At 40.1% G+C, this 235,853-nt stretch overlaps 11 protein-coding genes across 24 annotated transcripts; 4 read left to right on the forward strand and 7 right to left on the reverse strand.

Annotated features, from left to right (window-relative positions):
- Positions 1-1,817: 1,817 nt before the first annotated feature.
- pcsk7 (proprotein convertase subtilisin/kexin type 7) lies at positions 1,818-20,433 on the reverse strand. The gene is made up of 17 exons (XM_058634445.1): positions 20,308-20,433; positions 18,911-19,200; positions 17,630-17,839; positions 15,322-15,456; positions 11,034-11,199; positions 10,822-10,912; positions 9,684-9,738; positions 9,361-9,499; positions 9,177-9,277; positions 8,411-8,578; positions 7,612-7,716; positions 7,424-7,526; positions 4,394-4,550; positions 4,149-4,243; positions 3,476-3,581; positions 2,614-2,731; positions 1,818-2,451 (listed from the first exon to the last, which is right to left on the reverse strand). Exons 2-17 carry the CDS (start codon positions 19,157-19,159, stop codon positions 2,167-2,169), a joined length of 2,283 nt encoding a protein of 760 aa, XP_058490428.1. The 5' UTR covers positions 19,160-19,200; positions 20,308-20,433; the 3' UTR covers positions 1,818-2,166.
- Positions 20,434-32,792: 12,359 nt separating this feature from the next.
- Positions 32,793-85,100, reverse strand: LOC131462335 (eukaryotic translation initiation factor 4 gamma 1-like). Of its 9 annotated transcripts, none has more exons than XM_058633439.1 (33): positions 85,007-85,100; positions 73,892-73,942; positions 73,016-73,137; positions 71,145-71,231; positions 67,811-67,843; positions 66,052-66,072; positions 65,306-65,500; positions 64,515-64,599; positions 57,966-58,105; positions 50,443-50,535; positions 50,165-50,255; positions 47,268-48,254; positions 47,019-47,107; positions 45,936-46,140; positions 45,301-45,434; positions 45,038-45,163; positions 44,537-44,944; positions 43,749-43,889; positions 43,355-43,591; positions 43,129-43,233; positions 40,472-40,762; positions 39,918-40,029; positions 39,698-39,812; positions 39,359-39,609; positions 39,106-39,236; positions 38,266-38,438; positions 37,623-37,748; positions 36,959-37,040; positions 36,768-36,866; positions 35,616-35,747; positions 35,443-35,524; positions 34,860-35,000; positions 32,793-34,337 (listed from the first exon to the last, which is right to left on the reverse strand). In XM_058633439.1, the coding sequence occupies exons 3-33, from the start codon at positions 73,088-73,090 to the stop codon at positions 34,153-34,155; spliced, it is 5,172 nt and encodes a 1,723-aa protein (XP_058489422.1). In that variant the 5' UTR covers positions 73,091-73,137; positions 73,892-73,942; positions 85,007-85,100; the 3' UTR covers positions 32,793-34,152. The 9 variants fall into 9 exon arrangements, with proteins under 9 accessions (XP_058489422.1, XP_058489421.1, XP_058489420.1 ...); XM_058633438.1 differs by having other exon boundaries at positions 39,106-39,233; positions 64,506-64,599; XM_058633437.1 differs by having other exon boundaries at positions 64,506-64,599.
- A 2,187-nt stretch (positions 85,101-87,287) lies between these two features.
- Positions 87,288-98,917, reverse strand: psmd2 (proteasome 26S subunit ubiquitin receptor, non-ATPase 2). Its single transcript, XM_058634589.1, has 21 exons — positions 98,756-98,917; positions 97,478-97,534; positions 97,213-97,377; positions 96,722-96,843; positions 96,316-96,540; positions 96,070-96,228; positions 95,804-95,948; positions 95,516-95,576; positions 95,232-95,378; positions 94,904-95,010; positions 94,565-94,692; positions 94,259-94,346; positions 93,994-94,156; positions 92,009-92,110; positions 91,697-91,848; positions 91,504-91,587; positions 90,138-90,306; positions 89,071-89,165; positions 88,861-88,987; positions 88,626-88,744; positions 87,288-87,948 (listed from the first exon to the last, which is right to left on the reverse strand). The coding sequence occupies exons 1-21, from the start codon at positions 98,855-98,857 to the stop codon at positions 87,754-87,756; spliced, it is 2,712 nt and encodes a 903-aa protein (XP_058490572.1). The 5' UTR covers positions 98,858-98,917; the 3' UTR covers positions 87,288-87,753.
- Positions 98,918-100,191: 1,274 nt separating this feature from the next.
- On the forward strand, positions 100,192-110,596 carry prss16 (serine protease 16). Its single transcript, XM_058634506.1, has 9 exons — positions 100,192-100,435; positions 101,314-101,495; positions 102,482-102,714; positions 104,061-104,196; positions 105,242-105,356; positions 108,078-108,279; positions 108,906-108,996; positions 109,075-109,277; positions 110,268-110,596. Exons 1-9 carry the CDS (start codon positions 100,223-100,225, stop codon positions 110,375-110,377), a joined length of 1,485 nt encoding a protein of 494 aa, XP_058490489.1. The 5' UTR covers positions 100,192-100,222; the 3' UTR covers positions 110,378-110,596.
- Positions 110,597-113,021: 2,425 nt separating this feature from the next.
- Positions 113,022-120,989, forward strand: serpine2 (serpin peptidase inhibitor, clade E (nexin, plasminogen activator inhibitor type 1), member 2). 2 transcript variants are annotated; one of them, XM_058634508.1, is made up of 9 exons: positions 113,022-113,207; positions 114,583-114,861; positions 116,307-116,534; positions 117,285-117,482; positions 118,480-118,678; positions 118,790-118,887; positions 119,968-120,054; positions 120,141-120,224; positions 120,445-120,989. In XM_058634508.1, the coding sequence occupies exons 2-9, from the start codon at positions 114,600-114,602 to the stop codon at positions 120,486-120,488; spliced, it is 1,200 nt and encodes a 399-aa protein (XP_058490491.1). In that variant the 5' UTR covers positions 113,022-113,207; positions 114,583-114,599; the 3' UTR covers positions 120,489-120,989. The 2 variants fall into 2 exon arrangements, with proteins under 2 accessions (XP_058490491.1, XP_058490490.1); XM_058634507.1 differs by having other exon boundaries at positions 113,023-113,268.
- A 461-nt stretch (positions 120,990-121,450) lies between these two features.
- wdfy1 (WD repeat and FYVE domain containing 1) lies at positions 121,451-138,249 on the forward strand. Its single transcript, XM_058633895.1, has 12 exons — positions 121,451-121,646; positions 125,650-125,717; positions 125,844-125,917; positions 126,104-126,158; positions 131,806-131,956; positions 132,362-132,474; positions 133,715-133,841; positions 134,937-135,042; positions 136,097-136,198; positions 136,281-136,411; positions 136,558-136,666; positions 137,433-138,249. Exons 1-12 carry the CDS (start codon positions 121,510-121,512, stop codon positions 137,490-137,492), a joined length of 1,233 nt encoding a protein of 410 aa, XP_058489878.1. The 5' UTR covers positions 121,451-121,509; the 3' UTR covers positions 137,493-138,249.
- Positions 138,250-140,306: 2,057 nt separating this feature from the next.
- On the reverse strand, positions 140,307-149,565 carry dhrs12la (dehydrogenase/reductase 12-like a). The gene is made up of 10 exons (XM_058633896.1): positions 149,456-149,565; positions 147,667-147,800; positions 145,918-146,000; positions 145,701-145,796; positions 144,747-144,828; positions 144,591-144,652; positions 143,601-143,705; positions 143,072-143,162; positions 142,794-142,931; positions 140,307-141,108 (listed from the first exon to the last, which is right to left on the reverse strand). The coding sequence occupies exons 1-10, from the start codon at positions 149,509-149,511 to the stop codon at positions 140,993-140,995; spliced, it is 963 nt and encodes a 320-aa protein (XP_058489879.1). The 5' UTR covers positions 149,512-149,565; the 3' UTR covers positions 140,307-140,992.
- Positions 149,566-150,448: 883 nt separating this feature from the next.
- On the forward strand, positions 150,449-155,579 carry ap1s3a (adaptor related protein complex 1 subunit sigma 3a). Of its 5 annotated transcripts, none has more exons than XM_058634834.1 (5): positions 150,449-150,598; positions 151,582-151,798; positions 153,027-153,135; positions 154,277-154,414; positions 154,487-155,579. In XM_058634834.1, the coding sequence occupies exons 2-5, from the start codon at positions 151,620-151,622 to the stop codon at positions 154,538-154,540; spliced, it is 480 nt and encodes a 159-aa protein (XP_058490817.1). In that variant the 5' UTR covers positions 150,449-150,598; positions 151,582-151,619; the 3' UTR covers positions 154,541-155,579. The 5 variants fall into 5 exon arrangements, with proteins under 5 accessions (XP_058490817.1, XP_058490816.1, XP_058490820.1 ...); XM_058634833.1 differs by having other exon boundaries at positions 150,451-150,598; positions 151,620-151,798; XM_058634837.1 differs by having other exon boundaries at positions 150,453-150,598; positions 151,620-151,798; positions 154,505-155,579.
- On the reverse strand, positions 155,280-159,439 carry scg2a (secretogranin II a). The gene is made up of 2 exons (XM_058634832.1): positions 159,332-159,439; positions 155,280-157,691 (listed from the first exon to the last, which is right to left on the reverse strand). The coding sequence occupies exon 2, from the start codon at positions 157,680-157,682 to the stop codon at positions 155,688-155,690; it is 1,995 nt and encodes a 664-aa protein (XP_058490815.1). The 5' UTR covers positions 157,683-157,691; positions 159,332-159,439; the 3' UTR covers positions 155,280-155,687.
- A 41,991-nt stretch (positions 159,440-201,430) lies between these two features.
- Positions 201,431-202,694, reverse strand: kcne4 (potassium voltage-gated channel, Isk-related family, member 4). Its single transcript, XM_058634198.1, has 2 exons — positions 202,542-202,694; positions 201,431-202,146 (listed from the first exon to the last, which is right to left on the reverse strand). Exon 2 carries the CDS (start codon positions 202,106-202,108, stop codon positions 201,554-201,556), a length of 555 nt encoding a protein of 184 aa, XP_058490181.1. The 5' UTR covers positions 202,109-202,146; positions 202,542-202,694; the 3' UTR covers positions 201,431-201,553.
- A 1,507-nt stretch (positions 202,695-204,201) lies between these two features.
- Positions 204,202-230,051, reverse strand: acsl3a (acyl-CoA synthetase long chain family member 3a). Its single transcript, XM_058634951.1, has 14 exons — positions 229,614-230,051; positions 225,411-225,588; positions 219,071-219,180; positions 217,901-218,039; positions 215,787-215,937; positions 214,363-214,486; positions 213,678-213,749; positions 210,908-211,047; positions 210,634-210,806; positions 209,865-209,939; positions 208,728-208,919; positions 208,307-208,421; positions 206,869-207,026; positions 204,202-206,149 (listed from the first exon to the last, which is right to left on the reverse strand). Exons 1-14 carry the CDS (start codon positions 229,986-229,988, stop codon positions 205,992-205,994), a joined length of 2,160 nt encoding a protein of 719 aa, XP_058490934.1. The 5' UTR covers positions 229,989-230,051; the 3' UTR covers positions 204,202-205,991.
- Positions 230,052-235,853: the final 5,802 nt, after the last annotated feature.

A 235,853-nucleotide genomic window follows, 5' to 3' on the forward strand; every position in this document is an offset into this window, starting at 1 on the left:
CGGCTTCTCCTCTGTGAGGCTCTTCGCCCAGAAGAGCTCTGAATTCCAAGTGCACAACCTTATTCACGGCTGCGTTGGCTCTTCTGTTCCAGCTTCTCCTCTCTGTGAGGTGAAGTCTTCGCCCAGAAGAGCTCTGAATTCCAAGTGCACAACCTTATTCACGGCTGCGTTGGCTCTTCTGTTCCAGCTTCTCCTCTCTGTGAGGCGAAGTCTTCGCCCAGAAGAGCTCTGAATTCCAAGTGCACAACCTTATTCACGGCTGCGTTGGCTCTTCTGTTCCAGCTTCTCCTCTGTGAGGCTCTTCGCCCAGAAGAGCTCTGAATTCCAAGTGCACAACCTTATTCACGGCTGCGTTGGCTCTTCTGTTCCGGCTCTTTAGTAATTCACGACTGATTCGCTTCACCAGCGTCCTGGTGCTCCACGATTGTCGTCCTCCGCTCGGCTGTCCGTACTGCACTGATACGTTGCCAACAACGGTTTTATAACTGTCCAGATTTCTGCTGGCTGGGTCTTTCCAGCTCAATACTCCCTTCTGGAAAGGGTAACCAGAACAAGTACGGCGGGCACAACTCGACTTTCTTTCTGAAGGTTTATTCCACATACACGGTTAAGCAGCAGTCAGTTAGCAGTTAGGCAGTTTGTTAGCTACTAACCACAGTCAGTTAGAGAGTCAGTCAGTTTATAAAACCGACAAGTCGTACAGGTTCTGATGATAGATGGATTTACAAAGGCGCATACGAAAGCAATACATAACAAAACATGGCTTTGACGATGCACCTAAAAGGCACTTTAAAGCAACGGTGCTTTGATACCAGTTACAACAATGAACAGATAAATAGAATGAAAGACAAATAGCTTTGCCTGCTAGAAAGTTCTACATCTATGTTGGTTTAGATACTCTGGTACCAGGTACTATTTTTAGTACCTGCTCTGGTGAGGTTCCAAAAGCGTGTTGAGTAGGTAACTATGCCATGATTGGTCAGACTGACGGCCACTGACTGACCAGAGCACCGTCGCAGGAAGAGATGTCCCACACACAAATCAAGCCAAACTGTGCCAAACTGTGCCGAACTGTAGATCACTTAAATTAACAATACTAAAAATGTGGGTTGATCTCCAACAACTACCAGGAGTCTGGTGTAAAGTCACTTGTCAGTCATGTGTGTGTGTGTCACCGCAGTTTCACGCAGCCATGCAGCGATGACTCCGCCCACGATGAGTAGGTACTTTTTATTGTAGTGGAGATGCAACCTTTAAATGACCCCTCTGCATTTTCTTACACCACCAACCTTCAGCTGCTATAATAATGAGTTTGAATGGACACATCTATTCCATCAAGTCTTTTATTATCATTCATATCCCCGTGACCTGCACAGCAAAACACTCCTTTACATTAAAAAATTAAACTCTTTATTAATATACTCTTTAAAAAGAAAGTATAAAATCCTTACACACAGCATACATATGTACAACAGGAAGACACTGTGCATATATTACAATAAAAACAAATCCCACATCTGAAAGTACTACTTCAAGTTTGTCAGTAGTTTGGTGGTCGCTCTCAAATAAGCCCAGGCTAAAACAATCAAAGACAGAAAATCAATCTTATTCTTAAAATGCACCACTCTCTGAAAACATTCATTATTAATGGAAGACCTTGCACAACACACGCACGCACGCACGCACACACACACACACACCACTGTCACAGCACACACACATTACACATCTGTACCTTCAAATAGTGCATAGCATGTTTCAAACTTTTAACCCCATTAACTCATAAGTTCACTTTTCTCTCGATACACACGCTCACATGCAGTAGTTTCCACTCATTCTTACACACTGGACTTGTGCATCAAATCATGATAGAACTTTACCCAAGGACTAACAAAGTGTACACACACATACACACATACACACACACACACACACACATTTTATACAAGGCCACAAATTTGGAAAATTGAAAAAGACAGAGTCCAGAGACAGAGTCCAGAGACAGAGTCCAGAGACAGAGTCCAGAGACAGAGTCCAGAGACAGAGTCCACCCTTCTATCAAGTGTGTGTGCAGTCCATTCTGTGGCGCCCCCCCGTGTCAAAGCCTGAGATGTCCCATGATCACAGACGGTAGTTTTCATTTAAAAACCACTGTCTAGCTCAGTGCTATGTTACCAGCTGCTCTCTATTAAACAGTGGTTCTTTGGCCTCTGAATCCAGCACTGCTTGCAGCTCAAACCCTGAGTCCATCTCCTCTTCCTCCCCATCCTCCTCCTCCTCCTCTGCCACAGCATCCTCCACTCCTCTTCCTTGGTGCCCTCTTCTGGCCCAGTGACCTCCGCGCCTCTTGCGCAGACAAAGAAGGCCCCTGAGGTCCAGGTGGGCCAGTGTGACCTCCAACGTGTAGTAGAGAGACCAAAAGAGTGCAAAGCAGCCCAACAACAGTAGGAACTGAAGGAGAGACAGAGGAGTCAGAACCTTCAGCTTTAGACAGGACGACCATCAAGAAACCCTGACAGTAAAATACTCTATATTATAAACACACATACTTTATACTAGAAAGACTTCATATTAGAAGTAGAAGTGTGTATGTGTGTGTGCTGCTGAGTTTACCTTGAGGTTGTTGGAGGTGAAGGGACTGACGATCTCTGCAGGGACGTCCAGGCCTGGAGGACAGGGCAGAGACAGGCTGCTGTCCAGAAATGTGCCACTCATAGCTTCCTCTACCAACCTAGTCATGTGTGCACAGCCCATCAGAATTCAGAACACGGAGCCAATCAATACAGCTGCATTAAAGTTACACGTACTGTACGTGGATTAAATCAAGATGATATGAACTGCCATAGAAAGACAATGGTAACAGGTTGTATGAGGCACTGATACATAGTTCACAGTCACAGGGAACCAGCGTGAAACACAGATGCTGTAAACATGGCGTCATTGCAGGAAATCTCTTCATCCACATGAAGCAGAAGTGTCTCTAAACGTTGTAGTACATATGCCAGGCCTTTAGGTGGCGCTGCGGCGCTGCATAGCATGCTGCTATAGATTACAATGTATACAATTACAAAAACACAACGAAGAAAGCCAGAAAATAAAAATCATCATAAAGTGAATTTGTGAAATGCTGATACAATAAAAAACTTAAACAGATTCACCTGGACTGGACTTTTCGTGCAGACGGCTGTTTGTTTGTTTGGATTTATATTTGATGTAAATCCAAAGAAAAGGACTTAAAAAAAAGTGATTTTCTCTGTAGACTTTGGTGAGGGGAGTGAGTGGTCGACAAAGTAACATAAACTTCTAGTTGTAAAAGACTGTAAAGCAAAGATTGGAAAGATACTGTAAAACTTTGATTGGCTCTTGCTTGGTCTCTCCAGTGCTGACTATTTGTCAGTTCCTCTTACAACCACATTAAAAAACTATGCACATTTTTTTTCTTGAATCTAACAAGTAAAAGCATTTGAGGTCCAACCTTTGTCTGTCCTTGACCTCACTGAAGGTCATAGAGGAGCCATACAGGGTCAGCTTCCACTGCTTCAACACTCCCACTGAGGCATACTGCTTAGATGACAGCTCTTCTGCAGGACCAAAAACAAAAGTCAGTGCACTTGACTTTCAAACACTTGAGAATCACCACTGACAATCAATTCAATAAAGAAGCCATCAAACACTTCCACCCATTTATAATCTCAGAGGACTGTATGCTGGCCCCCAGCCCAGATTATCCAGCCTGTTGTACTGCACTGCTCCTCCTGCTTACACACTAATCTATCTGTGGTTTCAAACCACACCAAACTAAAATCCCACACATGATCCATATTTGCACACAGAGACTCACAGAACTAACACTCAGGACATCACACAGCCTCTCAATCATCAGATCCAGTGCTCTGACGTCCAGGAGGAAACGCTTTGAATCATCTGATCCCAGCAGCTACAGCTTCTCTGAATAACTGGTGTTTATTGTGCAGTTGTTACTTACTTGTCTTCAGAGAGTTTTCCACTCGTCACACTGACTGACTAATGACTGCTTACTTGTTACCAGGTGTTACATTTTGTCTAAGAAGATAAGTCATCTGTTGTGGAATGTTCTCCTTGAAGTCTGAGCGAGTGTGTGTGTGTGTGTGTGTGTAGCAATGTCTTACTGTGGTCAGATATCTTGAGGGTATACTGGCCTTCAGCTCTTTCTCCCCAACAGCGCACAGTAGAGAAAGTCCAGTCCTGGTAACCTGCAGGATCTCTGCATAAATAAAACCCACAACCAGATTAGAACGCTGTCAAAAACACTGATGTATGATCACTGCTCCGTTTATTACAACCACCTATTTACAGTTTTTTTTTACTACTTTACATATGAAACCTATGCAAATATGCCCGTGTGCATGTGCACCTGTCAATGGCTCGGCGTGCACCGATGACTGACGTCATCCCGCTGGGGCAGACCAGCACAATCTCCACGTTGCCACGGCAAGGGTGGCTTATTGTCACGGTGACGGCCACATGCTCCAGTGTCTCCATTCCAGACTGTCCCAGGTCAGACGCAGAGACTGAAGAGCAAAGTTTCAAAGTGACTGAGGTTAAAGGAAGGGGCGGGGTCAGTTCAGGTCATTTGAAGTGTGGCTGTATGACGTAAGTGCTGTAGTTGCTGCTAAACCATAACCAGAGAAGAGATTTGCAATCTCAGTGGGATTATCCTGGTGAAATACAAAATAAATGATGAGCATACACATATAACATGTGAGCTGTAAATGTTGTTTTTTTCTAATCCCCACATGGTCACACTTTAGATTAGGGAACACATATTCAGTATTAATTAGTTAGTAACATATTGGCTCTTAATTAGTCATTATTAAGCACTTATTAATGCCTTATTCTGCATGGTCTTACTATACAACCAGTAAGTAAGGAAGTTGTTGTATATGAATTATGATCTCAATGTGCTTTGCTTAGTCTGGACTTTATAAGGTGGTCGTATCACAAGAAGAGTTATTCTCCCTTAATAACACCTAATGAATATGGTCTGTTCTTACATAACAAAACACAAAACTACAAGTGTTAAAAGTGTCCAAATAACTTCTTCACCAGGTGAAGAATGATATTTTAGCTTTGATATTTGTATTTTCATTGTTTTTATTGTGTTTTTTAATCATCTACTGTAAGGAGACCTTGAGTGCTTTGAAAGGCGCCCTTAAATAAAATATATTATTATTAAAACACCACATATCTTTATTCTGCTTCATTGGATGTTTATTACTCCTAACCTTGTTCCCACCCTTAGAAAATGTTACCCCCCTTCAGTTTATATTATTTATTTATTATAAGAAAAGCCATCGTTAACAAAGAACGCCCTCCCACAGCAAGTAGGTGGTGATTTAATGGCATTTGAAATAGTGATGATGAGATGTGCTGCTGTTTGACCATGTAGGGCAGCACACATCCTCCAGGCATGGAGGGGCGAAAGGAACGAGGGAGCAAGAGTGTAAACAGAGGTGTAGAAAGACAGACGGTATGTTTAGAGAGAAGGTGAAATGATGGGAGAGTGAAAAAGTTAAACAATAAAGAATTAAATGAGGGTCAAAAGAAACGGCAGACGTGTACGAACACATACAATTTGGACATTAATATAATAAATTGTGACAAAAATATCCATTTATCCATTATTGCCTCCTACACTATTGTCAAGGCAAAAGAAGATTATATGAAGAGTATTCTCTGCTATAATAGGATAAAGGCTTATTGGGACATTGTTAGGAATTGAGCTTCTTCCCCCTAACAACACAGTTTATTTATTTTACAGCTGCTTTTAAGACTGCTTTTCATCCAAACATGGCTTCCTACAATCTTCCTACAAACACGGCACCAGAAAAAGGCAAAAAATTGTCTCATGACATTAAATGAAGATTAAATGGAGACCAGCATCAGCACATGTGTTTGCTCATAGCTTCTTCCAGATTCAATATTTAGCTAGTGGGGGTGTGGCGTATGGACACATCATCAACAATGACATCACCAGTTGCACCACAGAGAGCATCATTTTTGGATGGCAGCAGGGACAGAAGAACAAGAGGCCGGCCAAATAAGATCTGCTTAACTCTACTGTATCTTAAGGTTAGGTTTGCTGCCTTTTTGGAATCAGAAGTTCATAAACCGCTCTCTGTCAGACAGAAAGGAGGCAGCAGGAGACCAGCAGCTCCTCTGCCACCGTCAACTGTGAACACGCATTTTCTCTATGAACCCTGGTGCGATAGAGGGAGGAGTATATGAACGTCCGTGTAACAGTAAGTTAATGCGGGAAACATGATGTTTGTGATATGTGGCTAAAAAGTCAGCTAAAATGCTGTAGAATCAAAGACCTTTTGTAGCTTCTGTTTTAACAACCATGTGGTAATGGAGTTTATTCCATTATTTTAATGAGATCAATCAGAGCCAGATAATAATGACGTTCAGTCTAAACCAGTGCAAAATATGATTATATTCATAATATATTAATCTGTCGAGTATTTTCTCGATGAATCGAGTAATCGTTTGGTCCAGAAACGAAAATGATTCAGTTTTAATGATTTCTTTGTTAAATGGAGCAGAGAAAACAGAAAATATTCACATTTAAGAAGCAGAAATCTTGTTTTAATAATGAAAAAACCCTCAAACCAATAAATCGATTATCAAAATAGTCGACGATTCATTCAATAATCGATTAATAATCGATTATTAGAGTAATTGTTTCAGCCCTACAGAATACACACAATATTTTTAAGTGATGAAATAAGGCTGAATCATAATATTTAGTCCTGCAGAAAGATAAACTATGCTGCACCACAGCTCAGTACTGCAGCAGACAGACCTCAACAATGTCAGTGACGAAAAGGATTTAATCATAACTGATTTCATAAAGGTTCAATGGAGAAAATGAGTATGAAAAAGTTTAATGACCTAATTTCTTTGTGAAATGGAGCCCAGACTGACTGAGTCTGGCTGTGGCAGAGCTCCTGACTGGCTCAGGGCCACACAGACACAGATCAAGGGAGAAAAGGAAATGGTTCTGCTAGAGTGCAGTAATCATGCGTTTATGTGAAAAACTGTTGTGTATAACAGAATCACAGCAGTGGGTAACTTCAAAAAAGCAAAATATGCTCAGTGGAGTTGTAAAATGAAGAGTTAAAGAGGGAAAAATAAAGAAAATGGAAAAAAAGAGAAACAATCTGGAAAAATCTTACCAAGTATAACAGTGGAGACCAAGGAAAAGAAAAACAGGAGGATTTTACCTAATATGGGCAGCGAATCTGACTAAGAAACAGGCCGGGAGGGAGGGAAGGAGGAAGGAAGGAAGGGAGGGAGCGAGGGAATCAACTTAGTAGAGCAGAGAGCCGACATAACAAGCAACTTTCCTGCACACAGATGAGAAAGGAGCAAACAGTGTTACCTTTCCAGCTATGAACCAGCTCATCTGGATAGAATGGGATGGATGCTTCCTCTTTCATTACTGAACTCTGATAAGACACAAGGAAGGGCACAGACTCCCACACCTGTGAAAGAAGGAAAACGTTTGTGGTAGCCTATCGTGTGTGACTTAAAAACAGATAGTTTACAGTGTGTTCTGTGTGCATGTACACTGGCAGCATTGACGAGTCTCCACGCGTTGAGCAGACCAAAGCCGTGTTGGTGGCTGTGATGGAAACCAGCTCCATTCACCCTCCAGTCTGCGCTGTTGTCACACTAAAAAAAACAAAAGAGATAAAACAAAAGTCAAGTGGATTTTTCTCCTTCTGGATCCAAAATCTTTATTATCAGTCAGATTATTTCTTGAGAAACCACAAAACCCCTCTGAATGGCCGCTGACGCATCCACCGATAACCCTGCAGTCGACCAGTTAAAGCTATTTCACCCTCCACAAAAGCAGCAATTTACTTTTACGATGCTGATGTGCCAAAAGTATCTCCTTGTTTGTGAAACCTATAGTACAATTCCACGAAATGCTCTACAGCCCTCATTTTAACAACTCTCCTCTTCTAAAACAACAGGTTAGAATATTATGACTATATTCTAAGTCGTAAATTTACGAGAATAAAGTCAGAAATTTACGACTTTATTCCCGAAATCTGTGAATTTTTTTTTTTCTCAATGTGGCCCTAATACTCTGTTGTAGTTTACAGTGCCATGGTGGCGAAATGAACTTGAATAGAGCCAGTGTGTTCATTGCACATCTTTCACAGACCTCATCAGACTGAATATATCTGACCCTTACAATACCCAAGGATGCTTTTCATCATGAGTGTGGACTAGTCCAGCAGTAACTAAACGTCTTCAACGTTTACAACCTTTCCCCTCGTCTAATTCCAGAGAACAAGACTCTTGATATAAACAAGATATCAAGTTAAGTAGTGCTGAATTCAAATGTAATTAAAGCTACCTTGGTGGCCGTGAAAGTGATGATGTGCTGGACATCCCTCCAGCTGAGGCAGGGACGGACCTGCAGCATGAGGGCCACCATTCCTGCAGCCAGGGGGGCAGCAGCAGACGTGCCAGTGTGACCCTCTGTGCACCCTGTCCCCTGCTGCATGGACCAGTCTGATGTCACCTACAGGAACAGATGAATGCCTGAAATTAATCTGTGTGCCAGGGTAGTAATGGTTTTGGAATGCAGCCATGTAGTAAGTGCATTCAAAAAGTGTTAAGAAAATATACACATTTTCTTAACACATAAATGTATCCTTGAATTTATCAACAGAAGTGTTTAAATGCCAGCACATGACCCTGAACGAAGGACAGAACTATAACCAAAAGGAGGTACAGATCGCTTTACATTCCATTTACTATGGAATCATTGATAAATAACGCCAAATTACAAGATACAGAAGGAAGTTTTCATATAGTCTGCATAGTCAACCCAAGTGTCTTCTCTTTTCATTGGCTTCGTCCCCACATACGTTTTATTTACAGCTTGAAAATCTGCCAAACCAAACAGTGAAGGCCATTCTATTTTTCTTTGACTGGATTAAGTCCAGAAAATGCTTGCAGTTTGGATAATCTGTTCAATCAATTACATTTCCAGTTTCCAGTTCATCAATGACGTCCTCCTTTTCAGTTGCTGCTTGACCCAAAGAATGATGCATTCTTTGGGTCAAGCTGTCTGTGTGTGTGTGTGTGTGTCTTTGCAGTGTTCCAATAAGACCTACAATGCTCCTCAGTTTGCTGCCCCCGCTGCTGAATGTAACAGCCAGCATTGCAGCGCACTCCTCAGCATAGAAGGGCATCCTGCCATTCTCATCAACTGCTCCTGCAACACAGATTATATATGTGCACAAGTTCATACCCAAAGCAGAAAATGAAGTACGTGCTCACACATCTGTGCGTGTTTACCGATTGTGAGGGTGTAGATGGAGTTGGCATAGCCATCATAATTGCAGTTGTCATTGTATTGGCCTCCATTGCCACTAGCGACCACAAAGATGCTTCCAAAACCTCTTCTGCCTGCAATCACCCCATGCTGCAAGGCCGCCTGTGAGGGAAAATGATTGAGAAAAGGAGAAAAATACTTATTTGATATTCAAAGAAAAATCAGATGCGTAAAAACCCTGTTACTACGATTCTGGAACTAATCCACTTCTCTGGAACCAGTCTGTAGCTCTTAAGTGTCCTCTTCAGGACAAAGCAAATGATACATCACAAATAGTTTGTCTCACCTTGCCCAGGGGATGAGGTCCATCTACAGTGTGCCCATCATCATCTGGACCCCAACTGGAAGAGACATAACTCGTAACTATAATACGACTCAGAAACCAAGCAAGTTCATATGTTCTAGTGTAGCTGTGTGAGGCACTGACACAAACAACTCACAACCAACTACCACTTCACTACAAAGTATCACCTCAGATTAAGTTACATTCCTGATGGGGGGGGGGGGGGAGCAGTCACTGTAATCAAGGGGCAGTTTCCTTGTGCCATCAAAGGTCAAAGGATAAGAGGACTAAGATTGATGATTCAAAAAAACAGTGTACATAAAATAGAAAAGACATTCTTGAAGAAATTGCTGTCGAATGCACAAGCTGAAGCTACGCTGAACTGCTGGCTTGAAGCAGTTGGAGTTGTATGAATAGTTTGAAAAGTACATGAATTTGTATGAACAAGAAGTTGAATTGATATGAATTATGTTGAAATGGACATCATTTTAAAAGGCATTAAAGTAATTGGAAAAAGTACAAATAAACAAAAATGTACATGAAATAAATTGAAAAAGTTATTATTATTATTGTCATAATAATAATAATAATAATAATTATGATAATAAAGGTCAGAAAGATCATATGGAGCAAGTGAATGGAGAGACTTGTAACAGAAGAGGAGAAGCTTGAAGATGATCCAGAACTTAACAGTTGATCAGAGATTGTGGAGGGAGATGTGCTGAGATAGAGGTGGGTATTATCAGCATAGCAGTAGAAGGTTAAACCAGTGGTCGCCAACCCTCGGGTCGCAGACCGGTATCGGTCCGTGGGCCGCATAGAAAGAATACATAACTTACATTATTTCCGTTTTATTATCTGATTCTGAAGGATGTTTTATTTTGGAAAATTACGGGATTCACATTTTCACGGTCGCAAGAAGAAGATCAACGGGAGCCATCATCAGTCCATCTTTTCAAAATGATGTCATGTCTACAGAATTTTATCGTGATAATATATGATTGCCACTAAATCCCAGGCCACACTTGGATTGCAGCACATTTAGGAACCACTGGTATATACAGTCAATTACAAATATGATGTTTACTTGTTAACAAAAGCCACTTTTCTCTGGAAATCCAGAAGGAAATGTGTTAATTACCTGCAGCTGTAGATATCATTGACCTGGTAGTGCTTGTTGAAGGCTATAGCTTCCAGGCTATCTGTCAATGGACCATCAAGGACTCTGATGCCTGATGGCAGAACAAGTCAGAGTTTCACCACACAAAATGAGCCCAAGCCTTTACAACAAAAGGTCATTTATCTGCTACCTCCAAATTTTGGAGCTGCCAAAATAAATACTGCAGTTTGTACCTGCCACTTTGCTGCCATAGGCCACGCCCACAGCACAGTAGCTGTTGTTGGGAACAGCTGCGATCTCACCAGCACATCGGGTACCATGATGGTTGTCACTGCGGATATCAGGGTGAGGCATGGGATCTGGGTCATTGGAGTTCAGGTCATAACTGCCCTCTGGACTCTAAGAGGCACAAATATCAAAAACGAGCATGTGTTTTTTTTTCTTTAAAAGAACCCCAAAATGACTCAATACAAAGAATAAAATGAATTATATGAATGAAACAAAAACAAATACATTGTATTTCCATCTTTTGCAACTTCACTTTTTTTTGTGTGTATTTTGAAATTGTAAAGGCTACTGGGGTACTGGGGGTGGTCGGTGGTGGTGGTTATGATGGGTCATTACGGGCCAGTACCATATGGTGTCCTCTCCTTCTGATATCCATGATGAAGATAATGTTGTTGATTATTATAGTTATTATTACTATTATATTAATAGCTCTTGACATGCAAGTATAAAAAAATAAACAAGTATAAAACAAGTGTTTTGTTTTATACTACTTACATGTCAATAGCTGCTGGACAATGTGAATTTCAATAAAGAATTTATCTATCTATCTATCATCTCATCTATCTAATATTATTATTGTTGTTAGTTATAATAAACGCACCCACCTAGTCACAGTAATTATTGTTGCTTCACCCCTACACATGTGATTGCCTTGTTTACCCCTGAGCAGATACTCCACCTTGTGGCCAAAAGGAGAAAGCACACCTCTCTGTATGTGCTATTCTTATCACAGAAACTGGAGTAAATATACTATTTTGTGAGCTCCACTTCTACACAGAACAATACATATTTGAAATGAACATTTGAAATGAAATAAGTTGAAAAATATATAGGAAAGGGGGTGTGGCTTATTCTGTTATCATTCCTTACACCAGTGGTTCCCAAACTTTTTCTGTTTTTCTGGCCCCCCTTTGGAGGAAGAAATTTCCCGGGGGCCCCGCGACATTTTTGCTTTAGCGATACAACTTCAATATTGCTTTGTAAGAAAGCAATTTTCAAATAAAAATATGAAATGTGCAATTATAACTATAATAGCATCATTTTTTTAAACAATAAATACATTTGGATAACAAAGAATACAAAGAAACAAATATCAATCACTTATCAATTTTTTTGTTTTAACAATACAAATGCTGTCCCCTGCCAATGTTTTGAGACACAACACACAGAGAGGTCTTTGGTGGCATTTTCTGGTCTTGGGTTTTGGTCGTTGTGAATCATTGTTCCGTGCGGCTGACGTGGGCTTGTTGTTAGTTGCACACTTTTCTTTTTCCCCTCAGAAACTTCTCTATTATCCAAACCTTGTCACCAGTGTAGGTTTTGTTGTGGTACGTCACTTAAATGAGTCCAGCTTACAGCGAGACCAAAAGTTCCGCCTGCTAAACTTTAGTTAGGACTTAAAAAAAAAAAACAGAACTCACGCCCCCCCCCGGAGAGTCTCCACGCCCCCCAGTTTGAAAAAGGCTGCCTTACACTAGTGTAGTCATATTTCCCTCACCTGTTGTTTCTTTTCTTTTTGAAATAACAGTTGCAGTAAATACAATTTCATCTTTCCATAGTCCCTTTTAGTCAGGAGGCTACTTTTAGTTGTAATATTTAAGTTTTAGAGGTTACATCCTGGCCATGCATACATGAACCATTGCATTTGCCTGTTTCAGAGATGTCAGCCCCCTAACATGTCCTGAAGGCCTCTGAATCTGCCACCAACGTCTACAACACACAATCCTAACCCATCAACATGACTTTGAATACCTTATTCAACCTATACTGATTGGGTTAAATAGAATTACATTACTAAAAAAGAGAGTAAAATACAATTTTCTTTGACTAAAACTAGACGAAAATAGTCATCAGTTTTCGTCGACTAAAACTAAAATAATCATGGGTTATTCTGACTAAAATGCTCAGACATTTAGTCGACTAAAACCTGACTAGACAAAAAAGAGTATGAATGACTAAAACTAATAAAAACTTAAATGACAGTTTGACACAAAGACTAAAACTAAGATCAAAACAGGCTGCCAAAAACAACAACACGCAGCGGCTGGTGCTCCTCACAATTTGGCAGCTTTCTTTTTATTTTGTGTGTTTTTTTATTTAATTTTTCCTGAATCGAGTGGCCGTCGCACATGTGCAGTAGAGTAGGATGGAACCACTCATGGTTCTGGACTATAATAACAACTACACTATACCATTCTTCAATAATGATCTATTCTATTCATTGGAATTCCATCGAACAAAAAAGGTGTCCTAAAAATAAAACCCCACAGAAAACCACTTTTCCCCCTCACTTATGTTTCACTGTTTTTGCAAATGAGCTCCTCACTTACTTACCACTGCAGTGATTGCACGGCTCTGTGCTACAGGTAACAGACACCATCAGTGGAGGACTTACACCTTCTGTGCAGGTACTCATCACGCTCTCTCCTATCGCAAAGCCCTTCTAAATATCAGAGCTTTATCATCTCATTTCAAACATTTAGACTTTATACTGCTGCTCTCATCAGTGACTTAAATGAAACCACCTTTGCAACCTTAGTCATTTCTAATCATCTCAACAACTGCAATGATTTTACATAGAAAAACACATTTTAAACCTCATAAAATCCAGAAAAGTAACAATAACGATGACAATTAAAATGACATTCACTATATCACAATATGTAATATTGTAATATTGCTTTCGTGCAACAAAGTATACATAGTTGAGTCTCTGCATACGTCCAGCAGACGAGCGCCTGGGTCACAATGTGGAAATTGTAGTAAATGAGAGCAGACAGTTTCCATCCTTGACTACGCAGATGCGTTAGGTTAGTCATTTATTTTTAACACAGTTAAAACAACTGAGCACCCAAAATAAAGATGGTGCTGCCCATCATTTGACTCTACGTCACCTAAGTGGTCATTTAAAGGGACCCTAGGCAACCATATCAACAACACAACCACCAATATGAAACATCCAGTGCCTTGAACACAACTCTCATTCAGTGTGTGTAGAGATAATGATGATGCTTACAACACTCAATTAAATGCCACACATTTTTTTAGTGCTGTCAGTTAAACGCGTTATTAACGCCGAGCAAATTTTGTAGTTTTTTTCACATGCTGTTACAACAACTAGTAACCTTAGAAAAACTACAACATCACACCGGATCTAACTAGACCTGAAATAAAACACGCTGCACACACTTGTTTGGGCCAGAGAGTCGTAAGCTAACGTTCCGTTTTGCTGTGCGCTTGTCCGTCTCCAAGCGGGCTAGCCGTATCCAACGCAGCCTGGATCATTTCATCCAAGTCATGATGTCTGCACTGTTACCAACTAGAGCTGAATCGATGATTAATCATTACTAAATTAATCGACAACTATTTTGATAATCGATGAATCGGTTTGAAGCTTTATTCATGATTAAAACAAGATTTTCAATTGTTTAACTTCATAAATATGAATATTTTCTTCATTTCTTTGCTCTGGATAACAAAGAAATCATTAAAAGTCAATCATTTTGGTTTGTGGACAAAACAAGACATTTGAGAACATCATCATTTCCAGGTTTGATCAATATTTTTTAAGGTTTTCTGATATTTTATGGACCAAACGATTAATCGAGAAAATAATCGACAGATTAATCGATTATGAAAATAATCGTTAGCTGCAGCTCTATTACCAACCAAGCTGGCAGACCCCCGAACCGTAGTAAGGAGACCTCCGAAGACCGCTAGCTCCTTTAGCTCGGATTAGCTCGTTACGGCAACAACACATTAAACCACGGCACTTTATTCACACACTGCAGGCTGATACACAGCCTCTCTTATTATTACAGGTGACAGAGATATTGTCTCATAAGAAAACATTTGCACAAAGCAAGCAGATCCACGTTTCTATGTTGATAAGAGCATTAAAATGAGAAGAAATCAAGGGACACAAAGAAATCAAGGGACATTTAGAATAGATACAAATGTGTGATGAATTGCGAGTTAACTATGACATAAATGCGATTAAATATTTGAATAATTTGACAGCACTAGTTTTTTTGAGTGGCTGCGAATGTCACATTATATCATTTTAAAATATTTGCATAAAACAATAATGTTTTAAAGTGTGCCGTGCAATCAGTCTGGCAAACATCCAAACTCTTCCTTCATTTGTAATTCATTCTTTACAGGCAAATGAAGTCAGGAGATAAAACAAGTTCATGAAATGATTATGAATCAACAATGTTAGGCGTAACTTACATAGTTAGGCTGAATGTCCTGGTGTGTATGCTCCACCCCATCATCCACCACAACCACCGTCACTCCTTGGCCAGTTATGTTGCGCTCCCACACCCCTGTCAGGTTGACATCCATCCCCTTATTAATGTCATTGTGCTGCAAGATCAAGAAAAGTAAGGAAAGAAACGGGGAGGGGGAGAAAGTATGGGATTGAGAAGGCAGGTTAAGGTAGAACAGTCTGAGGTCCTGATCAGCTTCTTCTGATATTTCCTCTTAAACCATTTATGAGCAAACAAAATTGACCTGTGTGTTTAACTAACGCTTCTTAAGTCCCACCGTCATCATCCAAACTAATCAAATATATGCTGCAAAATAAGCAAACGAATGCTATTGCTTGTGAAAAACTTAGGGATAGTTAGGGAATGAGGGATGTCACGATGTCAGACTCTAGTGTCACGATTACTGCGAGTGGAAAAATCACGATGATTTACACCATGGAAAGAATTTTAGATGCTTTATTCACTCACTTTTTTGGGCCTGTAATTTAAAGACTTCAAGCCTACTTTACACTAAATAAATCATAATAAATTTAATACTAACAGAAAATGACTAAATAAAAAAGGTTGGGAATCGCAGGCACATTCTGAATTCACTGAAGCTGCTTGTAGAAACCAAAATAATATACAATAGCATTTGAAAATAATTTCAAATACCTCATCAACAAAAATAAACAACAGCTTACAGGCTGCAGGACAACACTGTGGATTTATTTTATCCACACGTATATTAATTTTAATATAGCCACATAATCATTAGACTGATAAGTTATTTTTAAATAGGCCTACAGTGTAATCTCTAACTGTATAACCTATAACTTAGGGTGATATTGGTGATATTCTGCATGTTGACAATTACATTTGGGTTTAGCAGTATACAAAAATCACATAAATCATTTTTAGTGGGAAGGTAGAAAGAGCGGACCTGCACTTTTATCAAATTTTTGCGGTTTATTTATAATCACGGCAAATCGTAAAAGTGGTTAATCATGACATCCCTAATCACAATATTTTGCATGGCAACATTGTAATGCTCTGAGACACCAAGTATCCTTTTTTTTTTAGCATATCATTTTTGAACTGATGTTACAAAGAAACAAACATTTATGGATTACCATAAAAAAACTCAACTATTTACTTATTAATTCATTCATTTAACCAGGTAAAAAACTTATTGAGATCTTAAGATTTAAAACCTCTTTTTCAAGATTAACCTGGCCAAGATGGCAGCACAAATGCAGAATGTTACACCAAACACACAAGACACGAGTAAAATATGATCACACACTGCAGGAAAACACGATTTATATGATGACACAGTGCAATCGCAAGAGCCAATGGAGCTTATTTCTCTGTCTTTTATAATTGTAGCGGTTGCTACACATGTGTAAACACAAATATGTAGGCAGAAGTCCAAGAATGGACTTATAAATAAAAGTCAGCCAGTGAGAGAGTCCACAAACATACAAAGATGGACAATGTGCGACGGCATATAAGGAACAATGACGTACACGACATCTGCAGCCAGTGATAAAACGCAAAGCACAGTGGTATACAGATCCAATTTCTTTAAAAACTGATCAGGAGCATTCATAAAAAAGCAGGTCTCCATAATCTTAATATCAATTTCATTTTAGAAACAAGTTTATCAATGTGCAGTTTAAAGGACAGATTCTCATCAATAAGAATGCCTAAGTATTTATAAGATGTGACCATTTCAATTTCAACCCCATGAACAGTTGACAACCTAGGAAGGTGAGATGGAAGCTGCTTCCATCCATGGTTTTGCACACGTTCACTTGTGAGTACCTCCATTTCACATTGTGTGAAATTCATCTACTTCTCTGCGTTTGCCATGATTTTCCTGGTCAGTGTATATATCAGTGTCAGTGTAAATATTTCATTGCATTAATGTCAAAGTTAACACACAATTAATGGCACTTAATAGTAACATTAGCCTACTACTCTTTGGTCGCAGTGTGCCTGTTGTTGTGTTTCCGGTCTAGCTAAATCCGGTGTGGTGTTGTAGTTTTTCTAACGTTACTAGTTGTTGCAACAGCAGGTGAAAAAAACCCGACAAAGTTTGCTCGGCCAAAAACAACGTTAATCTTTTGAAGCCTTTAAAATGGGTTTGTGTTAATGCCGTTAATAACGCGTTAAAAGTGACAGCACTGGTATAAGCACTTTCCCTGTTTTGCCCATACAACAACTTTTCTGGTGAATCCTGCACACACAGGGTCAATCATACACAGCTGAGGACACAACATACTCACCAGGTGCCACTGCTTAGGATACTGGGGATCATTGAAGGACACTGATCTCTTTGAGCGGCTGAGTTGTCTCTCCTGGGAGTACCATAAGACATGAGGGTGGGATGCCAGGACCCCAGCAGATCCAGAACTGGTCTTTATAGAGCACATCAAGTAATGGCCATGCAGCTGTCCAATCTGACCCCGGTTCTGCAGCCCAGCCTGCTCTGCCACCTGGGATGATGAGAAGTACAAATTAAATGAGACGCACATATCAAATAAGTCTTGTATTATGTGTCATTTTTCACAGTGAACTGTGTAACCATGCAAAATGAGAAAAGAGACTGACAATAAAAACCTGATGGGTTTTAGGCATAAATCAGTTATTAAAAAGAAGAAAAAAAAACAAAAGGAGATGTTCTTCAAAAAGGTAATGGCAGAAAAATGGGCTTTACAAAACTCAGGCATTCTGTCATCACAGTGACACAGTTATCAGAACCGCATGTCCAGCAAGTCCAGTTTTATCAATATGGACAAATTATACTTCACGCCCATAAAACATCTTCACCTCAACACAGAACACCAGCCAAATCAGTAGATGAGAAAAACATTCACCAACAGCTGCGTATGTAGAACATCACTGGACCAGCAATCAACAAAATCATGTTTTATCTTCGCTGCTTGCCAAACTAAATCACTAATGACTCGTGTGTTTACAGTCTGGACTGAGTGAACTATGGGGAGACTTAGTCTATAGCAGTTCCAATGCGTCATCAGGCCATGTTTAAATGTACGCCAGTAATTCCCATTTTCCAATCTTTTTACACATTCCTTTACAGTAGCTCTTTTAGAAAGAATTTAACAGGTACAAACAGGTTTAGGAAGCCCATAATCTGAGAGTATTGCAAAACGCTGCATCAGGGTCAGACAGAAGAGAAACAATCCCTGTTGGTAAAGACAAGCACATTGACTACATTAAACAAAGTAGTACATCAAATAAACCTTCCCAAGTGAACAACAATATCTTTGTAGCCGACATACAGACCAATGAGATAATAACACACATTTTATGGAGGCTTTTAGTGGCCACTTATGGATTTCCATAAGTTCAATTATCAAATTAGTTTGAAATTCCACATATTTTGAGGCCCTTGAGTTACCAGTAAATATTATGCTAAGAGATTTGGTATGTTGTGTTTTGTCCCTAAATGGAATCATTTAAGAGGGTCAGAGGATAAAAAATGAAAGTAAGGACCACCCTTTTGTATACAAGCTAAAAGTGAAAGTAGGAAGGCATTACTGTACCCTGTTGGCTATTACATCCAATAACACAGAGCTCTGTTCTTCTGCATGTTGTGGATCAGCATGGAGCTGGACAGCCCAGGACTGACCTGGACCACATGAATGTGGCAGCCAAGGTGAGGGGGAATGAAAAGGAATCATTGGAACCGGAGAAGGCAAGAAGGTCACAAGCATGATGGTTAATGAGGAGAGGAGGAGCAGGAGGAGAAATTTGGGAAAATATGATGCTGCCATGGCAACAGGGGGTGACATGCACGGTCAACCAGGTAGGTCCTCTTCATTTGAACAGAGACCTGGATGTGAGACAATGACAGAGAGAAGGTCTTGTTAGAAGTGAGGTCAATCTGGGAGTGAGCTGCTGGTGGATTGGCAATGGGCTATAAAACTGAATAACAATGTAAAGAGAGAAGCCACAATCCACTATAATCCACACCATACTCCACTTTTGACATGGAAATGTGGAGAATGCATATAAGCGGTACATTTGACTAACTTTTAGATAATCAACCAATCAAAGAAAATAAATGTACTTTGTCAATAGAAAGGAAATACTGGATGAAATTGTGTGATTGTGCATTTGTCAATGTAATAAGACCTGGTAATTAATATCCGTCCTCAGCTTTAGGTAGAACTGTTGACACCTGTCATTAAAACACCTCTTCGGTGCAACCTCTGGATCTGGTGTTCCCTCCCTTTAGACAAACACACTGATATTATGTCTGACAGTACACAAGTGTCTGAATGTTAGCCAGAGGGACTCTACACTGGCTGCTGCCTGTTACATGAAATAAGTTTGAACAATGAGAAAAAATAATCAATAGATCAACCTGTTTTAATATTGTGATGTGACTGCAAATAGATTATTATTTATTATATATTATTATAGTGAGTGCTGATTCGTGTAAGAAAGGGATTAAATGACATGTGGCAGATGAGACAAAGTCAGAATAAGTCTGTAATTCATGTGACTAATAGTGATGAAATGCTGATGACTTAATATCACACGTTCATATTTCAAAGCAAATGTGGTTAGCTGGAGTTTTCACACTGATCGTCAAACACTAACTTCCTCCTTTAACTCTCACAAACATCTTACCCTTCAGCTAATGTTAGCCATTCCTCAATTTTGAAAATCGCTTAATATTAAATATAATGTTAAATCGCCAACTTAATTAGCTCAGCGTGTTCATTTACGGTTCTGCTCGTGACAAGTGACACTCGTTTACGGCTATGATAGAACAATCCCGTCAGCATGAAATGAAAACAACAGAAAATAAAACGAGTTTCGTTGTTGACATGGTTAGCTTGTGTCCTAGCGCTAACTATTCTCCCTGCTGTTGTTGTGTAACCAGGTACGAACACGAGCCGGGTCCGTTTACAACGACAGTTTGTTGTCTTACCTGTCCGCTAAGTCCTTCTTCCTTTTACCAATTGTTTGTGAATGTTCTGTTCGGTTTTTCATTTCATTTCCGTATCCTAACCACGCAACGTACCCTTCCGTACTCATACGTACAACGTCACACGGCTGCTACGTGGAACGTCATAGATTCCCTGTGATTGGTCAAGATGAAGGCAGAGAACACGTGACACTTCTGAGCAGAGCAGTTTAGAGTTCTGTAAATAAATAATAAATGTATCCCTTATATTAATGAAAACTATCTTCTGCAAAATGTTTACAAAAACATTAGAGCTTCTTTTTTCATTGTGAACACATGACTGTTGTCTGGAGTAATTATGTTTGTCCTTTTGCGATTACCAATAAGCTTTATTTAAAAAACAAAGAAAAAACAGACTCTTTATTCGGCCACGTGACATGGTGCTCCGCCCATTTGTTTATTCCTATGGCGCTTTTTTTCTTTCTATTTTTAATATTCAATTTTTATTTAGAAAGTACAGACAGGGAAATAAAGAATTATAGGGACAGCATGTAAAACAATTACAATGGAGATTGAAGTCGGGTCATCTAATACAACAACAACAAAAACGTGGGAAGTGGTATTGCTGTCAAATGCACAAGCTGAAGCTGCTGTTTGGAAGCATTTGAATTTGTACGAATAGATAGAAAAATGTGTGAATTTGTCTTCAGAATAAGCTGAAGATACGCTGCGTTGCTGGCTTGAAGCAGTTGAAGTTTTATGAATAGTTTGAAATATACATGAATTTTATAATTATTTTCCCCTCGTCCTAATTTATTCGTTTCTACACATCATGCTTGATGTTCATGGGAGGGCGCGTCGTAAATCAGATTTATCCACACTTTCGTCTCATATAATATTATTTGCATCACGTCCAGTGTGCAAAGACCTTCAGAATGCAAAGACCTTTTTGTGTTTACTTTAGGTAACAGGTTTACTTTAATTAGGCAGCCATCTTGTGTTTCTACACCAGCCTGAATTGACAAGAAAGAAACTGATAAATAACAGCTCTATCCACATGAACCTGATGCATAAACCAACAAAGAACAAAGAGGGAACAGCATAAAATAAACATAAACTAGTCCATGACCTGGTTCCAGGCTCAGAACTACTGCAGAGAGCATTACACAGACCTGGCAACCTTTGAAAGCTACGATGATATAAGCATGCTAGAACCTACGTTTACCAATATTCTGTCATGGACCACAAATCCTGGAAGGAAAACCTTGGAAATGAGTCCAACTCCTGGAGATGGTCAGTGACTGGTGAAACAGGCAAAAGTACTTTTAAGGCTTGGGCTAGTGGAGAGCCCTCTTATTCAAATGGAATTGAAGTCTGTGTAATCGTGACTCCTGATGGAACTTGGGCAGACACCAACTGCCTCATTGGATACACTTTTGTTTGTTACACAGGTAAGAAGACATTTGAGGTTACATCAGCTCTGTTTATGTTTATTTTTAGGAGGAAGTGCTTGTATTAATAAATGGTCACTCACTCTCAGTGAAAACATGGCTGCCAGTGGGGACACAAGATAAAAGATGGATCTTAGCCACTTAACTAAAAGCTCATTTCACTGAAGGTACTTTACACTAAGTATCACAGACTTTACGTTACCTGTTGTGTTAGCATTATCTCACCAGTAGACGGGTTCTTCCAACAAGAAACTGAAGTTTATAAACCACTAACTCTGCCACACCAAAGTCCATAGAGACACTAGTTAAAGGAGACACAGGAGCTGCTGGTCTGCGGCTGCCTTGTTTACTAAGTTTGTGTCACTGAGGTGAATCTGAATGAAACATTTGAAATAGCATGCTTACATACTCAACTATGAGTTGGACATGTCTTGTTTCCGTCTGATAACATGCTGATATTGTTTATATGAGGACAAAGAACCAGGTGTAAAGTTTAACATGACCTCCTCATTGTCGAGTATGTTAACAAGTACGTTACTTGTCTCCCTGATACTGTCAAACATGCCTCTCTGACTCTAACAGAGGAATTATCACAAGCTAATATTATGAATAATATAATATTGGATTCTAATTTATTTTCATGTAACAGACAACACGTCTCAGTTTCAGCAAGGGACGATTATTCATGTGTTTCTGTTCAATTCGCTAGATATTTTGCACAAATGAGACATTTGAATTTATCAACAAATCCCAGGTTTGTTAGCCTTGCACTGATCTGAGGAGAAATAAAGAAATGTGCAAGCGTGTTGTTTCTAGTGAAACTAGTGAAACTATCTAATATGCAACACATGAGCACCCAAATTATTGAAAGCAAAGTGAAACGTTTGTTCTAATATTGATGTTTCTTTCAATAAATGTTATACTTGACACATTTTTACAATTTTGTGAGAGTAGGGCAGGGGTCTCAAAGTGGCGGCTCCAATCGATTTCATGTGGCCCTCTGTGGGAAATAACTGGTTTTCTTCTTGTTTCCTGTAATGTTCTAAGACAACAATTAACAGTCAAGCTGTGAATGAATGCTGGGGTGATTATATGATAGGGAAAGGTCACCAGGAAAGGTCAACGTAAGAGTTGCACATAATGGCATCTCTTAGGGTAAACATTAGATAACATCTACTAGGGAGACCATTTTAGACCGTCTTTGGTGACAGTGTCTCTGCATGCATGCAAAAATCCATGCATGCAGTAAAGAGATGATTTACTCAACACTGATGACTCAAGAATCCTCCAAACAATATCAAGTTGTAACGAGTCATTTCTATATGTTTTTATTTTTAAATGAATAGGTAAATTTTTTTTATTGTTGCATATTAAAACAACCACTTATATTTTGAAATTATCCAATCCAATCCAACTTTATTTGTAAAGCACTTAAACCAAACACAGTGGACCAAAGTGCCGTACAGAATAATGGATAAAAGACAGAAGAAAAAAAGACAGAAATATAATAAAAGACAGAAAAGCTCACACGAGACAATACAATACATATAAAAAAAACTAATACAGCATATTGATGATATGAGCTCATAACGTCCACCGCAACTGTTGCTTTTCCCAAAAAAGTTGGGCTTTTTTTTTTTTAACTTGACTGGCCCCCGACTGACCAGACGAGACCGTTAGTGGCCCACAGGTCATTTGAGGTTGAGATCCCAGGAGTAGGGGGGCCCCGAGGAAATGTCTTCCTCCAAAGGGGGGCCCAACAGAAAAGGTTTGAGAACCACTGCTCTAATGTAAGGAAAGCAATTCCTGAAAACTCCAGTCTTTCAGCAGTTAAATGCTTCTATGTTGGAGATGATACATTTGCTTTATTTAGCCTGAGGACACAAGTAACAGAAGATACTGAGGAAACATCACACCACACATACTAACAACATTATCCTATGCTATCGTCTTCTATTTGCTTAACTACTCCATAAACAACACAGCAAAATCATTGGGAAGCAGTTCAATATTTTCTCGACTGCTTGGGCGATGGAATAAAGATGGTCCACTCAGGTCTTCTTGGTTTGGTTTGAGGGTAGATTCTTCCACTGAAGCTTGAAGTCTGTGAATCCCAGGTTTGTCAGCCTTGTATGGATCTGAGGAGAAATAAAGAAATGTGCAAGCCTGTTGTCACTAGTGAAAGGTCTAATGTGCAACACATGAGCGCCACTAGTGGTGGAAGAATGAGGAGAAGGACGAGAATCAGAGATGCCAGAACAATCCAGAGGGTGGCCCTCAGGTGTTGGTGCTGGTGATAACTCATAAGGTGTGTGTGTGTGTGTGTGTGTGTGTGTGTGTGTTCATGGAGCTAGTAGATGCTTCCTCCTAACTAATAACTTTGGTCATTTGCTGTCATCATAAAAGAAGGCTAACAATGCATCACCTTACTCTGACTGTGTCTGGCTGTGACATCAAATACACAACGCTAACAGGTTTGGGTCGAGCGCGGGCTTGGTCAGGTAAGGAGAGAAATATGTGTGCGTGTCACACTCGAGTTGAAATGTGAACATGGTAAACAAGGAGCAGCTTTTGTATAGATACAACATGGCGGCCATGAGATTGAGGTGCAGTCTGACGTAAGCTAGGCTAGAAAACTATGTGGGATGTTACCTGCTGGAGAAACTGTTCAATAACAGCTGGATCTGTCATATCTGCATCAGTCATGATCTGCATCCCCACCGTGGTCTTTAATGTTGTTACTGAAAAGTACAAAAAAAACATGCACATGTCACTCATGTACTGTAACATTTAACTGGATTAAAAATAATCACTTATTTTTCTCATTGAACTATCACCTCGATGACAAATGAAAGGCTGCAACAGGTTACAGGGTATGTCATTCCATCTACGAGAACCCAACCAGACACAGGCACAGTGTTCTGGTTGTAGGGCGTAGCTGTCTGGCTGATTGTCATGCCAGTTCTTGAAGGAACTGTGAGACCCATCAGACCATGTCCATGGCACTCGGTACAGACCGATCCAAGATGTCTGACCACCAGTTTTTGAAAAGACCAAAGTGTTTTCTTCAGTGGTCTCAATCATAGCAAGGTCTGTGTAGTGTTGTCTGCAGTGTTCCTGAGCAGAATTCCATGACTTCACAGTCGGGATGAAATGATAGACTTTCTCGCTTTGGTTTGTGACTGCAATGGACAGAAGTGAAGTCAGTGTCTTTTGATTCTGTTCAGTTCATTCACCCGAACGATTGCTTTGAAAGAAACACAACACTACTTCTGTTTCATTCAGATTTACCTCACTGACACAAACTTAGGAAACAAGGCAGCAGCAGACAAGCAGCTCCTGTGTCTCCTTTAACTAGTGTCTCTATGGACTTCCTCCTAAAAATAAACATAAACAGAGCTGATGTAACCTCAAATGTCTTCTTACCTGTGTAACACACAAAAGTGTATTCATTGAGGCAGTTGTTGTCTTCCCAAGTTCCATCAGGAGTCACGATTACACAGACTTCATTTCCATTTGAATAAGAGGGCTCTCCACTAGCCCAAGCCTTAAAAGTAGTTTTGCCTGTTTCACCAGTCACTGACCATCTCCAGGAGTTGGACTCATTTCCAAGGTTTTCCTGCCAGGATTTGGGGTCATCAAACAGTCCGATCCATGACGGAATATTGGTAATCAGTTCTAGCATGCTTATATCATCATGGCTTTCAAAGGTTGCCAGGTCTGTGTAATGCTCTCTGCAGTAGTTCTGAGCCTGGAACCAGGTCATGGACTGGTTTACGTGGTAGTACATACGTGGGGGAAAGCAGGAGCTGAGGCTCCATCCTGAGATGTGATGATAGAAGGTATCTTTAGTGTTTTATGATTTATTAGTTACACAAATAACTGAATTAAAAAGGTCCAGTGTGTAACAATGACTGACATCTAATGGTAACACTGCAGAAATAACAAAATGGAGGACTCCTCCCCTCACCGCTCCCATCCCCAAGTGCATCAGGCATCTAAGGTGGCCTTTGCATACCAGGAAGGATGTTAACAATCTTTCACCTCTCTCTCCACTCTCTTACTCTCTCTGCTGTTCCCTCTTTGTTCTTTGTTGGTTTATGCATCAGGTTCATGTGGACAGAGCTGTTATTTACCGTTTTTGTCTTATACAAAAAGGCTTATTCTGAAGGTCTTTGCACACTGGACATGATGCAAATATTATGATATGAGAAGAAAGTGTGGAATGCCTTGTTAAGTATAGTATTGTATACAGTAGTATATTCAATTTTCCCAATGAATCCTCCCGGACGTTACACACTGGACCGTCAAAAGTTTCTAATCCCTTACCTCAAGACAAGCAGCCCCTTTAATATTTATACAAATACACATACAATTCATCATAATATCATCAATGAAATAAAATAATAATTTAATCTTTAACTCTTCTAATGCGAGACTTAGAAAGGTGTACTCGCCATATTTACATGAAGTAATAACCTTCCACGAATCTGTGTGCCCTGCACTTCTGTTTCTTTCATTTTAAAGAAATTATTTTCAACATTGTTTTACATTACAGTGCATGTACAAACACTTGAACTCACCAAAAAACAACAGCGTCAACGTCACATGACAACCCATCTCTGAGTTGACTGCAAACAAGAGGAAAAAAGGTCAATCATACAGTGTTTTTAACACGTGTGGATCATTATTCTAATATTCAGGCTCATCTGTGTAATAATCTGATTTGTCTCACCTGGCAGGTAGACGGATTATTGCAGTAAAGGTGTCGTTCTCACTAATACAGACTGTAAAATAATAAGTCTTTGCTTTACACCAAAGGAAATATTACATTGTTTAATTCAATTAGTAGAAAATAGGAGAAAACAAGTGTTGGGTTTGTAATTTCGTTGATTGTTTAAAAATATGACAAATACTTAAATGCTCAATCTGTAACAAGAACCAAAAGAAGTTTGACATTTTTGGCAGAAAAAGATTTGATATTTTTTCATTCTGTTTTAGCTGTAAGAAAATATAAACTGAATATAAAGTTTTGAATCCACCTCCATTTCCAACATGAGTTTGACTTCATACATTCCTTTGCTTTCTATCCCTCCTGTAGTTCTTTAATGTTTCAAGTGCAATGCAATGAATGCAATCATTCACAAAGACTCACAATACTCACAAGTTTGAAATCCAGCTGCTGAAGGATTTTCAAATGTAGAAATCTGAACTCCAAAGGAGCTGGCTCTGAACGGGCTGTTATAAAGCCCTGGACACTTTACATATGAAACACGTGCAGGAAAAGAAGAGGCTCCTATTTTTGGACTACCAACTAACCACCAGCAGGCACACAGGATCCAGCTGTAGAGCTCTAGAACCTGATGTCACGCAGCAATTTGAACACCGATGACATCTATAGACAGCGCATATACGTCGGTTCACTGGTGTCTTCAATGGCTGTGTTCATAAAAGTTCAAGATGATAAAAATCGGTCGTGTCCTGGGAGAGAACATTTTACCGGATCACCCAAGACAAAATTGCTTTGACCAACTTTGTTTGGTCCTAGTTACAGATTCAGGATTTCATGTTGATGTCAGAACCAATGGCAGGCAGAGGGAGTCCAGTATAAGTGAAGTCAAATATGTTACCAACAGATGCAAAATGTTGATTGAAAGCAGCACATATTTCTTCATGATCTTAAAGTGAGCATCCATCAGGTGTAGTGATAATAGAGAAACACGGCGAAGATTTACAACAAACAGAATTTACTGCCCTCCAGATTTTTGCTGGATTTGAATAGGCTTTAGGAATCAAATTTAAATAATGATCAGATTTGGCCTCTCTTATTGCAGCTGTACATTTATTTCTAATCTGCCTAAATGCAAGCCAGTGACCTGGGTCCCCAGTTTGCCCAGCAAGCATCCAGGCTTTATTTATTTCTATTTCTACAGTAGAGAAGATATTTCTGGTGAAAACCATAAACCAGACCTAATCTGAGTTCTATATCTTTTAAAAGGGGCGTGTTTATCCACTATAGAATTAAAAGATTTACAAAAATGGTCAAGGGCTAGATCCACATCAGGGATTTGAATATCACTATTCCACAGATCAATTAAGAAGGCCTGCTCATTGAAATGTTTCAGATTCAGATACCAACCGTGGACCTTTTTCTTTCATTTTGTAAGATCTAATACAAGCTAATGATAAAAAAAACAAGTTCAAATACACCAGGGTCCCGATTTTCTCTCATCGGTTAGTTAAGATTAAGTCGACCAGAGATGACTTTGAGGGATCTTTAATATTTGGTCTGGGAGATTCAATAATTACTTGAGAGACATTAGTATTTGTACATACCTCTTTTAAATGATCAGAGGCGGAGTTCAACCAGTTTAAATTAAAATCACCCAGTACAATCGACTCTGAGTTTATGTATGGAGCTAACAGATGCGCTAACTTGTCAACAGCTGATATACCACGGTAATGACTGTGTTTTTGCAATACATACTCTTAGAGCTAAAAACCGTAACAGCATGAAGAACAGTGCAGCTGAAACAAGCTTTTATAGAAATAGACACACTTCCTCCTCTTGAATTTCTATCAATTCTGAAAAGGTTAAAAGGCTATCTCAGAATCATTCACAGTGCATCTCAACCAAGTTTCAGACAGAACCACAATATCAGGATCCGTCTGTATCACCAGGATTTTCAGCTGATCCAGTTTATCTTGCTGAGAAATACTCCTGATATTTAAATGAATCAAACCAAAGAGTCTGATCTGGGATGAGCCGCGAGATTAAAGCTGTTGACTTGTTTTGGAGGATTAAACAATTCATTGTAACCTGTTTGAGTGAGTAGTTGTGTTGGTACCTGGAGTGGATGACAGGGGGGGCGCTGTGGTGGGGGGTGGTGACTTGAGGTGGAGGCGGAACAGTCTGAATGGATGTGTGTTGTGTAAACAATCATTTTCATTCCATCCAAAAAACAAAACTAAAACATTATGGGGATTTTAAGTTATTTAATGTTATATTTAATTTTCGTAGTTATTGGTATTAAATACATTGGGTTACAGGAATTCATGCAATTCAACAGGAAGTAGTTGCACCTTCACTCATGTGCGTCGACATCTTTTTGGACAAAATTGCTAACTTTGTTTGGTCCTAGTTACAGATTCAGGATTGAATTCTTTCTCTTTTTTTTTCTTTTCTTAAAAAGAAGGCTGGTCACTGTTTTTGGCCTTTGTCTCTACAGAGCCCCCCCTATAGTTACATATGTTTTATGACACCACCTTAAATATCCAACATCTGCGGCAGCCATGTTGTTATTTATTTGGCAAATAACAAACTGAAGGCACACCTGAAGACACACTGCGTCTTTGTGTAACATCATGGGAAAGTCCAAAGAAATCAGCCAAGATATCAGGAAGAGAATTGAGGACTTGCACAAGTCTGGTTCATCCTTGGGTGCAATTTCCAGATGCCTGAAGGTGCCACGTTCATGTGTTCAAACAATTATATGAAAGTAGAAACACCATGGGAATGTCAAGCCATCATAGCGCTCAGGAAGGAGACGGGTTCTGTGTCCCAGAGATGAACGTGCTTTGGTCCAAAATGTGCATATCAACCCAAGAACAAAAGCAAAAGACATGTGTGTCTTCAGGTGTGTCTCAAAATACATCCACAGGTGTGTCTCTAATTAACTCAAATGTTGTCAATAAACCTATCAGAAGCTTCCAAAGACATGACATCTTCATCTGGGCTTTCCCAAATTGTTTAAAGGCATAATAATCTTAGTGTATGTAAACTTCTGACTTTGAAGAAAGGAATAAAAAATTGTCCAAAAAAATCCTTCTCTCATTATTCTGGCATTTAGCAAATAGAAATAATTTTGGTAATCCTAACGGACCTAAAACAGGAAAAGTGATTGTCTGATTTCATGTCAGACAGTGAGAAAAAAAGCATATGTGTCTTTTTATATAGTGTATGTCAACTTCTGGTTTCAACTGTATATATGTATATATATGTTTATGTATATGTATATATATATATGTATGTATAGTATTATAATAATAATAATAATAATAACAACAATAATAATTATTATTATTATTATAATAACAACAACAACAATAATAATAATAATAACACTTTCCAATTCCAGTTCCTAAAATGTAAAAATAGCAAATTTGTCTATCATAAGGATCAGAAACAAATATGACCTATTTGAATTCTTTATGTAAAATATTTGCTGTTTATGAGACAAACACATTCATCATACTTTCATCATAGCTCTGTTTTTTCCAACTTTGCTTAAATGCAAATGTCAGAAGTTTGAACAGAAACAAACAGAGAAAGCTCTACGATACCATCTTTTCTACCGAACACAGTATTCAAATAGTTTGTTTATTGTTTGTTGTGTGTGATGTTTCCAGAATGTTTCATAATGGACCTTTTTTTTAAAGTCATTTTAAAGAAGAAGAAACTAACAGAGCTGCTCCATTAAAACTCTTAATCAGTGAGGTTGGAGGTTGAGATGGTTTTGGTCTCAGACGATCACTCGAGGGATTCCACCTCTGACACCAAGTTGTTGTGGCAAAAATAGTCGTAAGGCGTCTGATGAAGAAATCCAGTTGGATCAAAGTTGATTGTTGAAGTTTGGTTTATTATTTGCAAACAGAGAGTCAAGATGGCGACTGCTCAGAAGCCAGTCAAGGATGACTCTGAGGCCCAAGAGAAACTGGTCGCTTCATGCTAATCTAATGTCACTACACCAGTGTGTGAGGTATATGTGAGGAAGAGGAGGAAGAGGAGGAGGAGGAGGGAATAAAAGCCTGTGGCTCGACCTGTTAACACAGATGTGAATATTTTCTCAGGTGCTTCTTGGTGTAAAAGTTTTGAGATGCACTGATACACAGTAACAACATGGCAGAGTGGAGATGATCCTGTTGTCGTTGGTAATGTTGAGATAATATGACATCAGTACCTCGTGTTTCTCTCACTTTATATTCTTACATATAGAAAATGATCAAACCGCCTAAATGCTGTAAAGCGGAACAGTAGCTCAGTGGTAGAGCGACTCGTCATTCAACTGGAAGGTTGTGGGTTTGATTCCTGGCTCGCTCGTCTACATGCCATTGTGTCCTTGGGCAAGGCACTTAACCCCACGCTGCTCCTGACGGCGGCGCCGACAGCGTGTGGGTGAGTATGACAGACGAGTGAATGGGTGAATGTCGTGTAAATCAGCTTTGAGTGACTAGAAAAACACGACATAAATACAAAATGAACAATTCTAATGTTATAAAGCAGGCCACGCAGTGGAGAAGTGGCTAGCACTGTTGCCTCAGAGCAAGAAGGTCCAGGTTGGATACCTCGTTTGCATGTTCTCCTGCTGTTTAGTTGTTGCTACTTCACAGGGTGGTTTGGTTTGACCCTGGACCCAGACTCTGGACCCAGAGTCATCAGCTGTTCAGGTCTTCTCATGTCCATCATTCTTCACCCCCGTCATCCACAGCCAACAGGAAGCCTTTTCAGTGGCTTCCAGGATTTTCTTGTTGGCTCTCGGCCTCTGCAGTCCACAGATCCCCAAGAGTCCCAAGACCCTGTGCCGGCCCTGCAAAGCCCCTGCAGCCCACTTCAGCTGGCGAACATCTGGCCCTCCAGCCCTGCCTTCAGCAGACTTGTCTCTCTTTCTCATCCCCACTTGCTTTGATGTCTCAGACATCAGAACCATGTCCAGCCTGAGAGTAGAAACCGCGATGATGTCCAGGAACTTCAGTCGCCTCCCCGGGTCGACCAGAACCTTCCAGCTCACCCAGGGCCTGATAAAGTCTGTGAAGTCTATGAAATCGGACTTTTACACAACCTTTTCTGACTGGATAATAAACTGCTCACTCTGCCACACCAAAGACCATCGAGAAAATCAGCGCATTTACATCACAGCACACAGCAGTTGTGCCGCCATCGGTCAGTTCAAATGTGTTGTTCTTAGTAGACCAGAGGCTCCTGTGTCATTAGTAAACCTTCTTCGAAGCAGCTCATTCACCATCGTCAGTGTTGGAGTCGCTGTCGGTCTGGAACTCGTTCCCCGTCGACATCCAACAAAATATTTGTAAATATCTAAAGTTCATAATCTGACAGACGTCATTTACATTTATTTTGTCAGATGTCGACGGGGAAAACTTGGGGAACGAGTTCTTGACGAACAGCGACTCCAAACCCGTGACGACCCCCGATCCATTTTGCTGTCACTCCAAAACTCCAGCCAATCAGCTTCCTCCAGGCAGCTTCCTAAGGCCCGCCCACAAACAAAAAACCTCAGCACAAAACCTTGTTTGTAGTTTTTAAACAATCAAATACAAAAAGTTTGAATGATTAAATCGATACTTTCTTTTGCTTCTTAAAAGGTGTCGACACTATAAACTATATTGACACAAATCTAATTCCACAGAAAAGATGTAACTGATCCAGAAATATCTAAAACTGGATAAAGACATTATCTACATGTGGTCAGGGAGAAAAACCACGTCCCTGAAGGGTTTGATGCCAAAACCAAACCAACAACAGCAGAACGTCCTTCCATGTTTGGTCGTTAAAGTAAGAACATTTCCACAAACACAACTGAAGAGGTTAGGAATTAAAAGCTGTGAAGTCTTAAGAAAATAACTTATTGGTGGAGCTAACCAGACAACAGCTCTGAGTCCAGAGTGACCCTGTTTCAGATGAAGTGATGCACACGTCACGCTCAGCGTCTACCACAGGGGGCAGTGTTGTCTTTCGTTGGTTAGGTTGAGGTTAATGAACGTTACGAGGTCAGTGGACCACCGGAATATACCGAGTGAACAGGTTTCTCAGTCATGGTTGATGATGGAACATCCTGGGAAAAGATGAATGTAAATGTTTAATGATGCATTAAATCATCGTATGTGAGCGACACCGCGGGGGGAATGTGTGCTCAAACTAAAGCTGTTCCGTGAACTACGAGCATCTTTTTGGTCGTTCCACACACAAATCTTTACAAAAGCGCAGCAGCAGCGAGAGAAGGAACAACACACTCGTCTATCGTCACAAAACCACAATGAAAGGAGGGTTTTTTTTATTTTTATTTGCAATGATCTTTATTAACTCTTCCAGTTTTGGATGTGAAAAGAGGCATTAATTTTCTTTAATTAAATATCTTTTTTTAATAAAGAAAAGGAAAAATATTTACAAATGTTCATTAATCTGTAATCAATGACGTGGGGTGGATAATTACAAGCACCTTCTGCCAGCTGAGGAGAGACAAATATAAATACAGGAGGGGGAAACAGAACTCTGGTGATTTCAGCGGTGTGGGAAATAACATCATCGTCTTCTCCTTTAGATATTTACAGAAACTCTCATGGAAGCAGGAAAAGGCTTTAGAATGGGTATCGTTAAACTCTACTTGTTTTTAAAGTCATTTGTTATTAGTGGATTGTTTTTGTCTCGTTCAGTCCTTCACCAGCTCGGCTGTGAGGCGTCGCGCTCTCCTCCTTTTCTCAGTCCAGTTTGTGGAGGGTTTTTTTTTTTTTTTTTTTTAAATTGCAGGAAACAATAAAACAGACACATGATGGGGAGGGAAGGTGGGTTTTTCTTCTTTTTTTTGGGTGGGACTGAGGGGCATCATGGAAACATGACTGCCCCCCTCCCAGCAGCAAAACAGTCACTGTTCATTGGCCCTCTCCTTAGTGACACCGCCCTCAAAGAGTCCAACGTCTATTACAGTCCACAACCGTTGGTGTAAGTCCTTTCTGAAATGTCCATCAGACGACTCTGGCCGCTTCTCTTTGTAGTTTTCTATTTTATTATAAAACACACGCCAATCATCCAACACTGGAAAAACAAACAGAAAGCTAACATCTACATTAGCGCAGCATGTAGATCAAACACCGCACATGCGACATGACAACGTCTCTCCTTCATGTCTACATGGTAAAAAAATGAAGTCATCAAAAATATAGATGTGAACAGCCTCTTATAACATCTGTCATTAAGCAAAGTGTCTTGAATAGTGTTGCCATGGTGAGGAGAAGCCATTTGAACCTCAAAAAAACCCCAAACACTGAAGAAACAGCATCGTCTCCCACGGCTTGTAACCTCTCCACATCATCTCTCTCTCTCTCTTATATCTTTCCTCTCTATTTAATCCTGTTTAGTTCAAAAAAAGACATTCAGTTGCAAAAAAAACGTAACAAAAAAATAACATGATCGAATGTTCGATCCATAATACAATCTCTCCCAGTTGAAGAATTTTTTCTTGTTTTTTTTTTTTTTTTCTGTTTATGCAGAAGGTTTTTGCTGATTCAGAATCTTCTGAATCATCCACATAACATTCACCCCCCCCCCCCCCCCCCACACACACACACACACACCCCAACAGAACCTCTTTGAACTGCCACCACTGCCCCCCAGTGGCCCAGGGGCCTAACTGTTGTTGTCGGACTCATCCTCGGCCTCGCGGAGCCAAGTAAAGAAGGCGGTGACAGACTTGAGGGCCACGCCCTTGCCCTGCTGCTCGGCGATGTCTTTGCTCGTCTCCCACTTGTAGAAGGCCTCCTCTTTGATCACGTCCTCGTCATAAAGGGTGTCAAAGAAAATCCGCAGGAGGTCTGAAGGAGAGGAGAGGAGACGAGTGGAGAGGAGACAGGATTTTACAACAAAAAAGTCAAATTGAGCGTTAATGAGGATGGAAAAGTGTCTTATTCTTATTTATCTATTTCTTAATCGATCTTCATTTGTCAAAGAGCTGCACAAATATCACACATTAATGCTTTTAACCATGTTTTTTTGAATATAAATGAGAATAATGATGTCAAAATTCCCCCTGATATCATGAATCATATCACAATCGCATTTCCTGTCAAAATTCAAAATCGTTCCGCTCTAATTAGCAGTAACAGGAAGTGGCGAGACTTAAGATAATGACAGTTGACACGGTTTGCGTCATTGTTGACCAGTTTGTCCAACAATGACGGTCGTGTTCCAGGGTGGAATATTTCAGCATGAACATGATTTCACTGGGCGACGGTAGCTCAGTGGTAGAACGAGGTTGTGGGTTTGATTCCCAGCTCTGCTCGTCTACATGTTGATGTGTCCGTGGGCAGGAAACACAGAAGTCAGCTGTAACTCACTGGCAGGTTGCTCCAGTTCCACCATGAGGGCCTGCAGAGCATAGAGCGCCTGCAGCTCCTTGTGCTCGTCATTCACATACTTCAGCAGGACCTTGGCTCTCTGTTTGATCAGCTCACAGTCCAGTTTGTAAGGGTTCTCACCTGAAGAGAAGAACGTTAGCATGCACCACACACTGAAAACACGGCTGATCCTTTCTACGCCACGTCATTTTCAACATTTAAATCATACATTTGCAAATCAGGGCGACTACAATCTTCACCATTAAAAGAGAAGTTATGTTACTTGTAGTGAGGCCACAAGGCAAAGGTCTGATATCACTGCTTTACTTTGCTATTAGACGGACTGGAAACTACTCTCTGCACCAAAACTCAGAGAAAATGAGTTCACATGTGTTATTGTTTTGAGTTCAGTGTTTGAAATGTTTGTTTGTGATTTTATTTATGGACTTTGGTGTACAAGAGTGGATAATGGTGTCCATAAACCTCTCTGATGAGATAGAGTGATTTTTGTTGATGTTTTTTTATAATCACAGTGGTAGATAAAGACCAGTGTGATGAATATGTCGAGGGCGCGGTGACTCACAGATGACGGCTGCCTGGCAGATGCAGCTCATCAGCGCTCGGACAAACATGTTGGAGGAGATCTGCTGCTCGTCGAGGTTTGCCTACAACAACGCAGAGACGTGAATATCAACACGCGTGCAGAGAACCAGTGGCTGACTGCGACACATGTTTAACAGGCTGAAGAAGACAAACCTCAACCCAGTCAAAGATCCTCTGGTTGTCCGCCTTGTCCTGGATCAGTCTGTCCAGCTGTTTGCTCAGTTCTGCAGAGGTCAGCTCCTTTTTGCTTCTCTCCGACTCGTCACCGAGTGTGAACTCCACATTCTGCAGAGAGAAGGAGACGGAGCTCATCAGTCTAGACTGAACCTACGGTTGTTATTCCAGGGCTGCAGCCACAGTGTGTTTAAACATGTGAATAAAGCACAAAATCCTTATAATGATTTTTATTATGATGCAAAAATCTTTATGATTCAGCATTCCTATGTGTCTTGTCTTGTTCAAACATACATTTCAAGGGCATTTCTTCTTCAGCATAGGGCAACATGACATGACCACGATCCCTGGTGTGCGATAAATACTACTGTACTATGGTGTCGGGCCTATTTATCGCAAACGATCACAATCACACCAGCAAGCCAGGCGACATCTTGGTTCCAGAGCAACAAAATTAAAGTTATGGAGCGGTCAGCCCAATCCCCGGAACTTAATCTGATAGAAAACCTGTGAGGTGACGTCAAAAATGCTGTTTCTGAGGCAAAAGCAAGAAATGCAGAGGAATTGTGGAACGTCGTCAAATCATCCTTTTCAGTTTATACAATAAATAATAATGAATATTTACAATAAATAATAATAGCTATTTACATAATAATACATATTTACAATAAATAATATAAATATTTCCGTTTGGAAAGAAAAATGCACACACTGCTATTTCTTTGAACAGCTGATTATTAATTTTTCTTAATTTTCTGAAATCATTAAAAGTGAATCATTTTGGTTTGTGGACAAAACAAGACATTTGAGAACATCATCATTTCCAGGTTTGACGAACACCGATCAATATTTTTTAAGGTTTTCTGAGATTTTATGGACCAAACGATTAATCGATTATGAAAATAATCATTAGTTGCAGCTCTAGTCGAGTGACTTTATCGAACCTTTTTTCTATTGATATCGTGGAAGTGTCTATCGTGATACATATTGTTATCGTGTTATCGCTCAGTCTTTGTTATATCAGTATGTTACTATGCTGAATGTTATCACGACATAATGACACTGCCTGAATCAGCCTTTCAGCTGCTGCTGATGATGATGATGATGATGAAGATGATGATAACCTCTCACCTTTTCTGTCACAAACGTGTTGACGTCTACATCCTCGGGCAGGAAGTCCTTCCATCTGAGGCCTGCCTCTCTCCACATAGTGCCGGCCTTTTTATGGCTCTGATGGAGAGACACACGTTTAGTTACATACTTGATCTACTTCGACTCCTTTAGGTACAGATGACAGATTATTAAGAGATGCTTGTTCTCACCATTCCTTTGCAGAGTAAGTTGAGGATGTGGACCAGCAGGACTCCAGCTTTCCCATGAGGAATCAAAGGCTTTGAAACCGCCCTGCAGATGAAACACATTTATAAATCAACCCCAAACGTATCATCTAGGTCTCCCAAACACACACACACACACGGCCAGTTCAGACTTTCTTATCATCTGTCGTGGGTGACATGGTCACAGGTTCAGGGACACATGTCCACATTCTTTTACAGGACGCACCAGAGACCAACTCTTCAGGTGATGTCCTCTGACCTGCTGCAGTCTCACAGTGAACTGTTAACAGGCTTTTCACACTTGTAACTTCATTGTCGCCACCTCTGCAGCATTTGCATTCAAACACGTCATTTATTTTATCTAATGGTTAAAATCTCATTTTATGCAACAACAGCATGGAGTGAAAAATGCCCAAATCTTCTCTCTCTACTCGTCACTCACACTGAACACTGACACATCAGTCCAGCCTGACTTGGTAAAAGCACAGTTCTGTTGTAATAGCATACAGCTGGGTGAATTTAGATCCAATCACATCTATGATGTAAAATGGTCAGTAAAATGATAAATAAAATAAAAAAGCATTATCAGCAGAGACACATCCAGGATGTTTTCATGCCACAGAAGCACAAAGGGGTGTCGGCCACTGACCTGAAAAGCTCTGCCATGGGGACACCTCCCTCATGGAGCATGGGCGTGATCAGCTCTCCCAGGTACAGCCAGATGTGCGGGATGTCAATGGCCATGTCTTCAGCCACCTCGAGGATTTCCTGAAGCCTGGAGAAGCAAGAGTTCACACGTTTCGGTGAAGAGCCGGGAATGATTTAGATACAGCATTGATATACAGAATGTATATTATTTGATTGTAGAGAAAATAGTTGTTATAGTATATACACATATACACACACATATATATATATTTATACACATACAGTACATACATACATATATATATACACATATATATATATATATATATATATATATATATATATATATATATATATATATATATATATATATATATATATATATATATATATACACAGAATGTCTGCAGTATATCTGCAGACATTGTGGCCAACCAACAGGCAGCAGCCATCTTGAATTGTGAACTTGGACCTTGAGGAGTTTCACAATTAAAACTTCACACTCCTCAGAGGAAAATGATGAGCTCCGCCTACAACCTTTGTCAGAAGTAGTCATGGTGAATTCAAGATTTCTAGTTTTCTGCATCCACACTTCCGCCATATCTTTATTTTTAAATCTTACAGATATAAACTCTCATACTGACCCTTTAAAGTACTGCTGTGTTGGCAGGACGTCGGTCTTTATGAGCTGTTGAAGCAGCAGGCCCATGTGCTCCCTGGCGATGGTGCTGCGCTCCAACGTGGACTCCAGCCCGTTTCGTACAAAAACGAAGAGCAGCTGAGTGCTGTTCATCTCCTGCACACACTGCAGTGCCTCCTGCCGGGACATCACACACACACACACACACACGAGTGATTAGTGATGCTTATGCTCTTTATTCAGGGGATAGACCTCCACACACAAACACAGTGGTATTTGTTAGTGCTACTACAAACGGTTTCCTGCTGCTGCTGCTGCTGCTGCTGATGATTCACATTAGAAATGTGCACCCAACAAACCACAGTTTGACTTGTATTCATGGTAAATGCACAGAAATGTCACAGGCAAATGTGCATATGGTTACATTTTCTATAAGTCTATTAGTCATTTTAACTGGTTGCTGTCCTGCAATAATCTGTCATCTCTGTCTCCTACTCTTCTGTAGGTGATAATCTGTTTAAGCTGCATCAATGTCCCTTTGGTCCATCTGTCAGTGGCTCCCTTTTCACTTGTCTCCATGTTTTATTCAAGTGGACATTTTATGACAATGAGCTCAGTCCATTTCTACATAGCGAAGAGCACATTTCACTTCTGTTAAGCCTGAACCTAAAATGTATCTTGGAACTGTTGCTTCACCTGAGTAACTTTACCTCTACCTGTGAGAGGATGCAGAGGATTTACATTAACATCATAGGGTGCGACAACAAAGGTATCACAATCACAATCACAATCACAAACAAATACCTAAGCCCTGCATTTCATTAACCCCCCCAAAAAACCACACCTTCAAGTCGTTGATATGCAGGTATTCCTCGATAATGGCCGTGGACTTCTTTTCCAGCTCTTCCTCAGTCAAGGCCGGCTTGGTCGGGGTCTGAGGAGGTGGAGGAGTGGGAGCCATCTCCCGCTTCACTACTTTCATTACCACATGAAACAAAAAGAATCCAATGAGCTGTTTGGGAGATGTGAACTTAGACAAAATGAGCCTGTCTTTTGTACATTCTTAGTGTGGTAGAATATAAACAGCAGTTAAATACCGTTGTCTTTGCTCCTGGCTCTCTCTCTGCTGCCTCTGTCTCTGTCGTCCGTCATACTCGCCACTCGGCGGACAGGATCGGCCGCACCGCGCTGCTCTCGCTCACGGCTCCGCTCCTCATTCTCCCGACTGAAACTTCTTTTCGTGACCTGCAGCCGGTTGCGATCGCGTTCGTCTCGGCGGTCGTCTCGTCTATCGAAGCGGTCACCGCTGCGGTCAAAGCGGTCACTGCGCTCTCGACTCGAGCTGTTCCTACAGGACAGAGAAACGGCAGGAAAAATAAAACATACACCTCATGACAAGCGTAGCGGATGCTGCTGCTGTGCGTCCTGTTCCTCACCTCTGAGGAACTCGCCTGTCTGAGTCCTGTGAGGAGCCTGAGGAGGACAGAGGTTGCTGCAGGGCTGAGAACCTGTTCAGAGTGCTGGTGGTTGAACGGCTGCCCGACTCTGAGCCTGGGGATGAAATTACACAAACAAAGCACGATTTAGGTTTAAGCACCAAAGTGTCCCAACTACATATTTATTTAAAGAATAACCACATCAGTGTGGGAAACCTACCAGAATCTGCAGGTTTGGCACTGGTGCCACCGCTGCTGCCCTTACCCCAGCTGCCCCATGTGCCTTTACCTCCTGGGGCAAGCAACTGATTGTTTAAGTCAAGAACAGGAGTCTGTAGAAGAGAGAGATAGTTAAAAACAAGCCGCCAGTTAAGGAACAAGACAGGAAACAGCAATGATGGGTTTTTTAGCACTGCAGGTGTTGGCAGTGATTTTTTGGAAAATCCTTTTGTGCTTTTGAACTTTTAGGAAGGGGGTTAAAAATATATCACCTAGAACACCACTGTGTGCAGTAATTACCAGATGGTCCAGCAGAGGGCTCTCTGATCACAGAGTGGCTTTTTAGATTCATCTCAAATGTCCTCTTGGCAAATTAAAAAAATAAGACTGTAATGTTATTTTGTTGTGAAGGACGCAAGCTAAACCGACCTCGACCGCAACACCACAACATCTGAGAAGCAGTGTGTGGAAGTATTTTGGGTTTGCTACAACCAAGTGAGGCACTTTTGGGAAAAGTGATTAAATATGCCACATACCGACATGCTGTGCTCTTACCTTTGTAATTTTGCTAAGGCGAGAGGTGTCAATAGGTCGGTTCTTGGAAATGGGCACCGTGTTCCAGCCATCGTCTTGGGGAGGAGCACCACGGCCTTGGGTGTGAGGTCCCCCACGTCCCCCAGGACCTCCTCCACCCATCCTGCCGCCTGGGCCTCCACCATACTCTTTCTTGGAGATGAGAACTTGCTGAACCTTCATCTGTTCCCTGTGCTCCTCCAGCTCAGCCTCTTTGTGGATCTGGTCGATGGTCTTGGGGCCCTGGTCTCCTCGTCGGGGCACCCAGTTGTTCTGAGGTGGGGCATGGTGAGAGAGGGAGGGTGAGGACACAACATTTTAGTGACTTTTCCAGTTAAAACACAGTCAATCCACAAACAAGTGAAGGTTACACACTGTCTTTGATGAACAGATATTAGCAAATATGTTTCCAAGTAGCACAACACCCTTCAGTCCAGACATCAGTACAGGTCGATGTCTAAAGAATACAAGGACATACAAATAGGGGCCAATCCCGGGCAAGAAATCACCACTACTTCAGTAAAAATTGGGATTGGGTGCAAATGAATGTAATGCTAGTTTGAAGCAGACCCTCATTTTAGTACGAAAGGAACCACAGCCATGGAACCAGTCAGTGCCTCATACAACCACACTTTCTTTTGTGCTGACAAAGCCAAAAGGAATGTTGGCTTATGGGCCTGTGTTACATGACAGGACTGTGCCCATAATACTGTATGTTCATGAAAGAGACAAGAATTAAACGATAAGGAACTAAACGAGAGACTCGCTTTCAATGTTTGTATTAAAAGGAAATAGAATAACACAGGATACAAATTGGGCCAATGTGCTGAGTCAGAGCAGCTGACTGTGGCTTGTAAAAACACAGAGACAGCAGGTTTTGTAACACTGAGGGTCGGATAGGTAGTGGAACTACAGGACTGCAGCATTCTTTCACAGAAAAGAATGAAAAACAAAGTAAAGAAGACGGACCAAAGCTGATAGTGGGGCCCAAACAAATGTCAGTATTTTATCCTTTTTTAAAGAAATAGGTTAGAAACTGTCAATGTAGCCAGTATGAGATGAAGTCTGTTGGCACAGAGGCATTAAAGAGCTGATATTTGAGACGCACACAGGCCAGGGCTCAAGCACCAGCATGGGTGTCTCTGGGGCTGTAAAGAGTTCTACACACATTCTAAAACGATATCTACATGCTAAGGTAAATGACGTGACAAAACATAGATGATAAAAGGGAAAAATAATAATAATAACGTAGACATAAGACTAGCAGTTGCAGAAATGATTATGGCTGCAACTCAGAGACTGCAAGAATGAGTACAAGATGTGACAAAGTATTGAGCTTAAACAACGGTAAATCCCTGCAAGACACCAGTGCTACAATGTCACTGAGACATTTTGTTTTATTTCAAAATATGGAGCAATGGTCCTGGTTTGTTGTCAATTTTTTGCCAGTTTAGTTTTGATATGGAATAATTATTGAAAAAGGGTCTTGTCATATTCAATGTATGACCATTTAGCAGCAAGGCCATATCATCAATCATTCTAAGTGTGGAGTATAAAACTATTCTAAACACTGTGTCTAATTACTGGAGCTCGCACATATACTTGCTGCCATCCAAACAGCCAAATACTCATTCATGTTTGAAAGGCTGCTTCATCATGTTTCATTCTTATTCTAAACAAATAGATAAGCTGACTGAAAGTCAAGTTGTGCTATATGTGCCTATTGGAATGCGGCCCGGGGCTTTTCTGATCAAACCATCCAACCCGACACACGTCTTGTACTTTTTGTCAGAAACCAACCCGACATAGTAAGAGTAAGCTGAAGTGTAGTCTGACTGTTACACAGGTGGTTGGAGGCCTTTATTTATGGTTACGGCAAACTACTCAAATTAACATTAAATCCAAGAGGAAGCAACTACTGACCCCATGAACACATACACACAACTCCCCAAAATGAGTACTTCTCGATTAACTCTTGTTTTTTAATGTAACTGCTAATAATTCATATTCACATAATCCAACCGTCGTGGTTTATTTTGAGTTATTGTGTAGGACAAGGATAACATCCACTGTGGATGGCTTCAATAGCCTGTGCATTACATTCAATGTGCTGTCGTTAATACTAAACAGTGCTTCTAAACAGAGACAGTGGGTCACTTTCTACTTATTCATAATTTCACTCATTTTTAGTTATACATCTATTAACCTAACCTAAGCCTGACAATCATTTCTACCTTGGTTATCAATGCTCTAATGCAACACTGCCACGTTGTGAACATGATGACAGTCTATCAGTCGTGCCCCTACACGCTCAAAGGTACACTGAAAGCTGTGTTTTCCAAGCACGAGGAAAATATAACTGTGCCTCAGTCATTTTACAGTTATATAAGTCAGAGAAACACAACTGTGGTTTTGGCAAATAACAGAAATTGATACCAGACGACCCAAATTACGGTTTAAAGAGTAAGTATGACAAAATGGAATATCCTGCAGTTAAATATACACGTTTACGTGAATATGATGCTCTCTAGTTTACCCATGCTTCATGACAATGGGTCATCTTCTCCTGCCTTGTATGTCACAAACTAAAGGAGTCCTTGTGGAAAGCTGTGGTTTGTGTAGTGTGTCCTTTGACGTACCCGTCGAACGTCCAACACATCCTGCAACATGAAGCGGATCCTAGAGGAAGTTTTCCTCTCCTTTATGATTTTCTCCATCTGAGTGAAATACTGGTCCATACGAGGCTGAACAGAAGCACAACAGTGTGGTGAGTGTCATACCCTGCAACTGCATCATCAAATTAAACCTTCATCTAACTATACATCAATAAGGTAATACTACTTTCTCTCTATCACTTCCTGTTACCTTGGCCTTCTCAAAGTCCAGGTCCTTGCCAATGGTGGATAACAGTCGACACAAGCACTCCAAGGACTCCTCGTCGTGGTTCTTGAGCAGCTTTACAATGCAGTCATGCATGATGACCTCTGTGAGCATTTTAAGCTTAAACAGCTCTCCAATGAACTTGATGTTACCCAGCGAGCGCCTCTTGGCCTGGTCTTTAGCCACCATGAGCTCATCCATGAGCCGCTGTTTTAACCCGTCCTGTAAAGGACACATGTGACATAGAGATATTTTGTGAACAAAACACAATCAGAAAAAAAGGAGAGGGGGGATGAAGTATTTCACATTACATGTCACAGCTCAAAATATAAACAACCATAAGAAGTTTGAAGCACATTTTCAGAAGACATAACTATACCTCTGATGCAGCCTCCAGCTCCTTCTGTTTCTTCTCAAAGATTTCATCATCATCTTTGTCCTTTTCAAACTCCTTTTGGCATCGATTTAGCAGCAGTTTGCGGAAATTCATTCCTGGCTTATCTGGGGTTTGGACTTTAAGCTGCAAAAAAAGAGGAAAGAACTATGAGCTACGATCAGGAAAGGACATGACAGTGGTGCAAGTGGCTCCTCACTTACGTTATTCCATTGTCACCTGTCACAGGTATGCATAAACTGGGAGCGCCAAGGTTTTTTGTGTAAGTGTCAGCTTTCTAAATTAATCACAGAAACACTTTACCTTTCTGGGCCTTTTCCCCCATTGAAAACTCTTTTTGGTCAATAATATAAGCTGTGGTTGTATGAGGCACTGACACAGTTAGTGTTTGTCTAACTTTACTCACTCGTCACACCATAGCAGAAAAACAGTGATTTTACATGTCAATCCAAAGCTGCCTCCATCAGTAAATATCAAATATGTTATCTTGTGACGTTGGTGTTTGAAGTCCTTCATTCAGATTCAGAAAAAGCCATTATTATTTATTTACTTGGTTTATCATTGAATATGTTGTATTGTAGCAGTACAATATTCATATATGTCATAGACATGCTATACTGTGTCTAGTGCTGGATGCAAAGTCATATTCCTGTGTGTCTATCGGTGCATTTGACGAATAAAAGCGATTCTGATTGTGATTCTTAAGTAAACATTGTAGCTTATTCAACAAACGTGTATATGTGTGCTTGCGTGCGGTGGCTGGCATCACTTACCCCCATAAGGCAGCGACACATGTTGGCATAGGCCACTGAAAAGTTTGGCTCAGAGATGGCCTTTTCGAAGGTGAGATCGATGACTCCTTTCAACCTCTCCTCAGTGTCAATGGTCAGTTCAGTCACCTGTTTCATTAACTCTTGAAACTTTTGGGGGGTCAGTTTGTTGAGGATGCTGCGGACTCGTTTAAACAGCTCCTGGGTCTTCTGCTGCTCTCCTCCGCTCTCCTCCGGCTCCTCTACTGCACGGACGCGGACCTTCTTCACTGAAGGTTTCCAAGCCTTCTCCGCCTTGTTCAGCTGCACGTCGTCACTCATCGACATGCTGGTGATGATTTTCCTTGGCTCTTTCCTCTGCATCTGCTGGGAGCGGCGTGAACTGGGAATTCCCATTCCTAAACCTGGAGGCTGGGAAGAAAGAGGGCAGGAGCACATGAAGACTCGGTCGTGTCCATGATGTTGACGTAGTGCAAATTCATAAATCATGTCAAGGAAACTTACTGGTCCTCTGCTTCCTCCTCCCATTCCAGGCCTGCCAAGATTGGCAAAGGAGGGAGTAAAGTCAGGGCCACAGTTCATTCCTGGTAGACGACTGGGATCGAGTTGACGTAGAGGGTTCTTATTAGCCTGAACAGAAAAGTAGTAAACATAAGTGAAAGAAAGTGAAATTTCACTTAAACATTCTTCTGTTGTGCTGCCATCATGTTTATCAATGCTCGTGACAACATGAGAAAAATAAACTAAACATAGTGAGAGTGTTTCACCCTGTCCAGGACAACATCACTGATGGCTGGAAGACCTTCAGGCTTGTTCATGCTGGCTGACATGAACTGGAAACCCAGAAGGAACTCTCTGTCGTAATGCTTCTTGTCTTCGGGATTAATTGGTTTCCATTGTTCTGAAACAGGATCATAACACAGAAAATGATTCTTTGATTTTTATTATACTGTTTGGGAATTGTATAATTTAAACTGGTTTTCTGCTCAGCATCAACCCAAAATGAAACTGTGTCATAAACTGGATTCTTTACAGAGCCAAGCAGCACTGCAGAGTGGAGAAGACGAGATGATCCTTCATTGAGAACTGATGATAATGATTAAATAAAAAAAACAGCTGGCAGCTGGAGAGGGAAATGATTTCATTAATAAATTAATCTGTAGCTTCAACAGTACATTACAATGAAGGAGCAAAAAACCTCATCAATATTTTGTGAAACAAAAAGAGCTCAGTGGACGTTTTGTGGGTGTGACCATTGTTTCAATATCATACCTTTCGTTTTCCACAGAACTCTCATATCAGTCCTACATTCTCAATGAAACCAGCATAAACATAGTAAACTGACACATAGCTACGCCATGAACCTAAGTGAGCTGAAAGGCATCAAGGTTCAGAAACACACCGTCTTTGTATTGGTACTTCTTGTTGTTGGCGTTGGGTGAGAGAGGATCTGGCTGAATGTTCTCAGCATCCAGCTTGTCCTCCTTGTCCTCCTTGTCCTCCCAGGTCAGGTCTGCCTCCTCCGGGGCAGGAGGGGAAACGGCAGCAGGGGGCTGTGGCTCTGGTGCTGGGGTGGGCTCAGGTTCTGGCACAGCCACAACCTGCTCCTGTGTCACAGATAGAACCGGTATTAGTCAAGTATGACAGCAGTCTTACAGTGGGTGAAATGCAAATAAAAAATAAAAGAACCTTAAACCTAAAAAGATAATGTAGAGAGGTTGATTTGAATTATCCACCAAGTTAAATGTGGTGTATGAGGTATAGTACAGACACTTGCTCTCCTTAAAAACACGGCTACTAGCAGGGACACAGGCTCTATGACATCCTATAAATATGATTGCCACTTTATGTCACTGTTAAGACGGCTTTTTACAGCTGGAAACATGTGTCCAGAAGTAGAGCGATCATTGTTTTTTCGACATTTAAGTGGAATACTGCTTTTGTCTCAGTATGCAAGCACTAGTAGCATTAGTGGAACTAATTGGTTTATTGAATGGCATTATCCACTTCTACTAAACAAGAGGTTTGACAATAGCGTAGACTTAAGATGACGTATTCATAAAATCAGTATTTCTTTGTGTCTCTGCTGACAGCCATGTTTACAGCGAGAGTGAGCAACTGTGTCTCAAGCTGGTGTCCAGTATGAGTTACTATGTTTTAGTAACTCATACAAGGACACTTAAAAAAATCCATTCCCCTATCCCTTTAAATTGGTGTCCCTGTGAACAACTGAAAAGCTATTAATACAAACAGTGAAAGCAAGGAAAAGACTTCATATATACATGTATATGTATATATACATGTATATGTATATGTATATATATATATATATGTGTGTATATATATATATATATAGATAGATAGATATATATGAAGTCTTTTCCTTGTTTCATTTATCTTTATATATATATATATATATATATATATATATATATATATATATATATATATATGAAGATAAATGTATGATTGTGCATGCACACACCTCTTTAAAGGCATCTAGGAGGTCTCCTACTGCCTCCATTTTGTTCAGATCCTTCATTTTCCTCTTTTTCTTTGGCACAGACACAGCAGCTAGAGTGAAAAAACAAACATCATTAGCCACAGATCACCTCTAACATGCTAGTTATGCTAAAGTTGAATAGCTTTTGGAGCTGAAAGAGGGGAGTAAGAATCATATATTTATAGTGAACTCAAATCAAACACATATACAGTATGTGAGAAAGTGACTAACCTTGCATAGTAGTTTCTACAAGGGCAGGGGTAACTGTCTGGGGAGGGGGGACGTCCTCCTTCTCCTCAGCTGTGGGAGGGGGAGGAGAGGGCACGGTTTCTGGCGTACTTTCAGCTAAGGAAACCGGTTCTGGAGGTGATGGCATCTGTTCCTTGTCAGTGGTCTCGGGCACCGGAGAATCTTCTATATCAACCTCAGTGACTGCAGGAGATGTTTCTTCTACCTCAGCCTGGGCGGGCACTGCTGGGACGACAAGCTCTTCGGGAATCTCCTGGACCGCAGCTTCAGGTGTGGGCTGGTCAACAGGTTCAGTTGTGGCTTGGACAACAGGTGGAGGTGCTTCCAGGGTGATGGCTGTGGAAGTCTCTATGATAGGCTGCTGGCTGACGTCGGGTTCGGCGATGGGGCTGTCATCCCGCTCGGGTGCACAGAGAGCAGGGGCCTCCGGGTCAGGGATTGGCAGGCCGTTGGGAAGGCGGAGCTCCTCGGGCTGCGCAATAGGAGAGTCTAGAGGAGCCTCCAGGTGACTGGGTGGCAACTCAACGGACAGTTCTTCAGGCTCGACCGCTGCAACACCGTTAGTGGTGGAGAGAGGTGCAAGAGTTATGTCCAAAGAGGCAGCAGCCTCTTCTGTTTTAGTCTCCACCTCTTCATCCTCCATTTCTTCCTCCTCTGCAGCTTTCGTGTCTGTTTTGTCCTGTGTGGTTAAGGTGGGGACTGGGTCAGGGAGGGGTGCAGGGTAAGCCGGCACTTCAGGTGCTGATTGAGGTGTTGGAGTGGGTTCCCTTGGAGGAGCGTCCATCACTTCTGCAACAGGAGCACTGGGTGTGAGGGTGTTGAGGGAGTGATCCTCTGCTTCTGATAATAGAGGGGGTATGGGGGGCTTAGTGTTCGTGTCAGAGGACGAAGCCTCTGTGGGGATGGGGTCACCCTTTGAAGGTTCGGGGGTTTTTGACAGAGGAGGAGGCGTAGGTTTATCTCGGTCATCTGAAGGTTCAAAAGTCGGACAAAAAAATTTTTATTGGGTCTGCAAAAAATCTTACATACACTGAACATGTTACAATTTATCTCTAAGACCTGACCAAAGCAGGGTTATCAGCAGAGCATATATGACAGAAGTGCTTGTTTAAAGCCAAGTCATGCAGCCTCAGTATATAGCACATGTGTTCTTCACAGGCGATATACGGGGTGCCCCAATCAATAACACTCCTATCCTCTCTCTTATAGTGCCAGTGAAAAACACTGGTTACACAGGCACCTCCCTCCCCTCAAGTGTTTCCACAGGTGAGACCTCAGCTCACACAGTCAGTATCGACTTATGTGCTGAATGTTTTTACAAAGTCCACAAACCAACAACTTTGAAAAACTGGCAATAACCTTACATTCTCAAACAAACAACTTCTTTACTAGCATGACCAGCTCTTTCGACATTGCCTGAAACTAATACCTGTGGGTAAAATGTAACGCTCCACAAACTCTTTGTTGTCTGGTAACAAATTTGTTTTCCATTTTCACCATGACAGAACAAGAAAACATGTGGTATCACCTGATGTGATTGCCAAAAGGCTGCCGTGTCACATATTCTGGGTGAGAGAGTCTATCCATACACATAAATGTGTGTCCATCATTAGACTGATAGTGTATATTCAAACTGCATCAACTATTACAACAAGTAAACTAACAATGTCTTGTTTAGTTCATTTTGTAAAGCTCATTCATAAAACATTAGGGTATATTGGTATTGGTCCAATACTTGTCACTGGATCAAGTATTGGGACATCAAATCTGTAAACTCTTAATATCAAGTAAACCCTTAACTTAACAAAAGCTGCAAAGAGCAAGTACATTTGGTTGTGAAACATTTTCAGGTAAAAAATAAAACCCCAGCAGGGACAGTTTAAGTGAGCTGTTTATTTTTATCTCTATGGAAATAGTTGGCTGCTTAAACTGTAGCTAGGTGATAAATGCATCAGTACGACTTAGTTGTCTATAAAGGATATAAAATACAGTATCAGACCAATATAGGTAGATACACTTACATGAGAAAGAAGGTACTCAGACATCCTTAATACACATGAATTGAGTAGCTTGAGTATGTGTCAGTCACTAAATTACCTGCCACACCTTTACAGCAAGTCTTACATCAGTGTGGCAAAAACCACTGAACCAGAAACCTTATCATGATTTGAGGACCAAGTTAAATTTAAAGGTCCAGTGTGTAACATTTAGGTGATAATCGGCAGAAACTGAATATACTACCCAATAACAGTGTTTGTATAAGAAAAGAGCAGCTTTAAAACATAAATTGTGAAACTAAATTAATTAAGTTTCATAAACCTTTAAATGTGTATATTAAAACCTTTTTAAATTATACTATGGCAACAAAAACAATTTTGCAGACAAGAATGTTAGATTTATTATTGTTAACACTGCACATCGTCAGCATGTTTTACTGCTCTCATGACTTTTGACATAAATGTGAGGCTCTAAATAAAAAAGGATTGGAAAATGGTGAAGCAGTACAGTTTGAAGCTGAAGGGGTTTGTGTGACTGGGTTAAAATGACAGTATGTAAAATCTATCAACATTTATTTTTGAAGTTACATGCTGCAGCTTAATACCCCTAATGGTGTTGGAAGAACTGTCTCACCTTCAGTTGGCATCAAAACTCAAAAGGTATTTAGTTGTAAATTGTAAAAATGGTGGCCCATAGAGCTGACCTCGCTCCTGACATAGAAATGAAAGACTTATTCTGGGTTAATGAAAAACACCAATTCATCGGGTGACTGTACACACAAAATTAACAATAATTATTTTAATTTAGATTTCTGACAAACAAATTTTTTTACCCACATTTTACACCCTAGACATTTAAGATTCTGCCCATGTGTCACTCACCTGGTCTGACCAGTGCCGTTGTGTTAGCAGCTGTGATGCTCTCACCATTGGCCTGCACCACTGCTGTATTTTCTGATCCAGATATGGCTGACTGTCAAGAGACACACACACCAAATCACTACTTTTTCCACTTGACAGTGCTGTGTAGTGTAATGCATACTGTAGTGTATGACAGCTGAGGACATTAACCATACATGAAGTTTTGACTTTAATATAAAATAAAGACCCACACTACTGAACTTGACTATTTATTCAGCAACAATGGCGTTGTAGCTTACCTGTGGTGGGGTCGGGGTGGAGCCACTGCGGCCCCCTGACATTATTTCCTCTGTAATGTCTCGACCTCCTTGGTTAGGGTCTCTTATTCTGATCTATGGAAGAGAGGGAAAAGATCCAGTGTTAGGAAAGGAAGCCAACTGCACAAGAGCGACATGGAGAGAGCAAAGTGAGGAGGTGATACATCTGCAGGAAAAGCACACAGAGTCATAAAACTGGCTGTTTATAGCTTCGAAAGAAAAACAAGGGAGTAGGGAAATATTCGTAATGCAATGCATTTTTGTTGTGTCCTCCCTTTCCAGCTGCTGATCCTCATTCACTGAAAAGCTACATGATTCTAAATACCGAGCTACAGCAAATCACAACACTAACCACTGCACAAATTCCTCTGCTGCACAAGTGAATGTGCTTCAGCCTCAGGAAAGCTGTCTGACTGAGCAAGAGTCGAGTTAACCGACTTTAAGCCAAACTGTCAAACGAATTCCTCCGCTGATTTAGGTCGATGTGAAAACTCTCACAGTCAAAGCACAGTCAGTGCAGAAAACGGCAGCTAACATGTATATCTGCACACACACACACACACGAACAGTCAGAGGGGGAAACACTGAGAGAAAATCTGAACACTCACTCATAGGTGTGTCCATTCTTTGCACGTGTTTTCTAGTCAGCACTCTTTTCCTGTTTCGTACACTTTACATACTCAAGTTTGGAAGTCGCAGTTGTTACCAAAGTTGTATGAAGCAGAAGTTTTTGAATAATCTAACACAGAAAAGTCACTGGACAAGGATTGAACTGAAAAAGTTAAAAAAGAGTGAGAGCTAATTTACTACTTTTGCTCCCTGACCAAATGTTCACTTCAAGAAAAACAATATTTGCCTTTTGCTACTGACCTGGTTCAGCCTGTCAGCACCTCCTCTGCCGGAGCATGACAAACCCTAGCAGGCCTCTCCTATCCTGAGCCTGAGGTTGCAGCTCCAGTAGACCCGTGGTTGGACTTTAAATCCCATAAAGCAAGGTGACGGGTCGTTGTAGGAAAGTTTAGGTTCACCTCCGTCTAACTTGTACCCATTCAGGGAGAGCGACACAACAGCAGAACAGGACAGAGCTGTGTCTGACTGTCAGTAAGCTAGCTAGCAACTTGACTAACTCCCTCCCTCTTTCATATGCTTAACAGAACAGGGAGGGGGGGGGGATAAAGAGACTGGCCTTGTAAAGCTATGGTATTGGAATGCACACCCCCCTCGTCACACAGAGGCTAACAGTTGAAGGGGCCAGAGAGTGAAGGAGGGGCAGAGTAAGAGGGAGGGTTTCTAGGAAAATAAAACTTATCAAATGAGCTGCAGCAGGCACAAGGAACTCCCCCCTTTTTCCTCATACTCTTTCTCTGCTCCGTCACCCTGCACACTCAAGTTTCTCCCCATTTTTTTCAGATTCAATCCTTCTGAGAGGAGGAGAAGAGGGTGGAGAGGACAGAAGGGGAGGAGGAGGAGGGGGGGAGGCTGCCACAGCAGCAGAGGAAGACTAGTTAGTTAGCCCTTCCGGTGCAGAAGAGGGAGGAGACGGGTGGCCACGTGGAGCTGAGCTATGTGCTGACATGTCCTTCACCCCCTCCCCTCTGCAGTTTCTATCTGATATAACACCGAAGGCAGAGCAAGAGAGTAGAAAAGTTGAAATAAGTAAAAGCCAACGTGCAGGGTAAAACATGACGCAGACGGTTGCAGGTGACAATATGATACCATCAGCGAGAAATACTTGAAATACAGAAAGTTTTACCAGCTTCCACTTACTCTATCCGACGAAAATGCAACTGCACAGAAGGTCATCTACTACTGATAGCGACAAACTGGCTGCAACAGAGCCTTGAGTCACACCATGGTGTCTTTCTACTGAATCTCTACGTGCTTTCTGCACAGGCTTCACACCCTAGAAATATTAAGAATGCAAACCTTGAGGTGTGGTCTCGTACACACACACACACACCTTTACACGCAGCCTCACAGCTGAAGTATGAATGCCACTTACTCACTTTCTTTTTGTCACAGCACTTCCACAGTGACTCTGTGTCAGTCGTCTCTTACATTCTCTGTGGGAGGTGACAGAGATGGTGAGTGTGTGTACGGCTGGGGCCCAGGGGAACAGACACAAAGTCCACCCAGGAGACCACAACTACTGATAAGCAGCCATATATACCAGAAAAAGGAACTCCCCTTTAATGGATTAAAGGATTATGGATTATTGGTGGGAAAACGTCATGTAATGTAATGTAATGCTACCTTGAATGATTATAAATGGATGCAGAAAACAGGTCCATTCATTTACCTAATGCTTCCTTGTGCTGATGCCATAGCAAACCATGGCAACACATCACACCCACACTGAAACAACTGCACTGGCTCCCCGCTAAGTTCCGGATCACCTTCAAGCTTCTCCTCCAAGCTTCAAGTCTTTCCATTCCCTTGCTCCACATTATCTCTCCGACCTCCTCTCTGTGCTCTCTGTTCCCCCGGACCTGCAGGCAAAGCTTTGGTAACAGGGTTTTCAGTGTCGCTGCTCCAACCCTCTGGAACTCACTCCCTCTGACTGTTCGCCAGGCAACAACTCTGGAGTCTTTTAAATCTCTGTTGAAGCGACACTTGTTTTTTTTGTTTGTTTGCTAGTGTGTGTGTTTTCTGGTTTTCTTCTCTGTTCACAACTGTACAGCGACCTTGGGTTTCGTGAAAGACGCTTCATAAATCTAAGTCATCATCATCATCATCATCAATAGCCTCAGAGTTAAATCCATATTGATTATTCTACTATTATTCTCTGTCAAGATCAGGTGGAGGAATCACTGTGAAACTGATAACTGTACCATATCACGTTCTACTCCTGTCAGCAGGACAGCCAATTATTTCGTTTGGAGTAACTTTTTTTTAATAGATAATCTAAATGTAAAATAAATCTTGAAAAACACAGGGGCTCATTGCACCCTCCAGCTACCACTATAGAATAAATGAATTCTGTATGTATGTAAAATACAATACTATCAAAATACAATACTATCAGCGCTGACTGTGTTTATACAGCAGCAGAGCAGCCCATCAAACTGCCAAATAATTTTTTTTTGAGCAGTAGAATTCACTTCACAAAGTCTTTGTGTTTCAGTCATACTCAGGTTCAAGTATGACTAGCACAGTGTTGCTGTCTGACACAAGATCGAAAAACTGCAAAACTGAGTAACACAGAGCTTAATCAGAATTAGGTGAAGTCATCAGACTATGGTCTCAATATTTTTTCACTACAGTTAATTTATGGATCATATTATATACATATGTATATTTTGTTAAATCATATTTCATCTGAATTTTTACCAAATTCCAATTGTGATTAATCTTGAGATTCCTACTCCTAACTATACTTTACCAAGTCTTACAATATGATGCCTTTTTCTACATAGAAATAAAGAATACAAACTAATGTCATAATTGTTCAAATGTTTTTGCCTTTCATGAGACATTCACTTTATAAATGAAAAATCACGCAAATGTCAAACTAAAAATGTGCTATAGAAAGTAGGCTAAATGATTAATAAATGACTTCCTGTGGAACAGCTGCACAGAAAAACATTTGTTATTTTAGCTGAATTGAACAAGGCTTCTTGTATTTGTGACTCAAATCTAACCAAATGTAAATATGATGATTACATGAGAGGCGCTAACTGGGGCTTGACTTCACACAGAGCTACCACATACCAGGCGAGAGCCATCTGAGAGCAAAAGAAACACTAGACTTACTGCAGAAGTGGGAAATATGTCGGGCAGCAGCTTAGTTTTACAGAGCACCAAGTTAAGATCGACTTCACTGCACAGTATACTAACTCCAAACTCACAACTGACAACGGCCTCTGAAAGGCTGGAGACAGCAAGCAGCTGCCACAAAACATACAGTTTTCAAACTCAAGTGCTGAGTTTACCTTTTGATGAAATGCTATTAAGATTTGTGGGGTAGATAATCCAACAATATACTTTCCTTCAAATAACAATAGAACACATTTTTATCAGTTTATCTTATTGCTTTTCCTCCTTCATTCACCCATTCACTCATAGCACATTTTCTATCATTCATCTTTCACACCCATTCACAACAACGTGGAGTGTCTTGCCCAAGGACACATCGGCAGAGTTGGGAATCAAACCCACAAGCTTCAGGTTGAAAGATGACTCACTCTATCACTAAGCAACTGTCGCCCCCAACTGGACTAACTTGAGCTAAGATGAAGAAATCTCACCTCTGATCTTCTTCAGTCCCTAGTCAGAACTGAGATCTAGGTTAGGTTATTCCACGACTGAGGACTGAGACCAGAGACGGCCAGATCACCTTGAAAATGGCCATTTCATAACATTTCTAAAAGGATTCCAAAATGGACTGAAAGTGAATCTTAAGAGGAAAAATGTCTTTATAATTTGTGAAATTGATTTCCTCCAGTTTAATAAAATATAGCTGATATAAGTGAAGATCTGTAACTGCAAAGTTGTGATACAATGACTGACTGGATCTAAATTGTGAATCACGTTTCTGATCTTACTGCTTGAAAAAAGATGCATTACTATACTAAGGAATATTATTCTCTGACGTAATAATGAAGTCACAGTGACATCCATATGATCAACTGTTTCCACTCCATACAAGCTGGAGTGTTAAAAATCCAAAAAAATCAAACAAGATGGTGATCCTGGCACTCAAAACAAGGTGGCAAAGAATTAAGAAGCCTTTATTTTGATGACTACATCATCTTATAATGTACATGTTACATGGAGTGTGCATTTGACAGTGTCTGGATCACGTTCCTGTTCTGCATGTTTTAGATGTTTAGATGTTCCCTCCACCAACACATCAGGTGCACCAGGATTGGGAAACAATTACTTTTTTCTTCTTAAACTGACAAGCTCAAATTGACAAAGATACAATCTCAAAGAGTTTGGTCACAATCTATTCAAGCCTCCATGTGTTCCTGTGATATCACAATCACGAGAATGGGGCTGAAAACCCAAAAACATGAAACAGCTCTTTCTGCTGTGGAGGTAAACCTAAAGCAGCGCACATCTTCCCTGTACAATTGAGTCTCTACAAAACACAACTTGTCTACAAATAAAAAGAAACAGGATGTTTGAAATTCTCACACTGAACTGCAAAACTTGACCCAGTGCTTGACAATGCAAACTGAAGCCATGACGCTCAAATGAAAAAATATCTTTGAGCAACTTCATCCAAGTCCCACAATGATGTTGCACAGCAGTCTAGCACTCATGTGCTTCCTTAAATCCTACTTCCTAGGTTGAGATGTTCTCCCACTTCTGTTATACTGTATTTATTAAGGATGTACCGATACTGATGCAGCACATTTGTATTCGTAAAACTCCTTTTATATTGCTGCACCCGATACCACTTTGTGCAACTTCAAGTGAGCTGAGCAGGTGTGCGGCAATTATTGCATTGTCAGTATTTTGGAAACACTTTTAAATAAGCAATAATGACAAAGGTAGAGCAGGCTGCAACATGTGCTCTGCTAGACTGTCACGAAGAGGACGAGAAAAGTAGCTTTTTCAACACAGTTCATTTGATAAAAGATCTAAAGAACCAACATGACGCACAGCAAAGGATTTGCCACTAAATATGAAGTATTATTAATTCCAATCTAATTCAAGAATATCTGTACCGATATTTTTGCTCACCTAAAAATGTGGTGTTCCATTACAAACAACATATCTGGATGTAAATACCCAGAAATAAAAGATGAAATACTAATCTCTAATCTTATATTCATCTTTTGATGTCAAACCCAAATGTTTTCAGTGTGAAGCAAAAAATAGTTATCCTCACTTTTCCAATAGAGACTGTAAATGTTTTAACAGCAGCAATAATATCTAATGTTGTATTTTGTTCAGTTCACGTGGAGAAAATCTAATTTGTTTTCAAAACAATCTTTTTGCTGTGATGGTATTGTTAAGTACTCACTGTTGGAAAGTAAGTAGGCATATTTACAGTCAATTTTTTGTGAGTAATATTTTTAGTAGAATAAATTGTTAAACATTACTGGTTATTGCTGTTTAAGCAATAAAGGCCGCATACATTAAAGCAGCAATAGGTACAATCATTGGATGGTCACATAAGCAGATAAAGTTGTTGTGTCATCACAAAATACAACAACGATTCAACTTTTTTTTTTCATCATTTACGGGTTAGAAATATGATAAGCAGATGTCAACACAGAAAGCTTGGGTTTATCTTACAGCAGCTGTTAGAAAAAAGCATTTTCTCACACATAATATAATATATTCAACATGTGTTTCATGTAAAAGTGGAAGCTTCACAGACACTGTCCAAACACAGCTGATAACTCTGTCCATTTTAGGCAAACCGCTTCAATGCGGCTTTTACATACAGTATATAACTTTATTTTGATAGTGTGTTTTTACAATTTGTTCAATACAATACTTTTTGTTACCTATATGTCCTATGGTTAATGTATGTGTCTGTGGTTTGAGCTGCTACTGGATGGTTTAGTTTCCTGCGGGATTAATGGAGTGACTGAGTGAGTGAGTATCAATTTATCTATTAGGGGTTAGATAACGGTTCATTAAAAAAATCCATCCCATTCGGTACACTCGTCACGGTTCGGGACACGTGTGTAACGTTCGGTTTATGACGCGCTGCAGGTCAGTTACTGTTAAGTGCTGCAGGTCCGTTACTGTTAAGTGCTGCAGGTCCGTTACTGTTAAGTGCTGCAGGTCCGTTACTATTAAGTGCTGCAGGTCCGTTGCAAAAATGTCAACATTTCGTTCTCCTGTGTGGGAGCATTTCAGATTTACTGTGACTGTATGCAAGCACTGCACAACACGCCTTACTCTTCAAATATGCTAGCGCATCTGTCGGATACCCAGTGTGACGACGAATTGTCAAAGAATTGTCCAACACAGCTTCCGTGGCTCTGACTACAGATGGATGGAGCTCCAGGGCCACTGAAAGGTCTCTAACTGTGACTGCTCGTTACATTAATTCGGAGCGGGAGATGAAAAGCTCTGTCTTGCAGACCCGCCCACTTTATGAAAGCCACACAAGTGAGCATCTTTGTGAAGCACTGACACGAGCTGTGACAGAATGGAATGGAAACTAGAAATATAAAATATAAATATATAAACGTGTAAATGCAGCAATGTCTCTACTCTTACGGTTTCAAAATCTCTGGATTGTTACAATGATGTTTTTAATCCCTAATCAAGCTGCCTCATTATTTGAGTTTTTGCAAGATTGCATGACATGTCCTTAAGAATATCTGATTTTGTGAACTGTTCCACCCCTACTATCTATCTGTCTGTCTGTCTGTCTGTCTGCATGTCTAATGATGAAACATAAAAAGCCTTTTCAAGCTTCATCCTGATAATAAAATGTTATTACTTGGAATCATGAAGTCAAAACAAGAAAATACAGACAGCCTGAACTGTATTTGTGCTCTCGAAGCTGCAGTGTCGTTGAACTTGAACTTTACCTGTTTGCGTTCGCGTTTGGTGGGGATGTGTTGTGGAGGCTGAGGTGGTGGTTGCTGCTGCTGAGGGGCAGGATTCATAATGACGGGTGCCGCCTGCACCGAGGGGGTGAACTGAGGCTGAGCGGGATAGTAGGCCCCTGCTGCGGATCACACACAGAGACAACAATGTCAATCCACACATGAAAACGACTTAATCCTACACCAACATGATAACACAGAGGACGTACAGTGCACACAAGCTGCTGTGTTTACACAACGACATCACTAATGTTCTGAAAGTCAAATCAGGCTGCAGTGAGACATAAACAAACCATGGTTTGATTTCTTATGGATTCTGATTGTAACAGCTGCAGCTTCATGTCCACCACAAAGATAACAATGACTTTACAATGAGGTAATTGCACCTTTTTTCAGTCTTTTCAGTGCACGCTGAGGATGTCCTGGACTTATATTTACATTTGAGGCACTTATCTAATGCTCTATTTACTGTAAGTGTTGTTCCTCAGTGCAAGATCTCATGTAAATATTCAGCCCATACCGTATATATTCTGGTTACTGAATGTATATAGTGTATAGTCTATGTTTTTCATTTCAATGCTATATTGTACATTCATAGATGTGGAAATGCATGTTTATTATTTATTACCTTTACCGTCTTTATTAGTCCCCCATTGTGTGACTAATAAAGGCTTATCTAATGTTTACAGTCTGTGTGAAGACACTTCACTTCAACTCCCATTCCCAAATTACAAAGATGCCTCATGATGCAAAAAATTCTGGACGATAGCTGTCGATAATATTCGATATTAAGTATATACGTTTTTTGTTGTTCTCCTGTGAAAGAAAAAATAAATCTATAGATTAAAAGCAACTGTTATAAACCAATTCAGCCCTTCACACTATCTTTGAATAATCAGAAATTCAACCAAACAAATGTATGAAATAATAATGCCTAATCATTCTGTTTTTTTGAAGTGTAAAGACACAGTGGTCAAACAAAAGGCTGACTGAATAAAAAGTAAGCCCGCTGAAGTCTATATTTCCACAATATGTTTGCAGCTTTATCTCACCATTAGACGGTCTTTTCTGACTGGAAACTAAATTTGTAAACCGCCCACGGAACCGAATAAAGTCCATATTTCCACCACAGCACACAGGAGTTGTTGATCCACTGCTGCCTTTGTCAGTTCATTAAAATGTGTTATTTTGTGACTTCTGTCAGGGATCTCTATGGAGGTATCTCTATTTGGTGCAAGAGAATGAGTCATTTACAAACATCTGTTCAGGTTGGTAAGATAAATAATAATATTCTTACAATAATTGTTGACTAAACAGCAAGTGTCCCCACAGGCAGCCATCGTTTCAGTGAGAGCAATGGTTTGTGTCTCAGGCTGGTTCTTGGCACAGGGTGTGTACACCTCATTCAACTTCACTTTAATACACCTGATGTACCACTTAAAACAGTTTTAGCCTCTTATTCAGCAACTGTTTTAATTAGAAACATTTTCTCAGTATATGTACCCCAAACAAACAGCAGTGTCTTTCAGCTCTTCAAACTCAAGCTCTTCCCTTTAACAGCATTAGTTTTCCAAAAGTAGACCGGCTCATCTCTAAGAATGAAGCTGTGATTATGACCAATTCATGAAAAATGCACTTACATTCCTGTCTGAACCACTACGTTTACTTGTGTATCATCATATCACCAGCAACATATGGCCTGGAATTCAAAGAGGCACTCATTTAACCAAGTGTCATATCTTCTAATTAGTTTGTAAAATATTATGAGGGGAAAATGGCAAAAATGCTAATAATCAGTTGTCAGATGTCGATGGACTTACTTAAACTACTCAATTTTATCCAATATTCAGAGGGAAAACAAATATAACCCATTATCAATGACAAAGAACTGCAGCGATCTTTGTACTTTCTTCATCACTTTTCCCACTCTTGGGCAAGTTCAAAATGTCCCTACTTGCTGTATTTGAACGCAGCAGCTACAGAAACATGGCACCTTAAAGCCCTACAGCTAGGCCTTCAGGCCATGACACAGCAAACTCTCTTTCTGTCCATGCTTATTTCATATTGATGTAAGAATATTCATTATGTTTACTTGTTGAACAAGACAACTGTGGCCAAAAAGACAAGACAAAACAGTTCTAAAAATCACAACCTCTATTGGTCTGTCTAATCAATAATGTCAACAAGACATCCAACCAGTCATTGACAGTACCTGGCCTTGTAAATGGCCTGAGCTCTACGTCAGAACCAGGCGTAGTTCACATTCACAGCACTGGGATAATGAAATCCTCGGATTGAGAGGGCCTCTCTTTGAGTGGGGCAGTGGCTAGAGCTCCTGCTCTGCCTCTCTCTCCCCCTCTGCAAGCATTTCAGTCTAACTCACATTACTGAGTCTGCATTGTTGACCAGGAGCAGCACAGCCTAAATATAGTCAAAAATCCACACCGACTGCCACTGGGGGAAGAGAGCATACGCAGGAGGGAAAGGGAGGGAAGATGGGCAGAGAGAGAGGCTGAAGGGGAACTTGCTGGAAAAAAAGAAAGCCAGGCGGCAGAATGAGACTTTTCTTGGACAGTATCCCGACACCAAGTAATAATAAGTAAATAAGAGGCTAGAGACATGACTCACAAAGTAGAGGAGATAAGAGAGAGCAATGAGACAAGGGGGTGGAGGGCTGCAAAGAGACACAACTCTCTGGATGACACCTACCCTCAGAGTCCTGCTGCTCTTGAGACCCACGATTCCCCATGCTGACTGCCCGCTCAGGGCAAGTCTGCGTTTAGATAGAAAAGTGAGAGGGGATTTCTCTTCAGACCCCCCCCTCTCTCTGACTTGTTCCTGTCCTCTCTACAGGTGCCCTCTCAGAATGACTTCTTCAAATGCTCAGCCCTCCCTCTTCCAGCTCTTCTCTCCATTTTGCTCCTCCCTCTGACCTTCCTGATTCCTCCCCTGCAGTTCACTTTTTTCACTTTCCTCCCTCCCTTTGCCCCTCCAGAGTGCACTGGCAGGAAAGATTAACTGTTTGGTCATGTCAAGCACAGCGGCTCTGATTTGGCTCAGGGCCTCCCCTATCGTTCTACCACTGACAAGTGGTGTGATCCAAGCTGCTATAGGCTCAACTGCTTACTACAGGGTTCAGTCTATGTATGTGGGACATGTTTAGAATATCCCTCAACTTTGGGGGAGGGTCTCTTAAAATCATATTGCGTCAGTGCTATATAAGACTCTGCATTTGTTCCTATCCCTCATCAAAGTGGTAATGATGGCCATTCTTGGTCATGAAGGTGAAAACATACAGTATATCTGTGCCACCATCTTATCCCTAGAACTGTGTCTGTGTACAAAGCAAACAGTGGACAAGCATTAGTCTGAAAGCCATGTTTTACTGTCACATGACCACTTATTTAGGGTCATATGCCAAAGTGCTGTTCAAACATGTGACTCACAGAATGACTATTGTGACACTCACCTTAGACAAAGACATGTGGGACTGCAACACAAATAACTGCTGCAGAAACACACAAACCTCTACATGGACAACTAATAGAAAGCCTCTTATTAAGCTTAATTTCAATCCAGGTGCTCAGATTTTACTCAAGTATTGGAGACTAATTTTAACTGACAGGATTATTTGCAAAGTTAGTTCTATGGGTTTGGGAAGTTTGTGTCTCAAAGTTAAATCCAAAGAAACGATTTCAATCATAAAAGTCAAATACATTTGAAACGACTAATGAAGGCAGCAGTGGATAAACAACCCCTGTGTGCCATGATGTAAAATGAATGATTTCTGGTTGGATGCTCTCACACTGGGTCAATTCTAGCATCAAAATGTTCGTGACATTGGTAGAAAGTTTAACAGAAAAAAAAAAAGTTCATGCGAGTTACAACTGTGTGTATTAATCAATGTTTAAAAGTATTTCACAAACAACAGCTATCTCATAACACAAATGGAGGAATACAGCAAATTAACTAAAATTAATTGTTATTGTGGTCAAATCTCTAATACTAGATGTTCTTTTTACACTCCATATCGGGGCAGAGTTCAAGTACCATGCACATCATCCAGTACATGTGCTGCACGGTGAAGTGTAACGAGCAGCCAAACAGCATGACAGGAGGTGTTTTTACATTCCTGTGTTCAGATGTGTACAGTCTATGGCTGATGAGCGACAGTTTAAACAAATACAACTCATAGTTAAGCTGTCTGTTGATAAAGTGGGGTCAGCAAGTTTGTTCTTGGCATCGTCAGCTCTTGTAGTGTATTTACACACAGCCACCTCTAGAGGGTGTGGCAACCCATTGGATCAATAGCAAGCATTTCTGCAGCAATAATGTATGACGTACATAAATATTTACGACAAAATATGATGGCAATTTAAAAAATATATATATTTATGACTAATTAGACTTTTTTTAAAATTATTTTTTAATTAAATATTAAAAGTTCTTATTTATTCTAATGTCAATGGTTTATTTTTGTACACCACCCATTGATGTCACACACCCACTTCAGCAAGTTTTAACATTTTCCACAATCACCACACCCTCGCAGAGAACAGCACTGACGGCTGCATTTCATTACGGTCATATGGTCTATGTTAGCTGACATCTCAGCTGATTTCTGCCTGTGTTACTACTGAATCTCAACACAATACTCACACTCTGGAGAGATATCCTGCTCTTTTGTTTAGAGGAAATTCAAAACAAAGAATTATCACACTGAAGAGATTATGGTTGTATGAGGTACTGACAGACTGAGACACAGACACTCCCTCTAACTGAAAACATGACTGCCCCTGGGAACACAAGGAAAAACAGACCTAACAAAGGGCTCACTTTATAAAATATTTGCCCACTTAAGTCAGCAATGTCTTACAAATATGTTCACCACTTAATTTTGCCATTAGACAGCGCTTTCTGTCTGAAAACTGAAGTGTGTAAACGGCTCACTCTCCTGCACCAAAGTCCAGCAGCGGACCAACAGCTCTTGTGTTGCATTGATGTAACATCTCTGATTTTCTCTTTTGACTTGAAGTGTGCTGTATACAAAGCCACAGAAACATTTATTTCGTATCAGAAAGGGCTGTTTTAGACAAGTAAACCAGCAATAATAGTTGTTATTATTATTGTTATCACTACTTTTCATATTTTCATAAAACAAAATCACAAATTTTCACCTCAAACACATGTAAACCTCACTCAAAGAAAACTGAAAAGAAGTAAAAATGGGTGGAACAAAACTGCAAGGATATCGTAGTCCCTTAAGGGTACACATTAAAATAGTATCCATATAAAAGTGTCCACAGGTTCATTTGTGTTGTGCTAACACTACAAACACAACATGTTCTTCAATTAAAATATACATAGTCATAATCGATCTATAAATTTCAGGAACATCTGTGTGTGTGTGTGTGTGCAAAAGAGATCGGTAAAAGAAGCACACATTGGCTTTCGCTGCTCTCGTCACTCTACTGCAGCCACTCCCCCTCTCACTCACACAACACTGAGTGAGACAAGACGCTGTGAAGCTGAGGCAGACAACAAAAAGCAGTGCCCCCAACCACAGACCGCTCACCCCACTCCCCTCCGGGAGGCGTTACAGGTCTCTCCGGGCACGGTTACATACAGATTATTATCATGAGGAAAATGGGTGGGGAGTTGAGTGGTGACTGTTTTTTCAAGGATTTTTGAGATGAATGGGAGATCTGAGATGGGACGGAGGTTTTTGAGGTCATTTGGGTCTGCACCAAGTTTTTTCATCGGGGGGAGACAGCTGCTGTTTTTATTGAGGAGAGGACAATACCAGAGATGAGGAAAGAATTAATCATTTCTGTGATGAGGGGGACCAGGGGTGAAAGTAAACGTAGTGTAAAAGACTGCAGACACAGGATTTCATTAGTTTTTTTCTCATGTTTTCACTGACCAAACCCAACTGTTGCTGAAGCTGAAATAGACAACGATATTGTTTAGGCTTAAACGTGTCATTATGATGTTAAAACTGAATAACAGTGAGGAGAGAAAACAACCCAATCTGTGCCTATATTGGGCCACAATAAAATTTGCCGTTGGTATGTTATTTTCTTGGCCACAGAAAGGTGATGACTTAATTTATGCCCCAATGGAACTGTGTTAGCACATTCATAGACCAAAACAATGAGGAGAACAGTGCTGTCTCAGCATCTGTTACCAGTGACAGAAAAGGCAGATGCTCGAAGTGTCAAATTGACAAAAATAACTCAACCTAAGAAGACAAAAATAAACCAGTCTTAAGTGGTAGTTCCCCGTTGGTAAAGGGAGAATCATTCCCATCTTAAAACCTGCAACACATTTTTCAACGCTGATTTGAGCTTGAGAACAAAAATGAATAGTTACATAATAAGTTTGTGATTTCTGAAATTGGTAACCAGTCAGTACATTTCCAGGCACAATTAAGTTGAGCTATGATTGTAGGCTTTGTGTGTGTGATGGTTTGATTTGACTTGTGTGAGTGGCTCAGGTGAGGCCCCAGGTAGAGCCTCTTACCATAAGTACCATATTCAGCTGGGCTGGTGCCTGGGTAGAAGCCTGCGGTGCCTGGGTATTGCTGGGCTGTGGCCACGTAGGTAGCTGACCGGTACTAATGAAAGAAACAGACAGGAGCACCAGAGATTAGACAGGAGGAGAGAAACGAAAAAGGAAGGAAAACAAAACTCAAACCAGGGATAAAAAGGATAAGACAGACATGCACACCCTCAGTTCACCATAAACAGATTCATCTCAAGGCATCTCAAGGAATAGTTAGTTCTGAAGTGTGGTTGTATGAGTTACTGACACACAGCTGCCTGAGTGGTGTGTGTCCACTGCTGGCCCTCAGCACCAGCATAAGACACATGTCTGTACATGTCATACTGTACTGTGTGTTCAAATGAAATGAAAAGTTTACTCATGTAAACAAGATTTTTAATGATGTACCAGATTAGAATTTTGTACAATTTGCAGCATTTGTTCTGTGAAAATCTCTTTCACAACATTTGGTATGGAAATTTAAATCTCTCTAAATACATCAAGATTGAATCAAAAGCTGAATCAAATCAGGGCCTTGAAAATTAGAAGCTACTTGATCCAGGAAATCAGCAGCGATACTCAGCCCGAATTACTGGAAGTATCTATTAAGTACCTGAAAAAAAGGAGAGCCGTAAAAGCAACAGACATTTACAAGAAGAATCAACTTGGAAACTGATTTGTGAATTCATGTTGTGCCATTATGTCAGTTTAGATCATTTAAACCATCTGGTTTGGACAGAAGAAAAATCTGGCTGTGCCACTTGCAGAAAACATCCTACCTGTCCTGGTATGAAGTAGGCCGGTGCTTGTGCTGAGCTGGGGAAGGATAATTGTTGCCCGGGGATCATCATCATTTGGGAGCCAGGGCCCGGCTGGTAAACATGGGTGGGCGTCACGGGGCGAGGGGCATTGCTGGGAGGGACACCTCGAGGCCCACTACCGGGAGGCAGGCTGCCCCTGTTGGGGTAGAAGGGCTAGAAAGCAGAAAGCAGGCAGTGACGTAAAAGGGGAGAGAAGGGGCAAGGGTGAGGATAAACATTGAGATTACGATAGTGGGAAAAATAAAAAAGGTGTGGGAAGAAAAATGGGGTGAGAAGAGGAGAAAATGAGACAGAAATTAGGGAATTACTAGTGTTTTTTCTTAAAGTTTTGACATAAACATAGGCCCCACCCACATCTTTATCTGAGTTTTATCTTTAAAAACAAGTGGAGGTAACGTGTGTTCAGCCCTACAGCAAGGCTCATAGTTTGTCCATGAATTGGTGGCTTGACTCCAGATGGGAACATATTGGCCCTGCCTGCCAGAAGAGATAAAGCAGCTAATGCTGGTTCATTCAGAGCGTCCTCATTGACATTCTGCTGCTGCCCTGGGAGCTAACCGCCATAAATGAAATGACACCACGCCAACAAAGCACAACATTGCCAAATATTAGTCACACACACACACACACTCACATACGCACTCCTCAGGAGGATGAGAGGGATATAATGATGGAAAAAGTGGAAGAAAGGGGGGGTGAGTTACCTGTAACGACCTGAAGCTTCCCTTCAGCGGCACAAACACAGATCACACACAGACACACATCAAATGGAGGCAAGAAGAGAGGGAGTGAGAAAGAGAGAGCACCACAATCAGTTAGAGAAAGCCCAGGAACCATCCATCGTGAGCCAAGCAGTGAATCAACAAGCAGCATGCAGAGAAAAGGCCAAACAGGGAACCTAGTTCCTCTGAAGAACATTCTTCAGCTACAACTGATGTCCTTCATTTGTTTTTGCTATGGCAAAGAAAGAGCCGAGTGTTGATTATGTAAACCTGATAACCTGATTATTATCAAACCTCTAAACTAATCACGGTCTCATAACTTTTTTAATGACTTAATTCATTTAGCAAACAATCACACAATTAGACTCAAGCTACAAGTTTGATAGTCATGAGTGACATGGCGGATGTCACGGGAGAGTAAAACATGTAGACGTTGTTAATTTACTATGTTGAATATAATGTCCGCAACATGAAAACAATCTTCTACTAAATAAACAAGAAATTAGCAGCTCACACAACATTACTCAGCTAAAATGTTGTTGCTGACTTTTATTTAAATTGCATTAGATGTACGCAATATATCAGATTTTTGGATTATATCACATTACATAAATAAAGTAATAAAGTATCCCAAATGACTTGTGTGTACATGGATCAAGTGTTTAATCTGAAAGAACCATTTTAACATGCAGACATGTCAAACTGTCTCAAAACGAGAATTAGATCCTTTACTTCCATCTGTATTGTAAACAAATGCCATTGTTGCCGCTCATCCTCAGATATTTCTCCTCTGCTCATCCCTTGGCTGTTCACCACTGATGTCTTTTCCCTCCTCTCTTGCATCTGTGACTTTTATTTATGTTGATTAGTCCTTTTTTTAAATGGACCTACATCATGTTCTTCAAAGAACACTTATGTTTCTTCTGTTCTCTATAATGAAGGTTCAGACTCAGCAGTTCTGTGTTTGTTAAATAGGAGATGGCGCATGAGGTAATTTACATAAATCCAACCACATTTAATTTACTCTGCTACAATCCCGATTTCTTTTAAAGTCTATAATAAGGAAACTGTGTTGACTGCAGACCAGTTTTTGCGCCCTCTCCTGCCACGTTTCTATCAATTTCTATCAATATTAAAAGCGGAAATACATTATGTTTGAGAAGGGCAGACGTGTGATAACACAAACATGTTTACATGAAGCTGTTTTATTCTCATCAGTCCTTTCATTCTGATTATTTGTGTCCATGTAAACAGCTAGTGATGCAACACTACAGCTGGCTAGCTGCCATTCTAAGAGAGAAAGGTGATGTGTCATGTCAGGCAGTGACAGGCTGATGTTTGAGTTACACAGGGGTTTAAAAGTCTCAGGCCTTATTTTGAAAAGGGATATGATGATGTCAAGACTGAGACACCATTTCTAAATTACACTTCTGTTTAAAAATTACATGCATGCAAATATCATATGGTTGATATCTGAGTCGATCTTATTATTCAACACCATTTTCCCACCATTTGGAAAAAGGAGTCTTGTAAATTTCCTATACTCAAACACTTGCTACAAGATAAAACTGATCCATTGATATTTAAGTACACAGAGAAAATACCAGTATAATGTGTTGTTTAGTCCTTAAGTGAAAACAAATCTTATAATCTATCATTTATATATACACATGTATTTATTTCACAAAATAGAAACCCCCCACTCAACCCCTGTCATGTTCATCAGCTGTGCTGTTAGTACCTGTTGGTGTATGGTTCGGGGCCCTGGGGCAAACTAGGAGGAGAGGCAGACAGAGCACAGTTTAGAAAAAGCACAACATTCATGCATCACTCTCCACGAACAGGCTTCTTCCAGTTGTGCTTCTTTAAAACTGCAATTACAGGGAAAGGTTTTTTGTTTGTTCTTTGTGGAATTTGGCTGTATGAGGAACTGACACTGACTGCAGAGTAACGGCACTTTCCACTACACAGTTCCAGCACGGAACAGTGACCAATCGGCCACTGATTGGTCAGAGAGTGTTGGCACTGGTAGAGTCATGAGCACAATGCCAAACACAGAAATCAATGCCGAACTGAAGATCAGTTAAAAGACTTAAAATCTTGAAAAAGTGCGTTAATCTCCAGCATTTAGCGAGGAAAATCTCAGTCAGAGGAGTCTGGTGTATTTAGCGACAGCATTGCCGAAAACCAGCGATCACGATGTGCATCACAACCCTTCAGTTGTGTTTTAGTTCAGTGACTGTGTCAAACTTTTCTGGCTGAAAAAAAAACGTGAGTTTTGAGAGTGTTCCCTCCTCTGTACCAAGTCCATGGAGAGAATCAGCATAGTTTGCATGGACAGGGCAGCTGCTGGTCGATTGCTGCCTTGTTTGGACCATTTGCATAACAAAAATAAAGTCAAAAGAAATACATTTGAACTCACTGACGGACACAAAAATGGATGTAAGGCTCCTGTGTACAATGATGTAAAATCAGTAACTTTATCGATGGACTTTGGTGTGATAAGTGAGCAGCTGTTCAGTTTCCTGTGAGATTTCGTATAATGAACGAAATGGAGCAATACCACCAAAAATTGTGGGGCAGTATAGAGTTAATAGTCCAATCAGTCAGGCAAACGGTAGAGAGAGAAAATGTCGCTCATCATCAATCTCCCTCATCAGCAACACCAACGGGGATTATTCCCCATTAGAGACAACTTCAGTGGTTTTACGATCCACCGCCACAAAATCAGTCACAGTAAAATAATCTCTTATCTCATTCTTGTTTGTTCATGCCTGCAACTTGCTACTCGGTCAGCACTGCCCTCTAGAGGAAGCATTGCATAAACATCCATACCAACACAAAAGACGCACGGAGGTATGTAGGGTAATGACTAGTAGGGGTGCAACGGATCAAAAAACTCACGGATCGGATCGTTCCGCGGATCAGAGTCACAGATCGGATCATTTTTTCAGATCAGCAAAAAAAGTCTGTCGCAATCTTTTCGCTGAAGTGGGTCGTAACGTGGCTCGTAACGTGGCTCAAGCACTTTCGGCATTGTTTAAAACCCTCGTTTTGCACAACCGAATATGGCCTCATATCTGCACCTATAAACACACCGATAGCGTTCGTGATGGCTTTAGCCCGGTCTGATTTTGCAACAAGGGGCTGCTTAAATGCCGCGGTGATAAGCGGTTGTTGAGCAGCCTTCGTTCTCATGTCAGTGAAACACCGGGGTGATGTCGCTTCAAATGCGTGGCCATGCTTGATGTGTTTCTACTGTCATGTGGCTTTCTTGTGCCACAGTGCCGACACACCGTCACGGTTTGATCCACTAACCTCTTTCCTTCATCATTATATTTGACAGGGAAGCCAACATGCTCCCATACAGGGGATTTAAATGACGCGGGGCGTTCAAGCTCCTCCGTTCCTCCGCTCTCCATGACCATGCTGTGTGTGCGCACAACTTTTTTTTTTTTTTCATAAATCAATCCGCGGATCACGTGTGCCGAACCGAAGATATTGATCCAAACGGATCACGGATCAATGATGATCCGTTGCACCACTAATAACTAGGGATGGGCATTCGATTAAATTTTCTTAATTGATCGTCGGGAGAATTAACAATCGATTAATCATTAATACTTTAACATTAAAAATCACTATTTATAGGCTAAAAATCAGTTTATAGATATATTAAAATTGCAATGAAAACCCACACCCGCCAAATCATCAATCATTGTCTGCCTACGTGTTATTTATTTATTTGTTTATTTATTTCAACCGTGACCCGCCCGCCGTTCATCCAAATGTTTGGTTACGTCATTGACATAATTCTTAATGATCGATTAATCGATCGTCGATTAATTATGCCCATCCCTAGTAATGATGGACACACATATGTAAATGGTGGAAATTAAGTATAAATGGGCCGAAAGAATAATATATCTTAAAATATTGTAGGGTTTAGCGGGTATAGATTGAATTCGATGATCCTTGTGTTAAGCGGCTAGAATCAGGTTGGTAACCACAATTTGAATGAGAGCTAGGTTCCATGTTTCAACCTGGTTCCTGCCACAGGTGGTAAGTCTTGTCTGTGCAGAGAAGTCGACACTGACTACAATCTGTGTCAATACCGCTTCCAAACACATCAAACCACATGGACCATGACATGAACTCCAAAAAATCACGATATTGTCCAGAGTCTGGTCATTCCAATATGACAAACCAGTCAGGGGTATTTCATAAGAGCAGGAGAACAGAGGAGCAGAAAGCATCCTCAGGAAGGGTAAAGCCTGGCTGGAGCATGCAGGAGGCAGAACTCCCGCCCGCTCACGATGATTTAACAAGAGGCTTTTCCTGCCGTGTTCTTATATGGACTCACTCAAACATTACACAGAAATTTGAAATTTGAACTGAAGAAGTTCCAGAAAATGTCCAAACTTCAGCACATGTCTGAAAGCAGTTTTACCTGTAGCAACAACTAATTCTTCATCTATTTTTGCCACCAGGCATTTTTGCTCCAATTTGTTTAAAAATAAAATAAAAAATAATAAAATACAACCACTAAAAACAGTAGAGTTCATGTAAAATGTTAAATCTTGAAAACAAGGTGAGATAGTTTGTGAGGCAGAGTGCAAAGGACAGGCTGACACTGGAGACTCAAGTGGAGTACAACTGGTGAGAAGTAGGCAAACAAGACATGCAGACATTCTAAGAAACTCACACTTAGATTCTGTGCACTGTGTTTTCCCCTAAGAGAGTTTCAGATAGCGACAGTGAACAGCAATTATTCCAAAATTGCCACACAAGGGCATTTGCAGCATGAAGACAAGACCTTGATGGCATCTCTTTCAGGTTTTTTCTGAATTAGTCTGTCTCATCTCAGACAGAAGTGAGGGTCAGGAAGAACAGAAAACCAAGCAGCACAGAAATTAACTTAAATGATTTTCAGCAGCACAAAGGTGAATTTTTGCCTGACTCTGAATAACCGTCGTCTCTGAAATGTGAGAGAAGAACCATTTTTGTTCTGGAACGAAGCAAAGAGTGCAGGTGTGTGCCGTGGTGTGGGGTGGATGAGCAGTGGGCAGGCCTACCTGTCGGGCCTGTGGTGTTGGGTTCATTTGTGGAGGAGGCGGGGTAGCAAACACAACAGAAGGGGGCTGCCCAGGTGGGAATGAAGGCTGCAAGAGACAGGAAGTGACAACAGTAGAAGTGAGTGAACGGCAGGCAGGATAAGAAAGCAAGTGGGATGAAAGACAGATGAGCAGTCAACAAGTGTAGAGACACTGGGGCAGATATTTGTGCTCGGGTTACGGTGATTGTGATTTTGGGATTTTGGGACATTTTCATCTCTTCATTTTTAAGTTAATCATGAGTGTACAAAGGAATAAAGTATAAAGTTCTATGGATACATACTTTATAACAGTCATTCCCAGAGACTGGATCGGAAACTCACAGATTATTTTGCCAATTAAATGTGCAGCCTTGTACCATAGACGTATGTGTATGAGTTACAATGATGTGATTCATAGAATTTCAAAATAATATTAACAGCCAGAAGTCCTTATATGCACAAAATTTGTTCTAGCTGATCTTCTTGATGATTTGCCATCTTAAAAAAACTGAGTTCCCATATAAAGGTTTGAGAAACAAGCCTCGATGTGATGGTTGTTTTATAAAGATGCAGTTGTATGAGGTACTGGCATGTGTTGTGTTGCGTGTTGTGCAAACCAAGAAACAGATACAGTGACTTGCACACAGAGAAAACATGCCTGCTAGCCAGAAAAAAAACATATTTTAGCCACTAATAAATAAAACTTACACCTGCTTAAATCTATGATACAGTGTGTTTAAATCATGCTTTATCTCTCCATTAGACAGCCTCTTCTTAATGGAAAATGACATTTGTGTTGCTTCACTGCTCAATCCACAAACCAAAGTCCATTAAAATAAATCAGTGATTTTTTTTTACATCATGGCACACAAGAGTTGATCCACTGGTGCCTCCATTAATAAGTTCTCTGTTATTCCATGCATCACTGTGTCTCCTCTGTTTCTTAATCCAAACAGAGCAGTGCAAACACAGAGGTTCACAAAATAACACACTGGCACAAATTCACCAAACAATGCAACAGGAAAAGCAGCAGCCCCTGAATCCCCACAAGCTAAAAACACAGATTTTATTTAATGGACTTTGGCACAAGAGAGGGAGTCTTTTACAAAGTTAAGTTTCCAGTCGGAAACGGTTGTTCAATGACAAGAAAAGTATCAAACACAAGGTCATGTGGACATGGAAATAAAGAAGACAGCACAAACTACACTGGCAGCTAGCACGCTCACTTATTTGCACGTTTCCACTGGCTCGACTCGGCACGGGGCGGTTAACTTGCATTTCCATTAGCATAGTACCTGGTACCACTTCCTTTTTTTTTAGTACCTGCTCTGGCGAGGTTCCAAGCGAGCTGAGGCGATACTACGTGTGACGTCGCCAGACTGCCGGCCACTGATTGGTCAGTTAAAAAAGACTTAACAATCCTAAAATGTCTGAAATCTCAATATTTAACAGAGGAGTCTAGTGTATCCATCGTGAGTAGGGATGGGCATTCGATTAATTTTCTTGATCGATCATCGGGAAAATTAATGATCGATTATCGATTAATCATTAATATTTTATATATTAAAAATCACTATTTATAGGCTAAAAAAAATCAGTTTACAGCTATATTAAAAATGCCATGAAAACCTGCACCCGCCCTCAGGATGGAAAAGGGGCTTATGTAAACGTAAGACTGAGACAAGGTTGAAAATAGACTCGTTGTGGCCTCTCCAGCTATTTTCCACATGAGAAAAGTGCATTTTTGTGTGATCTGCTTTTCATTATGTGCATCAGCCGGCCCCCAAGTGGGACAAAGATGTGCATCCCTTCAAGAGTCAACACAGATAGTGAAGTCGCAGCAGTCATTACCTGTGACAGACCAGGGGAGGGGGCAGGGCGGGGGGTGGAGGGGGGTCCTGTTATAGGCTGTGGTGCTTTATTCATTTCATGGAGTTCTGCATGGGGAGGCGGATGTGGACCTGTGTACAAATCTGCAGAGGGAGAAAATCAATGGTGGGTTAAATAGATCTTTGGAAAAACAACAACAACAAACATTATCCACATGGCACAAAGAGCAGATGTTTCCTTCTTCATTCTTTCAAGGGTTAGTTCTGGTTTGGTTTTGGTTTTTTACACTCGCTCACATTGAGAACACAGCTGCCAGTAGAGAAACTCTTGAAGCCTTTCTCAAATCTAGGATATGTCAACAATATGTCAGCCGCTTCATCTCAGTTAGACGGCCTTTTCTGGTGAGAAACTGAAGTTTGTGTTGCTTTGTGAGCTGCTCACTCCATGCACCAAAGTCCAGAGAGATGATCATCTCTTTTACATCACAAAAAAGAAGTTGCCGATCCACTACTGCCTCCATTAGTAAGGTCCAATGTGTTATTTTGTGAATTAGTTGTTTTCCCTGAGTAAGACACTGATCTTCTCTGTGGACTTCTGTGCGGTAGATTGAGCGGTTTGCAAACTTCCGTTCAGATAAAACAGCAAGAATATGCTTAAAATATCATAGATTTAAAATGATATTAGGTGAGACTTTTATATTAGGTAGTCCCTAGTGGCAGCCATGTTTACAGCAAGAGCAAGCTTCTGTGTCTCAAGGCACCAGGGGGCGCAAGACACAGCCAGCACTGATTATGTGTCTCCACTTGATACAACCATGCTTCAAAAGAGGTCTTTAAAAAAAAGGATTAATTCAACGTCAATGTTCCTGTTTATAGTCACGGCTCATCTCATACTTACAGTTAAGAATCCTTTAGGTCCTTAGTTGGTTACAGTGAGGAACCGATTGTCCTACATGACAGAGAAAAAACCTTGTTAGCAAAGAGCATGTACAGGCTAAAAACACATTATCGATAGCATTTACAGTTATTACTTTTATGTGGCTACCTAACAGACACACATGTTTCTAATTATTCAAGTCCCAGATTTATGCACAGAGAAGTCACAGGTTCATGTATGACATGGCAGGGTATTAACAATAATTACTCATGATAAATTATTCTTTATGCCAGAATAATTAGTTCATTGTATATGCATGCTATGTTTATGTACTGCATAGCACACTATTTCAGACACCATCATTTTGTTGTGAGTTACATCATTGTGGTTTGAATGGGTCCCTGGGAAATTCAACGGGTATCCAATAAAATGTTTATTTCTTGAGAAACTCTAGTGTTAGACTCCTGCTTGATGCTGGTGCGGTAAGATATGGTTATAATTAACGGATATATTCAGTTCCCACTAGGATTTTATTTCTCAGCAGTGGAGGCAGGACTGAAAAACCTTTAGCCATAAAAGCCCACATTTGGTGACTTCTGGTACATTTTAATGCCAGTAAACCAACATATACACTGATTGTAAACATTTCAATTACTTTCCAGTGACATTTTAAAGATGAATCATGAATTACAAAATTAAAAATGAACATTTGTGTGATTGCAAAGCTGCAGATTAGAAACTGATCAGACCGTGCTGACACTGTACATACAGTAAATGTGTCACTTTCATGCAGGAAGAGGAGACTGTATATATTCTACTTTATGCTGTCATTATTACAAAGTTGAAGCTGAGCAAAACATTTTTTAACAAGAACTATATTTTTATCCAACTCCATATGCTCTAGTTCTGCTGCTAACAATCACAAGATATATGTAGGAAGACCAGGGGTTAGAAGTATGATGAGGCAAAACATTTTATACACAAGTTAAATTAAATTATTTAATTTCACTTAAATAAAAAAATAAAAAGCTACAATTACTTCAGTTAATTCAGTTACTATTAATTCAATACTGTGTTACTGGAAACAGAGGTCAGTAAAAATCAATCATACGTTCTTTGGGATGGACATGTCGAGCAAATGTGCTATTTGAATATTCAATGGGGTTATTCGTCAAATATTCATACAGTGCTTAAATTTATTAGACCACCTGTCATAAAAACAAAAAAACAGTATCTTAGAAATCTTTCAAAAATGTGTTTAAAACTAAAGATGTTAGTGCCAAATAATCTGAATTCACCTTTTTATTACCAAATATGAGCCGGCTCACTGGGCTTCTCTGCGAAGTTATAAGTTAATCAAGCATCACATTCAAACACTAAAACTACTTTTTTTCTGTTTATGAATGCAAATAAATATCTCTAATTTGATATCTCAAACAAGAAATAATAATGTGCTTTATTTTTAGTAAAACAGCTAATTTGAAAATTCATGGATAACAGCAATAATTATATTTTAGCATTAAAAATATCATTTTGGTTAAAGAGCTTCAACATACTGGTGTAATGAGATGCATTCAAAGACCCTAGTATACCTCAGGATGTTACAGCATGTTGGGCTGGTACCAGCTCAAGAAACCTCTCAAGGTTCTTCAGTTCTAACATACATGCCCTCCAGTAACTAAATGCTTGCTGCTGCTGCCACCTTGTAATAATAGATGCACTACAAATTAGGTAGTCAATGGTGTATAAAGAATTCCTCATCACTGACTGAGTTTTTATAATTAAAAGAATAATTGAAAATTCATACTATCAATCAATTTATCAATATTTGTTCCAGACTTATGTTTAAGGCAAAGCAGACAAAAAAGTACACATCCACGTGTGTGGAACTCACGTCATAGTGCACGGCCCTTGGCACATTTATTTTGGGTTCATCTAACCAAAGAATGTGCTGCCAACATTCACCCAACTTCTTTTCATGTTTAGACTTTAATGTTGAAGTTGAAGTGCTGGTTCTCTTCTCGGACACCATGTGAAGACACTGACTTGATACAGTGTCGACTAGTTTACACCTTCTTATCTGTCACTAAGAAACCAGTTTTCACAGATAATCCTTGTGCCAAGAGAAGCATTTACCATCTGTTTTTTTTCAATGCAACAGTGTGTAAACAGTGAACGATGTGTGGCATCTGTTTGAGACAAAGGCCACCGTGCAGTTCCTAACCACTAACTGCGTTTACCCTACTCATGCTCCTGTTAATTGTTAAAAAGTTATGCTGGATTATCCAAAACTTCAAAACAAAGTCAGAAATGTCATCAATTTTGTGATCAAATGAAAGATGAATTTTGTACTTGTTTTGTATCACCTAAACTGTCTGTTTTTAATTATATTACCTTAGATTATGTCCATATAAATTAAATTAAATTAAATTAAATTAAATTAAATTAAATTAAATTAAATTAAATTAAATTAAATTAAATCAGTGTTTTCCAAACTTGAATTATAAGTCGATTACTAAATTAAGCATCAACTATTTCGATAATTGATGGTTGGTTTGCGTTTCTTAAATGTGAATATTTTCTGGTTTATTTGCTCCATATAACTGGAACTTTTGGTTTGTAGACAAGACTATTTTCCAGTGATCTTGCCCACTGCAGCTTTAATCCAGGTGAGTATTGTTAAAATACCACAGGAGGACTACACTTCCTACTCTAGACAATAGCTCAAGTAACAAATTCAATCATGTAGCACATAAGTGTCAATTTAGTCAGAAGAGTCTCATGGCAACATTTTCTTCTTTAAAAATAACAAGCTTCTCATCAGTGTCATTGCCAAAATTGATTCAATTGAAATGCTTTCCAGTTTTATCATTATTCCCAGAGACCCATTTAAAAATACAAAATGTCCTTTCATAATGAATCGTAATAACAAGTGGACTAGGCATACATTAGCTTAGGCTACGGGGAGGCAAAGCAGAGCTAATTAAACTCCATGTAAATACAGAAGAGAAATTATATTATCAAAACCATGCTTGCCTCGACCAAAATAAATTCCTTAATTAAAAACTATTAAGTGTTCTGTAAACCAATACCTTACTGTTTTAATCATGAACTGCAATTCTGACTCACTGTTGTGATATAACTAGAAATATTTATTTAACTTGTAGGACAGATATATTAAGTTTGCTTCTGTTGATTATAGATCTTCACAGCAATTTACATTTCTTGACTGTTCACTTAAGCCCAAAACTTGACATTAGGGCAACAACAACTAACTGATTAATCAATTTATTATATTAATTGGCAACCATTTTAAAAATTGGGTTGAGTGTAATTTAAATAACTAACAAGTTTTTGGATTTTTTTTTTGTTCCATAAAATCGAGAAAACATTAAAACTGAATAACATTTGAGAACATCATTTTGAGGTTTGAGAAACACAGATCAACATTTTCTGACATTTTATGGACCAAGCAACTAATTAATGAATCAAGAGATTAATCGATTTTATGGAAAATAGCTGCAAATAACTTGCTTCACTAATATTGAGTGAATTAGACTGTCTGGAGAATAAAGAGAAGACAATAAAGGAATGCATTTCACTTCGACAACCATGTTAATATGGACACCAATGCAGGTGCAGATTTTATTAGCCGAGCTGGCACTGGCAGCCATGTTTTCAGTGCCAGTACCAAACCAATATATTGGATCAATTAAACAAAACCAGTTTAATTTATTTTCAATTTGTGTTAACATCTCCTAGGATAATGTGTTGTTTGTATACACTAGCAAGTCCTGCATTTTCTGGATAACATACAATATTAGCACATACCGTATGGTAATAACAATATAATCCACACTGAATGAAACTAGACCATTTGTACACAACAGCGTCATCACAATGACTCAAGGGTAATTTCCTAATGTCAGTGAAATGATCTTCCTCAGGTTACACTGTGCTACTAAAAGAAGCACATATGGTATTTATAGCCAACACCTACAATAACTCAGTCACTGCCAGAGACACACACACACATACACACAGCAGTGTTTAAAAAAAAGAGGCTGAGTCATGATGAATCAGAGTGTTGTTCTTTTTTCAAAGGAGAGGAAACCAGGCTGCAGAAACAGCCACAGTCACTACTGTTACCATGACTATAACAACACTCACACAAAAAGAGACGAAAAGACAATGAGTTTTTCTATACAGCCAAACAAATGAAACTCAACACAACGGGTGACGGTGGGCTCGTCCCCATTTCCCACTGGAGCTTTGGTGCTAAGAGGATGGCAGCAATATAAGACTTTTAGATTTTAGATTTAAAAGTGACTCAATGCTACATTACATACACTGCTGTAAAAAACTCCAGTACTTAAAATGAGAGGTTCCCATATTTTCAAAATATTACTAAAATCACAACTTGAGGTATGAGGTCAGCGCTGACTGTGGAACCACCTCAAGACACTAGAGCCGTGTTTCCACCCAGTGGAAAAGTTCGGTTCGGTACAGTATGGTACGTATTTTTCACATTTCCATTAGGAATGGTACCAAAAAAACCATTTGGTGCCATTCCCTTGGGGTACCAGAGTAAAATGGTACGGTAAGGTCAGGCAAGCTCCACCCACAGCGGTCAGCTAATTGGGCAACAGAAATGATGTACAATAAGTGTGTCATGTTTGTGGGTTTATCTTGCAGTTTAAGAAGATTTTCTGAGTGGAAACTGAACTTTGTAAATCTCTACCGTGCCAAAAATCCATAGAGAAAATCTGTGTTTTGAGCTTGCTGGAACACAGCAGCTGCTCTACAGCTCACAGACAACACATTTAACTTACTGATGGAGGCACCAGCGGATTACAAACACCTGTATGCTTTGTGTGAAGTCGCTGAATTTTTCAACGACCTTTGGTGTGAGGAGTGAGCATTTTCAGTGACAGCCAGCATCCATGTCTCAAACTGGTTCACGGTGAGAGAGGCGAGCTGGGGCGTGCACAGTGCAGTCAGCACAGACAGTGGACCCCTTTACACCTGCCATTAAAATACGTTTACTGCGATCAGATTGCAGTTGGATAGTGATACACATCGGATACACCCGAGCTGCATTGAGGACAGATTGTAATCTGATCGGCCAAACCACTTTGGGAGGTGGTCGGAGACGTATTGTGACCATATTGAACAGACGTGTAAATGCAACGAGTCTGTGATGCATCTCCAGTGCCTCTGCTCCACCCAAAACTGTGTGAGCAGAAATACAGTTTCCTCTGCTTTTGGCGGCTTTCCACTTGTCAAAGTCGACTTCTTCACCTGCTTCAAAAAGGAAAGAGGAGTCCATACAATAGCACGACTTCATGTGACACTGAGTCTGCTTCTGGAGGGCAATCGGATCCAAATGCTATCTAATCACAAAACACATTGTAATGCCAGGTGTAGGGGTTAAAACTCTGAACTACCCTTTTAAGGATGAATGGATTTCTCTGCATTGTGTACAACATATAAGACTCATTAAAGGTTTTATTCAAATAAAGACCAGAGGAGTGACCAGGAGTACTTCAGTGTCTCTTTCAGAGACAGCGAGAGTCTACCCTAGCTTTGCTGGAAGAGGAAATGCTGACCAAACAATCTCAGAGCTAAAATAGGGTCTCAGAGTAACAACCAATACTGGCACAGAGACTTTACTACTCTACTACCACCACTACTACTAATGATTCTCGTCACTACCACCTGGGTTTTCATCAACATTCCATTTTGTATTTATTTCTCCTTAGCACACACCTTCTCCGACTTCCTGTGCCGCACTCTCTTAGCACCGCTGCTTGTAAACTCTCAACTGCAGAAGGGCTTCCGTCTCCACCGAATCACGTGATGTAAAAGCACCTCATATGTTAAGAGAGAAGGCAGTGCAAGGAAATAGGATCGTTTATTTGCGATGCCGCTCATGAAATAAAATGCAGAAGAACCGTGCTATTAAATAACAATTTTACCAATGACTCACATTTTCAACATCACACGGGTTTGTCTACAGAGTTTATGAAAGCATGCAGTGTGAGAACAATTCCTGGGTACAGCCTGCAGCGGTGCAGAACCAGGAGGGGTACTCAAGTCAGAAGGCCTCATTTCTGCAGGGATCTGTGTTTAAGGGAAGTTATGTGCACAAATGCAACGCAAAAGCACCCCTCACCCCACAACTACCACACAGTCTGGTCATTTGAGCTGGCCTGAAATGCTGCACCATGGAGATCCCACCAGCAGCACCAGTGCTGGTGAAACATGCTCATTCAACTGTTGCATAAGCCTCTCCATGAACACACCAAGGAGAAAATGGAGAGAACATGTTGTAAGAACCTGGCTTTATCATCCAACCTATGGTATAGAATGTGTAGCCACAGACTTAACTATTGTCTGCATACACATAATTTATATTCACTGTATTTTAATGGTAGCTGATGTGTAGCTTACCATTTTCCCTATTATCATCGATGCTGAACTCAACAGCCTGGTGCTGACAACAGTGGAAAAAATACATGAATCATTGTCAGTGCATGGCATGCTGCAGACTTGTGGTGCTTTAAAATGCCATAATATACAATGAACAGTCATCCCTCAGCTTTTGCAAAAAGCCTACTGCCCATTACAAATGCTTTCAGAGCCTCTTCTGTTGTATACAGCTGTACTCACTGGCCTGTGGGCTAAAATGATGATCTGTACCTACCACAGTGTCAACTGTAGTTGGAACACATTGACACAAACAGCTTTCAGTGGTGGCAACCATCACTTCTCTCAGCTGGATCATTTTAATGGATCAAATTTAGCAAAAATTAGCAGCATGTCTATTATGAAAAATAAGCAGGGGGGCTAAACATTTAAAACAAATTTCACAAGATCAATACCCTCAAATTGTTACTTAAGTTTAAGTCCCAGGGCATGCACAACAGTCAGTGCCGGCTATAGCCTTGTCCACACGTTAGTGTGTGTTCTGTAAACACATTGTTTAAAGAAGTGTCTTCATTTAAATGAGAACCCTCCCAAAACAACTCTAAATGCAGTAACATACAGTATATGCAAGGCCTCTATGTGGCACTGCAAAGTTGCCACAGATACAACACAATTGGAGAAGACGTGGAGCATGCACATAAAACTAGCAGGGGTTAAGGCTTAGGTTACATAGGTGGGGCAATAACATCACTGTTTTCCCAAGGTCGCTTCTAGGTTGTGTACATAAAAACACTGTGGGACCCATTTTCCAAAGACAGCGTTTTAGGGCTCCAAAAACACAGGTTATGTGCACATGTAAAAAAAAACGTACAAAAGCAGATTCTAAACTTGTTCTGGAGTGTACACTGCCTTACACAACCACACTTCAAAAAACCTTCTTTAATCAAATACATGATAATTCAAAGATGATGTTTCCTGAAGGGCGGAACGATTTTGAACACATATCTAATTGTGATTATTTTAACAGGAATTGCGGTCACGATATGAATAGTGATACCAGAGGGAATGGTCATTTTTACATCATCATTCGAAAAACATGATGTTCTCTTCAGTCTGTAGAATAAGATGTGTATAGATCCAGACAATGCACATTTTGACTTAATATTGCACCTCTTGCAATTTGAAAATCACAGCAGGCTGTAGAGTGATTTTGATACAATTTTGATTAATTGTTCTAGAGCTGAAACAATTAATCGATTATTATTCGATTTCTAAATTAATCGACAACTATTTTGATAATCGATTAATCGGTTCAAAGCTTTTTTCATGATTAAAACAAGATTTCCGATTGTTTAAGCTTCTTAAATGTGAGTATTTTCTTCATTTCTTTGCTCTGGAGAACAAATAAATCATTAAAAGTTAATCATTTTGGTTTGTGGAAAAAACAAGACATTTGAGAACATCATCATTTCCAAGTTTGACGAACACAAATCAACATTTTTTAAGGTTTTTTGATATTTTATGGACCAAATGATTCATCAATTCATCGAGAAAATAGTCGACAGATTAATCGATTATGAAGATAATCGTTAGTTGCAGCTCTAAATTGTTCAGCCCTAGTTTCCTGTCAACAGTCGATCTATTAATCACTTTAAGAGAAAGGTGCTATAGTGATGTATACGAGCTGAGGGTTTTTGCAGTATGGAGTATTCTACCAACTTACAGGAAAGTGATCAGGATCAAATACCCTAATTTTAGTCCATGGATGGGTTAATTTCTACAACATTTCCAAAGATTCAACTAAATAGAATCTGACTATGAAATTCCCATCTGGTAATATGGTAATTCATTGAGGCAAATTTTTCTTACAGCTTTAAAATATTAAGCACAATGTGAGATAAACCACATGAGACATTCTAGCATCCTTAAACACAACGTGTGTGTGCAATCAAAAACTAAACACTGACAATAACAACAGATTTTACAGATCAGTCAGCTTGCCCTCTGCCACAGACATTGGTCAAAACTTGATACAGAATGTTTCTTCTAAGATGACTTTTCCAACCCATATGACAAGCTCGTAAAAAAGAAAATGTGGCTTCAGTCGGACATTTTAAACAGAGAAGGATGGATCGTGCACACATGGGCAGTGAATGTTTGGCTCCAGCATTGCACCAGTGCAGCCTTGTTCCGTCATGTCCCTCTGCTTAACCAACACTCTGCCAAAACCCACGCACACCCAGACTCAAGGCTCCACTTCTCACAACAGGAAGCTTCTGCGTACTAGTGTCCTTATGTCAGACAAAATGTGACCACCTGATTCGGAAATGTCATGCATTTGTCTTATGATTCATAAGATTCATTCCTTCACACTAAATCTTTTCTGTGACCATTGCTTAATATTAGACTGAAGAGAAGTATCCATTATAACACCACAGTAGTAATTATATCTCTACAAAGACTAATTAATATATTATTACTACACTACGACTCTTATGAATATGACACATCACTTTACAAATTCTTAATTATCTATAGCAATCATTCTGAGACACTAGATGGCTGGTTTAACTATTCAATACATTATTAGCTGTTAAACAAAATGGCAGTAAAAATAGTCAGAAACTTTCTATGATGCACACATTTGTTCTTATGATTCATATTGTGAATTGGGTCACATTTGCTTGTCATCTCTGAAAAGTGGGTCTTTATATGGAGCTACAGAGCACAATGTTCCCCATGTACTGTGTTTTGTTTAAAGTTTAATGATGTTGTTAAAAACCTCATATTGTAATTCCTGATAAAGAATTTCCTCAACAAAAAATACAATCTATTCACGTTAGACTTGTGGCTGTGTGTCATGCATAGGAAAGAGCATCCATTTTGGACCCACATTTTCAGCAAAGGTCACATGTCTGCAGTCCTCAACACCTACCGCGTGCCTGCAGCGGCAGTGGGGAGGGTGACGGGATCATCGAAAAGGCTTCAACGTCAACTTAAAAAAGAAGCCGCCCTCTAAACAAACAATCTAATATTATAAAGCGCCGTTTATACAACTAGTTTATACACCAAGCCGAAGTTATTCAGTGCAACAACACCGGTGTGTCATCTGCCTGAAAGTGTGGGACACTTGTGCTGTGACACAGGGGCGTGTCCGCGCGTCTACTCACGCGCACAGCGTACAACTGACACAGCAATAATGTCCACGGGATTGTGTTTAACACGTACCTCCTGCGTGATAATCCTCACAAATGAGGGTGTGGAGAGACGTGCTGCACTGTGACGCGATGTGCCGTTAGCCGTGATGCTAACCTGTCTAGGCCCAATCTGGATTGACCACGTGGTTTCTCCGACTGTTGGCGCGATGCACATCATAGCAGCCGGCTTCATGCCAGCCACACCGACATCAGCCATGACAACAACAACAACTCATACAGAATAAAACACAACGACACCGGCGACGTTTCAGTGAGACACCAACGAGGAGTCTGAAAAACGTGCCGTGTCAATGAATGGGAAAATAAACCTAGATCACTGTCAAGCTAATGGCTCGTTAGCGCTTGCGTTCGTCTCAATGTGCAACTCAACCCTATCGATTTGAGTTAGCGACGTGTGAGCACTGAGGCAGAACTGCGTGCGGTGTCGTGACAACACTGATTCAAAGACTCGACACACTCACTGAGTCAGCTACAACAGCTCAACAACCCATTCAACAGCAACAGCGCATCACCACTGCGACACCACGCATTTACAACACGTTTCTTTAACGAAGAGGCATGACATCCTACTCCAGCTCACCTGAAGGCACTACGACCTGTCACCTCACCCAAAACACACACACACACACACACCAACCCTTCAAGGTTAAAAACAACTGCCCTGTCAAATCGGTTTGATGTCACCCAGTTTATCCAGAGTCTCATAATCCCACTGTGTACATTATAGGTGTCGATATGTACGCATTTGACAGCTTACATACCCTACTGTCACTTACATTAATTACACATTATTAAGCCACTGCTTAATTAGTATCTTTCAAACATCTTTCCATATTCTAGAGATGCAGAGTTGCTGGTACTAACTCTCTCTTCATCACGTTACCTTCAAGTATCGCGTTATTGTATGCACTTTATTAACAACTGACACATTCGCTGGTTAACACGAGTGAACACGCTCCAGCACTAACTGGTGATCCACTGACACGAGGTCAAAACAAAGCTCGGGTTATTTCACTTACCACCGACTGTACACAGCCCACTGTGACACTGGCTAGCAACTAGCAGTAGTAGCTTGTAGCATGAATTACGCTAACCGGCGAAAAACAACAACATACTAACACGACAGTCTGTTCATCACGTGACATATACGACATTCGGACATAGTCTGTATATATAACATGTTTGTAAACGTCGGTGTAAGAGTTGAGATAGGCGGTCCGTGGCGGTGTTAACTCGCTAATTTAAAGCAGCTAAAGTGGAGAAAGAAGAACACCCACGTCGCCTTAGCACGGACTACTAGCCGCGAGCTAGCTAGCTAATCCGTGAGAAGACAGAGCAGGAACAGCAGTGAAGAAAGTCCCCGCAGACAGCGACGTCTCTGGGTTTCAAAGCTAAACTTACACAGAGTCTTTGTGTGACAGCAACATGACGGTTACACGACAAACGTTAGCATTTTAAAAAGAAAAAGAGCTCAATGCCGTGGCGTTACCTTTCTCTCCTTGAGTCCGCAGAGCCGGACGGACGGAAAATCATCCCGGAAGCCGGTAGCAAGGTAATTCCGGTAAAATCCCATCACGTGAAACTGTTACAGTAATCTCGTTCAATCTTAACTGGACCAGCTGAGCTGTATATGAACTAAGTTGTACGATTTATTTTATATCCAAAACTTAAAAAAAAAGTTGCGAATGAAATATCTATTATATTATAATAAATGTATATAATACATATATTTGTGTCCCACAGCTCCCAAAGCAAAAATGATCGACGGGAACACGTGAAATGGAATTCACACAAGCTTCATTCAGTCACTTGGTTAAGTTTTAGTTACTGCTGGATGCTGATGGATGTACGGTGAAGCTCTGTGGCTGAACATTTCTCCATTCATGAAAAACTTTTCCTCAAAATATGTATTATTTATGGACTGATCGCTGCATTACAGGTGTAATTAGGGCTGAAACAATTACTCGACTATTCATCGATTGAAAATGATTCGTCAAGTTTCCTGAATTTCCAGCTTCTTAAAAGTGAAAATGTTCTGGTTTCTTTCCTCCATATAACAAAGAAATAATTATAACTGACTCATTTTGGTTTGTGGAAAAAAACAAGACATCATTTTCAGGTTTTGAAAAACACTGATCAACATTTTCTGGACCAAACTATAACTCGATTAAACGACATAATTATGGACGGATTAATCGATTATTGCAGCCCTGGTTGTACAAATGATTTTTCTTGTCAATGTAATTTTTAATCCTTGAAACAATGAACATTCACAAATCAATACCATTAATTTATTAAAGCAAACAGTACATTTAGTGTGAGTCAATTTTGGACCTCTTCATTTTACTTTATTACTTTGTGATTAATACTCGCAATTTGCAATACAATACTTTTCTTTTATGTTCTACAACGCCTTGACCTAAGTGTCATGTTGTTTGTATATTTGAATATCGTTTCATAACAAAAAGCTACATGACAGATATTTTATTTAGAGGCACAGTATGTGGGATGCATGTTGCAGCTGCATATCTCTCACCCTTAACTCCCAACTATGTAAGATAACCTACAGCAGTCCACAGTTGGAACTGAATCTCAAAAGATGTTTAGTTTGTCTATTCAAAACATGTTAGGGTTAGACCTGCTCCTGATGTAAATATAAATGGCTCATTCTGGGGAAAACTATTCATACATTTGTGATTGTATCCTCGAAAAGAAAAGAAACAAAAAACATTGGAATAATTATCTATCTATTTGTTTGTTTTTTTAGTTCCACCCAAATCTTGCACGCTGAACCGCCTCCTAGTGGAGAATAAGAAATGATCTCTTTCCAAAAGACACATTTAGGATTGGAGATTTCTACTGGACACAAAATGAAATCTACTCAATTAAACAAGTCTGTAAATAACAAAATCAATGGACTGATGAGGTGAATCAAGTGTCTGAAGAATTTAAGTTTAAACCTGGTTCATATTTGAAAAAATATAATGAATTGAACTGTGCTGCTAAACATTTGTCTGCCAGCCACATGTATAATATGGTTATAATTTATCTGTAAAAGTTTGATGAAAGTGTACATTATTTTATTTTACCTTGAAAGATAGTAATATATACCATTTAAGATATTGATCTGACATTGTCAATGTTGCACCTTAGCTCTTAATGGCATGTGTATTACTATTATATTGTCAGATCAAAGACAATATATGTAAATCTAAATGATCCTAACAGTCATTCATTACTGACACAAATATACCATGTACTTTTTTTTGGGTGCAGATACAGTTGAGTGTCCATTTGAAACACTGTCTTCCTCCCAAGTGGCTCCTCCGTGTGGAGAACCTGCAGCCAGCATCATTTAAAATGCTCAGCAGGCAAGACTATTATTTTTATATTACAATTCCTCAGGTGATCCAACACATGTGCACCACCACTGGCCTCGGTTTACATCTGCAGCATTTACAGTATGTGGTCACAGAGAAGGGAGCGAGCTGTTCCACTACACCTACACTGCATTCTTTTAGAACAATTACTGCTCCAGCACCGGCAACAACTCAGTTTCTGTTTGTGCTCGTCTTGAAAGTAAATTGTGTTTCGAGCAATCCTGCCCACCGCAGCTTTAAATTACTATTACAGCCACATTACATTCTTTGCTTGTCAATCAGTGATCACACAGTTATCACATTTCTACAACATGGATCAGTTTTTTTATTTATTTATTGATTCAACCATGAACAGTACTGTAACAAACAACCCCCCCCCCCCCTCCCGCCCCGCCCAAAAAAAAAGAGGAATACATATTTTTAGATGTTGTAATTACAAACAAATGACTGTAAAAAAATAAAACAAAGTGAGTGTGAAGCACTAATGTCCGGGCAGTTGTTCATTTACTGATGACTGAAACAAAACAAAGAGGAGGGTGATGAACAGTTTCCCCCCCCAGACAGTAAAACAGCAGATTTGGAACATGTGTGATAGTTGGATTAAACTTAGAGCAGTGTAAAGAACCATATATTTAGAATGGATGGTCCCAGTCCCAGGTCCCAGTTTAACCCTCTTTGTGACCCCAAACCAATCCATTTTTAATGACTGCTGGAACTGGGCCACAGAGGACAGTGAGAGGACAAAGCACTCTTTTCAGCCCATCGGTAAAGAACTAAATATAACAACTTCCAAGAGCCATAGAGGGGCTACTCTTACACACAGAGGGAGAGGGTGAAGAGGAATGGGCTAAAAAGCCTAAGGTGCAGTCTGGGGTCTGAAGTTGGGGTTCTTCTGGAGGATGACGAAGCCCTCTAGGATGGGGGTGACGGGGAGGTACTCCTCTGTGGCCAGCTCTGCCCTCTCTCCGTGAGCCAGCAACACTGGTGTGGTGTGAGTCTGGAAACCTGTGATGGCCTTTGGCTTGCCGGCCTGACCCACCACATCCACAGCCTGCACACAGATCATAGACGTTCATGATTCAAGCCCATTGTACATATTAGAAAATGATTAGTGAGAACATGTGACAAAGCAAGTGTAATAAATTGAGTTGTTAAACTGTTTTTATTTTCACATTCAGGATCTTTCAACAGTGTAAACTGCTCAAAGCAGCGTCACAGATTCATATTTTAGACACGCCTAAAAATTCCAGCTGGATTATTTTTGATAATAACGACTGGCACAGGGAAAGGTTAGGTATCGCTTCTCACTGTGGTGTCTTTAGTTGAAGGTGATTTTTGGGTGTTCAGCAGACGCCAACAAGGTAGAACTTGTTGTTCTGACTCATCAGAACCAGAACCAGGTCACCCACGACATGTTGAGCTGCACAGCTACTGAGCTAATGTTTCGACCCAGTGATGTCAAATCTTTTCTAAGGGCTCTTAGTTCACAAAATGTGCATCGTGAGGCTGGCACTTTCACATTCACAGGGATTATTATAACCATTCAAATTTGGCAAAACTCATAACACATTTGTATGTGGTGAGATCGACCAGAAATCTACTGCTTTACAGGGACGTTTGAGTAAGTTCAGGAAAATGGTTTTCATTCATAAAATCCTTTTCTTTTTGAGTCAAGAGGAAATTATTTTACAAATAATAAATAATCATTTCAGTTCTTTAATGCTTTACCTGTCCAACTCTGACAGACACAGGCAGTGGCCGGAGCTCGTGATCGAATGTGACCAGCATACGTGGTTGCATGGCTGCGACCAGGCCATACAGAATGTAGTGGGATTTCCCCAGGATTACTGAAATACACACAAAGAAATGCAGGAGTGGTATATGAGCACAGGGAGATCACACATATTCAAATTCAATGTTAAGTGTGTGGAAGTGGAGAGCAGCAGAAGGAAAATAAACTGACTGTTCTTGACATCGAGGAAGGAAACAAGCACAGTGAGTAATCCAGCAACGGCAACCTGGCTCATCAGCTGCCGGTCGCTATGGTAAGGACAGAGTGTCAGTGTGCCTTTGCCCAAGTGAGTCAGACCCTGTGGAGGCACAAGCAGCACAGAGTCAATAGTCGCTCAAATTGTACTGTCTGGTACAGAGTGCCTTTTGTGTTGCCACCCACCTGGGCCAGTCGGACCATGAAAAGATTGTTGGGGTCTTTGGCGTGATACTGTGCCAGCTGCCGCAGCATGGCGGCCAGACGGGCGTTATTTGTGCCTGGGGAAATGGAAAAAGTGGTCATAGGTTCACAAAGTTGACACTAGAGGCTCTTTCATAGAGAATGGAATCAAGTGCCTGGTTAACATGTAACACACACCTTCTAGTTTTCAAGGAAAAGTGCATTAAGCTGCAAGTAGTCGTTTCACAGCGTCAGCGTTCAATATGTAAATAATAAGTCAAAAAATAATGTGGAAACTGAAACGCACTAAGTAGAGAAGATACTGTGTTGCCATTTTTAGACTAGTTTCTAGTTTAGTCTAGGATCATTGATTTCATGTCATGATAGATTCCCATTTCAATTGTCTACATGGTGTCATGAGTGATACAATGTCCATCGTTTGTTTTCAATGTACCAAATTTAAATAATGTATTTAAAACATGAATGTAACAAAAACCAGTCAACTGGAAACTAACTGTAAAAAGAAGAGAAGTCATAGAGAGAGTCATGTAGCTCTGTGTTGAAGGTCCAAACATCTGATATTAAGGTCACTAAATCTGACCTCTGACCTCCAATAACATTCTCATTCATGGAAGGCAACACCTTTGTAGTAAGATGCATGCTGCTTGGCTTTGTGTAGCATGGTTCCAGTACACTAATTAAATGCTTAAATCCAGGGTTTTCCACCACTGAATAAGGTCCAAGTCCGATGCTAAAAACACGTCTATAGTGCTGGTTATCGCTTTAGCACAAGCTTAATTTTGAGGAGGTCTGGCTCCAAATGAGGATGGAAGAGTTGCCCGTGTGAACGGAGTTGTTTTCGTAGTTATGGCTACGTGCTTTTGATTCATGCGGAGATGTCCTGTGTTATGCTACACGCGCATAACATAGCTTAAACACCGTGTTTTTCTTGTCAAGTGGCTAAGATGTGTTGTCGGCATAAACATTCAATCAGTTTATATTTTACAGCTAAACAGGGATTTTCATTCCCACAATTATCTTATGTAATACTACATTAGATTTGTACTTACCACTGCCCACCATGCCCATGGCAAAGATGGAGTTGTGGGAGACTTCGGGGTCAGCATCATGGGAAAACTTGCTGAGGGTGTCCAAGATGTTGAGGCGAGGGTTGGACACGGATATGAGAGCCAGGGCAAGGGGTACTGCTCGCCTCAGGGTGGGCTCACCATAACGTAACTAAGAAATAAAGACCAAATAAAGTTCATTATTAAAACAGTTCACATCAATCAAACACACTAGGGCAAGTGGAAGGGAATTGGCCTTGTAACTGGAGGGTTGCCAGACAAAATCCAGGACAGGTCAAGGGCTGAGGTGCCCCTGAACGAGATACAAGAACTCCCACTGCTCCTGCACCTGGTCTGTGTGTTCACTACTGGTGTGTAGTAAGGATGCGTTAAATCGGGGCTCTAGACTTACTTGTATAATTTTATAATTTTAGGAGTGCAAGCAGAGGATTTAGGGGCACACTGTTAATTGACTGAAAATGCAAATATTCACACTTCCTTTCCATGTTCACTGCATTACTGATATTTATGAAATGCAGGAATTGCAATGTGCCGTTTTAAATTCACAGTTTCAAAATAAAATGTCTCTTAAAACAAACAACCAACTGGATTATTTTTATATAAACAGTTTTTTTGACTGCCCATTTAAAAAGGTGTTGGAAAATCTAAATAAAAAAAAATAAATAAAAAAAAGCAATTACATTTAAATAACACTACAAATGTGTGGTTAAAATGAAGGAAACGTATCCGCATGCTCAGAACTCAGTCGTGCTCTGCACTTTCATGCAATATTTTCCACTGCGGCTCTGACGGCACGGAGGTTTAATGAAAGCACAGCAACAAAGGAATGCCAGCATGTCTAGCAGCTAACTAGCTGCTGCTTTCAGGCTGCCTCCTCTTCCCTCATCACTGTTTGTTTAGACCATTTTTGCATTAGGAGCCATCTTCTCTCCGTTGTGTCTACGTTCTGTACGTTTCCTCTTGTACTTCCGTGTATGGTGTGGTTGTCATTCACTGTGCTGCGGCATTACTGCTCCCATCCTCCGCATCAAAACACAGTGCTGTGTGTTGTAACAGTAGTCACACTCCGACGCAAAGCATTTCTGCCTCGGGCCAAGTTTATATTAAAAGAACTGGCAAATTTAGTCGCACAGGCGCGAATAGATGTAAGATTTACTGTCTCAAATTTTGGTCACAGTCTGGAGCCCTGGGTTAATACAACAGTTAACTTAATTATCACTGATTGGTGCATGTGCTTTCCTTTTAGTAATCATTGTTTCAGAATCTCATATATGGTTTAGAGAAGTGGATCAGTAGATATAAACAAAAACAAAACAATAACACATGACAGACAGTGAGCAGTACTAACCAGATGTCCAAATGTTCGCAGTGCCATTTCAGAGCCGATCTCCTCCCCCATGGCAATCAGGGCAATACCAAGAACAGCTGCGCCCTAAACAGGAAGACATTAAAAATAAGTCATTCTTCCAAACTCATCCATTAACACAGCTGATAGTGACAGAACAATTGATTTATGAGGATAATTACAGGTTAGAATTTACCTGATGGGAGCCCATGTCAGCAGCAGAGTCCTTCTTGTCTTTGTCCTTCTTATCTTTCTTGTCCTTGTCCTCCTCTTTGTCCTTGTCTTTGTTTTCATAGTGTTCACTGCAGATATGGAGAAGCTGCTGCACCTTAAGCACATTACCAGAACCTGAGATGGAGGCAGAGACAAATTATTACCGAGTCATGTAAACGGGCAGAAGTGGCGCTGTATATGGTTGACCTGTAGGGGCGATGGAGAGAGAAAAGAAGCAGTGTGGGACATGTCCAAATAAATGAATCCCCTTTGGAGATGGTACTGTGAAACTGACCTGCATATGCACAGATATCCACTAGTGTGTTGGCAAAGCTGCGGAAAGGTTCGGGTACGACCTGTAGAGCTGCCAGGGTCGTCTCAATTGCCTCTCCTTTACCTGGGGACAGTGAAGGACACAAACACAAAAATTAAAGCAATAAACATCAAAAACATCTTCTTTTCATACACAAAATGACTTCAGGTGAAATCACCATGTTGCAATTCACCTGAAGTTCTTTAACACAGCTGTGCATGTAGATTCTATCAGGTTAAAGTTTGAGTTTAATTCATTTATCGTTCAGTATATATTAAGTATGGTTATATGTTGTATCGACAGTCAGTGTTGATTATGTTGTGCATGCCCCAAAGGGATTATTAAAAACCACCAGTGCTGGTCACATTACTCGGAAATAGTAATTGGTTACTGATTACTTCTCCAAGAAAGTAATCCAGTTACTCTACTGATTACTTATTTTCAAAAGTAATTTGTTACTTTAATAATTACTTTACTCATTTACTTTTCAAAAACATGATGCACAACCTGAATACGCTATAAAGCAATAGACCTTTCAGCCTAATTATATTCTTTCTGCATATTCCATCATTTAAAATGGAAATGAAACTTTTTTATTAGTTAAAATTTTTTAACTGTGTGCACACTGCATCAAGAAAAAATTAAATTATTTGCAACAGTCTCAGACTTGAAGAAATTTGTAGAACATTTACACACATTTTCCTACATTCTACCATATTTTATCTACCATCTTATATCTTTCTTCTGTTAACTTATATTTCTGCATATTCCAGCATATAAAATAAAATTATTTTTTGTGTTTATACTCCTTCATTCTAATATGTAAATAAAATACAGAAATATACAGAAAATAACTAAAATCAAAGTCTCTCCTGACCTCAACAACATAGCCAGCGACGAGCTTCTTCAGTTCAGCGGCACTAAGTCCGGTCACTTAAGTCTATTTCGACCTGTTTATCAGGAGCGGGGCCGTCGGAGGTTTGCCCGGTGGAATTAGATGTGGTCACCGCAGCGGTCATGTCAGTGGGGGATCCAGGTTTTTTTTCAATGAGTTTCACATTCCTGTGCCGGCTTTAGGGATGGGCATAATTAAGCGACGATCAATTAATTGATCATTATGAATTTCGTTGATGCCGGTCATTAAAAATAATGCAGGTTGTGTTGAGTAGTCAGTGGAGATCGGTAGGGCGGCTATCCCAGTGGCTGGGAGACGAGGAGCCTGCGTTATCTGACACGGACGAGGGGAGCACTAACACTAGAGTCGCAGCCTCCCAGTCCCAGGTCTCCGCTATGACACAACTTCTTGGGGAGCATTATACCACTCAATGCGAGGCAGGCATCGAAGCAGAACTTCAGAACTTTCTGAGGGAGGCTCCTCCACCCTACAGACTGGTGGAAAGTGAATGGAATAAGGTTTCCCAGGCTTGCCAAGGTAGCACGGAGGTACTCGTGCATCAAGGCAACGTCAGTCCCCTCAGAGCGGGTATTTTCAACGGCTGGACTGACACTCACCCGGCTGCGGTCGCGTCTGACCCCAGAGTAGAGATGTGCGGAGGAGCTGTAATGGCACCTGCACCCGCTGCTCAATATCAATCTATTCTATATAATCTATATATCTCTAGTTGATCTACACACATGTCTGCTGTTTACCACTGATGTCGCACCACTCATATGTGATTGTCATGAGACAGTTTCACAAACAGAAGCATGGTTTAGTAATGCAGTAATGCAGCCTGCCTGTGGGAAAGTAAAAGTAATCTAATTACTGTTTTTGCAATTGTAATCCCTTACTTTACTTGTTACTTGAAAAAAGTAATGAGATTACAGTAACGTGTTACTGCCCATCACTGGTCCCCACTGACAGCCATGTTTTCAGTGAAATTGTCCGAGTCTCAAGCTGGTTCCCCATATCAGTCAGTATCTCATACAACTACACTTCAATAAACCTGAACTACCCCTTTACTTACCCAGGTGGTTGAGTCCAAGGCCCAGAGGCAGCCAGCGGGCATATGTGTCCTTCAGTTCCTGCTCGTTCTTCTCCATGATGGTCTGGACGATGGTGGAGGTCACGTCGCCATTACATGAGCCTACAGCGATCATACCACAGGCTATCGCCGTCACTCCAACCACCTGGAGATGAAACACATGCAAATTTTAATTTAGCAAAGCTGTACTGTGTGTATTGAATAGAATGGGGGGAAAAAAGCGTAGACACAACTGATGCACCCTTACCTCCATGCTGGACTTGGAGTCTCCCATAACAGGAAGAAGCAGAGAGAGAACATCTTCTCTGTTGGAGCCAGCGTAGGCCAGGCCCAGTCTGAAAACAAGACGATGAGGATCAGGACTACAATCCACAAAGTGCCAATATTACATCAAACTGATCCCACAGGAGAAACTCGGAGGTTAACACCAAAATGAGTTTAAATAAAGAGACATGCAAGTAAAAACAATAAAAATGTATGTCTACAACTTAGAGCATAGATAAAATTGCCTTGGATATTTTGGAAAAAATCTTTGCATGAACCATCTCCTCACCCAAAGATGGATCCTATCCTCATGACATTGCTGTTGTGGAGGACATAGTCAGAGAGTAGTGCGAGGGCTGGGTCACATTCATTCCTAACACCCGAGTTTACAATGCCGCAGGCCAAGAGGGCACCAGACTACACACAGAGACAGATGACACAAGAGTTCAGACAAAAACATTAAATGTATAAAGCCTTTTCTTTTAAAAAGCCGCAAAAAATAAAGTAAATGCAGAAATACTGTTGCCGTTAACAAGTAAATACAAAAACTTTTGGTAAACAGAAAAGCTAGTACTCCATCTTGATTTTGTGGATTTTAGATAAAGCTGTCGTGTAGTCTCAAATTTACCTTGATGTAGTCCTCAGAGGAGTAGAGGTATTTGTCAATCTGGGTCAGACCACCATCAACATCCCACAGCAAGATCATACCAAGGGAGGCTGCAGCACTCAACATGCCTGAGGACAATTGTATCATTTTTAGTAACAAAAACCCAAATAGGGATCTCCTAGATCAGACCAGACTCTCTTCAGCCCAATAATATGGTTGCCACAGAGACCCACTGAAACTTAACACCAGCCCATAACACAGTGATCACACGACTCTAGTGTGAACTTGGCGTATTAAAATAAATACAATAATAAAGGATATTCCTTTATTTGTTTGTGCTTTCGTTTACCATGATCCTTGTTCTTGTAGAGCCACTTGTTGCCATCATCTGTGAGCAGCTTGTCCTGTCCAAAAGCTGCGTTGACAAAGCCATTCACAAAGGAGGAGGCTAAGTTCATACGAGCAGAGTCCACCTGGGATCCACTGCCTCCAAACCCTGTCACATAGAGTAAAGAAGTCAAACACCAAGACAGATTTGTGTTTTTTTCCACCATCAGTGGTGAGGACATTAGCATTTAGTTCAGTGGCAAGCGAATCACAAAATGCAGCATTTATACAAACATATGAACTCACTGTTGTTTTCCAGGTGTGTTTTGTAGATGTCATCTGGGACTTTGGGTTCCATGATGTCCAACTGGTGAGGAGAGGATGAGTGAGTTGTTAATAACAGAGTCAATTTGTTGAAGTGTGAGACCAAAACGTTGTTTAAAAAAACCTCAGAAAGTTAAATTTATGAACCCACACTTGCTGACTTAAGAAAGAAAAAGAAATCATTCATCTCTTTTGTCCTTGGCTCAAGCTGGCAATCAGTCTTTTACTCATTCTACTTCTAAATCAATCAAAAGACAGAAAGACAGCTACCTCTCTGGCCAGGGCCAAGAAGTTGCTGTTTAGCTGCACGTTAGACATGATCTCCGTCAGGTCCTCATAGTCTTCTACGTCCTCATTAAGCTCCAGGAACATTCCATGGCGACCCAACATGAAGGCCATCTGCTTCTGGATGACGCTGGCAAAAGAGCAAGTATTCAAGTTAGTAAAACAAATGGTAGTGTGCTCATACTTTACTATATACCTTTTATGATTGCAATAACCATCCTAAGAGAAAACAAAGGTTTAATAGTCCTCACATGTCTTTGCAGGACGTGAAGATGTTTTCTACCAGCTCCACATCGTTGAGCATCAGGGCCAGTCGCAGGGCCTCGGGATAACGGTTGAAATTTCGGAAGATGTTCAGGGCACATCTAAGCAGTGCTGAGTTTTCTGGCTCAGGGACATAACTCACACAGCTGGGTGGGGGGTGTAGAAGTTTCAGTGAAATTTAAATTCATAAACTTGAAAACAGAGTTTGTGAACACTGTAAACCCTGAACATACCTAGTGAGGTAGAGGCAGACTTTTCCATAAGCATTTTCATCAATGTAGTCTTCGAGCATGTCCAGCCTTTCGATCTCCATCAACAAGTCACACGCCTCATGCTCAGCATTGTGGGCCATGTTGTAGGGCACAATCTCCTTCACGAGTTTCAACAGTGTCTCCTGCTGGGTCTTGTCATTCTCCTCCACCTCCTGCCACTCCTTGGCCACCTCACCTGCCAGGTGCCTGGAAGATGATGGACAGAAAGACTTGTCATTCAAAAATGAAGCAAGTGAAAAAAGACACCAGATTTCACCAACACCAATCAAGTTTATAATGTATGTAGTGAACCACACCATAAAAAACATTTGTTCCTTTCTTTACAGCTGCACCAATGAGACATGCCCTTTGTAATTTGTTGTATTACCTGACATATTCATGTCCCCAAGAGGCCAGCTTTTCCTGCGAGCCCGACAGACGATACTTGAGACACTCCCTCTCACCGCTCATTGTCATGGCCAGCACTGACACCACATCAGCACAGAAACACTGCAAATACAAACATCTACAGTTGGAACTTGATTTCATATCAGAGTTTTGACAAGTTAAACTGCTTTATGATTCATAGAACTAATTGAAGAAATGTGTTTGACTATGATGTAGTTTGTCTGATTATACATTTGCCATCAAATCACCGTTTTAAACAAATTCTTATGTTCGGTTTTAAAACAGATGTCACATAAACATGCATAAACAACAATTGTTTTATTCTTGAGGGGGAAAAAAATCTATTGTGTCCCAGAAAAAAACACAACAAAAGACTCTTCAATTCTTCAAATTACTGTGGAGGCTGCTCGAAGTCTTCAAAATGTGCCAACACTGGAATTTTTCAAATTTTTGGCAGTAGCACAGCGTTACCTTGTTCTCTCCAGGAGCCATGCCTTCGAAGATCTCTTTGAGTTTGCCATAGTGTGGGCGCAGGAACTTCAGGGGCTTTGGCACTGAGGTCATGGAGGTGGTTGAGGAGCGGATTAGTCTACGCAGCTCTTCTAATGCTGGACGATGCAGCTCTGTGTTCTCATCCTGCAAAAATGCAAAAGATTGTGAGGGGTTTTTGGCCAGGTGAGCAATTTTGAAAATTAACATAATACAGAAGGAAAAAATAAGTAATTCTAATACTCACGCCAAGTCTCTCCACCATCATCTCCAGATCCTCTTTCAACTGTTTGTCTTCATCAGACTGAAATAATAAGAATTTAAGTTTAAGCAACTAAAGTTTAATTGGTCACTTAAAATTGACTGCAAGTGTGAATGTGACAGTGAATGTCTCTGTGACCAGCAACCCCACGACCCTCATGTGGAGTATAGTGGTAGACGATGGATGAAATGTAGTAGGGAGGTTGCACCTAACACCTATTTTTACTGTAACCAAGTCTGTTAAATATTTATTATCACTTTTATCTGTAAAACTGCAAAATAAGATGTAAACTGCCCATCAGTGTGTCCAATTCCTTAAAATTAGGTTCTCAAATGTGTTTTGTTAATGCACATTCAATTTACAATTTACATACCAGAAAATATCCACAACATAAAAGCCGCATTAAAGAAATGTAGTTAAAAAGAAAAGAGAAAAAAAGGCTGATTGACTCTGAAAATAACTGGTGTTTCAGTAATGACTATAGCCTTGAAATGCACAGAGATGGAGGAACATAACGTAATGATATTTTAGATGCATGCCAAACCAATAATGAATGCAGCCCAATTTTAACAGCAACGTGTGGCTAATATTACAGTATTTATAGTGTAATTACCAAACAAACCGTGTAAACACGACATGTATACAACCGCAGCTATTACTAAAAATGATGTGTGGACTACAATAATACAATTACATTTACAATACATCAATGGGTTTAACATGTTTATTTACTATGAGACAAACAAGACAAGTGACACTTTTGCATTGGCTAACGGCTCTGAGCGAAACTGCTAACTCACTTCAATGTGCCACATAAAGACAGGCAAGAGTTACAGAACGATGTGACAATTAATTTAACTTCATGTTGGCTGATATGTCGCCTTATGTTAACCCTAACTAGGTGCACACACACACACATACACTTGCGAGGGCAAAGCTAACGCTGACAATACAGAGGACAGCAGCGTTTAAAGCTAGCAAGCTAACATTAGCTTGCCGATCGGGTTAGGCTATGCTAAAGTGAGCTAACAGGGGAGTTTTATCCGCAAGTTTTAAAAGAACCAAAACGCATACAAGAGGAAGAATTACGAAAAATTACGTGACAAACAACTACATTTATATTCGTGTCAATTTGACGTATATTTTGAAAGGAATTGACTTCGGCCTGCTCAACCATGTTGTCAAAGCGACAGTGACTAAGGCAAAATATCGCCACTGACGCTACTTAGCGAACACCGGAATGAGACAAATCTCCTCGCTCACCAATTCTTGCTCCTCTTTCTTGTTCTTATCCTTCTCCTTGTCCTTTGTCTTCTCGTCTTTCTTTTCAGCATGTTTATTCTCTTTCTGTTTTGCCTCCTCCATGGCTGCAGCTCTGTGAACTATCAATCTGCTAAAGGATGTGAGGAACACCGGTGAAGAACGGCTTCTTCTTCTCCACTACAATGTGTAGTCGGGTTTTACTGTAACACCCCCTGCTGGCGTGGCATGTAAAAGATTCAAGGATTCAAAAGGTTTTATTGTCAATTAAACATCTCAAAAGAAAAATACCAGGTTTATTTTTGTGGCTTTTTAATGTTAAATATTAATATATAAATTTATGTGTGTCAGAAACAATTAAATTATCACTATAATTACTATTATTACTATACTATTACTAGTAATACTATTACTATAAATATGTTCAAATTCTTCTATTACACCAACAATTAGGTTTAATTAAAGAAGAGTTATTTAGTGACACTTAAAAAGTTATTTTGTCCATCCCATGCATTTTTCATATACAATATTCATAATATAATATTTATAATTGTGTATTTCACAATGTATAACCATTTAATTATATATACTCTATATGTATATATATATATATATATATATATATATATATATAATTGTTTATTTTCAATGCAATAGCCTATAATACCAAGGAAAGTCATCCCGATATGATGATATTCAAAATCTAAGACCATATCTTGATATAATGTTGATATATTGCCCAGCCCTAATACAATTAATTGCATGCTTGATTGAATTTGAACTAAGTAGCACAAGTTGGTTCATTAAGCAACCCACAGTAAACCCCACACAAAATATGCATCCATCAATAAACTTTTGTTATACTCACATCAATCCTTTTTCCTTTGAGATGCAAGGCCAGCAGTAGAACCTGTATATGTATTCCATGTCGTAAATGTAAATTTAGAGTAATGTTATAATCTGGTGTGGTTCTTCCTTGGGTCAGGCTGATTTTACTGATATGTAAAATATGACTTACATTTACGTTTAGGTATTGCCTTGTAATGGTGATGATGTTTCTTTTATTTATTTTCTTTTTTTTTATATACATATATACTGTATATACACACACACATAGGTCCCCACAGCATTATTTTCTTCTTTTAACAATGCAAATTATGAAATTATAATGAATTATTTCTGTATTTCTTTTGTAGTTTGTAGTACTCTCTCAATCACTTGCCTCGTTAGGTCCAAGTTTTGGTCTCCATGAGGAATACTGGTCCTGACAAGGTCAGTGTTTATGCCAGAAAAGATCCTAAAGAGGTAATAAATACTATTACAGACACGCACACTCACACGTGAGTCGGCTTTAAGTAGGAGTCTCATATTTCCTACGCTCTGTGAGTCATTGAAGTGGCAAATGAACACGTCACATGACCACTTCTGTCACATGAGCGACAGTTTCAGTTTCCCTGTTATTATTTTAAAATGGCTTTCCTGTGGTGTTGTCGGTCGCTGCTGTGTAGCGTGACACTGTTCTCCGTGTTCGTTTGTCTCGTTGCTGTTGCAGAAGGGAAACATTTCAAAGGCTTTCATGTTGTGCACGACGAACACACCGAGCACGGAGGTGCGTTTGAGGAACAGTGGTTCACTCAGAAACTGGACCACTTCAACGGTGCAGACAGCAGAGAGTGGAAGCAGGTACAGTGTGTCAAACCTCTACACCCTGTGTTGACATACAGTATACTTTGAAACAAACATGCAGAAGTGACCGGAAATAGCTGGTGAATTGCTTTGTGTGGAGTGTTTTCAGCACAGAAAACACAAACAACAGAAATACTTTGGGGAAATAGATTTTGTTACAGCAACTCCAACCAAGAACAGGAAATAAGATTCATATACTAACTATGTTAGTATATGTGTGTGTATATATGTATATCTATATATATATATATATATATATATATACTATATATACACACAATATATTAACCACGACGTACTAAGAAAAAACCCACAAAATAAATTATTTTCAATCAAAATATTTCATGTATATACATTATACTGTTGAATTGTGCAACTACATTGGTAGTTTATGTACATACAGTAATATGTATGTCTGAGGCTTCTTTGCTCATGATGGAGAGAGATCTTAACTCGTTCCCTGTCATCATTAATAATCAAAATGATAAGAAACAAAATAATCACAATTCTCAATATTACTGAGATCCTTTAACCTCTGAAAGTGTCTCTAAAACACACTGAAGCCGCTTTTTATTTTAGTCAGAAATGAAGAATTCTTTGTAAGATTTTGGTGAATATTTAAAACTGAAAAACAAGAATCTCAATTTACAATCAAGGGTTTAAAACCTGTGGCTCGCGGGCCTCATGTGGTCCCTCAGTTGATTTCATGTGGCCCACTTATTATGAAGTTTTATGGCGTATTTCCACTGGCTCTACTCGCCTCGGCACGGCACGGCACGGCACGGGTTAGGTTGCATCACCACTTCAATAAGATAAAGATCTATTCTATTCAAAAATGACCGTCTCTCTCTCTCTCTCATGTGTTTTTGTAACAGAGGTACTTTGTCAATGAAAGCTTCTACAGAGCAGGAGGGCCAGTGTTTGTGATGATAGGTGGAGAAGGTCCAGCTAACCCAGCGTGGATGCAGTCAGGAACCTGGCTCACCTACGCTGAGAAAGTGGGCGCCCTCTGCTTGATGCTGGAACATCGCTTCTATGGAAAGAGTCACCCGACTGTGTATGTCTCACCACGCTGCTACTGCTGCTCATCTTGTGTCAAGCTGCACTAGGCAATATTGCTGGATCGTTGATTAAGTTTCGTCCTCAGTTTATTTAAAATACTTTATGTTACATTGATTGTTTATGAGGGGTGGGAGTCACAGGATACCTCACGATACGATGCACGATGCAGGGTCATCATACCGATAAAATCACGATACAATGACTCTGTGATAATCAACCTCTAGAGATACGTCACGATATCTGTCTCACTGAAGAAAACAAAACGTCGGTGAAAAACGTGGATGGAGCATCGTTTAACGCCGCTCTCTCCTCTATTATCATGCTGTAAACTCACTCTTCTTCACCTGCCGGGTCACTTCAAATACTCTGAAAAGATCACAAAGACATGAAGTTAACCCACCGGTCCAGTAGAAACAGAGACACCATGGCATCACTTTGCAGCTCTTTCTGGGCTTTCAGTTCTCGCCACCGTTCAGATGCAGCACTGATGTTCAAGTCTCTCACACAGCATGTCTTTGTTTGCAGCCTTTAAAAAAGTCAAATAGTAACTTAAATGAAGTAAAAGTCCAGTAAAAGTGGATATTACGAATTGTAAGTTATGGTTTCTCTGCATGTTTCCTGCTGTGGATTTGGCAAACATCGTTGTACAGATGGACAAAGTGCAGCTGTTACTGTTGCTGTCGCCCTCATTCTGTTCTTGAAACAGTTCAAGTTTAAAGCTGTGACGAATGCATCCACTTGTCATTCATGTACAGTAGCAGATACTGGTCCTGGACATTTGTACCACTAGATGGCAGTCTTGTGTCGATGTGCACTCCACTGTTTATTTCTACAGTACCGTGTACAAAGTCATTTTTTCATTTATTATGTATTGAACTTCTCCTTTTAACACACCAGCAGTGACTAACACTCACCGTGATGATCTTGGTGTCTTCTTGTTTGTCTTCTGTATTTTTGTGTGTGTCCCTCACTCTACATCAGTGACCTGAGCACAGACAACCTGCGCTTCCTCAGCAGTCGTCAGGCTTTAGCAGACCTGGCTCACTTCCGCACCAACATGGCCGACACCCGAGGCCTGACCAACAGCAGGTGGGTGGCGTTTGGAGGTTCATACCCGGGTTCCCTCGCCGCGTGGTTCAGGCTGAAGTACCCACACCTGGTTCATGCTTCTGTGGCCACCAGTGCACCGGTCCACGCGACCGTCAACTTCCCAGGTGTGGACAGACTTTGAGAAACATGGCATATATACAGTATATATACATATACATATACATATGTATATGTATATGTATATGTACACTGTATATCCTCTTTTTGGCAACTGTATTACTGCACGTTACTATTTGCACTAGCCCTTTACAGGTGTTTCAGCTGGTTAAAGGGGATGATAATGTTTAAAGTATGTTATACAACAATGACACTTAGTGATTCTGAAGCAAAGATATCTCCTCAGCCACAAGGAAGGCAGGAGTGGAATACTGCACGTTACCACAAGTAAACGAGTAGATTTAGTTTTGGCCGGGGGAGTGCCTTCAATTTATCTAATGTGTTTTATTAGTATGGTACTTTGTATTTTTCATTATAAAGATAGACCAAAATGCTACTTTTAGGAGTTGTTGGCCTCATTTCCCTGATTTTCACTTTCCATTTCCTCATTTGAAATGCTGCGGTCACACGGTGGAGCATGTGGCAAGTAATGTTGCCTCACAGCAAAAAGATGTGCAGTTTCAGTCCAAAATCATGCAGAGGTTGGTCTGTCCAGAGTGTGACTCCGCCTTTTACCCTCTGTCAGCTGGGATTGGCTCCAGCTCCCATGACCTCATGACCTCATGACCCATAAAGTGTTTAAAGTGCCTCTGATTTTCAAACTGCTGCTATTCTAAAAATCCTTGGTTTAGAGATTCCTCACAAAAATATTATATATTATATTATAATATATTTAGTCTGAAAGTGATTTTTTGTTAAATTCAGCTTAACTTAACGCGTGAAATGACTGTGTACAGTTGTGGCCTTTGTCCTGGAAGTAAAAGCTGCAGACGGATCAAAGATGAGCGAGACTTTATTTATCTGCATCTGTGTTGTGTTTGGCTGAGTCTGCTTGTTTTCCTGTGGAAGACTCCAGCCTAGAATCAAGGTCAGAGCAGAGCTGTGAACACAGGGAGGTTCTCCTCCACACACACACACACACACACACACACACACACACACACACACACACACTTTTGGCCCAAATTCTTTCAGACTTGATGAACTAACCACAGACAAAACACACACAGCAGCCTCTGCTCACGGTTAGTCAGCGTTACGACCAGTAAGAGGTGGAAATATTCCAGTGAGTTGTAAAACTGATACTTTGCTTTTAAGAGTTTCATAAACTGTGAAATCCAGCCGTCATTTCACTTTCAAACTCATCAAAACCTTTTCCAAACAACAAACACTGTCTCGCACACTTTAGCTGAACTTGTGTGAAAGAGGAGCTGATGCTTTGGCAGAGACTGTGGTATAAGTTTGTGTTTATCTTGCTGTGGTGATTTTATAGCACTTTGTTTTGTTTTACTAGAGTACTTGGAGGTGGTGTGGCGTTCACTGGCCTCAGAGGACACACAGTGCCCCCTACTGGTGAAAAAAGCTTCAGATACGCTTGTGGAACGTCTGAAGGATCCCAAGACCTACGAGAACATCACGAAAGATTTCAAGTACAGAACATTTTCCTCAGTGGTTGTCTGTCGTGTTACTGACTGCACATGTCAATCTGATGATGAAGTCATCTCATATTTGATTAAAGTACATATATAAGTTATATGTACTTCTATAAGAATCACAAACTAGACCTACATCTCGGAAACTAAAGCGTGTAAATTGTCTTCTAAACCAGTCCCCATAGAGAAAATCAGCTTTTGTAGCTTTTGGTGAGTTTTTGTCAGTGAGCGTGGGGTGAGCGTGGACTTAATACAGTCGTCTGTCTGTCTGTCTGTCTGTCTGTCTGTCTGCCTGCCTGCCTGCCTGCCTGCCTGTCTGCCTGTCTGTCTGTCAACACAGTGACACAAACTTCCGTTTCCTCTTTCACAGGGAAATAAAAACACATTCTCATGATATTGTGACTTCATGCTGCTTCTCAGTGATGAAAAACCTGAACTGTCTCTTTAATGCAATGGTTTGAGTGTCATGGACATTTGTTTATATTTAAACACGAGACACTCCAGCTTTAATACAACAATGAAAACATAAACATAGATCTCATATTATACTCAATTTAAAATCTATCTGTTTCTAATTTGAGTGATTTTGTTTTTGACATCTCTTTACTGTCTCTGTGTGTTACGTTGTCATGGTGACGTAAGGTCAGGCCTGATTCTGATTTACCACATTGGACGTCTTTGATTTAAGGCCCGCACACACACACACACACACACACACACACACACACACAGGTGTTTTGTGAGGTTGATCCCGCCTCCAGACCACAATAACTCAAAGACTACGACAAATATCCTTCTGTGTACATGAACATGTATGTGTACACACTGTCACTGTGTGCACTCTGCTCCTCATTACTGTCAGCTTGACTGATGATGCTAATCACTGCTCCATGAAGAGGTGAATTCACTCGTTCACAAGTGTGTGTGTGTGTGTGTGTCCGTCCTGCAGTGGAAGAAAACACATGTTTTCCTGATAGAAAAGGAAAAGGTCATATTTCCTTCTTCTTCTTCTTCTTCTTCTTCTTCTTCTCCTTCTCTCCAGCTTGTGTTCCAAACTGCAGATCCAGACAGAAGCAGACTCTGCCTACTTCCTGGAAACACTGGCTGGCAGCTTCATGGACGTGGTCCAGTACAATGAAGACAACAGGGGCTTTGAGGTGAGAGAGAGACCTGTTCATGCCAAACATCGTCAGTGAGACATTATAAAATGTGGATTTGTGGGAGCAGGCAGTCATTAGTTTGTATGAATAGCAGCCATTTTGTGCCAAAACTGGTTGGAATGACACATGCAGTTGGTGCAGTTCAGCGTGCTGCAGGCCTGTCTGTTCAGGCAGATGAGAAAAACCACAATACAGTGTTTCTATTTTCCTGCAGGGTCCACATAGTGGCGTAGTGGTTAGCACTGTTGCCTTGCAGCAAAAAGACCCAGTCCAATGTAAGGCCCTAGTTCAGTTTGACCGTAGGTGCAGTGGACTTCACCCCGCCGTCACCGTATCTCTGCTGGGATCGGCTTCAGCAGCCAATGAATGAATGAATGAATGAATGAATGAACAGCTAATTACAAACAATTATAACAAATGAAACACTAATAATAATAATTAGAGCCTTATCTCGGGCTCCATCTTAATCTAACTTCTCTATACCAGTGTTTGAAGTATGTGTGAGGAAGAGGAGGATGACGATGACAGAGAAAATCATTTATTGTGAATAAATCTGCCTCCTGTGAAAAGTCTGTCGCTGACTTTGCTCGTCGGTGATGATGATGATGTTGCTTCAGATGGTATAAAAAGTTCTAAATCTCTGCACTCTGCTGTCCCTGGTCACGTCAAAAACAGTCAGTGCGTGATTAAAGAGTGAATGTGTTAATCTGTTACATACATGTTAATCTGTTACATACATGTTGTATATGGGCCATATGTGGGCCAGAGAGACTCAGAGAGGATTTCTCAGGTCCCTGAACTCGGATTTCCAACTCTGAATCTTTGAGCACAAACTCACCAGCGCCAACATGGGATTCCAAGATGGCTGCGAGCTCACAAACCTTTAACCGTTGTATGTGTAACACCAGGTAGATCCGTGTTATGGGCTGTTGTGTGTTGCTAACGACGACGAGCCTGTGATACGTTTGTGTTTGCGACTTCTCAGCTGGAACTCAGTAAACTCTACTTCTGGCTTCTGTCGCTGGAATGCTGCATGAGACTCGAGCTGGTCCGGGTGCTCTGCTTCTGCACCACCCTGATAATTACCCGACGTAGTAGAAGAAGCCTGTAAATTCCCACTTGTTTTCATATTGTTCCATTTGAAAACATGTGAAAAGTGTTTTTAAAAAAGGCAAAATCTGGATGTACCTGTGTCAGATATGACATGTTTGTGCGTGTTGAGTTTGTGGAGAGGCTCTGTGGGTTGGAGGTTGACCTAGTATCCAGTCTTGGTTGAGTGGAAGGCAGCTATGAGATGTAGGAGGGTCAGCCCGGTGTGCAGTATACTGAAACCTAATAAACGCTGCATTGTTCGGCAGTGAGAGGCCCAGAGATGCTGCTTCATCAGAGGCTGCTCCTGGAGCTGCTCATTATAACATCACATGTCATACTGTTATTACTCAGTAATGATACAGATACATATGAGGATGCTCATAAATGTGCAGATATTTAAAGTCTTGTATAAAGTACTTGAAAGCGATACTTGAGCAAAGTATCTGACCAGAAAATGACTTTGGTCGAAGTTAAAATCACCTTTTAGAATATTACTTGAGTAAAAGTCTTAAAGTACCTGGACTGTACCTTTAGCACGACCGTGCTGTACAGAATAATAAATAAAAGACATAAAAGTTCATATTAAAAACAAATAAAATCAGTTAAAAGGCATAAAACATGGCTAAAAACAACAGCCGTACATTAAATGTCAATACAAATGAAATAAAAACAATATTAAGAGAAGAGGTGGGTTTATCAGAGGAGAACCATATGTTTGTAACTGAACAACACAAGTGTGTGTCGACTGTTGTCTCCCATCAGTAACGTTAAATGTTCATCATTTAGATTTGCTGTAATGACACTGGACTTTGGTATGTAAGAGTGAGTGGTTTCCAAAGCTGCGGCAAGAGTTCTTTTCCTATGTTGATCCATTTGTTTTAATAAAATATAGTGAACGTAAATATATCAAATGATTTAATGGGGGATAAACAAACACACTTTGTATTGATAAACGTAAACATTCCAGCTCCTCATTAGTATTCGTCTCATTTTTGAAGCGATTCTTCTCGTGTGATCTGTTACTGTACATCTGCCCCTTTGGTTTTCCTCCTCTGTACCGTTATTTTACCCCTCTTTTTTTGCCCTCTCTGTCCTCCTGCTGCCTGGAGGAGGCGTGAGTCTGGTTACCAATAAGCTGATGTGAAAAAGCAACAAAAGACTCTTTGGTCTCTCTGGTTTCCTGTCGCCCCCCAAACTAAAGAGATGCTTATAAAAGAGCTGAGAGCAGCGGCGGGCCAGGGAGTCCAGAGCACTCAACGACTGCCTCTCTCTGACAGAAAGACAAGAGCAGGCTGTAGATGCCAGTGAGGAATGTGGGCAAGGACCACGAGTGAGGAACTGAGGCTGCGATTCATTTGTTTAATATTTAACTGTTCTGCTTTGTCTTCAAATAAAGAACATCTATGTTAACAATTCATATCTTCATATCTTCAAGTTCTCAATCTTGCATTAGAATATAGGTTATTAAAGGTCCAGAATGATGATGTTCTCAAATGTCTTGTTTTGTCCACAAACCAAAATGTTTCACTTTGAATGATTTCTTTGTGAAATGAAGAAAATACTCACTTTTAAGAAGCTGAACCAAACGATGATTATTCATGTTTCCTGATGTTTGTGTGACTGCAGGGTGTGAAGGGCACCAACATCACCATCCAGGTGCTGTGTGCTGTGATGGCCGACACCTCCCTGGGAGAGCCTTACGCCCGCTATGCTGCTGTGTCGCGCCTCATGATGGACACTTTCTCTATGAAATGCTTGGACGCCAGCTTCACTTCTTACCTCAGAGACATGACCAACACGTCGTGGGAGGGGCCGGCTGCAGGGGGAGGTGAGTGTGATGATGACCCGCCCTCTCTCGGGCTTGTCACAGCAGATGAGCCACATATTTGATTTGGCTTTTTAACCTTCTTAACACACGTCACGAGTGCTCTGACGTGTGTCGTACACCTGTGGGTGCCTTGCTCAAGGCCACCTCAGCCCTTGACCTGACAGAGATTCAGACCGGCACACCTCTGGTTTAGAGCTAAAAAAAAAATCTCTATTTATTGATTACTAAATGAATTGTCATCTATTTTGATAATCGATGAATCTGTATTGTTTTCTTTGAAGAATTGAAACAAGTTTCTCAGATTTTTCCGCTTCTTAAATGTGAACTCTGAACTGCCCCTCTGAACTGCCCCTCTGAACTGCCCCTCTGAACTGCCCCTCTGAACTGCCTCTGAAGCTCAGAAAAGGCAGTTTAATCGTGAGATAAAACGGCAAACATTATCGTAAGAGCCGTGAGTGAAGTGGTTTTTAGTCCGCGTGAGCGTCCACGTCTTAAGCTGCTTCTTGGTGCAGGGACTGTGCAGTGCTGACTTTGTCAGTATCTCATACAATCACACACACAACTCACAACTCACTATCCTGTGTGTGTGTGTGTGTGTGTGTGCGTGTGTGTGTGTGTGTTGTCAGGGAGACAGTGGGTCTACCAGACCTGCACTGAATTTGGATTCTACCAGAGCACTGATTCACCTAATCAACCATTCACTGGCTTCCCTCTCGTGTGAGTAATCTCAACATCTGATGAGTCACACCGGCTTTTTCCCACGTTGCATTGTGAACCTGTGTTTTCTTCATCCAGGTATCATGTGAAACAGTGTGCAGACTTTTTCAATGTGAGTTCTGAGGAGCTGGCAGAGGCCGTGGCTCAGACCAACGAGTATTACGGCGGCTACAGCATCCGCTCCAGCAGAATAGTTTTCCCCAACGGCTCCATTGACCCGTGGCACGCACTGGGAATCACTCTGGACATCTCAACCGACCTCCCTGCTGTTTTCATCAAAGGTGAGGAAAAATAATCATCAATAATATGATCAATCAGCTGACTGCTGTGGGTGGGTGGGTGGAGCCTGCCTGTACATGCCATTTTACTGTGGTACACCAAAGAATGGAATTACTGGAAGTACTTGATACCTGATTCCTGATGGAAACCTACACAAACATGTAGAATACGATACCAAACCAAACTGAGACAGAGACCAGGAGCTTCTGTCACCAGCTCTGAGGTCAGTACCGAACTTTCCATGTGCCAAATGTCTTCATTTAGCACATGGATTGGAATTTACAATCCCATCGTTCACATGGATCTGGTTGTAGTGTGTGTACACATGCATCAAGTGTAATGAGGAAGAAGCAGAGGAAGAAGAGGAAGCTTCATTTCATTTCTGAACCCCAATCTGGATCAAATCTGGATTTGCTAAATCTCCTTTGTCCTTGCTGCCTCAGACACTAAATAATGATGTTTTCTTTAATCATTTAAATGATATCAGCAACAGTAACAATGATTATTGTGATAATAAAGTGGAGGATGATGGTGATAATAACTTTTTATGTCATCACTGACACTTTACAGAGCTCCCCCGACGTATTTTTATGACACCACTGTAAATGTCCATCCATTGTTGACCAAACTCTCCTCTGACGCCCCCCCCCCCCACCAACTCCCTCTGACAATAGTTTTCTGCTTGTTTTTTGTCTATTAAATGTTATCACTGCCTTCCTCTTATAGCCAGTATACCTGACAAAGGTGTGTGTGTGTGTGTGTGTAGTGAAGTAATTTGTGTTTCTCTCGACCTCCTGATTATTTCATCATCATATTTCCACTTTCAATTTCTCTGAAATGTGCTGCAGGTTAAGTGAAGTCTGTGTTTATATAGAACAATAGCTCGCTTGTTCAGCTTTTCATTTGAATGAGTAGGTAATTGTTCTTATAACTCTCAGTTGTACTGCTTTCCTTTGCCATACTCGTCATATATCATTTCCTCTGTGATCCAGGAACAGCCCACTGTGCCAACATGTACCCAGCCAGGAGCGAGGACCTCCCCCAGCTGGTTATGGCCCGGGACCACGTCTTTTTAGTCCTGCAGCAGTGGCTGAAGCAGTGATTGTTCTGCTCACATCGCTGACCTTTGAGGCTGCCTGTAACACACACACGCACACACACACGCACACACACACACACACACACACACACACACACACACACACACGCTGCCGCATGAATGACTAAATGAGGAAGCACTTTACATCATAATCAGTAGCTACAAAGTCCAGGTACCTGAAGTGATTTTGAGCTGATGAATAAAGAAGATGTTGTGACTTTATTTCCACTTTCATTCTCAGTAAAGTTAGAGATCATGAAACAAGTGACTGCGTTCCAGGGAGCCGTGGGTAAAAGTGAAAAGGCTAGTTGACAAAAGGTTCCCCCGCTGAAGTTTACCATAGTCTAAGATCATGTGTGTCACTTTATTTCACTGCGAGACAGACTTTTCTGACTGGACATTGACGTTTGTGTCATTCTGTAAACCAGTCATTAGTCCTATGGACCAGTCCATAGAGAAAATGGGCAGTTTTACACCTCAGCACATACAGTAGTGCATAAGCCTTTTTCTAACTAGCACACAGGAGTTGTTGATCCTTCAAAGATGTTATTTTGTGATTTCAGGGTTTGAAATCCTTTGTTTGGATTGAAGTGAAAACAAACTCACTGAGGCAGCAGTGGACCAGCAGCTCATAAACCTCAGTGTAAATCTAAAATAAAGTGATCTCTGTCTTTCTGTTTTGAATGGAATTGAAACTAGTGAACAAGCCAGTCCAGATGAAGGACAATCTCCACACCAGAGCATTAACATTTTAGGACAGGAGACATTTCAACAGAAATGTCTTTATGTCTTTGGATATGTGTGCGCTGCACAAACTTGTACGTTTCTGGTCTTGATCTCCAGCACAAGTTTGGTCTTGTTTGATGATGAACGTGTAACTGAAAAGGTTTTGCTTTTACTCGTCGTTATCTCTCACATGATCCAGAGATCTTTGCCACAATGAGAACTTGTTAGAATTGTGAGATTGTGTCGGGAGTGCGTGCTGTGTTGCCCATGATGTTTTATCTTGTCACAAGAATTTTATGTGAAAGCAGAATCTACAGTGGAACAATACGGGACCGTGCATGGCAGGAGCAGAGTACACAGCTGTGTGCTCACTCACACACACACACACACACACAATGACCATGTTTATTTTCACAACGCAGCCATATCTGCATCCCAGCTGGACATGCAGCACCCCCACATCTGCCCTGACCTTGGATTCTTAAAGCCTCCACCTGTGTGTTCAATGACGAGCTGAGAGACACTCTGTGGAGGTTCAGCCCATAGAATACACATGTGGAATATATATCATTACAATGGCCCACAAGCTGCCGTTTGCAGAGGAAAACACTGAAGGTGGATTAAGTCATAATTTGAACAAATATATCTAATCCCATGTTATTCTAACCCCTGAGCCACTAATCCTCTGTATGTGGCAGCGGCGGGGGATGTCTTTCACAGGTGTGTGTTCTGTGTGTCACCTCATCAGAGGGTGGACCTCAGCTCAGCTGTGTATCCACACATGAGTAAGATTATCTGTTGTTTTGGAAATCATTCTAAATTCACAATGAACCTAATGATTATAAATCAACTTTAACACTAAATTAGACACTTAACACACAAAATACGTATGATCATTCCAGTTAAAGGTCCAGTGTAGTGGCTGTTTGTCAAAAATACTAAATTAAAGTCAAACTAAACTTAACCTTTAGCCCACTATTGAGATGTGGGTATGAAGTGTTACGCAGGCGTAAAAACATTTCCAGTGCAGATTATTATTATCTTTATGATTTATTGTCTAAAAACAAGCAAACAAACAAAAAAACAAAGAATCCTATCTGCCTCCCAGGTGCATTCTGGTCCCTTGACATAATAATGTCTGATCCCCAAACTAAACAAATGATATTAAATAAAAATCACTTACAAATATGCTAAACAAAACTAGCAATTTAATTAACTAATTAAGTACAACTAAAGAAAGCACAAGTGAACACTGATAAACATCTAATTGTGATGACAATAAAAATAATCTACTTGAATCACACTAAATAAACACTACCAAACCAATATCTAACAGAAAAGCAATGTTTACTTGCTTTTGCAGCCTTAGAATAAACCTTTTACATGTTCTTCAGACAAGGGCCTTGTTTTTTGTAGGACGCCATCTTGTGCCACCATGTTTTTACAGCAGCCAGAATGAACGACACCAGCCACAGCGTGGATTTAGTATTTACTGTGCAAATAATCAATCATGACATTCTTTGAGCAATGTGAACACCACGTCTGTTCACCGTCCACACACTGGGAAATTTACATTGTTACAGCAGCAAGACAGTAATTAAAAAGAAAATGACAATATAAGAAGAAATGAACCCTTAGACTATAAACAGTTAGTTAAAAATAGAATGTAGAATCTACATTATAGACAGCAGAATATGGCCTTGATATTTATTTAGATAGATAGAAACAAAGTAATTAACATAACGCAAATAATTCACCATTACTGTGTATAAAAGTAAAAGTGCACACACATTAAGGTAAATTAGCAGTAGTTATATCAACATAATAGATTTTAAAGGCGGGGGAAACATATTTAAGTGTCAGCCGGAAACGCCATTTTATGTTTATTTTTGTTTGTGCGTGCGTGCGTGTGCGTGTGTGTGTGTGTGTGTGTGCGTGTGTTTGACGCAGCTCGGGCTGGTTTGAAGGCGGAGTTGAGTGAAGAAGTGAAGAAATAAACCAGCGTGAAACGGCGGCGGTGACACTTGTTGGTCTCACTTGGACTGGAACACTAACACTGTGTCGTAGTTTGACTGCAGGCGGACGTGACTGTGGACTGTGGACTGTGGTGAGGAGACACGTTCATCTGCGAGACAAGTGGAAGTGTAACGACACGTCGTGAGCGGGAGGTTCGTGCTTTTCACCGTTAATTAGCGAAGTAACAGGTTGACGCAGCAGCGACTGTTCGAGCTCAAGCAGAAACAACTGCGTGTGTTTTTTGACACTTGTTAATAATTAATATCGTTATTTTTGAAGGTTTGAGTTCCACGAGTGAGAGTTTATGTGGATAAAAAAGAGTGAACACCGTCCTTCACAGTTGAGCGGCTGCTTTAATGTTTGTGTGAAGCACGCTGGCTTCTGTGTGTGTGTGTGTGTGTGTTTTCGTGCTCATTAGTCAATAAAAAAATTAAAAAAACGTGTAACTACTACCGAGAGGGCAACTCAGTGGCTCAGATCAGGCATGTTTCAAATAGAAAGCACTGCTGTTTGATGGATATGTGGAAAACAGAGGTGTTTCAATAGATTTGAGATGGGGGGGGGGGGGGGGGGGGGGTTATATCTAACTAGACCTAACACATTTATTGTTAATGCATTTAATACTTTAGACAGAAGTGAGTTTATTGACAAACGAGCGTTATTTTTCTCTAAAAGATAAGAGAGTTGATTTTTCTGGACCAAAGCTGTTTTCCAACGTCTCGTCTTGAAAATGTTTGTCTAATGAGGTCTGGACGTTTTTTCCTTCAACATTCGATGAAAGCAAAGAGGATTGTCTGTGTCAGACGCATTCACAACAGTAGTCGAACATCTGCAATGCAGAAATGTGACAAATGTCAATTTGGTCATTATTTGCATTCTCACATGCAAGCCTCCCAGAGAATGTCAGAAAATATCCGGAGCTTTTAAGGCAGAGGTTCTTCATTTGTTTTCCTCAGCCAAGCACAGCTCTACAAGAGAAAGAAACAAAGAAAACAGGTTAAAATCTCCCATTTGACATAGTCTGTGTTCTCTAAGCATCCTGACTGGCTCCTGTAACCACATCCACTCTGCTGCACTGAGTGAGAGTGCACGATGAATCATTTTCCTAAATCGGCCCAAAAGATTTATGTTAACCTAAAATTAAAATGTAAAAAAAGTGTGCTGAGTGATCTGGTTACGGTCAGACTGTCCCTGGTGTGAGTAAGCATTAGTCAGACTGTAGCCTATAAAAGGGTTTGTTGCCTAAGGACAAGAACGGGTACATGTGGTCATGGTGGTCATGGTGGTCAACAGTGTTGAGTCATGAAGGGGACATTAAATAAAATGCCAGCTTGTGTATTGCTGTTTTCATAAATGTGGAGTTGACGGGTCTCTCTCTCACACAGACACACACACACACACACACACACACACACACACACACAGACACAGAGCCTTTGATAAAGCTGCATTCTGTTTGTCACCAGGTGCTGTGTAAGTCACAATGAAGCGCCTCTCACTGTTATGCCTGTGTGCGCTGGTGATGCTGCATGGCCTCGAGGGTGCGCTGCCCCAGTCTCCCTCATATGGTGAGCGAGGCTCAGATCTTGGCATGCAGGTGTTTCAGCAGGTAGCCCTCTCCAAGCCCCTGGAAAATGTGGTGTTCTCACCCCACGGAGTGGCTTCCATTCTGGGCATGCTACTGCCTGGAGCCCACGGAGATACCAGGAAGCAGATCCTTAGTGGTCTCCGCTACAAGAAAAATGGTAAGGACTGTTTTTGATGGTACAAGTCAAAGTAATATTCAAGGTGTTTGGAAGAGGTTCTAACACATGGTTCAGCCTCAGTGATGCTCACGGTCATTGATTACTAAATAATTTGTCAACTCATTTTATAATCGATTAAAAGGTTTAACTGTTTTTAATTAAAACAAGCTCAAGTCAACAATAAGGGCTACACTGGACGACACATCTGTATTGTAAAACGTCTTGGTTTTCATTTAGGCACACTGCCCATGTGAGATGTTCCTCTGTTTATTTGACAGTAGAGCTCCTGTTTTCCTATTCTTTGACGACAGTTTCAATGTCTGTCTCCCAAATATGTGTTAAGTACAATTCTCTATGTATCTGTTTCAAAGTAAAAGCAGTCTAATGTTTTTATTCCCTGAATCCATTAACGTGAGACTTTTATTGTAAAATAGTTGCTTGGTCATTAAATGTAAGATACTGATACTGAAGAGTCCTAGTATGTATTTTAAGTACAGGGGGTTATTATTTATAGCATAGCAGCAGCTCTGTGGCGGATGCACCCCCTTCATGAACAACAAAGGTGCACAAGAGACCGTTTATCAGCAACACAGCTGCATTGCACACACATCCACTGTGTGGCCCCGGCCTAAGAAGAAACTAAAGAAAACTAAAGTTTAGAAACCACTCACTCTCCTGCTGCAAAGTCCATAAAAACATCTTTGTTTTTAGCTCATAGAGAAACAGACGATATTGGTCTACTGCTGCTTTGTTTGGTAACTGTGTGCCAGTTAAGAAAATATTAACATGGGATTTAAAACACTGAAGTCACAAAATAACACATTAAAACAAACTCCCGGGTGCTGTGATATAAATGTTTAAGATATGCTGGTGTAGATTTGACAGTAAGTGGCTTGTTGTGTCTCGGTCTTTATTTGGTTCTCGATGCCTAAAACAATCCGTTTAAGGCCTCGCTGGAGTTTAACTTCTCATCCTCTCTGTATGTGTTGCAGCCAGGGGGGTCTATGGGTGTCTTTGCATCAAACCAAACTGAGCGCAATCCCACTACAAAAAAAATATTCCAAGCCCCATTATTACAATACTCAAACATTCTATTATTATGCTTTAATATAACCAAATGACTCTTCAAACAGAATCTTATGCCTATTATATTTTATTGTTTTTTTTCCCGTTCCTTTACCTTCACATTATTCTGTCTCTCTGAAATACACTTCATGGTTCAGACATTGCCACCTGCTGACAGGGAGTCTCTCACAGGGCTTTCTAAGCATGGTGTCATTGTGGTGAACTGTACATACTGTAATTATTATTTTTTGGATGGTTTGAAGGTTTGGATGCATCTATTTGCCTGCTCTGTAGACCCTGTTGCCAGTTGTAATGCCTCTGCGTGTACTGTATTGTCATGGTTGAGAAATGATTCAAAGTTCCTTTGGTCTTCTTCATAGGCCCTTACAAGATGTTGAAGAAGCTGCACAAGACCTTGACGGCTAAGTCCAACCAGGACACTGTGCTGATTGCCAACGGCCTTTTCAGCCAAGAGAGTTTCCCTATGAAGGAGTCCTTTGTAGCAACCAACAAAGCCAACTTCCAATGTGAGACCAGGAGCTTGGACTTCAGCAACCCTGAGAAGGCAGCCAATGAAATCAATGACTGGGTCAACAATAAGACCAAAGGTGGGAGTCATGGATGGATGTAGCAGCTGCATACACCAATACATCGTCAGGAAATGGCTGATATAACTGTTTACAAATATGCAAAATAAGGTCTAAGTGCTATTTTGTGCTCGGATGTGCTGGTGACTGGTATGTTTGGTGACGTTAGTTTTCTGAAAATAAATTTACCAAAATACAACACAAGCTATAGCTTTAGCTCGGGGTTTTTCCAGCGTGACTGCTTAATTAAGATATTTTCCGAGTTCCCTTTTTCATGAATGCAGTCTACTGCCATCTGCTGCTAAGGAAAGTGATTTCCTCTCACGCAGGTGCATAATGCACATGCTTGGTGCTTGTCATTTGTGGTCAATTTGATGTGTGCAAGGGTTGTGCACAATACAATACTTTTTATACTGTGTTTACACTGTATATCCCAGCATTTACAGGGCGTTTAGTCCATGACCTAAACTAGCAGTTGATGCAAAAACATACTTAAAACATACCTACTGACAGCAGAGTGCAAAAACACTCAACTTTAGTCAGCACTTCTCAAAAAGTGTAGGCGAGGTGAAGAAGAGAATTGATAACCATGGCTCCAGTGCGCCATCAAGCCACATATACAAGCTACATAAAATCTTTTACACAAAAATATTCTTTTTCTACATGTGCAGCATTAATATTCTCTTCTGTAACTCTGATTTTAGGGATGCTACATCCTTTTTAATGGTTTTGTTGATCAGATTCTTGCACTGGTTTTCCATATTTATCCAGGTCACATCCCCAGCTTGGTCAAACCAGACATGCTGGACTCGGCTCTTACCCGCCTCGTCAGCGTCAACTCCATCTACTTCAAAGGATTGTGGAAGTCCCGTTTCCAGCCTGTGAACACCAAGGTGAAGCCCTTCAAGGCGGGCGATGGGACTGTACATTCAGTCCCAATGATGTCCCAGCTCTCTGTCTTCAACATCAGTAAGTGTTGGTTACTCAGTGCTGGTCTAATCTGGACATGGCTGAACGTTGATACAGATGGTAACATGATACACTGTCGTCGTCCATGGTGATTTAGTTGTTTTCGTGGTGGAGGCCCACATTTCTCTCCTTCATTACTCATAGGTCAGCTTATGTTGAGCTGTAAGACAAAGCACATATGAGTTAGCTCTTTGTGAATGAAGTGGTCTATGTTTAGATGAGTTGTCAGGGTTGTGGTCGTGTGGTGAATGCAGTGGGCAGATTCTCATGCAGCATTAGGGTTGAGCTGTGAGACTAGAGTGTTTGACCAGTGTCCTGCAGTGTGCTGACTGACTGTAGAACACAAACTGCCACAAAGAGAACAACAGGTTTAAGTCACTTGAGTTTGGCTCAATACAGTTGTTGAAATAATAGGAATTGCAGTCAGTCAGTTTTAATATGCTGCTGAATGACCATAACGAAGCATTTAAACACTGACCTTCTTAAAGCTCATACTCAAACTGCATTGAATACATTATTTAGAAAGTAAAATGATCTCTTCTTGTGAAAAAAGTAACACGGTTTTGTTCCAGAAAGTGTTTTGCGTTCAATTTAACAAACATCTGCTGCCTGCTAGCTCTTTGTGAGGACAGATCTGCTGCCCTCAGGAAGTGGTACATGTTCTGTCTCTAGTTTGTTTAGACCACAGGTTTTCAAAGCGGCTCTTAACATTTGTGGGGGAGTGTCTGCGAATGGATGTGTTAAATTACAATGTGGTTAAACACATTACACTTATATGTTTTTGAGATGTGTATTTTTTTCCACTTTCCCAGAGTCACAAACTAATAAAAGCCTGAGGACAGATGTTAGGTCTGAAGTTCTGTCAAATCAGCTACATGAAATAACCTTTTTGAAGTGTTTGATCTGTGCAATCAAATTCATCCAGATATTGGATGGTGCATGACATGCAGCCTCAGCCTCCAACAGATCCATCAATAACCTCTGTTCCTCTGCTAAGGCATGGCCACCGCACCTGAGGGGCTGAAATACAAGGTCATTGCGCTGCCTTATCACGGCAACACCATCAGCATGCTGATAGTTCTGCCCTCTGATGAGGACACGCCTCTGTCCCGCGTCATACCGCACATCAGCACCGCCACAGTGCAGAGCTGGACCAAACTGATGCACCCGAGGAAAGTCCACCTGGCCATCCCCAAGTATGACACACACACACACACACACACACACACTGATGGTGCTCTTCAAACTCCCTTGGCTGAATGAGAGACATCATCATCATCATCACCATCATGTGTTTATGTCTGTAGGTTTACTGCAGATGTGGAGGTAGATCTGGAAGCTCCACTTTCAGCTCTGGGAATAACAGACATGTTCAGTCAGACCAAAGCAGACTTCAGACATATCAGTAAGTGAACAGTCGCACAGTCACCTCAAACCCAGACATAACACACTAGTGCTTCGCTGTCAAAGTGTTAACAACCGTCTGAAAAACAGAATGAGATCTAAAAATACCACGGATGTTCATAACTGTTTACTGTGAAGAGTCGTTAACTGTTCGGTGTGAAAAACTGATTCACTGCTGATGTCTTTTCCTTCTTCTATTCTGTGTCTGAACAATGGAATGAAGTCCAGATCAAGTGCTGTACAGTAGTGCCATCTTGTGGTGTATCAGGCTAAATACATGTTTGGGTGATATAGATTTAGATAGTAGCTAATGATCAATGCTGTTATTGATTGATGACCTGTACAATATTACATACACATTTTACCCACATTTCAAGAACCTGGCCTATGATTAATCTAAGTCAGGCTTGATGCTGTGCTTTGGTAATATGAAGTAATGTGTCAAGAGAAGATGGCTTTTTCTTCAAAATGTTGTTTGCAGCTTGTAACAAAGAAAAGAAAAGAAGCTATGAAGCCAGTGCCACCAACACAAGACAAATGGTTGAAAACGGCAGTGTTAGGCACATTATTTTAAAAGTAATTAGTTATAGGTACTAGTTACTCCTCCCAAAAAGTAACTGAGTTACTGCATTGTAAACGTAACTAGTTACCAGGGAAAGTAACGACTGCATTGCTTTTTTTAAATTCAACTTTATTGTCAATTGTTTATAATAAAACTGAATATGAAATGTTTTTAATGAATGAAATGGAAACTTATTAGCAGAAAACATTGTATACTTATCTACACTATTTGAATGTTGATGTGGAACAACGTGAGACAACACACCTTACATTATTGTCAATATTATCATTACTATGTTTATAATAGTACAACAATGAAACGCAGTAGATGCACGTACATGTTTGAAAACGCTACATTAGAGTTCTCTAGGCTCGTCATCAAAGTAATCAAACGTACCTACACGCTGTCTGCACACAGCACTGTATGATTCATGATCATCTGATTAATGTCAAATATAAAATAATGGCGTACCCATCAATGAATCTATTACATAGTCCAGTATGTGTTGTTTTGTTCCAGGTGCTGAGTCTGTGCATGTATCCAAGGCGCTCCAGAAAGCCAAAGTTGAGGTGAATGAAGATGGAACAAAAGCAGCAGCTGCCACTGGTGAGTGTTTATCCAAAATGCTGAGCCAAACAAACACATTTGTATTTATACTTCATTACTGTTGTTGTTTGCTTTCCGCTGTTCAGCTGCCATTCTGCTGGCTCGGTCCTCTCCACCGTGGGTGACAGTGGACAGACCTTTCCTCTTCCTCATCAGACATAACCCCACAGGTACAGTCTTCTGATGTTATGTTCTCTGTGCTGGATGATGGATGAAATCGATTTTCTTTAAAATCGGTGGGAGGGGGAGGAAAGTACCCACAACATTTTGCAGTAAAATGGCTGCTTGATCTGCATTTAATCTTGTTTTTCTATGTATAGTTTACACAAAACCTGAACTACCACTTTATGGTGCTTGACTATGATAATGTCTCCATGTGTGTGTCCTCAGGTACTGTTCTCTTCATGGGCCAGATCAACAAGCCTACAGTCTAAGCCTTCACTGTGGAGTCCATGATCAGCACAGGAACAGTTTCTACACTGCCACACATGAATACACACTCCCACACACACGTGTACACACACAGACACACTTTGATGTAGACCTATGTACAGTGTGGACTTATGATATTATTTCTTATGAATATTGCTTTTTATGTTTCTCATTTTCTGTAAAGCATAGCAGACTTTATAAAAATGTTTTGCAGACTAAATTTTCCAGCTGTTTTAAGTTTTTTATACACTTTTTTTTATTTTGAATTGAATTGATTACATTTTTAAAAAACGTTGAATGTCGATGTGTATTTTGTCAACTCATTTCATTTCATTTGTCTCATTCATCTTTCAGTTCAGAAACTCTCGAAATGAACTTATGTCATTTCAGTTGGTTCTAATTTTCAGCTACTTATAAATGATCGTTTCCCTCACTGAGGAAGTTTTGTGTTATCATACTTGCTTCATATTTGAGAAAATAAATACACATATTTATAACACCAATGGTTACGCCTTACTATCGACCTGTGACTTTTAATTGTCTAAACAGAAATGTGTTTATGTCCTTGATGAAACTGCAGTGGAACTGTAGGTAAACTAAGCAGTTGCCTAGTGCCCCGTGTTGAGAGAGCAGATATCAGTCCCTTTCAACAGCCCCACAGCAATGACAACAGGTCGTTTGTTAACTACAAAGAACAAAGCAACATCGGGATACCACCTAAAGGGGGGCCCCCCACTAGAGAGGGCCCCCAATGTCCCACTTTTCCCAGAGGCTCCAAGTGTGATTGGCCTCAAAGAATAAAATAAATAACCTACTGTAGAAAAAGTCTAAAAGGTGTAAAACACTTTCTACCTGCGCGGTTTTGCCGTCTGACCTACTTTCTTGGTCGATATTACGGTAATACGGTGGATCGCGCGCATTAGTGCAGTCGTTACGGTAATCCTGACAGTCAGCTGATCTTTCCTTCACTGGCGAAGCTACAGAGCAGGAAAACCACACTGCTGCTGCTGGCGACTTCAAGTCATGGCTGCGGAGATTCACTCGAGGCCTCAGACCGCTAGACCCGTTCTTCTGAACAAAATAGAGGGACACTCTGACGCTGTCAACGCCGCGGTTTTAATCCCCAAAGAAGACGGAGTGATCACTGTCGGCGAGGACAGGTCAGTTTGCTAAGCGGGGCTAGCAGTGGGAGCTAACGGGCGCCGTGTATTTGCTGGTCATTGCACTGATAATTCATTACGCACTGATTTAAAGACGAACAACAACAAAAGAAAACAAGCATTTATGTCCTATTTGAACCATGTATTGTTTGACTTATTATTGTTGTTGTGTAATTCCATACGTAGCACAAGGTTAGCACTGGAGTGTGAGGGCAGTGATATGTACACAGAGCGATTCACCTCCATAAAATATCCGCCAACTAAACAAACGACTAAGCAGCAGTGATAGCAGTTAGTTTCCCCTCAGTGTTGTCATGTTTTATGGCTCATATTTGCTCTGTTATGCTGTTTTCCACTAGCTGCTAAGCTACAGCTCCTACAATTGTAAACAAGGTAGTTGTAAACCGTTCAAGTTCCTGCTGCCTTAAGCGTCTTAAAGTAAGTCTTTATTTATCCAAAGCGCTTTCACCACACTTTCAGTAATACTGGTTTTATTTTGTCAAATAGTGTTAAATCATCTTCAAACGTTTCTTTACACTAGAATCTTCCTCGCCTCCCTTTTTTGTGCGTGATTAAAATCGAAACTATGGGACAAGTTGAACTTTGCAGACCTGAGTGACTTTCATTTTTCACTTCAGTCCATCCCAGTCATCCCTGTTCTGTTTTGTTGAGTGTGTGTGTGTGTGTGTAAACATAGTTTCATTTAACCCAAGGGGGAAATATGTGGTGCAGCAAGCGCTCACATGAACACACACAAACATAAGCAAACACACAACAATGGCAACTGCAAGGAGTGGAAGTTCATTGCAATAGCAAGAAATCCCATTACAGTCGGAAGAAAGAGTAAAAGAGTCATAGCTGATTGCTATTAAACAACTCAGCAGCTCTTGGAATAAAAGAGAGTCTTTCAGTCCTTCTTATAGGAGCCCTGAAATGGCATCCAGAGGGCAGCAGCTCAAACTCTCTGTGGAGCAGAAGGGTCAGACCAGAATGGCATTAGCCCTCAAGACCTCATCCAGCCATGTTCTACTGCTTTATCCTCCACAGGAGGTTTAGGGCGATAGGCGGGGTCACACTGGGCAGTCCATCGCAGGGCCGTACATAGAGACAAACAACCATTCAACCTCACAATTTAGAGTGACCAATTTACCTAATCCCCATATTGAATGTTTTTGGATTGTGGGATGAAGCCGCAGATTAACTTAACTTGATTAAAAAACACTCAAAATGATTCATCAGTTATCAGAATATTTGGCAATTAGTAATTGGTTAATAATGGATTAACTGGGGGCCACAAAGTTGGTGTAGTGGTTAGTGCTCCTGCCTTTGCAACAAGAAGACCCGGGGTCCCATCCGCGGTTTTGCATGTTCTCCCCATGTGTGCGTCTTCACTTAACTTATGTGAAGTAAGATGTTACACCACAAATGGAAGATAAAATACCAAACCTTTTTGGTTTGTATCTGAAAGACTGAATGTCTGAGGAGCATCGCGTTGTTACTTCTGGACAAGTGTGAAGAAGCAAACATCCCCATTCTCAGATAAAGGAACTTAGGTGCTGTGAAGAAATGGGATGCAGTTTTCATCACACATGAAAAACCCACTTGATATGAAAAAGAGAAGTTGCGGGACAGTGGTGGAGCATCGGCCTCACATTCAGGTTCCTTAATGAACAAAACGTCCTCTGTGACTCTGCACACGTTTGACTGGAACAAATGTAACAGATCAAGCTACATTTCTGCAAATGGTGGACAGAGAACTAACTTATATGGTTGTATGACATGCTGACATGAGGCACCAGGTTTAGGGGACACAGGGGTTGTTGATCCACTGCTGCCTCCATCCATGAGTTCAGATGTATTGAGAGAGCGATATCAGCAGTTCAGAGACTCATAGAGACTGTCTCTGAACCACCTGAAGCATGGAACGTCTGAAACTGGAGTGGCAGAGGTCAGAGAGGGCAGTGCAGCTTTATACTAGACTGTGATGTTCCCAGCCAGGAGACTGTCGATGGTACATCTGAAAAGGTTGAGTATCCTGGTGTCCTTGCTGAAGCCGAGGCCAGCTGAGATCCTCACTGATGCTGAACCTGAAGCCTCTGACTCTCTCCACTGCTCCTCCTGTCATAGGATCAGGGATAGGGAAGTGTCAATTATTTGATTCATCGATTATTAATCGGTTACTAAATTAATTGTCAACTTTTTTGATAATTGATCAGTTTGAGTTTTTTTCAGCTGACATGGGCAATAATTAAAACAAGCGTTCTGTTTTTTTCAGCTTTTTGAATGTGAATATTTTCAGGGTTTTCTTGCTCTATAAAACTAAGAAATCATTAAAAGAGAATCATCTGTGGACGAAAGATTTCCAGGTTTGTGAAACATAATTTTCTGACTTTTACAGACCAAACAATTACATGATTTATTGAGAAAAGAATCGACAGATTAATCAGTCTCTCGGTTAAACATAGAATCCAGTTCATCCTCTTACATGCTGTCAAGGCCATCCACAACCTCGCCCCTCCTTATCTCCCTGACCTCCTCCACATCGCCACCTCCTCGTGCTCCCTCAGATCCTCCTCCTCACTCGGCACCATGGGGAGCAGAGCGACTGAATGTTCTCTGGAATTCACTCCCACCAGAAATCCAAAACTCTGACTCTCTTCCCCTCTTCAAATCCAGACTCAAAATTCACCTGTTCAAAATAGCGTTCTCTCTATAATTTCACGATTCCATTTTCTGTTTACTGTGTTGTCCTGTTGTCTGTTGTTTTATTGTTTTATTGTTGTGTCTCTGGAAAATGTCCTTGAGTGTTCAAATAGAGGGTGGGGAGGAGGAGTTTACAGTAGAGGGCGTGATGAAGGTAGAGCTGAAGTCAATGTGATGTCTTTGAACCGTAATTCTCACATAGTTTGTGTGCATGGTGCACTCGAGATTACACAAGTTATTCTTCACCAGCTGAGATGATTGATACTAGTAAATATGCAGTCTCTCAACATTTAACGCTGCTCTGCAGAGTCAGAGTCCAGTGTGTTTGTGTGTAAATGGAATTATAGGATTGTTTTCCCCACATGAGGATTAAGTCCTCGTCCTCGATGAGGAATTTTTCCAGTGGATATTTCCACTGGAATGTTCCGAAGCTCTTTCTTTATTATTCAGTTGTCTCACGGTAAGGGACTTCCATTGGCACTGTAGTAATTCAAATAGTAGTCATGCATTTAAAGCTCTTTATATACAGTATTATGTGTAGAAGACATGGGTGCTTGGTGTCAGAGAAAGTACATGTTTCAGTTGCTTCACAAATGGCTTACACAGAAAATATTTTTACCACCTTATTTTATCTTGTTGCTTTATGAACTCTCTCTTCTCCTGATCCACTGCGGCCTCCGTCTGTAAGTTGAAATGTGTTCGTGTGTGTCTGTGGTGTTTGTAATTTACCTCATTGACCAAACGTGTCCAACACTCAGCAGCACTCCCACGTTCCTGTGAGCTAAAGTTCCTGATTTTGGGAAAGTGAGCGGTTTATAAATGTAAGTTTGTTGTTTGTTTGTCAAGATAAAGCTTCAGACATAAAGACATCTGAAGATGCGTTACCTGGTGTAGATTTCATTGGTGAGTTTGTCAGTATGCAATTTGAATGTTGTTTCCTAAACCTAAAAAATGATGTTCTTAAAGATCTTATTTGTCTCCAAACCAAAAATGAATCAGTTTTGTTGTTAAATGGAGCAAAAAAAAACCCTGAAAATATTCACATTTTAGAAGCAGAAAAATCGTATTAAAAACGTATTATGCTAATTATTAAAAAAACAACAACAAAAAAACCAACAACTCATGGCTTTCTGAGAATACTCTTAAATTGTATGATCAGTTGTATATAAGAGAGTCTGTATGTTCCATGGTAGGAAGTGAAAATCCCTTAACTCTTGTAACGCCTCTGCTATGAGCAGATAAATCTATATATTTATTTAGAAGAGTGCTGTCAATGTGATGCTTTGACGTTTTCCCTCAGAACCATCCGGGTATGGCTGAAGAGAGACAGTGGTCAGTACTGGCCAAGCATCTTCCACACGGTCTCCTGTAAGTAACACTAACACTGTGGAATTATGAACATGTTATTTACATACAATACATATGATATGTGAATGAATGATGTCACTGCTCACAGAGAACACCTGTGTGTCTGTCTGTCTGTCTCTCCCTCAGCTCCATGCTCTTGCATGTCGTACCACCATGACAGCAGACGCATCTTCATAGGCCAGGATAATGGAGCTGTTGTGGTGAGTGAGGCCTCATTTTCTCACTGCAGCCTCCAGCGTCTTATTATTCACTATTCAAGTTTCCTGTATGTCTGCTTTGAAAAGGCAACAAAGTCAACATTTGTCCTCCTGTAAATGCCTGTGGGCGGCAGGATCACGATTCATGATTTTGACTGTATGTCTATTTGTGTTTACTTTGCCCCGCAGGAGTTTCTCATCTCTGAAGATTTCAACAAGATGAACCACGTGAAAACATATCCAGGTGAAAACATGAGCAGAAATTACTTCTTTCTTTCTTTCTTCCTTTCTTTTTTTCCTCCTTCCTTCAGTTACACCTGAGGTGATATATACCTGCCTCTGATTGGCACACATTTTTAGCCTTATTACAGGGTGTCCGCAGGGTCTTAAAAAGTATTCTTAATCTTAATCTTAATCGCAAATTCATGAGTTATTAAAGGTGACATGGAATGCTGGTATCGCACATATATGTTAGTTATGGAGGTCTACTTACATATATTAACTTGTTTTCATGGTTAAAAACCTCCTAATCGCTGCAAACAAGCCGATCGAAATATCTCCTCACTGATGCTCTCGTCAGCCGCGCTGTTTCAGACCAAAATCACACCCCCCGAACGCAGACTGTGTTGTGATTCGCCAGCGAAAGAGCGCTTTACCACTGTCCCGTGATTGGCCAGGTACCTGGAAGTGACGTAATTAGCACGTCAGCTCTCAGATACACAGCTCCCCCTCTGGCACGGTGGATGCTCTGCATCTCAGCAGCTACAACCAGAGTAGTTCTTCTTCTTCTGCGGTTGAATGCACGCAGCTGGACGTGCCCGGACTAGTGCCCGCACCAGGAGGCGCTACAGTGGTGAGAGGAGTGGTGAGGTATACTGATGACATCATCAGCAAACAGAAGTGCCCTTCCGCTTTGCAGAGCCCAGGAAAACAATAAAACCATATTTTCTCAGCAGTGGCTGAACTGTTTGTTCTGAAACTTTAGGGTTTCATAAACGAGGTCATGACGCAGATACACACACAAAAGCAGCGTTAATTGGAGCTTCTGGTCTATGTCGCCTTTAAATTTTGTCTTTAGAGTTTGACTGCAAAAAGTCTGCATGAATGTATTTATTTTCCTCCCCGAGCGTTTGTTAAAAACAACGTTGCACAGGCACACTCGCCCTGCAAGATCGGCTCTGGGGCCGCATGCACATGTGACGTTACTCATCTCTCCTGGCACAAAATAATATACGAAATTGCACAAAATAAACTCCAAACTGGGAATGGGAAAATGTAAGTTGTAAATTTAATTTAGTGCTGTCAGTTAAACGTGTTAATAATGGCGTTAACACAAACCCATTTTAATGGCGTCTATTTTTTTATTGCTAGATTAAGGTTTTTTTTGGCCGAGCAAACTTTGTGTTTTTTTTAACATGCTGTTGCAACAACTAGTAACGTTAGAAAAACTACAACACCACACCGGATCTAGCTAGCTCTTGTTATTGTGCGGCTCTCACAATAAGAGCAATAAGTCACAATATATTACAGAGATATTGTCTCAATAAAAAAAACATTAGCACAAAGCAAGCAGATCCACTTTTCTATGATGATAAGAGCATTAAAATGAGAAGAAATAATGGGACACAAAGAAATCAAGGGACATTTAGAATAGATACAAATGTGCCATTAATTGTGATTAATCACGAGTTAACTATGACATTAATGCGATTAATCATGATTAAATATTTTAATCGTTTGACAGCACTAATTTAATTGCAAACTAGAACTGTTTTGTAAGTTAAAGCTTGAAGTGGTGATAAGGTCTTAAAATATTTTGAGAAGGTCTTGAAAAAGTCTTTAAAATGTATTGAAATTACCTTCAGGATTCCTGCATATACCCTTATTAACTCCCCTACAGCCAGGGTTCTCAAACTGTGGTGCACAAAACTGCCTCCTCTGAAACGTTTGTAGCTGACTTTACACCACTGTATTTTAATGTTGGTAATAATAATGTTTATTTGAGAGCTCAATATTTTCTCAGGTGGTACTTGGTATAAAGAGTTTAAGCACTCTTCCCTCCTAGTTTCAGTATATGATCAAGTCTCATAAAAGAAATCCTGAATCCTGATCTGCATCAACAACAAAATGGGTCATAAAAAATCCACCCTGCTGCTGCTGCTCACAATCAGATGGAGAAAATGAATCATCCCTGTTTTCGTGCCCAGGCCGAACCCACACAGGCAGTGTAGGGTTGCAGGGTAATGGTGACATATCCACAGAAACAAAGTTACTCATTACACCGCTGCAAGTGCAAAAGTGTTTGTGTTAGGTGGAGCTGCTGCTGTGACCACACGTGATTTATTTTATATCCATGAGGATTATTAACAGGTGGAACAAGTGATATATGCATAAATCACACTGTTTCTTTTCTTTTTACTTGTTTCCTTTACACACAATGTGTGGGTAACGAACACTTTTACAGGCTGTAACTCACTTCTTATATCAGGGGGTAGTCAATTAGTTAGAGAAAACTTTCTCAAACAAAAGTCTGGAAAGTCATAATATCACTCACTCACTCACTCACTCACTCACTCACTCATCTTCTACCGCTTTGTCCTCCACATGGGGGCGTTGGCACCAATCCCAGCTGACATAGTGTTAAAGGCAGGCACAGGCGTGGACGGGTCACCAGTCCATCACAGGTCCACATCGAGACAAACAACCATTCACTGTCACTGTCACTCTGACTGTCCCAGTGACCTAATCCCTGTATTGCATGTTTTTGGACTGCGAGAGAAAACCCACGCACACACGGAGAGAACATGCAAACTCCATGCACAAAGACCCTAACCACCACACCAACCATGTGGCCCATCATAATATCACAGCTAATGTAAAAGGTTAAATATGTTACATATGTATTAGCATGTTTATGTAGTCAACAACTAAGCGATCAAATAATATTTTTTGTTAATTCCACCATTAACTGGAAAAGTTAAATCTCATTCTCATATTTTTACTCATATCTTTTTTCTTTTTTATTCACTAATGCTACTGTCTTCTTATTACTAAGATAATCACTCTTTTCTTTTCTTCCTCATCTCTCTAGAGTGTCTCTCTCTCTCTCTCTGTGTGTGTGTGTGTGTGTGTTGTTTACACAGGAAGCATGAGTGTGTTTTAACACAGGGTTTACCTTTGATAAGGCTCTACTATACTTTTACATGTTGCTCTATCATGAACTAAATAAGAGGTCTCTTCAGTGTGTCGATGCATCTGTCAGTCCTGCAAATATTTCACCGTAAAAGTCTGGTTGAGAACATGAATTGATCGGGGAAGTGAAAAAGCAGAGTTCTTTTTCTGCTTTTGCTTTGAAACAGGAACAGGAGACGTGGTTGTGTTTATTTGTAGACTCTGGGGTGAACGTTGGACTTTGTGGCTCACATGAGAAGTGTTGCTGCTCTGAAATGAAAGTGTGACATTATACGATTGGCTGGGTGTGTTTGTTCTGCTTTTCCTGGAGCTCTAGTGTAGAAAAGGTTAGAAAAGGTTAGAAAACAAATGCAGTTATAAAAGGTCTGGGTGCAGATCAGTATGACCTATTAGTGACCTGTGTTCTACACATTACTGCTGTGATGAAATAATACATTCATACTCATTATATTTTAATTTCTGTGATTAAAAAAATATTCGGCAATTCTAATTCTTCAGAGAAAGTTTAAGTGGTTAAATTGTGAACAGGGACAGAAATGGACCCGTGTTGTGCTGTGAACATACTAGAGCTGAAACAATTGATTATTAATCGATTACTAAGTTAATCGACAACTATTTTGATAATTGATTCATCGGTTTGAAGCTTTTTTCATGATTAAAAACAAGATTTGCGATTGTTTAAGCTTCTTAAATGTGAATATTTTTTCATTTCTAATCATTAAAGTGAACCATTTTGGTTTATGGACAAAACGAGACATTTGAGAACATCATCATTTCCAGGTTTGACGAACACGATCAACATTTTTTAAGGTTTTCTGAGATTTTATGGACCAAACGATTCATGGAGAAAATGACCGACAGATTAATCGATTATGAAAATAATAACCCTTGCAGCTTTAGAACACACTTGCATTTAACGTGTGTGATTGGTAGTTACTGTCTTCACATAGATGTTTCATGTTAAACTGTGGGACCAAAATCGATCACCTTCTTTCTTTCGCTCTTGTTCTCTCAGTATAATTAAATCCTTATTTATAACAAACACCGTCATCAGATCCATCCTTTATCAAAACAAAGAAAAAGTAGCATAGACATAGATGACAGATGCAAACATCTATGGAGATGATATGAAACTGAGACAATGCCAAAGTGTAGAAGATGACTGAAACTTTTTAAACCGAAGCATTAAATGTCAATTTAAATAATATTCAGTTTGACTAACAGCCCCCAAAATGTTGACAGATGAGATTAAGTCAGACTTAAGCTTCCTTAAAGGGTTCTGGTGTCTTGAAAATAAACAGTGTGTAAGTCCTGACACTTGTTTTTGCTTATTGATGCTGACGATACCCAAGCAAACACCTACATCTTGATTTCATCTCCTCTTTGTTCTATGTCGTCATCATTTGATTCTCATGAACAGAACTGCAGGCATTTATTCTCGTCAGTGGGAAAATGAAACTTTTAAAATGGTCAATATGTTGCTTTACGTCCCACATGTGTCCACTGCTGAATGCACCATCTGGCTTCCACCATTTAATACACCATCAAGCAGCAGAAACATCTGCACATGCACTTCAAAGGCCTTTCTTTCTTTCTTTCTTTCTTTCTTTCTTTCTTTCTTTCTTTCTTTCTTTCTTTCTAACCATGTTATAGAATTATATGTCAAACAATAAATAAAACTGCCCGACTTATTGCATTGTAATACAAACAGTGTTACTAGTGCAGTGTATTTTTGCATCATTAAAATGTGTCATGAGGAAAAAAACTTGCTGCAGGAAGAAGAAGACGGAAACCTCAGAGGTTCCACTTAGGGCAGTGGTTTTATCACGAGGGTGAAAAAAATTGCAAATAATTGGATTGAGCTCAAGGGGAAAATATCAAAAGAATGCACTCTAGCTTCATTTTTTACACTGTACGTTTTCTGTTTGCCTCAGTTCTAATGGCCCTTCTTCACTGAAACATGACTCCGTCATTCATGCTTTGTGTCATCTTCGTGGCTCAGTTACTGGATTCAAACACCGCAGCACTCGTCAGTGAAGTGTTGCACACTGTATAATAAGGCCATGCAGAATAAGGCATTAATGCACTCTTAATAATGACCAATTAAGAGCCAATATGTTACTAATTTGAATGCTAAGCAACTAATTAATGGTGAATATGTGTTCCCGAATCTGAAGTGTTAACCACATTTTATTTATAAAGCATGTTTAAAACAAACAGAACTTAAAACAGTACAGTGCATGATAGCAGCAAACAATCAATACAAATGATATTATACTGCACGACTTGAATGAAAGGCCACAGAGAGAACATCGTTTTTTAAACACTTCTCATGTGCATGACTGGTCTATGGAGGCAGGTGATTGATGGCCACTCTGCTTAAAAGCTTGTCTTACAAGAATTTGACAACATAAATGTGTGCTTTATGGATCATTCATTCTGAATGATAGGAGAAGAGATGCTTTGAAGGGATTCATGTGTCTTAATCTGGATTACTGTGACTGTAAACAGATCAAAGTCTTACAGAGGTGCTCGTATGTAAAACCCGAGGGAGATTTGATTTGACCTGTGTGTGTGTGTGTGTGTGTGTGTGTGTGTGTGTGTGTGTGTGTGTGTGTGTGTGTGTGTGTGTGTGTGTGTGTGTGTGTGTGTGTGTGTGTGTGTGTGTGTGTGTGTGTGTGTGTGTGTGTGTTTTCCAGCTCACCAGAACCGCGTGTCAGACATGGTCTTCTCCCTGGAGAGCGAGTGGGTGGTGAGTACTGGCCACGACAAGAGTGTGAGCTGGATGTGCACTGTGAGTGGGAGCATGCTGGGGAGACACTACTTCACTGCCTGGGCCTCCTGCCTACAGTATCCTTCACTCAGTCACAACACTGTCTCTCAGTCATTGAGCCCGTTGTTGTAGAGCTGAAACTATTAATCCATTATTAATCCATTACTAAATTAATCGACAACTATTTTGATAATCAATTTAATTGGTTTGGAGCTTTTTTCATGATTAAAACAAGATTTCCGATTGTTTCAGCTTCTTGAATGTGAGTATTTTCTTCATTTCTTCGCTCTGGAGAACAAAGACATCTTTAAAAGTCAATCATTTTGCTTTGTGGACAAAACGAGAACATCATCATTTCCAGGGTTTTTTTTTCAGCATTTTTTAAGGTTTTCTGATATTTTATGGACAAAGCGATTAATGGAGAAAATAATGGAGTGATCAATCGATTATTGAATCTGTTGAATCCCTGACTGTACTCTCAGATATGATCACGAGACGCAGCACGCCTTCATCGGGGATTACTCGGGACAGATCACGCTGCTGAAGCTGGAGAAGCAGACGTATTCCACCATCACAACGCTGAAGGGTCATGAAGGTAAAGACACTGTACACATTCATCTGTTCACTGTCTCCTGCTTTATCCTCCACATGAGGGTCACAACTGGCTTATATCTTAGCTCCGTGCATATATTCCACTGAATGGAATTGTGACATGATCGTGGAATCGTGGAATCGTGGAATCGTAAAGCCAGTGAAGATGCTCAGCCCTAAAAAATGCAACCTCTCATTGGGCTTGTGCTACCAAGAATGAACTACGTGGCATTTACTGTAAGCGCACTACCACTAAAGACTAAATGAATTCTGTATGAAACACGGTTGTTGTTTTTCCTAAATATGTAGTTTAATTTAGTAATAAAAGAGAATGTTAGGAAATGCATCCACTTGTTTCATTATGGATAAATAAATACACTATCTTGTGAAAGATGCATCAAAATCAGTGGAATAATAATAATAATGGTGTTCTAATGAAAGGATCTACATCATAATTACATATCGTACAATTGTGAGGTGATTAGAAATTCCTCTGCTCCACGACCAGATGACGATGATGAGGGAAAATCCCCATCATTTCGAGGCGATGAACACGTGAGGCGTTGAACACATGACTAGATTTGTATTCAGAGGTTCAGTGTTCCTGTTGCCTGCCAAGAAAATGAATCCCACAACAAAAATGAGTTGCCAGGGAAACGACAGTGTGGGAACCAAACACTTTCCTCTCTGTGGGCTTTTATGAGGATTCATCAGAGCCGATGACCTGGTTCAGGCTGTGATGGAACTATGTTTCCTAAATAAACGGGAAACATTTGCCCCATTCATTATTTTTGATTGTCTTCGTTCCATCACTGACCTTTGGTTGACACAGATAGCAAATACATTCATTTCAGAATAATTTTGATAATATTAATAATAATATATAATTACATCTGAAACAATTAATCGATTATTCAAGAAAAGAATTGTCAGATGAATGGATTATGAAAATAATTGTAAATGTGATCAGCTACATGAAAGCAGTAAAAGTGAGGGATGTTTGATACAGTAACAGTGATAATGTAACTTGTTCCCTGTGTGCTCCTGTGCAATTATTGACTCATTATGCAAAAAAACAACCTGCCTCATGCTCCTTTAATAAGATTTCATTAGATTAACATTCAGTACAAGAAAAGGGTTTTTGTTTTTTTTTTAAAAATGGGTGTTCCTCCTTGTCTGCAATTATTTCAGCATACTCTAGGTGGAGCCAGTCGGTCAGCTCATAACTGTTTTCCCCCCTGCAGGAAGTATAGGAGCTTTGTGGTGGGACCCTGTCCAGAGGCTGCTCTTCTCAGGAGCCTCCGACCACAGCGTCATCATGTGGGACATCGGCGGCCGCAAAGGACGGACGCTATTGCTGCAGGGACACCAGTAAGTGTCTCAGGGTTTTCTATATGCGTGGATGTTGCATTAGCTTCCTTTTCCCTTCACACAGTGTCTGTGTGTCACTCACACACTCATCCCCACCCTCGCTCGTCAGTGACAGGTCTAAGTGGTGTCAGTAACAGCTGTCCCCAGCTGCTTATTCTGGTTTTATCTCGGCCTACATACTTGTTTCATGACTTCCAAATCCATCTCTGCTCACTGATGTGTCAGTGTCACCAGAGTTACTGAAGCCTGAGTTTTACTCTCATTCTGACAGTAAATTTCAGTTTCAGTTTAATTAATTCAATTAGAATGAATTGGCAGTTGTGTTTCAGTCTATGCACTAAATTTATCAGCTCGTTACCAACTGACTGCTATGAGGTGCAGCAGGTGGTTCATGTTTGAATGTGTTGAATTTCTCAAAGAAAACTGAGAATGTGAGGAGGAGGCTTCATTCCTACAGTTCTCATCATAATTATGTGTTTCAGCTCCGTCTCAGCTGTAATCTGCGTATACTGAGCAGATTTGTGCTGGTGTAAATATGAAGTTGGTTCTCTCTGTACTTGTTTACTGTTAGGAGACAGATTAAAGGAGCTTTTCATTCACAGCTGATCATCCAGATAATAACCACACAGCAATTTTTCTAAATGTGTTCTTCCATGAGCATGTGTGTGGATGAAGCCTAAACCAGTGAGAAAACCCTTTAAAGGAGTGGATACATCACTGAACGCTGCCCTGTTCATATCAAATAAAGTGATTTCAGTGTGTGTGTGTAGGATTAAGTGGCATCAGCTATTACATGTGTATTACATTCATCTTTCCTGGGGTTTTCTGGGGTTCTCGGCTCTCTCGCAGAATCACAGGTCACCTCGCGATACAACGATTCTGTGACAATCATACAGCGACACATCACGATATCGCTCTGACTGCAGAAAACAAAACATATTGATTGTTATATTATTATAAGAGGACATACGACGCTATATCTCCAAATCGAGTAGATGTACTGTAAGTTAAAACAATCATGTCATGTCTGTTTTAGTAGATTAACATCTTAAGTTAAGTGTGTTGATACTTGTGATACTTTTTGTCACTCTTCAGTGAACGCGTTCAGGCTCTGCGTTACCTCCAGCTGACGAGGCAGCTGGTGTCGTGCTCCGCCGACGGAGGCATGGCGGTGTGGAACATGGACACACAGAGAGAGGAGGTTTGCTGATAAACACTTACACGCCATGACAACATGGTCAGATACAAATGTATAAAACACCAACAATGGTGAAGGGAGAGTTTACTTTAATGCATGTAATCATTTCAAATGATGAGTCATTTTTGGTGGTTTAAATGCAGTTTAGATTATTTTTCAGTGCTTAAAGAGTTAACTGTACATAACTATTATTGTAACTGTATTACAACTTATAATAACAGCATGTTTACCAATGACATTGATTTAACAACAGGCTCATCTAATATAATCTATTCCAGTTTAAATCAACAATATTACAAGAATTTGTTTGGTGCTTAATCTCACTGTTAAACAGACATAATCTCACTGTTAAACAGACGTAATCTCACTGTTAAACAGACTTAATCTCACTGTTAAACAGACGTAATCTCACTGTTAAACAGATGTAATCTCACTGTTAAACAGACATAATCTCACTGTTAAACAGATTTAATCTCACTGTTAAACAGACGTAATCTCACTGTTAAACAGACATAATCTCACTGTTAAACAGACTTAATCTCACTGTTAAACAGATTTAATATCACTGTTGAACAGACGTAATCTCACTGTTGAACAGACTTAATCTCACTGTTAAACAGACTTAATCTCACTGTTAAACAGACATAATCTCACTTTTAATCTCACTGTGAAACAGATGTAATCTCACTTTTTCTAAATGGAATTTTGTGTTGCTCAATGTCCAGAGAATAAAAGATTTTATATCAAGCAGAGATGCTGCCTTCATCAGTAGATTCAAATGTTTTATTTTGTGACTTCAGTGTTTTAAAACTTTCTTTCACATTTACCTAAATTACACAAACTTACCAAAGGAGGCAGCAGTAGAGCAGCAGTAGAGCAGCAGCTCCTTTGTCCCAATGATCTAAAAATGCTAATTTTCTTCATGGACGTTGGTGCAGAAAAGTGAGCAGTTTTACAAACCACAGAAAAAGCTGTTCCATGCAGGGGTCAGGACTTAATGTGTGTGAGAACCTCATCCATCCACAACCATCCCATTAAAGTGTCCACGTCTGTGCAGGCGCCTCAGTGGTTGGACAGCGACTCGTGTCAGAAGTGTGAGCAGCCTTTCTTCTGGAACATCAAACAGATGTGGGACACGAAGACTCTGGGCCTCAGACAGGTAACAGCGTCTGATCCTCAGCACCTGTCGCTCTCTCCATTATGAGTCACTCTTGACATGTGCTTGTGTTTGACATGGACAGCACCACTGCAGGAAGTGTGGCAAAGCTGTGTGTGGGAAGTGCAGCTCCAAGCGCTCCACCTTTCCCCTCATGGGCTTCGAGTTCCCCGTGCGGGTGTGTGACCTCTGCATCGACACCATCAAAGAAGAAGAGTGAGTCACTCTTAAACGTCATTTATAAGTACAGTATATACAGTATTAGTCACGTTTCAGCCCGTTCTCACATGAAATGCTGTCACGGTGTGTGTGTGTGTGTGTGTGTGTGTGTGTGTGTGTGTGTGTGTGTGTGTGGTTTGCAGTCGAGCACCGTTGGCGTCGTTCCACGAGGGGAAACATAACATCACCCACATGGACATGGACCCGTCCAGAGGCCTGATGGTCACGTGTGGAAGTGACCGCATTGTTAAGGTAAACAACAGCTCTACACCAGAGCTACACCAGAGCTACACCAGAGCTACACCAGACAGGGTAGTTGTTATTATTTGGGGTTTTGGGCAGTTTTTCTGAGACGTTTTCTCTATTTTCAGCAAAATGCTTAAATGAAAACATTATATATTATTATTATTATATTATATTATATTATATTATATTATATTATATTATATTATATTATATAGTGTTTAGACCGGAAGTGATTATTTAGAGATTAGCAACAATGCGCTAATACAGTGAATATGAAAAGTTGCAAATTAATTTTACTGCTTAAGAAAACCCCCATCATATAATGCTGCACTGCTGCTGTATACACACAAGCACTCCCTCCGCCTGATTTCAGATGAAGGCCACAGATATAAATCGCCTTTGTTCACTATCATTAAAAAGTTACGCACTGTATCCTGTAAATATGAGTTCTGACAGCAGTGTGAGCTCTTATTACAGCAGTCAGCGGAAATAAACAAATGCCCCGCCCCCTCATCACATGCATTCATGAGGAGTTGTAGTAAGGATGACTTTTCACTTTAAATGTGAAGTTGTGTCGTGTTCTGCAATCCAGTTTCCATTTCACGTATAATCTGGTGTCTTAACTGTAGCAGGTTAATAATCTGTCAGTTACAGTAACAGTCAGCAGCTTTTGTACCAGGCCTCCTCCTCCTCCTCCTCCTCCTCCTCCTCCTCCTCCTCCTCCTCCTCCTCCTCCTCCTTCATCACAGTTATTGGCTGTTTGTCTCCACAGATTTGGGATATGACGCAGGTGGTTGGTTGCAGCTTAGCAACAGGCTTCTCTCCTCGCTGATTGGCCCAGCCCACTTCCTGCTCCCCGCGTCCCTCCCCCTGTGCTGCGGCCGCTTCTTCCAGTTTCACGGAAACCTCTTTGTAAAGTCTGTCCACATCACGCCCGGGAGCGTCAGCTGCAGCCAGGCCTGCTCTGGATGAGTGTGTGTGTGCGTGCGTGCGTGCGTGCGTGCGTGCGTGCGTGCGTGCGTGCGTGTGTGTGTGTGTGTGTGTGTGTGTATGCGTGCGTGTGTGTGCGTGCATGTGTCCTACATTTATTTTGCCTCTCATTTAGAAAAAAAAAATCCATTCATTTCACACTCAGTCCAACATGAAAGTGTGCGACTGATTTTTGACTTTTTGTACTGATGTGAAACAGAACCCTAAGCACAATGCAGACTGTGTGTGTGTGTGTGTGTCTCCTGCAGGACGAATGGTGTGGATAACTGATGTTTGTGTTTACAAGTTTTTGTTGTTGTTTTTTTTTCTCTCATCCTTCCACCGTCATCAGCTGTCATCAGCTGTCATCAGCTGTCACGGCCTGAGTTTCCTGTGAAACAACACTACCTTCTCTTCCTCTAACTGCATAACTACTCAGTCACTGTAACATGTACAAAAAGCCTGACTCTGATGTATATAGCTCTGCATCGTGTGTACAGTCCATGGACTTTCTGTCTTTTTCTCCCCTCAGTTCTTTGGTTCACCAGCTGGCCTTAAATCTCTCTCAGGAGGTTTTACATCAGTGGGTTGTCATTGGCCGTGTGTGTGTGTGTGTGGGGGGGGGGCGGGGGGGGGGGGGGGGGGGGGCGTGTTGTGACCCCAGCCTATACCTGCTGATCACAGTTTGGTGAGCCGTGGGGTGATGTTGCCATGGTAACACTTGCTTGCAGCCTCCCTGAGGTGCACCAGTAGAATAGCCGTTCAAGATGTAATTCATGTAACTTTTCAATGGTTGAGAGTTCGAGTCCAGGGTTTTTTTAAGCACGGCTGCAGGAGCTACTGTTTCCATCATGGTACGGTTCAGTCTGGAACGCTACAGCCCTGCGTCTCCCATGCTTTTCCACCTTTACTTGATAGGCGGCGTGTAAACTGTGAACAGTGACATCAAACACCACACAACAGACAACAAAGGAGGAAATCTAGCAGCTCTGTCTGTGACTGTTTGTCTCAAAGAGACGCCAAGCTCCGCCCTGATCTTACTGTACCATTTTAGGGAAGGGTGCCAGAAACTGTAAACAATCGGGACTGGTTATTCTGAACTGAACCGTTCCACTCGGTGGAAACACTGCAAGAGTCAGCACTGACCGAGCTTTGCGCTCCTCTGCACTGAGAACCTCCTTGAGAAACGGACACTTGCTCTCACTGAAAACATGGCTGCAAAGGCTGAGAATCCCTGTTCCACTGAGAATATGAGTCTTTTCCCCTCACAGAGAGACACAAGCCACTGCTACTGCTGCCTCAGTTGGTCACTTTGTGCCACTTTGGAAGTTGGAACAGACGATTTCAAACCAAAAAGTCACAAAATAACACTTTGGCACTTAGTGGTGGAGGCAAAAGATGATCAACAACCTCTGTCGGCCACAGTGTAGAACGAGAGCTTTTCTCTCTGCTGAGATAAAGCAGATATAAGAGACTGTAGCACACAGTTGTCTTTAAAAAACAACAACCCTGGACCGTTCCTTCAAGTCTGAAACCTTCTATATCTCCATCTTCCAGACACCACAGAGAGGTTGAGAGGTTCTGAGTGTGAATTAGAGCCGGTGCTTTTCTAAAGTGCTGACGTGTCCTTTGTAAAGCCTTAATGAAAGAAGAACAAAGTATTCATGAGTGCTGTGTTCACTCTCACGTCATCACAAAGCTCTGGATCTGTCCCGAGCGTCTCATCGAGGACGTCTCTCATCACCTCGTCTCCACTGCACTGAACTGCACTGTGGTCGTCGTCCTTCATTGAGTTCCTGTGTTTTGCTTTGGGAGCGATCATCGCCAGATAACGGCTGGATTTAATGTAGCGTCCTTGTAAATAGCGGCCAATTCTCTTCTAATGTGTAACTAATGCTTGCCTTATTGTTAGTGGGAAAAAAAAGAGCATTACAATGTTCCCAGTTTCAAAATGTAGTCACATTCCAGTTTTCTGATCATGTAGTGTATATTTATATTTGTAGTAAAGTATTTATCTATTACCACTGCACATGTTTGTTTACTTTTCTTTCTGCTCATTTTGATGAAGAAGTGGGAAAAAATCTAATCATGATATACTTTTTAATATCATACGACATGGATGTAGAACACACTCTAAATCAAAGGCTTGTAAATGATATCTGGACATGTTTGGACTTTAGCCTGATAAAGCAGATACATGTGGATATAAAGCTACACACACACACACCGATTGTGCTTATCTTAAAATACACTCATTACCTTTCATGTCACTTAATATCTGCTTTATTTCTTTGGCTTTTTTAATGTTAAAGGTGAAGTTTGTGATTTTTAATCTAGAGTAAAAGAAAGGCTAACACTTTAGATTAGGGAACATATATTCACCATTAATGAGTTGCTTATTAGCATGTACATTAGTGGTGTTATTTATCTCCCCTCACTGTTGCACATGTCGTATATCTAACTTATACACAGGACTGAGTGTATTCACCCAGTCATTGCCTCTCCTCGTGTCCTTGTCACAGATCGTGTTTGGTGATACGAGCGTTTGTCTCCACAGCAGATGGACAAGATGTTTAAAGGTGTGATGGATGCAGAGATTTGCAAATCAAGAGGAAAATACTTTACCTGACAACAGAGGTTCTCACGGGTCGACACAAAATAAAGATATTCTCGTGTGTTTGGTTAGTTATGTTCTTTATTCAAGCAGACATTTACAAGACAAAAGAAAAGCCTTTTTAAAGGTACATTGTTTTTATGGCACAGGTCAGGTAATGCTGCTGCTGCTGCTGCTGCTGCTGCTGCTGCTGCTGCTGCTGCTGCCGCTGCTGCCGCTGCTGCTGATGCTGCTGCTGTGTGGTGTATTTGTTTTTAGTGACAACACATTTTCACAGTGAAGCAGCCACACTACAATACAACAGATACACGAGTTACTCTGTTGTTTAGTTCACTTGTGTTAATGATGCGGACAATGACGTCAGACATGAGTACAGGAGGTCGTGTGAGGTCGTGTGAGGTCGTGTGAGGCCGTGACTTTGGGTCAAATCAGATTCCCATCTAATTGACAACTGTGCTAAAGCCACAGCGACAGACTGGATGTTGTGCTTTGTAAAAGCCTGTGTGTGTGTGCGTGTGTGTGTGTGTGTGTGCGTGTGCGTGTGTGTGTGGTCGAGGTCGAGGATGGCAGCATCACAGTCACGGTGGTTAAAAAGCATTAGAGTGAGTTTAGTCTGTCAGGTTTCCATTTGTCCCACTTTGAACCAGTTTGGGGACAACATCAGAAGCAGGTCCATGCTGGACCCTGGTCTCGCCCCGTGTTAGCTGATGATTGGTGTTAGTGTCCTGCTGTCTCAGTGTCTCAGTGTCTCAGTGAGGCTGGAACGTCTTGGCCAGTTCCTCCAGTAGAGACATTAACTCCTGCTCCTCCAGTGAGGAGCTGTGGGTCCAGGCCAGAGGCAGATGAGCCGGCACCATCGTTCGGTCTGAGCACAAAAACACACAGACTTTAAACATAGAATCTTCAGCATTTTCCTTAAGAAAGTAAAGTACTAAAAAAGTCAATCCCCTGTCAATCATCTGAGGTGACTCCGCCCTCTGTTTCCTCTTTGTTTTGCTCTGGGTTGGGATGTTTCTAGGCGGCATTCCATTTGTACTCAGAACTGGGAAACTTGGAACAACCTCATCAACACAGGCCAGATGTGGCCTGTGTTTATAGAGCAATACAAACTGTGCACAGAGCAAATGTAACCTGCGTTACCATTGGCAACACAGTCATCCAGGCTCATCTCCTGACACTGCTCTCTGCAGGGCTCACGTGTGGTTGAATGTGGTACTGAGACTAAACATGGCTGCCAGCAGGGGGCGGAAGAACATATTCCAGCCACTTAGATCAAGAAGGTTCGTGTTGCTGTGTGAACTCTCACTGAGGAGTTCTGATCCACTCATGTGTTATTCTGTCACTGAACAAGGCAGCAGCTGTTCTCTCTGAGTCTCTCTGAGTCTCTCTGACTATTTATAACATATTTATAACATGTAAAAATCTCTGCACTTTCTTCTCTGCATTTACAAAGCAACACAAAGTTAACTTTGATGTGGTGACCTTTTGTTAAGTTGACCTTGTGTCTCATCACGCTCATAGTAAGTAAGTAAGTAAAGTTTTAAAAACATTTAAAAACAGCAATTTACTAAGTGCTTTCAAATACATAAATAAGAAATACACAGAAAAGGAAGAAAAGCAAGAGATAAAAGGATAAAAGGATAAAAAGAAGCAAGTCTATAAAAATGAGTTTGAAGAAGAGATTTAAAAGATGACACTGAAGTAGTAAGCCTTATCTCCACGGACACGATTTCACGTCTTTTGTTTCCCGTCCCTTTGATTCCACCTGTGTCTAATTGTCTCTTCTCACCTTGTTCATATTTCCCTGCCCTTCCTCAGTGCTGTCTGCGTTCAGTGGTGTTATTACCTTCTGCCTGTTGTTTCGTCAGTGATTACAACTTTAAACAGTTCAACTTTTGTCTTAACTAAGTTGTGCATTTTCTGGGTTACTTGGTATTGACAATGTTTAGTGTTATTATTATTATTATTATTATTATTATTATTGTTATTATGTGTCAGCCGATCCCTTTACAATGGTAGAGAATGAACAGGAGCAGAAACTGGCATTGAAATAAGAAAAGAGGAGACCAGAGAAGACTGTTGTTACATCACATGTTTACAGACCTGAGGGGAAATGAGTGTCTGTTGCATATGCATGTGTATTTCAGAGTGTTTTCATAGAGGCACTGTACTCTCTGACACTCTCTGGCACCAAGTGCAGCCCAATCCAGCTGCAGTGGACCCAGGCCAAACACACACACACATACACACACACGCACACACGCACACACACACACACACACACACACACACACACACACACACACGCACGCACGCGCACACACAATCCCATTCTTCCTATTTTACGATGTTTTCGTGTCATTTTCAGTCATGGAGGATTCAAACGTTTATTTTTATTATGGTAAACCGAACCTGCGGTGGATCAGTGGTAGAGCGATTTGCCTTTCATTGTGTCACCATGTGAATGAAAGACGTGAAAAACTGCAGTGTTTACACGAGAAAGACGATAAATACAGACCATGAATGAGAGGATGAACGAGTGTGTCGTACCCTGATAGAAGGATCCACTGGGGTTTTTGGCTGTGGCCTCAGACACAGCCAGCCACACCACAGTGTCGGCTCCCTGCTCCGGGGTTCGCAGGCTGTCCTTCATGGAGCGATGGAAGTCTGGCATGGCGTTGGCCACCGCTGTGACAGACACACAGACAAGCAACAAGGAAAGAAACTACTTTTATTAATTCTGTCTGTTTTCATTCAAATAGGAAATACCTTTGTTTAATGTGTTGGTCACTGTGTGTGTGTGTGTGTGTGTGTGAAGGGGACGATACCTGGAGTGTCTACCCAGCCAGGATGCATGACAGAGAAGTGAAGGTTTGTGTGAGTCTTTGCCAGCTGCTCTGTCATCACCACCTGCTGCCTCTGCACACACACACACACACACACACACACACACACACACACACACACACACGCACACACACAGGTGATGAAGGGTCAGACTATTAATAGGTGAAGCACAATAGTTTCTTCACATTCTCGATGTTCAGCATCAAACCCATGAACACAGACACTGATGTGGTTCATTTTTCTGTCTTTAAAAGACACTTGTGAATAAGTGAGTGCAGCACATGAATGGATGAATCACGTGACTGAAACATCACTCTCACTTCCACATTTCACGGCACTGGAGAAATGTGGGAAACCATAAGAGGAGAGACTAAAACACAACGTTCATCCACTCAGAGGAAAATATCGTTCCATTTAAACATGTGTTTAAATGTGAAACATCATGCAGTCATTTTTATCAAGAGCAAACCCGCTGTCACAGCGGTCCTCAGGTCCAGGGTCAGCTCTTACTTTGTGCTGAGCGTAGACCATGGCGCCATCATAGCGCCCCCTGTCAGACTGCAGGTTTCCCGTCCTGAGCTTCTGCACCAACATTCCTCCTGATGACACTGTGATCTGAACATGAGACAGAGAGAGAGACGAGGTTTGGAGTGTTGGGGTTTGTTTGTACCTGTGCTGCAGCAGAGCAATGAAAACAGGTCCTGACACACAGCCTCTCTTGTTATTGTGCGGCTCTCACAATAAGAGCAATAAGTCACAATATGCAGGTGACAGAGATATTGTCTCAATAAAAGAAACATTAGCACAAAGAAAGCAGATCCACTTTTCTATGTTGATAAGAGCATTAAAATGAGAAGAAATAATGGGACACAAAGAAATCAAGGGGCATTTAGAATAGATACAAATGTGACATTAATGCGATTAATCGTGATGGTGAACCATTGATCACCATTAATCGTGATCAATGGTTTGACAGCTCTACTTTTAACTTTTTTTAACAACTATAAACGTTTTGTTTTCTTCAGTCAGATTTGTGATGTATCCCAGAATCACTGTATTGTGATGATTGCGAGGAACCCTGTGATAGTTTAGTTGCTACATGATGCCGACGTGATGCACACTTTTTATAAGTTTATAAGTTTGTGAAACGCTGTCTTACAGTACGTCTGACCTGACCATGAGACACAGCAGCTGTGAGTTCACTGAAACAATAACTGAGTCTTTTCAGGAACACTGTACTCAGACAGAATCCACGTCAGACAAACGCTGCTTTACATAAATATGACACTAGATGATCTCTGTGATTAGAAGTCAGATTAATCTCATGCATATTGCATTTCTACACTGTGTCTAAATAATTGATCAATGTTTCATTTATTAAACGTATCATTGTCCATCTTCCTTTTCTTTGTTTGTTTTATTTTATTTATTTATTTATAAAGCAATGTTTAAACTTATGGACTTCTGTGGAAAACCACATCTTAAGTGTTTCACACTCACCACTCGAGGGTCCGGGCTCTTCTCCAGCAAAGCAATGAGACTCTTGGTGAGAATATAAATCCCTGTTACAAACACAAGGATACAACAGCATTGTTCACATCATTCTTCATCATTCTTCATCATTCATCATTCTCGTGTCTGTAGCTTCTGTCTCACCCAGAACATTGGTGGCAAAGCTCTTCTCCAGTCCCTCAGCGTTCACCTCCCTCTGACTCATGATGGAGCCTGCATTATTGATCTGCACAGATTACACTGGTCAGTTTATACAATCCCCACACACACACCCACACACACACACACACACACACTCTAAATATATAAAAGGGAAAAATGTATCCAACTATAAAAGCCAGAATAAAAAGGTTTGTCTTTGAAGAATATCTACAGAAAACAATGTTACGTTACATTTGCTCGTTTTGGCAGATTGTTACTATGTAATAAAAGATTCTCATCAATCAAAGAGCAACGTGCAGGAGGAGAGTGTTCAAGACAAGTTATGGTGAGTGAGTTAGTTAATGGTGTTGCAGAACCAGGAGTCAGTCTGTAGTGAGCGACTGTGCCAGAGGAGTTTGATTAAGAGTGGACTGGTTGGTTAAGGACCAGCCGGGACCAGCGTGGCACCTGTGTTCTGGATCACTGTACATAAAGAGAGGCCCAACAGAGGGCCATCAACTCCAGCCTATACCAAGAGGTGATGTGTGGATGATGAAACCATGCAGGGAAGCAGAGGCAGACCAGTACCTCAGTCTTACACAGATTAAGCTGAGGGACCCAAGTGTGGAGTTTACATGTTCTCCTCATGTCCGGGTTCTCCGGTTTCTTCCCACAGTCCAAAAACATGCAGACGTTAATTGAACACTCTAAATTCACCGTAGCTGTGAAGCGAGAGTGAACAGTTTTCCGTCTCTATATGTTGGACTGGACCGGTGTAGCCCGCCTTCAGCTGGGATTGACACCAGTGGGCCTGTGACCCTCATTCGGAGGATAAGGTGTTAGACAATGGATGGATGGTGTTCCTTCATCCATGTAACTATGTCAGTGTGAGATGAAGCTGTGAGCAAGTGATTAGAGGAATTATCATGTGAAAAAAGATCAGTTTCCATGCCTCACCAGGACATTTAGAGTCTTGTACTTTCTCTTGAAGGCCTCAGCAAACTCCCACACCTTCTTGGTCTCAGACAGATCCAGGATGTGGACGTAGACCTCCTGTAATGACACCAGACATTTATAATAATGAATAACATCATGTCTGGAAAGCCAGGGTCGTTTTCAAGGTCGTCTGTGTCCATGTTTTTTAATATGTGTTGAGAGGTGAGTCATACTGTACTTTATTTCCTGTCTCCTTCACAATGTCAGCCCTCGCTTCCTCAGCCTTGTCCTTGTTTCTACAAACCATGTGGATCGTCCCACCTGCAACACAGACAAACATTCAGCATCCCATAATATAATAATATAATAATATAATATTCTCCCATGATGTGACAATATTTTCACCTTCTTTATAAAAACACTAGAGATTATTATTATTCCTTACATCTCAATTCACATTCACGTATCACACCTTTAAATGATCTGTCTGTTTAAGTACAGACTAAAACTACAACTATAACTATACAACTTAGTTTACATATAAATATAACGTATATATACGTATATAAAAGTATGTATATATATGTATATATTATGAGTATACAAGTGGGTGGTTACACATAGTTGTGATAAACGTATTGTGGTGTGTATACTGTATATGACTGTATGTGTGTGTGTGTATGTGTATAGCTTACTTATATATCTAATTATTCTTGTAGGAATGGACATAATTAGTGAAAATCTTTCTTTTTTTAAATGATTGGTCTATAAGCGGCGTGTTGTGTTCATGTGTATGTCGTTGTGTAGAGAGTGTGGAGAGTGTAGAGAGTGTAGAGAGTGTAGAGAGTGTGGAGAGTGTAGAGGGTGTAGAGAGTGTAGAGAGTGTGGAGAGTGTGGAGAGTGTGGAGAGTGTAGAGAGTGTAGAGAGTTTGGAGAGTGTGGAGAGTGTGGAGAGTGTAGAGAGTGTGGAGAGTGTGGAGAGTGTAGAGAGTGTGGAGAGTGTAGAGAGTGTGGAGAGTGTGGAGAGTGTAGAGAGTGCAGAGAGTGCGGAGAGTGTGGAGAGTGTGGAGAGTGTAGAGAGTGTGGAGAGTGTAGAGAGTGTGGAGAGTGTGGAGAGTGTGGAGAGTGTAGAGAGTGTAGAGAGTGTAGAGAGTGTGGAGAGTGTAGAGAGTGTAGAGAGTGTGGAGAGTGTAGAGAGTGTGGAGAGTGTGGAGAGTGTAGAGAGTGTGGAGAGTGTAGAGGGTGTAGAGGGTGTAGAGAGTGTAGAGAGTGTGGAGAGTGTAGAGAGTGTAGAGAGTGTGGAGGGTGTAGAGAGTGTAGAGAGTGTGGAGAGTGTAGAGAGTGTGGAGAGTGTGGAGAGTGTGGAGAGTGTGGAGAGTGTAGAGAGTGTGGAGAGTGTAGAGAGTGTAGAGAGTGTAGAGAGTGTAGAGGGTGTAGAGAGTGTAGAGAGTGTAGAGGGTGTAGAGAGTGTGGAGAGTGTAGAGAGTGTAGAGGGTGTGGAGAGTGTGGAGAGTGTGGAGAGTGTAGAGAGTGTGGAGAGTGTGGAGAGTGTGGAGAGTGTGGAGGGTGTAGAGAGTGTAGAGAGTGTAGAGAGTGTGGAGAGTGTGGAGAGTGTGGAGAGTGGAGAGATTGTAGAGAGTGTGGAGAGTGTAGAGAGTGTAGAGAGTGTGGAGAGTGTAGAGAGTGTAGAGAGTGTGGAGAGTGTGGAGAGTGTTGAGAGTGTAGAGAGTGTGGAGAGTGTGGAGAGTGTAGAGAGTGTGGAGAGTGTAGAGAGTGTAGAGAGTGTAGAGAGTGTGGAGAGTGTGGAGAGTGTAGAGAGTGTGGAGAGTGTGGAGAGTGGAGAGATTGTAGAGAGTGTGGAGAGTGTGGAGAGTGTGGAGAGTGGAGAGATTGTAGAGAGTGTGGAGAGTGTGGAGAGTGTAGAGAGTGTGGAGAGTGTGGAGAGTGTGGAGAGTGTAGAGAGTGTGGAGAGTGTAGAGAGTGTGACCTCTCTTAGCGACGGCCATGGCGGTGGCTTTGCCGATGCCACTGTTGGCTCCTGTTATCATGAAGGAGCGTCCAGCCACGGAAACTTCCAGGTCCTTCTCCACGAACCTCTTAGAGGCGGACAGGAAGGCGCTCCTGTAAGATAGTGACGCTGTTTACTGTATTCACTGAGCTGAATGTGTCCCTGCCTCAGTGTGTGTGTGTGTGTGTGTGTGTGTTCAGGTCATGTGGGGTAAGTGTTTGAGATCATCCTTCTTACTGTATTTGGCTTCACTGCTTTACTGTGCTGATACAATAAAGGAGAGAGAGTGTCTGTCATCATCTCTGATGAAAAGGGATTTGGGACGACAGTGACAATAGCATCAGAGAGAGAGTGTGTGTGTGTGTGTGTGTGTGTGTGTGGCACCAAGGACCTCAATTCAACCCATTGTTTAGATTGCCATTGTTGAAGGTGGCAGAGGGGGGGTGAAGGGGTCGAGGAGGGCGGTTTAGTGGTGTTAAATGCCTGCTCTGTTCACTGGTGTCATGCAGAGAGCTATTAGTGCAGGGTCAGCGTGGGCTGACAGACGACTCTGGGAGAAATGATAACACAGAACAAAGGAGAGACGGGAAACAATCACAAAAGCACCTCTTCACAAGATCTGATCACACTGGACCAATACAGCTGTTCTTACACGGCTCCACAAGAGTTTGCACTCATTCATTCATTCGTTCGTTTGTTTGTTTGTTTGCCCTCTTGAATGTTGTATTTTCTGTTTTTCCCAGTATTGCTGTTTATTTGACGTCTCGTGTTACTGAAGGATTCACAGAATAAGAATTCCTTTGTCTCCTCAACACAGTTGAACTTGAAATCCCTGTTAAATGAGTTGACACGATGACACGATGCTAATGAAGCCCGTCAGCACCACACGACTCTCTGTGTGTTTCTCAGTACAGACCTCGTGTCACCTCTGCTCGTCTCACAGGAAGTCAATTCTGTCTCAAGACTTAAAGAAACGTTTCAGAAATGAATTCTACTGCTCAAAAAACCCTGTCATTCAGCAGTTTGATGGGACGAATGCTTATTTCCACCCGCCCTCGTGTCGTATACACACTGCTGTATCAGGTCTGATAGTTTTGCATGACAGAGTCTATTTTCTGATAATGCAAACATCATTTCTGCTCTGAAAGAACAAACAGAGACTAAAGTTACACACTGCACCTTTAAAGGATGCAAAACTGCCATCTATCAAATATCAAAACTATTAATCAATTACTGCAGAGTAAACCATCTCAGGTCTCGATGTGTATAATTATATACTACTTATTATTGATTATTGATTAGTATTCTATTCTTTTTTCTACAATAACAGTGCGATGTCTGATTCTATAAAATTCATCTTTCCTCAGTTTTAGGGTCTATAATTCACACGTGTTCCGTTCAAAACAAAGTTATTTTAATTCATTTTCATATTAAAACCTGTGAAACCCCATGAAACTATGTTGTCACGTTACAAAGATACAAACTGGAGTGAATCAAATATGTTTCACGTCAATAAAAACACTCAGAAATATCACACACGTAATAAAGATGAAGGAAAATACTCTAAATCACAGTCAGACCATAATAACACGTTCCATTTGAATATTTCCTTCATTTACTTTACTGATCTAAATAAATAACAACTACGTTTAACCTCTGCTCAAGACTCTTTGGAGAACTGTGACCTGCAAAAATGAAAACACACACACACACACACACACACACACACACACACACACACACACACAGAGGTCAGGAGAATGGTTACCTGGTGAACTCGGTCATTCCTTTGAGGAACCAGGCGAAGTTACGGTACAGAGACATGGTTTCACTCCGGGAGCCTGACACTGAGCCTCAGCTCTCTGCTCTGCTTTTACACTGCACTCACACCACGTGCAGCTGCTGACACACACCACCCACTGGAGGCAAGGGAAGGAAGCAAGGAAGCAAGGAAGGAAGGAAGGAAGGACGCTGTATTCTCTCATATGCATCTGTAACCTTCGTTATGGTTAACATGAATTATATGACATGTTTCGTATCTTCTCCTGTGTTTTGTTTGTCACCTGCTGCACATCTGTCCGTCACATCTCCCACGTTTCCCCTGTTCAAGGGGGAATTTACAAATTCAGATTCATTTCAGTTGAATATTACATTATGTGTGTAATACTGTTCTTGAGTGTGTGTTTTTGACGTCATGACATTAAATATGGTGATTATACAGTATACTGCACATAGTCCACAGTGTATTTTATTGTTTATTGTTATTATTATAATTATTGTTTTATTGTTATTTATTATACTAATAATATGAAGTAATACTTCAGTACAGATATCTGTCTGTCTGTCTCTGTGTGTGTTTTTGCATTGTTCTCTTGTTTTTGTACCTTTATGAACTTGTATTATTATTATTATTATTATTATTATTACAACAACAATAATATTAATAATGAATACAAATATCACTAACAACAAATCAATTATACATTTACATAACTTTTAATAATTCATCCTCTCACATACTATGGAAACCCCATTTGACAGTCAAATATATGTTAGTATTATAATAAAGAGATAATAACTCATCATTTTGATGTAAAATACACACAAATAATAATGAAAAAGTCCTCCAGAAGACCTCGTGCGCACGCGTCTGTTTCCTGTCCTCACTGCACTGACTCACCTGTGTGTGTGTGTGTGTGTGCGCCCGCTCTGAAGTCCCGCCCCCACTCCCCACAGCAGGGCGCGGCTCAGGCTGGAGAAGGTGAGAGCGCGCGCGCGCACAGGAGCAACAATGTCGCGCGTTGTCCAGACGCAGCAGACAGAGTCGAGGATTGAGGGTCAGGACTGATCAGGACCTGCACGAGGATCTGGATGTGGTCCACTTCTCTCTCACACTGACACTGATGACATGGTGAGGGAGTGAATTCGATGACGTAACTTTGCTGCATGTGCGCAGTTTTCCACAAAATATGTCTTTTTATTTCGCCTCAGAAATCACTCTGAACTTTTTATGTTCGCAAAATAACTCTGTTTGAAATAAGTGAAACTAAACTTTAAAAGGAAACTTTATCATCTCACTGCTGCAAATCAGCTCAGGGGACCAAAGGTCAGAAACCAACACTAGAGATCAGTGTACGTATGTTTTTTTTAAAATAAATAAATACATTTTTATTTATTTTTTATTATTATTAATTAGTTAATTAATTAATTAATTTATGTATTTGTTTGTTTGTTTATTTATTTCTCCGGTGGAAATGACAGCCAGGAAACTATGCTTCTCTTTGTATGATATAAATGTTATTGAAGAAAAGTGAGTTGACAGTGAAGATCAGCATCAGCATCAGTGTAACAACAACGTTTGAAATCCTTGTTATGTTGATATGAATCTGTTCTATTTATATTTATTGGACAGTTCACTAACACAGTGGTGCACACGCAGCAGCTCTTACTCCACAAACAGCAGCAGGAAACATTTCAGTTGGCGTAAAAATCTCCATGTTTGAAACATCACAATCGTCTCTGATGAAACGTCTGTAACGAGACAGTGCAAACAGTAACATGCAGGATCTCAGCTGCCAAAAAGAGTTCTGAGTGTATCTCTGCTCACACTCACACAGTCATGTACACACCAGTGTTTTTCCACAGGTTGGATCTTGTCGCAGAGACGAGCCGCACGTGCATGAAGCTGCACCTCTGCACCTCTTAATCACTCTTTACACAACACGAGCACTAGTGTGCTATAACTCGTCCCTATCACTTAAAGTTGTAAAGTATAAAGATGTGCTCTGTTGCCACGGTGATCTAGCTCCAGAACTAGAGTGGGAGGGGCTAATATAGTAACGTACAGTATAGTTTGTAGTTTCCTTTGTTGACAAACACCTGGCGACATTGCAGCAGAACCCTTTGATGACCCGCGGCGTGCTCCTCTTCAGATGCGCTTCCTGCTGCTGTTCAGTCGTCAGGGGAAGATGCGGCTGCAGAAGTGGTTCATGCCACTGACGGAGCGAGAGAAGAAGAAAGTGATGCGGGACATGATGATGTTAGTGTTGGCTCGTCCACCGCGCTCCAGCAACTTCCTCCAGTGGAGAGACCTGAAGATTGTTTACAAGAGGTACAAACAGCACACTCACATTCTCCGGCTTCACTGATTTATCCGTCTATTCTCTCGGTTTTTACTCCTTTTTATTTCTTCTGTTCTAGATTTAGTCTGTTATCGTCTTTTAATACTTGACTCTTCTCTTCTCTAGCTTTATTTATAATGTGCTCACATGACCTAAACCAGTGTGAAATTCTCCACAGAGTCTTATATTAATTATGTGAATGCAACATGAACACAGACGTAATCAAACAAAAGTGCTTTTGACTTTGCAGAGACTTTGGTCCATTCCTCTGAACCCACTATCAGCAGCAGCAGCTTTTACAACCTCATTAACACACGCTGAAGTAAGACACGCCCCCATCACATGACCTTTGGATGAAGGGAGTTTTTTTTTTTAACCATCTTAAAGTCCAAAAACTAAGATTTTCACTCAGTGGCTCCTCCTCTTCAGGAACCTTACCTTGGAACTCTTTAGCTCCTCCACCTGAAACTCAGCACTTTCTTTTCATGTATTCATTCATTCATTCATTCATTCACAGACACAATGAACTGAAGAATGATTTTCAAAGTTTTAATCCTGACAAAGACGATCCAGTCAAGACACAGGACCACACAGCGTTCAGTCAAACACGTTCAGGGAGGAGAATCAAAGGCTGAAATCAAATCAGCCTTAAATCAGACGCCCATGATTGTTGGAAGGACCAGATCAGGACTCTCCTCCTTCAGTCAGAGTGTGTGGATGGACGATCTTTATACTTTTTTATGTCTACAAAAACTTGAACAAACATAAATTGGACAAACATGTCCCTTCAATGCTCTGTACTCTGTGTGTGTGTGTGTGTGTGTGTGTGTGAGACACGCCCATGTCTCAACAATGGAGACCTATAAAGAGTAAAGGTCGAGTTAAACACACAGAACATGAGCACCAGGTTAAAGGCGGAGCCACATCCTCTGTCTGAGTCATTTTCTGTCTGTTGATTTTTTTGCAAATCAATAAAAGTTTAAATGATAGTATCAAACATACGCCCCACCCCCCCAGTCCGTGTCACCAGGCCTGCCACTGCAATGCATGTTTTTGATATTTAAAGTCATTTATTTTATTTTATTTTATTTATTTAACATTTCTATTTTGAAACTCTGTGAAATACAGTGATGCGTGTGGTTTGTTGCTACATCATGATGGAATATCGTCACATATTTTGACTCCACACTTGTTGTTTTTTGTTTTTTTAAATTGCAGATACGCCAGCTTGTACTTCTGTGCTGCACTGGAGGAGCAGGACAACGAGCTGCTGGCCCTCGAGGTGCTGCACAGATATGTGGAGCTGTTGGATAAATACTTTGGCAACGTAAGTAGAGCTTATTATTGTGCTTAAATGAACTTAAAGGAAGCATTAAAATACCATGAGGAAAGTCGCAGATCAAATGAGTTGAAACACAGCAATGGAAACAGAGCAGGAGGAGGAGCTGCACCCATTCAAATAAAGAAATGAACAAGAATAAATAAATAAAAGACGAGTTCAGCTGGTATTCAAAGCCAATGCAAAGTAGGTTTTTAGCAAAGACTTAAAACTTTACTTACAAATAAAATTAATAAGCACAAACATAAAACTTGTAATAATAATAAATCCTGTTATTGTATTATAATATAAGAATCATTGGGTTTTTGTCATGATTGATCTGTGTCTGACGACAGGTGAGACACAGAATGACCAAATGTTATTATGAATAAAAGCAAAACGATTATTTTAACCTTTATTTAAACAGGACTCACATTAAAAATCTGCCCTGGAAAAGAAACAACCCCCCAGGCATTGATACAGCATACACAATTACAATGAATAAAATAATAAAAGTACATTAAAACTACTTCAAATACAGAGAGTGATATAATAATAAAGATAAAAGGACACATTCCTGTACAATGGATTAAAATCAGGGATTTAAAAGATGAAAAATGTAGATTTAAGGAGAAGGATCTACTGTCAAGCTCTCTGAACTCATCCTTATTATCATTATTACTGCTGTCCTTGTGTTTTCTCTTTTATTTTGGTAACCTCTGTCAAGTTTCCTGTCTCCTTCACTCTTCCTGTGTGTCTCCTCTCTTCTCTTCAGGGTTTTGACCGTTGCCTCTTATTTAACCTGCTGGTTTTACATTGTTTGTTTTTCTGTTTTTGAGTCAAATCACTGAACGGATTTCCCGCCTCGTGTCTGAGTCTGAAATATCTACGAGCTTTCAAAGTGATCGCTCTCAATATCAACTCTAGGATCTGGCTCGTGTCATGTTGTCTGTTAAAACCACTAAGACGTCCTCATCACCCTCCACTCTTTATTAGCCTGTGCTCTCTACTCCCCCTGGTGGCCACAGCATGCCTCAGAACAAACAATGACAATCAACATAATGAGTATATAATAAGATGTGGTTTTTCCTCATCGATGTGGATGTGGATGTGGATGTTGATGGTATGTTGTTGTGTCCGTGTGTGTCAGGTGTGTGAGCTGGACATCATTTTCAACTTTGAGAAGGCTTACTTCATCCTCGATGAATTCCTGATGGGAGGAGAAGTCCTGGAAACGTCTAAAATAGCCGTGGGCGTCTCGATGGAGGAGGCCGACACGCTGCAGGAGGTAAAGTATAAACTACGTTCAAAGACGTTCAAAGACGTTCAGTCACTGGAGCTTCTCTCATTACTCATGTAGCTGTTGTGTCATCAGCAGACGATGGAGGAGTACATGAGCAAACCGGCCTACTGAGCCAAGACACGCCGAGGATTTCAACTAATCATGACTCGTCACAAAGCTGCACACACACACACACACATGCTTCTGAAGAGTCTACGTTATATTTGTGCCTTTTTAAAACTGCAGTACTTAACTTTGTTTTTGATTTTTGTTATTATGCTGCCTCTGTGAACAGAGATTATGTTGCATTATCTGTGAAGCAATACTATCAGACCTGACTGAGGGAGCGCTTGTGTGTATACAGCAGCAGAGCAGAGTGTTATCAAAGTGCTGAACGACAGTAGAATTCACCTCCACAGACTGACAGATGCTAACTGTTGCTATCCTGAGACACGTTTGCGTTCAGGGTTTTTTTCCCACTTCTCAACTGGAATGCTATGAACTCGGGTTTGACGTCACGCCCACTTCCCACTTCCGAGTTCTGATGTAAATGGAACACAGTATTTTCCCATGAAACTGCTGAATGAACAGCAGAATTCATGTTCTTGTGTACGACTTGTTTGCGAGCGTCTCACTTTAGTAGCACAATGTTGCCGTTTCCTCCGTCACAAAATGTAACCAGTGAGTCATGAGCAGCTGACGTCATCACGTGTGAATGTAACACACACATGTTCATACTTCTAAAGTTTTGAGCTCAGAGTCGGTGAGTGCAGATATGAAATGTTGTAAATGATGAGACATGGCAGGCAAAGGCATATGTATCTTTTTTTTTGTTTGAAATTGTTTAAATGAAGAAACACGACACAGTAAGGAAAAATAAAGTCAATGCTTTATTAACCTCAGGTATGTCACATACTGTATGACCACATTTAAGAAAGATTCACTGAAAAACAAGAAGAAGAAGAAACAACACAAGTGAATTGAAGGAATGCAACACTGATTTGTGTGTGTGTGTGTGTGTGTGTGTGTGTGTGTTGGGATGTAAAAGGCTGGTGAGTCACATGTTCTGTTCTTAAGTTTGTTTGATTTGAAAAACAAACAAACAAACAAAGCATTAAATGAATGATGACTGTCACTCACATTTTTGCTAATAAAATATTTTGTAAATCTACTGATAACTTAATTTGACATGTTTACGTCATATATATATACACACACACACAGTGTGTGTGTGTGTGTGTGTGTATATATACACGTATATATACTCTTTTACTAAGCCTTATTTCTGGACAGTTTTGGCATCAGTATCAGTTTCCTCAGTTGTCTCTGGGTTTAGGTAGCTCAGCAGTTTGATCACCGCCTCGTTCTCAAAGCCAGCGCTCCTGTCATCGTCCTCAGATTGTCTCTTTTCCTCGGGGCTTTTCTCTGAGTCCCCATGATCAAAATAATCCTGTATGTTCTGCTCAAAAGAGCCCGTCACGCTCTCCCCGCCGTCGTCACGCTTTTGGCTCGCCACCGCCACCTTGTACGTGGGCTTCAGGAACTGTGCTGGCATCTGTGCTGTCAGATACGCCGCCAGCTCATCCTCGTCCATGGTGTTGTCGCCGTCGTTGTCCTTTAACGTGCCGGGGAAGCGTCTTTGTGTGGGAGCTGATTCCCCCAAACGCCGGGCAGGCTGAGCGCGAAGTCGTGACTGCTGCTGTTTCCTGACAGGAGCGCGCTCCTCTGTGCCGTCTAACCCCAGGACTCTGAGGATTTCCTCCGTCCTCAGCTGCTCTGGGGATTTCCTGCTGACGGGCAGACGTCTGCTGGAGAACCTCGCCTCAGGAAGCGTGTGCATCTTCTTGATCTGGGAGAGCTTGTTTTGCACTCTGGATAATTTGCTGATCTGTTGTGACGGCGCTTGATACGTCATTCGTCCACTTTTCAGCATGTCCATCAGGTTCACAGGAGGAATCTTGTATTTTTGGGAGATCTGAATGAACTCGTAGATGGTTCGGGGAAAGATGTCATCTCTGTACAGAGTCTGAGCCGCTCTCCTCTCAGCCCTCTTCTCCTCCTCCTCCTCCTCTTCCTCCTCCTCTATCTCTCGCTTCTGCTCCTCCTCCTCTGTTTTCTCCAGCACTTTCAGCAGGTAATAGTCCACCAGGTTGGCAACATCATCTGGATCCTTTGACCTCTTGACTGGATAATTCTCATCCTCCTCCCCTTCATCATCCTCATCCACATCTTCATCGTTGTCGTCAACATAATCGAGCTCTCGGTCGACGTCGTGTTTGTTGTCCTCGTCCTCTTTGTCGTCCCCGTCCTCTTTGTTGTCCTCGTCCTGTTCTTGCAGCAGACTCCAGTCCAGTCCCAGATCTCCGCCCACGTCATCGTACGCCACATTCCTCACATTAAACACACTATCATCATCATCATCATCATCGCCCTCTTCCTCCTCATCATCATTATCCTCCGTGCCGTCTTCTTCGTCTTGGCGCTTGTGCATGACCTTTGCCCTCGTCAGCTTGTCCAGTTCGTCAAACACAGACTGCAGCGTGGCGAGATTCTGGGGCGTGTACTTCTCCTCCACGTTCTCGTTGGTGCGTTTCAAGTGCCTCAAACCTGGCGCCTCACCCTCCTCTTCCTCACCCTCCTCCTCGTCCTCAAACATCAGGGGCAGCTTCTTGTGGAGGGGGATGCCGTGCTGCTTCTGTTGTCCTCTGCGGTGCGAGTTGTCTTTCGTGTCTTCTCCGTCTGCGCTGGGGCGAAGTGAAAGTGGCTTTGAGGCCTTTTCCGCCTGCTGGAGTGTGCTGAGCACGGCCTGCAGGAGCTCTGCACTCTTGTCCTCCCTGCCCTCGTCACCTTCCTCTTCCTCCTCCTCCTCCTCCTCGTCATCTTTACTCTGCATGGGGTTGGAAGCTAGTCTCAGCATGGCCCGCAGCTCCTCTGCATCATCCATGTCGCTGGGGTCGTAACCTGCAGCGAGAGCGCCGTGCTGCTGCTGCTGCTGCTGCTGCTGCTGCTGCTGCTGCTGCTGCTGCTGCTGCGAGTCTGTGCCTGTTCTCTGACGGAGGCTCTCGATGTACTCCAAAGCTTTTATCATGTCCACGTTAGGAGCCGTGTGGGCATTTCCTCTCTGGGAGCCGGAGTCACTCCCCCACAGTTTTGTGTCTCTGAGAGACGCTCCGGAAACACCAGAGGAACCCAGGAAGAGGAGGACGAAGAAGAGGTTTGTAGAAGAAACGAGGAAGAGTTTGCTTGTTGTGGAGGTCTCCAGGAGGTGCAGCATGGTTGACGCCTGCAGAGCAAAGACAAGGATGCACATGTCAGCACTGACCTTTACCTGTGCAAACTAACAGGTTCCCAGCAGTTAGCGCTGTGACATTTCTGTCACGTCGTTCATGTTTATCGTCACGTTTAAAGCTGCAGTACGCTGCACAACACACGCTTTATCTGCACGTTGTTAAGTAAGTAAGTGAATGTGGGAACACAGATCCTCAGCAGCTGATCTCTCCATCTCTGACACAGCTTTTAGTTTGTGACGTCAGTGAAGTGCAGAAGTGTCGTTCTCTCAGATCTCTGGATTTCTGTTCTGCTGAAAACGTTGTTATGGAGTTCAAATATTGAAATAAATGTACTCGATTTTGTGCAAAGGGAGACAAAGGGACGAGTTTCATTACTGGGTCTGAACTGCTGTGCTCATGAATCTGGAATCTCTCAAATCTTGAATTATTGATCAATAACCCCCATCCCCCCCACACACACACACCCACAAAAAATCCTTTAATGCCTCCTCTAATGATGACATCATCACTGCTCACAGACAACTGTACTGATTTTAATCAAAGACATAACCGTTAAAACATGTATGCATCTAAAATGTATCTCTGAACTGTTAAATCATGTTTATTATTAGTATTATTATAATTATATTCAATTATTATTATCATCATCATTATTATTATGACCATTATCATTATTTTATTATCATACTTATTATTATTATTATCATTATTATTATTATTATTATTATCATTATCATTATCATTATCATTATTATCATTATTATTATTATCATCATTATTATTATTATCATTATTATCATCATTATTATTATCATTATTATTATTATCATTATCATTATCATTATCATTATTATCATGTTGTTTTTTTTTTAATTTTTGTTTTATAGTGGAATCCCGCCGCCTGTTGTTTGCAGTCACAATAACAGCAGCGCAGCGGCATTCCGCTCCCGTGCAAATCTCATTAGTCGTCAAATTGCTGCTCGCCGTGAGTCACAGCCCCCGTTGCCAAGGCAACCCGTTAAGACTGATGTTCACAAGAAACATCGACTCTAATTAATACAGATTTTTTTTTTCTCCAAGGTTTAAATTAAAAACTGTTTTCTAAGAAGTGCACTGCTCTTCAAAGTTACATAGATATATAGATAAATAGATAGACAGACAGAGAGACAGTCAGATAGATAGATAGATAGATAGACAGACAGACAGACAGACAGACAGACAGACAGACAGATAGATAGATAGATAGATAGATAGATAGATAGATAGACAGACAGACAGACAGATAGATAGATAGATAGATGCCACACGCTGCGGTTCATAAGCGTTTGCTGTCATTTTCCATGTTTACGTTTGCAAATTACAAACGTGTCAATCTGTAGAACTTCAGAATAAAAGCTTTGTCACTTTTAACGTGTGACTAGAAAAAGAAAAGAAAAGAAAAAGCGAAAAACGCGACTACGAGACGAGAACAAAGACACATCGGCGCTACGCAACCTCTGCGCCCCGACATCTGTGTCGGTGCATCAGGTTGGTGAACAGAGAGGCGGCTGAAATGGCTGAGAAGAGAAAAGAACAAGAAACAGCGCGATAAACACATGTAGAGCGGTGCAGTGTGGGTAATGCGACCAGTTACCTTTGAGATGAGCTCCTGTAGAAGGTTTATGATGAGCAGAGAGAGCTCAGCATGTCTCTGCGTCTCCGCCTCGCGATCAGAGAGTGTGCGCGCGTGTGTGGTTTCAGCACCGCGGACAGCTCCTCATGCTATAAGAGGAGGCACCTGACTCTCTACGTCACAGAGCGAGGACACACGCGCACACACACACACGCTATCTCAGTGAAATATCGTTATGAGTTTCATTATCGTGAGATCATGATGGAATATATCACACATGAAGTCCCGCTGTCATTAACAACATTAAAACAATACACACTCAAAAATCATTCATACATTTCAAAAAATTAAATAAAGATAATATTGATAATAATTACAAAACATTGCAATGATGATGATAATAATAACAATAATGATTTTTTTTTAACATATTTAATACAATACGGACTTGTAGATGAATGTTTAGTCTGGTTGAATAATTATGAACGTGTGAATAAGAAGAAAAAAAAAAAACCTGTTTACCTAAATGTACATTTAAATCCTAACAGCCACAGAAATGAGGTTTATTAGGATCAGTCTTTGGTCGTCATGAAAAATGGTCCTAAAGAGGTGAGAAAAACAAACCCACACACACACACACACACACACACACACTCTCTCTCTGACGCACTCAGTAATTTGAGTCAGCCAAACAAAAGTGCTTGGCTCTTTGAATGTGAACTGAAATAGTTTGGAGGCAGCACATTCGAGCGGCCGCATAATGGCTTTTGTCGCATCTCCTGGTGAAATGAATGAATTCATGATGTGAGGCTATATTTAGGAGCAGTGACTGAAGGACTGAAGGACTGATGTCCCTGTCCTCCTTATGACGTGACGCCAGCACCTGTTTCACATAAGAGGAGGATTAAACTCTGCTCAGCTGAGTGACAGCTGATAACAGGTTCACTTTGTCTCCGTGGTGCTTGACTTGGGTCTCTGCTGCAGCACAGTCTGAGGGACAGAGACAGCTGAAGTCCACCGATGACTCACATATGGACTCTGCCAAAGCCCGAGGTGGGCGGGGACTGCAGTGAGACGTATGTGTGCGTCTGTGTGTGTGTGCTCCTCCCACTGTGACTCAGAGAGCATGTCATAGTTAGACTGTGAACAAAGCTGCAGTAGGGATTGTGTAGTGTGTGCTTTTATTGTTGTTTACCTGCAGGAGAACTCCCTCCTCTGAGGCTCTTTCTGAGATTTCCTCCATTCCTTTTTCTATTTTTAAAGCTTTTTTTTGGAGGAGTGAAGCAGGGGACTAAATACACAGGATATCACGTCCTAACGGACATAACACAGGGGAAAGAAGAGAGAAGGAGAGACAGGCTAGAGACAGAGGAGAGAGACCAGGAGCAGGTGTATATGAGAGACAGGGAGAAAACAGATTAAGGCATGACACAGTGAAAATGAAGGTCCGAATGATTTCAAACTTGACAGGTGTCTTGATACGGGCACGAGTAAGTGCAGTGCCGTGTTTGACGTTGTTTGGATACAGTAAGTAATGCATAAGATATGGTAAAAGAAGCACACATTGGCTTTTGCCGCTCTTCCTGCTGTAGCCACTCCCCCTCTCACTCACACAGCACTGTGAGTAGTGCCCCCAACCACAGACTGTCTCTGCAGGTTCAGACGAAGCTTCTTTCCTGCAGCTGTCACTGAACTCTAGCTCTGCATCCCGGTGACAACCGACCACCTGTTATTCAACCATGTGGTTCAATTCCCATATTTACTGTACGCCATTATGTCAGTATCAGTGTTTAATTTCTACCAAACACAAATAAAAATGTCACTGAACTTTTGCTGTGTCATAGTAACAATGAACACTCAAACCAACAATGACTAAAAACACACAAAGACACATTTTGCACAGGCACTGCACAAGAATAATAAATAAATGAATAAACATGACAGACAAATGTGAAAAAGGAAAAGCAAAATAAGAAAGACATAAGTGAAAGTATAGAATATTCTGACTCCAGGTAATCTGTCCATGTTTGAAACTCAGCTTTGATTTATTACGTTTATTGTTCAACTGTCTTTTACATATTTTCAGGTTTCTTTGCTGTGTAATCTGCAGCCGCAGCGACCTGTGTGCAGAGCAGGTGAAGTGGAATAGGAGCACCTGTTCTCTCTGTGAGCTGCTCTGTGATTGGTCAAAGTCTTCTGTGATGCTTCAGATTCAGCTGTGAGGATATAAACAGAGACCAGAGGAGGCCCAGAGCTGTCATTCACACTCAAATCACTCCATTCCTATTATGCTGAACGGTTATTATAGAATTGTTGATGAATGTCTGTCAGTATTAATAATGTTGACCATTTTACGTTTCTTTGTGGCAATTTAAAGTTTTTAAAGTCATTAGAGAACTTCTGTGATAGTCACATCTTCTGGATTCCTACTGAGTCACATAAAATAATTTGTACTGCTGTGTTTCAGTTAGTTATTTATTTTCAAAGTTCCCCTGGAGGATTTTAGAGAGATTAACCTTCATTAGAATAAAATCCACCTTTCTAATGTTGTCAGAGCACATGATCCAACACCAGGAGAGAAACAGAAACCAGGACAAAAGAGCTGATTCTAATCTCACCTCTCCCTCAGCCTAATTACACTGTCCCTCATGACGGACGAACACACACACACACACACACACACACACACACACACAGTGCTAGTTTTGCACTGATAAAGCCAGTGCTGTCTGGCTAATTGCTTGTGGTTGTGTCTGTGGCAGGATTACTGGTAAACAGAAACCAATTACAGCTCAGTTCCACCCCCATTTCCACTGTCTGTCCACTCCAACAAACACACACACACACACACACACACACACACACACACTCACTCACACACTCACACACACACGGTTTTCCTCAGGTCACATGAGAAGTTTCTTACTGGCAATTATGCTTTTCCCCTCTGGACACATTTTCACAGCAGCGTGTTGTTAGTATTTGAGGTCGCATTTTGCGTAAGATGTGAAAGGGAGATTTTTTTTTGGCTAGAACAGGAAGTGTTACATCAGGACACGCACGGTCTCATTATAAAGTATAAAAATGGTGTTGATTTAAGTTGAAACATGAGGACTTAAAGTATGATTGTTTTTTTGTGACGGTGTCTGGAGCAGTGTTTTAACCCAAATCTACTTCCTCTCCAAAATGGCTTCTCTCAGCAGAATATATACAAGTGCATAGAAAATAAAAATAAAAACAAAAGCATGTATGCTTCTACTTTATCCCCTGATGTATATTGTGCTATTAGGCTGAAAAAAGGTAACGACAATGATAAGATTGGATTGAAAACACAAATACATAATGTCCTTTGAGAGAATTTCCAGGATAGGGTTGTTAGTCTAAATACGTTTACCATATCTTAAGAATACTTGTTTTTGGCTTTATCTTCTCTGATGTTTGTGAACCTCCCTCTCAGCACTTTTAGCTCACCATGACTCAGCTGCCACTTACTTATATCTGAACAAAAGATTTCAAACACTGAAGTCCCAGAATAACATTTTGAACTTACTGATGGAGGCAGCAGTGGATCAACAACGCCTTTGTGTAGCAATTAACGATAAAACTATTTAATCCCGATGAATTGTCATATGTCATAGTTAACTCAGCGCTCGCCATCCACTCAGAACTGAACGCTAGCTTACGACTCTCTGGCCCAAACGTGTTGTTGTGGTTCTGGTCTAGCTCGATCCCGTGTGGTGTTGTAGTTTTTCTAATGTTACTAGTTGTTGCAACAGCAAGTGAAATAAATGACAAAGTTTGCTCGGCTAAAAAAGAACGTTAATCTTGCGATAAAAAAAATTGACGCTGTTAAATTTTGGTTATGCGTTAACGCCATTAATAACGTGTTTAACTGACAGCACTAGTAACAATGTAAAACTGCTGATTTTCTCAGTGGACTTTGGTCCAGGTAGCAAGAGGTTTAGATTCTTGTTGTTCAAAAGTCTGTCTAACAGCGTCAGCCATATTCTTTAGATAGTGTAGACTTAAGCTGGTGTTGATTTTTAGGAGGTGAGATAATAAAAGTGGCTAACACTTATACTTATACAAATACACGGAACTATCCCTTTAAAGGCTCATCTTCAGGCAAGAGTTTGCTTCTGGATTTACAAGAGAAACTCAAACACAAGCAACTATGTTCATGTGGGACTCACTGGTTTGGACCTCTGTCAGTCCTGCAGCATCATTTCCTCTCTCCTCTTTACTGTTTGTCCCTGGGTGACTGACACCGGCTGCTTCCTATTCATTACCAGCAGATAATTCTGCTCCTTAACTCAGGTTATCAGATGCTTGGCAGACACACAGAGAAAGAGAAGGAGGGAGGGAGGGAGAGGGAAAGGTTGTGAATGGGTTTGGTGTTTGACGTCAGTGCCAGGTCTCTTTTCACTGGTCGATTATGTGTGTGTGTGTGTGTGTGTGTGATGCATTTGCTTTTTTTTGTGAGATGTGGCACCAGATAAATGTCTTGCTCGGGTGTTTATAGCACACCAGAGCAGTTAAATAAAATGTTCTCCACCACAACTGTCACCTTTCCCTGAAATGATGGTAACAATGAAGTAGTTCATTTTCTTCTGTATCCATATTCGCAGGCCTCACACCTGCCTGGGACGTTTCCAGGCGACTACTGAGAGACAAAGAAGAGGGAAATTGATTAAAGGACGTATAAAATACAGTCTGACATTTACACGGTGCGACAGTTTATTAAAAGGTCGGTGAGATTTTGATATTTAACCATGAACAGATCTGTGCCTGGATCTATTTTCATTCCCAGAGTCTGTTTTGCTGATGTTCGTGCACAGCAGGATGAGTCATCCAGTTCAGAGCCCAGCGATGCTCTGTGAGCTGGATCGAGGAGAAACAATCAGACCACTTTGGCTGTTTATGAATATCAAAATGAAATTGGCAGGAGCTTTGGCACGAATGGAAATTTAAAGCAGGAAGCAGAAAAACAAGAGGGGCTTTGTGAAGTTAGTTGACTGAGATTTACAGCCAACACTCAATGCAGTAGATTACTGGAGTGAATAGGACATTAGAAGAAATGAATTAATCTCAAATGTTTGAGGAAACCTCAACATGAAACAGAGCCATCCATATTAAACTAGAAAATTCCATGGCGAACTTTCGAGCGTGCCTGCTGTTCTTGCTGCCGATGTCGTCGGGTGCAGGACTAACCCTAACCCTGGTAAAGGAGTAACATTTGGGTGGATTGAACCTTTAAACCTTGAAGTATTTAGACAAATTGGTATTTTGTTGGAATCCACCTTTAAAAGAGACTGACTCATAAGCCGTGAGTTTTCAAACTGGGCTGGGTTGCGATTATTTTTTTGACTTTATGACTTTTTTGTCACATTTTGGACGACATACTATACTATGACTTTTTTGTCTCATTTTGGACGACACACTAACCTATGACTTTTTTGTCTCATTTTGGACGACATACTATACTATGACTTTTTTGTCTCATTTTTGACGACATACTAACCTATGACTTTTTTGTCTCATTTTGGACGACATACTAAACTATGACTTTTTTGTCACATTTTGGACGACATACTAACCTATGACTTTTTTTTCTCATTTTGGACGACATACTATACTATGACTTTTTTGTCTCATTTTGGACGACATACTATACTATGTCTTTTTTGTCACATTTTGGACGACATACTAAAGTATGACTTTTTTTTCTCATTTTGGACGACATACTACTTTTTTTTCTCATTTTGGACGACATACTATACTATGACTTTTTTGTCTCATTTTGGACGACACACTAACCTATGACTTTTTTGTCTCATTTTGGACGACATACTATACTATGACTTTTTTGTCTCATTTTGGACGACACACTAACCTATGACTTTTTTGTCTCATTTTGGACGACATACTATACTATGACTTTTTTGTCTCATTTTTGACGACATACTAACCTATGACTTTTTTGTCTCATTTTGGACGACATACTAAACTATGACTTTTTTGTCACATTTTGGACGACATACTAACCTATGACTTTTTTTTCTCATTTTGGACGACATACTATACTATGACTTTTTTGTCTCATTTTGGACGACATACTATACTATGTCTTTTTTGTCACATTTTGGACGACATACTAAAGTATGACTTTTTTTTCTCATTTTGGACGACATACTACTTTTTTTTCTCATTTTGGACGACATACTATACTATGACTTTTTTGTCTCATTTTGGACAACATACTATACTATGACTTTTTTGTCTAATTTTGGACGAAAACCTGTACTATGACTTTTTTTTCTCATTTTGGACGACATACTATACTATGACTTTTTTGTCTCATTTTGGACGACATACTATACTATGACTTTTTTGTCACATTTTGGACGACATACTATACTATGACTTTTTTGTCTCATTTTGGACGACATACTATACTATGACTTTTTTGTCTCATTTTTGACGACATACTAACCTATGACTTTTTTGTCTCATTTTGGACGACATACTAAACTATGACTTTTTTGTCTCATTTTGGACGACATACTAAACTATGACTTTTTTGTCACATTTTGGACGACATACTATACTATGACTTTTTTGTCTCATTTTTGACGACATACTAACCTATGACTTTTTTGTCTCATTTTGGACGACATACTAAACTATGACTTTTTTGTCACATTTTGGACGACATACTAACCTATGACTTTTTTGTCACATTTTGGACGACATACTAAAGTATGACTTTTTTTTCTCATTTTGGACGACATACTATACTATGACTTTTTTGTCTCATTTTGGACGACAAACTAACCTATGACTTTTTTGTCTCATTTTGGACGACATACTATACTATGACTTTTTTGTCTCATTTTTGACGACATACTAACCTATGACTTTTTTGTCTCATTTTGGACGACATACTATACTATGACTTTTTTGTCTCATTTTTGACGACATACTAACCTATGACTTTTTTGTCTCATTTTGGACGACATACTATACTATGTCTTTTTTGTCACATTTTGGACGACATACTAAAGTATGACTTTTTTTTCTCATTTTGGACGACATACTATACTATGTCTTTTTTTTCTCATTTTGGACGACATACTATACTATGACTTTTTTGTCTCATTTTGGACAACATACTATACTATGACTTTTTTGTCTAATTTTGGACGAAAACCTGTACTATGTCTTCTTTTTCTCATTTTGGTCGACATACTAACCTATGACTTTTTTGTCACATTTTGGACGACATACTAAAGTATGACTTTTTTTTCTCATTTTGGACGACATACTATACTATGACTTTTTTGTCTCATTTTGGACGACAAACTAACCTATGACTTTTTTGTCTCATTTTGGACGACATACTATACTATGACTTTTTTGTCTCATTTTTGACGACATACTAACCTATGACTTTTTTGTCTCATTTTGGACGACATACTATACTATGACTTTTTTGTCTCATTTTTGACGACATACTAACCTATGACTTTTTTGTCTCATTTTGGACGACATACTATACTATGTCTTTTTTGTCACATTTTGGACGACATACTAAAGTATGACTTTTTTTTCTCATTTTGGACGACATACTATACTATGTCTTTTTTTTCTCATTTTGGACGACATACTATACTATGACTTTTTTGTCTCATTTTGGACAACATACTATACTATGACTTTTTTGTCTAATTTTGGACGAAAACCTGTACTATGTCTTCTTTTTCTCATTTTGGTCGACATACTATACTATGACTTTTTTGTCTCATTTTTGACGACATACTAACCTATGACTTTTTTGTCTCATTTTGGACGACATACTATACTATGACTTTTTTGTCTCATTTTTGACGACATACTAACCTATGACTTTTTTGTCTCATTTTGGACGACATACTATACTATGTCTTTTTTGTCACATTTTGGACGACATACTAAAGTATGACTTTTTTTTCTCATTTTGGACGACATACTATACTATGTCTTTTTTTTCTCATTTTGGACGACATACTATACTATGACTTTTTTGTCTCATTTTGGACAACATACTATACTATGACTTTTTTGTCTAATTTTGGACGAAAACCTGTACTATGTCTTCTTTTTCTCATTTTGGTCGACATACTAACCTATGACTTTTTTGTCACATTTTGGACGACATACTAAAGTATGACTTTTTTTTCTCATTTTGGACGACATACTATACTATGACTTTTTTGTCTCATTTTGGACGACAAACTAACCTATGACTTTTTTGTCTCATTTTGGACGACATACTATACTATGACTTTTTTGTCTCATTTTTGACGACATACTAACCTATGACTTTTTTGTCTCATTTTGGACGACATACTATACTATGACTTTTTTGTCTCATTTTTGACGACATACTAACCTATGACTTTTTTGTCTCATTTTGGACGACATACTATACTATGTCTTTTTTGTCACATTTTGGACGACATACTAAAGTATGACTTTTTTTTCTCATTTTGGACGACATACTATACTATGTCTTTTTTTTCTCATTTTGGACGACATACTATACTATGACTTTTTTGTCTCATTTTGGACAACATACTATACTATGACTTTTTTGTCTAATTTTGGACGAAAACCTGTACTATGTCTTCTTTTTCTCATTTTGGTCGACATACTATACTATGACTTTTTTGTCTCATTTTGGACGACATACTATACTATGACTTTTTTGTCACATTTTGGACGACATACTAACCTATGACTTTTTTGTCTCATTTTGGACGACATACTAAACTATGACTTTTTTGTCACATTTTGGACGACATACTATACTATGACTTTTTTGTCTCATTTTGGACGACATACTATACTATGACTTTTTTGTCTCATTTTTGACGACATACTAACCTATGACTTTTTTGTCTCATTTTGGACGACATACTAAACTATGACTTTTTTGTCACATTTTGGACGACATACTAACCTATGACTTTTTTGTCACATTTTGGACGACATACTAACCTATGACTTTTTTGTCACATTTTGGACGACATACTAACCTATGACTTTTTTGTCTCATTTTGGACGACATACTAACCTATGACTTTTTTGTCTCATTTTGGACGACATACAAAACTATGACTTTTTTGTCACATTTTGGACGACATACTAACCTATGACTTTTTTGTCACATTTTGTACGTCATACTTAAGTATGACTTTTTTTTCTCATTTTGGACGACATACTATACTATGACTTTTTCGTCTCATTTTGGACGACATACTATACTATGACTTTTTTGTCACATTTTGGACGACATACTAACCTATGACTTTTTTGTCTCATTTTGGACAACATACTAAACTATGACTTTTTTGTCTCATTTTGGACGACATACTAAAGTATGACTTTTTTTCTCATTTTGGACGACATACTAATATATGACTTTTTTTTCTCATTTTGGACGACATACTAATATATGACTTTTTTTTCTCATTTTGGACGACATACTAAACTATGACTTTTTTGTCACATTTTGGACGACATACTATACTATGACTTTTTTGTCACATTTTGGACGACATACCATACTATGACTTTTTTGTCACATTTTGGACGACATACTAAAGTATGACTTTTTTGTCTCATTTTTGGCGACATACTCACCTATGACTTTTTTGTCTCATTTTGGACGACATACTATACTATGACTTTTTTGTCACATTTTGGACGACATACTAACCTATGACTTTTTTGTCTCATTTTGGACGACATACTAAACTATGACTTTTTTGTCACATTTTGGACGACATACTATACTATGACTTTTTTTTCTCATTTTGGACGACATACTATACTATGACTTTTTTGTCTCATTTTGGACGACATACTATACTATGTCTTTTTTGTCACATTTTGGACGACATACTAAAGTATGACTTTTTTTTCTCATTTTGGACGACATACTATACTATGTCTTTTTTTTCTCATTTTGGACGACATACTATACTATGACTTTTTTGTCTCATTTTGGACAACATACTATACTATGACTTTTTTGTCTAATTTTGGACAAAAACCTGTACTATGACTTTTTTTTCTCATTTTGGACGACATACTATACTATGACTTTTTTGTCTCATTTTGGACGACATACTTTACTATGACTTTTTTGTCACATTTTGGACGACATACTAACCTATGACTTTTTTGTCTCATTTTGGACGACATACTAAACTATGACTTTTTTGTAACATTTTGGACGACATACTATACTATGACTTTTTTGTCTAATTTTGGACGACATACTATACTATGACTTTTTTGTCTCATTTTTGACGACATACTAACCTATGACTTTTTTGTCTCATTTTGGACAACATACTAAACTATGACTTTTTTGTCACATTTTGGACGACATACTAACCTATGACTTTTTTGTCACATTTTGGACGACATACTAACCTATGACTTTTTTGTCTCATTTTGGACGACATACTAAACTATGACTTTTTTGTAACATTTTGGACGACATACTATACTATGACTTTTTTTTCTCATTTTGCACGACATACTAAACTATGACATTTTTGTCTCATTTTGGACGACATACTAAAGTATGACTTTTTTTTCTCATTTTGGACGACATACTATACTATGACTTTTTTGTCTCATTTTGGACGACATACTATACTATGTCTTTTTTGTCACATTTTGGACGACATACTAAAGTATGACTTTTTTTTCTCATTTTGGACGACATACTATACTATGTCTTTTTTGTCACATTTTGGACGACATACTAATCTATGACTTTTTTGTCACATTTTGGACGACATACTATACTATGACTTTTTTGTCTCATTTTGGACGACATACTATACTATGACTTTTTTGTCACATTTTGGACGACATACTAACCTATGACTTTTTTGTCTCATTTTGGACGACATACTAAACTATGACTTTTTTGTCACATTTTGGACGACATACTATACTATGACTTTTTTTTCTCATTTTGGACGACATACTATACTATGACTTTTTTGTCTCATTTTGGACGACATACTAATATATGACTTTTTTTTCTCATTTTGGACGACATACTAAACTATGACTTTTTTGTCACATTTTGGACGACATACTATACTATGTCTTTTTTTTCTCATTTTGGACGACATACCATACTATGACTTTTTTGTCACATTTTGGACGACATACTAAAGTATGACTTTTTTGTCTAATTTTGGACGAAAACCTGTACTATGACTTTTTTTTCTCATTTTGGACGACATACTATACTATGACTTTTTTGTCTCATTTTGGACGACATACTATACTATGACTTTTTTGTCACATTTTGGACGACATACTAACCTATGACTTTTTTGTCTCATTTTGGACGACATACTAAACTATGACTTTTTTGTAACATTTTGGACGACATACTATACTATGACTTTTTTGTCTCATTTTGGACGACATACTAATACATGACTTTTTTTTCTCATTTTGCACGACATACTAAACTATGACATTTTTGTCTCATTTTGGACGACATACTATACTATGACATTTTTGTCTCATTTTGGACGACATACTATACTATGACTTTTTTGTCTCATTTTGGACGACATACTATACTATGTCTTTTTTGTCACATTTTGGACGACATACTAAACTATGAGGGCCACACGGTGATGTAGTGGTTAGCACTCTCGCCTTGCAGCGAGAAGACTCGGGTTCGAGCCCCGGTTGGAACAAGGGCCTTTCTGCATGGAGTTTGCATGTTCTCCCCATGTGTGCGTGGGTTCTCTCCGGGTTCTCCGGCTTCCTCCCACAGTCCAAAAACATGCAATGTGGGGATAGGTAAATTGGACACTCTAAATTGACCATAGGAGTGAGTGTGAGAGTGAAAGGTTGTTTGTCTTTATCTGTGTGTGTGGCCCTGCGATGGACTGGCGAACTGTCCAGGGTGTACCCCGCCTATCGCCCGATGTAGCTGAGATTGGCACAGCACCCCCCGCGACCCTCTGGTGGAGGATAAAGCGGTAGATGATGACTGACTGACTGACTATACTATGACTTTTTTGTCACATTTTGGACGACATACTAAAGTATTACTTTTTTTTCTCATTTTGCACGACATACTAACCTATGACTTTTTTGTCACATTTTGGACGACATACTATACTATGACTTTTTTGTCTCATTTTGGACGACATACTATACTATGTCTTTTTTGTCACATTTTGGACGACATCTTAAAGTATGACTTTTTTGTCTCATTTTTGACGACATACTATACTATGACTTTTTTGTCTCATTTTGGACGACATCTTAAAGTATGACTTTTTTGTCTCATTTTTGACGACATACTAACCTATGACTTTTTTGTCTCATTTTGGACGACATACTTAACTATGACTTTTTTTTCACATTTTGGACGACATACTAACCTATGACTTTTTTGTAAATTTTTGGACGACATACTAACCTATGACTTTTTTTTCACATTTTGGACGATATACTTACTTATGACTTTTTTTTCACATTTTGGACGACATACTAAAGTATGACTTTTTTGTCACATTTTGGACGACATACTAAAGTATGACTTTTTTGTCTCATTTTGGACGACATACTATACTATGACTTTTTTGTCTCATTTTTCATTTTGAACCACATACTAAAGTATGACTTTTTTGTCACATTTTGGACGATATACTTACTTATGACTTTTTTGTAAATTTTTGGACGACATACTAACCTATGACTTTTTTTTCACATTTTGGACGACATACTAAACTATGACTTTTTTGTCTCATTTTGGACGACATACTAAAGTATGAGTTTTTTGTCACATTTTGGACCACATACTAACCTTTGACTTTTTTGTCAAATTTTGGACGACATACTAACCTATGACCTTTTTGTCAAATTTTGGACGACATACTAATCTATGACTTTTTTGTCAAATTTTGGACAACATACTAATGTGTGACGTTTTTGTCAAACTTTGGACGACATACTAAAGTATGACTTTTTGGTCAAGTTTTACACATCATAGTAAACTAGGTAGCTGTCCCCAGACAGGACTTGAACCCACAACCCTTGGCCTAGGAGACCATGTTTTATCCACTAGGCTGCTGGACTTTTGGTCTGCTGCAGTGTTCCCCTCATACTAACTTATGACTTTTCTGTCTCACTTTGGATGACATACTAAAGTATGACTTTTTTGTCTCATTTTGGACGACATACTAACCTATGACTTTTTTGTCAAATTTTGGACAACATACTAACCTATGACTTTTTTGTCAAATTTTGGACGACATGCTAACCTATGACTTTTTTGTCAAATTTTGGACGACATACTAAAGCATGACTTTTTCGTCTAATTTTGGACAACACACCAAAATTTTACGTATTTGTCTCATTTTGGACAACATACTAACCTATGACTTTTTTGTCAAATTTTGGACGACATACTAAAGCATGACTTTTTCGTCTAATTTTGGACAACACACCAAAATTTGACGTATTTGTCTCATTTTGGACGACATACTAACCTATGACCTTTTTGTCCAATTTTGGACGACATACTAACCTATGACTTTTTTGTCAAATTTTGGACAACATACAAACCTATGACTTTTTTGGCACATTTTGGACGACATACTAAAGTATGACTTTTTTGTCACATTTTGGACGACATACTAAAGTATGACTTTTTTTTTATCATTTTGGACGACATACTAACCTATGACTATTTGTAAAATTTTGGACCACATACTAACCTATGACTTTTTTGTCTCATTTTAGACGACATATTAAAGTATGACTTATTTATCTCATTTTGGACCACATACTAACCTTTGACTTTGTTGTCAAATTTTGGACGACATACTAACCTATGACTTTTTTGTCAAATTTTGGACGACATACTAATCTATGACTTTTTTGTCAAACTTTGGACGACATACTAAAGTATGACTTTTTGGTCAAGTTTTACACATCATAGTAAACTAGGTAGCTGTCCCCAGACAGGACTTGAACCCACAACCCTTGGCCTAGGAGACCATGTTTTATCCACTAGGCTGCTGGACTTTTGGTCTGCTGCAGTGTTCACCTCATACTAACTTATGACTTTTCTGTCTCACTTTGGATGACATACTAAAGTATGACTTTTTTGTCTCATTTTTGGATGACATGCTAACCTATGACTTTTTTTTCACATTTTGGACGACATACTAAAGTATGACTTTTTTGTCTCATTTTGGACGACATACTAAAGTATGAGTTTTTTGTCACATTTTGGACCACATACTAACCTTTGACTTTTTTGTCAAATTTTGGACGACATACTAACCTATGACTTTTTTGTCAAATTTTGGACGACATACTTAAGTATGACTTTTTTGTCAAATTTTGGACAACATACTAATGTGTGACGTTTTTGTCAAACTTTGGACGACATACTAAAGTATGACTTTTTGGTCAAGTTTTACACATCATAGTAAACTAGGTAGCTGTCCCCAGACAGGACTTGAACCCACAACCCTTGGCCTAGGAGACCATGTTTTATCCACTAGGCTGCTGGACTTTTGGTCTGCTGCAGTGTTCACCTCATACTAACTTATGACTTTTCTGTCTCACTTTGGATGACATACTAAAGTATGACTTTTTTGTCAAATTTTGGACAACATACTAACCTATGACTTTTTTGTCAAATTTTGGACGACATGCTAACCTATGACTTTTTTGTCAAATTTTGGACGACATACTAAAGCATGACTTTTTCGTCTAATTTTGGACAACACACCAAAATTTTACGTATTTGTCTCATTTTGGACGACATACTAACCTATGACTTTTTTGTCAAATTTTGGACGACATACTAAAGCATGACTTTTTCGTCTAATTTTGGACAACACACCAAAATTTGACGTATTTGTCTCATTTTGGACGACATACTAACCTATGACCTTTTTGTCCAATTTTGGACGACATACTAACCTATGACTTTTTTGTCAAATTTTGGACAACATACAAACCTATGACTTTTTTGTCAAATTTTGGACAACATACAAACCTATGACTTTTTTGGCACATTTTGGACGACATACTAAAGTATGACTTTTTTTTTATCATTTTGGACGACATACTAACCTATGACTTTTTGTAAAATTTTGGACCACATACTAACCTATGACTTTTTTGTCTCATTTTAGACGACATACTAAAGTATGACTTATTTGTCTCATTTTGGACCACATACTAACCTTTGACTTTTTTGTCAAATTTTGGACGACATACTAACCTATGACTTTTTTGGACGACATACTAATCTATGACTTTTTTGTCAAATTTTACACATCATAGTAAACTAGGTATGTTCCCGGACAGGCCTTGAACCCACAACCCTTGGCTTAGGAGACCATGTTTTATCCACTAGGCTGCTGGACTTTTGGTCTGCTGCAGTGTTCACCTCATACTAACTTATGACTTTTCTGTCTCACTTTGGATGACATACTAAAGTATGACTTTTTTGTCTCATTTTGGACGACATACTAACCTATGACTTTTTTGTCAAATTTTGGACAACATACTAACCTATGACTTTTTTGTCAAATTTTGGACGACATGCTAACCTATGACTTTTTTGTCAAATTTTGGACGACATACTAAAGCATGACTTTTTCGTCTAATTTTGGACAACACACCAAAATTTGACGTATTTGTCTCATTTTGGACGACATACTAACCTATGACCTTTTTGTCCAATTTTGGACGACATACTAACCTATGACTTTTTTGTCAAATTTTGGACATACTAAAGTGTGACTTTTTTGTCAAATTTTGGACAACAAACCAAAGTTTGACGTATTTGTCTCATTTTGGACGACATACTAACCTATGACTTTTTTGTCAAATTTTGGACAACATACTAATGTGTGACGTTTTTGTCAAATTTTGGACGACATACTAAAGTATGACATTTTTGTCACATTTTGGACGACTTACTAAAGTATGACGTATTTCTCTCATTTTGGACCATATACTAACCTATGACTTTTTTTCTCATTTTGGACGACATACTAACCTATGACTTTTTTGTCAAAGTTTGGACAACATACTAAAGTATGACTTTTTTGTCAAACTTTGGATGACAAACTAAAGTATGACTTTTTTGTCTCATTTTGGACGACATATTAACCTATTACTTTTTTGTCAAATTTTGAACAACATACTAAAGCATGACTTTTTCGTCTCATTTTGGACGACTTACTAAAGTATGACTTTTTTGTCAAACTTTGGACGACATACTAAAGTATGACTTTTTTGTCACATTTTGGACGACATACTAAAGTATAAAATTTTTGTCGACATAATAATCTATGACTTTTTTGTCAAACTTCGGACGACATACTAAAGTATGACTTTTTTGTCAAGTTTTACACAACATAGGAAAGTCCCGCTGTCCCCAGACAGGACTTGAACCCACAACCCTTGGCTTAGGAGCTCATGTTTTATCCACTAGTCTGCTGGAGTTTTGGTTTCCTGCACTGTTCACCTCATACTAAGCAATGACTTTTCTGTCTCACTTTGGACGACATATTAAAGTATGACTTTTTTGTCAAATTTTGGACGACATACTAACCTATGACTTTTTTGTCAAATTTTGGACAACACACCAAAGTTTGACGTATTTGTCTCATTTTGGACCCAAACTAACCTTTGACTTTTTTTTCTCATTTTGGACAACATGCTAATGTGTGACGTTTTTATCAAATTTTGGACGACATACTAAAGTATGACTTTTTTGTCACATTTTGTACGCCATACTATACTATGACTTTTTTGGCGAATTTTAGACATCATACTAACCTATGACTTTTGTCAAATTTTGGACAACACACCAAAGTTTGACGTATTTGTCTCATTTTGGACGACATACTATACTATGACTTTTTTGTCAAATTTTGGACGACATACTAAAGTATGACTGTTTTGTCAAACTTTGGATGACATACTAAAGTATGACATTTTTGTCACATTTTGGACGACTTACTAAAGTATGACGTATTTGTCTAATTTTGGACCACATACTAACCTATGACTTTTTTGTCAAATTTTGGACCACATACTAACCTATGACTTTTTTTCTCATTTTGGACGACATACTAACCTATGACTTTTTTGTCAATGTTTGGACAACATACTAAAGTATGACTGTTTTGTCTCATTTTGGACAACATACTAACCTATGACCTTTTTGTCAAATTTTGGACGACATACTAAAGTGTGACTTTTTTGTCAAACTTTGGATGACAAACTAAAGTATGACTTTTTTGTCTCATTTTGGACGACATATTAACCTATGACTTTTTTGTCAAAGTTTGGACGACATACTAACCTATGACTTTTTCGTCTCATTTTGGACGACTTACAAAGCTATGACTTTTTTGTCAAATTTTGGACGACTTACTAAAGTATGACTTTTTTGTCAAACTTTGGACGACATACTAAAGTATGACTTTTTTGTCAAACTTTGGACGACATACTAAAGTATGACTTTTTTGTCTCATTTTGGACGACATAATGTATGACTTTTTTTACTCATTTCGGACAACACACTATACTATGACTTTTTTGTCAAGGTTTGAAAGACATACTAACCTATGTATTTTTTGTCAAATTTTGGATGTTATACTAAAGTTTGACTTTTTTGTCAAATTTTGGACGACATACTAAAGTATGACTTTTTAGTCTCATTTTTGACGACATATTAACCTATGACTTTTTTGTCAAAGTTTGGACGACATACTAACCTATGACTTTTTTTTCACATTTTGGACGATATACTTACTTATGACTTTTTTTTCACATTTTGGACGACATACTAAAGTATGACTTTTTTGTCACATTTTGGACGACATACTAAAGTATGACTTTTTTGTCTCATTTTGGACGACATACTATACTATGACTTTTTTGTCTCATTTTGAACCACATACTAAAGTATGACTTTTTTGTCACATTTTGGACGATATACTTACTTATGACTTTTTTGTAAATTTTTGGACGACATACTAACCTATGACTTTTTTTTCACATTTTGGACGACATACTAAACTATGACTTTTTTGTCTCATTTTGGACGACATACTAAAGTATGACTGTTTTGTCTCATTTTGGACAACATACTAACCTATGACCTTTTTGTCAAATTTTGGACGACATACTAAAGTGTGACTTTTTTGTCAAACTTTGGATGACAAACTAAAGTATGACTTTTTTGTCTCATTTTGGACGACATATTAACCTATGACTTTTTTGTCAAAGTTTGGACGACATACTAACCTATGACTTTTTCGTCTCATTTTGGACGACTTACAAAGCTATGACTTTTTTGTCAAATTTTGGACGACTTACTAAAGTATGACTTTTTTGTCAAACTTTGGACGACATACTAAAGTATGACTTTTTTGTCAAACTTTGGACGACATAATGTATGACTTTTTTTACTCATTTCGGACAACACACTATACTATGACTTTTTTGTCAAGGTTTGAAAGACATACTAACCTATGTATTTTTTGTCAAATTTTGGATGTTATACTAAAGTTTGACTTTTTTGTCAAATTTTGGACGACATACTAAAGTATGACTTTTTAGTCTCATTTTTGACGACATATTAACCTATGACTTTTTTGTCAAAGTTTGGACGACATACTAACCTATGACTTTTTCGTCTCATTTTGGACGACTTACAAAGCTATGACTTTTTTGTCAAATTTTGGACGACTTACTAAAGTATGACTTTTTTGTCAAACTTTGGACGACATAAAATGACTTTTTTGTCAAACTTTGGACGACATACTAAAGTATGACTTTTTTGTCTCATTTTGGACGACATAATGTATGACTTTTTTTACTCATTTCGGACAACACACTATACTATGACTTTTTTGTCAAGGTTTGAAAGACATACTAACCTATGTATTTTTTGTCATATTTTGGATGTTATACTAAAGTTTGACTTTTTTGTCAAATTTTGGACGACATACTAAAGTATGACTTTTTAGTCTCATTTTTGACGACATACTAACCAATGACTTTTTTGTCAAATTTTGGACGACATACTAAAGTATGACTTTTTTGTCAAACTTTGGACGACATACTAAAGTATGACTTTTTTGTCTCATTTTGGACGACATAATGTATGACTTTTTTTACTCATTTCGGACAACACACTATACTATGACTTTTTTGTCAAGGTTTGAAAGACATACTAACCTATGTATTTTTTGTCAAATTTTGGATGTTATACTAAAGTTTGACTTTTTTGTCAAATTTTGGACGACATACTAAAGTATGACTTTTTAGTCTCATTTTTGACGACATATTAACCTATGACTTTTTTGTCAAAGTTTGGACGACATACTAACCTATGACTTTTCGTCTCATTTTGGACGACTTACAAAGCTATGACTTTTTTGTCAAATTTTGGACGACTTACTAAAGTATGACTTTTTTGTCTCATTTTGGACGACATAATGTATGACTTTTTAGTCTCATTTTTGACGACATACTAACCTATGACTTTTTCGTCTCATTTTGGACGACTTACAAAGCTATGACTTTTTTGTCAAATTTTGGACGACTTACTAAAGTTTGACTTTTTTGTCAAATTTTGGACGACATACTAAAGTATGACTTTTTAGTCTCATTTTTGACGACATACTAACCAATGACTTTTTTGTCAAATTTTGGACGACATACAAAGGTATGACTTTTTAGTCTCATTTTTGACTACATACTAATCTATGACTTTTTTTTCTCATTTTGGACGATATACTAACCTATTACTTTTTTGTCAATTTTTGGACGACATACTAACCTATGACTTTTTTGTCAAATTTTGGAAGACATACTAACCTATGATTTTTTTGTCAAATTTTGGACGACATACTAAAGTGTGACTTTTTGTCAAATTTTGGACGACATACTAAAGTTTGACTTCTTTGTCTCATTTTGGACGACATACTAAAGTTTGACTTTTTTGTCTCATTTTGGACGACATACTAACCTATGACTTTTTTGTCAAATTTTGGACGACATACTAAAGTATGACTTTTTTGTCAAACTTTGGACGACATACTAAAGTATGACTTTTTTGTCTCATTTTGGACGACATAATGTATGACTTTTTTTACTCATTTCGGACAACACACTATACTATGACTTTTTTGTCAAGGTTTGAAAGACATACTAACCTATGTATTTTTTGTCAAATTTTGGATGTTATACTAAAGTTTGACTTTTTTGTCAAATTTTGGACGACATACTAAAGTATGACTTTTTAGTCTCATTTTTGACGACATATTAACCTATGACTTTTTTGTCAAAGTTTGGACGACATACTAACCTATGACTTTTTCGTCTCATTTTGGACGACTTACAAAGCTATGACTTTTTTGTCAAATTTTGGACGACTTACTAAAGTATGACTTTTTTGTCTCATTTTGGACGACATAATGTATGACTTTTTAGTCTCATTTTTGACGACATACTAACCTATGACTTTTTCGTCTCATTTTGGACGACTTACAAAGCTATGACTTTTTTGTCAAATTTTGGACGACTTACTAAAGTTTGACTTTTTTGTCAAATTTTGGACGACATACTAAAGTATGACTTTTTAGTCTCATTTTTGACGACATACTAACCAATGACTTTTTTGTCAAATTTTGGACGACATACAAAGGTATGACTTTTTAGTCTCATTTTTGACTACATACTAATCTATGACTTTTTTTTCTCATTTTGGACGGTATACTAACCTATTACTTTTTTGTCAATTTTTGGACGACATACTAACCTATGACTTTTTTGTCAAATTTTGGAAGACATACTAACCTATGATTTTTTTGTCAAATTTTGGACGACATACTAAAGTGTGACTTTTTGTCAAATTTTGGACGACATACTAAAGTTTGACTTCTTTGTCTCATTTTGGACGACATACTAAAGTTTGACTTTTTTGTCTCATTTTGGACGACATACTAACCTATGACTTTTTTGTCAAATTTTGGACGACATACTAAAGTATGACTTTTTTGTCTCATTTTGAACAACATACTATACTATTACTTTTTTGTCACATTTTGGACAACATTTCAAAGTTTCAATCACTTCTCTATGTTTAAATATGACGACACTGTGATGCTCCAAAGTGGGCTTGGTTTTTCTCGTTCTTTCGACCGATTCCCAATCATATGTACATGGAAATTATTTGCAGTTTTTAGGGATTTTTGTCGGTATGGTTACTCGAAATGCTTATAAAAGTCATAGCACATGATTCCCCATCAAACTGCACATTCTGATATAGGATGTGTGAGGGTTTTCTCAAAGCTCCGGGAGGAGTTACGTGGCAAACTTTTAGCGGAAGAGGAATAATATCGGTCAAGAAGAATAAACGCGCAGTAGAATAACAAGAGAAGTTTGCGCTGCAATGTACTCTAGTGAGAACTCTCGGTTCTCACTAGAAAATCCAACTCAACTTTATTTGTAAAGCACTTTAAAACAACCACCACTGTGCTGTACAGGATGATACATGAAAGACATAGAAGCTCACACGTGGGAATACACCTAAAAAAACAACTAAAATAAATTAAAAGATAGAAAACTTGGCTTAAAAGTAACAATAAAGTGTCAGGAGATATGTTTCTTTTAGAATTGTATTTATTTGTGTATATTCTTTTTTTCTTGGTTGACTTTGGTTTTTTAATTTCTGAAATAATTTCACAATTTATTAATCAAATGTATTAATACCATGACTCTAAGCAAAGATTTATGTCTGTTCTCTGTTCACCGCCTACTGTCTCATCAGCTCCATCAGTGACGTCACAACACACACAGCAACATGGCTTAATCACAGTGATGGTTCAATGGTGCATGTTCTTCCTTCTCTGACCCACACATGCACGCACACATGCACGCACACACACACAAACAGGTTACACTGTTAAGGTCACTGACTCTGGGTTGCTTATGTAGCATCTCCTTGCTTTTTCATTGGCTTTGATCTTGAAGTCACAGAGCACTTATTGTGTTGCAGGCACAATAGGGAATATTTGTTGTTTACCTCCTTGTGAAAAACAAAAATAAACATGCCCCTCCCTCCTCTGCTGCCCCACAAGCATCTCTTTGTGTGGTGACTTATCTGGAAGCAGCAGGGGGACTCGTAATGTGAGAGGAGGGTAAAAAACAGGAGCATCCGGAAATATTTTGCAAGTCAATAAAGCTCCAGTTTGAGATTCATGGTCTACTTGTGAGAAATCACCCTGGATCTGCTACTGGGCCACAGAGAAGCCAATTACAGAGAGACCAGATAACTAAGCCAGGCCACATTGTGCATGTGCTGCCACTGGGAATAAACATCGCTAAAATACTACAATCTGATATTATACTTCTTTTATAAATCTGTAATAGGGGGTATAAGGAGCATCATCATGATCACATTGGCTGTTAAATAAATGCATTATGATGATTTTTATTCTCTCCTCTCACACACCTGCCCGCCATCGGCTCATCCAGCCTTCAGCATCACTACGGCTGCATTCAGATCAGCAGCTTTTTAAACTACGGTGCATAACAGTGCGGAACAAGCCAGAGGAGTCGAGCCCATTGTCCAAAAGCTTTGTGTTAGTCCAGGGGTAAAGGTCACAGTCACAGTCACACCTCCATCTCCCCATGACTTCCCCTCACTTTTCCCTTGACTGCTAACTGTGCTTCCTCTCCACCCTTCATTCATTCATTCATTCATTCATTCATCTGCTTTGACTCCAAAACACTCCCTTAACGTTGGGCGATGCATCCAGGGCTGATTTGGTCATTTCATCTGCTCTCTTTGTCCACTGTGGTATTGACTATATATATATATACATATATATATATATATATATATATATGTATATATACATACATATATATGTATATCAGGAGATGCACTTGACTTAAAACGCTGCACTTCCATAAAAATGATATATTTTTATGTTGATTTGGGGAAAAATGCAAAGACTTGATGCAAACAGGTGTCTCAGTGAACCGCAGTCAGCCATCAGTTGACCACAGACGGTCACATCAGCAAACAGACAGATAAACAGACAGCCCAAAGCTTAAGACCATGTTGGTGATTTCTCATATTTGTCCCTCCTTTCCGAGAGGTAATATGATTCCACTTTCACATTAAGTGTGGGGGAGTGATGACGAATGACTCCTTTAATTGCTGGTTAAGCTCAGCCTGAGTCTAGCGGTTGCTAAGTGCCCAGGGAGAGACAGGAAGCAGCATCAGGACTGCAGCTGTCTGCTCTGCTGCATGATTCTTCCAGTGGGGCGAGCAGAGAGGGAGGGGCAACTGAAAGTGCAGCCAGGATGACTCATAGGTCAGGTCTACATGAGCTAAGTGGATGTGTTTGTGTGCGTGTTTGTGTGTTTGTGTGTGTGCGTGTGTGCGTGTGTGTTTGCATGTGTTTGTGAGGCTTAGAGTGAAATCACATTCTATCATTTGCACATTTTTAAGTTGTGACCATTCAGGTCCCTCCATCCTCCCACTCACCTGTGATTCATTACAACACTGATGATAAAAATACATTAGAGGAATGTTTCACTTCATTAACTCTCTTATCCAAAGTCATTGACACACACATTTGTGCAGCATTTGTAGTGAGGACACTCAAAAACACGGCGTAGTCAGTGATGGCCATGACTCACTGGTCCACTCAGCCATCTCCAGTCAAAGAAACACTTTGTTACTAAAATGAAATGTAAACATGATTTATTACCTTCTGTGTTTTATTGAAACAGAACCATTGAAGAGCGGTTGGAACTCCGGTTCACAGGCAAGTTGGCTTCTCAGTGTTAACGCCACAACGATGGCTAAACAAACTTCTTTAAGAGTTGAGGAAGGAGATACGCGGCCACGCCCCCGGCCACGCCTCCGTCCACCGAGCAGACCCAGCCCAGTTCTGACACATTTATATGTTTATATGTTTGTTTATTTCGGTCCTGTCGGTTAGATCACTAATCATCACACATCATCTTAATGGAGTTCACACAATACACATAAACGAAAGGGAAAGCAGGAGAAGCAAAAGCTTATCTAGCCCCGCCCCCATTACCCACAGAACACATATTTTCATCGTAAAATACATCATTTCATCACACAATTTATTTATCTTTTTCCTTATGACAGTTTGACATTAGCTCACAAGAAGTCACTTGATCCACGCTGTCGGTGTCCTCTCCCGGTCAGGCTGACCATTATTTTCATAATAACAACTCAGACTTGGACTCAGGACTCGAGTTGGACATAAGCTGAACTTTTCTTTGGTGAGTCTGACTCAGACACCACATCCCTGACGCACACACAGAGTGACAGGATAAGGCCAGATCGACATGACGCTGCTCTGGAGAGCGACAGAGAATTGATCACTTATAATCAGATGAAGTAGCAGAGTGACGTAATAAAGATTGTGGAAATCAAAAGCAGACTTTGATATGAAACAGTCGTGTACTAAAACAACATGGCCTGCTGTTTTCACATATCTTCTCTGTATATCTTCACTCTCCTCCGGATATTTGAACGATAAAGAAATCATTTTGCTAATAAAGCACTCATAACAGACCCACACATCACATCTTCCTGTGCTGTGAGAATCTCTGCACATGTCTGTTTTCTGTGGCTGGTCACACATCACATGGCTGCAGGGAACAAACAGTGACAACCTCAGGCGTTATCTCTCTTCATGAACTTCTTCAACTTTTCTTTTCATTTCTCCCTCATGGCAAACGGCGTCAAAACTGCCAGGATTCAGGTGATAGATGTGTCAGGTATCACTGTATACTGTATGTAATGGTCACCAGGTGTGATTGAATGAATGAAACATGTGCAAGTACAATGAAAACATGAACATTATATGAAAGTTAAACAAAAAATCATAAAACATTAGATCAGAAAATCTGAGGAAAAATGTCTTGATTCAGACTTTTTACACATCACTGAACTTTAATATCTACATTTGTATTCACTGCACTTTGTGCTGTGATTTGTCCTTGTTCCTCAGCCACAGTCACTAACATCGTCTGTGAGTCAGAGCTGCTGCATATCACAGGGAGTGAATCACAGCTGTGCGGTTGGAGGATAGAAACCATGGCAAAGTGAAAGATGTTAATTTAATTTGGGTTAATTAGGACAGTCAGTGATAATGGTGAGACTATTTTTTAATACGGTCTCCTCTAAATAGCAGCATGTCATGCAGATACATCCCTGCTCATCTGTGTGAAATGATTGCAGTAAAATGAGGTAGAACATCATTGATGTATTGAGTAGTTCGGAGGGTTTGTCCAACCAAGTGTGAGCTTATTAGTGCAAGTCCAGGAAATGTGCTTTGAAGGTGCTGTAGTAGGACGGATGTGACGATTCTTCGACTAAATGTTATCTTCTCACTGTCCAACAGCCAAACATAGAGAAGAGGATATTTACACCAACATTTATTTACTGCTCTTATTCAAAGATGGTGGTCACCTTAGAAAATAGTGTTACATGCAAATGTTTTGTAGCCTCAAGGATTGTGATTTGGCTTCACTTTCAACCAGGCTCCTATGTCACCAGCTGTCAATCACTCTCATGTACCGTACCCTACTGTACTGTACTGTACTGTACTGTACTGTACTGTACTGTACTGTACGTCTAATAACAAAGTTCACATCATGTTCTGTTGAAAAAGACCTGAAACTCATGATTGAGATTATTATCTGCTCCAGAAAATGTTTAATGACGTCGTAAATCAAATGAGAAGCAGAAACTCATCAATGTTTTTTCATAAATTCAAAGTAAGATGAATATTTACACTTCTCATATGGCCTTTGTTTACAAGTGAACATTTCACTAGACTATGTTTAAAAAAGAAAAAGGGGTTTATTCTTTAACTTGCATGTATCTTGCCGGTGTGTGTGTGTGTGTGTGTGTGTGCGCGCGCGTGTGTGTGTGTGTGTGTGTGGATGAGTCATGGGAGCTGATTGGTCACAGATAAGAGGATCCTCTTATCTCACGGCTGTGTTGTGGAACTCCTCACCTGCCTCAGATTGATCTTGTCGTTTTTAAATCACACTGTTGGCACTGATGGTTTTTGGGAAGAGAAACGACTTCTTCACCTTTGCTCACACTCACACTCCATCAGACTGCACATTACAAAAATATACAATACAAATACACCAGAAAACAATAAAACACAGGTGCTGGGTTGAGGAAGTACACTGCAAAAACAGCCCTACTAGAAATAAGCCAAATATTCTTTCATTTGCTTCAATTTTCTTGTTTTAAGGAAAACACATCTGCCAATAGGATAAGAAGAATTAAGTTTATAAATGTAGCCACTTTCAGACTTAATGTTCCTTAAATTAAGGAAAAACTGTACAAAATGTAATATTATAGTATTAGTAATATATTAGTATATAGTAATAGTATTTCATGCTAACCTTTGTTTAAACTTTAATTAAAATTTAAAGTAAGCCGTTAATTATTTCTTAAAACTTGATTATTGCAACTTGCTTTGCCAAGATTTGGCACAAATGAGATAAATCTATTTTTACAGTGTAAAGAATTATTGCAGATGTGCAACATTGTCATCTAACTCATGTGATGTTGAAATGAAACAGAATATCAGGAAACTTATTGTGATAAACCAAGTTAGTGCTTAAGTGAACGAGCAGAACTACAATCATATCAATGTAGACTCACCGGGTCGACGTACACAGACAAACATCACACTCACTTTCACTCCTACAATCAATTTAGAGTCTGATTAACTTAAGCCCAGTTTATGTCTTTATCTGTCTGTTCCTTTGCTTCCTTTTATTCAATGTCGCAGTGGAGTATTCTTGATTAAACGTGGATAAAACATTGCAATAAAAACACTTTAAAAAGCAAGAAAAGACAGCGTGAGAACCTGCACTGGAACTGTAGATTAGAGGACTTGAGCCGCTCCCTCTGATTCTCTTTTGCTTTTCCTCTCTAATGAACCTCGTCTCCGGGGAAAGGGAGCTATTGAGCCAAACAATGTTTCCATGCAAATCCTGTTGTGTTGCCTCCAACGCACAAACACCACACACAACATCACTGATGCGGATCAATGTTCTGTCCGTTCAGATGAAAGCAGCCGTTTGGAGAATCAGCGAGAGACTTGAGTCTGACGCTGCCCTGATGGAGCAACAGCTGCCTGCAAATCATTCTATCATTATTATAACACTGTTGACCTGTGTAGTGATATCAGGAGTACTGACACAACGTCTGCTGTGACCTCATGCACTGGGACCCAGTCTGCATCATGGACTCATTCTCACTGAAAACTCAAAGCTCACACAGGAGCGCTGACATGCAACACACAAGTGAAATCACTGACACAGTTGACACTGAGGCTTGAGGTCAGTGGCCAACTTGACTCAATGACACTAAAAACCACAGACCAAGCCAGAAATCTTGGTGTAGTTCTGGACTCAGACCTGAATGTGAACAGCCACATAAAGACCATCACTGAATCAGCTGATTATCATCTCAAAAACTGCACCAATTAAAGGATTTCTGTCTAAACAAAACATGGATACACTTACATACATACATTTCTTCTTAGTAGGTTAGATTATTGGAATGGTGTTTTTACAGGTCTCAGTAAAAAAAGAGTCCTGACCAACAGCAAGAACATGGACCATATCACACCTGTCCTTCAATCACTGCACCGGCTCCCTGTGTGTCAAAGGATCCTGTTACTGGTCTAAAAGCCACTGAATGGTCTTGGGCCTAAATACATCCAGACCCCTCAGGTCATCAGGGACAGGTTTACTCAGCGTCCCCAGGGTCAGAACCTGCATTTAGCTTCTATGGTCCTCACCTGTGCAACAAGCTCCCTGAACACCTGAGGTGTGCACAAACTGTCAGTTTAAATCAGGGTTGAAAACATTATTGTTTACTGCAGCTTTATGATGTTGCCAATTTGAACCTCTTTAACTTGTTTAATGGTTTTAAATGACATTCAAATGTTTTACTCATTTTAAGTTGACAGTTGCAAAGGGGGACGGATTAGATGAAATAAGAAGAACAGGTAAAAGAGCACTTGTCGAGTCTTGGAGACTTCAGGGACTCGAGCTGAGTGGGAGTGTAAACCCTGTGACTTATTTCATTTTCACATCGGAAATAACAAACATTGGAGCTCGGTTTGTTTGTCGGACATGAGGTTGTCACATGTGTACATGGACAGAATGTGCACATGATGCTTTTGACAAACCTTCTTCAGCAGATGGATTTCTTTTCTTCTCTTTTCTTTGTTTGTCTTGTAATCTCATAATTGTTGTCTGAGTGTAAAACAAATCTCAAGAGAGAGATCACTGACCCTCAAAGATTATAATAAGTTTGTTCTTCTGAAATCTGGAGGTGTCAGAGCTTCTGCAACACTAACAACTGTAACTGTGTGAGTGATTCACCCACTCACCCACTCACTCTGCTCATTAGTGTAAATCCAGACACATAAACAACCTGTCGTCACTCAAGCCTTCAAACACAGTGTTGTTCTGCTGTTATTGTGAAGGCAGCTGTCTGTCCTCTGCTGAGAAGACAGAAGACAATGTTACGAGACAGAAGACAATGTTACGAGACAGAAGACAATGGTACGAGACAGAAGACAATGGTACGAGACAGAAGACAATGTTACGAGACAGAAGACATTGTTACGAGACAGAGAAGTGAATGTACAGAAGTTTAAGTTTAACCCTCCGGTTACAAGCCAATGGGCTGCCCCAAGTCCATTTTATGTTAAATCTTATATCTTTCACCTTAATTAACCTTTCATCTAATCTTGAAGCCTACAAGCTCATTTTTAGACTTGTAGTCAAGACTGCGTAAACCAAGACCGGAGGGTATTGAGACCAAGATAAGACCGAGACCACGTACACGTGAGTAGTAGAGTTGCACATTAGTTGTTAGCGGTGACTTTATGATGATGAATATCACTCACAGGAGCAATAGAAAAACAACTCATTCCTTCATTATAGTCAGTCTGTGAAAACAGACGCTGCTTCATCTACGGTTCTGAAATTAACTCAGTGAATTCAAATTCAAAACAGCCGCTCAGCTGTTAGCCACAGATTTTGGCTCCAAGTGGACTTAAAGCACACCAGTGGTTTACCCCTGACAGTCCGACCCCGAGGCTCTGGTCTCCGGGTTTCTGTTTCTGTTTCTGTTTCTGTTGTTCACTCCGGACGCAGCGAGCTCACGCAGATCAACCGCAGATTTCGTCTGAATTAAAACACAGTGTGACGTCGAGAAGCTCCGCAGACTCACAAAGTTTCAGAAAGTCTCAAAAATACAAGCAGACACAGAGAGTTTGTCACCATTCATGACAGAAGGTTCATTTTAATATTGTTATATAAGTTGTTTGTCTGTACCATTTAAATACTTTTACTTTTAATACTCAAGTACATTTTATATCAGAAAATTACTTTTGATACTTAAGTACAGTAAATGTCAGGTACAGTGAGGTAAGGTGACTTTAACTTCTACCAGTCATTTTGTGGTAAGATACTTGTACTTTTACTCAAGTATCACTTTCAAGTACTTTATACAAGACTGCTGACTTCTCTCAAATCTTTCAACTCTGCAGCTGCCATATTGTAGCTCACTTATATTAAAATATACTCTGTATATAGGTTCAAAACATAAGTCAAACGTCTATTTGTGTTTTCACCTCATTGGTAAATATGTTCCATATACTGTATATACTGTATATTTCACTTTTTTAAATGGGATTCTTCAAAAAATGACGAGGTGAAGTGCAACAGATAAAATCTTTACAGTGATTAACTTGCAAGTCAACAGATCAATCTCCATGACAACCAAGCAGATGAATTTGATACAGTTGCTATGGCACAGAGTTAATATATTTAGATGAAGAATGTTTATATTTGTACTTTGCACACATGAATACATAAGAACAGGAGTTTTTAACTTTTTTAAAACTTGTGTTTGTGACAAGATAAGAAGTTCTTATAAAGTCCAGACTAAGTTCTTAATAATGACTAATTAAGAGCCATGTTACTAATGTACATGCTAATAAGCAACTCATTAATGGTGAATATGTGTTCCCTAATCTAAAGTGTTAGCGATGTTCTTTATTGTCTAAAGTCAAAGACTGTGACGCTACACACTGTGTATACACGTACTGTGTATACATGTACTGTGTATACACGTACTGTGTATACATGTACTGTGTATACACGTACTGTGTATACATGTACTGTGTATACACGTACTGTGTATACATGTACTGTGTATACACGTACTGTGTACAGAGATGAGGAGTGATGAGAAGCTCACTGTTAGAGGCAACATCGTAACGTAGCAGGAGCATGAGAGGAATTTGATGCGTCCACCAGGGGAACATTTCTCCTGTGTATCAGCTGTCAGCACACAGTGTTCATCACAGTGTTCATCACAGTAGAGTCTTAGAGACTTCCTATAAATGTGACTCACAGCCTTCACCAGTGACAGGATCTGACTTCTGCTCAGTGACACAAACAAAAGACCAGAGTGAAGATGAAGCATTTGTGTCTCATTTACTTCCAAAGCATTCCTGCATTGGCGTACAGTTGTCACGGTAACACGCCTCTGAGGGACAGCTCCTCCAGTGACTAATTAAGCAGTGTGGCTCAATATGGCATTCATTAGACAGGTGTGTGTTCAAAAGACAGCAGAGAGCCACATTTAGCTTCCTTGTGTGTTACAGCGGCGCACTGACGCTGCTCTGCTGAGCTTTCCTTCAGCTCGACTGTGAACAGTAACTGTGCTCATTAGTGCAAGGAACCGAGCAGCAAACACTTCACGCCAGGCGACAACAGACCTCTGACCAAGTCTGGTGTGATGTCACGTGTGCACACATCCCTGTGTTTCACATAAGCACACGTACGGTCTGAAACGATTCTCTGGGCGTGCAGAGGACCACGTCATTTTACATTACATTGTCATTCGCTTAGTGACTTTTAAAATCAGAATTTGTTACAGAGTAGGCGACAATTTGAATGAATATCCAGACCTCTGAGCTGCAGGTTTGGAGAAGTGACCGTGACCACTGTGCAGAACAGAGCAGGACGACGTGCCATCGCAGTAATGGCGGCGCTGCTAGAAACACACAAATGACTCGCTGCATTCGTCTATAGAAAAATACAGGATTGAATATGATTTGAGAATGAAATGATGAATTCAAAGCGTAATATCTTTCATTGAACTGCACTCAAACATCATTTTAGTGTCACAAACACAGGCAGACAGGCTGATTGTTCTCAGCCTGGGTGACGCAGTCCTGCTACTTTGTCATAAATGCTTCTGACTCCGTCACCATGACCCAGAAAAGGTCTGGTAATTTATCACCAATGCAGAAAATCAATAGATATTTGATCAGGAAGAGCAATTTAAACCACCAGCTGCACACTGCAAAGGTTGCTGGGGAAGATTTAGAGACATCAAATGTCTTTTCTTTTTCCTTTGGTTAATCGTGATACCTGTTGCTTTTGAACAGATATGACTGCAGATATGACAGCAACAGCCAAAAGACTTGAATTACACTAAGATTCCTCAAGCATGAAAGAAATGAAACTGGAAGACAGAAAAAGATTGAAGAGAAAATGGCGTTATATGTGTATTAAGTGATAATCTTGGCCACTAGGGTGCAGCAAAACCGCCTGTAAACATGACAGTGAATTATCACCTCAGTCTCAGTTGAAAACATTAACATCACGGACTGTTTATAAAAAGTGGATTTGTCTTCCAGGTCTCGTAAGTACACAAAAGTAAACAATATATTGAATATCCACCAGGGGGCGAATCTGTTTGAATGAGTAAACCCTTGATTTATAAAGTCAGTAAACAATAATGGTCTACTATTACTCGTACCACTACTACAATAACTACTACCAATAACAATGATAATGAATATATTTATCATTATTATTATTATTTATTTGTGTTTTGATAACCTGATCAGTCCAGTTCTTAAATAAAACCAGCACAAAAAGTAAAGACATTTGTGTTTGGTGGATTATTTCTTTGTTGTAACAATATTCTATAGCAATAAATCTGACACCATTAGAAATTCAGCAAGTTATGGTGGAACTTCAACACTAGTCTGTTTTTTTGGTCTTGGTCTTGGTTTCGTCTTAGTTTTAGTCTTGTCTTGGTCTTGATACCCTCTGGTCTTGGTATTGTCTTGGTCTGGGTCTTGACTACAAGTCTAACATTTAAGGTTGAGACTGCAGATTGTAACAAACTCTCCCTTCACACTCTTAAGCACTGCAGGGAACTACGGTGGCCTTCACACGCCACAAAGAACGACGAGCTTCTTAATGAATGTGTAAAAAATAATACACTTACTTATATTACATTATATATACTTATATTACCTTATATATACTTATATTACCTTATATATACTTATATAACCTTATATATACTTATATAACCTTATATATACTTATATTACCTTATATATACTTATATAACCTTATATATACTTATATTATCTTATATATACTTATATTACCTTATATATACTTATATTACCTTATATATACTTATATTACCTTATATATACTTATATAACCTTATATATACTTATATTAGGTTTCTGTAAATGTGACTCACTGGACCTTTAAATACACCACAGAGCCAGGGTCAGGTTGCCTTTGATTTGGTTTATGTCATTTGATGTTGGAGCAGCTTTAAAGCTGCATTATTCCGTTTGTGCCACCTAGAGTCAGAAGAACAGGCTCAATATCTCAATATCTGTCAGGTTAATAACTTACAAAGATTGCCCATAAGAACGTTAGTGTTATATAGAAATGTCATTTATATATAAATATAATATATATACAGTACACTCTGCAGACCTGCACTAGAACTATTCAGAAAAAGAATGTCCTCATCCTGAGCATGTGAGAGACTAACTGACATTGTCACGTTAGTCGTGGTGAGAGTGGACGCTCAGTGCTCACCGGTGTCAGTGAAAACATGGCTGCCAGAGGGGACACACAACAACACACACGTCTGCTTCAATTTACAATACTTTAACAGTATGTTCACTGACTTCCTCTATTTACTTTTTTTACCACTCACTCACCTGCACCAAAGTCCATAGAAAAGAATCTGTGTTTTTTAGTTTGCAGAGAAACAGGAGTTGATCGTCTGTTACTGTTTACTTTAGTAAGTTTATGTCATCAATCATAAAACATTGAGTTACAAACGTAACACATTTCCACTTACTTACAACTACTCTGCACAACAACAACTACTCTGGACAACAACAACAACTACTCTGCACAACAACAACTACTCTGCACAACAACAACAACTACTCTGCACAACAACAACTACTCTGCACAACAACAACAACTACTCTGCACAACAACAACTACTCTGCACCACAACAACTACTCTGCACAACAACAACAACTACTCTGCACAACAACAACTACTCTGCATAACAACAACTACTCTGCACAACAACAACTACTCTGCACAACAACAACTACTCTGCACAACAACAACTACTCTGCACCACAACAACTACTCTGCACCACAACAACTACTCTACACAACAACTACTCTGCACCACAACAACAACTACTCTGCACAACAACAACTACTCTGCACCACAACAACTACTCTGCACAACAACAACTACTCTGCACAACAACAACTACTCTGCACCACAACAACTACTCTGCACCACAACAACTACTCTACACAACAACTACTCTGCACCACAACAACAACTACTCTGCACCACAACAACTACTCTGCACAACAACAACAACTACTCTGCACCACAACAACTACTCTGCACAACAACAACTACTCTGCACAACAACAACTACTCTGCACAACAACAACTACTCTGCACAACAACAACTACTCTACACAACAACTACTCTGCACCACAACAACAACTACTCTGCACAACAACTACTCTGCACCACAACAACTACTCTGCACCACAACAACTACTCTGCACAACAACAACTACTCTGCACAACAACAACTACTCTGCACAACAACAACTACTCTGCACAACAACAACTACTCTGCACCACAACAACTACTCTGCACAACAACAACTACTCTGCACCACAACAACTACTCTGCACCACAACAACTACTCTGCACCACAACAACAACTACTCTGCACAACAACAACTACTCTGCACCACAACAACTACTCTGCACAACAACAACTACTCTGCACCACAACAACTACTCTGCACCACAACAACTACTCTGCACAACAACAACTACTCTGCACCACAACAACAACTACTCTGCACAACAACAACTACTCTGCACAACAACAACTACTCTGCACAACAACAACTACTCTGCACCACAACAACTACTCTGCACCACAACAACTACTCTGCACCACAACAACAACTACTCTGCACAACAACAACTACTCTGCACCACAACAACTACTCTGCACAACAACTACTCTGCACCACAACAACTACTCTGCACCACAACAACTACTCTGCACAACAACAACTACTCTGCACCACAACAACTACTCTGCACCACAACAACAACTACTCTGCACCACAACAACTACTCTGCACAACAACTACTCTGTACAACAACAACTACTCTGCACAACAACAACTACTCTGCACCACAACAACTACTCTGCACAACAACTACTCTGCACAACAACAACTACTCTGCACCACAACAACTACTCTGCACAACAACTACTCTGCACCACAACAACTACTCTGCACCACAACAACTACTCTGCACAACAACAACTACTCTGCACCACAACAACTACTCTGCACCACAACAACAACTAATCTGCACAACAACAACTACTCTGCACCACAACAACTACTCTGCACAACAACTACTCTGCACCACAACAACTACTCTGCACCACAACAACTACTCTGCACAACAACAACTACTCTGCACCACAACAACTACTCTGCACCACAACAACAACTACTCTGCACAACAACAACTACTCTGCACAACAACAACTACTCTGCACCACAACAACAACTCTGCACCACAACAACAACTACTCTGCACAACAACAACTACTCTGCACCACAACAACTACTCTGCACCACAACTACTCTGCACCACAACAACTACTCTGCACCACAACAACTACTCTGCACAACAACAACAACTACTCTGCACCACAACAACTACTCTGCACCACAACAATTACTCTGCACAACAACAACTACTCTGCACCACAACAACTACTCTGCACAACAACAACTACTCTGCACCACAACAACTACTCTGCACCACAACAACTACTCTGCACAACAACAACTACTCTGCACAACAACAACTACTCTGCACCACAACAACTACTCTGCACCACAACAACTACTCTGCACCACAACAATTACTCTGCACAACAACAACTACTCTGCACCACAACAACTACTCTGCACAACAACAACTACTCTGCACCACAACAACTACTCTGCACCACAACAACTACTCTGCACAACAACAACTACTCTGCACCACAACAACTACTCTGCACAACAACAACTACTCTGCACAACAACAACTACTCTGCACAACAACAACTACTCTGCACCACAAAAACTACTCTGCACCACAACAACAACTACTCTGCACAACAACAACTACTCTGCACCACAACAACTACTCTGCACAACAACAACTACTCTGCACCACAACTACTCTGCACAACAACAACTACTCTGCACCACAACTACTCTGTTTTTCTTTGTGTGCCCACTGGCAGCCATGTTTTCACACACAGTGAGTGTGTGTGACATATGTGAGGGCCGACCACAATCCAAAAATGATACTGATAAACTAGTATTTTCCTCTTCTGTATAACTAACTAATGAGCAGACTGTTCTGTGTGTCCATGACCTCGTTGACACGCCCATAAAAAGTAATCTATGGCAAAGTGAAAAGGTTTCCTCACAGAATAAAAACCCTCTGATGGAAAAAGACTCACATGGACAACAAGTGCAGTGTTTACAGAGCACTTCACTTAATAAAAAGAAGTTTAATGAGGAGACAGCGCTGAAGAAGAGGAAGGGGAGGAGGTTAGGGTGGAACCAGAGAGAGAGACAGAGAGAGAGACAGAAAGAGAGACAGAAAGAGAGATAGAGAGAGAGAGAGAGAGAGATGGTCGGTTTGGAGATGACTCATTTCCAGACTCATTAATGCATATGTGTGTGTGTGTGTGTGTGTGTATGAGAGAGAGCATACGTGTGTGTGTACTTGTTTTCGTTACCTATTTAGGGCTTTTTCTTGTCAGGACCAGTAGTCCTCATCGAAACCAAAACCTGGTCCTAACGCAGCAGAACCCCATTTCTAAGAAACTGGTTAAGATTTGAATTGTGGTTGGGTTTAGGTTAGAGATGATACTTTGTTTTAGGCTGGAAAACAAGGTCTTAATAAGGTTCTGCAAACCTGTGTGTGTGTGTGTGTGTGTGTGTGTGTGCCCCGAGTCAGGACACTGGCCTTACTATTGACTCCCACAGGACGACACTAATGACAAACATCCTGCTTCACAGCGCGGCAGAAGCTCCATGAATCACATCTGCATGGTGTTGTCACTCCTCTGTCTCTGAGTCACTCTCACGTCTGAGAATTGAAACTATCGCCATTATCTCTGTCACACTCACACACTCACAGGGACACACAGTCACACTTAGATCTACTGTTCTGTGAAGAATGAAGGACAAACTCACACAGATTCTCCGCTGTCCGCTGCTCGAGACACGGCAGGAATGGTTTGCTCCATGGTTGTGTGAGTGATTTTGTTGTGCATGAATTATTCAGTGTGGTGTTTATGTTTATGTCTCTGCATCAAGTCTGCATCTGTGGCAAGTGACGCAGAAATACTCCAATCTCATTTGTTGGCTTGAGGATGTTCCACTTAATACTATACTATACCAAAATACTTAATACTATACTATAATACTTAATACTATGCTATAATACTTGATACTATACTATAATACTTAATAATATACTATAATACTTGATACTATACTATAATACTTAATACTATGCTATAATACTTGATACTATACTATAATACTTGATACTATACTATAATACTTAATACTATACTATAATACTTAATACTATACTATAATACTTAATAATATACTATAATACTTAATACTATACTATAATACAAAATACTATACTATAATACTTGATACTATACTATAATACTTAATACTATACTATAATACATAATACTATACTATAATACTTGATACTATACTATAATACTTAATACTATGCTATAATACTTGATACTATACTATAATACTTAATACTATACTATAATACTTAATACTATACTATAATACTTAATAATATACTATAATACTTAATACTATACTATAATACATAATACTATACTATAATACTTAATACTATACTATAATACTTGATACTATACTATAATACTTAATACTATGCTATAATACTTGATACTATACTATAATACTTAATAATATACTATAATACTTAATAATATACTATAATACTTGATACTATACTATAATACTTAATACTATGCTATAATACTTGATACTATACTATAATTCTTAATACTATACTATAATACTTAATACTATACTATAATACTTAATAATATACTATAATACTTAATACTATACTATAATACATAATACTATACTATAATACGATACTATACTATAATACTTAATACTATGCTATAATACTTGATACTATACTATAATTCTTAATACTATACTATAATACTTAATACTATACTATAATACTTAATACTATACTATAATACTTAATACTATACTATAATACTTGATACTATACTATAATACTTAATACTATGCTATAATACTTAATACTATACTATAATACTTAATACTATACTATAATACTTAATAATATACTATAATACTTGATACTATACTATAATACTTAATACTATGCTATAATACTTGATACTATACTATAATTCTTAATACTATACTATAATACTTAATACTATACTATAATACTTAATATACTATAATACTTAATACTATACTATAATACATAATACTATACTATAATACTTGATACTATACTATAATACTTAATACTATACTATAATACATAATACTATACTATAATACTTGATACTATACTATAATACTTAATACTATGCTATAATACTTGATACTATACTATAATACTTAATACTATACTATAATACTTGATACTATACTATAATACTTAATACTATGCTATAATACTTAATACTATACTATAATACTTAATAATATACTATAATACTTAATACTATACTATAATACATAATACTATACTATAATACGATACTATACTATAATACTTAATACTATACTATAATACATAATACTATACTATAATACTTGATACTATACTATAATACTTAATACTATGCTATAATACTTAATACTATACTATAATACTTGATACTATACTATAATACTTAATACTATGCTATAATACTTGATACTATACTATAATACTTAATACTATTCTATAATACTTGATACTATACTATAATACTTAATACTATGCTATAATACTTGATACTATGCTATAATACTTAATACTATACTATAATACTTGATACTATACTATAATACTTAATACTATGCTATAATACTTGATACTATACTATAATACTTAATACTATTCTATAATACTTGATACTATACTATAATACTTAATACTATGCTATAATACTTGATACTATGCTATAATACTTAATACTATACTATAATACTTGATACTATACTATAATACTTAATACTATGCTATAATACTTGATACTATACTATAATACTTAATACTATTCTATAATACTTGATACTATACTATAATACTTAATACTATTCTATAATACTTGATACTATACTATAATATTTGATACTATACTATAATACTTAATACTATAGATGTGACTTCCATTTTTTTTTTTTATTTCCATTGAAACTGACATGCTATTTTTCAAATACATAATTGATTTGCAGTAACTTTCATCGCAGACGAAGCTGTTGGATAAGGTATTTTTGAGCTCCCTCAGGCTCCAGGCATCAGACCTGCTGATTGTTTATTGTCAGGAACTCTCTATTGTGTTACATCACAGCATAGATACTGTTTGGTGATTCCCTGTAGCATCGTGGAAGCATTAGCAAGGTGTAGCCTATTATTCTCTTGGTATTCTGCACGCTAATAAACAATGGCAATCATAATGACTGTTTCTATAGTTGCACAATATTGTTTTTATAAGACGTTTGTCCAGACAATATGCACAACATTTGAGTTTTATGTTCTTACTGCCAATTTCCCATGTCACCGCTCCCCTTTCTATCATAATACTCCATGGGAGAGGCGTTTGTGACTTTTTTATCCTTATAAAAGTTATTTTAAGGTTTATCAAATCACTCAACCAGCTAACTGACGTAGAAAAAGATAAAACTCTAATAAATATCAACCCTTAATGCTTCACCAAGCACAGGCTAAAGCCGGTTGTGCTAAAGTCATGTGAATCCCTGTTTATACCCCGTGTAACCTGTCACTTCACATACTGTACAGCTCACCCTGTCAATGCTTCATTAAATCTATGTGTGTCGCCTCTGTTGGTGTGAGGAGCCGTCAGTGCACTGAGACCTGCAGGTGTGTGTGTGTGTGTGTGTGTTTGTCAGGGATCAGAAAACCTGAAGCTGCCATCTGTCGTTTGTTTTGTCTGATGTTCAGCGTCAGTGAATCACTGCTGTCGTCTGCTGGGCTCAACTCAAGAGTCAACATGTGATCCAATGGCTCTTTAAATGATGTCCCTCAGGAGTGTTTTACATGAGCTTAAAGGGATAGTGCAGCTTTTTTGGACTCAGCATGAGACACAGATGCTTGACTGCAGGAAAAACTGATTTTAGCCACGTCACAAAAAGCTTAATGAATAAAATACTGAATATGATTTGATTTTGGACGTGTTAGCAGTGCTCGCATGTACATGCTGACATGTTCTCCAGCAGCGTGTGAATGAAAGACGTGTGTTAGAAAACATGCTGCACAAGTTGCGCCGCATGAATGTGTGAGTGAATGGATGATTGGCAGAAACTGCGAGTGGTCATCGAGCCCAGAAAAGCGTTATTTAAATAACGACCATTTACTATTTCACGTTCACAAGTAATTACTATAATTACCTGCTTGACATTTAAATGCTACTCACAAGCAACCGTTAAGTACATCAGATCACATGACACTACATGTCATTATATTACAAGTGCGATTTCTTTTTGTCACAGTCTACTAATAATAACATAATAATAATAATAATAATAACATAATAATAGAATTAGGTCAGAGCCCGAACAGTTAAAAAAGGAGTATATACATGTATTATTCTGTATGACTCGAAAGATCTAATGTAGGTTATCTTCAAAATACATAAGAAAATAACATTTACACTAATAGACTCTCCTCTTCCCTCATCTCTCCTCTTCCTCATTTGACCAAACCTATCAACAAACCTCTACAACACTGCCCCCCATTGGTCATTCACCAAAGTACACCACAAAAAGAAGAATCTAAAGCTTCATTCAAAAGCATTCTTTTTAATCTACAATGATCCCGGCTTTAATGAAGCCTTAGAGAGTGACAAATACAAAGCACATATGTACAGTGCTTTTCTTTCTTCAAGTAAACCTTGACATCATCAGCGTGTCCATAAAAAAAGAGCAACAACAAACACACATTTTACAGTTGATTCTTTCAAGTGGGTTCCAGGTACATTGTTACAACACTCAAGTCCATGTCGGCGAGAGCATTCAAGTTCAGTCCAAAGAGCCAAAACCTCAAAGTGTCTCTGTCTCTGTCTCTGTCCCTGTCCCTGTCCCTGTCTCTGCAGGGTGAGTCATCGGCCCAAACCAGTGAGGAGCAGGAGAGGGCGCTGAAGCTGTGCAATACTTGATTATATTTATCATGTGTTTCATTTTGTACTTATTCATTGAAATGATTATACACTAAGCAAAAGAAAGAGTCTCCTTTTTGAGAAGAATCTTTAAAAAATGGCTTCATTTGGCACAATTCAAACTTAAGTTAGTGAGTTATACAAATTCAGTTTGAACTAATCTAGTTTATCCAACTTTTTTTCCTGTCAGCGATTGTTGTTGTTGACAAGGTGAGTTTTCATTTTTATACATATTCATAGGAAGTTTTTATAACAAACAACTCCACCTATTGTAATAATAATAATAATAATAATAATAATACTGATACTAATACTAATACTAATACTAATGATGATGATAAATAATAATAAAAACTCCACCCATCCATCCATCCCCGGTCCTGGAACATGCGTGATGACCTCCAACAACCTTTTCATAGATAAATGACGTTTTACTCAGTGGAACTGAACCTTTACATCCACTATGTATTAACTAGGGATGAGCTGATACGATATTCACTCTCAGTATTTATCCAATACTGGTCAGAATCATTGGATCAGATGTGGGGAAAGAAATCAGATATAATCAGAAAACACTAAATATCATAAATATAAATGCACCATAGAGAGACATGCACCACCAAAGTCATGTGACCAGATAAGAGTGAGGGATGCACATGTCTGCTGTGATCTTTGTGGAGAAAATGATGAGTGGAAGTTGTATTTTACACAAACTGTATCATACTCACATAAGTAGATACTCAAAGCAGTGATATCAGTATTGGATATGAAAAGCAGTATCGAGTCATCCCTAGAATTTTGACAGATATGTGTCATAAATATCCCAAACAGCAGAGTAACCTAAAGTCACTGCTGTTACATCATCATTTAAAATGACGACAGTAAACTAAGAAATAAAGAAGTTCCCAAAATGGCCATGACCTTCATCCAGGCTACATTGTCGCATTTGACTTCTTCCATATCTTCCCTAGAGATCAGATCCTGGTGACATTGATTAGTGATCATTACTGATGAGTCATGGTTAGACTTATTTGGTGGTCTATGACATAAGAAGGCTTCAATGTGCCTGTTCTTCTCTCCAACTGGTGTTTCTTCTGTGCGCCTCTCTGGGTTCCTCTCAGCCTGAATCGTCCCCGCTGTTCTTCGGCCCTCCCTTCACGTTCTCCTCCGGTTCCTCCGCCGTCCCGGTGTCCGACTCCTCCTCGATGGCGATGTGCGTGTCCGCGGATGAGCACAGCGAGCTGATGCTGCTCTGCTCGGTGCACAGCGCACACGCCAGCGGAGATGGCAGCGCGTCCTCGCAGCTGCGGTGTCCAAAGTGGTTGCCGTGGAAACCGCAGAAAGGCAGGGACACGTGCACTGATCGCAGTCCGGAGGCAGCGGTGGCTGCGGCGGGGAAGGAGAGGCTGTTCTTCTTGGGCAGAGAGCCCCACTCCCGCCGCTCCTCCTCGTGTACCAGGCGCGTAAAGATGTTGATCCTTCTCTTTTCCCTGCGCTTGGAGCGGAAGTAAACAAGCATGACCCCGCAGAGGAAGACTCCGTAGAAACACATGACGATCAGTATGTAAAGAAACGCGTTCCCGTCGCCTTTGTCCGTCAGGGAGTTCACGCTGCTCTCTGTGTGCTGGGAGATTCGGTTTGGGAAAGCGGTGGAGTTTTCCAGATGCTCCATATTTTCGTGAAATATACGTGGAGGACGATAAAGTTGCGCTGGTAAAAAAAGAAACACAAGTACATTCATATATATGAGGTTTATTTCACTTTTACGCACGCTTTACGCACGCTTTACGCACGCTTCACGCACGTTTTACGACGCAAATGAGTGAAGTTTATGCCGCGAATGTATTTGACAAAGTGCTGAAATACCATAGTAACACACGTGTGAAGTCATTTTCAGACCATAACTGTGATTTAGATTCTAAGGTTGATTTATGTTAATTCTCGAGCTTACGTTGTGTCGTCTCTCGTTTGCGTTAAAAAAAAAAAGTTTAGAAAAAGTTCCCAAAAACAAAAGTGACATAAATGTTAACCCTCAAAACGAAGCAGCTCCTTTAAACCAATCAGCAACAGTCTGTAAACACGAGTGTGATCATGTGTTCACTCACCAAACACTTGAGGCGAGTTTCAGCTTCTGTCTGCACTTCAGATCTTCACGAGTTTGGCAGCGCTGACAAACGGATGAACTTATTTATACAGAGACTCTGGACATCATGAGTCACATGATTGTTTGACGAGTCCTCTGGCTATGGAAGCCCCGATGGGACTAAAGAAATAATGGAAAATAAATCAATACTTTAATATACACACACACACACACACACATATATATATATATATATATATATATATATATATATATATATATATATATATATATATATATATATATATATATATATATATATATATATATATATATATATATATATATATAGAACACTGGGGGATTCTAATAAAAACATCTAATTCCTAACTTTTCAAAGACGTATTACATCATCTCTGACAGAAAGAGTTTCTGAGGGAATTAAGTGGAAAAATACATTTGAGAAGAAAGAGCAACTATTTAGAGACGAGTGATGAAGAGTGAATTAAATGTGTGTTAGTGCTTTATTGGATCAGTCTAATTTTTCCATCACTAACCTTAAAGGATTTTTTTTTTCTTAACAGCTTCAGAGTCATTGTGATGGTTAAATGTCTTGTTGCTGTCTCCACTGCCCCGACTGTCTGTTAGCAGAAAAGCAGCCTTGCAAGGTCAGGGCCACTGACCCAGAGTCCTCAGAATCAGGAGGTCTCACAAAGTCTCATGACAACAGCACTACACACGTTCAGCCCATAGCCAGGGACTGAGTATAAAACTGAGGCAGCGATGGTGTTATTTTAGACGTTCATTACGGCAGAGCCGGTGAAAAAGAAGCAGAGAAAACTGGAGGAAGCAAAGAAGAAGAAACAACTGTCTGACAGCATCCCTTAGTCCACCAACAGGTTTGGGGGTTACCGCCACAACAGGCACCAACCACCTTACAGCTACAGCTTCAGTCAGCCGCCTCAACAATGGAGGCGACACATCAATGTCTCCCGCCTCCCTTGGGACGCGGTCCAAGCTCTGCCGGAGTTGAGAGTTGCACTTTCTAGCACCCCCTACAGGGACACCAAAAAGGGGTGGGTACTCTGAACAGCTGTTGGTGCATAGGCACAAACAACAGTCAGTACCCGTCCCTCGACTCGAAGGCGGAGGGAGGCTACCCTCTCGTCTACCGGGGTGAACCCCAATGTACAGGCCACCGAGCCGGGGGGCAATAAGTGTACCCACACTCTGGGTTTCGGGCCCATGGGTGCAGGCCCGACCACCAGGAGCTTGCCATCGTCCCCCTTCCCCAGGCCTGGCTCCAGAGGGGGGCCCCGGTGACCCGTGTCCGGGTGAGGGAGAGTGTGGTCCATTCCTGTTGTTCTTCATAGAGGTCTTTGAACCGCTTTGTCTGGTCCCTCAACTAGGACCTGTTTGACCTACCAGACAACGGAGGTCCTTGGATCATTGGGACACGCCGACGCCTCCACCATGATAACGTGTTGGATGGGCGGAATGATTGTTTTCAATAAAACAAAAATGAAGTTACGATTCACAAATCAAACATATTTATCTTTTACAAATTCAAATGAATATAAGGTGTAACAGAAATGGCAGTAACGTTATGTTCTAAACACATTTGCTCATAAAAAGTGTGCGAAACACTGTTGAGGCTGTGGTTAAGAAAATATCGCTGTAGGTAGACCAAGCACAATCTTTATTTACTGGATTTTGAAATAAATACCTGAATGCACATTTGTTACACAAAACACGTGGAGACGTCCCTGCAGATCAAAGCTCCACAGACTCTTATGTACAGTTAGATTGTGACATAACATACAGTATATGGAACATATAGAAGACTTTAAACTGGTAACAACAGTCCTGCACACCAAATATTAGCAACACACACAAAGGTGCCCTTCAAAGTAAAAGCATAATCATATTTGTTTTTTCAACAAACTCTGAGAAAGTTTTATTTACATCCTACCGTTAATGACGATACTTGATGATTTATCAACGATAATTGAGTCCGTCATTAACCAAAGTTAATGTGTGCACACTGTACAAAAGTATATTTTATCTGTGTCATTGTAGGAATATTCAGTCAACATCGTCATTGTTTTTATCATTGTGGTTAAAAATGGAAAAAATATCATCAATTTGGCCTCGTTATTCACCTTAAATGACTTTGTTGCTGTTGGTATCCAGATGTTGTGATGTTAGTGGATTCTTTTGTCTGCCACCCGCAGTCAGACTGTGACTCCCTCCTGACACAAGTCAAAACATGTTCATAAAATAAAGGAGTTAACCGTCTCCTAACCTGCAGGAAAGGCTGCTTTCACAAAAGCAGTGTTGGGACAGAGATAAGAAACAAAGTACAAGTACAATGTTGTACCTTTTGTAGTAAAAGTACCTTATCAAACTGGACCAGTTCAAGTAGAATTCAGTAAACTAAAATACTGTCAAAATAAAAAATAAATGAAAGAGACAAAAACCTAAACTAAATGACATTTGGACAGATAAAAGCTAATTCATGTGATAGAATGTGCAGCGGTAATGGAAATAAAAACCTTTTAAGGGACATTTTCTTTTTTTATCTAAAAGGAATATGTGCATCTTTGTTCCTTCTTATGATTGAATTCTCTTTACTTTAACCTTTCTGATCTTAAAAAGGTAGATTTCTAATAATAATAATAATAACAATAATAATGATGATAAAGCACTGGTGAAGAGAACTTGATCCAAATGTGCAGTGTGTGTGTGTGTGTGTGTGTGTGTGTGTGTAGCCTACATAACCAGTCTAGTGTGTCATAGGTGAGCAAAAAACGCAGCCGGAGCTTTTGGCAGGCGTTCAACCGACCACATCAGCGAGCAGCACATGATCCGTTTCATAACTCACATCTGGGACAATAGGATCTGAACTCAGAGGTCAAACATCTGGTGGAAACATAATCAAATACTGTAAGTGCAAAGAAAAGGAGGAAACTGCATCTTCTTCTCCTTCATTCTCTGACATCTGAAGAACACTGAGCCACAGGTTTAGTGTTTCTGGCTCCATCTACATCACTCTGCTTTCATTTGTGTTCATGTTTGTACAGAATGTTTATTTTTGAGATATTTACTGGTTTGTATCTCACCCACAAACGTGTTTTATTTGACTGTATTTATTTTCTCTGGTGTTTTATTTAGAAATGAACCAAAGTGAATGCATGTGTTTGAGTTTGGATGTGCAGACACTTTTTAAACATGTAAACACAGTCGAGTCAAAAACTAAAAAGACAGAATCAGTACCCGAGTACCTGAAAGGTCACGTGAAGTGTGTTTTTAATATGCATTACTTATTATACCGATGTAAAGAGTGTGTTTTTAATATGCATTACTTATTATACCGATGTAAAGAAGATGCTATTTTCAAATGAAAACCTCGTGTTGTGGACGAAGCCTCGGATTCAGGAGTCAGTCTGTGCTTTGGGACGCAGCCGTGACGTCACTTCCCACCGTACATCCGGTCAATGTCGTCCTGGTAGTGTGTTTTCAGCTCCTTGCGTTTGAGCTTGAATGCATCGGTCACTAATCCAGTCTCAGGAGTCCAAGGTTCTGGACTCAGATGGATCTTGCGTGGAATCTCAAAGCGCTCCATCCGCGCTGCAGCAGTAAAAAACAACATGAACACAAATGAGTCCATTTGTTTGCATCAAATATCAAAATCACTTTTTCAAACCTCTGAACTCTGTTGACGGACCTTCAAAATAAAACACCCGGAATAACAGACTCACTCATATTGACTTACGTCTGTTATGATGCCGTTTGTACTGATTTTAGCGACTTACCACAGAACACATGTGACATTTATGTTAGATTTAGATATCTCATCATCCTCCTCCTCTTCCTCACATATATACGTCACACACTGGTATAGTGACATTATATTCAGATGGAGCCAGAGATAAAGGGACTCTAAATATCATTATTGAATTTATTATGATTCCTCAGCTCCACTCTGCTCACACACCCTGGTAAATACAGTAGAAGAGTACACAGTGTTTGATCTTGATCTTTGATCTTCAAAATTTGTGTACACTGCTCTTGTTGTGCCCTTTTAATATTGTAAATGTGTGGGAGTAATAATGGATTATCTAATCTGATTTGAATAAGTCACATGACACCAAAACATACAGGAACACCTTTGATGTTTTAAATTATAATCAGAGTTTATTTCATGTTTGAGTTTTTAAAAGTGCTCATAAATTATTACGTTTTTTCACTTAGTGTTTAGAGTTTTGAGAAACTCAGTTCCAAGGATTTGTGTTTTTTTCTAACCCAAACCAGTGATTGAAGGCTTTGATGCTTTGCTGCTGTCTTACCTACGAGGGCAGCCTCAGTGATGACCTTGAGGACCAGCTCCTCCATGGCTTTGCTCATGCACAGCTCCTCCAGTGACCCTCTGATGCCGTACTGGTCGGCCAGAGACATGAAATGCTTCTGATTGGGCACCATGAAGCCAATCACGTACGTCTCATCGCTGCAGAGCAACACGGGAAAACACAGTCTGTGTGAAGCGCCATCAACCAAGTTTGGCCTAAATTCAGAATGAATGTGTAATGGAGAGAAGGATCCATCCATCCATCCATCCATCCATCCATCCATCCCTCACCAAGTGACATATGGAAATACTAAGTTCTCATGCTTGAAGGTTGTGAACAGTAAACATTTCAGAGTCTTTGGCTTTCTGTGTGATCACATAGAGGTGAAGGCGCCACCAGCTTTAGAAGCAGTTATAAATATATAATATCAAAATGATAAAGCTATAAATCTAAAGGCTTATGGGACAAAGAGACGAGCATCACACTGATATAAACACATTAGCAAACCTGGAACATGTAACTTTAGTGTAAATCTCGCTCTTCTCGTCTTCATGATCACTCTAACCTGCTTCACACTACATTTTTGCCATTCACTCATTCACACGCTGCCGGCACAGCCACCAGGAGCCACGTGGGGTTAAATGCCTTGCCCAAGGACACGTCAGCATTTAGACTAGTTTTAGTTATTTAGTCACTTCAGAATGGATTTTCACAGCTCGTCTGACTCTTTAACTGCTCAACCTCAAGTCATTATTTTGTTTTTTTTTTGTTTGATATATATACACACACACATACACATACACATATATACATATGAATACCATTAATACATGTGAATTACTGATAGTTCATCAGGTAAATAATGAATGAATTCATGACAGTTCATGTGTAAAATTAACCGTTTCTGTGTGAATTAGGGTTGCAAAGAAAATTCCCAGTGGATTTCCAGGAACTTTCCACCGGAACTTTAGTGTAGGGATTTTGGAAATGTTCAAAACTAGAAACTTTCTAAAGACATCTCATAAACAAATATAAACACATGTTTTTGTTTTGTCATATAAATCATACAATGACAAAACAGTGTGTTATGTGCCTGTGGTTCAACTGTATTTGCATCAAATCTGATTGTGTGAACCAAGATTATTATTCCCAATAATTCCCATAATTTCCCGTTAATTCCCATGGAAGGTTTCTAATTTGGAAAATTGCGGGAATTTTGCAACTCTAGTGTGAATACATCACACTACACCTGCGTAGCATATACAACTTCTTTTTTTAAAGCTGGAACTCAAAGCACCTTCAGTAAACTTCATCAGCAAAATTGAAAGACGCTCTGCCATCACGCTGCGCCCCCGCGCCGTCACAGGTCGAGGGCTTTTCTTATTGTTTTGATTGACCCTTGTTTTGAGAGCCTGCTCAGTAACGACAGATACTACACCTGTTGGCATAGGCACAGATGTTGTCCACCAGGGGGCAGTTCTTCAACATGGCCTCCACCTTTCCCAGGGCGACGTACTCTCCCGCCTGCAGCTTCACCAAGTCTTTTTTACGATCTGGAAACACAGCAGAGACAAACCAGTGACAGCAATATGAGAGATGAAGGAGGAGGAGGGAGAGCAGCTTCTTCTGTGACTGAAGTAAACACAAGTGTGGAGTATTTCTGGGAAGTGCGATCAAATCTGATTACTTCAAAGGTTTCCTGCCAGGTTGATGGATGGAGGCGGAGCACAGAGCTTGAGGAATGTGCACAGTGTTGATCCCGTTTATTGAAATGTTGCAGCATGTGAACTTGAAAATGATGATCTGCGTCGGCCAAACACAGCCTGTCACTTACAACGCACACGTCCAACTATCCTCACCAATGATTTTGAGGCAGCCGTCTTTGTGAAACTCTCCGATGTCTCCGGTGCAGAACCACCGCTGCCCGTTGTCATCCACAAAGAAGTCTTCTTGGTTTTTACCCTCACTCTTGTAGTATCCCATCGTTACATTTGGTCCTCCGATCAGAACCTCGCCTCGAGGGTGTGGCTCGTCTGTGCTACGGTAGTCACCTGAAAACAGGGTTTAAAGGGAAGTGTGGACGCATGAGACACAGACATGGCTGCCACAGATTTGAGCCATTTCACAGAAGGTTTCACCAAATGAAATGGACTGCTGCTGAAATCAACTATCAACCACAAAAGCGATTTCCTGAAGTTCTTTCTGTGGAAAAGATGCAATTTCTTACATAAACTTTTATTTATTTAAAGTCCTGATACTTATGACAATGTGATGTTGATTTGCCAAAAGATTCAGTATCTCCCCGTTTGTGAAACCTATACTAACTCCACAAAACGCTCCACAGCTCCAGGTCAGATTATTACCACTTTATTCTCGTAAATGTACAACTTTATTCTCGTAAATGTACAACTTTATTCTCGTAAATGTACAACTTTATTCTTGTAAATTTGTGACTTTATTCTTGTAGATTAACGACTTTATTCTCGTAAATGTGTGACTTTATTCTCGTAAATTTGTGACTTTATTCTCGAAGTCTGTGAAAAATGTTTTTTCCCTCAATGTGGCCCTAATCCTCGGTCGTAGGTAGGGCAGTGTCAGAAGATATTCAGTTCCGCACATGAGCACATGTTGGTGCATGTTTCAAAACACCATCTCTTTCATTTCAATGGACGTCATGAAAATGACTTGTGCAATAACGCAAATGTGCAATTCTCTTGATTCTATGACTTTTTAACAAAAAAAAATTGACTGCATGTTTACGTTAAATTCCATTGTCAAGCAAACAAGAAAATCATCGTGATGATGATGAAGCTTTCAGAATGAACTGTGTAATATAAATGAGTTATAATCTGGTGGTGAGAAAAGTTCTGTCCATACAAGGTCCTGCAGCAGTGACTGTGATCACAGAAGTGTTTACATGAGGTGACGTGTAAACAGAAGCAATTAGGACTGATGGACGTACAGTTTGTGTGTGTGTGTGTGTGTCACTAACTCACCCTCCACCCAGTCTTTGAGTTTAATCTCACAGCAAACCAGAGGTCCTCCCACTCTCCCAGTGCTGTAATCCCACACTGAAACAGACAATCAGGCAACACACACTAGCATCAAGGCATGTCATGTGTTTCCATAGCAACCTGACCTCACTTGTTCCCCTCACCATGGAAACCCCATCCCAAAGGGAATATTCGCAAAACAATGTTTTCCTGCCCCTGTGACTGCAGGGAGGAGCGCGGCGGCAGCAGCCTGGGAAAGACTGGAAGGATTTCAATTATCTCATGAATGTGTTTCCATTGAAAACAAGAGCATCAGCTGCACGTCATCAACATGGTGACAACTTTATTAAAAAAGAAACAGAGGTAAACGTCAAGGCGCTTCCATCTTACAGTTAGTTAAAGTGATGGTTTAGGGTTGTGTGGTCATGTGATGCACTGTGGTGTTGGGGGACAAGGTTAAACTGTAAATGTTCATATCAATATCAAAGATACACCTGCTTACAGGCTCACTGCGCCAGAATTAGTGACCTCTAATGGTGAGACTGCAGACTGCAACACATGTAGGATTCTTTTGCTCAGTCCAGGATCATCAGCGACCTTCACTGGTGACCTTTGCGTTCCACCAGAAATGATGTCGTCAAGTTGTGCATGAGCTGATGAGGTTTTATGATTTCATTCAATTTTAGTGAGCTGTTAAAAAGCACCAGGTACCAGGTACGACCCCTGAAGTGACGCTGAGCTGTTAGAAGTGTGTGATTTCATTCCCACTCACGTTCACTGACGGTTCCTGCTCCACACGTCTCTGTCAGTCCGTATCCTTGACCCACCGGGCAGCACAAACACACGTTCATGAAGCGCTGTGTGGCTGCAGACAGCGGCGCTCCTCCTGACAGCAAGACCCGCGTCCGGCCCCCCAGCAGAGAGCGAACCTTCCTGAACACCAACCTTGATGGACGGACATGGAGGAGGGGGGGGATTAGATAGTCTAGTGGATTAGATAGCTCTTGCACTCTTGAACTGTCCTTTATTATAAACGCTGTCCATACTTGTCACACAGAGGTGTGTTGTTGCCTTTGGCGAGCTGCTCCAGCTTGTAGTTGTACGCCAGAATGAAGAGTGTTCGCTGGACATAATTCATCTCCTCCACTTTGGTCATCACAATCTTGTAGATGCGATCCATGATCTCCTGGAAGCGAGAGGCGAGACAGAGATGGACATGAGACAGAGAGAGTGATGACGATGAGATACATATGTAAATGCAGAGAGGTAAGACGAGGCAAAAAGAAGATAAATGTGTCTGAACCAAAGATATTTGCCTTCTGCTGTCAATTTAAATCTTGTTTGTCATTAGTAAAAATCACTGTGGTGCTACGATCCCATCTCACTGCATGTAATATTTTCTGCAACAGAACATTGTGTCAGAGGGCCAAAGCTCGTAAAGAAGGGAACATCGTAGTCTGTTAACAAGCCAAGTCCAGAGGAACAAAACAGCACAGCGTGGAACATGTGGTCTTCAGTTTGGTTGCATAACAGCAAAGTTCCCCCAATGGATTACTAACAACCAATGACCTAGAAAACCAAAGGAAAACCAAAGGAATCCACAGAAGTCAATCTCTGGGTGTGTTTCATTAGTTCTAGATCGCTAATTCTAGATTAATCTGACTCACAGTAACGTTAGAAATCATTGAAGTTTAACTTTGTTTTGGTGTGAGATCTGGGTCCATTTCACCATTCACTCAGAGCAGAGTGTGGATAAGATAAGATAAGATAATCGCTGTGAAACGATTCAAATATTTAATCACGATTAATCGCATTAATGGCACATTAGTATCTATTCTAAATGTATGTTAAAATGTGTTTGCGTTAACGTCGTTAATAACTGACAGCACTAATATCTATCGATATAATGTTTCTGCTCTGTGCAAATATTAACAAACATGGTTTTTTTCTTGTCCATGAAGCTGTTAAACAAATACATCATTATTAAAGCTGCAGTATGTAACTTTAGTCTTCATGAAGAGAAACAAAGGAACATTATTTGTACCCTGTGTTCCGTCGAGCAGTATTATCAGACCTGGCAGAGGGAGTGTTTGTGTGTATACAGCAGCAGCAGCAGCGCAGTGGAATTCACATCTCAATCTTTCTGTGAACGCTTCTTCATGTTTTCACTTCTTTATGAATCACTTCCTGTGTGCAGCGTGGGAATGTCACCAGGCTACACAAGATCTGAACACTGCAATACTGACACACAGAGTCAGCATTGTGTGAACTCCTTTGGTTCAAAAGTTACGCACTACAGCTTTAACCACTTTAACCAGTGTCCTCAACTTTTCAGCAAAATGTGACCTTTAATGATCAGACATATAATCATGATAATTATTGATACTGACGGTTTCTTTAATCATGATAAGATTTATGGCCTTAGCTCAGCTCTAGTCTGATGGTCAGGATGATGCAGCGGAGCATGGATGTCAATCACAGCAACTGGTGTTATTCTGTAACCTGGCTGTATTCCTGCTGTCGCCGTGTCTGAGTGTCGACGGTTGAAATAGACACAAGTGAACGAAACTCAAACATATGAAGAGCACTGTGTGTGTGTGTGTGTGTGTGTTTGAGAGGGAGAGAACGCATGTGAAGCTCAAACAGTGAGAGAGGAAGTCCACACAGGACTCGTGCACCGGCCAGTGGTCATATCACAGCAAACAGTGTGTGTGTGTGTGTGTGTGTGTGTGTGTGTGTGTGTGTGTGTGTGTCGTGGGGAGAACCACATGGGGCTTTCTCACGTTCTGTTTACAGCTGTGAATGGTTCCAGACGCTGGGGCCTTATGACCTTTATACTACGACCACAGGGACATGAGGGGATGAGGGGATGAGAGGATGAGAGAGGGACAGAAGACAGCAGCGAGGGTGTATTGTCTCAAACTGTCGCATGTGTTCACTCCAGCTAACACGTGCAGTACAGTTTTACTGTGTTGACCCGTTGCTCGCAGTTTTGTACGTTCAAAAATTCAAAGTCAGGATTTCCAAGGTTTGTGCAGAAAGCCCATCATGATGGAACATACTGTATAAGGCATAAAGGAACACAAATAACACAAATATAAAAAATGTAACAATTAAAGAAATAGGTGATAGCTGTAGGTGATGGTGGGTGGGAGCATGGTGACTTTGTATACTTGAGCATCGCAGTAAAAAACAGCTGAACATTGTTTTTGGGTAAGAAATAAACTATTATTACTACTATGATCAACTCATATATGAAACGAATGAAGGGTTGCTCTCTTGTTGTTGGAGAGGGTTGATTATTTTGTTCTCACTTTTGTTGTTTCTTATTAATTATTGTGAAAAAGAACTAAATAAACCACTGAGCTGTTGTTTGAGGTCCTGACAAATCACCTGTAACGACTTCACAGAACCAGCTCTGTCGTGCTGTGAAGTAAATCGTGTTTCTTACAACACCTGAGGCTTTGCAAGACCTCCTGATTCTGAGGATTCCAGGTCAGCAGCCCTGATCTTGTATGGCTGGTTTTTCAGACAGCCCCCAGTCTCCCCACAACAAGCCATTTCAACATCACAGTGTTGCTGTGGCTTAATTTAATTTAACTGAAGCTGTTAAATTAGGGTCAAAAACCTGCATAATTCTTCTTTAATCAACCAGAAATAAGTTTTTAATTTCTTGGTGTAAATGAATGAAGAGCTGACTTCTGAACAAACCCAGATTTAAGAAAGAGTAACTCAGTGAGAAATACCATGAATGTCTAAGGCATCTGAGAAATGACTCTGCACACGACAGTGTGGTGTGATGACGTGCAGACATACCGGGACCGCTGCCATCAGAGTGGGTTGCAGGACGCTGGTGTCTCCTTTGCTTCCTTTCTTGATCTTTGTTGACTTTGGGTGAGAAAAAAAAAAAAAGGTGGTGATGAGTTCACAAGCCAGACCTGAACTGAGATGAAATAATGATGCTTGTTTTTATGAGTGTAAAATCACCTGAGTGTATAAAACTGTTGGATTTCATTATCCCAGAATATGCCCTTTATATTTCTAACAGGAAGTGGGTCAGCTTTATGGAGGCGGCGACTTTGGACCAGCAACTAAACATCTTTACATATGTTCTCCAACACACTTGGGAGGGAGGGGTGAGGGATACTGAGCTGCAACATGCAGTAAAATGAACGTAACCAATAAATTCATTTATAAATGTTGTTAAATGTTACGCATCGTACCTTTAAAACATGGTTTCATTTGCTGGTATTTACCAATAAGACAAGCAGTGGTTTCAGAGTCTATCACTGTTGCAGTAAAAAGAATCTTGATCTACTGTTATATTTATATTTCATTACTAAAACACCAGTCCATGCGTCACTGGTGCAAGCTTTTTGTCTAATTAGCATGAGGCTCCTCCCCATTTCTGTCTCCACCACATGACGTGCAGTAAGCGCACAGGGGTGGAGTTAGCGTCAGAGGGGGGCGGGGGTATGAACCATGCTGTGTTTAACTTTACCTGGTCAGAGAGAGTCTGAGGTGAGGAATAACCGATCCTACAGCCATGAGCAACAGATACCAGCTCTGCACTGAGCTCCAGCACATGAGCAAGAGGCAGGTAGGCAATGTAGGTGTCCTCCACACTGCAAAACAAACATCAGCAAAGTTTCTTCTTTCATTTTAGTTTCTATACAAACTTTCATGAGCTCGGGAATTCAAATATATAAGAGCTATTTTTAGAAGATAAATGCATCCGAGGGATTTCCTTCAAAAGTCACATTCATTTGAAGATGTTTGAAATTCAGGTCATAAAGACGAGGAGGTTTACACAACTGTGTTACAGCCTGTTGTATCCTGGTGTAAACATCCACAGCCGCTCTGGCCTCCATCCTTCTCATCCTGTCTCCCAAACTCCCATTACTCCATTTCTTTTTATCTCCACTCTCTTCTGCATTTCCTCTCCCCCGTTACATTCCCGAGAGAGTGGTTTTTTTTCCCTCCTTCAATTTTTTATGTAAATATTTATGTTGCATAAAACCGGCTCATGCTTGTGCAGAGTTGAAATGGAAGCGCAGACCAGGGCGCTTTGAATGTTGTCCTTTAACAAAGTCTTATCACACAATCACAGCAGCATGCATCCATCCATCCATCCACTGACAGCAGAGATGAGTCACAGGGGAGAAATGGAAACAGCAGATAAGAGCATGTTAATGTCTTTACTGCACTGATATAATGTCATAAAAGCAGCTTGTCTCTTCTAAAGCTACACTGAGGAGACTCAATGTAAAACTCTATTTAAGGCCTTTATGAGGCAAGTGTGTGACCTGTGTCACACTTGTGTTTTTGAACCTTAGAATAAAGTAAAATCACAAAAGTGAACTTTAATTAAACTAGTTTTTAAAAAGTGGAAGCAAATCTTCGACCAAATAACTAAGAGTTCTTCCTTCATGACCGGAGCACAGACTGCGTCTGACACAGTCACTGGACTGAAACACAGCGTCAGGGTTTGTGATGCTGCTCACGATCAGCAGTGCTGTCGCTGAATAAACCAGACTTGAGATTTTAGACATTTCCCTGGTTGTTGTTGTTGGAGATTAACCCACGTTTTTAGGATTGTTAAGTCTTTTTAACTGATCTACAGAGTAACACGTACCACATATTATCGCTAATGGAAACGCAAAACAAGCGCGCCATGCCGAGGCGAGGCAAGTCGAGTGGAAACACGGCATTAGACTGGCCCCCAATGTGCTCCTTAAATGGTTAAAGATGTGTATCTTGTCTCTCTGCTCTGCACAGATGAGACCCTCCTACTGCTGTTGAAAAGTATCCAAGTCACTTTTATTCTGAGTAAAGGATCAATCAGCACGTTTTACTTTTACAACACTTATGTGAAATTCCATCAAGGTAACAGGCAGCATGCTAGATTATCTTTGTGTTCCCTACCCCAGATTAGGCACCCGCTCAGCCATCCCTGTGATGCCAGCGATCAGGTTGCTGTGGGAGATCATGACGCCCTTCGGTGCTCCCATAGATCCACTGGTGTACATGATAACTGCGATGTCTGACGGCAGCGGCTGCACACGCTCACATGCTGCTGTAATATCAACAGACATATCAACATTTTTTTATATATATATATATATATGCATACATACATACCAATATATATATATATATATATATATATATATATATATATATATATATATACACACATATATACACACACACACGTTTTACTTAAACAAACAAAGTCTCTTTATTCTCTTTTTCATTCACTCCATCACGTCAATCTTGTTTTCCATCTGTCATTCCTTTCCTCCCAAATCCTGGTTTTTATTTGATCTAATCTGGATTCATTAGAAAATTACACAGATAACTGCATGTTTGTCATCTGTCAGTTTAGAGCAGTATTTCCCCACACTTTCTATATGAAACCCAGTTTTGTAACATGACAAACTGTTAATCACAATATCAATCGTGAGCAGAAAAAATGTGTGCATGATGTAGTTACTCATTTACAACCATATCTTTAACACCTAGTATCGTATTGTATCGTGATAATTATTAGTATCATATTATTGTATCGTGATAATTATTAGTATCATATTATTGTATCGTGATAATTATTACTTATACTTTTTAATCATTTTAATACTTATATTTGGGACTCTGGAGGCCCTACCAGTCGCCAAAGTGTGGAAAAAGAATAGTCAGTCATGTTTTCGTGGTCCCCCTTAGTGTAAGTATAGGCGATAAAACACGCGATGTTGAATTCCCTGCACTTATGACGGCAGCATGCGCATTTCACCGCACCAGTAAGTTTACTTGGAGAGCTCCACCTAAGCTCCACCTTAGCTCCACCTTGTCCCGAGAGTGCAGGCGAGGGAGGAAGAGCGGTATTATGTCAAGGCGGAGGGACAAGTGTGCTGTTGGTGGCTGCACAGTGGAGCACAGTGTTTTACACAAACTTCCAGCCTCAGAGGATTTTATATATGAAGCTAATGTTCCGGATAAAGTCAGCAAACGTGTGTTTGTGTGTTCGAACCACTTCACATCAGACTGGCGATCAGCGGTGCTGTCCCTAAGTGTTTTTAACTGATTTACAGTTGGTCAGTGTTCGTCTTGATCCTTGTGTCGGACGTCTCTTCCTGTGACATGTTGATATTGTCAGAGAACTAGTGGAGGGAGGGGGAGAGGAATGAGGGGAGGGAACAGGAGCTGAGCGAGTGAGCACAGTAAAAAGGACAAATCAGAAACGCCCTGGAAGAAGTGGGTGTGTACTTGTCTGTGTCTCATTTGCATATAAAGGGACCATGCACAAAACCGAGCGTTCTGAAAGGGGCAGTTTTGGCAGGGTTATTGAACTGCTATGGTGCTTCATCCTTATGGTATTTTGACCAAAGCATGTCACTGACATGTTCATTAGGACACCAGGGAACTATTTTAACTTGGGAAATAGGGTATAATATGTCTCCTTTAATACTGATTCATTTCAATATCTTGTTTATTTGACATGCTTTTATTGTGACGCGTAAGCGTTCTCTGGGGTACAGTATTGTCATTATTGTAATCAGATGTAATAAATCCGTCATATTTGGTGATTTATTTTTGCTCAATCTCTGTGGATTTAAGGACCGGCACTGATACTGTTCATTTTCCAGAAACTTTGTCAGCCGACATGAGTCACTAAACATGTCATGTCAAATCAATTTTTTTAAGTCGTAAATACGGTTGATATAAAATCCCTTAATAGGGATTACATTTTTTTTCAAATTGATACACAGGTAAAGGGGAAAGCAGTTGGTGGTTTGATTCTGTTGCAGCAGTGAACTTGAATTTTTCACCGTGTTTCACAGAGTTTAACAGGCCCCTAAAAAGCGCTGGGATTTATTTTCACATGGATCTGATCTGACGATGCCTGAATCCTGCTTACATCAGTCTTATCTGATTTGTGCCACATGGGAGGAAAATAATTGCAGTTATCAGAATTGGGTCACTTGCATCACTTACATGTATTTTAGCAGTTTTTGCAAGTATTGCATGCACAAGCTTACCATTCTCAGGCCTGGCCCCCAGCTCCTGAACTGCAGCCATGTTATGGATGATGATGCCGCGTGGATAGCCAGCCGCAGTGGTAGGTGCGTTATCCACTACAATGATATGCTGCAGACTTGGAACTTCCATTAGGATGTCCTGACACACACACACACACACACACACACACACACACACACACACACACACACATGCATGCATGCATGAGCACAGACCCGAGGAGCATAAAAACATAAATGTGTCACAGTATGCATCCATAAATCAGGACAAGATGAAAACCAGGGAACCACAATCTTCACTAATGTGTGTTCACTTCCTCTTTCATAAAAGCAGGAGATACAATGTCACAGCAACCTTTGTCCTAACAGACAATAAAACATTCTAACATTATATTCAGTTCAAGTGGGAACTTTAAGGTTTTAATTTGCCAGGTAGTGAGAGTAGTGATGGGACAATAATATATGATTTTAGTGCACATCACCATAATCTGCTTGTATTGAAGTTCCATATTTATTATTTATTCATATTTCCTGTGAGGAAACTGAAAATGCAGCCGACCAACATTCAGTCCTTGTGCCACAAGTGAGAACCCCTGATTAATCATGATCTAATCCAAGATTCTACTTTTTCACAAAATGTTAACAAATGATTTTTTTAATAAATGTTTTCAACGCTTTGGAGACATTTCAAGAGTTTAACATTTCTTTTTGCACTTATTGAAATAATATTGTGAATTGTGAGTCACAGTCATTTTGATAAAATGCCACCAATGGATTCCTCCGCCCCCTGTCGCCCATGTGATCATAGCTCCACCCCCAAAACGCTGGAAATCATGTTTTCTGTTGTGTTTGTATGCTGCGTTATATTTATATTGGAAGTCAGTGCCAGCCAATAACAACGTGGTCCATGGTCATTTGTGCCCACAGACAGCGCAGCAACAATGAAACAGTATTATGTGTCGTGTACAATGATGTCTTCCTGTGTAGGCACCTTTGTTAGTTAGGTGAAACAGCTGAACTATGCTATGCACACACAGAAGCACATAATGAACAGGTTTCACCAAACAACCCAGTGTATCTACCCAAACTGAAGTATTTCACAATATAACATATACAGTCATTAGTGAATCATCAGCCAGCCTGGAGCTTCAGTAATCAGTGTGTTCTAACCTTGAGTCTGGTTTCCAGGAGCTCTCTGCTGGTGATGATGTGGGTGACCTGAGTCTCATTCAACCCAAGAGCGATGGCTGGACCTCCCAGTGTGGAGTATAGAGTCACCACTGCAACACACACACACACACAGAGTAATGTATAGGAGGCACTGCATGTGTCTAAAGGCAGCCCTCAGAAACATGTGCTATTTATGACTGTTTGATAAAACAGCGGTAGCGTCGTCACATCACAAGCAAAACGCTGTTTCTCTCATGAATCAGTCTCTGGACTTGTGGGTCAGATACAGCTTGTTTGTGTCAGGGTTCACACACCTCGGTTGACATCAAATTCAAGGACCTCACAAGGACATTCCAGGTGGGAGACAGTTACCCAAATATTAACCTCACTTCTTTCTTGCACAAAATTCAAGTACTTTCAATGACCCGTGTCTATTTAAGGTCATTTTCAAAAAACCTTTAAATACCTTTTTTTTTAAATGTACATACTTTCAAGGATTTCAAGGACCCGTGGAAGGAAGTGGAAGAATTGCTATTGCTCTCTCAACTAATGATTATTTCGATAATCAATTCCTCTCTTGATTATATTCTTCACTTGTTTGATCCATAAAAATGTTGGATCGATGTTTAGCAAACATGGGAATAATGATGTTATCAAAAGTCTTGTTATGTCCATAAACCTGATTACTCAGTTTTAATGATTTCTTTGTTCTATGGAGTAAAAAAAAAAAAACAGAAACTTGCTTTAATTATTGGAAAAACACTCAAACTGTTTAATTGATTATCAAGATAGATTAGTAATTGAACAATAATCGCTGCAGCACTACTCTCAAACACGTTGCTGGTGGATATTTAAGGTTATGGACGTGTATATTTACACGTATGTGCAGGAACACAGTGATCTGCAGTAAACATGTAATGTGAAAGGTCGCTGTTGAACATACGATATATTCACTTTATATATATACACGTTGAATCTGTGTGAAGACATTCAGTGTACGTGCACTGTCTACACCACTCAGCATTTCTGCTTTAGCCCCTCCCACAATTATCACACACGGGATATAAACACCGCTGGTGTGTGTGTGTGTGTGTGTGTGTGTGTGTGTGGTGATGGAGTGCTTGTACAGTATGTGCTCCACTGAAAAGCATTAGCAGTTGCAGCTGTTATGAGCATGCGTTGCTGTACGCTGTATTAACGCTTGTATTTTATATGAGATACTGACACAGACTCAGCACTTTGCCAACTCCTGTAAACCATAGTGTGCAACTTTCAAATATAACTAAATGTCTGGTATCAGCTGTAAAGCTGTGTTTAGAGCTTGTGTCACAAAATGGACGATGCAACGATGAAACTGTATTTACTGCAACTGCAAACTGTTCTTTTACAAAGAAAACAAACAACAGATGATGGAAATATGACTACACTAGTGTAAGGACAAGAAATGATAACAGAATAGGCCACACCCCATTCCTATATATTTTTCAACTTATTTCATTTCAAATGTTCAGAGGTTATAATGTCCAGTCTCTTATGTTTGTTGTGTGTGTAGCAGTGGAGCTCACAAAACAGTATCTGTGCTCAGGTTTCACTCACACACTCACACACACACACACACACACAGAGGTGTGCTTCCTCCTTTTGGCCACAAAGTGGAGTATCTGCTCAGGTGAGCACTGCTTTTCTTTTGTTTTTGATTGACAGGTAAGTGGCAGGCTGGACTCAGAACGCCATGGGAGACGGGCTTGATTCCTCCCAGTTCTGTAGCAATAGCGGCACACCAGAAAAATATTATATATATATATATAATATATATTATAATATAATAAAATGTCAGCGTGAGAAATACAATGCGTGACTTGAGAGCCCAGGTACTGAGGCCTCCTGTCGCTCGTGTCCCGGCCCACTAGCAGGTTGCAGGTAGCGTTTAAAAGCCGATACAGTAACAGTGGGGACGGCCAGTCTCATGTACGTTCACGGGAAACCGCCAGAGCCAATCGGAGACCAATAGTTAGGTTAAAGGCGGGACTTCTAGCAGAGTGACTGTTAACCCTTCGTGTACCATAATCATTGCCTAAACACTGAGGACAGCGGGTGTATGGACAGGGTCTACACGGCAGAGACGTGTCCCTACACAATCCCACGCCCCTGCCTCATACAACCTCTTTACAATAATAATATTATTGAATGAAATAGAAAGTATTTGATCACATTCTACAAAGGAGATGATTTGCATGGTCTTTACTGTGTTGTCACAGCAGCCTCCACACTTGGCACAGGAGGATTTTGGAACCTGGTTGTAGTGACTTGCTGCTATCAGAGCATAAGGTCCATCAGTGATGAAGGATAGTGAGGTCTGGCTCTCAGCATTCCAGCTCATTCCTGTTGTCAGCTGGCGCCAGAGCTCTGAGTCACTGTGAATGACCAGGGGAAATATGAGGAGTGAAACTAATGATGAATTAATACAATCTATGTACAGGAAATAAATATTTGCTGACGCTATCATGCTGACCTTTACTTGAATGACTGATCAAATCTGAAGGGGGTGGGATTATAGAGACAGGAAACAACCTTTCCTAAATCTTTATCACAATGTCAACCATTGTTTTTACAGAATGCTGCGATTCCACAGACCACTGTGCTCACATGCATGGTAACAACAGCCTTTTAGTTTGATAACTTCTGGTGTAAATGTTTTAAATGTAAATGTAAATGTAAAACAGTGAAGCATGCTAACAGAGCAGAGACTGCACTGACTGTCAAACTAACACCTTTTGGAACAGAGTGTGTGAGCCAGACCTTCTCGTCCAACGTCAGTGTCTGACCTCATAAATGCTCCATATTAATGTCCTGTATATGTATTTGAATACATCATTAAAGTCCCTGTTGGTGTAAGGGTCAGGCGTCCCAATACTTTTGTCCATATAGTGCAGAGGTCACTAACAGGCGGACCGCAGTCCGAGTCCGGACCCAGACGCCGTCCTATATGGACCTGGACTGACAGTCGATAAATGATTTAAGTATTTTAAATTTTGACCGGCACAGCTTCTCTAGACTTTACGGTACTGGTTTAGCGAGTCAGGAAATCCACTGACCAATAGCATTCGAGTTAAGCCATCCCACGTGATGCCATTAAAGCCAATCAAATGTCTGTATTCCGTGAACATTGTGACCCTGAATACAGACAGATGAAGGGTGCGAAGTGACTGACAGACGAGTTTTTGTTTTGTTTTTCTGGCTGCCCTTAATACTCCTTCGTAAATATGTGGCTTTTGCTATGTGAAGCAAATACTTGCCTTCACAAATACTAGCGAGTAGTTTATGGGACAGGGCTTAATGACATCTCCTTCTTGCGTCACAGAGCTTTAATACTTCCTGCTCTGCTACTGTGTGTGTGAACGAGGGACATGACACTTCCAGTTGTGAGATTAGTTTCCAGCTTTGCACACACACGCACACACACACACACACACACACACACACACACACACACACACACGAAAGCATCCAGGCTCCAGTCAGAGACTTTCAGCCTGGCATCATTCACTGAGTGGGATCTTTAAAGGCTCCCAAGAGCCAAACCTCCTCAGTCCCTCAGAGGACCATGAAAACCATTTGGTTTATTTAAAAAAAAAAAAAAAAGCAGACCAAACTGGAATGACTAGGTTTGTACGTGATGGTTTTTGCTGTGTAACTGCTGCTGCTGCTTATTTAACTTACATATTGTGACATGATATAGAGTTATTATACAACATCCACAAACACAGCACATGTTTGAGTTCACTGGGGGCCTCTGACTCCTCCAAGCCTCTGTCAACATCCCATGCTCACGTAGACTCTCTCACTCCTCTTGTGACGCCATCACCCCTCACCTCTCTCCCTCTTTCCTCCCCTCTATCACTCTTTCAGCCTTTAGCTCTTCTCCTCCACTGCCCTGGACAGTGGACTCTCCCTCTGTTTGTGCTTGTTTTACTGGCTTGTCCTTGCATCATATATTCTAATGACAGTTTAATGAAGCTTAAACCAAAGCACACAGAGGGAAAAAGGTCCTTTCAAAGTTAATGAAGATTTAACAAACTCAAAGCATGAAGTCACGAGTTGTTGCTTCAAATAATAAACATTTTACACATCAGTCAGGTGCAGGAGCAGGAGCTGCACTGTATCCGTGCTCAGGGAGCAATGTGGGTGGGGTGCCATGCTCAGGGGTACTCCAGCCCTTGACCTGCCCTGGGATTTGAACCAATGACCCTTCAGTTATATGCCAAATTCCCCTCCAGTTGTCCACGGGGTGACCAAAGAGTACATCAGTGCAACAAATCTTAGTTGCTGCACAAGCTAAAGAAAGAGGTCAGATTTCTATGGAATTGTGGTCGGATGAGTTACTGACACATATTCAAGTGCTGTCTGGGCTGTGTGCGCCCCCTGCTGGCCCCCTGCCCCAGGATCCAGCATTAGCCAGGCATTGAAAACATGGCTGCCAGCAGGAACCTGGGGTCTGCCTGACTTACTCTCAAAAATTGAAATTATTCTGTATAATCAATTATATTTCGACAACTTTTCTGTGTTTAAATGTGGAATTATGAGGTGATTTTTCACAGCCTGATAAAAATGACTCAGAATCTCAATCTTCTGCCCCCAAAGTGACAGAAGACACAGATGTCGTGCACCCGCCTATCTAACATCTGGTGTGAGTGGTTTGCAACTGTCGACTTGGACCCAGGTTTCACAGCCTGTTACTTGCAGGGACATACAAGGCAAAACAAAAGGCTCTCCTTATAAACGTAAGACAGGTTATAGCACCGCACTTTCAAGATATCGTAGATTAAAAAGGCATCGATTAAATTAGGTGACCCTTTTGTTGAGTCACTGAGAGCAAGCATCCATTTCTCAAACTGGTTCCCGATGCAGGGGGCCAGGTCAGGAGGGGGCTTCCACAGCTCTGGCAGTACCTGAACTAGAATTTTAACATTACAAACTTTAAAAAAAACATCCTATTCAATAATAAAATGTTGCTGATTCTGCTTGTTTTTAATGTCATAATACTTTTAAGTACAACGGTACAAGAACAAGACACATCCTAGTTACTTGGTCCATCACAAGGAAATGAAACAGATTGATTAAAGGAGTGATTAAAGAAAAATGGGACACTTGCATAACAGCGAAGGGACAAATTGACCTTCTGCTGTCTCAGCTGGGACGCACACACGGGTTTCTGCAGCTGTTCTTCTGAGGACACTGTATTGACTTCCATTCATTTGGACACCCTAAACAAAGCATAATCCCTAACCTTAACTATAACCAGTTAATGTCTAACCCTAATGTTAACCACTACTCTAATCTTAGGCCTAAATGTAACCTCAGGACAGAGGTTCTGCCTCATTAGGACCAGGTTTTGGGCTCTATGAGGACTACTGGTCCTGACAAGGTCAGTGTTTATGACAGAAAATATCCTCAAGAGGTGACAAATACAAGTACGTGTACACACACACACACAAACAAATGTCTATAAATCAGCCAAATTCAGACACATTTGGACAGTGGGGAAAAACTAAAGTATGTAAACTGAACTAAAGAAACTGAAGTGAAAGTACGGGTAAACATCGACGTGAACAGTAGAATCCTTGTCTGCACAGACTCCCACCATTTAGACCATTAGAATTTTAAAAACTCATACAACATTGGCACGCAGCCTTGGGTGAAAAAGATAATTATATCCGTCATAAACAAGTAGAAAACTTTACTTTACTGTAATTATTGAAGAATTGTTCATCGTTACATGGCGAAAGAACCCAGTGGTTAAACGTTCCCACAGCATGCTCTCAAGAGAAGTTTAAACCAAAATCTGAATACTGATTGATGCAAGTGGGCGTGGCTTATCACTCTTTGCTGCTTCTGACCACACCTCAATACATTTTCAGCAGACATCTTGAATTGTCTGCTGAACACAGTTTGTTTCCTTCAAATGTGACAGATTTAATTCATGTTGAATGAGCTGCTTCTGTCTGTTTGGCACCAGAGCGACACCACACACAAACTGACTAAATAAATGATGTATTTTGTGCATAACTACTAAAATGTACATGCACTAAAGTCTATGCTATCTTAAAAATAACGGAATGTCAGGGGCTGTGTTTAAGGCTTGAGCTCAACAAATGTATGAAACATTGGAAGAAGTATTACAGATACATACCATTGTGTAAGAATGTACTGTGACCGCCACGATCACCTCATGCTCGTATTTTAAATTAAAAAAAGTCTAAAATAGCACTGGTCATTCGCTCCAGCAGTCACACACCTTTTATTTCAGCGTGTCATATACTCACAGATGCCGTGTACTTACATGGGAAGTTGTACATGAAGCAGGCCTGGGCAGCTATCAGCCACTCAGCTCGAGTCTCACAGAAAACAGCAATTTTGCTTTTGGGTCGCAGGCCCAGCGATGCCAAGCCACTGCCCAGCCTGGACGCCGCTGTGTGGACCTCCTTGTAAGAGCACCAGGTGTACTCACCCAGAATCACCTGCAGGAGTGGACACATGGTCATATTACAAAGGTACAGCAGAAGAGAACACAACACAGTTCAAAGCCATATTTGGTCAACTTTGTATTTAACCACATGAGCACAACACAGTGTATTAGACACATGTGAAGTCTGACAGTGTGAGAGTATGACTAGTAAACATAGATTTTACTATAGTTCAGCTACAGAAAGGCAAAAATAAATGACTTCAAAGATTTATACATGTTTCTTGTAGTGAACGCTTCCTACATAAGAACATAAATGTGGTCCACTGCATACTAAATAATAAATATGGATTAGGGATGTCACGATCCGATATTAATATCGGATATTGGTCCGATATTATACTTTTGGGTCGCAGGCCCAGCGATGCCAAGCCACTGCCCAGCCTGGACGCCGCTGTGTGGACCTCCTTGTAAGAGCACCAGGTGTACTCACCCAGAATCACCTGCAGGAGTGGACACATGGTCATATTACAAAGGTACAGCAGAAGAGAACACAACACAGTTCAAAGCCATATTTGGTCAACTTTGTATTTAACCACATGAGCACAACACAGTGTATTAGACACATGTGAAGTCTGACAGTGTGAGAGTATGACTAGTAAACATAGATTTTACTATAGTTCAGCTACAGAAAGGCAAAAATAAATGACTTCAAAGATTTATACATGTTTCTTGTAGTGAACGCTTCCTACATAAGAACATAAATGTGGTCCACTGCATACTAAATAATAAATATGGATTAGGGATGTCACGATCCGATATTAATATCGGATATTGGTCCGATATCAGCCAAAAAACGCATATCGGATTATATTGGACTGCCTTTAAAATCTCCGATATAAGCGCTCAGACACAACAGTCTAGTTGTGATCACGTGGGCTCTGCATGTAGATCACATGATCACAGCAACAGCATGTGTGTGTGTGTGTGTGCTACTGCTAATTCAGAGGTTAAACATTTGTCTTTAACCTCTATGAAGCCACACAGCGAGCGCGAGCTAGCCGTTAGCACCACGCTAGCTCACCCTGAGGTGAGCTGCTAAAACAACATTAGTTCATAAACCAGCGCCACCTGTCGACTTTCAGCCTCCGTTTTTTAATTATACCCCAACAAGCAGCCATGCCAAGAGCTTTGTGTGTTTTAAATGTGTCCTGAAGTTCCACACACGGCGCTAAGCGCGTCTGCGGGGCCGGTCCTCGGGCTCCGGGGTTACCTGCGGCACGAGTCACTCACCCTGTGTGGGTTGGGCTAATCCAAAACAGTAAAAACAAGGGGGGTGTTCTCTGAAGACACGCTGTTACCTGTGAAACACGGCTGCTCTGAAAACACCCCCATTAGCACTTGGTACTTTCCTCCTGATGAAATGAATCATAGACTGTATGAAATGAACATGGAAAATCCAATATACTTATGTTGAAGGTTAAAATGGATGTAACCATTGGTTAATAGTAAAAGTAGTCTCATACTACTGTTGCTGACTATTGTTCTCTGTTTAAGTAATATCACTTGATCAAGCCTATTCTAACATTCCACACTACAAAATAAGTCATTAAAGTATGTGTGATTCGTGCTGATATCGTATCGGATCAATATTGGTATCAGCCAATACTCAAGGCTGCAATATCGGTATCATATCGGAAGTGAAAAAGTTGTATCGGGACATCCCTACTATTGATTTGTATTTATCTAAATATTTATCTATACTTTATTAATCCCCTTAGGGAAATTATCTGCATTTGACCAGGAAGGGCATCTGGCCTAAAACAATCTCTGCCAAATCAAATGCAGATCATCCACTGTGGTGAAGGAGAAACCGAGAGAAGAAGACAAAAGATGTTTGGTCAGAATCAGCAGGGGGAGGTGCATAGAAACAGCTGTGTTGTACAACAGTGTGGTCACACGTAGCATCTTCTCCAGTCATTTTGTTGTTGTATGGTTTTCTGTGGATATATAAAAGTTAAAGGGGCTAAACACAAGTTCTGACACAAGTGTTTTACTCTACAGCAGCACATGGAGGCTGTAACTGTCACGGCCGACAGTACTGCGACCTACCACGCTGCATGGCTTAGATACAGCGGCACTGTCTTAAAGACAGGAGGCGGAGCTGGAGGTGTCAGAGGAGAAGATGTTGAGACTTTTGTTGGGAGTGACCAGGATGGACAGGATTAGAAATGAACATAATTGAGGGACAGCTCAGGTTGAACAGTTGGAGAGTCAAGGTTGAGATGGTTTTGTTCACATGCAGAGGAGGGACAGTGATTATACTGGATAAAGGATGTTGAAGATGGAGCTGGCTGACAGGAGGAAAAGAGGAAGACCGCAGAGAAGGTTCATGGATGTTGTGAAAGATGACATGAGGACAGTTGGTGCAAAAGGGAGAGGACAAGATGGAGGTGAAATGATCTACTGTGGTGACGCCTAAAGAGAGAAGCCAAAAGAAGAAGACAGGAGTTTGTGGAAGATCACATTTTTTAAGCGACATTTTGATCTGTTAATACATTTGCATTAAAACGACTTAAACTTTATCATCCACTGTAGCACAATGCTTTCCTGTCCAGCCTGTTTGCATGCTCTAGTTTCTGAAGATGACGGTTGCTTAAGTTATATTAATGGGAAAGGAAAATGAGACGCTCAGAACTACACATGGAAATGCAAAGCGGCTCTCTGTGGACGCAGAATCATAAGTATGATCCAGGCCTAAGGCATGAATAATCTTACAGGAAGGAGCAGGAAATAGTCGTCTTCCACAGCTCTCAACAAACAACCCAGACCAGAAACAGAAGAGAACAGGTGCTGTGGTGCTGTAAACCACGACCATCAACCAATGTTATATTCACCTTAGTGGTCGTGTCAAAGTCAATGAAAAGACCAACTTTATTTAACATAGTGTTCACTTTATGGAAGTCATCATGTCTGCGTCACATGACCCCTGGTTCATACACTGACGCTTTAAATTAAAGCACAGACAGAGCTCGTTTCACACAGATTGGTGAGGTTACACTGACTCCTAGTGGTAGTAGTGCAAACACGGACACGGTAAAGCTGCACAGTAATGATGACTGTACAATTCTGCATGGACAGCTGATGTTTGTTCTCTCTTGCAGAAATCAGTGTTTCAACAGCGGGGCTTAAAGGATTAGAGGGACCAGGCTGTTGAGATTAGTGCTGTGATCTCGGGATATCGCGTCAAAGTTGCCCAACTAATGTTTTACGATGACAACTTGTTAGCATTAAACAGCCTGCAAGTCTTCTTTTACAGTTTCATCATTAAACTTAGGGCGGTGATATGGGGAAAAGAATAATTATAATAATCAATAATATCTGTATATTTTTAGTCTAAATCCTGATATGAGATATAAAGTGGATATAAAGATGGTTGTTTCCCTGGACTCATGAAAAGTTTTCTTTTGAGATGTTTGTGCTTCTCAAAGGAGAGCGACTATACACTCTAAAATGAAATGTCCATCATCTGTATTTCATGATCTTCAAATTAACTTTCATTTCAGATAATCCCTGGTTTATTTGAAGACCCAGCTCTTCCAAGAGTCCGAGCACCCTCATTCAAGCACACTTCAAAACACCTCAACTGTCTCTTAAATGGATTAAGTGACATTCTGAATCCTGTTTTTCTCTGCACTTCTTTCTATTCAGTTTATTTCCTTGCTGTCTGTAACTATGTGATATCTATTACGGCTGCAAATAATGATTATATTCCTAATCGAATAATCTGTCAAATATGTTCTTGATTAATATTATTATTATTATCATCATTATATTAATATTCATCAGTGCTTCCCAAACCTCAACATCACATGTTCTCAAACATCTTGTTTTGTCTACAAACAAAAATGATTCAGTTTGAATGATTTTCTTCAGATCAAAGAGACCAGAAAATATTCACATATAAGAAAAACACAATTCATTGATTATCAAAATAATTGACATCTAATTTAGTATCTAATTAATAATCGATTGATGGTTATATCTATACGAACACATTCTCCCCGTTTCTTTTCTCACCTTTTTAAACATCTTCCCGTTGTCCTGATACTCGTCCTCCTCACTGATCACCTCTCTTGTCCCAAGACAGTCTCTGTGTGGGAATCTCGTGGCAGCGTGTTCAAACATCTTGTCCAGGGTGTCCACTCCCGGGTGCAGAGACGCCACCAGCACCTTGGCGGCGCTCACGGCTCTGTAAGGACCCTCTGGACGTCCCAGCACAGAGTGGGCCTTCACTCTTCTGGCTCGTTCCTCCTCTGACCCGTAGATCTCTCCAGTAGGCACCGACAGCCAGCTGACGAGACAGTGGGGCAGAAAGGTGATGAAGGTGTAGATCCACACCATGAGGTGGAAGAGCAGCAGCAGCAGGGGGTTCAGGTCCTCCTTCAGCTTCATCTCCTTCTGCTCTTGTAGTCAGTCCCAATCTTCTTCCTTCCTGCTTTTGGACTCGTACAGGTTTGGCCCTGGAAATTAACGGTGTTAAACAGACATTAAAATTCCATTTTACTAGTTACAGAATGAGATTATGCTCATATTATACATTTATATACATATTAATATCTTCTGCAGAATATCAAGTCATTCAGAAAGCAAAACTGTAACAACAAAGAGAGGAACATAGATGAGAAATGGTGGCACATATGGGTGGACACCAGTGTGACTGACAGCTGGTATCATCCAATAAGAGCCTGGTTGCAGGTGACAAAAACGTCAGCATGGCGCCAGACAAATTGCCAATCTGGAGAAAGGCTTCAAAACTGAGAGTTAAGATTGTAATGGGTGACGTCACAACTGTTGCACAGACACACAAACACTAACTAGCTGTTTCTAGGCCCTCGGTGGTATCCTGATATTGCATTGTTCTCTTTAGTTTACAAATGGCCTGGTGTCATTGCTGTGGATCTTTATCAGTTGTCCGTTGGGGCCTGCCTCTCAAATCAGGGCAACTCAAAGCTTCACCAGTAGGTGCTGCTGCAGTAAGTGCAGAGTCAGGGAGCTGTCCAAAGTCCTGAACAGAGATAAGTTCTGACATGGTTTCTTAGAGGTTTCCCATGGACACTATTCTCCATATCCAAACTCATGTCAACCAATACTATCAGCACTATTTTTTTAATGACATTAAAATATAGTTATGTTTGGCAAAAGCCCTAGCTGGCCTACTGAACGTCATCTCAAAAGACCAGACTGCAGACAGCTATCCTCAAATATACGTCGTCTGCTCAACATAATACTGTATCTCGTGGATCAGAAAGAATCCTTTTGTGTACTTGAGTCACTGCTCTGCTTCAGTGTTTTGCTTTAAATATAAACAAATGTCTCTTACACTCAAACCATTGTTGTTTCTCAGCCTTTTTATGTCATGACTGTGCAGGTGAGGCAAAAGAAGCACACGGTACAAGTGAAGTGAGACGGAAAACAACAACAAGCACCAGAGGAAGTTTCACAAGTGATTCTATAGCCAAAAATAAACCTGGACGTTCAATCGGACAGGACAGACAGATGTGAGTGCTCCGCCAACTGCTATCAAGCACTCCCTGACTATATGGCTGCATGTGTCAATCACAGCTGTTGCTGTTCCTCCTAGAAGCAGCTCCAATTAAGTTTACTGGGTGCACTCTGGACCAATCAAATAAAACATCATTTACCAAAATACCATAGGAACAAAAGTCAGAAGAGAGCATTCCTTCTCCCTCTTCTCTCTCTGAGTGAGAATGGGCAGTTACACCACAGGGTCATAAAGACAGGACTCAACAGGGGGCAACAGAAGTTCCACATTGGAGTTTTAAATAACTGTATTTCTATCGTCTTATGTGCACAATTACTCTTTATTACCAATATGCCTTGAATATGATGTAACGTCTATTGCTCCTGTTTACTCCTGTAAAATGTCTTTTTTTAATGCTAATGATTAGTTTTTTTGCTCCTCACGAGTGGATTTTAAAGGATTTAGAGGATTGAAAACTGTGACATGTGACTGAATCTATATGTTTCACAATGTTAAACACTCAGAGACTGTAAACGTCTGCAAAGTCCACACAATTTTCATATATGGATCACCACCAAAATGTAATCATTTCTTTCTTGAGCCATAACCTACAGTGAATCCCTTGAAAAATGAGCTTTGCTTCTTTATTTATTGGACAAGGCAATCAGAGATGCCAGAGGCTTGTTGCGTGCATGCGCCCTCTGTTGGTCATAGTGGCAAGCGCAGCAAGTGCAGAAGGACACACACACACACACGCACACACCAAAAATAATTCGTAAATAGGTCCTTGCTCCACTGTGTGAGTGCTCGGGCCCTAATTATGCAAATACAGACAAAACATGAGGAAAAGCAAAACCTAATAATAAATGCCAACCCAGAATACATACAAAAATGTAGCTTATAATGCTATTATGATATAGTTGTATGTTGGGTATGATTCATGAGCTGACGGACACACACTGTTCCCGCCTTCCCTCCCAAATAAACTCCTCATTGAATGTCCACTTGATACTCATAAATAAATCAAGGATTTTAGAAGACAGTACTCATCAGGACTACCATCAGTTCCCTGTGGGACGTGAACTCCTTTCTCTCTGGTGTCTCGTTACCGTCTTCATCTCAAAGCACTGCAGTTTACCAGAACTAACACTAACGTAGGTGTACCAGATCATTTATCTCATTGTATGATATCATCCAGTGTTTTGTTTGCTTCACTACATCACAAAAAAATTATTCTTTCCTTGCAGAAAGTCCACGTTAAGCACCGAGTTCAACCAGAGTAACTAACTATCAGACACAAGCTCTCAAGACAACACATTTTAGCCACTGCAATAAAAAGCTCATCTAATAAAATCCACACCTGATTAAGTCTGCAATACACTGAGAATGTGTTTGCAGTTAGAAATTATAATAATTATAATTATATAAGTTTATATCGTTATATGAAAAACTCACATCACAGCACACATGCTGATCCACTGATGCCTATATCAGTAAGTTCAAATGTTATTTCCTTCATTCAGATTTACTCAAGTGACACAAACTTATCAAACAAGGCAGCAGTAAACCAACAGTTCCCATAACCCCACAAGCTAAAAATGGACTTTGGTACAGGAGAGTGAGCTGATCAAAGAATTTCAGCTCCTGGTGGGAAACAATTGTCTAATAGTGAGATAAAGAAGTGGACATCATCTTCAAATACTGTAGACTTCAGCACGTTAAGATTTATATACAGTGAGATTTTTGTTAAGTGAAGCACAGAGAAAAGCCACAGAGTTACAATGTGTTTGTCATTACCTTGTTAAAGAATAAACTAATAATTCCAGCATCATCATAATGGTGTGACAAAGGGGTGGGAGTGTCAGGTTACACAGGAGCAGAGAGATAAGAAGGGAGGGGCCTGTAACTTGTGACAGAGTACCTGCTGAAAGTTGTAGCAAAAGCATTTATGCATGAATGTAGACACACATCCATCTATAACCATGAGCATGCATCCGTGTGAGTAGACTATGGCATAATCTATATGCTGAGCAATAGATTCAAATCATACAACCTGATTAACAAGAGAAAATTCCTGCCTCAAAAAGGTCAAATTCAAAATTTCCTCACAGCAGCTTACATTTAAGCCAAGTCTAATCTTGTTACCTAAACAGCAAGAAACCGTAAATAGTTGCTTAATATGTGGCTTTATGCAACGGACAAGCATTTGGCTGCCGGCCCCCACTCAGTGGATTAAACCGAGTCATAATATGGCATGGTCTACGTAGCAGTGGGGTGAGCAGGCATGTGTGTGTGTGTGTGTGTGTGTGTGTGTGTCATTGCTTCCTTGCGAGGTGTGTGAATGGGTTCTTTTGTGTGCTGAAATCAGCCTAAGCAGACAGGCTGAAGTCTTGCAGAAGCTTCAACACGGCCATTGTGGCGAAACGAGGCACCAACGCACCACTTTGTCCCACGGGTCAGACTCTGCGTGTGCGTGTGTGTGCGTCATGTACATCTTGTATATCTTTGTAAGGACCAAAAAAACATAGAAACCACAGCAAGTGAGGACATTTTGTGAAAGTGAGGACATTTTGGCTAAGACTTGGTTTTAGGGTCAGAATTAAGTTGAGTAAGTGTAAGCAAATTCTCTAGCATAACTTTGGGACAGTATGGTACGGTTCAGAATGGTAAAGTTCTGAGTCAGGCTTGCGTTTGGACTGAGAACAGTTACGAGTGTGAGCTGATGTCCATGTACAAGTGTCAACATCAAACAGGACACAACACACAACAATGGCTATGTTTTTTCCTCCGTTTGCTCAGTTTGTGGCCGTTTGTCTCAACAAGACGTCAACCTTTGCTCTGGCCTTGGCGTCTGCGGGACATTTACACCAATCACAAGGAAGTGACGTTCAATCACCTGACTGTTGTGGGTGGAGCTAGACCCAGCATACCATGTCACTCTGGTACCCCAAGGGAAGGGTGCCAAAACAATGTAACAGTCGGGGCTGTTTATGTTGGTACAATTCCTAATGGAAATGTCGCACTGAACCAAACTGTTCCGCTCGTTGGAAACACGTCTTTAGTTTCACACTAGATGCCCGTTGTTCCTCAACTCTCGTTGAAGGGAGATGATTAAGGCAGAAACTATGATCCACTCAAGAGGCCTCCACGGAAAACAGAAGCGGCCACTGCAGACCTCAAACACTGGTGGAGCAGAGACCATATCATTGCAGAGACTGTCTGTGGCATCCAGGTTATAATGAAATATGTTAAGGTCATAGACAGAGAATCTGGGGGGATGTGTGGCTGCTCATGTCTGATGTTGCTTCTGTTGTCTTCAATAAACTCTTCAAACTGAACTGAACTGACAGCAGAGACTTCTTCACCAAAGAAGTTTCCAAAGCCTTGTTGACAGAGAACTTTACAAAAAGGTTTAGGTCATGGTTAGGTTAACAGGTTGGGTTAGGTATTTAGTTGTGATGGTTAAGGTTAAGGTTAAGGTAAGGGTCCAGGGAATGCATTATGTCTGAGAGTGTCCTCACTTAGAATGCTATCCAAGAATGTGTGTGTGGATGAGGTGTATATGGTGTGTTTGTACATGTGGGTAGGGCACGTGGGTGCAGAACAACTTTATACACATAAGGGGTGTTTGCCCATTTCAACTAATGACAAAATCAAAGGTTGCAAAACAACTGGAGAGTTTAAAGTGTGATTTCACTGAGAGTGAAAGCCCAAAACAATAGTTGGGATTATTATATGGCTCAGTCTGCAGCTTGTCTCTGCTCTTGTGTGCGGTGACATAATCTTCTTTCTCACATAGGGATTGGATGATACAAGAATTGAACGCACATCATAATATAAAAGCGCTCGCAAAAAGTTGATTGGTGAGTAAGATGTGGCACTAACAGAGGAGCAGGAGTCTTTTGTAAAGAGGCTAAAACCTGTTTTTCCACGTGTCCACGTTGACAGTCTGTCATGTGCCTGTCGAGAGTGAACGTTCAATGCGTAAAGCTGGTTCTGGGCACCAGAGGGCAGACCTCGGCCCTATCCATGCCCAAATGGAACAAAAAGTAAACAATCATTTTAAGGAATCATCATTTTAAGTCTTAATCCACACAAAACCATATGCCAAGCCTGTAATTGGCATAAATAAATAATAAATAAACTAAAACCAGAGAAGAACATGTTAAGCATGTGTATGTGTGGCATGTGTACAATTTTTTTGAAATAACACTTTGTTCGAATAAATACTCGTTACAATGTATACAATCACAAGAACAGAGAAAGAATAACGAAAGCTATAAGGAAAGAAAATAAACTCTATCTCCAATCTCTCTGTGTGTGTATATATGAAGTACATCTCTGATGGATCTGCATTATTTCAGCCTCAGGTTGTAACATTAAGCATGAAGTGCCATGAGGTGACACACATTTTAGAGTAAAAGCCACATAGATTATGAAATGTGTCTCATTTTCATATTTTTACACCACCATTCTCAAATTTATAGAGCATTAAGTTTTCATATTTGTATGCAAGGGGAAGCATGGCCCTCTTCCTTTGCAGCTGCCATCAAGGTGATAGAATATAGAATATAGTTAAATATTCTATATTTTTTAACAGGATTAATCAAACATTTAATTTTTAATTATCACATTATAAACTGTATATCATTTAGTGTTTTAATTACAGTTGTCCACGTTATTATTTCCTTGATTTTAGATTAATTTCTGTTTTTGAAATCTGTGAAATATCATCATGCATATCTTAATTGTGACATTATAGAATATTGTGTTAT

Source organism: Solea solea, chromosome 7, assembly GCF_958295425.1.
Source record: "Solea solea chromosome 7, fSolSol10.1, whole genome shotgun sequence".
Taxonomy (NCBI): Eukaryota; Metazoa; Chordata; class Actinopteri; order Pleuronectiformes; family Soleidae; genus Solea; species Solea solea.

Excerpts from the sequence above, each read along its gene's own strand:
- pcsk7 (XM_058634445.1), bottom strand. The coding sequence starts at position 19,159 with ATGTCACCCCCTGTTGCCATGGCAGCATCATATTTTCCCAAATTTCTC. Across the intron at positions 3,582-4,148 it reads CCTCAAGATATCTGACCACA|AAGAGCTGTCATCTAAGCAG; the intron begins GTAAGACATTGC and ends TTGGTCCTGCAG. Across the intron at positions 2,732-3,475 it reads GAGGTCAAGGACAGACAAAG|GTTGGTAGAGGAAGCTATGA; the intron begins GTTGGACCTCAA and ends ACACATGACTAG.
- LOC131462335 (XM_058633437.1), bottom strand. The coding sequence starts at position 73,090 with ATGAATAAAGCACCACAGCCTATAACAGGACCCCCCTCCACCCCCCGC. Across the intron at positions 67,844-71,144 it reads CAACACCACAGGCCCGACAG|TTTGCCCCAGGGCCCCGAAC; the intron begins GTAGGCCTGCCC and ends CTCTCCTCCTAG. Across the intron at positions 35,748-36,767 it reads ACACGTTTGTGACAGAAAAG|AATGTGGAGTTCACACTCGG; the intron begins GTGAGAGGTTAT and ends TTCTCTCTGCAG.
- psmd2 (XM_058634589.1), bottom strand. The coding sequence starts at position 98,857 with ATGGAGGAGGCAAAACAGAAAGAGAATAAACATGCTGAAAAGAAAGAC. Across the intron at positions 96,844-97,212 it reads TGGCTCCTGGAGAGAACAAG|TGTTTCTGTGCTGATGTGGT; the intron begins GTAACGCTGTGC and ends TTGTATTTGCAG. Across the intron at positions 95,011-95,231 it reads CTACAAGAACAAGGATCATG|GCATGTTGAGTGCTGCAGCC; the intron begins GTAAACGAAAGC and ends AATTGTCCTCAG.
- prss16 (XM_058634506.1), top strand. The coding sequence starts at position 100,223 with ATGGCTTTCCTGTGGTGTTGTCGGTCGCTGCTGTGTAGCGTGACACTG. Across the intron at positions 101,496-102,481 it reads GGAAAGAGTCACCCGACTGT|TGACCTGAGCACAGACAACC; the intron begins GTATGTCTCACC and ends ACTCTACATCAG. Across the intron at positions 109,278-110,267 it reads CCCTGCTGTTTTCATCAAAG|GAACAGCCCACTGTGCCAAC; the intron begins GTGAGGAAAAAT and ends TCTGTGATCCAG.
- serpine2 (XM_058634508.1), top strand. The coding sequence starts at position 114,600 with ATGAAGCGCCTCTCACTGTTATGCCTGTGTGCGCTGGTGATGCTGCAT. Across the intron at positions 117,483-118,479 it reads GCTCTCTGTCTTCAACATCA|GCATGGCCACCGCACCTGAG; the intron begins GTAAGTGTTGGT and ends TCCTCTGCTAAG. Across the intron at positions 120,055-120,140 it reads AAAAGCAGCAGCTGCCACTG|CTGCCATTCTGCTGGCTCGG; the intron begins GTGAGTGTTTAT and ends TCCGCTGTTCAG.
- wdfy1 (XM_058633895.1), top strand. The coding sequence starts at position 121,510 with ATGGCTGCGGAGATTCACTCGAGGCCTCAGACCGCTAGACCCGTTCTT. Across the intron at positions 131,957-132,361 it reads GCCTGGGCCTCCTGCCTACA|ATATGATCACGAGACGCAGC; the intron begins GTATCCTTCACT and ends CTGTACTCTCAG. Across the intron at positions 136,199-136,280 it reads AGACTCTGGGCCTCAGACAG|CACCACTGCAGGAAGTGTGG; the intron begins GTAACAGCGTCT and ends TGACATGGACAG.
- dhrs12la (XM_058633896.1), bottom strand. The coding sequence starts at position 149,511 with ATGTCTCTGTACCGTAACTTCGCCTGGTTCCTCAAAGGAATGACCGAG. Across the intron at positions 143,706-144,590 it reads AGAGCCCGGACCCTCGAGTG|ATCACAGTGTCATCAGGAGG; the intron begins GTGAGTGTGAAA and ends TCTCATGTTCAG. Across the intron at positions 143,163-143,600 it reads TGGTCTACGCTCAGCACAAA|AGGCAGCAGGTGGTGATGAC; the intron begins GTAAGAGCTGAC and ends GTGTGTGTGCAG.
- ap1s3a (XM_058634833.1), top strand. Across the intron at positions 151,799-153,026 it reads CTGAAGATTGTTTACAAGAG|ATACGCCAGCTTGTACTTCT; the intron begins GTACAAACAGCA and ends TTTAAATTGCAG. Across the intron at positions 153,136-154,276 it reads TGGATAAATACTTTGGCAAC|GTGTGTGAGCTGGACATCAT; the intron begins GTAAGTAGAGCT and ends CGTGTGTGTCAG.
- scg2a (XM_058634832.1), bottom strand. The coding sequence starts at position 157,682 with ATGCTGCACCTCCTGGAGACCTCCACAACAAGCAAACTCTTCCTCGTT.
- kcne4 (XM_058634198.1), bottom strand. The coding sequence starts at position 202,108 with ATGGAGCATCTGGAAAACTCCACCGCTTTCCCAAACCGAATCTCCCAG.
- acsl3a (XM_058634951.1), bottom strand. The coding sequence starts at position 229,988 with ATGAAGCTGAAGGAGGACCTGAACCCCCTGCTGCTGCTGCTCTTCCAC. Across the intron at positions 218,040-219,070 it reads TCCTGGAAACCAGACTCAAG|GACATCCTAATGGAAGTTCC; the intron begins GTTAGAACACAC and ends TGTGTGTGTCAG. Across the intron at positions 213,750-214,362 it reads CTCAGACTCTCTCTGACCAG|TCAACAAAGATCAAGAAAGG; the intron begins GTAAAGTTAAAC and ends TCTCACCCAAAG.